This window comes from Micromys minutus, assembly GCF_963924665.1.
Source record: "Micromys minutus genome assembly, chromosome: 1".
Classification (NCBI taxonomy): Eukaryota; Metazoa; Chordata; class Mammalia; order Rodentia; family Muridae; genus Micromys; species Micromys minutus.
This window is the reverse complement of record NC_137969.1, coordinates 179,116,658-179,401,605: the sequence shown is the minus strand read 5'-3', so window position 1 is coordinate 179,401,605 and position 284,948 is coordinate 179,116,658. Positions and strand designations below refer to the sequence as shown.

The following is a 284,948-nucleotide window of genomic DNA, read 5'->3' as shown; positions in this document are numbered from 1 at the left end:
ATTTAGTTCTAATACTTAGATATTTGCCTGCCTCTGCTACAAGAGGGCTGGGATAAAAAGCACGTACCGTTACTCCACAGTGTTTTCTTTATTGGATTTAGCATAACTATAAATAGGCGTGCCCGTTCCGGTTGACGTGGGGCCTGATACATTTCTATGAGCCAGAGATGTTCAATAAGGAATCAGAAACATTAGTGGAGTACATTTTCGATAGTGAACCCAGTCCCATGCAGCAGACCACACATCGCTAAGGCAACAAGTGAACTGCTACCACCATATCTCTCCAATCTAGCTTCTCTCTTCCTTCCGCTAAACCACTGTGAGGGTGTTGTGACACGTTTTTCAAATGGCTAAGCCCAGGTACCAGCTTTGGGCCTTCTTTTGTAGACCCAGACACCAATCATATCAGCAGGAGGGCTGTATTGCCCAAAGGAGGGTGGGGGGACACCTTTATTTGGACACTGCCGTCCTAACGACCCAAACTGTTCCTCTAGCGCTTACAACCCTCCACCTTCTTCAGCAATGATCTCTAAGCCTTGAGTACAGAAACTGTAGACATCCTGGGCTACAAAATGCTAACTAAAAATTAGTCCAGCTTCATAAAAGTCTATGTACCTTGGCTACCAGCTGGAGAGAGGCAAAAGGAGCCTGTCCCAGAGGAGGATTGTCGCCGTCCTTCAGATTCCAGCCCCAAACACTAAGAGACTGGTTTGAGAGTTTCTAGGTACAGCTGTGCATTGCTGGCTCGGGAAATACCAAGGCCTCTCCGTAGACCAGCACAAAGCAGAAGCTAAGCCCCTAATCTGCACTAAGACTAAACAAAAAGCATTTGAGGCCTTAAAAACAGCTCAGACTTCCACTGCAGCCCTAGAAATCCCAGACAAAGGGGTTTTAACCCAAACTTTGGGGCCATGGAAACACCCTGTGATAACTGGGCCCTGTAAGCACCTGTCTAACAGCTGTGGTGGTTCTTGCTGACTTAATGTTTTAAAACGTTGACTTTGGGTCAATATTTTATACTCACAGCACACAGCTGAGACCTTCCTATAAGGAACACGAGGATGTTGGCTGTTTAATGACCATGTGGTCTAGTACTAACTAGGCCCTGCTCCTGACCCACCCTGGAGTTCCGTTTGAGAAAACCACTGCCATCGATCCTGCTGCCTTCTTCTTGTCTGATGAGAACAGGTGCATGAAGTAGTTACTTTGACAGAAATTATTTCTGCCCAAGCCAAATACTTCAACCCAGAGAGCAGAAATGATTGATCTGACCCTGGCTATCAGGTGGGGGAAAGGATACTCCACCAACATATACAGGGACCATGAGTCAGTATTCATTTATTATTAATTTTTCTCCACATTGTGGTCTATAAAGAGGACTTCTCACAGCTGGGAGAAGAGACATTTAAAAATCTTGGCCCTCCTGGTGTCTCTCTACGCACTGCTGTCCTCTACTGCTGACCTGGCTACCTGAGAAGGGGTCCTCAGACTAATGGAGCCTGTTGAAATTCTCATGACATACCATGACACAGGGCTGCCTGAGACCTGCCTGAGATAAAGAAGAAATGGACAGATCACATTAAGTGGTTGGTGGAGGATACCAGACAGAAAAATCATTCTCCCAGAAACAATTGGAAGGACAGGTTAGTTACTGTGAGTTTCCAACAGGTAACTGACCTTCACCAGGCTACTCATTTGGGATCCATAAAACTTTCTGAGCTTCTCAGACCAAGATGCCAGATGCCATGTTTGTGCTCAAGTGAATCCAAAAAAGGGTCCAAGTGAGAGACCAACACCCCCACAAACTCTGGGAAAACTGACCTCAACAAGATCCAGCAGCCTGTTGCTAGTTTGTAAAGATACCTTTTCCAATAGAAACATTCCCTCACCCAGACTGAAACTGCTCAAGTAGTAGCTAAAAAGCTCCTCCAAAACCTGGTCCCTTGATTTAGCCTCTCCCTAACAGTAGGGTTGGCCAATGACCTGGATTTCCTAGCCAAAACCTCTTCATTAAAATCTAAAGCCTTAGACATAGATTGAAAACTTCACTGTGCATATAGACCTAGAGTTCTGGCCAGGTAGAAAGAATAAGCAGGACATTAAAGAAAACTTTAAGAAAAGTCTCAACAGAGACCAGCAAGGGATGGGTGGCAATGGTCTCCTTGCTTTGCTCTACATCAGTCGGCTGCACCTCATAGAGGGAAATACACACACACACACCCCATGAGATTGTGTTTGGAAGAAGCCCACCACCACTTCTCATAGTCAAAGACCAGCAGTTGGGAAGTATTTCTGCATATGTTGCATCCTCACAAGATGAGGACTTGGATATTTCTTACCCACATGGGAAGAGAACTGGAAATCATGTATCTGCTTGGAAAACAGACCTGGATATCATGTATCCGATTGGGAAGAAGTCTAGATACTATGTACCCACATGGAGGAAGCTCTGGATACCATGTCTCCACATGAGAAACAGTCCTTCTTATGTTGTACCAACCTGGGAAGCAGTCGTATTCATCATATATCCATATGTGTAGAAGTGTGAGTAGCGTGTACCTATATGGGAAGCAATTCTGGATGCCCTTACCTGCTTGGGTACAAGTATTGACTGTCCTGGACCCTCATGGGAAGAATCCTGTCTTTCATGGACCATCTGGGCAGCAGTCCTGGAGATCATGGACCCACAAGAGAAGCAAATTAGAATATCAGAAGCATGCTTGGGAAACAGCTCTGGATAGGTAGTACTAGCATGAGTCAAAGTCCTTGTTATCTTATTAAGTGTACCCATGTGGGAAGAAGTCTTACATATCATGTACCTGCATTAGGTGTCCTGGATTTTATTGTGCCTGCATGGAAAGTAGTTCTGTATATTTTTACCTACATAGAAGTTCTAGATGTCACCTACACACATGTGAAGAAGCCGTGAATGTTACTTAGCATCATGGGAAGCAATTTGGGATATAGTTTACTGGCATGGGGGGAAAACTGGCAATCATATACCTCCATGAGGCTAAATACAGGGCATCATATACCCACATAGAAATTAGGAATCTCTACATGGTACCACTATAGAATGAAGTGCTCAATAATTTGTTCTTTCATGGGAAGAAGTCAGTCATTGATATCATATCAATGATATCAACATCCTCGGAAACTATCCCTGATATCAGGTACACACATGTCTTTCCAGAAGTCTTGGGTATTATGTAGTCACCTGGAAAGTAGTTGTGGATGTCATGTACCTGGATTTCAATGAAGCATGGATATCAAGTACCTGTACCGATGGAAGTCCTAGATATCATGATAACATGGAAACCTGTCCGGGACACCAGATACCAGCATGAGTAAAAGTTTTTCTTTATTGGATATTTTAATCATTTACATCTTAAATGTTATGCCCTTTCCCAGTTTCCCCTCTGGAAACTCCCTATCCCATCCTCCCTTCCCCACCCACCCACTCACTCCCTCCTCCCTGCCCTGGCATTCCTCTACACTGGGGCATCAAGTTCACAGGACCAAGAGCCTCTCTTCCCACTAATGCCACAGGCCATCCTTTGCTACATATGTGGCAGGAGCCATGCGTCTCTCCATGTGTAGTCTTTAGTTGGTGGTTTAGTCCCTGGGAGCTCTTGGAGGTCTGGTTGGTTGATATTGTTGTTCTTCCTGTGAGGTTGCAAACCCCTTTAGCTCCTTCAGTCCTTTCTCTAACTCCTCCACTGGGGACCCCATGCTCAGTCAAATGGTTGACTGTGAACATCCTCATCTGTATTTGTCAGACTCTGGCAGAGCCTCTCAGGAGACAGCTATATCAGGCTCCTGTCATCATGCACTTCTTGGCATCCACAATAGTGTCTGGGTTTTGTTTCTGTATATGGGATGGATCCCCAGATGGGGCAGTCTCTGGGTGGCCTTTCCTTCAGTCTCTGCTTCACACTTTGCCTCCATATTTTCTCCCCTGAGTATTTTGTTCCCCCTTCTAAGAAGGACTGAAGCATCCTCACTTTGGTCTTCCTTCTTCTTAAGCTTCATGTGGTCTGTGAATTGTATCTTAGGTATTCTGAGTTTTGGGGCTAATATCCACTTATCAGCAAGTGCATACCATGTGTGTTCTTTTATGACTGGGTTACCTCACTCATGATGATAGTAGCTTCTTATTCCATCCAATCATGAAAATATGATGCACAGGATTGTTCCCATGGGGAAAATCTTCCCTGTGCCCATGTGTTCCAGTCTCTTCCCCACTTTCTCTTCTATTAGTGTCAGTGTATATGGTTTTATGTGGAGGTCCTTGATTCACTTGGACTTGAGCTTTGTACAAGGAGATAAGGATAGATCAATTTGCATTGTTCTACATGCTGACTGCCAGTTGAACCAGCACCATTTGTAGGACAAAGTCTTCTATACGATGTACTTGCATTTGAAATACTGCAGGATATCGGGTAACCCCATCACAGTATCTGTCCTGGATACCATGTAAGCACATGGGGAGCAGTCAAGTTTATCACGTACCAGTATGAAAAGAAGTATTGGATATAATGTGCATGCGTGGGAAGATATCGTGAGTATCACATACCCACAAGAACATCACTCCTGCATATCATGTACACTAGAGGTTAACAGTTCTGTGATAATCATGTACCCACATGGAATGAAGCCCTAGACATTATGTACTGGAATAGGAAACAGTTGAGGATATCAAGTAACCACGTGGGAAAGAGTCCACTTTATTATACATTTTCAAGGGATTCAGACCAAGAGCTTTTGTACCTGCATGGGAAGAAGCCATGTATATCAAATACCAGAATGTGAGGAATTCACATTCCAATCCAAAACCAGCATGAGAAGAAGTTCTGGATATTAGTTCCCACATGAGAGCAAATATTGAATATAATGAACTAGTAGGTGAAGAAATTCCTTTTTTTTGGAGTACCTGCATGGAAGAAAGTTCTAGATATGTTATTCTTACACAGGAAGAATTCAAGGCTATTGTGTCCATGCTTGTGATGGATTCCTGAATATCATGTACCTACCTGTCAACGTATTCTGTACCTGCATAGAAGGCTACCCTGGATATCAATACAGATAGATGATACCCAGGACTTCAGACCATAAAGATATGATACACAGGATTGTTCCCATGGGGAATATGATCCAGGAGGGCTTTCCCAGGCAGGTACGTGATATCCAGGATTTCTTCTCATTTATTTATTTTTTTTGATTAGTGATGAGTTTTTTTAACGACTTTATTTTGCAAAACAAAGATAAATGTACAGATTTTAAACATTTTTTGCTTAGAATTTTACATTTTTGTCAGTACTGTTTTTTCAGACATTAAAATAAATTTTATATAAAACCATGTGAATGTATTTTTTAGTCAGTACTTGATTTTTTTCAAGGGCTTGACAGTATGCATTGAAAACCTACTAGTTACAATAAGCGTAAAGTACATGTAAAACAAAATGCAACATGGAAATAGTTAAAGTCTTCTTGTTTTGTGAATATATGTATATTTTTTGTTTTCTTTATTTCTTGGACTTCATACAGTCTGTGAGTTGTTTCTGGGAAAGTGCAAGCCTCTGGGGTTAGCATCCCACTATCAGTGACTGCATATTATGTCTGTTCTTTTGTGACTGGGTTATCTCACTCAGGATGATCTTCTCTAGATGCAGCCATTTTCTTAAGAATTTGGTTAAGTCATTGTTTCTGGTGGCTGAGTAGTATTCCATTGTGTATATGTACCACAATTTTTGAATCCATTCCTCTTCTGAAGGACATCTGGGATCCTTCCAGCTTCTGGCTATTATAAATAGAGCCGCTATGAACATTGTGGTGCATATATCTTTGTTGTGTATAAAAGTGTCTCTGGGGTATATGCCCAGAAGTGGAATAGCTGGGTCTTCAGGTAGTACTATATCCAATTTTCTGAGGTAAAGCCAGACAGATTTCCAGAGTGGTTGTATTAGCTTGCAACCCCACCAACAGTGGAGAAGTGTTCCTCTTTCTCCGCAGCCTCGCCAGCATCTGCTGTCATCTGAGTTTTGGATCTTGGCCAATCTGACTGGTGTGAGGTGGAATCTTAGGGTTATTTTGATTTGCATTTCCCTGATGGCTACGGATGTGGAGCACTTCCTCAGATGTTTCTCGGCCATTCGGTGTTCCTCAACTGAAAATGATTTGTTTAGCTCTGTACCCCATTTTTTAATAGGGTTATTTGATTCTCTGGTGTCTAGCTTTTTGAGTTTCTTGTACACCTTGGATATTAGTCCTCTATCTGATGTGGTGTTGGTAAAGATCTTTTCCCATTCTGTTGGTTGCCGTTTTGTTTTCTTGACGATGTCCTTAGCCTTACAGAAACTTTGCAATCTCATTAAGTCCCATTTGTTAATCTTTGACCTTAGAGCTTGAGCCATTGGTGTTTTGTTCAGGAAATTTTCTCCTGTGCCTATGTGTTCTAAGGTTTTTCCTACTTTCACATCTAATAGTTTCAGTGTATCTGGTTTAATGTGGAGATCTTTAATCCACTTACACTTGAGCTTTGTACAAGGAGATAAGAACGGGTCTATTTTCATTCTTTTGCATGTTGAGTGCCAGTTGGACCAGCACCATTTGTTGAATAGGCTTTCCTTTTTCCATTGAATGTTTACTGCTCCTTTGTCAAAAATCAGGTGACCATATATGTGAGGGCTCATTTCTGGATCTTCTATTCTATTCCATTGATCCACATGCCTATTTCTGTACCAGTACCATGCAGTTTTCAGCACAATTGCCTTGTAATATAGCTTGAGGTCAGGGATAGTGATTCCCGCAGATGTTTTTTTGTTGTTGAGGATGGATTTCGCTATTCTAGGTCTTTTGTTATTCCATATGAAATTGCACATTGATCTTTCCAATTCCATGAAGAACTGGGTTGGAATTTTGATGGGGATTGCATTGAATCTGTAGATTGCTTTTGGTAGGATGGCCATTTTTAAGATGTTGATCTTTCCAATCCATGAGCATGGGAGATCTTTCCATTTTCTGAGATCCTCCTCAATTTCTTTCTTTAGAGGTTTGAAGTTCTTGTCATACAGGTCCTTCACTTGCTTAGTTAGAGTCACACCAAGGTATTTCATAGTTTTTGTAACGATTGTGAAGGGTACGTTTTCCCTAATTTCTTTCTCCACATGTTTGTCCTTTGAGTATAGGAAGGCTACTGATTTGTTTGAGTTAATTTTGTATCCGGCCACTTTGCTGAACTTGTTTATCAGCTGTAGGAGTTCTCTGGTGGAATTTTTGGGGTCACTCAAGTACACTATCATGTCATCGGCAAAGAGTGATGTTTTTATCTCTTCCTTTCCGATTTGTATCCCCTTGATCTCCTTTTGCTGTCTAATTGCTCCAGCCAGGACTTCCAGTACTATGTTGAATAGGTAGGGGGAGAGTGGGCAGCCTTGTCGAGTCCCTGATTTAAGTGGGATTGCTTCAAGTTTCTCGCCATTAAGTTTGATGTTGGCTGTTGGTTTGCTGTATATTGCTTTTATTATGTTTAAATATGGGCCTTGGATTCCTGTTCTTTCCAGGACTTTTAACATGAAGGGGTGTTGGATTTTGTCGAATGCTTTCTCAGCGTCTAGTGAGATGACCATGTGATTTTGGTCTTTAAGTTTGTTTATATGGTGGATTACATTGATGGATTTCCTTATGTTAAACCATCCCTGCATCTCAGGGATGAAGCCTACTTGGTCATGATGAATGATGGTTTTGATGTGTTCTTGGATTCGGTTAGCAAGGATTTTGTTGAGTATTTTTACATCAATGTTCATAAGTGAGATTGGTCTGAAGTTCTCTTTCCTTGTAGGGTCTTTGTGTGGTTTAGGTACGAGGGTTATTGTAGCCTCAAAAAATGAGTTCGGTAATATTCCATCTGATTCTATCTTTTGGAATAGTTTGGCGAATATTGGTGTTATATCCCCAACAAATGTCTGATAAAATTCTGCACTGAACCAGTCTGGACCTGGGCTTCTTTTTGGTTGGGAGGCTTTTGATGACTTCTTCTATTTCTTTAGGTGTTATAGGGTTATTTAGATGGTTTACTTGGTCCTGGTTAAACTTTGAGACCTTGTATCTGTCTAGGAATTTGTCCATTTCCTCCAGATTTTCCAATTTTGTGGAGTATAAGTTTTTGTAGTAGGATCTGATGATTTCTTGAATTTTCTTAGTTTCAGTTGTTATGTCACCACTTTCCTTTCTGATTTTGTTAATTTGGATACTCTCTCTTTGCCCTTCAGTTAGTCTGGCTAGGGGTTTATCAATCTTGTTGATTTTCTCAAAGAACCAACTCTTTGTTTTGTTGATTTTTTCAATGGTTCTTTTTGTTTCTATTTGGTCTATTTCTGCCCTAATTTTGATTATTTCTTGCCGTCTACTCTTTTTGGGTATATCTGCTTCCTTTTGTTCTAGAGCTTTTAGCTGTGCTGTCAGGTTGCTGATGTGAGCTCTCTCCAGTTTCTTTTTGGAAGCACTTAGGGCTATGAGTTTTCCTCTCAATACTGCTTTCATTGCATCCCATAGGTTTGGGTATGTTGTGTTATCATTTTCGTTGAATTCTAGAAAGTCCTTAATTTTTTTCTTTATTTCTTCTTTGACCCTGCTATCCTTTAACAGAGCGTTGTTTAGTTTCCATGTGTATGTGGGCTTTTTGTTGTCTTTGTTGTTGTTAAAGACCAGCCGTAGACCATGGTGATCTGAGAGGATGCATGGGAGTATTTCAATCTTCTTATATCGATGAAGGCTCGTTCTGTGTCCAATTATGTGGTCAATTTTCGAGAAGGTGCCATGGGGTGGTGAGAAGAAGGTGTATTCTTTTACTTTAGGATAGTATGTTCTGTATATATCTATTAATTCTAGTTGGTTCAAAGTCTCTGCTAGTTTTGCAGTGTCCTTGTTCAGTTTCTGTTTCCCTGATCTGTCCATTGGTGAGAGTGGGGTATTAAAGTCTCCCACTATTATTGTATGGGGTGAAATGTATTTTTTGAGCTTTAGTAGAGTTTCTTTTATGAATGTGGGTGATTTTTTATTTGGAGCATATATGTTAAGGATTGAGAGTTCCTCCTGACAGATTTCCCCGGTAATGAGTAAAAAGTGCTTTTCTTTATCTTTTTTGATAACTTTTGGTTGGAAATTTACTTTATTCGATATTAGAATAGCCACTCCAGCTTGCTTCTTGGAGCTGTTTGCTTGGAAGTTTTTTTTCCCACCCTTTTACTCTGAGATAGTGTCTGTCTCTGTCTCTGAGATGAGTTTCCTGTATGCAGAAAAATGCTGGATTTTGTTTATGTATCCAGTCTGATAGTCTATGTCTCTTTATTGGGGAGTTGAGACCATTTATGTTAATAGATATCAAGGAATAATTGTTTCTGTTTCCTGCCATTTTTGCTTTTTTTGGGTTGAGTTGTGTCTGTGTTTTTTTCTTCTTTTAGTTTTTTTGTTTAGGAGTTTTCTTGTTCTTACTAGGCTGTAATTTCCCTCCTTGTATTGGGTTTTCCACCTATAATTCGTTGTAGTGCTGGGTTTGTGGTCAGATATTGTGTGAATTTTGATTTGTCTTGAAATATCTTTGTCTCTCCATCGATGGTGATTGATAGTTTTGCTGGGCATAGCAGCTTGGGCTGGCACTTGTGCTCTCTTAAGGAGTGCATGATGTCTGTCCAGGCTCTTCTAGCTTTCATAGTCTCTGTTGAGAAATCGGGTGTGAGTCTGATTGGTCTGCCTTTATATGTTACCTGACCTTTTTCCCTTACTGCTTTTAATATTCTTTCTTTACTTTGGGCACTTAATGTTTTTACTATTATGTGTCGGGATGTATTTCTTTTCTGGTCTAACCTATTTGGAGTTCTGAAGGCTTCTTTTATGCTCGTGGTCATCTCATTCTTGAGGGTAGGGAAGTTTTCTTCTATGATTTTGTTGAAGATATTTGCTGTGCCTCTTAGTTGATACTCTTCTCCCTCTTCTATTCCTATTATCCTTAGGTTCGGTCTTCTCATTGTGTCTTGTATTTCCTGGACATTTTGGGTTAGGAGCTTTTTGTTTTTTGCATCTTCTCTGGCTGTTTTGTCTATGTTTACAATGTTGTCTTCTGCCCCCGAGATTCTCTCCTTGATCTCTTGTAATCTGTTGGAAATGCTTGCTTCTGTGACTCCTGATTTCTTTTTTTGGTGTTCTGACTCTAGGGTTATCTCTTTTAGCGTTTTCTTTATTGTGTCAATTTCTGTTTTAATTTCCCTCTTCCATTCCTTTATTTCTTTGGTTCTGTTTTCCTCTCGTTCTTTGAGTGCTTTGAGTGTTTTTCTTGTTTCTTCTTTAAAAGCTTCTGAATCTTTTTGCTTTTCCTCCCTTTCTTGTTTAAGTAACTCTATCAGCGTCTTGAGGCATGATTTCAGGTCTGTGTCTTCTTTTTCTGGAGTGTTTGGAATTCCGATGTTTGCTACTATGGGAGAGCTGGTTTCTGGTGTTGCTAGATTGTCTTGGTTTCCTTGGGATATACCCTTTCTCTTTCCTCTTGCCATTTTGTTGTCAGTGATATGTTCTTGCCTTTTCCTTGTATCTGGTCTGTGTCCCTGGTACACTTTCCGTGTGCACTCCGCAGAGATCTCTCTACTCCCCGGCAGCCCAGGTTCTGGGTGGCAGCTGGGCCAGGCTCTGCTCTGCGTCCTGAAGTCGCCTCCGGGTGGAAACAGACGTTCCTAAGATCTGTTCCTGGTCACAGATGCTCAGCCTCTTCGAGCCGCCTTTCCGGCTGGCAGTTGCTCATTTGTATACATAAAATGTATGACTTCATCCAAGCTGGGGCAACATATTCAGAATTGCTTATTATATAGGAACATAATATTCATGACTGTCTCACATAAGGGTACATAAAATGGAGGACTTCCTCACTTTCAGGTTCCTCTTCCCATGCATATACTAATATGCAGGACGGCTTACAACACAGGTATATAATATTCGGGACTTCCACCAATGAGGGCACGATATTCATAGCTGGTTCCCATGCCAGTACAACAATACCACGTACTTCTTATGTGGAAAATTATATCCGGGATTGCTTCTCATTTGGATACATCATATCCCGGCCTTTTCCCCATGTGTGTCCCTGATATGCTGAGTCTCCCCCATAGGTACATGATATCCAGGAGTTTTCCAACATGGGTACATCATGATATAAAGGACTGCATCTTATGTGGGCACAAAATATACAAAGACTGCCTCTTTTGAGCTAAAATGTTAACCAGGACTGCTTTCTATGTACATACATTCTATACAGGCCCTGTTCCTATGCAGGTACATGATAGCCCAGCATGTTTTCCAGACTGCTACATGATATCCAGGACTACTTTACTTGCAGTATATAACATATAAGACCTCTTAATGTTCAGGACTTTGTACCAAGGTAATAAAGATATCCAGGACTTTATCTGATACAGGTACAACATATCTAGGGCTGCTTTTCATGTTGACATATGATACCCAGTATTCTCTCTAATGCTGATGAATAATATGACAGACTTCCACAATGCAGGTACCACATATTCAGGACTGCTTCCCATGTGGGTACATGTTATACAGTACTTCTTTCCATGAAAGACAACATATTCAGGACTACATTCCATGTGAGAGCACCTAGAAAGAACTACTTTCCATGTGGGTTAATGATATCCAGGATTCTTTTATGAGAGTGCCTGACACGCAGGACTGCATTCCATGTGCGTATGTCATATCCAGGACCACTTCTCAGGCAGGAAAATTAAATCTAGGACTGTGTTCAATGTTTACATGACTTCCTGGATCTCTTTCCACGTGCATACATGATACACAGGACTCTAATTCGTGTGGACATAAGCTATTTAGGACTAATTTGCATTTGGTTACTTAATATCCAATAATACTTTGAATATGGGTACATGTTATGCAGGGTGTCTTTCTGTGAAAATACAGGAGATCCAGGACTTTTTTCCTCCACAAGTACATTGTATGTAGAAATACTTTCCATGTGTGTGTGATATCCAGGACTGCTTCTTATCTGGCCACATAGGTATATCATATCCTAGATTACTTTTTATGTGGGAACTGATATGCAGGAATTCTTCCAATATAGGTCATGAACGCAGGATTTCTACCAGATAGGTACATGATATGTATCACAACATGCTACGAGTGACTGCTTCTCCCGTGGGAAAATAACATCCAGTACTGCTTCCCATGTGGGTACATGATCTACAGGACGCCTTTTTGATACCACATACCCACCTGGGAAACTGTCCTGTATTTGTTATTTCTGCAAGTCACAAAAGCCCTCGATGTCATGCCCCTGCATTTGAAGCAGACACATCATGTATCCACCATGGAAGCAAGCCCTGTATATCTTGTATATGCATATAAGGAAATCCTGGATATCATGTACCGGTATGAGAAGCAGCCCTGGATATTTGTATGTGAATGGGATAAAGTCCTGGAAATATTTTATGTGCACAGGAAAATATCTTGTATATCACATACCTGCATGTGGCAAAGTCCAGTATATCCTGTACCAACATGGGAAACAATTGTGTCTATGTGGCATACACATGGGATAAAATCCTAGTTATTTTTATCCATCATGGGAAGACATCATGCAAATTTTGAATTTATGTGGGGGGTGGAAGCCCTAGACATCATTTAACTTAATGGAAAGTATTCCTGAACACTGTCTTAGTTAGGGTTTTAGTTCTGTGAGCAGACACCATGACCAATGCAAGTCTTATAAAGAACAACATTTAATGGGGGCTGGCTCAGAGGTTCAATCCATTATCATCAAGGCAGAAGTATGGCAGTGCCCACAGTTCAGGCAGAGCTGAAAGTTCAGCATGTTCATCTGAAGGCTGCTAGTGGAAGACTGGCTTATTAAAGCCCACACCCACAGTGACACACCTACTCCAACAAGACCACACCTCCAAATAGTGCCAATCATATTCAAACCATCACAGTATCCATCTGGGTAGCAGCCCAGTTATCACAGGAAGTCCTAAATGTTCTGTATCTGTACATCAGGTACTCACAGAGGAAGAGATCCAGGACATCTCATACACACATGGGGGAAAAAATCCTGCATACAATGTACCAACATTGGAAAAGATTTTGTATCTCCTTGCAGGTACAATATGTACAGGACTATTTCACCTATAAGTACATGATATTCAGAAATGCTGATGATGCAGGTCTTTGATGTTGAGGAATTCCACCCATGCTGGTACATAATGTCTAGGAAAGGTTAACATGCAGGTATGTTATATACAAGACTTCTTCAGATGTGGGGCCATATCAAGCAGGATATTATCTCATAAAGCTACCAAGCATTCAAGACTTCTTCCCATGCAGGGAATGTTAACCTGTACTAGTTGAGGATTTCTTCCCACCCTGTGCTGGTACATTATAAGCAGGACTGATTCCCACATGGTTACAAGATCTTTTGGACTTGTATCAAGTACCCACATACGATGACAACTTGAATACTTTGTACATAGCATTGCAAACTGTCCTGTGTATCATGTAACTACATGAGAGGCAATCATGGAACGTACATGCTTGTGAAGAGGTCATGTATAAACTGGACCTTGGTAGGGAGAACTCCTAGATATATGGTACCCGCATGGGACAAAGACACGGATACTTTATAACTGCATTAGGAAAAGCACTGTATATATGTATATATGTATATATGTATGTATGTATATAATGTACCACCGTGGTGAGTAGCAGTCCTTTGTATTGATTCCCACATGGGAATATAGACAGTATCTCATGTACTCTCATGAAAAGAAGCCATGTATATCTTACACCCAAATGCGAAGTAGTCCTGAATGTCATGTACCTACACTGGAAGCAGCCTTGTATATCATGTACACACTGGGAGACAATCCTAGGTATCATGTACCCTCGTTTGAAGATGTCTGGCATCTCATGTAGCAACATAAGAAGCAGTCAGTCTTGGATACGTGGTCTGCGCTTGGACAGACGTCCTAGATGTCATGTCTTGTTTTGACATGATACATCCTACATTGGGAGAAGTTCTGAGTATCACATAGCAGCGAGGGAAGCAATCCTGGATATCACGTGCCTATATGGTAAACAGCCTTAAAGTGCAGTATTCTTTTGGGAAGTTCTGAACACCGTGTACTCACATGGTAAAAGTCCTAGACGTCATGTAGCAGCATTGGGAAAAAAAAAAAAACCCTGAAATATCAAGTACCTGCATGGAAGCCGCCCTGGGTATGCTGTGCCTACATGGGAGGCAGTCTGCATGCCGTGCTCCCAAATGGGAAGTTGTAATGGATAATATGTACTCTCATGCTAAACAGTCCTGACGTGATTGTACTGGCATGTCAAGTGGTCTTGGATGCCGTTAACACTCATGAGGAGCAGTGCCGCAAATGTTCAATGTGTGTGGGAATCAGTCCCAGATCTGTTGTCCATTCCTGCATTTGTTTACCCTGCATGTGAGGAAGTTCTGTATATCATATTTCAGCATGGAAAGCAGTCCTGCATATCAATGTTCCAGCATAGGAGAGAGTCCTGGGTGTCCTGTTCCTGCAAGAGAAGCGTTCCAGAACATGCTGTACTCTCAAAGGAACCAGACCTGGATATGGTGTACACACAAGGGAAGCGTCTATGGAACGAAGTCCTGCATGTGATGTACTGGCGTTGGAAGGATTTCCTGATATCGTGTACCTGTGTGGAAAACTGTCCTGGATATCATGTTCCTAATGGGAAACAAATTCTCAATAGCATGGAGCACAAGGGAAGAAATCCTGAACATCACAGATCTGCACGGGAAGCTGTCATGGGTACATGGTACCCACATGGGAAGAAGTCCTAAATATCCTATGCTCACATGGTACTAAGACCTGGATGTCATATACGCACCTTGCAAGAAGTTGTGTACATCATATACCCACATGGGAAGCTGTCCTGAATGAAGTGTATCCCCTTGGAAAGTAGTCATGAAAATACTGTACCCACATAGAAGAAGGATATCCTGTACACACATGAAAAGGAGTTCTGGGTATCATGTGTCATAGGAAACAATCTGGATCTCATATACCCTCCTAGAAATGTTGTGCCCACACATGAAGAAGTTGTGGCTATCAACCACCCACAGGGGGCAATAGTTTGCATATCATACAATGACAAAGGAAGCATGCCTGGAAATGTTGTGCCTTCAGTGGAAGAAGGGGTGCATGTCCTGTATCCTCATGGAATGGCATCCTGTATATCACATACTGATACGGAAGAAGTCTTAGATATAATATATCTGCATGAAAAGCAGTGCTGGACATCAAGTACACAACTCTGAAACAATATGTCCACTGATGAGTAGAAATGAGTACCACGTACTAACGTTGGATAAAATCCTGAATTCCCTATACCTGCTTGGGAAGAAGTTCTGGGTATCATGTAAATGCCTCACAAACAGTACTGGATATCACCTACCCATATGAGAAACAGTCCTGTATGTCAGGAGCTTAGATATCAGTTAATTGCATGTGTAGAGTTTCTGCATATCGTGTACATGGGAAGGAAGCCTGTCTATCACATACACACACGGAAAGAAAATACTGCATCTATTTTTTTTCTCTCTGATTTTCTCCCCACCCAATCACAAAGATCTCTAACCTCCTTCCTGCAACTCACCCCATTATCCCAGCCTCCAACACCAGGTGGCAGTCCTGCAAATACACAGCTGAGCCAGAAACAGGTAAGCTGAGTATCACCACTCCTCCAAACTCAATCTCCCAGTCTCATCTGTAGTTCTGCAAAAGAAGACCTGGTGCAGCCTTCTCTCTTCTCCCTATCCATGTCTCCTGTGGCTTTCACAAACGGTCTCTACCTAACCTCCTCCCTGCCGCACTCAATATTTTATCCTAGCCCCTGATTCCAGCAGACATCCCCTTCTAACCCACAGCCTCTCCTTCCAGAGAAATAGGTAGACTGACCCGCAGATCTTTATCTCGCTCATCTCTCCCTCTGTTCTTCCAGACTCAATCTATCAGTCCCACGCTGAGCTCTGCAACAAACCACTTAACACAGCTTTCTCTGCCTCCTGCCTACATCTACTATGGATCCCACAAATCTTCCCATCCAAACCACTCTCCCCTCACTTGTTGCTTTATGTCAGCAGCCAACTCCAGGAGGCACCCCTGCTAACCCACAGGCCATTCCTGTAAGGAAAGCAAAAACCTGCCTTCTCTTTCTGTTCCTCTAGATCAAATCCCCCAGCCTCACTCCAGTACTATATCATATCCCCTGGGTGTTCTTAACCCACAGTGTCACTTCTCCCTCACTCCAGTGAGACCAATTCCAATTCCAAATAAGCAGATCCAGGAAGAATACTCAGTCCCACTCCTTTCTGTGAATCCATTCAGGCACCTAGCCTATCCCCATTCCTGAGTGTCATCTCCCAGATCCCAGAAACACATTTTTCTTGAAACCTCAGTGGCTGTGCCTACCAGGGCTGCAGAAAAACTCCTGCCAGGCAAGGCAAAACCACCAGACTCTCTTAAAACAGAAACCAAGGAAACAAAACAAAAAACACTCACCCAACAGACAAAACGAGAAATCAGCACTCAGACCTATAATCAAACCAATCCCAGATGACAAGATGCCAGCCCCAAAACACACTCAATAACAACCAGGGCATTATGATTACACTGGAGCCCAGCAACCCTGCCACAACAATCCCTCAATATACTAACATAACTGAAGCACAAGAAAAAGACCTTAAAACTACCTGTGTGAAGATAATAGAGATCCTTAAAGAGGAACTTCATAAATCTCTTAAAGAAATTCAGAAAAGCACAGAGGGAGGAAATCAATAAATCTCTTCTAAAAACAGGATAACACAGAGTCAAAGGAAGTGAGTAAAATTGTTCAAGACCTGAAAATGAAAGTAGAACTAAAAAGGACTGAAGTGAAACAAAACACTCATGGGGAAAAAAATACAAGGTCAAATAGAGGAGCAGGAATCAAAGAAAAGATCATTCAGAAGCTGCCTCACCTAGGGATCCACCCCATATGCAGCCACCAAACCCAAGCACTATTGCTGATGTCAAGAAGTATTCGCTGGCAAGAACCAGATATGGATATCTCCTCAGAGGCTCTGCCAGAGTCATTCAGATACAGCTGAGGATGCTTGCAGCTAACCATTAGACTGAACATGAGGACCTCAATGAAGGTGCTAGAGAAAGAACTGAAGGAGCTGAAAAGGTTTGCAACCTCATGGGAAGAACAACTTTATCAACCAACCAAACCTTCCATGACTTCCATGGTCTAAAACACCAACTAATGAGCATACATGAAAAGATCCATCGTTCCAGTTGCATATATAGCAGAGGACAGCTTTGTCTGGCATCAATGGGAGAAGAGGCCTTTGGTCCAGCAAAGGCTCGTTTTCCCACTGTAGGGGAATGCCTTAGCACTGAGGTGAAGAGGGTGATTGGGAGAGGATACACCTTCATAGAAACAAGTGGAGGAGGAAGGGGGATGGGAGCAGGGGGAAGGGGGATAACATTTGAAATGTAAATACAGAGAACATCCAATAAAATAGTTTTTAAAAAAGAAAATAGAACTAATAATGAACACTCAAACTGAGGTGATTCTGTAAGTGAAAATTTTAGGAATTCAAAGAGAAACTACAAAGGCAAGCTTCATCAACAGAATACAAGAGATGAAAACACTTTACCTCAGAGTAATGTGTTGGAAAAATATTTCAGATAAATTAATCTAAGAAGCCAACTGGTGTAGCCATTTTACTACCTAACAAAATAGACTTCAAACCAAAACAAGAGATAGGGAAGAATAATACATACTCATTAAAGAAAAACTTCACCAAATGACATTTCTTGATGTTTGACATCTATGCCTCAAAGACAGGGACACCCAAGTTTGTAAAAAGAAACACTACTTCAGGCTAAATAACATATTGATCCTCACATACCGACAGCAGTAGGCTTCAACAGTCTATTCTCACAAATAGACAGGTCATTCAGACAAAAGCTAAACAGAGAAATGCTGGAGAGAGCAGATATCATAAACCAAATGGATTTAATGGATATTTACAGAACATTTCACCCAAACACGAAGAATAGGCCTTCTTTTCTGCATGTCATTGACCTTTCTGGAAAACTGACCACATACTTAGACACAAGTCTAAACAGATACAGGAAATTTGAAATAATGTACGGAATCCTATCAGACCACCATGGATTAAAGTTAGATGTTAATAACAACAGAAACAACAGAAATCTTACAAACTCATGGAAACTGAGCTCTCTACTGAATGAAAGTTGGGTCAAAACAGAAATTGAAAACTTATAATTGAATGAGAAGGAATACATAATATACCTGACTTATGGAACACAATGAGATAGATTCTAATAAGCATGTTTATAACACTTTAGGCTTACATTTTTTAAAAATTGGGGAGCTCTCATAATAATCGCTACTTAACAGCACACCTGAAAGTTCTATAACACCAGGAAGTAATCAAATGCAAGAGGAGTAGATAACAACAGAAATTAATCTAACTTGGGGCTGAAATCAATAAAATAGAAAGAAAACAATACAAAGGATCAGTGAGACAGAAAGTTGGTTCTTTGAGAAAATCAATAAGATAGACAAGCCCTTTCTCAAATTAAATAAAAGGAAGGGAGAAAGAGAGGGAGGGAGAAAGAGAGAGGGGGGGGAGAATTCAAATTGACAAAATAAGAAAGAAACTGAGAAAATCCAGGGCATCTTAAAAACATACTATAAAAACCTCTGCCACATTGGAAATTCTAAAAGAAATGGATAATTTTCCTGATAGGTAGCATTGATCAAAGTTAAGATGATAATAAGCATCCTAATCAGACCTATAACCCCTAGTGAGATAAAAACAGTGATTAAAAGTCTCAAAACCAAAAGGGAGCCTAGGGACAGATGGTTTTGAAGCAGAATTCTACAAAACTCTTTATGTTACTTCCAATATTTCTCAAATTATTCCACAACATAGAAATGAAGGAACATCGCCCAACTCATTTTATGAGGCCAGAGTTTTGATAAGCAAACCACATAAAGACCTAACAAAGAAAGTGAATTCCAGACTAGTTTCCCTTATGAATATAAATACTAAAATACTCAATAATTTAGAAATCAAATCCAAGAACACATCAAAAATATCATTGAACATGTTCAATAAACTGCAGCCCAGAAGTGCAGAGATGCTTCAATATATGAAAATAATTATACATAAATAAATAAAATAAGACTTCATAACATAAGGACACATCACATGTACTTTTATCTTTGCATATACATGATATTAATGACTGTTTTCCCCACTTGTACATGCTATGCCAGACTTCTTGCCATGTGAGTACAATATCTGCAAGACTGATTTTCCTTTTTTACTTATATGCAGATGTGTTTTTTAAATCCAGCCATTGCCCTACCTCCAGTTCCCCATCCCACAGTTCCTCATCCCATTCCTCCTCCCAATCCTGTCTCTGACAGAATGCCCCGCCCCCACCTCACCAGGCCTCTCCCCTCCCTGTGGCTTCAAATCTCTAGAGGATTAGGTGCTTGTTCTCCCACTGACGCCAGACCAGGCAGTCCTCTGCGGTGTCAGAGGCCTCAGACCAGCCAATGTATGCTGCCTGGTTGGTGGCTCAGTTTCTGGGAGCTCCCAGGAGTCCAGGTTAGTTGAGACTGCTGGTGTTCCTATGGGGTTACCCTCCTCTTCAATTTCTTCAATCCTTCTCCTAATTCAACCATAAAGGTCTCCAATTTTAGTCCAATGGTTGGGTTTAGGTATCTGCATCTGTCTCAGTCAGCTTCTGATTGGGCTTCTCAGAGGACAGCCATGCTAAGCTCCTGTCTGTAAACACACCACAGCATCAGTAATAGTGTCAGGCCTTGGTGTTCCCAACCTATACCCATGAGATGGATCCCAAGTTGGGTCAGCCACTGGACTGACTTTACTTCAGACCCTTCTCCATTTTTGTCTCTGCAGTTCTTTTAGGCAGGCACAATTCCGGGTTAGAAATTTTTACTTTGTGTTGGTAAACCCATCCCCCCACTTAAGGACTTGCCTTTCTACTGGAGGTGGGTTCTACAAGTCCCCTCTCCCCACTGTTGGGCTTTTCAGCTATGGTCATCCTTATTGAGTCTTGAGAGTCTATCACTTCCTAGGCCTCTTCTACTTCCTAGGGGGTCTACCCACATTCCACCCCACTCCACCCCCAAGGCTACACATTTCCATTCATTATCTTGGCCTTCTTTGGGATTCTCTCCTGTCCCCCACCAATACCTGATCCTCTTCTCCTTTTCCCCTACTTCTCCTCTCCCACCCAGATCCCTCCATCCATCTGCCCTTATGATTGCTTTCTTCTCCCTCTCAAGTGAGACTGAGACACCTTCACTTGTACCTTTCTGCTTGTTAACCTTGAGTTCTGCGGCTTGTATCCTAGGTGTTCTGTACCTTTGGGCTAATATCCACTTATTAGTGAGTACATACCATGTATGTTCATTTGTGTCCGGGTTACCTCACTCAGGATGATATTTGCTAGTTCCATACATTTGCCTGCTAAATTTGTAATGTCCTAATTTTTAATAGCTGAATTGTATTCCATTGTGTAAATGAACCACATTTTCTGTATCCATTCTTCATTTGAGGAACATCTGGGTTGTTTTCAGCTTCTGGCTATTACAAATAAGACTGCTGTGAACATAGTGGAAAATATGTCTTTGTGGTATGGTGGGGAATCTTTTAAGTATATGCCCAAGAGTGGAATGTCTGGGTCTTCAGGTAGATCCATTTCCAATTTTCTGAGGAACCGTCAGATTGATTTTCAGAGTGGCTGTACCAGGTTGCAATCCTACCAGTAATGAAACAGTATTCCTCTTTATCTACATCCTTGACAGCATGTGCTGTCACCTGATTTTTTTATCTTAGCCATTCTGATTGGTCCTGATTACATGACCCCTTGGTGAGGCGGTCCTAGATATGCTGCACTGTTTGGGGAGCAGTCCTGAATATGTTGTCTCATCGGGAGCAGTCCCAGATGTGTTTTACCTGTATACAAAGAGTCTTCTATATCATATTCCCCAACATGTGTCGGGCCTGAATATCATGTACACGCATAGGAAGAAGTCCTGGAAGCACTCCAGGATATTACATGCACATATGGGTTGAATTCCTGAATACTATGTTCCTTTATTGGACAAAGTACTGGATATTCTGTACTAACGTAGGAAGAAGCCTTTTATGTCACGTACCCACATGGAAAACTGTTCTGAATAACATGCATCTGCATGAGAAATTCTCCTGGATATCATATACCCATAAGTAGAGGTTCTAGATATCATGTACTCTAAAGGTATGAAGTGCTGTATGTTCTCTATCATCATTGGAAGCAGTCCTGAATGTTACGTACGCACATGGGAAACACCCCTGGATATTTTGTACTCACGTGGGAAGTAGTTCTGGAAGTATTGTACCTATGTGGGAGGCAACCTCGGATGTGTGTTACCAGCATGGGGTGAATGAGCAGATATTCTAAATTGCTTCCCACACAGGCACTTGATATCCAGGACTGTGGCCCATGCTGGTACATAAAATGCAGGACTTCTTCATAGCACATGGTCTTCAGAACTTCTTCCCAAGTTGGTACATGGTATGGAAAATAGCTTCCTGTGTGAATACATTATATACAGAACTGCTTCCCAAACCATTACACAAAATCCAGGACTTCTTTCCATGTAGGTACATGATATACAGGAGTCCTTCACATGTAGATTCATGTAAAGAATGTCTTCCCGTGTGGTTACATTATATGCATGACTTCTTCACATATGTGTATGACATACTGGACTCCATTCCATGTGGATACAAGATATTCAGGAAGTTGTTCTATGCATGTTTATAATAAGCAGGGTGCTTCTCCTCCAGGTACTGAAATCTAAGAGCAATCCCACCACTGATACATAGGTAGCATCCAGAGCTTTTTTTCCTTGGGGGTGCATGATGTTCTAGCTTTCTTCCCTTATAGAAATAAGACATCCAGGATTTCTTCCATTGTGGATGCCCCAAAACAGACTGCCTTGCCTGTAGGCTCATGATATTCACTCCTTTGCCATTGCAGGTAACAATATCCAACACTACTTTTCTTGTGAGTACATGTAATCTTGTAGTTTTGTCTACACTGTTTTAAGTTTCTGGTGGTCATATCTGCACATCTGCACAGGATTTGTCTCAGATATGAGAATAGAAAACACACACACACACACACACACACACATACACACACACATGTTATTTTTAAAATACCTTTGCTAACTCAATGACAGGGCACCCCTAGATCTTCCCCTGCTATCCCAGGCCCTGTCAGGGAAATGACCAAAGGCCACTTACCTGAAAATTTATTTGGCTGGTTGGCTTTATCTTCTCCACTACTGCATCCCCTTCTTCTGCACCCTCCCCATTTTATGATTCTCTTCCTTTCCCTATCCTTCAGGAACTTGGAAGTCCTGCCTCTTTCTTTCCACCCAGCCATTAGCCACTGGCATCTTTATTGATAGATCAAAAACCAACTGGAGACAAGAACCTTCATGCTAAGTAAACACAGATCAAACCATTAGAACCACCTCTCTACAGTGATCCAATAATTCTCCCCTTATGGGTACAAGATATCAGGACTTTGTCTCATGGGAGCACCAGGTATCAAGGATCGTTTCCCCTGTAGGTGCATAATATTCAACATTGCTTCCAATGCTTGTATACAATACTGGGGACTTCTTCCTTTGAGGGTACACAATTTCAAGAACTTCTTCCCATGTGCCCACATAATCTCCAGGAGTGTTCTCAGGCCAAAGCATGATATCCAGGACAGCCTCCTACACGTGTACAGCATATCTAGAGCTGCTTCCCATGAGGCCACACAATATCCAGGACTGCCTTCAGTGTTGATATATGACATGCAGAATTTTGTGCCATGTGGATTCATGATGTCCAGGACTACTACCAGTAGTAGTATTACTTCTAATATTTCAAACCCTACTTGTAAATGTATCCTATACTGCTTCTTATATTCATACATATTAATGTCTTCTTCCTGTGCAGTTACAAAATATCCATGACTGCTCCCCTTGCAGAAATATGATATCCAGGACTTCTTTACATGTGGCTGTCCCATAAATAGGACTGAATATTCTACTGGTTCATTACATGCAGTACTTCTTTCCATGTGGGTAACAATATCATGGACTGACTCCCATATAGGTACATGATATCCAGGTCTTATTCCACTTCCGGTATATCATATACAGAATTTTTTCCACACCTGTAAACGTTATCCAGAACTTCATCCACTGCAGTATTACATGTCCAGAGCTTATTTCTATGTGGGTGCATTATACACAGGACTTCTGCCAATGTAGTTACATGATACCCAGGGCTGCCTATAATCTGTGTGCATGATATCCAGGACTCTTTCCCATGGGGTTGCATGACACCCAGTACTGCCTCCAATGTGGGTAAATGACATTCAGGGCATTACGTCTTCCAATGTGATTCATGATATCAAGGACCTGGGCTTATTCCGGTGCAGGAATGAAACCCATGCAGGAACATTAAATAAAATATTTCTTCACATGTGCACGTATGCTATCCAGGACTTTTAGCCCCTGAAAGTAAAAATGTCCCCAGCTTTGTCCCATGCAGATAGACATAAGACAGGGTAGCTTCCTATGTTATTACAAGATATTCTCCTCCTGCACATGTGCAACAAATGTGTGGCTTGGTACCCATTCATGTGGGTCCCCTAACAAGTGGAATAGGGGGTGTGTTGGCCATTGGACCCCCTTCCCTGTACCTGGACTGCTTGGCTGAGCCTCAGCCCTGCTGAGACTAGGTTCCAGGGGAATACCTTCTCGGGTGATACCCAAGAGGAGCTTCCCCTTCTTTGAAAAGAGGTAGAGGCAATGGGGTAGAAGTCTGTAAAAGTGGGACTAGGACAAGAGTAGAGAGAGGCTGTGATCTGAATGTAAAGTGAATTTAAAAAATTAAAATATTTTCAGGACTTCTTCCCATGCATGTACATAATATGCAAATTTGCTTCTTATGATGGTATATGATATGCATGTTTTTCCCACATAAGTACATGACATCCAGTACTCCTTCCAATGCAGATACATGATATTCAGGACTTCATACGATATGAGTACAGATATCTTTGTCTCATGTGGGACGTATAATGGTTTTGGCAATTAGGCCACCGTGCAGTATTTTTTTTTTTTTAACTTCTGCATGTATTTTCGAAAAATGACGCCATGTGCTGTTAGAACTTACAGGTTTTTGTGCTTGGCTTTATTATTCCTTTCTAGTTCTTAACCCTAACAGTAGCGCTAACCCCCTGTGCAGGGTTACAATAATAAAGATGCTATGCTTTGGCAGGAAACAATCACCCCTTCTCTTACCTTACATTGTTTTGCTGTGAGGTGCACTGGCAGAATGACGCTCTTGCTTGTGCAAACGCACAGACCCTTTCACTGTGTTGTGTAACCAGCCTGCTTTACCTGAGAACATGCGCACAGCTGCTGTGCCTCAAGCAACCTTAGAGTCGCAGGAGTGAAACTGTCTGCTTTGCTGAAAACAGGATGCAGTTTTCACTGAGTAGAAGAAATACAGTGGTATTTGCAAATACGCCACTAGGTGGTGTTTCAGTCGCTTGTGTTTTCTGAGCATAACACTAAGTGGTTCCTTTCTTGTTCTTAACCCTAACTCAAAATCTAACCATAAACCTAACCCTAAGCATGAAGTCCTTTTGAGGGGCTACAATAATAAACCCATCTACTCTGCTTTCTTGCAAAAGTCATTGTTTCTTTTACAATACTTTATGTCAGGGACACTAGTATAACAAAGTCCTAGGGTCAGTAAAATTGTTGCCATTTTAACTGTGTTTGTAACAGCCTTCTTTAACTAGGAACTTAACCACAGCAGTTTTGAAGAGAGCAACTTCAGAGTTGCAATAGTAAAACAAGCCATTTGGATGTAAAAATTCACTTTTCACTGCCTTAGAAGTATAATGGCTTTGTGTGTGTGTGTGTGTGTGTGTGTGTATGTGTGTGTTTTGCAAGTAGGACACTTCAGGGTACATAACTGTAACCACAGCACTCAAGGAGCTGACCCATGAATTCTAGGTTATCCTGAACTATAATAAACAAAACCAACAACAGTATAGACATCAAACAAGAATTCAACCTACCCTTTCCCTTTCCTTCAGGATTGTACTTGTCTTAAGTCACTATTCTACTGCTGTGAAGAGATACCATGACCAACACAACTCTGACAATAGAAAGCATTGAATTGGAGGCTTGCTTACAGCTTCAGAGGTTTAGTAAATTATAAAGGCAGAGATCATGGCAATATGCAGGCAGGCACTGGAGCAGTAGCTGAGAGCTACATCAAGATGCACAGGTAGAGAAGATGAGAGTGAGAGCAAGAGACAGACAGACAAACACAGTGATAGACAGACACACACAACACGGGGGGGTGAGAGAGAGAAACATTAATTCTTGCAATGCTTTCAAACAATCCCACTCCCTGGCCTCCCTGGTCAGAGTATTCTTTTATTTATTATTTAATCTTTATTTTACAATCCAGATTTTATTTCCCTACCCAGTCCGCCTTCTGACTGTTCCACATCTCATACCTCTTTCCCCATTTCCAACAGGATGTCTCTACCCATATCACCCACCACACTGGACTTTCCCAGTTTCTGGGGTCTCCAGTCTCTTGAGGATTAGATCCTTCTTCTCTGAGCGAACCCAGACCCAGCAGTCCTCTGCTGTATATGTGTTGGGGCCTCATATCCACTGGTGTATACTGCCTGGTTGATGATCCAGTGTCTCAGAGATCTCAGGAGTCCAGGTTAGTTGAGACTGCTGGTCCTCTTACAAGGTTATTCTCCTCTTCAACTTCTTCCAGATTTTCCCTAATTCAACCACAGGGATCAGCAGCTTCTGTCCATTGATTGGGTGTAAATATCTGCATCTGATTCTTTCAGCTGCCTGTTGGGTCTTTCGGAGGGCAGCCATGATAAGCCCTTTTTGTGAGCACACCATAGCCTCAGTAAATGTCAGGTCTTGGAGCCTCCCCTTGAGCTAGATCCTAATTTGGGAGTATTGCTGAACCTCCTTTTCCTCAGGGTCTTCTCCATTTTTGTTCCTGTAGTCTTTCAGACAGGAACAATTATGCCTAAGTCAGAGTTTTTGACTGTGAGATAGCAACCCCATCCCTCACTTGATGCCCTGTCTTTTTGATGGAAGTGGGCTCTACAAGTTCTCTTTCCCTGCTGTAGGGCATTTCATCTAAGGTCCCTCCCTTTGAGTCCTGAGAGTCTCTCACCTCCCAGGTCTCTGGTACAGTCTGGAGGCTCCTCCCAACCCTATCTATGAAGGTTGCCTGTTTCCATTCTTTCTGCTGACCCTCATGGCTTCAGTCCTGTTGCCCCACCCATACCTGATCATGTTCTGCTCTTCCCCTCCCTGTCGCTTGAGGACCAAACCCACAAGCCCTTTGCCACCTGGAACAGCAAAGATCCAGGGACACAGGCCAGGTGAGATTGCACTGTGTGTAACCAAAGCGCAGAGAGGGCTAGGCGGAGCTCGCAGAAAATGTGCCCCTACGGACCACACAGTAAGTGCCGGGCCTCTGGCAGAGGGAGTTGGGATCCGCCAGGAAAGCCCATGCAAGCAGACCAAACCCACAGGCCCACAGTCAGGCACAGGCCTTTGCCAGTGGGAGCTGGCATCTTACCAGGAAAGGCAGTGCTTCATTTCAGCTATACAGGCTCTCATACACTTGGACAGGAGGGGAGCCTGGCACATAGGCCCAGGGAGACTACACCGGGAGTTCTCAGAGAGCGGGAACTACTGTGCTATCTGGAAAAGGGTCCATTTTGGCCTAGAGAATGAGCCAGTTCCCTGCCAATAGTAGTCAGAACCTGTGGGCAGAAGGCTGAGCTCCCAGAACAGCCTCACAAGAACTCCCACAACTGAGCTCGCAAAGACAGAGCAGAGTCACTGCTACCACAACTCACTGCTTGCCCACTAAAAGCCGAACACTCAGAAGCAATTTTTTCTTCCGGAGCCCACAGGCCCTCAGATTAACAGGAGAGTCAGGTGCCAGCCACCAACAACAAGACCACATATAATCACAGATAACAAGATGGCAAGAGGAAAACGAAAGAAGCTTTTAAAGAGGAAACACAAAAAAATCACTCAAAGAAATACAGGAAAACATGACCAAAGAGATGAAGGAATTGAAAATGGAAATAGAAACAATAAAGAGACAACTCTGGAGGTAGAAAACCTAAAAAAAGAAACCAGGGGTCACAGATGTAAGCATCACCAACAGATTACAAGAGCTGGAAGAGAGAATCTCAGGGGCTGAAGACAACATAGAAAACATAAACAAAACATTCAGAGAAGATGCAAAAACCAAAAATCTCCTAACCCAAAATATCCAGGACACAATGAGAAGACCAAACCTAAGGATAATAGGAATAGAAGAGGGCGAAGAATATCAACTAAGAGGCACAGTAAATATCTTCAACAAAATCGTAGAAGAAAACTTCCCTGCCCTTATGAATGAGATGACCATGAGCATAAAAGAAGCCTACAGAACTCCAAATAGAGTGGATCAGAAAAGAAACTCATCCCGACACATAAGAGTCAAAACGCCAAGTGTTCAAAACAAAGAAAGAATACTAAAAGCAGTAAGGGAAAAAGGTCATGTAACATATAAAGGTAGACCAATCAGAATTACACCTGACTTCTCATCAGAGACTATGAAAGCTAGAAGATCCTGCACAGACATCTTACAGACCCTAAGAGAACATAAGTGTCAGCCCAAGCTGCTATACCCAGCAAAACTCTCAATCACCGTAGATAGAGAGACCAAGATATTCCAGGACAAAACTAAATTTACACAATTTCTGACCACAAAGCCAGCCCTACAAAGAATAATAGATGAAAAACCCAACACAAGGAGGGAAATTACAACCTAGAAAAAGCAAGAAAATAACTACGCAAAAAAACCAAAAGAAGAAAGACACGCAGACATAATTCTACCTCTAAAAGCAAAAATAGAACGAAACAGCAACCACTATTCTTTAATATCTATTAACATAAATGGACTCAATTCCCCAATAAAGAGACATAGACTATCAAAATGGATACATAAACATAATCCAGCATTTTGCTGCATACAGGAAACTCATCTCAGAGACAAAGTCAGACACTATCTCAGAGTATAAGGCTGGGAAAAACCTTCCAAGTAAATGGCCCCAAGAAACAAGAAATAAGAACTTTCTCACACAACATAGCAATAAGCAAATAAAACATACTATATAGATTTGACTATTTTAATATATTTTCAGAACCAGGTCTACAGTCCAACACACACACACACACAAAATACTTAGAACTCTGTTGCCTTTACATGCTATCATGTCTAAATAAAAGTACCTCTGAATAGAAATAACATGCAGTCACTGATAATTGGATACTGACCCCCAGAAAGCTCTGAATACCCCAGAAACAACTCACAGGCCATATGAAGCTCAAAAAAAAAAAAAAAGCCTCAGTCCTTCTTAGAAAACAAAAATAAGTGTATAGTACCCTCTCTGAGTGTGGTACACCTGGACCTTAAATCATTAATAATCCAAGAGCTAAGAATATAGCCTTGTGGCAATTTTTGATATTCAAAGATCATTATGTTTAATCTATACACACCAAGAAAACTCTGACTGTTTCTATGTTATGTTCAGTTTTACATGTGCTTTATGCTTATGGTAATTAGTAAGATTTCAGTGCATAATATCAAACTTTTAAAAGAATCAAGTACTGATGAAAATATATTCATATAGTTCTATGCCAAAATGCTTCTAAAAACATGTACATGTATCTCTCTTTTTAAAATAAAGTTGTAAGAGAAAAAAATGTGGGAGTGGAGGGTATATGTAAGGGTTTTATGTAAGTGAGAAGATTCGGTATGTCTGGTCCTCGGTTTATTTCTGGTCTCATTCGCAGGCAGTTCCTATACATGTGACCATAGGTGGCTCTGGCCTTGAAAAATGTAGCAGATGTGCAGCTTGGTCTTCACGTGGGTCCTGAACAACTGGAGCAGGGCTGTCTCAAAGCTGTTGCCTGTCTGTGGGGTGTGTTCTACCAGCTGGGTTGTCTTGTCTGGTCTCAGTGGGAAAGAATGTACCTAGTCCTACTGAGACTCAGTGTGCCAGGGTGGGGGGATACCCAGGGCCCCACCCACCCACTCAGAGGAGACGGGGAAGGGAGATAGGGGAAGAATTGTGGGAGAGGGTGACTGGGAGGGAGCAGTGAGCAGGATGTAAAGTGAATTAATAATAATAATAATAATAATCTTTTAAAGTATTGAGTTTTCCCTTCTGAGGAAAAAAATGACATTTTCGTTCTGTGCCCTAATTCCAGGTTTATGGCAACCTTCTGTCTGTGTCTAGAAAAACTGGATACTTAAGAAGCATGCTCACCAGCAGGAAGACACAACATCACAAATCCAAACCCCTGCAGTGAGGAAAGGAAACTGGCAGGAGAGGCACACAGCCCTCCTAGACACACAAACCCAAACCTCACCAAAGCAACGAATCCCCACAAAAACACTATTACCAGTGTGCAAACCGAGCCTCCAGCCTCTGGATATGGCTGGCTGTGGTGTGGCCACTGCAGCTGCTGAGGAAGGCTGGCTGGGAGCTCTTTAGACAGCAGGATGGAGTTATAAATCCAGCAGTTCCGCTCCTGCATGAAGAAATCACGTTTACAGGAAAACAGACAACATTGTTCTCAGAAACATTATGCATAATAGACAAAAGATAAAACAATCCACTAGCTAGTGGATGGATAAAATCTAGCATGATCATAGGATAGATTATTTGGAGGCAATAAAAACCTCAAGAACATACTTAGTACATGCTAAGGAATTAAAGTGAAAAAAGTCAGTCACGAAGAATAATACTTCATATGGTTCCATTTATTTGAAGTGTCCAGAATCATCATGTCTATAGGCAGAGAAGATTATGTATTGCTGAGAGCTAGAGGCAGTGGGGAGAAAATGGAGGGATTAATACAGACAATGAAGGGGGGGTTGTTGGCAGCTAGAAATGACTGTGTTCTAAAACTGTGGTGATGGACACAACTCAGAATTACTACAACTACTGAATTTTAATAAAGGCTTAGTGTGTGTGTGTGTGTGTGTGTGTGTGTGAGACATCATGCATGTGGAGATACGAGGACAACTTGCAGAAAATGGTTCTGTCATTCCACCATCTGAGATATGGGGATTAAATTTCAGGTCATCAGGCTTGGTGACAAGTGACATTACCTGTCCTCCTAGTCCTAAACTGTATTTTTTATTGTCAGGGATAAATGAAGATTTGTGTGCTCGTTTGCCTTTGAGACAGGCTACTGTTGTGGTTCACACTGGCTTTGAATTCACCGTAATCTTGTGGTGACAGTGTGGCTAGTGGGGATCACAGATATATACCGAAACCATGCCAGGATGAACTGCACAGTTTACAAAGCCTTTAATACATTTGATTGGTATGTGTGTATGTATATGTGTGTTTATGTGTATGTGCATGTGTGTGTTTGTGTTCATGTATGTGTGTGCATGTGTGTGTTTATGTGTGTGTGCATGTATGTGTGTGCATGTGTGTGTTTATGTGTGTGCATGTGTGTGTTTATGTGTGTGCATGTGTGTGTGCATGTATGTGTGTGCATGTGTGTGTTTATGTGTGTGCATGTGTGTTTATGCATGTATGTGCCTGTATGTGTGTGTATACACCACTGCATACATGTAGAGGTCAGAGTTGTTTCCCTCCACCATGTGAGACCTGGAGATTGAACTCAGGTCAGGCTTGGCAGCAAGCAACTACCCACTGAGCCATCTTACCACCTCTCAACTGCACACCTTAAGTAAGAGAACTGTATGATCTAGAGGTTCTATTTCAAGATGCCCAAGACTGTGTTAATAAATGCATTAACATGTTTGCTTGCATTTCTTCCTGCAGCTTCAACAGCAGTAACAGAGATCTTTCAGGAGAATAATGAATGTCCTTGGTGAGCTGCAGCTGGGGACAGCTGGCCTCCATGGAGAGCTCTGTCTTCGATGACACGATTAACCTCTTAGAGCGGTTGAAGCTTGATGTATTGACTTCCCAAGTAGGCCAGGTTTTATACCAGTGAAAGATGCTGCGAAATTGTGTCAGACAGAAGGGTTGGTCCTGCATCAGTCACCATTCATAAACAAGCCAGTCAGAATTGAAGGTGGCGTGTGCGCTGGAGTTTCAGTTCTTGCAAAGCTTCTGTGTATGGTTGGTCTGAACGTTGGTTTTCGTGGAAATCTTTCTAAAATCTACTCTTCTGTGGAATGTGCTCAGAATAACTGAACGAGCAGTGGTGTGGCCTCACAGGGAAGTGGGGAGTGACCCGGGGTTGACAGCACGTGTGCCACTCACTTTACATAGCCTATGCCCTGTCACGCTTGCCTCTTAAAATTTACTCTCCTGCATGCACGCGCTCGCATGGCACCTCCACAGAGTACTGCAGTCGCTCTGGAAGGAGTATTGTTCGTTTGCTGAAATCGGAGCCTAAGAGTAACTGCTGACTTTACGTTCTAAAGATAAACTGCAAGTTCTAGCTTTATCACAATAGAACTTATGGGATTTTAAGGAAATATTAAATAATTAAAAGTTAAAATATATGGATATATCTAATTGTGGTAGAGTTCTAATGCTGTCCATTAATTTGTTTTTTTTTTTTTTTTTTTTTTTTTTACTTTTTTTCTCTAGCATCCCTCCAGAGCAGTACACTTCCTCAATTTTAAAATGATTTATTGAAACCGTAAGGAAGCAAAGTGACAGGATAGCCACCACCTCATTCTGGTGGAGGTTGTTTCTTTTTCCAGACGGTTGTCACTGCTGTCTCGGTCTGAACATGGAGTGACGTCAGCTCAGCCTGCCCACTCTTGCTGATCTCGAGTTACCGTTACCGTCTGCTTCAGCAGAAGCAGCAGCTTTATCGCTCCTCATTCAGAAATTCCTGGCAAATGCTACATCTATGGGAAGAAAGTCAGTGGAGACTGGGGCGGTGCTGAGGACAGCAGCCTTACAGCATTGCTGTTTGTTTCAGATAATCTCCCGCTTGCTAATCAAGTCAAGGAAGGAGGAGCCGCTCAGTTGCAGTTTGATAGGACATGGCATTTTCTTCCTTTGTTTTCTCCCCATTGCAAGAGACAGGAAAACTATTTAAACGGTAAGCATAAAATCCAACCGTAAATACTGGTAGAGCCAAACACTTACTTGGTGTTTCCAAACACTCGTGGAGTTTATTTCTTTTGAACAATTTCCGAGTTTTGTTGCCATTGGTTGCAATAGCATCGATTAAGAGCTGGGGCTGGAGAGAGGGATCAACAGTTAAGAGTACTTGGTGTTCTTGTAGAAGACCTGGGCTTTGGAGCTCAGCACTCACATGCTGGTTTACAACTACCCATTACTCCAGTTCTAGGCCATCTGACACACTCCTCTGGCCTCCACAGGCACCAGGCACACATGTGGTGCACAGACATACATGTGCATAAAATAAAAAATTTTTTAATTAAAAAGAATAATTAAGACTTTAGAACGCTCATTGTGTATCTAGTATATTTTCAAAATACCGTAGGAAAACCAAAATAATATATGTGACTCACATCCTCTATAGTTGGCTGGAACCAGGTGTAAATCACACACTGTGTTTGCTTCCTAGCATCTGCTTAATGCTGTTTGTTTATTTCTGGGAGAGTGAATAGACAACAGATGCAGTATAATCCTGCCGCCTGCAGAAAAAAAGAAATCATAGCTAGGCGTCGTGCCTAACAATAGCCCAGGCCAGAGAAAACTGTCTTCTTACACATTTAATATCAATTTTAGCTCTAAGTATAGGCACAAACATGAGGGCATTTACGAGGAATCTAGTCAAAACTTTGTTTCAGATTTACATTGTGCAGGGAGGTTTTTGCAGTTTGGAATCGTCCCTTTAAACCAGATGCTCTTTGCTTATTTCAGGAAGCTTGGATTTTCTCTTTTTGAAATGTGCTTTCACACATCGCAGGCTGGCCTTGAACTCTGTTTGTGCTAGCCGAGGGTGACCCCAAGCTTCTGACCTTTCTGCCTCCATCTGCTGAGTGCTGAGACACTGCCAAGCCCCGCCCCATGCATTTGTGCGAGGCAAGCACGCTATCTCTATCTCGTACATTAAATCTCCAGCCGCCATCTGTGTTTACTATTATTTAAATCTCCGTGGGCATGCGTGTGGAGGCCAGAGGACAACTTGGGGGAAATGATTCTCTCCTGCCATGTGGATCCCAGGGCTGAACTCAGCTTCCCAAGCTTGCCAGCGGGCAGATTTACCCACAGAACTTTGTCACCTGCCTTCCTATTTGTTTTGCTTTTAGGTTTCTGATCCAGAGTCTCACTATGCAGGCTGACCTGGAATCCACAGTTGTAGACCAGGCTGGCCTTGAACTCGCCGAGATCCTCCTGCTTCAGCCTCCTGAGTGCTGGGATTAAAGGTGTGTGTCATCATCCCCGACCTGTTTATGCTCTTGTTTTGTTTCATCTTGCTGTCTTGCCTTTTTTGCTATGTTCACTTTTATTCCTTTTCTTTCCCCCCAATTCTTAATTATACCTGAAACCATAGCTGCGTTTAATGTTAGCGTCAGTTTCCTGAGGCAAACCCTGGTGATAAAATGAAGCACAGTCCTGCTGTTTATGACTATCTGGTCACCTATTAATCCCCCACACCTCAGGGAGTCCCAGACTACTTAAGAAACAAAATAGTAAATCCACAGATAGTCAGAAATGGCAGTTGGACTCTCCGAAGGTCGTTGTCATCCTGTGGATGGTGCAGCTCTCTCCTGCTCTTCTTACTTGTTTTCCGAAATGGTGTAGAAGAAGCCTGCACCTCTCTGAATTCTGCTTCACCCCTGAAAGATGCCCTGCGGTCAGCTTCTGAGCACATTCCTGCCTCAGCAACCTTAAGTGAGCTTGGAATTTACAAACTGGCTCAGCAAAAGGCTGAGATGCTGCTTGATTCGAAGACAAACTGGCCTTACCATGGAAAATAACAAGTCTTTGAAAACTATTGTCAAACAAAGATGGCAGTTGGGTTAAAGTCTGATAAAATGTTGAGTTAATGAAGCCCGACAAATGACATCTTGGTAGAACCATTTATTATCTTGAGTTATGATGCTGCTAAAACATTGACCACATTTTTTCCATCCTCTTGTTCCTAAGAAAACAAAGAACAGAAAACTCAGCTATGAGAACCGGGGTAATTGCATCACAAACAGAAATGCAGACATCCGAAGGCAGTGTGAGAGAAAACGGTCAGCCATGTTCAACCTCCACTGTGCCAAGCCAGCGGGGCTATTGTAGGAAGTAACCAATACACTGTCGAAATACTTATGAGTGAATGTTGGTCACTGAGGTCCCTGGATCCAGTTTGGGAATCCACTATGCTTATACGAGAAACACACTGTGAGCTGGGACTTGTGGAAGACATCTATAATCCCAGCACTCTGAAGGCTGAGGCAGGAGGATCACTGAAGATTCAAGACATGCCTTAGCAACTAGCAACATGGTGAGGTTCTAACTGTATCAACCCTCCCTCCACTGCAAAAGAAAAAAATAAACAGCTTTATAAAATGGTGGTTAAGCTATGGTTGTTCCTAATACTCTATGTGCAACCCTTCCCATTTAAACTATTTCTTGGTTGTATTTGTGTGTAAATTCCTGTGCAAGTGTGTTTATCCATGTGTGGAACATGTGTGTGTGTGTGTGTGTGTGTGTGTGTGTGTGTGTGTGTGTGTGTTTTTCTGTCTGCCTGTCTGTCTGTCTGTCTGTCTGCCTGTGGAGGCCAGAGGTCAACCTTGAATATTGTTCCTCAAGATGTCCACCTTGTTTTAGAGACAGGACCTCTTACTGAGACTTTGGTCAAGTCCCATGGTTCCTTTTGTTGCTGCCTCCCCTAAACAGGTATCACAAGTGTACACTATCATGTCAGATATTTTACATGGGTTCCCCGGGGGGCAGACTCTGTTCGCGTGTCAACTGCTTTACCACTAAGCAGTTCTCCAGCTCTCCCTGTCTCCATTTTCTGTGACAATGGCAATCTTTTTTCTCTGGCTGAAATACTTTAGAGGCCAGACGCCTCTTTAGCCATTTGCCTGGGGTAATATTTGTGTAGCTGGTGAGATAAGAAGTCCGGTGTGTATGTGTGTCTGGGTGTGTATTTGAGTGTGTGAAAGCAGAGGCCAGAGGTTGGGGTTGGGTGTGTTCCTCAGTTGCTTTCCACCTTAGATCTTGAGACAAGGTCTCAGTGAACCTGGAGCTCACTGGTTTAACCAGTCTGGCTGACCAGTGAGCTCTAGGAATCCACGTGCTTTTCCTCGTACCACTGTTACAGACATGTGCCACTGTGCCCAGCTTTACAGGGGAGCTTGGGATTTGAAGTTGGGTCATGGTAGGTGTGTCACAAACCTCTCTGCTTTATGAGCCATCATCCTGGTCTGAGACAAGACTCTAAACTTTTAACATTTCTTTGGTCTTGGTTGTGTGTGTGTGTGTATGTGTGTGTGTGCATGTGTGTGTGTGCATGTGTGTGTGTGTGTGTGTGTGTGTGTGTGTGTGTGTGTGTTACTAGAGATCAGCCTCAGAGCCTTGCTCATACAAGTCAAGTGCTCCACCAACATTTCCATCTCAGGCAATGGCCCCTTGATTGATAAATCCTCTGACAGGAAGGCTTTTACACAAATTGAGAGTAATTAGCTGGAAGAGTTCTACACCTATAAAATTTTATTCCTTTTTTTTTCCTGACATGGTAATTATTTATCACTCTCAGTGCTGTAACGTCTCAATCTGAAATTGCCGGGCTGGGGCTGGAGAGATGGCTCAGCTGTTAAGAGGCTGCTAAGAGGCTGCTCTTCCATATGGCCTGGGTTCGAGGCCAAGCCCACACTTGGTGGTGCACAACGGGCTGTAACTTCAGTCCTATACCGCCCTCTTCTGGCCTCTGTGGACACTGCATGCGGTGCACTGCCGCGCCCAGGCGAACACTCTTCTTCCACAGAAAATAAAAATAAAATCTCTAAAAAAGTCAAGCATACACATAGCCTACGTTATTGATATTTACCTTGTAGAAAGCAATTGTGAGAAGACACTTTAAGATGCATTCTATTCTATTTTCTGAGGGAGGAAGAGGAATGGACTTGCTTTATAACTCAGCCTGGCATTGAACTCATGATCCTCCTGCCACGGCCATCCCCCAATTAATGAGACTCCAATGCTTGACATTATCTATTTAAAGTCGTATCGATGTATAATTCTGATTGGGGGTTTTCTGTAGTGGGGTGTCGTCCGCAGGCATGTGGACATCAGATGACAGCTTTGTGTCTTCAGTCCTTTTCTATCTTTATGTGAGTCTCAAGAATCAAACTCGAACAGCAAGGCTCATATGGGAAGCACTGTGACCCCTCCCTCAGACTTCCCACTGGTCCTCTTCTATATTATATGCAGAGATTTCCCCCTGCTGTGTGGAGTGGAGAGCTTAGTAATTCCAGCAGACTGAGCCTCTTCGCCCCATGTGTGAGAACGCATGACGTTTTGTTTGTTTTCGCTTTGTTTTGTTTTAATGTTAGAATGAGTCTTTTTACATACATAGCCCTGCCTATGCTGGAGCTCACTATGTAGATCGGGCTGTCCTCAGACTGATAAACATCTACCTGCTTTTGCCTCGGGAGGACCAGGGTTAAAGGTGTGTCCAACACACCCCACACTGATGAAGTTTCCTAACTACAGAAGAAAGAAGCCACTCTGTGCCTTCCTCACCTGCCATCATCACCCCTCCTTCCTTGAGTGTTTTCTGCCTTCATTTCCCAATTGCTGAGAGTTGAAAGGAATGAAGTGATTCACTAGAAAAGTCGTGGGGGAGGGAGGGGTGGAGAGACGGCTGATCGGGTAAAGTACTTGCTGTGCAAGTGTGAGGTCCTGAGTTTGAACCCTCAGAACACACGCAAAGCTGGGCACTGTGCTGTGAACTCTATAGCTCTACAGCAGGCTAGGAGGTGGAGACAGAAGATCCTGAGCAGCCTGGGGTACACGGTGCAGCCTGGGGTACACGGTGCAGCAGCAAACAGCAAAGAGACAAGGCAGGAGGTAAACTGATACCTGAGGTCACTGTGGGCCCCACACGTGTCACACACACACACACACACACACACTGAAGGAAGGGTGTGGTACTCTAGATGCAATGGTGTTAATACTTCAAAATTATATCATGTTATTAAAAATATTTAAAAACTTACACTTCGTCCCTGAATTTATCCAGAGTGATTACACGTCCATCATCATTCAAAACTTCATCTGCAGAGCACAGACCCAGGTTTTTGAGGGCTGCAAAAGTGAGAAAGGGGAGAAGCGAAAATTCACAAACTAGGATTATTTTCAGCTGGAGAAAGTCCATCTGTGGACCGCACCGACCTTCTTTATACTGTACAAACGATATGCAGCCTCTGCCTGCGCTGTCCATCATATCAAACATGGACACGATGTTAGAGTTGTCCATAAAGTAGGGATATGCCACGCCTGTTAACTTGGCGACTCTCAGACGCTCCAAAAGAGAGATTAGATAGTCTCTCGGCTTTTCTGCAAATAAACAGTTGAGACTTACTCTCTTATGAAATTAAACTGTGCACAAGTGTAAACATTCAGTTATGATGCTGTCACTCTGGTCTACAGAGTGAGTTCTAGGACAGCCAGGGCTACACAGAGAAACCCTGCACTGAAAAACCAAATGCATACATATGCACATATATGCATACATATGCACATGCATACAAGTGCACATATATGCATGTGCACACGCATACGTATGCACACGTATACTTACATACATACACATATACATACAAAGAGAAGGACAAGCAGATGACACTATAGTGAAACAAAATCGGTCAAATTCTAGCAGTTAAAGTTGGTGATGGGACCAGGAAAGCAGCATAGACCAGTCGCTTAGCAAACACCCATGTTCAAGGCACTGTGCAGGCGCCCGGTGCAGGCCTTGCTCCCATGAACCTCGGAGTGCAGTGGAGAATGTTTAAGGAACTGAACATGGAAGTGCTCTACCTCAGATGACCAACCCTCACAATCCAGACTAGATCCCCAGATGACGTATATTGTAGAAAGGGGTAGGCATGAGAAAGACGAAGGGGTTGATGTAAGGCAGGGAAGGAGCTGGTCGGCTGACACCCTGAAACAAATGGCCTTAGACAACTGTGTCTTCTGAATCAACGGGCTCTCCTGTAGAGCTGACTTAAACCATGGAAAATCGAGTCCACTTTCCAAAACTAATGTAGCAGTCACGGCAGAAGTCAGACAAGGTGGCCAGTGCCATCGTCACTGCAGCTTACTCTTTGAGTATTAGGTTTCAGGCCCACATTTCATAAAAATCGCTTAAAAGTTATTAGTGAGAATTAAAGTGTTAAGGTTATTGGAATAGAGGGGCTGACTTAGCATTTAATAACCTTTAGTAACAATGCCTGTTACTCCAGTTCCAGTGGAACTGATGCCTTATTATGGCCTCTTTGGGCCCCCGCACACACATGGCATATACTGAAACAGACATACACATAAATAAAAGTAAAATTAAACCTAAAGAAAAGGAGAATAGCCCCACCACCAATTTCAACTTCTAGAATTTACCAATCTTATTTCACCATAGTGTTATTTGCCGTTCTCTATGTATGTACGTGTGTATGTATGTATGTATGTATTCATGCATGCATGTATGTGTGTGTGTTGGTTTTTCAAGACAAGGTTTCTCCATGTAGCCCTGGCTGTCCTAGAACTCACTGTAGACCAGACTGGCTGCCTGCCTCTGCCTCCTGAGTGCTGGAATTAAAGGTATCTGTCTTCTTTACTTTAAGAAAATCATGCAGCTCATAACTTGAAGTGTGTGTCTCTGTCTTAGCTACTTTTCTCTTGTTATGCTAAAATACTCTGATGAAAGCAACTCAAGGGAGGAAGGTTTATGTTGTGTCACAGTACGGGGTTCAAATCCATCGAAGCCGGGAAAGTCTCAGAGCAGGACGCAGAGAGGTGATCGCCTATGCTCAGCTTACTTTGTCCTTTTTATATCTCCAGGATCCCAATCCTGGGAATGCTGTCACCTGATGAACAGATTTTCCCATCCCAATTAGCCAAGGCACACCACAGGCATGGCCAAGGGCCCATCTCCCAGATGATTCTAGACTTCATTACTTTGATAATGAAGAAGCGAAAGAGAGAAAGAAAAAAAAAAGCAAAGGACATGTAATCCAAGCATAATACATGTGTATATTAAACATTGACCATTCTGAACATTAGATGTACTAAATTTATGTTTTAAGTTTAACGGTCAGTGGTGAAGAACACTTGTTCTTGCAGAGGATCTGGTTCAGGGCCCAGCACCCAAATGGTGCCTCAAAACCATGAGCAACTCTAGTTCAGGGGAGCTGACACTCTCTCCTAACCTCCTCAGGGACTAGACCACAGGGCAAGCACGTCCATGATGCACAACCATTTATGCAGGCAAAATACCTATACACGTTTAAACAAATATATTTTTAATAAGACAGTAAGACATTTCAAAATACTTTTCTCATCCCCTAGGTAATCATCCCAGTTCTCGTTTTTTCTCTGCGTTGGAATGCTCTTTCTGTTTCCTTTCCACAGAAGTAAATGAACATTTTCGAATTTTGGAGACTTATTTTGAAGGCCGGCAGGCTCAAATCACCCCGGGAGGACGCTATCCCGTTTTCATCTTAGATTTAACGTCTTTCCGTACAGCAATAAAAATTATGAAATAACCCAAACTTTGATGGAGACTAATGTATAAAAATGCCGGGGGCGGGGGTGTGGGAGGATACTGGCACCCTAGGAGGATCCTGGCTGCTCACACTAGCCATTGTTTAGCTTCCTCAATCGATTAGAGACTCCTTGGAACGGAAAAGATCTATCTCTTGCCTGGTCAAAGCTGATGTAGCTGTAATTTTTTTACTATCCCCCAGCACTGCCCCCGGTGTTCTGTTCGGTCCTGTCCCCTTCAGATCCGTACTATTGTCCCCATTTTCCCATTCCATCTTGCCCGAGCACTCATAACTAAGGGGTGGACCTTAGCTTAGGCAGTCTCCAGACCGCCACTGTGCACACTCCACCAACCTTTCTACCACTCCCTGCGGCACCAAGAGGACATTTATCACGTTGGACTCAAGGTTGTGTGAGTGTGTGTGTGTGTGTGTGTGTGTGTGTGTGTGTGTGTGTGTGTGTGTGTGGAGGGGGAAGGGCTCACAGAGCCTATGAACTCTGGCAGGGAATGGAGCGAGTAGAGAGAACTGGGTATAAGGAGTGAAGCGGCAGGCTGAGACCCTTTGCTTAAGGATTGGTAGACAGAAAACCAATGGAGACCACCACACCCTTACTTGGTCGGGCAAAGAGGAGGAAGCTAGTAAGTTGACTCAACAACTCCATGATCCGATGTCTTTCTAAATACAGCTTGGCTTGAAGCTCCCGGTCAGGCACAGGCTCCATGTTGCCTAGCTGAGTTGTTGCTAGGCGACCAGGCAGCCTCCGGGTGGCCCAACTCCGCCCCTTTCGTACTCTGTCACAGGAAACACCTCACTTTCTTCTCCAGCCCCACCCCTCCGCCTCTTCCTCCTCCCGCCCAGGTACAAGGACTACCCCCTTTCATGGGATTCCCTGGGGCAGGCAGTCTGCGAGGACATGCTGGCTTGTGGTGCGGGTGCCCAACCTGACTAAGGCTGAGCTTGTTTGGTCCGAGTTCCTGCTTCCTGTACATGTTTGTCCCAGGATGAGGCTTTAAGTGATAGGAACGCAGCATTTACCAATAAGAAAAGCACGTTAGATAAAGCTCCTTCAATCCTTCCCCTAACTCCTCCATTGGGGGTCCCTGTGATCAGTCCAATTAAGAAAGAAAGATGGAAGGAGGGAGGGAGGGAGGAAGGGAGAGAGGGAGGGAGGGAGGGAGGGGAGGGGAGGGGAGGGGAGGGAAGGGGAGGGAAGGAGGAAGGGAAGGAGGGAGGGAGGAGAGAGGAGGAAAGGGAAGGGAAGAGAAGAGAAAGTCATTCTAAGAGTCCTAGATAGCATTTTCTGGGTGAGCATCCTGCAGGGATGCTCTGGCCGGAGGTCTCAGTTTACCAATACTGAGCTTGGGTGTTTTCGGCTGAACTACACCAGGGTTGCCTAAACTTTTCCCATCACTTTTCCTGTGCAACCCTGTATAAAATAGATAAATACATCTAACATAGTGTCAGAAAATTAATTCTGAAACAGTTCTTTGAAGCCAGATGCAATGGTGCATGCCTGCATGTAATACCAGCACTTGTGGAGGGAAGATTAAGGGTTCAGTGTCATCCTTGGCTACAAAGAGTGGTCAAGGCCAGCCTGGGATGCATGGCCCTGTCTCAAAAAACCAAGACAACTTAAATCAAAGCAAGACATTTTGCTGCTCATTGTAAATAAAAGCAAACTTGTGTCCCAGTGTACATATAGGTGCTTGCTGATTTTAAGGAATTAAATGCCCGCTGCATACTTGATACTGCAAAGCACAGAGTATCTTCTGCGTTCTTCAAAGCTGGCTGGCATTTTCATTTTATTGTTGTCAAAGCCGAGAAGGCTACATCACAGAAACACACAATACAAATTGGCTGGTGTATGTTTAGGGCCATCCCAGTAATTCTTGGAAATTCTCTTTTCCCCAAGTCAAAAAGATACTCGATGGCTTTGTTTTATTCTTTCTATGACATTCAAGGCAGCAAGCCAAATACTGTGACCAGGTCAGAGCTCAATAGGATAGCACTTGATGACAACATCAACACCGGAGGTTAGATCTGTGGCTTTGCTGTAACAGCACCCCCAGAAATCTAAACAAAACCCAAAAGGCCCTATTTTAAAAGGCTGGGGATGCAGATGAGTCTCTGAGCACTGGTCTAGTGTGAGAAAGGCTCTAGGTTTAGTGCCAGGGACCCCAAACAAACACCAACTCACAACTTACGGCAGGTATAAAGATGAATACCTGTAACGCCAGCCCCAGGAGGGAGGCACATGCAGCCCAGTAAAATAAATAAATGAATGAACTAATTAATCCTTTGAATAAAATCTGATATGCAAATTTTATGCCTGCTGATGAATGATAGAAGGAAAATATTAAACGTCTTTGTCTTCTGTAACTTAGCCATTATATTCTATACAAGAAAGAAATTTTGCATATACATTACATGCCATAGGCAGATTCAAAGCTGGGCTTGAACAGTGTTTGCTGGCACTTTGTGATATGATGCATGGAAAGTTCGGAGTGTGCCTGCTGTGTGTTCAGACCCAAGGCTGCAGTGAAGTTAGACTGCCACAAACACCTTACATTGATTGTGCTTTTGAGTTTGAAGTTTTTAGCTGTTGCAGGCTTAGAAGCTCTAATGTTTGCCAAATGCTTTGAGACCTATACCTTTGATTATGTAACCTGGGCTCAGGATCCAAAGTGGAGAAGCTGTGACATATATATATATATATATATATATATATATATATATATGTGTGTGTGTGTGTGTGTGTGTGTGTGTGTGTGTGTGTGTGTGTGTGTAATGTGTGTGTGTGTGTGTGTGTGTACACATGTGAGCATTTTGTGTTAGCTATTCACTGAACTCTAGCTTTCCCTACCTTGTTCACAGACTCCTGGCAAACCCAGCCTGAGGAGTGCCAACAACCACCCCACAAGACTTCCCAGTTGACTCTAACAGCAGTTAGGGGGAGCAGGAGCGTCTCTGCCTTACAGAGAAAAGAACCACCTGAACCCTGCCCCCCCCCACACACACACATAAACCTTGTATTTTACTCAGTTCTCTGCTGCTTCTTGCCCAAACAGAGGCAGCCACCCTCCTGGGCTTTCCCCTCCCAATAAATCTGTGTGAAGTATGTTGTACAGTGTGACTTGATAGTATTCCTTGGCTTCTGACTGCCAGGATACCTTCCCCTCGGAGCCGTAACACTTCCATTGGGCAAGCCTTTCCCCTTGGAGCCGTAACACTTACCAATAGGCTCTGCCTGTGTTTTAGCCCCCACTTGGGGTCCCTATTTCTCACCTCCAGTACAGTGAAACAGACTCACCTTCTGGCTCACTGATTGCTCCGCACCCTATCCACCATGGCAGCCCTGTGAGTACGTACAGCGAATGACCACACCAGGACTGCTTGTCAGCAGACAACTTAGGATGAATGATGGCTTTTGAGGTTTCTGTGACACAGGGTAGAGGATGGTCATAGGTCATTGCCTGCGGGCTTACGGTTCCTGGCATACCTCATAAGCACGGGGAAGCATCTCAGCAATCTCAAGTCCTGACTGAACAGTTTTTATCAGGAGTAAGGAAATTGATAAACTATGAACTATGAGGTTACATGATGTTCCTCAGGTAGAGGCTAGTGTGGAGACTTAGAATTCGCAGGACAAGGTCAGAGGAGGAGGTACACAGTTAACGAGGGTAGTCCCTCATTACAGTGGGAGTCCCAGCAGGCTATCCAGGTAGCATTAGATTTCTACTTTAATTAGCAGTTTTTCCCCAAGGCTGTAGGTGACATTTCCCGTCCCTTCTCTCAGCCACAGAAATCATGTCTTTCATATCCTCATTCCCCCTTGGGACGCCTCTTCACCTGGCACCTGATCTAAAGGGCCATAAATTTATTCATTTTTACAATCGAATTTGGCCTCAATACCTCTTAGATTCTCAAGCCAGAAGGCTGCCTAGTGGCACCCCTGGATCCCCATATTGTTTGGGAATTTTATAGTCCTGCCCTCGGTCTGCAAGTGGAAAGAGATTCCCATTTCCTATTTCTCTTTCCTCCACTCCAAGCTCTGTTGTGGTCTCCCCGTCCCCACCCCACCCCCACCCCCATCTTGTCACTACCTGGTGTAAGTCTTTCAAGTTAATTGTTGATGGATCTGTAAGTTTGTTGCACAATGAGTGCAAGGCCTAACAGAGCAGGAAGAGGAAGAAACAAAGGAGTAGGCCGGGGCAGTTCGTACACACACCCACATGCAGTACTCTCTGGCTGATAAGTCTCCCAGCCCTTCCTGCAGCATACTCTGTCTATAGCCCAGGCTTACATTTTTCCTATTTCTAAGCCTTCTTTGCCCTCAGTTTACCGGATTCAGTTTTGTGGGGACTCGGGCTTCTTTTAGCCATGAGGGCATCAGACTTGCACTGTCTCACTTTAATCAAAAGCTGGCTCCGGAGGTGGGCTAGGCTCTCCTTTCTCTAGACCCCAGTGTGTTGGCTTAAATTTCCTCCTAAATATAACATGGCTTGCCTCGTATCAGGCAAGCCTCCTGGCTATGTGAGAGAGAAAGAAAAGAAAAACAGAGTAAAGGGACAGACGCTTCCTAATGAGGACTATTGCAGCTCATCTTGATCATTTTTAGTTTTCATGTAACTCTCTAAAACTCTTGCAAAGGTGTAAATCTGTGAGATTGTTGTGCAAACCTAGCTGTGAGTCCCAAACAAGGCATTCCCTCTGCCATTTCCATGCCTATGAGCCTCCCCTCATTGGCCTCGGCCCCAGCCCCTTCTCTCCACTCTGGCCTCATTAGTCTCTCTCCCTCCTCGGTGATAGGCTGCCGAGGTTAACCCTCTTGGGTGCCCGCTTTATCCCACTGGCAGCACTCAGTCCTCCTGCTACCCTCTCCTGCTCTGCCATGGACCCTCCTTTGCCAACCCCTTCAGGGCCTAAACCTGCCACAGTTCTTCCTTGGCAGATGGTTGCTGGTATGGTTTGGTCAGAGGACGCATCCTCTTCTCATTAAGGTGATGGGGGTCCTACACTCCAAATTCTTCTACCTTTATTGAGAAATTATGGTATAGCACTCATTCTTACAACGTCTTCTTCCATAATGTTTATATGATTCTCACCAACAATCTTCTCCCCAAGGAGCACAGCTGAGTCTGGGACCTGGCTAAATTGCATATGGAGACAAATCTACCAAACTAATACCAGCTATCCAGGACAAAGTCGGTCCCCTGATTAGAATTACAACACCCCAGGGGTATCCTTGTTGGGGACCTATTCATAACTTGGCTCCTGGCTTGTCACTGTAAGGCCACCCATAAAGTGGTAAATTATGAAAAACAATTAAGTTCATCTAGAACAAACAGGAAAACCCATCTCAATTGCTAAACCAAAGACTCTCTTAGACTATACCCATCTGAATCCTGAAACTCCAGATGGATTCAGGGGTCTCATCGGAATCCTTATGACCTACCTTTTCTCCCAGAATTTTCCTGATATTATGCCAAACAAAATGGACCCCCTGACCACAGGTAGAAGTCTTGGCCATGGCCTTCAAGGTGCACCATAGGAGAGATGACAACCAGTAAAAACAAAGATATCTGATGCTGGCTAAGGCCTCTCTACTGGCCATAACAACTGCCCAGGATCCCTAGTCTCCAAAAGCTGGAGAACTTCTGGGTCCCTGTTTTAAATGTGGTCAGTAAGGTCACTGCGTCTGGGCCTGTCCGAATCCTTGTAGACAATCCAGACCATACCCAAGGTGCAAACAAGAAAGGAGCTGGGGTGTTTATTGCCTCCACATCCCTCAAGGTTTAAGGACACCAGGCACAGAGCATTCTCCCACAGATCTCCTAGATCTGGCCATGAACTACTAAGAGGCCCCAAGCTCCCTTAGACTGACCCTGACCATCCCAACAAGAATTCTCTCGGGTAGACATCACAGGTTCTGGGTGGTCTATTTCCTTCCTTCTGGACACCAGGACTACTTACATAGTACAGAGTTTTAGGGAACCACCTTTTCTTCTTGTTCCTCCATTGTTGGGTAGGATCATAGCCTTACCAACACCACCAAATCCCATCACTTGGTTACATATATATGTGTGTGTGTGTGTGTGTGTGTGTGTGTGTGTACATATACATGTATATGTATATATGGGGTTGGTCTGACGCTGCTTATAGTCAAACGGTAAGTTATGTACCTCAAGATCTGGTTGCTCCGAGATGAGTGCATTCTTCTGAATACTTTGTTGTGCAAACCTTACTGGAGTCACAGGTAGAGACCACGAGAAGAGAAGAAGAAGCACAGAAGACAAGAAGGTGGGAGAACAGGAAGTCTGCAATATTCAGGATAGACCTGCAGCCCGTGCCAGAGTGAAATGCCTCCCCAGGACACCAGACTGCTGGGGCAGAAATAATCCAGAAAATTAACAAACAGCAAGTAATTGAGAGCATAAATGTAATACTCTTCACGTGTCTTTAAGGATATTCCCTTACTTCTTCCTGGTGGAACCAACCTGTTCGTCACCTTGCAGGGAACAGACTTCCTAGGCAACATGGGAGCCTCTACTTTCTTTAGTTTTCCCATCCTCTTGACTTTAGCCTTGTGGGATATTCTCCCCCTCCTTCTTCAAACCACACAATCTGATACACCTTCTCCCTTACCAACCTCCCAGGTGGATCTCTGAGTATGGGACACCCCAAAACTCCTCCATAGCCAAACATTACCCCCCATCATTTAGTTACAAACACCTGCCAAATGTATCACCCAGGCTCAGTTCTCGTTCTTTCTCTCTCTCCTCCTTCTCTCCCTCCCCCTCCCTCCTTCCCTCTCTCCCTCCCTCCCTCCCTCCCTCCCTCCCTCCCTCCCTCTTTCTCTCTCTCTCTCTCTCTCTCTCTCTCTCTCTCTCTCTCTGTCTCTCTCTCTCTCAGATTCAGGGGACTTAAGTCTCCTATTCCTGACTTCTTAAGAAGGAATCTTCTGTACCCAACTTCTTCCCCCTTTAGTACCCTCATATTCACAGTTTAAAAACCCACTGGAACCTACTGCTTGGCTCAGGATCTCCGACTTATCAGCTCAGCAGTAGTTCCCCTTCATCCCGCCGAACCCACCCTTACACTGCCCTCTCTACCATTCTCTGGGAGACCTCTTGTCACTGTCACTCTGTCCTAGACTTCAAGAATGCCTTCTTTTCCATTCCTCCAGACCCCTAGTCACAAAGTATGTCTGCCTTTACTTGGACCAACTCAGACACTCAGCTTTCTACCCAGCTCACTTAGACAGTCCTACTCTGCCCACATCTATTTGGCCAGGGTCTGACATCTTACTTGCTCTCTCTCTTCCCAAATCCAAGCTTATAAGATGCATAGACAATCATCTCATTTGTAGTCCACCATCCCTGCAAATGAACTAGGCAGACACCTTCTATCTGGTTGGGGATGTGGGGTCTCACTCTGAGGTCCAGCTGGAATTAGCTATTATACTAATTCACAAGGCCATTATTCTACATAGAAAACAGTCACTCTACCTCTAAGGATTACACTCTATTCTTCCTAAAGATGACTGACTTCTTACGCTTTTGGATCCTTTCCTTCTCTCTTCTCAACTGCCCCTTATATACGGTGGCCCTAAGACCCCACATGAACCTCTTGTACCTATTACCAAGTCATTTTGTAAGCTTCAACAGGCCCTCCTCCTGGCCCCAGCCTTATCTTTTCCAGACTTAACTCACTCCTTCTTCCTCTGTGTCACTGAAAAGGAAGGATATGCCCTTGGTGTCCTGGGTCACCAACTGGGAGCTTCCTTTGTGCCCATTAAATGCTTATTGAGACAATTAGATCATCGTAGCCAAGGGCAGGCACCTTGTCTGCACACTCTGGTTGCAGCTGAATTTCTTACACATGAATCAAAATGATAACTTTCAGGTCACTCATTACTATCTTCTTTTCTCACGACCTGTCCCACCTTCTAACATACAAGGGTTTTCAAACACTACACCCTACCTGAGTGCTTGCTTCAATGGCACTACACTTAGCTTTCAGCCATTCCCACCCCTTAACATTTCAAATCCCCCCTCCCCCAGTCAGTTTTGAAATACTCCTCAGCTTACAGGGAGACCTCAATGTGAGTCATTACCTCATCTCTGACACATGAGGGCGCGCTACCCCAGGCCACCTATACTTGGTACACACGGCAGCTCCTTCCTACAGGAAGGAGTATGAAGAGTGGGCTATGCTACCGTTTCAGAGACCATGGTGATTGAAGCACAGGCCTTTTCAGACAAAAACCACAAACCTAACAGATGAGGTAATAGCTCTCGTGCCTTCCAACTAGCCAAGGGACAATCTCTAAATCTTTATATTGACTCCACACTCTTCACATTTTCTTGTCACATGTAGCTATTTGGAAGAAGCCTGGGCTACTCAGACTAAATCATGCTAGAAGCCTCGTTTTTCCACAGCCATAGTGTGGTCCGTTGCAGACCACACTAAGCAAACAGTTTCATTATCCCCAAGGGAAATAAACGGACCCATGAGGCGACCAGAGCTGCAATGCTTAGAGGCCTGGATCCCCCAAGTCCCCCTGAGTCGCTCTGAATCCCACTGAGTTCCCCTGAGTCCCCCTGAGTATTTCTGAGTGCCCCTGAATCTCCCTGAGTTCCCCTGAGTCCCCGTGGATCCCCCTGGGTCTCCTTGGGTCCCCTGGGTCCCTCTCCCACGCCACAGGGCACTCTCCTTTTACAACCCACGTTTTCATTACCATCCGCAAACACTCAACGAATCTTAACCTATCTGCAGCAGATCTTTGACCCTAATGGCCAGGTTTTGTCTCCCTCTATTCCTTACAGCCCACCTCTGAGAAGCTATCCCTTCTAAACAACTAACTGCTCAAAGTCAAATATTACTACCACACCTTACCTCTCTCAAGTCTCTCTCTTCAGTATCACAGCCTGCTGTAACTCCCCAGGAACATGCCGCGTTGTGGGCATACTGTATTCTGCAGACTACAATACTACCTTCCCACTTAGTATGACCACCCAGCCCCTGTGCTCAAACATTCACAAGGCCTGGATTCTCTGTGGCTCTCAAATTTAGCACTGCCTACCCCTTTGGGTGATCTGGGACTTGTGCCCTGATGTTCTCCCCTCTCCCCCAGGCCAGGGGCTCCCTGGGGGACAACCCTTGATGACTCTCATCACAGGGTGTATAGCAGCGTGGACAAGCATCATCTGGTAACTCCCTGCCTGGAGAAGGCTGCTGGTTTTGTAATCCTGGGGCTGAGAGAGCGACAGGCAGATCCCTGGGGATCATGGGCTAGCGAGCCTAGCTTATGACTTCCTGCCCCTGAGCCATCTCCTCTCAAAAACCAAGATGAAACAGTCTGGAAAATCAGCTCAGCAGTTAAGTGAGCGCTGCGCTCTTGCAGAGGAACTGAGTTTGGCTCTAGCACCCACGCTGAGTGGATTACAACCGGCTGTAACTCCGGTTGCTCAGTCTCTTTGTTGCTGAGTAGGATTTCGTTGTTCCTCCAAAGGCCGTTCCATGTTGTGATGCAGGACTTGGCAGTCATGCACATAAACATAAGTAAAACATTAAAATAAATCTTAAAAAATATTCAGAACAATAACGAATGGTCCTTAACAGAGGGAGAATTGACTGTATGGGTTCCCAGATGCAGTGGTTTCGCCTCGCCATTACAACCAAGGACATTTGCCTTCTTGTTAAACGCCACTAATTTACTCTCTTGAAGTCACTTGTCCCTTCGTTAATACCTCTGCTCTTCGCCTTCTGGAACCTATATTATTGCAACACAGGCCTGCTGACCTCTTCCCCAGTTGTACTTTTCTGTTCTGACTTCCTCCACCGTGGTCCACACTGTCAGTCTAGGTAGAGAACTCTTCCCTGAGCTCTGTGTCTGGCTTCTCAAGCCTGCCTGGAAATCAAGTTGAAAGCAAGTGTCCAGATGCCACCTAGTGGAGGGAGCTATCACTGCCCTCACTCCCCGGGCCAAACCTCAGAGCGCCTCTTCCTGGATTGTCTTCCAGACCTCCCTCTGCTTTCTATTGTTCCTAATCCAGTTAGTGCTTTGAGACAGACTCTGGGTAGAAGGCAGGAAGGACTGACACTGGGCACTGCTGATGCTGGCTCAGGGGTGTTGACTAGGAACGTACCCTAGGACTTGGGAGAAAGAAACCAGAGTATCATGTGATGGAGACCAGCCTAGACCAGTGACTGACTCCAGGACAAAACAAGGCACTGACCTTAGATCCTATAAAGAGCTTGTGAAGCCAGTCTCTTGAGATGAGGCCTGAGCACTCGGGGTTTTGTTGTTTTGCTGTTTTAACACCTTTGCTGGGTGATAACTAACATTCAATGTACTATATACATTTTTTAAAGTGTGAAAACCTTTGCTAGATTTTGATGTATGCGAGTCAGTGGTGAAACAGGACAGCACAAGAGCACATGCCAATCTCTGTCCCTGCCCACCGGACGGCAACCCTGGCCTACTTGCTACTCAGACTTGGAGAACCTCTTCCATTTGGTAAAACTTGGTATAAATGAAGCCCTGTAGAGTGTGGGTGGCTGGCTCTTTCCGTTCAACATGTTCACGTGTGCTGAAGACTCATGTCTCACTGGCCCATTCTCTTTATTGCCGAGTAGGACCCCATCATGTTGATTGGCTCCGATGTCATTCATCTGTTGATGGGCATTTGAGTTTTCTCCCTTTGGGAGATGTGAGAAATAAAGTTGTTATGAATGTTCAGTTATAGATCTTTCTGTGGACATATCACTTGATATTTGAGAAGTGAATACTTAGGAATAAAACAAGGGGCACCTTGGGACATCTCCAAACACAAAGGAGGCTGGAGAGATGGCTCAGTAGTTAAGAATGGGCACCGCTCTGGCCGAGGATCTAAGTTTGATTCCCAACACCCATGTTAAGTGGATCATAGCTCCAGCTCCGGGGGATCTGGCATGTCTGGATGCCTCGGGTTCCTAAAGATTTGCATACTTAATCTGAAGGTATTAAATGCTTTCACAGACTTGCACAGTGTGGAGCTGCTTGTGAAGTGAGAGGCAGGGACATATATATGGGTCAGAAGTCCACAAGAACAGGGGAGCGCAGAAAGCTCTGAATACCCAAGAAACAACTCGCAGACCATATGAAGCTTAAGAAAAAGAAAGGCCAAAAAGTGGAAACCTTAGTCCTTCTTAGAAAAAAAAAAGTGGTACACCTAGACCTTATATCATTAATAATTCAAGAGCTAAGAATTTAGCTCTTGTGGCAATTCTTGTTATTCAAACATCATTATGTTTAATCTTTATATGCCAAGAAGACTGACAATTTCCATGTTCTGTTTTGTTTTACATGTACTTTATGCTCATTGTAACTAGTAAGATTTCAATGCATACTATCAAACCCAAAAAAAAAATCAAGTACTGACAAACATATATTCATATAGTTTATGCAAAAATGCTTTTAAAAATCTGTACATTTATCTCTGTATTTTAAAATAAAGTTGTTTTTTTTTTTTAAAAAAAGAACCTTTGAGCACCCCCGTTTGGTGTGCAGTTGCTGTGACACACAGAGTCATCTGAGGAGACGTCTCTAAACATCCTTGTCCTTTCTCCTCCAGAAGTTAGACTCGTCAGTCTGACTGGCAACTTGAGAGCTACAACTCAGGGTTACTGCTGTGGGTGGAGGGAGAGGCCGTATGACAAGGAAAGTGGGGGAACACAGAATCGGTCGGAACGGACTGTGGAGTCCCTTAGGGTTTTTGTTTCAACCAGGAACAAATTGGAGATGCCTCAGCTTGGAGTGATGACTACTAAAAAAGTAGGGTTTGGTTATTAAACCTATATGCATGACCTCTGTATGCATGTCCCCACGGTAATTTTGTCAGACTTCTGGAGGGAAAACATAGTTTGGTTATTAAGAAGTAGGTGGGGGCTGTGGCAAGGACCTTCCCCTAATGAATAAAGATTTCAGGGGACCAATCACTGGGCGAGGAGTAGGCGGGACTTCCATGTTGGAGGTGGAAAGAGAGGAGAAGAAGGGGGGACTTAAGGCTTTGGGAGGACAGAAACAGACCTTGGGGTACAAAATGTAACAAACTAGAGGACCCTGGTAGTATGGAGGATTTTGGCAGGTCCGCCACCAGAGGATTAATTTTCGTATGACTTACTAATTAGGATGTTAGTTGTTGCACCCAGCGACTGAGTTACCTGTTGATTCTAAACTAAGACTGTGTGGTTATTTTTTGTTTTTTCAAGCGGCAACTCAGCTGAGTTCCAGAGAAAGGTACAGTGCTGGACGCACCAAGCCCGCCACGGAATTGGGACGTGTGGGGCTGGTGTGGCAGCGACCCGCCACGAGAACTTAGCAAATTGGATGAAGAGATTTTAGTAAAGCAAGGGTCAGAGAGTCTGCAAAGATGAGAAAACCCAGCTGGTGCCATGTGGCTCACTGGTGCCCGGCGTAGTCCGGCATAGTGTGGTGCCTTTTTTATTATTTAATGCAACAGGGCTGGAGAGATGGCTCAGCAATTAAGAAGGCTTGTTATTCTTACAGGGTATCTGAGTTTGGTTCCCAGGACCATGGTGGTTGGCTCACAACTTCTTCGATTCCAGTTCCAAGAGCTCCAGCATCTTCTTCTGGCCTCTGCCGGCAACAGCACACACAAAGTGCATTTTCGTGCAGGATAAACACTCATACGTACGGAATAAAAACAAATCCATCATTGTAAACGTATAAAAGGGTCATTGGTAGAGCATTTGCCTAGACACCAAAGCCCTGGTGTGGTGTGGTGTGGTGTGGTGTGGTGTGGTGTGGTGTGGTGTGGTGTGGTGTTTGTGTGGTGTGGTGTGGCTCCTGCTCTGGGGGCAGCTGGAAGTCTTTAGCCTCCTGGAAGATTGCAGATGGTACACCAGAAGGGGGCGCTTTCTTACGGCCGAAACAGTGGCCAGACATACCCTGTCCCCCTTGCTAAGACTGAGTGTTTTGCCCACAAAGCTACTGAAGCATTGACACTGGAGTTCTTCTGCTTCAGGGAGCTGTGAGCTTTCTTGTAACTCAGCTCTCCCAGATACAGATTCAGTGGGAGACCAGGTTAGGCTGCAGTGAAACTCTGAGAGCTGAGCCCAGAATGGTATTGCTTTTGCAAGAAAGACACACACACACACACACACACACACACACACACACACACACACACACGGGAGTCTCATAGAGGCCAGGTGGTCCTCCAGTATTAAGTACTTGAGACTGACTTGGAACTTCTGAACCTCCTGTCTCTACTTCCCAGTGCTAGGATTCCAGGCATGCTCTGCTGTGCTTGGTTTACTCTGTACTGGGACTGGAACCCAGGACCGCTTCTGTGTTAGCCCAAGGTATAGTCTAGATTGCCTTGAACTCATGATCCTCCTGCCTCATCTTCCTCAGTGCTTAACCAGTGGATGAGAGACACCAACCTGACTCCATGATGAAAGGCTCCTTTCTCTTCCAGTGCCCTCTTGTCTCTGTCTCCCTGCCCCATGTGTGCTGCTTCGGCCAGAGGAGGCAGTAGGCTGCAGATGGCTGACAGCCTTAGACAGGTCGGCCGAGTCTTCCCAGCTGTGTTAGGTGAGATAGCAATGCCTCTTCATGTTGGTCCATGGGCACAGTGAAAAGAGCAAATGCTTTTCTCCTTGCTCCCAATGCCTATGGGTCCACATTTATTTACACACCACTAACTCTTTTATTTTTGATCCAGATGTTTATTGGTCATCAGCTGTGTAACTGACATTATTTAGCAACTAAGTGGCACTGAACAGGATGGCACAAGTCTTGCCTTTCGAGGGTCTTAAAGGCAAATTTGAAGTTTAATTTATGATGGGATAAATGTGGGGTTTTATTGGGGGATGTTTTGTTTAGCTTTGTCTTTTTATTTTAAGTGAAAAAACCTCAGTGTCGATGGAACACACATGAAAATACCACCAATTTCACCGTCTTTACAATGCCATTGTAAAAGCTCTCCAAGAAAGATCTCATTTAAAGCAATCTGACACATTCTGTGCTTTGCGTGTTTGTGTGTGTTCATGTGACTGTTTACTAATGCAGACACATATGGAAGCTATCCAATTTTTAAATTACTACTAAATTTATTTTTATGCATGTGTACCTGTATGCATGTGTGCATGTATGTATGTGTGCACGTATGCATGTGCATGCCCCAGCACACAACTGGAGGTCAGAGGACAGCTTCCACTGGTAGGTCCCAGGTACTGAAGTCATGTCATTGGATTTGGTAGCACATGCCTTTATCCGATAAGCTGCTTTAGTTTCTTCCTTTTCTTTTATCCCTTTTTAGAATAATGTTAAGCAAACCAAGGGCAGTATACATGCTACACAGATGTTTCTTCCACTGAGCCTTATCCAGTCCCTCAAAGCCAAACCAGGCATTGTGTCCTGGGAATCAGAAAGGTAAGAGCAATCAGCGCCCCGCCCCCTCCATACAGAAGAGGGAACCCCTGTCCTTGTATATGCCCCACAGATGGTCTATTACTGAACTGTACAACCAGATCCAATGCCTGTTTCTGTCATTATAATGCATGCATATGGATATTACGCCTATCTAAATCAGAATAAATACAAATCAATACATGCTAATCATAACAAACTGATGTGTGTTTATTTATTTGGGAATTTGAAGACAGGGTCTCAAGCAGGTCAGGCTTGCATCAAACTTACCATGCAGCAAAGAGATCTTGAACTCCTGATCAGGCAACTTCTGCTTCCTAAGTGCGGGGATTCCGGATGTAGGTCCAGCACAGGACTGAGATGAGTTTCTAATGGAAAAAGACAATCCTGGGTTGCCCCACCCTTTACCTCCAACCCAAGGTAAACTCTCTCTGCTGGGCCTGTATTAAATCTCTCAGGGTCCCATTTATTTTTTCCAAAGACTAGTCTGAAGTGGAAATTTCTGATTTAAGCTGACACTGACCCTCTAGTGTGCTGAGGACCCCGGGCAGGGAGAGCAGGTAACTGCTTTGCTTAGATGCATATGGGAGAGGAATTGCAGTGTGTGTGCAGTGAGGGGGTCCAGACCCAACTGCCTCACAGATGACTTTCAACCCTCTGTCTAAATCTCAAAGCCCACTGGCTTTTCACCCCCCCCCCCTTTGTAGCACCTACCAGGGAGGTGACAGGGGCACGGGACAACACCTGGCCAGGGCTCTCCTCTAAACACACTACAGCCTTCCTCCTTTTGTTACAACACTTACCACTCCAAAGCTTCTGCCTGCTTCTCTCTCTCTCTCTCTCTCTCTCTCTCTCTCTCTCTCTCTCTGTGTGTGTGTGTGTGTGTGTGTGTGTGTGTCTGTGTGTGTGTCTGTGTGTGTGTCTGTGTGTGTGTCTCTGTGTGTGTGTCTGTGTGTGTGTCTAAGTGTGTAGTGTCAATATTTTTATTTTAAGAGTGCCCAGGCAAATGAAGATGCCTCAAGTCTATAACATGATAACTATTTCACAAATGAATAGATCCATTTAACAAGCATTCAGGTCAAGCTACAAAGCATCTTCCAGCTTTCCAGACATCTCCCTTGTGTGCCCCCAAAGGTAACAGATATTTTACAAACCGGCGTGTTTGTATTCATGAACTCAATTCACCAAGGTTACTTTGAATGCCAATCCATTAATTAAAATGTTAAACAATGCCGGGCTCAGCGTGGGCCTGGCAGGAACATCTTCCAAGTGCTTGGAGGTGAGCTGGGGCTGGAGGCCCCTCTGTGTGTATGTCCTGCAACAGTCAGATCTCCTCAATGTCAGATCCCTGCGCTAGAGAAACTGGTCTCAGAGCATCGAGTTAGACAGAACCAAAAGCCTTGTAAAATTGGAAAAACACATATCTTATTCCTTCCACTAGAAACGCCTTAGAGCTGGGTCAAGGCTGGGCCTGGAGACGCAGCGCAGAGGCAGAATGCCCAGAGTGCACAAGTCCCTGGGTTCCATTCCCAGCACCACAAATAAGTGATGGCCAACTCCACATTGTTTTCTTTCCCATGAGGCTCTGCTTTGCCGAAATTTTTACCTTCTTTTCCTATCCCCGGGGCTACATCTGGACTATTCAGGAACCTAGAAGATATTGGGGGAGGGGGAGCCTGGATTTGGTGGTAAGACTGCTGGAAAATCGGCCAGGGAAGGGGGCTGAGAGAAAATGAAATCGTATTCAAACATTCTGAGCTCGTGTAACAGCAGCCCCCACACCTCTTGCTCAGGTTGCAAAAGAAGCAGGCACCTTTGTGATGATGGTGTTGACTGGAAATGCATGAAAATTAGACAGCAAAGGGAAGCCAGAGAGTTCCACAACTGTTCTGAATGAGGAGTGCCTTCCCAGTGTTAATGACCTCGGCTCAGGATTGCCTTTTGAATTGTCTCGGTAACCTTGACACCTCCAAACTTCTGGCAAATGTCCTACCGTGACTTTTGCCAAGATTCAAACTTGTCTGGGACTTTTCTAGTTAAGTGGATCATATCATGAAAATAAACATGAAAGTCTATCCCTGAGCACTTGGTTCAGAAATATAGATCACAGCAAACGTGCTGCTGCTCGGGATTAACCCTAACTGGAGCAAAATGCCAGAAATAATCCATGAAGCAAGTAGCAATTGTTCAAATGGTTTGGAATGTCAGAAAAGAAAAAAGAATTTTAGCAAAACAAATCACAAAAAACAAAACAAAAAAACAAAACAAAAAAAACGGAGTAAACTAACCTGTAGAAACAGAGCAGTTTAAGGAGAACTCTGTAGGGAAGACTATGTAGGGAGGACAATGTAGGGAGGACAATGTAGGGAGGACCATGTAGGGAGGACCATGTAGGGAGGACCATGTAGGGAGGATCATATAGGTAGAGACTATTTCTCCAGGAAGTGAATGTGGTGAACACTGAACTGAAAGGGAAATATATGGGGTTGCCAGCAGCCAGCTGTGGGCTCATAGTTCCTCACTTAACTTGTGTGCCTCGGTTTCCTCTTCTGCTCAGTGGGACTATTCAGAATTAATTATTAGTTGGGTTAGTAATATGAGGCAACCATACTCCCCACCAAACCAGACAGCCTAAATTTGATCCCCAGAATTCACATGGTACAAAAAAAAAAAAAAAAAAAAAAAAAAACAGAGAGAGAGAGAGAGAGAGAGAGAGAGAGAGAGAGAGAACTTCCACAAGTTATCCTCTGATCTATAAACAAACAAACAAGTAAATTTGAGGTTTGTGCTTTCTGGAGTATTTGCCTAACATGTACAAAGTCTTGGATTCAACCCCCAGCACTGCATAAATCTGGTTATGGTATTACACACCTGGTTGTGGTAGTGTACATCATTAATCCCAGCCCTGACCCTAGCTACACAGAGAGTCCCAGACCAGCCTGGGGCACATGGGATCCTCTCTCATAAATAAAATTAAGAAGAACCAATAGACTAACACAGTTTTGTATGGGAAGACCAGTGCGTGTAGGACAGCCTAGGAGAAAGGGAGAAGTCACTGTGCTAGCACAGTCATGAGTGGCCCCTCAGAGTTCCGGTGGGCCAAGGAAGCTGCAGACACCAAAGTATCCTGCTAGTGTTCTGTGCTACCACTTATAGTGGGTTGGGTCTTTCTGCCTTAATCATCATCAAGAAAATGCCTCACAGAACAAAGCCTCCAGGCCAGTCTGATGAAGGCATCTGCTCACTTATGGTTCCTCTTCCCAGATGACTCCAGCTTGTTAGGTTGACAAACATTACCAATCTGTGTTGACTTGCTGTCCCACTGTGTGCTAAACTCCAGATCTGATTCCTGTGGTCTCTCCTGCACAATCTTGTGAGAAAATGAGGAGAGATTTGTCTTAGTTTGCCTGAGAGAGCTTCGATGCCTTCTTGTGCTCCTGGTGGGTTACTCAACCCCTATCTTCTCCCATCAGGGTCTTGGGCAAATGTGCTCCCAAACACTGCTGTCAATCCAGTTTCTTTAGCAATGATGCCATTCTTCTCCTTTCTCCAGCTCCCACACACATCCCACTTGTCTATCTGAAAACACTGACACATCAGATAGGAATTCTCTGGCTTTCCAGGCCAAGCTCTCTTCCCCATCACTGCCAAGAATTATCCCTTCTGCGGCAAAGGCCAGTAACCACTCTTGCTTTACACAATTCTCCCTCTCGCTCCCTCATTCTTTGTCTCAACAAAACATTTAATTACTAACCAAAGAGAAGCTACTAATTGAACCAATACTTTGAGATGCTTGTGTGCAAAATGTTTGTGATAAAGATAATTGAACACAGTAATGAAAAACAAAACCCAGGAGAGGCAGCCGCATTAATATTTGTTGTTTGCTCATTAAACTGAGTTGACTCTTTTTTTTTTTTTTTTTTTTTTTTTTGTAGTTGTTGTTGATTCCTGTCCAAGGGGACAATGGAAGTTTGTTTCATCAGGTGTGTGGGTGTTTTAACCGCACGTATGTCTATGTGTGTGTGTGTGTGTGTGTGTGTGTGCGCGCGCGCGCGCGCGCGTGCGTGCAGTGCCCAAGGACACCAGTAGAGGGCGTCATATCCCCGAGACTGGAGTTACAGTTGTGAGCTGTCCTGTGAATGTTGGAAATTGAACTTGGGTCCACTGGAAGAGCACTCAGTGCTCTTACCCACTAGTGATCTCCCCAGCTTCTGCGAGTTTCGGTTCTACTTTCCCGGTGCTCAGGGCACATTCCACTACTTACCTGCCAGCTCCCAATGTTCTCGTTACTGTGCTTTCCTTCCTGGGCCACTGCCGATGAGCCACAGCGATGTCTCTAGTGTTGAAGTCGGTCTTAGCTTTTCTGTCACCAGCTGTGCCCAAACTTCTCTTCCAGGGTGAACAAAAATAAACAAACGACCTTACTGGTTTCAAAGTGCTCCGTCTTTATGGTGACCACGCTCACGTTCCCATTGTGTTTCTCTCTAAGAACCATTCCACCGCAGACTCGTATGAGTACTTACCTAAGCCTTGCCTGTCAACCTGGCACCAACTCCTCCCCAGCTGTTTGACAGTGGCCATGGGGGAAGGACAGGGCTGACACACAGGTGCCATTTTCTCTTCCTTTACTGTTACGGTCTCGCCAGCTTGAGATTCTACGGGCTTCTCCTTCGTTGGAAAATCCCTGCCCAATCCCCAAACCCCTTGGTGCTTTCTAACCTCCTCAGGATATTTGTGTCCTAGAAGATTCCTTGCTTGGTTCTCACAAGTGCTCTACAGCAACTGAGGCCAGCGCTGGGTTTGGGGGCAGTGAGATGGCTGACTGGAAAAAGGTGTTTGTGGCCAAGCCCGTGACCTGAGTTCACTTGCCAGGATCCAAGGGGCGGATGGTGAGAACCAGTTCTTTCCGGCTGCTCTCTGACCTCCCAATGTTTGCTGTGGCATACCCCTCCTGAGTAATATAAAAAGACAGAGTGTGCTCCCTAGCACTGGGAACAAAGCAGCCATGTGTGCACAAACAAAACGAAATCTTGGAACACACTCTCTGAGAGAGAATAACCTTGTGTTTTAAGCCAGTCAGGCGGGTCACGTGACCTTTTGTCTTCGAGAACCCTGCTGCGCTAGACATCAGCATTTCTTTCCGGCTGTGCAGCAGTACCTGGTCCCTCAGAAACATCTCAAGCCAGGCATGGTGCCCACACCTTTCATCTGAGCACTTGGGAGACAGAGGCAGGCGCATCTCGGTGAGTGTGAGGCCTGCCTGGTCTACTTAGTTCTAGAACTGCCGGGCTACACAGTGAGACCTTGTCTCAAAAGCAAAACAAAATAGACAAAAACATGCCAGATTCTAGCATGAAGGTACCCCACTTCTATTCCATTTATTTTCTCTGTTTCATCTTCACGTCCTTTCTCTTCCTCCCTCCCTCCCCCCCCCCCTCTCTCTCTCTCTCTCTCTCTCTCGCTGTGTGTGCATGCACGCACACAAATGCACACGGATGCGCAGGTGTTTTGAGGCCAGTAGCTGACTTTGAGTGTCTTTCCCGGTTGCTTCTCTACCTTATTTTTTTGAGACAGTGTCATGGTCAGTCTGGAGCTCACTGATTGGCTGGCATAGATGGCACATGGAGATCTTCCTTGCCGTGTCCCCAGCACTGAGATTCCAGGCATGCTCAACTGAGCACAGCTGTCTATGCAGGCGCTGGAGATCGGATGCAGGTCTTTATACCTGTGAATCGCTTTACTGACTGAACCATCTTCTGACCTTCTCCGTGCTCTCTTGACCTTGTACAACAACCTTCATCTAAGCAAATGCACACGTACAAAAGAGAACTTTTAAAAAGAGTTTATTTGTATTCCTTTTCGCTCTATGTACTCCCAGCCCACTTTTGTTTCTTTGGTTTCGTTGGTGACATCTTCACCTTCTGTGAGCCTCTTCTTCCATCTTATGGACAATCTGTTATTTTTCAGTGGGGCGTCTCACGGGCGTGCGGCGCCTCTGGGTTAATCTGAGCTCATATGCACATGTTTAATAGACACAGAATCTATATCAAGCTTCACTCTGCACAGAGCCCAAGTGGTAGTGGCTTATGAATTTCTTTTTCTTGGGGACTGCATAAACATCACTTAGGCCTCTCAGCATCTATTTCTAAGAGTGTGACATAAAGTCAAGAAAATCAATATTTTGTAATAATTAAGAGTGTATTCAAGAACTGCACCTGGCTCACCTTTGTGATTAGCATACTCATCCCTTTCCAGCTCTGGCAGAACAAGCTTGAGAACCTTGGGGACAAGGTAATGCAGGCCTTTAATCTCAACACGTGAGAACTGGAGGCAAGAGGAATTAGGAGTTCAAGGTCATCCTTGGCTCCTCAGCACATTCTCTGGGTTCCTCCCCCATTGTCTACAGCACAGTAGCCATGGAATGGTTCTGGAAAGTGTAACCTTTTACATGTTGGGCAACCTTTAGGATAGACATACCTGTCATGGCCTGGGTAGTTTCAAGGATGTGTTGAATGAAGGATGTGAGTGTGGAGATTTGAGCCTCTTATTTTGCACAGGGGTCTTCTGCACTGGGCAAACACTGCACCACTTTCAGAGAGTACACCAGGCTGTTTCTGTGAAGATCACAAGGCAGACGTAGCCAAAGCACAGCCTTTGCTGCCTTGTGGTTTTTACCTCTGAAGAAATGGTGTCTGCGCCCTGCATGATTTCTCTGTTGAGGCTGAGGAGGCGTTCTTCATCTAAGCAAGTCTTACTGCTGTCTAAAATGTGCCTTAGACTGCTCACCTCTCTTTACACTTACCACCATTATCTTGGAGCCACTCTGCCTGTCTCTCTATCCCTATCTCTCTTCTCTGTCTCTCAGAGACAGGGTCTCTACCTTTTCTTCAGGAGAACCCCTCTATGTCATGCCCGCATACGTAGCTCAGTCCTTTTCTCATCACAGTCAGCATTTGCTAGGCTCTGTAATTATACACAAGACTCATGGGTTATTATCTGTTCTCTCTTCAACTGAGCTTCCTCTAGAAAGTAGCTGGGCTTTTGTCTATTTCTTGTCAGTGAGCTCAGAGGCAGGCCCAGCGGCGGCTCTGTAAATACCTGTCCAAAGAATTCACTATCTTCTACTCCACTAAATCTGTAAATACCTGTCCAAAGAATTCACTATCTTCTACTCCACCAACTCCTCCCACTAATACCCGTCCTCTTGGAAAGGCTGTTCTAATGAGAACACCTCCATTCAGAAGGAAAAACAAAGCATAACATCATAAGGTTTAGAAAAACCAGGAGACTCTTTTTCTTACAAACATATAAATTATTTTATTTACAAAGCCATGTTACAAAAAAAAAAAAAAAAAAAAGCAAAAAAAAAAAAAAATACAATCAGTTACTGGAGAATGTTTCCAGACCTGGTGCCGAACCACGGTAGTATCAATAGATACATATTTGTTCTTTCTTTTAAAAGCTGTAAGCCACAGAGTTTACTATTTACACCTACTTCGGACATTTATCTGCTCACAACATCACAGGCATGGAATGGAGTCTAACTGAGATTGCTAATTCATAAAGGTGCGGGACAAAGGAGGAAAATACTTAGTGTTACAAAATATGGATCATAGAAAAGAAACCCACTCCATGAGTGTGGCCTTTGTTGAATATGATAGGACATGCTCTCTTCAAAATTCTTCTGGAAAAGCTTCTAAAATTGGTTCGTAGGAAAGGACAAATGAACAGGTGCAAATTCTTGTCTGTGCAACAATAGTTATTTAATTTACCCCATGACTGACCAGCTACATAAAACCCACAGAATTCTGTTAAGGTGCCATGGGCTGACAGCATAACAAAATATAAGGTGTAAATAGAAAATTTCCTTTTTTCCTTTTTTTTTTTTTAAACAAGAGTTCACTGAGAATCAGCAATAATAGAATGCGCTGTATAAACTATTTTCTACAAAGGTTGATCAGCATTATTTACAGTTGGTACATCGATACAAAAGAAGGCATACAAGTTATCCAACTCGATTTTTTGATTTTTAATTTTATATGGCTGACAGGTCTATGCATTGTATTATGCTTAACATCCAGAGCCTCTGTGGCTGGCGACGTGTCAGGAGCTCCCCAGATGGATAGGGGTGTGAGCGGCGAAGGGGCAGAGACAGAAGGCTGAGTCGGGTATGGGGAACAGAAAGACCCGAAGGGTACCGCTCTCCGGATGCTTTACAGGTTGGTCCAGTTGAATTCCATGAGAACAAATCCAAAGGAAATCTATCTTTGCATTCCATTTCCCCCCTAACTGCAAGCATTTTAATACATCAGAAAGTAAACGCGGGGATGACTATGAAGGAAGAAATACCGTGGGTTTTCCCTTTTTTCTCAGTTTTCTGGAATTGTCCTCACCTTTTGGTCAAAGCAGTCATTCAAGGAAGTAAGCAGTTTTGTGTGAAAAGCCTCTTTCTCCCAGCTTCCAGTGAGTGGCCGCAGGGACCATGCTGATGTCTGCGCGCTCCCTAGGTCTATATGGAGCTGTTGTTTCTCACAAGCCGCTATTTCTCCTCTCAACCTTTGTTTTCCCTCTTTTCAGTAGAAGAGTTTACGGACCAGAGGCTTATTCTGTTGCTGAGACTTGTTTTGTTTTTAATCCTGCAAGTTTTACAACTGAAAATAAATTATGTATTTATATATATTTATATATAAAACGACATCTAAAACCGAACAAGACAAAAATTGTGCAAAAATAACAAAGATATGTACACACTTTTGAGTCTGAAGAAATGTACAATAAAAACATAATTCAAAGAACATTTTAAAAATATAAACATTGCTTAAACTTTCCTAAGTTTCATATTGTTTTTGAAACTATTCTGGTCAGTTAGCTCTGTAATATAGTAAAACATAAATTATTACAAAATTAACACTATAAAAATTTACTTTAAGAATATCTTCTAAACTTTTTTCCCCAAAGGATCTAACCTTGTTTATAATTTCTTAAACATTTATAAGTCTTAAAATCTGCCTTAACCTTAAAAAAAAAAAAAAAAAACAACAAAACCCAAAAAGAAACAAAAACAAAAAAAGTAACAATTGCCCCTTGAATTTGCAGTCATTTTCCCCCAAGACGTAAATTAACCAGCATATAAGTGCACTTTTAACAGTGGAGAAAGAAAAACGAGATAATCCTAACCAATGTTCTAGTTAGTACTTGCTTAATACAAACTCCCGACTTTAAAAAAAAATCTTCATTTTATATTTAAAAGTTTAGGAATCCTGTAAGAAACACCATCAGTGCAATTCCATCGAGGGCAAGCCCTCCCTTTGCCTTGCAGATTCCAGTCCTAGGGTGAAAGGTAACAGTAGTCTGATCTTTGGGTTGGGGAAAAAAGGAAAGGACGGAGGGGTTCCCCCAGCTGCAAAACCAGCATTCACTTCTGATTTCAAGATGGCGCATCAAGTCTGGCAGACGAAAGCACAGAACACCCGCTCCATGGTGTGAACTCTCTTCCCGATTCCCCATTAGAACACAGTGGCCCTGAAGTTTTCTCCAACACTCCAGTGTGAACAGCTTGATGTCTGCGGTGCTCCGGTGCCTCCCTGCCCAAGTCTCCTCCTCTCTCTGCTTGTCCTTACCCTTGCCTTGGACTGCCCGAGTCACGGCATCTGAAGATGGACTGCAAGCCTATCTCAGGTGTGGCTGTGCCACCAATACTTCTAATCCCCACGGGGGATCTGCTACACAACCCTCCATGCGGACTTTCCTCCGGAGGACCCTTCCTGGCCCTAGAACCTTCTCAGGTCACTGCACCACCTCGCAGAGTGGCTTCCCTGCTTCCCATTGGCTTTCAACTGACCCGGATTTAAAAGAAATTGTGCGCAGTGCCCTGGAAAGGACTTTTCAGAGTATATTCCAAACAGGTTCTGACCATCAAAGTAATCGGACTCTCAACATCTTTCCTTCTCAAGTCAGGTCGTCTGTCCTTGTACTTGACAAGGTGTACCTTTTCTGAAGGGCACAACTGGGTCTTGGCCCGTGAGTGAACCACACTATTAAAGGGCCAGAGACCTCACTTTAGGAGCTGGAATTTGGCTCAGAACTGGGAGAGCTGCAGTAACAGGTTAAAGCCGCTCCCATCCACCCCCTCCCCCACTCCCCCACCCCCAGGATGCAACTCCAAGCATAGGCTCCTTCCCAGCAAGCCCCTCCTCCAGCTTGTGGTCCAGGGCTACTGGTGAGAGCCAACTACTTCTTGTGGTCATTGGAGCACAATGATTGGCAGGTGGAATGGATGGGCGGGGTAGGAAAGGACTCAGGAGAGAAGGAGCTCTGCAAGTGCTAAAATTCAAGAGCTTCCACCAATGCCAACCCGGAACCAGAACCCCGAACCAGAGCCGACAGTTTGCAACCTGTGTTCTCAGGGCCGGAGCAAAATGGTGGTGCACTAGCAGCATCAGGAGCAAGGGGAGTAACCCCAAATGTAGAAGGATGTATAAGACATGACATATTAAAAAAAAATACAGAGAAAACACTGTTTTCTGTAAATCTTAAATTCAGGTTCTTTTGCCTTTTTAAAACTAAATCCATGTTGAAGAAGAAGAAGAAGAAGAAGAAGAAGAAGAAGAAGAAGAAGAAGAAGAAGAAGAAGAAGAAGAAGAAGAAGAAGAAGAAGAAGAAGAAGAAGAAGAAGAAGAAGAAGAAGAAGAAGAAGAAGAAGAAGAAGAAGAAGAAGAAGAAGAAGAAGAAGAAGAAGAAGAAGAAGAAGAAGAAGAAGAAGAAGAAGAAGAAGAAGAAGAAGAAGAAGAAGAAGAAGAAGAAGAAGAAGAAGAAGAAGAAGAAGAAGAAGAAGAAGAAGAAGAAGAAGAAGAAGAAGAAGAAGAAGAAGAAGAAGAGCCAGAGCTACAGGCAGTTTCCAGGAAACACTCTCCACCCCTCCACATGCCACCCTCCCTTCTCCAGACTTAGTCTCCTGGGAGAGGATGACAAACAGGCTTGTTTGAAGTGGCTTCACCATCTTGTTAGGGAAGAGTCCTTATCCTTCCCATTCTGTTTGTGTTCTTCTAGGAAAGAAAAGAAAAAGTTGTCTCGTTCAGGATGACCCATGAGAATCCAGGAGGGAGCCTCGGTTTTCTTGTATGTCACAGAAAGGAAAAGAACCCACTGCCTGTACCTGGCTAAGAGCAGTCATACTTTGAAACTAAGACGGGTTCTCTCCTGGGTAAAAGGCTGGGATACCTGCGTGTTCTCTTTGCATCTTCATCTTTATTGGTTCGGTTTTATTTTTCCCTACATAACATAAACAACACCATGACTTACATAATGAAGGCATATCTCCCTTGGTGAAGCAGAGGGGCTTTGGAGATTTGGGGGGCATGTAACTAATCTTCTCAGAGTGGCTATCTTCACTTATTGTGGGAGTAAAATCTTGGCCCTCCCAGAGTTGCTCCAAAGCTCCAAAGACTGTGATGTCTGTGAAGGGCAAACACAGGGTCTCTACCTGGAGCAACGGGTACAAGCTGTGTAAGCACTCACAGCAGCCTCTAGAACATCATCAGAGGTGACGGGTGGATGCATACCTCTCTTCTGGACCAACAAAGCATCCGACTACAAATGCTTAGTCACACAAAGTGACTCGGGACCCTAGGGGCCCTCCAAACTCTGGCTATGGCAAAAACAGCCCCACCCTTAATCCTTGTTCAAACTCTGACCCAAGATTTATGGGAAAATCCCCAAAGGGCAGAACACCAGTATGCTGCTATTCGGTGTTTTCAAGCCTAGAATGCAGACTGTATATCTGAGGCAGCACACCAACTTGCTGTTTGTATTTTCTACTCCACCAACTTTAAGGCATAACTGCCGCCCTGCCTTTCCCCTTGGGCATGCACACATGCTCTTTTGGATAGAAAGACTAATCTCTGAGCCACCACACTGAGTACTCCTAGCCCTCAAGTTTATCAGAACCACTGAATGTTCCCACTGTAAAAGCACACACTGAATGTGGGTTATAGTTCACCAGGGGTCTTGGAGGATGTAGTGGCTGACATGAACCCTGAGTTATACCCCTCTGTTATCTTGTTTCACGTTCATGACGCCTTTAGCAGGTAGTATCAATGTGCAGCTAACAAACCAAAACCAGACACCTAGAGAGTAAATCTGCAGACTCCAAGGAACTGGTAATAACAATCACTGTAGTTAACACTTGACTTCACTCTGTGCTGGAGAGGGTTTTTTCCCCTCCTTTTCAGAGACTTTACATGAATAAACTAATTTAATTCTCATATAGGTCATAGGACCTTAGGGACCATCATGATCCCCACTTAATAGAAGAAGAAATCTCTATGGATGCACAGAGAGTCAAATTGTTCACGGGCCCAGTGATGATAGCTAGAAGCTCTCTGTTTGCAAGCCAGGTTATCCTCTTAGCTGGAGGTGAGATGTGAACTAGGGTCTGACTCCAGTGCACATTCTTACTGGCCTGATGTTAGCTTCATATGGTTTCCTCCGCCCCTAGAAACTTACCTGTCGGCTGTGCCCTGGGCTGGATATACTTGAAGGACTGGATTGTGATAAAGCTAGGCCGCTATTTTTTCCAACCTGAAAGACACCATGAACCCCCATTCAGACAGAGGAAACTTGGAAATGACCTTCTGATGTCATATGTGGTCAGGGCAGAACAGTACTACATGCCTTTCTCCCCCAGTTACTCAGAATAGATACTTCCAACTGGAATGGAATGAAAGGGGACAACAGTTTATGGGGTCTTTGAGCATGCCTGTCTCTCAGAGATAAAACAGAGATGGGAACTCTTAATTTTGCACTTCAGATGTGCACACTGCATGAGGCAGAGCATGTCACTCTCCACCTCAAGAGGCCATAAGCTCGTGCACCCCTGACCACAGTGCAAGGCCACTCTGTTTCTAACCCTGGTTCCTCGGGGGTTCGACAGATAATGCACCAGGTCTGTAGGCTAGGAGATCCAGAATTCAGCCTCTTGTTCTTCCAAAAACCAGCGATCTTGCTGGGCTGCCCTTGTGTGTGCAGGGCAGGAGGAGAGGGATGCTTTTCCCTGCCTGGCAGGGTCCCTGAGGTAGCAAGGCGGAGGACATATGTACCCTCTCTGTGCAACTGTCCTTGGCCTCTGGTTGGGTGGGCTCTGAGGGTAGCTGATGACAGTCTCGTGATCCCAGCTCTTTTACAAAGGCAGTTCTTGCCCCCAACCTCAAAACAGCCCCTCCACTGTCCTCATCCCTGCTTTGCACATGGGCACATAGCTGTCATTCATAGTACTGCTCTGCATAGTACCTCAGTGGGAAATCCCGGCTTTTTACTTCCCAGATACAATAAGAAGAAACTGCAAGTTGTCTTCCAGGCACTCAGCTTCGTTTTGGATGTCTTTTTAGAGACAGGATCTCACGTAGCCCAGGCTGGCCTGGAATTCACTATGTAGCTGAGGTTAACCTTGAACTCCCGATCCTCCTACCTCCATCCTCCCAGGGCTGGGACTGATCACTGATACCTGGCTCTCATCTTAGGTTTCTTGAGCTCTCTTCTAACAGAAGTGACAATAGATGCCAAAAGCCTTTTCCTTTTCCTAATATCTGAAAATGTCTAGTGGAGTCTAGCCACAGCTGTTTCTCAGTGGCCAGATGACAAGTACTGAGCTATCACCATGTTGGGGGTTGGGTGCTGCCTGGCCTTCGGGCAGTTGTCAAGGCTCTCCTGGTACACATTTGCTGACTCATCGCCCTGACTAAGCATTTCAGACATCTGGGAGCCAACAGGCCAGTACTCCATCCAAAGGCACTGCAGACTTGACAGGGCTAAGAGCCTGGGTTTAAGCCCAACTCCTGGGATTAAGTCTCAGCCTCACTGTTCACTTGCAGTGTAACCATGGGAACCTGTTTGGGGGACTGGGGGCCATCAGTTGCATTCGGTCCACTGCTAGGACTTGATCTAAGATGAAGAAAGCAATATGACTCTGCTGCCCCATGGGAGGCCGCAGGTCGGTGCAGTGAGTCGTCCTGCATAGCAACGCGTTGGAAACAGACTCCTTGATCTTATCCCCAGCCTGCTCACCTTCAATCTGCCTTTTCACCTAGATCTCCGGGTGTATTGTGGGTACTCGTTCCAGTATAAGAAGCTGTGTGTGCCTCCTTCTGTGTCTACAGAGGATGCTGGCTGTTCCCCAGATAGGATCTGGAGGCTGCTGGCTGTATGTGACTTTGGAGGACCGGTGTCTGGTCTCACTTAGACCAAGACTGCAGCTGTCTGGTCCTTGCTCCTGTGGGTGCTTGTGAACACCCCTCGGGAGGTGCTCTTCTTGGGGTTTTTTGAAGTGTCAATATATGCATTAAAGCAGTAGTTCTCAGTAAAGTAAAGTAGGGGATGCAGATCAGCTGTCCCGTGTAATAGATGTTTATATGTGATTCCTAAGAGTAGCAAATTACGGGTGTGAAGTAGCAACAAAAAGTAATTTCACGTTTAGGGTCACAACAACATGAGGGACTGTTTTAAAGGGTTGCAGCATCAGGAAGGTTGAGAACTGCTGCATTAAACCATCTTTTAATAACCGTCTTCCACATCTCCAAAGTCCCTATCCTTAAAGGGGCTGGACTTAGGGTGTTAGTTCCATGGTGGTAAACCTGGGCCATTGTTTCCAGAACAGCTCTCAACGGAGCAGGCTGAGGAACCTAGGGCCGCCCTAACCTTCCAGCTCCGAGCTCCCATCTGAGTTGTAGGGGACTATAATCAGTGGCTCTCCCAGTCCGAGGAGATAGCCTGGACTGGGAACTGGAGCAAAGTCCAAGGGAAAATGCAGCTCTTCTTGGGTCATTTAGACCTCTCCGCTTCCTTGCAGATCACACTTTTGTGGGTAGCCTGCCACTGAGTACTACTCCTTTGCCACAGGGCGCAAGGTGCAGGGTTGTGCTTTGGGAAGGGACGAGCTATATCATATATTGGGAAGGGAGGACAGTCACCTGGAGCTGGATGCTCACTCAGGCTGCCACTGCAGGTGGTACCTGACATCACTTAACCAGCCTGGGTTTCAGGCTCATCCTGAGGGGGATTCCCAACAGATCAGATCAAACCTCTTAGCAACAGAACTCTTTAATGAAGTAGGCCTTGTATAAAAACCTCAAGATTCAAAACAGACAAAAGGAATGGGGGAACTCGGAGACTCTTTGTGCCTCGGTTTACCCATCCATTAAGTGGCAGCCATTTTGTACCCTCTGTGCTGGGTTGTTGTGAGGACTGAAGGAAGTGGTTTACTGTAAAGTGCTCAGAACAGGGACTAGCAAAGCCCTACCAAGAATTCTCGGAGCCCATGGGGAACCCTGGGAAAGGAGCCATGCTTGCGTTACCTATCTGAGCCACCTGGCCAAGCAAGGGCGCTGCCCAGCTCCCCCTACCCCCCAGAGCCGATGAAGGCAGTGCCAGGAGTTCCCTTACCTGCCGAGAGGAGGTGCTGTTAACGGGATCGGGCACCGGTGCAAGAAGGCTGGGTGGGTTCTTTTTGTGAACGCTATTCATACCAGGCATTTTAGTGATCTTACAGGCTTTGCTACTAGGACTTGAATTCTTACGCTTTTTTCCTTCTGATTTGTCAAAAGAGAGGGGCAGAGAAGACACAGCATTGTGTGAGGCCAGAGAGAGGTCCCCTGCATGGAGCGCAAGGGAGGGCACGGAGAGGGGACAGGAGCCACTGCTGCTACCCACAGCGCCCACCTGTCTCACTATGTCCATGGGGCCGCTGGGCAGTGAGGTCCGTCCTGAGGGCTCCAACTTGGCACTGAGTGGGCTTACCCCGTTATTTGAGTTGTGCACAGACAAACTGTTATAGGGAGGGGCTGCCTGATAGGAGTTCAAAGCGGAACTGGCATTCAGAACGCAGTTTTTTTTGTGGGGCCCTGACAATGGAGACGAGAGGGGAGCCTGCAAGGATAAGGAGGAGGAGGAAGTCGAGGACTGCGGCTTCCGCTTTTTGTTACTTGGAGATTCGTCGCTACGAGCGGACAGGTCTTTCACTTTTGAGGATTTGCTGGTTTTGGTTTTGGATGGCTTGTGGGATGGGGAAGGAATGACAGCTGGTATCGGGGACACGGCGGATGGGGCCTTGAAGTTTGAGTCCATGATGCTGAGGGTTGCAGCCACATGGGGGAAAGCTGTGGTGTGGGACATGAGGACGCGTGGGTCCGGCGATGCCACAAAAGCTGCGTCTGAGAGCATGGCTGATGTCATTATGTAAGAAGAGGTGAGTCTCGAGCTGATGGGAGCTGAAGGAAGATACACAGCACTGGGGTTGCTGAAAGGCTGCAAAACGGATGCTGGAACAGGGGTGGTGATGTGGGCTGCTGGCGAGGGCATGGGGCTATCTGCCGCAGGAGGGATCTTCCTAAACACGAGAGAAGAGCCAGAGAGAAACAGTGAGACATCGTGTTGGCATCGCCTGGGAGCCTGGGTGAGCTTTGATCGGCAGGGCTACAGAGGACACCCAGCAGGACCAGACTATGGAGAATGAAGCCTTGAAGGATGATCTGAAGGATGGCCCTTCCTTAAGCTGCCCACTAAAGCAATATCAGCATCTTTCTTAACACGTTCAGAGCCGGTTCTCCACACTTAGCTACCAGAGACTGGCTCTTTTGGGTTCACAAATAAAAAACAAATGCTGTCAAGGCTGTTAACTATCCTGAGCAGTCTCCCCCACCTCACACGCCTTTGGCAGTGATAAAAAGTGGATGAGGAAAAGAGGCCTTGGCCACCTGGACATGCCCCCCCCCCCCATGTCCCCTGCCTACTGCAACCTCTTTTATTCCCATTTTCTCCTCTCCGCTTTTGGCTGGACCCATTTTGGAAAACACATTTTCCCCACTTGTCAGCATCCCCTTGTCATTGGTACCCAGTGCCTCTGGCTACTCCAGGGAGAGAGAGAGAGGCGATTCCATTTTAGCTCATGGCAACTGGATGTGGTGTCCATGGAAAGTCAGGAGCTTGGGAAATGATATCAAGTTGCTCAAACTTAGGGCAACAGTTTTTTTTTTTTTTTTCCTTCTCTTTCTCATTCTGGGTAGGGGTGGCATGAGACTGCCCTTCCATAAGTCGCTGGGCTGGGAGAAGGTGAGTGTCCTGTACCCTTGTGTGTCCAGAGGGGACCAGGAGCTTAGGGGCAGGATATGAGCAGGACAACATGGGAACAGAGGAGAGATGGGAAAGCCACTGTTTTCTTGATCGGCTTTCTTAAAATTGGCATCAGGGCAGGGGTGGCGCTGCCTAAGGGGACAGTCCTTGGAGCCAATCCCAACATCAGGTAAGGTGCCATCCTTAAGGCTTCTGCATACTTGGTCTTGTACTCGTGGTCTTCCTGCTTCAGCCTTCTAAGTGTGGGATTATAAACATGTGGAAGGAAATGCTTAGCCATAGACCCTTTGGACTTGGGTTGGAAATGACTCCCACTTCCACTTCATGGCTTAGACCCAAACTGCTGCTACTCTTGGGACCTGGAATGGCAGGGAGAGGGAAGCCCGGGGGCCGGCATGGCTGTCACAGGATTACATCCTGCTCCCCAATTTTGTAAGAAGTAAGTGACCTTATCAACAAGAGAATGCTTTCAAGTTACTTTTTTTTTTCCTTTGTAGCTCTCTCTGCTTGTTTCCCTGGTGTCTGTTTTCAGGAGCTTTCCTTCTCTGAAGCAGCACCAGGAGGCAAGCTTGAGGCAGAGGGAAAAACGGGGCTTGCACAGCCCCTTCTCCTCTGCCAGCCACCTCTGGCTGATAGGGAAACCCTCTCCTAGCATTCCCTTCTGAAGATCACAGGTCCGCCTCTTGTAGGAGCGCCTATGGCTTCCATGTCTAAGGTGGGACCCAGCGGCATCCTTGAGAACAGAGGCACAGTGCCTTTGAAACTGTCAGACCGAGGAGATCAAATACAAGAGAAGAGCGTGGCCAACCCCACAGCAGCCATGATGGCATCTGAGAACTTCCTTCCTCCTCCAGCCCATGGTACATCAAAGCTCTTGCTGGCCCTATAGACAAGATGCTGCACAGGTAACTTTTGGCCATGGATGAATGGGTGTATGAACAGATGGATGAATGGAGAAGTGGATGGGAAAGCAGGTGATCTCAGCAGCCACACAACGGTATTGTCAGGGACTATGCATGCTGGGCAGGGGTTCCCATGGAGGCAAACCTTGGAGGTCTGCACACGTCCTTACAACTGTCTGGCCCTGCATGAGGCTCTCCTGACAGGGCGAGGGCACATTCTGGGAGGCACTAGCCATTCTCCTGCTGCCTTTCTTACCCCACAGTGGCACGGCAGGTGCTCCCTAACCCTGGCTTATGGTCTTTCCATCTAAATTCAGAAAAAGAGACAGTGGCCGAGGTTTGACCATGATTTGTTATACGAGTAATTTACAAGTTCCAGACAGTTAATTTACTTAAGGGGATGGGTCTTCAGTTGGGGACCTCGAGTAAGATACATCTTACTGTCCCGGTTTATATTTTTCTCATTAAACAGTATAAATACCTCAAATTGTGCAGACAGGCAGAATTGAAGTCCTAAATCTTACTTGGCCCCTGCCCAAGACTGGAATGGCTGCTACTTCTGGTATCCTTTCTAGACCTATCTTTCCTCTCCTCTTTAACCCTCAGAGGTAAACGAGAAGTGGGAAGAACTGTCCCTGCAAGCCTTTCCCCCCATGCTAAGCAGTTTCGATGTTTCCTAGGTGCCCAATGGCAGCCGGTTTCACCTTTGCTGAGCTGCCTGGCTTAGGCTTTGCACATGGCCTACAGGAAGTCCCATATAAAAGCCCAGAGATGTGATCAAATTCCTGACAGCTCCCATCCTCCCATGCCGGCTGGCGTGGGGATCCAGATGCTGACCTGGCTGAAAGAGAGTACTGTGTTGGCGTCTCCTGATGCAGAGTTAAATGCTTGTTAAAGAAAAAAGAGTCTTGGCCGTTCCTTTTCTTCCTAATGTCTTCCATGCCCCCATCGGCTGCCATCCCTCCAGGTTCGGGCCCTTCAGGGCCTGGAGTTTGGGCAGCGAGGTTGAGAGGGCAGCGGGGTGCTACGCTCTCCAGAGTTGACACCCAGGCAGCCCCAATGTTGCTCAGTGACAGCAGATTGGTTAGGCAAGTCCTGAACAGAGGGGAGGGACCTGATGCCCTGTGGCTCGGGCTTCTGTGCCTGAGGAGGAAAGGAATATTGGAGCTTGAGCTGACAGAGCACCAGCGAGTGAAATACAGATCAACACATTCCTTCCATGTGCCAGGGACGTACACTTCTACAACACAGGAGATCAGAGAGCTGGGAGAAGCACCAGGGTTGGCTTCCATGTTTGGAAGTTAATGCAGAGGGCTAGGCCACCAAATAACCAACAACTATGTCATTCCTAAGCAGGACTTTCTAAGATTCTAAATGCAATACACACAGAAATTAATGATGCCTCGTAGACCAGCAGGGCAGTCACGCACATAAGAAGACATTATAAGCTTCTCTTGTGGCCCTTTCCTAGTTAATATACCAGCATCCTGTCCTGAGTCCCGGGAGTGCTTAACAGAAACAATGGGGACCCAGGTCTCTGTGTACAAAGGGGATAAGCTGACAGAGCTGCCTGGGGAGAGGAGCAGGCTGTCGGCTCTATTCCATCTGTTCCTCAAGATGCCCTGCAGCCTCTGCTCGGTGTCACTGGGCAGGCTGAGGATCTCAACTGTTACTGAGACCCAGATTGACAAGATCCATCATCCTTTTTACTGGAGCACACACTCAAGGTCTTAGGAGGAGTGTGGGGTGGGGACATTCAGAGGTTGGTGAAATGGGCAAAACATAGCCTCTTATATGTCACAGTTGAGAGAGTCCAGGTTTACTATTCCTACCCAAGAGCACTCTAGGTTTCTCCCCTTTCTGTACATCCCCGATAAAATGCAAGCACATTGGGAAATGTTGGAGAATAAACAATGGGTCATAAGCTGGACTTTAGAGGAGAGAGAGAAGAAGAGGTGAGGAGAGGGCCCTAGGGAGATGGGGAGGGCCAAAGACAAACTTAACCAACTTCACAACATCGCTCAGAATCTGCCCTATTGACCACTGTATATAGTTTTTAATGAGGACAGCAATGAGAGAGTCATTGTGTATAATCACTATGAAAGTTTTTACCATTGTTCCTGAACCATTCACATCACAAACAGAGCACATTCTTAACATCTTTTGACAATCTGAAGAGTGCTTTGTTTTGTTTTTTCTTAAAAAGCCCCATAATTCTATGGAACAAATTTGATTTTACCTTACCGTCCCTTTCATCTGGTTGAGAATATTACCAACACAACAACCATCTCCCAAGAAGACAAAGCAAACAGCCCATTATCCGTGTTTCCAAAATGCTATCAATCTGAGCTGACATTGTGGAGTCAGTCATTAATCCTGGCTTCAGGCTTATTTTTGTCTATGGCAAGCCAAGTGCTGGGGCTTGTCTACAAGCTTAGGGCTTGGGCAATGGCGAAACAGCTCTCATCTCAGACCTCAAAGAAACCTTTGCCTACTTACTTCCACATCTGCGAATTCAAGTGTTTTTCTACCATGGAGTTCAGTGCGAAGCGAAATCGATCCCATCTTCTGTCAAACACATAATATCCTCGTCCCATGAGGCGACTCCCGAATGAGCAGAACTATGAGGGGGGAAGCATTTTAATTTTGATTACAGGTTAATAAGCTACACAGAGAAAAATAACATTTGCATAAAAACACACAGGGGTACCGTTTTATCCAAAAGAAAAGAAGCAACTGGTGCTGAAGCCAGAAACATTTCTGTGATGTTGTAGTTTGAGTTCTGGGTTGCCAGCAGAAGCTCGAATTTAAGCTGGTGATTGTGCCATTCAGTTTTCTGTGGCACGGGGGGCCACGCTCTCTACTTGTGGGATGGAGCCAATGGTTTAGGATAGAAAACAAGAGAGCAACTGCACCCAGGGAGCCTTTGCTGCTCCATCTGCTCATCACACCTCCCATTATCTCTAGGAACTTGGGCTTCCCTGCCTCCATCCTAGGGGGAAACAGGTTGGTTCTTCCCACCTGAGGCCATAGAACTTCCTCCAGGTGAACTGTCATCCCATGTCATTCCATATATATATATCTGGCTGGATAGATGGCTCAGCAGTTCAGAGCACTGACTGCTCTTCCAGAGGTCCTGATTTCAATTCCCAGCAACCACATGGTGGCTCACAACCATCTGTAATGGGATCTGACACCCTCTGCTGGTGTGTTTGAAAGTAGCTACAGTGTACTCGTATAAATAAAATAAATATTTTTTTAAAAAAGAAAAACTCAAAAAAGAGGCGTCAGTTCATAAAGATTAAAAGACATAAAAAAAAAAAAACTTGAGTTGTTTAATGAATTGGATTCGAAGGATTTAAAAAACAAAGCAAAACAAAACAAAAGATACATGTCTGTGTGAGAGCGTGAGATCCCTGGATCTGGAGTCACAGACATTTGAGAGCTACCATGTAGTTGTTGGGAATTGAACCTGGGTCCTCTGGGAGAGCAGCCAGTGCTCTTAATGGCTGGTATCACTCCAACCCCTAAAATACTTTGTATTTTGTTTTGTTTTCCTGAGGCAGGGTCTCTCACTATGGAGCTCTGGCTATCCTGGAACTCACTATATAGACCAAGCTGGCCTTGAACTCATAGAGATCTTTATGCCTCCGCCATAGCTGCATGCTTCATCTGCCTTTATAAGATGCTCAGGAATACACTACAACTTTGAGCTCTCTAGGTACCCAGTCCCCTCTGACTGTTGTTTCCTTTTTGGAAACTATGATCCTATCCTTTGATACTGTGATGGTTTGTATATGCTTGGCCAGAACGTGGCACCATTAGAAGGTATAGCTGAGTTGGAGTAGGTGTGTCACTGTGGGCATGGGCTTTAACACTCTTGCCCTAGCTGCCTGGGACCCCTTCAGATGAAAATGTAGGACTTTCAGTTCACTCATCAGGAAGCAGAATTAGCATCAAAATACAAACAGCACCAGGGCAAACCCACAACAGAGATCACTTAGACTCTTTATATATACAAAATTACATATGTGATGCCTATGTATGGGGACTTTGTTCTCTTCTTCCTCAGTATAGGAATCATGGAGATTAGGAATTTTAAAACGGGGATTAGGATTCAGGGAGCTGAGGCAGGAGAATTATGAGTTCGAAGCCACATAGTGAGACCATCTTTAGAAAAACAAAAACAAACACACATAGAGAACACACTTCTTTTCTAAGTGAACTAAAAAGTCCCACAGAAATGTTTAAAACAGACCACTGCATTTAAAACTTATGGCTAAAATATTCGAGCATTTCATAAACACTGATTGGCATGTGGGATAACTGGAGGCCAGTAGACAGAAATGCAGGAAGCAACCTCTGAGAAGGTGACATTCGGTGGGTCTAGAGCTCAGGAAAGTCTGCACATGACTCTGTAATTCAAATGGCACTTTTCCCATGCCCCCCCCCCCCCGGCCTCCAGCAGTTCCCTGGCTCCAAGCCCAGACTTAGTGCTGGATTGGCACCCATTCCGCAAAGGCATCCTGGAGGAGCCTATGGAACCATTCACAGAGGAACTGCAGGGTCTTCCCTTTGTTCTGTGTGAAAACCCTGCTACCCACAAAATCGGATAACACAAACGACTTACTACAGCACGTTCTTACTGACCAAGGAGGAAAACATAGTAACTCTTCAGCATAGAAACTCATCTCCACCTCTCTGTGGGAGCTGTTCCTGGTGTGATTATCACTTCCTTTACCAGATCAATTGCTAAGGATACATTGAGCAAGGGAGACATACATACACACACACACACACACACACACACACACATATATATATATATATATATATATATATAATTTAGTATGTCAGTTGTTCATGAAGAAAAAAGAAAAGGACAAAGCAAAAAAAAAAAAAACAATGTTTTTTTCTTTTTGATTAGCAAAACATTAAGGGCCTATAATGCCCTGTAAATGTGCCTAGTGTCCTAAAGCAGCTTGCCCTGTGGACAGACTTCTTGATGCTCTCTAGATCTTGGCCTTTGGGAGAAGCCAGTATCTCTTTCAGACTTGGAGGCCCCTTTGGTTTTGGCTATCAGCGTATCTAATACTGCTTAGATTTGAGGAAGCAGGCACCGTGTACCTTGGAGCTGCATGCAGATCTTCACTGTGGCAGATCCTGCTGCCACTGTCCTCTGCAGTGTCCTGCCTTACTTGGCCCTGGCATCTCTTTTCTAGCATAGCCACACTTTTGTCTTAATCTCGTGTGTGCAGCAGTTACAGAGGAGATGCGTCTCCTTCCAGACCTTCGAATGAGGCACAGCTGAGTCACTACATTCCTTTTCTCTCTGCCACCTGCCAGTGTATAATGTAGATAGCGTTCTACTACATACATGGAGACATCTGTCAGGGTTTCATGGAAGCTCTTGCTTTGTATATGAAGAAAATGTATCACCTTGGAAGACCCCCTTTTCTTGTGTGCCCCCTTCCGCTCTGTTTAGAATGTCACCTGGTGCTGATGTGACACAGGAGCTGTGGTCAATGTATTAAAATGTGAGCAGCAAATATGCGTACAGATGCAGTAGAGACTGGACCAAGGCTGAAAGAGCTGGTGCCTCTAGACTTCTCGCCATGGAAGATAATAAAACGTTCCTGTGTGAGCCTGGAGGCACTGGGTTTTCTACAGCGACTGACAAAATCATTACAGCTGGTCCCTCATTACTTCAGAACTGTCAAAGGTGAGCCACAGGTCACTGTCATCTCCAGAAATTGGGAAGTGGCACATGTGTGGAGGAGGAAGGACCAACCTTGTCTCCCTGCAGGACTGAGCTAACTTCCAAAACTCCTGAGATCTAGAGTCAGTCAGAGGTAATCCTGAAGGCTCCAGAACAAACCACCATAAGGGCCATGTTGCCAGGGACACAGCACTGGGCTCTGTAACTTCCTCTCTCAGAGGAAAACTTGGACAGGCCAACTGATGCCTTCATTTCCCCTTATGACACCAGGGACCATCTCAACTGTTAACTCATTCCCTCAAACAGCTTTCGTTGAAAAACAGTCATGGTGATACGAGACACTGTTCCTACCACCAGCTCTGTTCCCATATGGTCACACTAACAACAGTCAGACATAGAGCCATCGGGAATAATGACAAACTCTGGGTCCCTGTGTGGCTGCTAAGACAGCTTCTGGAGCAGGTGCATCTGGCTAACCCTGGACCAGAGGCTCTGTTTTTAGATGTGCAAAATCAGAAAGTTGGCTCCCAAGAGCACTCATACAAACGCCTTTTCTCGAGCAGTCTTAAGGGATTCCATATAGCCAGTGGGGAGCCCCTTCATTTCATTCCATGATGTTCAAGGACACCTCTTACGCCATTAAACTTTTGGGAAAGCCTTCTGATGAGACTCTCTACTCTGGAGCCCTTTCCTTAGGATTACAGGCCTGTGTTGTCATCCCCAAGGGGCCTTCAGAGCAACAGAGGACACAGTGTGGAAGAGACAGGACAGAGGAGGCCTACCGCAAGAGGTCTGGGGTGGTGTGTGGAGAACTGACAGTCTAGCTTCTCGGATTCGTCGGCTCCGTCCATCTCCCCTTCATCACTGGATAGTCGGCTGGCAAGGTCGCCTCCAGCTGGGGGCAGCGGAGGCTCTGGAGTGTAGCCGCTGTGGTTTGAAGATGTACTGCTGCTTATGCTGTTTGCAGATGATGGTCTATGGGTGAGAGGGGAGAGCACACAAGACAAGTTTTCTTCAGGAAATCAAATCCACCCATGTCGTGCCACCGAAAAGCAGCCTCGCCATGATGTCAGGGAGGGCGAGCCAGTGGCAACTCTCTAAGGGGAAAAATTAAGTCACGGGGTCGATAGCTCTCTGCGGGGACCCACTACCGTGAGCAGTACAGTGCTCTCTGGAGTACAACGCAAGCCCAAGGGGAAACCCCTAGTGTGAACATCTACAAGCATTCACCCAAGATCAAGTGTTACCAGCACTTTGGTCTATGTCCTTCCAGAATTCCTTAGTGTGCATACTTGAATTTAAAATAAATAAATAAATAAAAACCAACGGGATTTGAGACCGGATCTCAAGTATCCCAGGCCTTGAACTCAAGGCCTGGATGTAGTCAAGGAAGACCTTGACCTTCTAAGTCTCTTGCTTCTGTCTCCTGAGTATCTGGGGTCATAGGTTTACGACACCATGCCCAGTAGATGCAGTGCTGGGGGCTAACGTCAGGGGCTTTGAACATGTTAGGGAAGGCTCTACCAACTGGGTCATACTCTACTCCCAGCCGCTGAAACTGATTTTTTTTAAATTATTTTATTTTATGTGTAGGGGAATCTTGTCTGCACATACATGTACATTTGTTCATCCCTTGTGTGTTCGGGGTGTCTGAAGGGCCAAAAAGAACAAACTGGATCCTGATCTTACAGTCGGTTGTAAACTGCCATGTTAGCACTGGGAACTGGACACGAACCTAACTTTAAACATTTGTTTCTAAATTTTCTAAAAGGCTCTTGGGTAGTAGTTCAGCCATCGTGACAAACCCTCCTTATCCTTCAGGATAAAGGTAACTTGGATTTTGTTAACTGCATTTTGGTTAGACGGGAAAATTGCTTTTTGTTTGCTTGTTTTGTTTAATGAGATAGGGTCTCTAGGTAACCCTCGTTGGCCTAGAATTCTCTATGCAGACAAGGCTGGCTTCAGACACACAGAGATCTGCCTGCTTATGCTCAGGAGTGCTGGGATTAAAGACATCACCACATAGCCTGGCAAGATGCACACCGTGTAGCGGAGGCTGGGCTTGAACTCATGATCTTACTTGCCTACACCTCTTCAGCAAATCCCACTGGCAAGTGCCACAACAATCAGCCATTTTCACTTTCTCAACAAGTCTTTACAAGTAAAAAGTCATGGTCTGCGTAGGTCAAGACACTAACAAGAATACAATACAACAAAATCGTAAAATATTAACACAACAACTGTAAAACATTAGGTTAGGTAAGTGTTCATCAATATATCACTGCTTCCCAACATGTAGGGGAATTTTCATAACAAACATTGAAAACAGAAACAACAACAAAAAGAGTTAGCATCACCTTATGTGTTAAGAAAGCGACTGAGGAACATCCTGTTTTCTTGTTTTGTTTTTTTCCCTGTTTTATAGATATGTGTTCCGGTAATAGGGTCTCACGTAGCCAGCGATGGCCTTGAACTTGCTGTATCACGGAGGATGACCACGATTGCTCTTTTGCTACCTCCCAAGTGATGGGTGGCAGGGACCACCGCACGGTGCTAATATATGTGCATCTTGTGAAATCATTTCTCCACTCAAGGTAGTTAAAACATGAAAGCACCCATCATTTCTTTGAGTTACCTGCTACTACCCACTTGTTAAACTTGGGGCCAGCTAGAGAAGTGTTCCACCACAAGCTGGAACGCCTTCTTTTCCAGTTTTATTTTCAGAGAGAGTCTCGTCAAGTTGCTCGGGCTGGCCTTGAACTCACTCTTGAGCTTTGGATTTTCCTGCCTCAGACTGTGGAGTAGCTGGTGCTACACACCTGCCACCAGGCTCAGCACAGTTGCCTTTTTCTTTCCTTTTCTTTTCTTTTACAGTGACACTTAGATATGTAACATGGTCTTATCAATTAGGATTTCCATTGGGCTTTGTGCCCCCAGAACTCACTCTGGACCAAGACCTGTCTTGGCACCTGTCATTCCTCCACCCCTCGGCTGGCCACTAATACTGTAGTCTCTCTCCCTTCCTTTGGCTTCTCTCCACTCCATTCCTTACTACTTATTTGCTAGAGTGAGACGTCACCACAGGGTCTTTCGATACAGCTCAGTCTCCTGCTGCTGGAATTATAGGCCCACACTACTATGCCTAGCTTCTGCCTTCTATTTCTGAGTTCAACGTTTTGAAAGAGTCAATAAAAGGTGCAAACATAGAGTAACCTTTTGGACTTGTTTTAGTTAACAGAACCATCTCAAAGGTTATTCATGGCGCTGAAAATAGGTAGACTGCCATCTTTTTTCGGTACTTCATGATGTTATATGTAACAAACTTTCTTTTGTTTTTGTTTTGAATTTTTTTTTAAAGGCAGGGTCACATGTAGATCAGGAATGGCTTCACACTCACTATGTAGTTGAGGGTGGCCCTGAACACCTATTTTTCCTGCCTCCACCTTCAATACTTTCAAAGTGCTGGGATGTCAGTCAGGTACCGACTACCTGAGCCCCCCCCCCCAACACACACAATGGACTTCTCTTTCCACTATGTAGCCCACGCTATTTCCTGCTTCAGCATTTCCAGTGCTGGAATTATAAGTATGCACAGCTATACCTGGCCCCGAATTTCTTTATGTATTCACCTATAAGCAGACACTTAGCTTGTGTTCATGTCTGTGCTTTAGTGAAGATTTCTGCAATTAATACCAAAGTGTAAAGACAATCCATGAAAGAAAATATAGGAATGACACTCAACTATTAACTCCCCCAAATTCCAACAAAAAAAATTTTTTTTTTTTTTGTTTTTAAGAAGAGAGTCAAAGAACATGGAGCAAAAGAAAAATGATGATAGTTACCCCGTACCCATGTGGACTTCTAAAAATTGTGTTTGCTAATGATTGGCTTAGAACGGGTCATGCATACACACATGATAGGGCAGGAGGAAAACAAGAAATCTCTGTCACATGTGTGTGATGGATTGGGCGGGGCAAATATAGGACGTATCTGTAACTTTTCTATCATCCTAAAACTGCTTTAAAATATGAAGGATGTTTAAGAGAAGCAGTGAAGACCGCATATGGAAAGTGGCCTTGGCTTCTGTGCATCTGGATGCACTGGGATGGCTGTGGCCATCTTGCTATTGGACTCAGAGGATGAAGCCCTAGGAACTACAAAGAGGGTAAAAAATTCCATCAAAATGTGAAGAGGACTGAGATGCACAGTGTCCAAAAGCACTTGCTGTGGTGTGCAAGCTGATGTCTTAATGCAGGAAGGTGGGTACAAGACAAAACGAGGACTGTCACTGGACAAGAAGGGAGGGAGGTGGGAACTAAGTTCTAGAAAGAGGGAAAGGGAGAAGCCAGGAAGGGTGGGGGAGGCAAGATGGAGGAAGAGGAAGATGACCCACTGTGTGTCTCTGCATAGATGTAGGTTGTTGCGAATTATCATAAGGGATGGAGTAGTATGGGATGGTTTGACTTGTCTAGTTGTACAGGATGATTTGACTTGACTTATGTCATATCAATTGGATCAGAGTTTATGGTGTAGTGTTTTTCCTTCATGTGGTGACTCAGTTGAGTTCAAGAGAAGGTACAATGGTGGGATGCAACAAGCCCACCATGGAATTGGGATGTGTGGGCCTGGGAAAACCCATCAAGAGACCTGTGAGAGGGCTGCTGTTGATGAGATAAATTAATGTGTGCCCCCCACCTTCACCCCCCATGCTGGAACTAACGCCAGGGAGCAGTGTGGTGGGGTGCCGTGCTGTAATGGCTCACAGACTGCTCGAGTCACGCCATTTTCTTTTTTAATATTTATCACCACAGTGGTGACCTGGGTCTTATATACCGAAGGCATATAAAGGTGGAAGAGAGAATAGGTTCCACAGGATTGCCCTCTGACCTCTACATAGGGTTCACATACCTTCAACACACATGTGGGCACACATACACACACCCACCCACAGAAACACACAGCAGGGGGTGGGGCGATGCAGCCGAGCAGTGCCTGATCTCTGGGGACTGGCGGGCTCCCCTCACCTGTGGACTCCTTGTCACATACGCTCGGAATCCTCATGATGGAAGTTGTCAATAGTTTAGGATTCTGCTGTTCGCACGTGAGGAACCCGAATGGATACAGGTATGAATAGATGTCCGCAGAGCTTTAGAAGACAATGTGGCTGGAGAAGTGCTGACTAGTGGAAAAGGAGCTGACTGGCTGTGAAACGTCTAAGAAGCAAAGTGCCTGATCTACTGAGGGCTGCAAATTATGGATGGGTCTACGGCAGGAGGATCAGGAGTTCAAGTCAAGCCTGGGCTACAAAAAAGGCAGAATAAAGGAAGGAGGGAGGGAGGGAGGAAGGAAGGTGGGAGGAAGGAAGGAGGGAGGGAGGGAGGGAGGAAGGAGGGTGGGAGGAAGGAAGGAGGGTGGAGGGAGGGAGGAAGATAACTAGTTAGTTATAGATGAGAACTAAGCTGATCAACAGTTTGTCTCCATACAGGTCATTTCCACATCTCTACCATCTCACACCACGCCTCACAGGGCACTGTCTCCATCTCAGCTGTCCTTTTGGGGGAGAAACAAAGGTTTTTTTTTGCCAGAGAAGGTGAACTAGAGAGGTGTTGGCACAGGCTTCCAAGTGACCAAGGAGTAGAGGTGAAGTACGGGCTGCAAACAGGGCCCAGGGGTTCTCTTTAAGGAGGATTCCCAGGTACCAGAGCCACCCATGGGAACAAGAAGCATAGTTTTATGAAGAAACTGACCAGCTGCAAGGAATGTTCCAGACGTGGGCCTTGTAACCAGATGTTCTTTTGGGTCTCTACATGGAGACTTCCAGCCAGCTTGCTGGGACCTATCTTTCAGGTATTCGTGTTTAGCGATCACCTGGCATTTCTAGAGCAGCCCCAACACGAAGCTGACCAGCCAAGCACAAAAGACAGTGATGCATACATGGGAAAAAACCTGGAATGAGCAAGAGCCATGAGAGAAAGCAGGAAAGCTAAAATCCCGTCTTCAAATCTACAAGAACGTTATTACACTGTTTGAGGTGAGGCTTGGTGGGAAAACAGAGACTTGCTTGGCATGTGAAAGGCCCTGGGTTTGGTCTCCAGCACAAATAATGCCAAGAACAGAGTGGTATCACTTCAGAGAAATTACTGTCTTGTAAAATAAACGATTAGATAAAACAAATTAGATAAACCAGATATGTTGGCACAGGTTCATAATCCCAGCTACCCAGGAGGCATAGGAAGGAGGATTTTGCATTTAAGGCCCAGAGTGAGAACCTGTGGTGGCTTGAATAAGAATGGCTCCTGAGGCTCATAGATTTGAAGGCTTGGTTTGCTGTGTAAGCCTGAGCACTTGGGTGTGGATCCAGCACTCCTGTAAAAGCTGGGCGTGGTCCTGTGCACATCTGCAACCCCAGCGCCAACAGTGGTGAGGACAGAATCATCACCAGGGATGGCTGGCTGCCAGGCTTGAAGAATGTGAACCCAGGCTCAGAAGAAGATCTGGAGAGTTCCTTCTCTCAAAGGCAATCTTAAACAAAGTAGAACCAGAAATTTAAAGAAGAAAGTCAATTGAAAGGTCAGAGAAAAATGCCCAACAGTCCACTAAGGAGAAGCCAAAGAAATGAAAATACAGACAACACTGGGGACAAATGTGTCTAAGATGCAACAGGAAACCATTCTTGGAGAGGAGAGGACAGGACAGGCATTTTCGTCTTGTTTAGATCTACCTAGTATCCAGGTCAATGAAGAGAAAAAGAGCTACAGTAAGAGAGATGTCTGTTGCCTGTGGCATGATGGTGCACTTGAAAGGCAGAGGCAGGAAGATCTCAATTTCAAAGCCATCCTCGGCTATCGGGTGAGACTCAGTTTCCAATATGTGAAAATAATAAAAAGCTAAAAACACTGGAGGCATCACTGAAAAGGTCCAGTGCCCCCATGCTTTGATGGTAGAGCTACCTCGTGCTAGCCGGCATGGGAGGTGTCTTCCAGATTCTGCAGGAAAATGATTTCCAACTCAGCTGTATGCTCATGGAGATTATCAATTCAGCATTAAGGTGGAATGAAAATGCGCTTGCTCGGTGAGGACTCTGAAACTGATCTCCCATGAACCTCTTCACAGGCAGCTACTGAAGGAACTACTCTATCAAAGCACGGAGGCAAGGCAGAGAAGGGAAGGTGGGGGGCAGGAGCCAGGAAACAGGCTCAGTGAAATGCACCCCACTGGTGGGCACTGCTGCTGCTGCTGAGTTTGCAGGCACTATTTGATTTTTGAACTGTGAACCCATATCACTGGTAAAAAATGAAGTTTAATTAAAGAACAGATGGTTAAAACATTGAACAGTAAGTCCTAGCTTCCAGATGAAAGGAAGGGAGGAGGTGGGCAGAGGAAATTCCCAGGGAGGAGAACTAAATAAGACCCTGAACTGGAAGAACTAACTCTGAACACAGAAACAAGGTGGTCTGTGGACATCTGTTTTTATTTTGGGATAGGGTCTCTCTTCATACCCCTGGCACGTCCTGGAACTTACTATTCGTGGACCAGGCTTGGCTTCCTGCCTTTGCCTCTTGAGTGCTGGGATGAAAGGTATGCAACGCCATACCCAGCCAAGGATTACAAATTTGAGACCTGGACTAAATAATGAATTTGAGGCTAACCTGGGCTATATGACAGGATCTTGTCTCCTTCCCCATCAAAACAAAAATAAACAAAGAAATGGAGCTGGGGAAATGGCTCTGAAATTAATAGCACTTGTCCTTTCAGAGGGCCTGAATTTAGTTCCCACATTGGACAGATTACAATACACACACACACACACACACACACACACTATAAAATAAAAACAAATATTAAACAACAAATAGACAAAAATAAAAGAAGGAAATGAGACCAGCTGCAGCTGTCTGTTGACTTCAAAGTCCGCAGACCTAGAAGGCACAGATGCCGAAGTCGGGGACAGCAAGACTAATGTGCTAAGAAGATTCTCCCAAGGTATTCCACACATATCCCTGTCCTCAGTCAGCAATGTAGGACCATCTTTCTATCTCCACATCACCCCTGGCAGTGTAAGAACCACTGGGGTTGGCCAGTTCATACAGCCTATTTCTCCTTCTTCCCACGTGGAGGTATAACGTGATCTTGTCACAACCCAGAGGCATTCTTTGCTCTCCTCTCCTTTTCAGCTGAGTTTGGATGCATTTGACTGGGCTAAGAGCCGTAGTCCTTGGTTTCTTCTGGACACAAGAATTGTGTACCCTTAGAGTAGAGGACAAAGGAATGGAGTTGATGGTTGTGTGTTATAATTTGGATGTAGACTGTCTCCCAAAGGTTCATACCCTGCAAGTTTGGTGCCCAGGGCGGTGCTTTTGAAGTAGTGGAACCTTCAGGTTGTAGTACAAGGCAGATAACTAGGTTTTGAGGGCTCCGACTTCCATATGCAAGAGGGAGCCTGACCTCTCTCAGGTCTTGTTTCTTTACTTATTATACATGTTGTGGTGGTTGAATATGCTTGGCCCATGGGAACATGGTCCAAGCATGTTCAAACCAGCACACTTGTGTTCTCTCTGCAGACAGCACTTTGCCTTTCTGCAGCTCTACCACCTATAAATGGAGCCAGAGAGGTGCTATGAGAGGCTGGTGCCATGCAGCTTGGATTTTCTAGTCACTAGAATTGTGAGCCTGATAATCCCCTTTTCTTTATACACTGCCCAGTGTCAGATACATTTTTTATAGCAAAACAAAATGACCATGGTTAGGAGCATTTGCTTATGAGCATCACATGTGTTCCTGTTGTCCCTAGAGGCCTGAGAATCAAATTGCCTGGAATTGGAGTCACAGGTCATGAGCTGCCGGGTGGGTGCTGAAAACTGAACTAGGGTCCTTTGCAAGTGCAGTTAGTGCTGGGTGTGGGAGCATTAACCCTTAACTGGGTGTTTGGAAGGCAGGTATCTGTGAGTTTTGGGCCAGCAGGGTTACGTAGAGAGACCCTGTCTTAAAACTATAAAAATAAAAGAGCAGCAAGTGCTCTAAGTCACTAAGCATTCTCTCTGGTCCCATCACCAAATGGCTGGACAATCTGAGTCTGCGAGAATTGGAGCCATTGCTAAGCTTATCTAGTTAGAAAGCATGGAGGGACGGTTTTGCTTCAGACCCTGTTGTGGCTCTTCTTATCTAATTTAAGATGTAACTCACTCACAGTGTAGACCAGGCTCGTGTTAAACCCCTGATATCCCAATTATCCAGAGGACGGGTAGATGCTGCCAAGTCCAGCTTGTTAGGATTTTCAAACTCCGGACCCACGTTTCTTTGTTAGCAATCGTTGACAAGAATAGGTTGAACTTCAGATCATTGAAAAGATGAATAATATATGTTACTGCTCTCTCTAAAAAAAACTCATAATTGGAAACGGGTTATAAAAATCCCCTTCATGTGTGGTGTTAGTAGTATTCATGTGGAACATGTTATGTCTAATATTACCAGGAGTAGGTGCATGCTCTCGAAGGTTCTGTGGTTTGATATTAAGTTTTGAGCATGCCTTTTCCACCTGACTGCACAGGATTTCACTGACCCGAGGACTCTGTTCCCATCTGTTCACTTTGGAAGAGTCCAGTCCTGTCCTAATGAGTGATCCCCTTACTAATGTTTGTCATAATGTGTTGTCTCTCTTCATGGAAAAGACATTCATTTCAAAATGAAGCTTATCCAGGTCTCCCACTTTCCAAAGACAACATGAACACCTGGTGTTTCCTATGAGTGGACATTCTTCTAAAAAACCACAGCACAAGGAACCAGGCTAAGAAGACCCTTCGGGCTTTCCTACCTATTCTGTTCTGGGCAGCTATTCGCCCTGCTGCTCTGTTAACTCAGACACCACTGATCAAGAAGGGCCCATCAGCTAAAGTGTTTCATGAAAGAGGCATCTAAGTTGGATTTCATGAGACATTCGGGGACCTAGCACTCAGAAGGTAGAGCTAAAATGCTGAGGCGTTTAAGTTCAGCCTTGTCTCTGTAGACATTTCGAGGCCAGTCTGGGTTTCATGGGACTCCTCCCTCCCAAAAAAAAGAGCTATGAAACTAATTTTCCTTGGGGATTATGGGAATTCCAAGATTCCATGTGGTCTGGGGGATGCTGGCCCTGGGTACATGAGGCTTCAGGTAGCGGTCAGTCTGCCAGTATCAGGTTCTGTGAAAGGATGAGTTGTAACGAAAAATAAAATGTTCGGTAGCTACAAAAGATTTGAAAGTCATTCTACACAGTCTGCCCTTACCCATGACTGCTCTTTTCCAGTGTCAAGTGAAAACCAAGAGTATTAAATAGAAAATTATATACATAGGCCATGTGAGTAATGAATTGCTGCTCTGCTCCCTCCCGGACACGAATTAACAATGTATCCATGTGTTGATCCCCAACAGCCCAGCAGCAGCCACTTCCAAAGACTGCAACAATGTGTGACATCTAATAACCCATTGTTTTATGTACCCATGGTCCCAAAGTGCAAGATCTGTAATGTCGATGATTTTGTTACAATGTATTTTTACAATTGTCCTATTCTGTCTTATTATTAGTTACTGTGCCCTATTTATAAATGAAATTTTGTAGGAAAACATGGATAGGAGAAAACACAGTCTATACAAGGGTTGGTTTTATCCAAAGTTTCAAGCATCTGCAAAGGGTCTTGGAGAATGGGGAGCTACTGCTTCTACAGCTGAAGTCCAGATGTTTGGAATGGAATTGTCTCCTCGACTCTAAAAGAAGAATAACACCTCTGACCCATACCTGGCATCACAGTGAGAAGTAATTATAAAATGCTCTTGCAAAGAAGGGGTTGCAACAACACACATGTCTACAGTGGTGGCAAGGTGCAGTGGTGGCGACTGACTCAGGAGCTTACACTAACAGGCAAGGCTCTCTGCTCCCAAGTGCCTGACGCTGAACTTGACTCTAACTACAGCTGGGTACAGCTGAGCCTGGGATCACTTTGCCTCAAACTGCAACAGGTAGAAGATCATCAACAATTGCCACCAAGCAGATTTTTTGCTTTAAAAGCCAACAGCTCCCTGCTCTTTTCTATGGATGCTCTCTCAGAGTTGCTTTGCTGGTTGAATAATGACCCTTTGGGACACATCCATGAATTAAGAAACAAAATCAGATAATACCGGTATTTATACTTCTTGCTGAATATTATTATCTCCTTTTTCATGCTGAGTGTGGGCATTTGAGTCGTCTTTTGTCTCTGAACTCTAGACTTTTGGAAAGCAGAGTCTGGTGGCATTTTTGCCCCTCTGCCCTTGCCTGACAGCATCTGGCATCTGGAGCTGGCCTTCTACAACACTTTCAAATGCATATAGTTAGTTCTACTCCTGTTACCTAGAAATTGGTCTCCTGCCCATCAAAACACACACTCACAGATCTTGAAGTGTTTTTTTTTTTTTTTAATCCAAATGGATTGTAATTCTGTTTCCTGGTTTTTGTTTGCTTGTTTGTTTTTTTTTTTTTTTTTTTTTTTTCCTTTCTTTTCAGTGCAACAAAATAAAGCCCTTCGTCCTGACCACAGGGAAGTTGTGCAAATAAATCAAGTGTGCCAAGTGGGCCAGTGGTCCTGGGAGCTTATAAGTTATTCTAACTACTTATCTGTCCAGGCTTCCCCTTTCTGCCCCAGGAGTCTTCAAATAGCATAAAAAGAAAAGAAAAGAAAAAACGCAGGCAGCCTGAAGTTGCCTGGTGGTTGAAATGCCAGTCTTTCAGCGTTTATTTCCAGCTCACTCTGGCTCTGTAAAAACACACAGTCTGATAAAAAGGTCTGCTTGGAAGGCTGACGACTACAGCAAGAAAATCTGTTGAGTGCCATGTGGCAGGCATCGGGCTGAGCCCCTTAGGGGCAGGGTCCTATTTTAACTTCACAGAGCCTTAGGAGTTTGGTGTGAAATATCTCATAAAAGCACCGCCAGGCCACACACAAAACAGCTGGCAAGGAAGAGAGGGCCTGGACTGAGGGCCGGGCTGCTTTGACACCCATGCCGACTTACCTAGGAAGTACAGAGTTGATTGGCCTGGATTTTGGTGGGGATGCTACTTTCGGCTCTGCCACCGTGCTCCCGGAGGATGCTTGCAGGGCATCTGGCGCAGGTCCTGGCGGGTTCGGAAGTATCTCCCTAGCGGAAGTCAGAAGGTGCTCTTTCACTTCTTTCTCCCGCGACTTGGCTTTGTGCTCCGCCAGGAGGAGGTCAAATTGCTTTTTCCGGCCTGGGACTGCTCTCCGATGGCTCAGCGAGTGTGTCTGAGGAGAAGAGACATGAGAAGCGCAGCCTCTTTGATCAGCACATACACCTGCTTCCCCACGGCCTGCATTTCCGAAATTGCAACCAGAGGCATTTAAAGGTGCTTGGGAAAGTCAACTTCAAGACAACAGCTCCTGTTCTGAGGCTGGGAAGAGGCAGAGACCGCTTGCACGCAACCATGCCCTACGCTCCAGGTGTTAAGAAGCCAAGGCTTCCCTCCAGACAAATAGCATGAGACAGCTTCTGCGCAGAACCCAGGACAGCCTCGGATCAAAGTCACCCTCGAGGGAAAGCTAAAGTCAATCCAGGTGCGGGTTGGAGGCTCCAGTTGGCCCATGCATTCAGGGTCACCAGGCAGACAGGGCCATTGCCTGGAACCCAAGAGGCACTAGAAAGACAGGAGGAAACCTGGGGCTTGAGGCTACCCAGTAGCGGAAGCCTGGGGTCCACCTGTCCCCTGGTCACCCCGAGTGACTAGATCAGAGAGCAGTATCGCATCCTCCCCTCTGGGCTGCCTTTCTGGGCGCTGCCGCCGCCGCCGCCGCCGTTCCTGCATACATTAAAACGTAGCAGGCTTTAGAGCCGCCTGTGAGTGCCTATAAATACAATTTACTGTCTGGCCTCCCAAGTAACACGGGAAGCCTAGGGTGTTTCTTTTTTCCTCTTCCCCTTAAAAAGCCAGCCCGATCCAGGCAGGCACTATGCTACCGAGGACAGAGAAGAAAGCCATTTGCCTTACAAAGAACAGCTGGAGGTCGTGTCGACGTTCCACACCCTGCCGCGTGCAGAGAGTGGCGTGCAAACATTTCGACAAAGGCCCCAGCAAGAGCAGGAAGTATTTTTTTTTTATGGAAAGAGAAATACCTTGCAGGTGAGGGATCTTGTGCAAGGTTTCTTTGTCTCGGGATCCAATACTCCACAGTGTTTATTTGGGTCAAATTCTCTCTCTGGTTTAAGAAACAAACAAAAAATGTAAGGAAAAAAAGGAGACTAAATAGGATTTGGCATTAAGACTACATTTTTTTTTTTAATGCACATATGCACCAACAAGTGTGACATTGTCAGGCAATCTTTCTTTCTTCCCCCAACCAGCTGTTAAAATGTTTCAAGAACCACTCGGGAGAAAATGGTGCTCCACTATGAACCCAGACTTTCCAAGCCCGGTACAGGGTGGCATAGGGAACAGCGTGAGAGCAGTGGGCAGGAGGGAAGGGCCATGCTATTTGCAAATACTTTCTTTTACTTAAAATAGTCCCACAGGTCCTTGGTGCTTCGGGTATTGTGACTACAGAGCAGAGAGTCGCCTGAGACCTAAAGATGCCCCGTCCCCACCTCTGCCTTCCTGGTTTACCCACTTAAGTTGGGGTGTATTCACTGGCTTGCAAGGTTGGCCTTTTCCATGCTTTGAGGAGCCTCACAGGACAGGAGAAGGTGTGGTTGTGTTCCTCTGTGGGGTCGAACTTGAAGGCACAAGAAACTCAGGCTGCTAACCTTAAACCTTGCTTTGCCTGTAGCCCTGGTCCAGATGCAGCATGGGCGGATAAGACAGGACAGGCTGGCCTGAGAGAGGAAGGATGAGTGGGGGAGGGAGGGCTTTCCCCTGTCCTTCCTACTGCCTGGAGTGTTGATTGCTTCCGTGGAAATGACTGCTGTTATTCTGATGCCCTCTGATGTCCTTCATCTCTTCGGGGGATTTAAAAAAAAAAATGCTTACCACGCCTGCAAACTGTGGGAATGGGTGGTGGCAACCTTTCAAGGACCCTTGGGCTTTCGGGAAAATCTGTGCTGTCTCCGGTAGGCACCGGCCAACACCGAGTCCTGTAGAGCAGGACTACCACAGCTCTCTGGGTCTGAAGCGTGGCGATGTTTAATGGTGGACAGGGGGTGATTAGGAAGGGTGCCAGGTCTCTAGAAATGTGAGGTGTGTGCCAGGGCCTTGAGGGCGGTAAGCTGGAGAGAGCTCCTTGGCCAGAGATTGTCAGCATCTGCTGGTGTAAACTTGAAGCATAATAAATAAAGGTTCTGTTTTCAAGTCTGGGGGTCAGGAGAAGGCTGCAAGGGAAGCCATGATGCTGTGTACAAACTGTCAACTGTCCCCCACCCCAGGGCCATTGGAGAGCCTCCCTTCCTTTCTCTGAAGAGAGCTCTGTCCAGCAGGCAGTGAGTGGCTGCCAGGCATCTGGCTACTGGCCTTAGAGGTCTTTCACTTTGGTTGACCAGAGTCAGGCCTGTGCCCAAACACACGCCAGCACTCCACATTGGAACTGAATGGGGTTTTGACTAGGGACAGGAGTTGGTTCTTGAATGTGTAAGAGAGGTAGAAACTAGCAAAGAACCCGTTGAGACCAGATAACCCACAAAACACAAAGTTCTGCTTCCCCCCACCCCACTTCAGATTAGGGTACAGGCTGGAAGAAGCCAAGGTAGTATTATTATAGAAATAAGAGACCCATTGCCTCTGGACACTGCACAGGCAGACTCCCCCACCCCACTGGGATGAACACTTGAAATGGTCTTGGTCCGTAAAGTGAAGCCTTACCAGGTTCTCCCTTTACCGTTATTGTGAATGAACAGGACTTTGAGAAAGGTGCAGGGCTGTTTCATGTGAATGCTTTTGGGTAGGCCCAAATACTTTTGAAACATAATTTTTAAATACAAATATAAGATAGAAAATCTGACTAAATGTGAAGTAGAATTACTCGCACCATGCCTGATGCAGAAGATAAATTCTCTCTCAAGGATGGCTTTCTCTGTGCTTTGCTTTGCTTAGCTACTGTTACAGAGAAACCCATGGTATGTGCAGAAACTATGAAGCTCATAGCTTCTGGTCATTTGGAGAAAGCAGAACAAGCCAGATTTAGTTCTTCAACACACCCAAAGCAAAGAACCTCCTTCAAAACAGCAACTGTCACCCCTGAGTGGCCATGTGTCTGTTCAGGGGGCTGAGCAGGAACCCAAGAGACCTCCCAACACCTCCCATCTGCTATGCTGGTCTGTAAGCTCCCAATGGGAAATCCAGCCTGACTATAAGGAAGAAGCCAGCCGCAGCGGCAGCTGCAGAATCAGCCCAGAAAGCTGGGGAGGTCAGAGGGCAGAGGTTACAGCTTCCTGTGCACCACAGTCGCTGGTTGGGCTGTTCTACCCAGCATGCCATGAGCTCTCAGCCATTCCATGGACAGTCCTCCTTCAGAGCAGTGAAACTTTGGTGGGAGCCATGTCAGTATGGCCACTGGGCTCACAAGACCCCTGGAGTCTACAGCTGTTGGTTGGTACAGAAAGCCCCCTGCTTCCTGGACGTCCAGGATACTTTCAGACAAATTCAAAACTTAGCTGGGGACCTTATCAGCACTGGGGGCGGGGATGAGAGCACCATCTCTGTGAGGCTTTCTGGTGCCCGGTCCTGCTCGCAGCTACCCTTCACATTGCTGTTCAAGCAGCTCTCTCGAACTGTGAACACATCATTGGTCACAGATGGGACTCAGTTGTAGTCTTACGGTGAACCAGACTCTAGCCAGTGACACGTACCTGAAAGTCTCCGGTAAGGCTTGTTGCTGTTTTTGGTGACATTTGCGGGCTTCTTGTCTATGGTGGCAGACAGAATCCCCTTGCCATTTAAGATCTTCTCTGGTGAGGGTGGCACGGACTTGGACATCAAGGTGGGCTTAATTAAAGGTGGGGTGGAGACGGCAGAGGAGGAGGAAGTGGCCGCAGTACTGGTTGTGGAGTTCATTTTGACATTGGCACCATCTGCCTTCACTAGGTTAGGAATTTTCTCTAAACTGACTACGGGAACTGGAACGCTGAAAAATAAAGGAACACACATGCATGGCTGCCTTCTTTGAGAGACCCGGTCCACGGATGAGCCCCACCCGCTTTCTGTTATCACAACACTTCCTTATCACTTATTCATGCTCCTCCTGTAAACGAGCAGCGTGATTCCCCGCTTTGATGGGAGGGAGATTCGTGCCATGTAAAGGACCAACAGGGGGTGAGAGGCTGGCACGGTGCCCGGGGTGGATAAGAGCAGACTGATTACCTCCCAGACCGGCTGTCCCCATGGATCCTCTGATTCCGCCCCCCTCTCAGGCCCTCTATGAGCTTCTCTCTGACACAGCACCTTGGGCAAAACAAGGCCACCACTGTGAAGCCCAGGAAGACAGGTTGTCTGTGCCCTGCAGACAGCCTGCCACTGTGGAATCGGGTTCCCCCTCCCCATTCTCCTGCTCGAGAGTCTCTCCACCCCAACCCCATCCAGGCCTGACATCTGTTTAGCTCCTGAGTGCTGACAGGCTCACACCACACAGAGCGTGGCTGCAGTCCAGCGAGGGGCACGCCATGCTTGTCTGAAGGCTTCTGGACTATGCTCGCATCCCCAGGAAGGGCTCAAATTGAGTGAGCCACCGTGTACCATTATCCAATATTCCATTTTAGGCAGCTAGTTATGTAAATAGGCAATTCTCCAGACTGGCAGGTGAGAGGATGAATTTTAAGAAGGCGAGAGCACAAAGGTGTGCATTCACTCTTGAGAATCTGTCACCTTCCCCTGCTAGTTCCCAGTAACGGATGTGCATTTGATTTCTGCGGCAACTTAATGCGGGGAGAACCCTGTGCCTGGGGGTGGGGCTGGTTGTGGGGGGAAAGTGTCTCGGCATCTTGAAAGATGAGATGAATAAGTTTTGCTTTGGTCTCTGAACCACGTCCCCACGTCTCCTGGCAGGAGGGTAGACTGCTAACACTTTGGTTCCCCAGTCATCTTTGAGCTGACAGTGGAGACGGCTTAGCTGTTTGGATGCCAAATGCTGGAGAATATGGTTCTCACATGCCTGCAGACAATGTAGGGCAGGAAAGAGAGGCTGTTTTTGGCAGGGAGGCATCCTATCTGTCCCCATGACTGGCTCTCGCTTCTCTAAGGCGCGTTCACGGATCATTTCTTTGATCAAGTTGTTCGTGAAATTATTTTAGCAACTCTTCCTTCTCTGCCACCCCATCTGATTTTGAAATGGGACCACCGACGTTAGTTGTGGGTCTTTGCCAGTGGGAACACAGCGGTAGAACCAGCTGGGGATGAACATTTTAGACTTCCCCCTTGGGCCATGTGCTTTCTTGGCCTGCAGAAAGGGGGCTTGGGATTGCAAGTCTGTGAGAAGGGGGATGGGAAGAGCGGCAAGGGCTCTTGCCGATTCTACCCGTGATCAGAATGCTGGAGTCAGGGAGACGGGCTAAACTGTTGCTCTTCTCCGTTCGGTGGTGATTCTCAAAGTGCTCACTTGTCGACGGCTGAGGAAGAGCCCTAAAAACTCTCTCGGGTGGGAGTTGTGCTAAGAAGCCATACAGACTTCCTGGTGAAATCAGCATTCAGGTCAGCAATGCTCTGAATGCATCCCTCAACATTTGTTTAGAAACTCAAATCTCCAGATGCACATGCTGAAAGTGTTTAGAAGACAGGGGGAATCTTTGAAAAGTAATTAGAATTAGATGAAGTCGTGTGTGTGTGTGTGTGTGTGTGTGTGTGTGTGTGTGTGTGATGTCTGCCCGTCTGTCTACAATGGGGCTGGAAGCTTTATAGTAAAAGGAAGAGAGAGATGAACTCTCAGTCTTCCTGGTCCTCATCAGCTGATACCCTCTGCCACACTGTGCCTCAGGAAGAAGGCCCTCATCAGATAACAGCACTTTGTTATTGGACCCCTGAGCCTTCTCACTGTGTGGTGTAATTTCTGTTCATTATAAAATCACCCAATTTGTGGTATTTTGTCATAGAAGCAGAAAACAGACTAAGAATAGAAAAAGATATACCATGATGGTAGAAAATGTGAAGCTATGGGGAAATTATGAAATATCATTCTTCTTGACTCATTTCTTCAATCCAGAAAAGCACAGCTTACAGGAATCAGGGCCATTTCACCCCTTTTAGAAATTGTCTCAAGCGGTCCAGGCTGGCCTTTAACTCCTGATAGTCCTGCCTCCACTTGCCAAATGCTGGGATTATAGGCTTTTTACACACCTCCTGGTTTAGAATTGAGGTCTTGAAGGGGTGTCTCTACACTCTTGTTCATGGCAGTATTATCTGTGACAGCCAGAAGGTGAAAGCAAATGAGATGGCTATTCATACAACATATGGATGTCTAATCTTTAGCTTTCTGAAGAAAGGAAATTCTGATATATGGCTAGACCTTGAGGGCAGAATGCTGAGTCAAACAAGCCAGCAGCAAAAAGACAAGCAAGGGGTCCCACTTACACAAGGCATCCACAGTAGCTACAGACAGAAAGCCAAACAGTGAGTGAGGGGTATGGGGAACGGAGGAGGCTTGGGGGTTGAGAGGGACACAACCTTGGTCTAGAATCTCAGTTTTGCAAGATGAAAAAGATGCTACACGTTGGGTGTGAGACAGCGTGACTATACTCAACACAACTGCCCATTAAAAATGGTTAAGATGGTGACTTTTATATTACACATTTTACCATCCTTTTAAAAAGTAGCAAGTAACAACTTCACAAGTCGCAAAACTCATGCAACCTAAATTATACTTCAGCAAGTCTGTGCGTATGCATGTATGTATATATACATATATTATATATGCACATATATTACACACATATTATATATACATCGTGTATAGAGAGATATATATTACACATACACACATGCCATATTATTTCTCAAAAGGAAATGAGGACTTTCCAGTTGTGGATCTGGTCCTTACTGCAGCAGCTTATCAGTGTACACAAAAGGCCTCCAGTTTCTGATCCTGCTTCTGACTTCACCAGAGGGATGCCTGGAATGTGATAATCCAGAGCGATTGCCCCGTGTCCCCGTGCTCACAGTGCAGGCTACATGTCTTCTCTAGAGTCAAAGGCTGCTGTTCAATGTGTTCTGCGAGGCAGTCACATGCACACGGGTGTACTGAGCTGACATTACAGCCAACATGGTAGCTAACTCATGGTGGATGCTTCCTAACTACATAACTGCACCCCAGCCAGGATACTTCCTGCTCTCGTATTTGATCTCCTAAATGTGGAATTTCTTCTACTACCCATTATTTTCTGTATCATGGATGCTTCCAGAACTTCAGCTGGACTCCGATACCAATACCCATGGGCAGGATCTAGAGATGGAATCCACCAGACACATGAAGAATGAAAAATGCTGGGCAAAAGAACCCAATGAAGGGTTCCAAAGGCCTCGGGAGTCATAAGGGAGCTAGCCACCCAACAAACATCCTGGGTGTTCGGTGAGCAGGCCTCCCTCATGTCAGCAGAAGAAAGAGAAGGTGAGAAAAATCTTCCTAACGGGAATCCCAAGAACTCACCAGCTAGAGGAAACAGTTTCTGTGCACATGGGAGCTGTCCCTGGTACTTTTCCTGGGTTGCTGTTCTCTCCAGTAAAAGCTGTGGGCTTCTCTCAGGTGACCTGCCTTTGGGCCAAGCCTGAGAAGGGGAGGTGAGGGAAAGCATAGAAGTAGACAGTCCTATGGTAGTGAGAAGGACCAGAAAGACCTTGAGAAGTGGGGAGAGATCACAAGTTTGACATCCCTACACTAACCGCGGCACAGATCGCAGCCAGCCTCCTTTCTCGGCTATTACTGGCCCAAGACCCTGAAGTGCTGAACAAAGGCCATCACTGAGCACAAGATGGCGCCACGTGGTGACAGACAACCGACCCCAAGCGCTCCACCTTCTTTAGAGGAGAGCTGGCTGATGTTTAAAGCTCTTCCTCCTTCCCTTACATGCCGCCCGGGTACAGGAGTGTGCTGTCCCATCGAGCCACCAGCTCAGAGCTACCTTTTGCTGTTCTCCTCTCTAGTGCCCACCCTTCCTACCATCACCTTCCTAAGGAAGTAACGCATCCGCCTTGGGCTCCTTCAGGTGACAGTAAACCCTGAACTACATACAGCTTTAATTTTTTCCCCCTTGCAGAGAAGCCCAATATTCCTACCCTGGTTTCTCGGGGTGCCAACTCCTATCGTCTCTACGCGCCACAGCAGCAAGTGAAACTCATATATGTGGGGAGGGGCTGAGAGGAGCTGGTTTGGTGGCAGCACCCAGAACACAGAATGGTGAGAAACGTGTGTGTGTATGTGTGAGGGAGATCAACAAGCCTGGGAAGGGAGCCAAAAGCACCCCCACCCAAAGTCCTTCCCCTTCCATCTCGAGGGATGGGTACTCCCTCCATTCTCACCCTTCCTTGCATTTATAAACTCACTACCATCCTCCTTTTGAGGTGCTGTGTTTAAAGAAGGAAAGAGGACCCCCCACGAAGCCCCTGCTGCTTTCCAAATGCCAGTTTTGTGGGCTTGGCACAGACCCTTTCGGGGAGCCTAGGGCTGCTGCTCGTTCCGGGCTGTGTAGGAGATGTTGGGAACCTTTATCGCCTCCTGGTGTCTGGGCCTCCTCTCAGGCCTGGGAAGGCACTGCAGTGGGGATGGGCCCCCCTCAACCCCTGGTACCACAGGGAGGTGTCTACCTTCTGTTTCTCCTGTGCTGCTTTGGCTCCCCATGTCTTCTTCCTGTGTGCTTGGCCTGTCTGAATTGATCTCTCTAGACCAAGGCAGGTCTTCTGGCTTTAAGAAAAATGGTTCTCTTGGCATCAAGCAGATTCCCCTCCCTGCCCAGTGATGTCTGCAAAAGAGCAGAGGTGGAGAATCATGACAGTGTCATTGTGAGAGTCACTACCGGGGCGGCAGGGCCAGCTGCCCCCTGCCGGCCACGCCTTCGTGCTGGCCGTGGCTTGTTCTCCGGACAACAGATATGCCTGAGGAGAAGGGAAGTCTGTGGGTTTTGCGAAAATTATTGCCAGCCTTCCCCCACTTAACAAGTCGGGTAGAGACAGATTTGACAGACGGGAGGGTGAGGACATATGGTATTTGTGCTGTGGGTTATGTGTCTGATGTGAACTCGAGGCTGTCTGATCTCCTCCACTGTTTCATTTGACAGAGATCCGCATGCCTGTGTGAGAGGCCTGGCGGAGTTTTGAGAGTCTCTGGCTTGTTAGCAGACCCATCTTCCTCATCCCCCTTCCCTCTGAGTGGTAGTAGCATTAAATCATCCCAATAAAAAGGAATTCAGCTCCTCTAGCATACTCCTGGAGTAGGAATTCTACTTGGCTCTTGGAAATGCACTGAGGGGTTGGGGAAAGGCTGCCACCAGAAAACTATTTCCAGATGGAAATCCTTTAAGTTAAAGTGATACCAGGGATGATCTGGCAGGTTTAAGAATCAGGTTGGTCACTAAGAGTCATTATAAAGAACAGCCACAGAATCCTGTCCTGCTACGACACACATAGTAGGCAACGCACACACCCTGATGAATGGGGATCCCCCTTCACCTTGCTTTGGGGCATCTGGGAAGGTGTTCAAAAAGCCAACTTGTAAATACCTTTGGCAACCCAAAAAGGGAGGATATCTAACCACAGGGCCTATAAATAAGAAAATCTACTGGGCTGATCTAATATTATCTTAGGGCAGAGAAGTGGAAAAGGCAACACCATACACCATCACTCTCTCAGCATGGTCTGGACTCTCTCCCACACAGCACACCCTCAGTAAACTGAGAAATGTGGTCAGACCACAGGGCTGCCGGGGGTGAGTGGTCCTGGCAGCAGACTGGGTGGCAGCATGCCGAATATGTGAGAAGCTAGGACGCCCACTGTTGGCCAAGGAGGGTACAGCATCTTCACCAGTAATGGACCATGGGCTTAGCCTCCTTACTTCATTGAAAAGATGATTAGTCATAAAGAATGAGATGAGATGCCCCCCACAACCTGTCCCCCGAGACAAGTTAAAGGTATGTGGGTGACTATGGGAGTTTGAATACGCTGACTTTGATGAACAGTAGAAAAGAGTCAGAAGCAGGGGCTGGGGAGAAAGCCCAGTTGGTAAAGTGCCTGCTGGGCAAGGGCCAAAGTTTGATATCCAGCTTGCATGTAAAAGGTTGGCTGGGTGTGGTGAAACATGCCTGTGATCCAACTTCAGGACAACTTGGAACAGGATCTATGAGGCTCACTAGCCAACCAGCATAGCCTACTTGGTGAGTCTCAGGCCAATTAGAGACCTTGGCTCAAGACAAAACAAAAACAGGTGGATGCTACCTGAAAACTCCTAACATTTGCCTCGATGTGTGAGCATGCGTACACACACACACACACACACACACACACACACACACACACACAGTTAAACATCCTCCATACACACAAAATGATCAGGAGCAAATAACATAAAAATTAGAGAGGAAAAGTGGGTCTGTGCCTTGTCAATCAATGCAATCAATGTTCTAGCAAATTCACTGACCATGGCGGTATCCTGCCCCTGAATCCTGCCTCCCCTGTGGCTGGATGCTTTCTGGTGAGGACCTAACGCATGCAGCTTCCTGGATTTAGGGTCTCATCAAGCTCCTAAGGACTGTCCCTGTGATTGGGCAACAAGACGGGGTGTGGCTAGTGAGTAAGCCTGGGTTTTCGCTCTTCCCTGCTTCCTTGGTGGGACAGACCTAACATATCTCAGCCCCACAGGCCTGCCTCAGTTTCCTTATCAGTGAAAGGAAGACATAACATTTGAAACAGTTAAATGAGGTACTGGGCACGAAGCACAGCCTCGAGGTTGAAGTGGAACGGGAGAGAAAAACACACCATTCACTCTCTTATAGGCCCTCTGGGGTGTAAGCCATGGTCACCCTCAGAAACCTTTTGTCTCTTTTGTCTTTAGGGGGTGGAGTGGACAGATGGGAGGCAGGTGGCTTCCGAACTTACTCAGAGAAGAGCAATCCTGGGGGTACAGTGGACAGAAAGGGGAAGAAGGTAAAGTCGTTATTCTCAGGGACCCTCTGTCCAGGATTCTGCTTCTCAGTCCCTGGGCACTCCCAAGCTAGGGAGGGTCACTGCAGCTCATATCTGAATGGGGCTCTCTGGGAGCAGAGTGAGCAGTCCAGCAGCATGGGGACTCTGACGTTCCAGGGCACACTGTCTTCTGGGGTAGGGCATCTGTACAGCTCTAGGCCGTTCAACAGGATGGTGGAGGCCCTGCTCTCTATGATTTTCTCTTATTCTGGACTTCCAAGGGTGTGGAGCTTAGAAATGGGTCCCCAGTACCACCCAGGGTTGCTAAGTGTTCCTGGCGAGCCCTAGTACCCTCGTCTGTGGAAGAACCAGCAAGCTGGCATAGTCTGAATGTAAGGCATACGATGCTGCACAGGCTGCCCTTGAGAACAGCTGTGGGTACAATGGGCTTTGGGCCCATTCAAGGTTTCAAGGGCAGCTCCAGACCCTGACAAATGCTCAGTGCATTGCCCCGTAACTAACAACCACAGACACACAATTTAAATGGCTAGTCATCGAGATTCACATCACTGCAGAAACAGCATGAAGGCCACCGGGGGCTAGGGACTGGGCTTAGGTGAATTCCGGAAGAGTGAGTCCCTGGCGATGGCTTAGACCTGGCTATACTCGGGAGCAGCAAGTGGGAACACTTCCCTTTGTGGCCACCAGAGGTCACTGGCTCCCAGTACTGGAGCTGTAAAATATTTTTTCAGAGAGCCTGCTACCCTGTGTACCATGGCCAGAGCATTAACGTCTCCTCAAGCTCTAACTCCAATTCGGACCCAGGACAGGAATGGTGGCTCCTTAAAGAATCTCCTCCATGTCCCTGTCAGGGAGGATGAGAGTCAACATCTGAGATGACCCTAGGATCCCATGTCCAGGCTGTCCCTTTAAGGAGTCACTCTGAACACAGCAGGGCACTGGCCAGGGACTCTGTGAGAGCTGCTCCCGTTTACTCCAGAGAAGAACAAACAGCACCATTCATTCATTTTCAACCATATTTTCTCTGTCTCTGTAGGCAAACACCCGAAAGCCACTGATGAGTGTGTGTGTAAAAGCATGTGTGCATGTGTGTATATGTGTGTGTGAGTGTGTGTGTGTGTGTGTGTGTGTGTGTGTGTGTGTACTGAAAAAGCAAAGATTTCACAGCCTGCACTGGATGCCCTGGTATGACTCCCTGTGGCTTCTGGGAATCAACCCCCAATTCATGCTAGAAGAGCTAAGCCCTACGTCTCTCCCACAGGCATCTGGCTGGGTCCTCTCCATAAATCACCAGGAAGACATCCAGGACACATGAACTCCCACATTTCCCCTCTCTCCCAGAAGACTCACCTCCCATTTCCAAGCATTTTGGGAAGGGCCATCTGAGAAGAGGGAGCCCCTGCCCCACTGTACTGTAGGGTGTGCACAGAGAGGCCAGAAGCCTGCTGATTTTTCTTCTGCTTTGGCTCATTTTCCTTCTGGAACAGCAGGCTCATCTCCTGCATTTTTAATAGTGGAGCATATTTAGCATTCAACACGCACTTGCAGGTTGATAAGGCCCAAGGAGAAGGCAACAAGCCATCCATGGGAGGAAAACGTCTTTCCAACTCTTCCCTACCTCCTGCCCACGTCGGCCAAAATCGGTGGGTTCTAGTTTTCTATCTGCCTGCCAGGGCTGGCTGTAGTGGGAAGGGTAAGCAGATGAAAAGTTATCCTGGCCGACAATCACCCTGCCAGAGCCTGGTCCCTGGCGGAGCAGAGACTGGCAATAAAGAATGAAATGGTCAATGTGGCTCAAAAGACCAAATAATCATAGCTTCCTCTTTCTTTCTTGAGATAGAGCTCAAATAATCTCCACACCCCCTCCCCCCCAGCATCCTGAATGCTGGGATTACGGCTTCATCGGCTGGAACTGTGGATATATTCCCAGTTAGTATTTTTGCCCACCTCCCTGTGTCACTGCGGACCACATGAACTCTGTGGCTTCTGACTTCCTCAAGGGGTGACTGATCTCTAAGGGGCAGGTAAACTAGAGGAAAGGGCTCAGAGAGCTACAGGGGAGGACCTAGCAGACTACTCTGAGTTCTCAGGCAGCTGGAAGGGGACAGATTTAAGGGCATGGGGACGCTGTCTTCCTCTTTCTCCCCCTTTCCCTCTTCCTCTTTCTCTTTTGTAATGCTGGTGACCAAAGCCTTGAGCATGTTGGACTAACACTTTATTGCTGAGTTCCTCCCCTATTTTGGGGACAAAGTCTTGTTAAGTTGTCCAGTCTGGCTTTGAACTCACCAGAGCCCTGGCAGACCTTGAACTTTTAATCCTCCTGCCCCAGACTCACAAGTAGCTGAGCTTACTGGCCTGTATTACCAGACCTGGCTCCTCCTCTCCATGTCTCCCCCTCCCCCCTCTTCATTGTGTATGGGGGTCAGCAACTTTGTGGAGCTAGTTCTGAGGACAGAACTCGGGTCACCAAGCTCGTGGAAAGCATTTCACCTGCTAGGCCATCTCACTGGCCTTCTCGTTTCTTAACAAAAAAAAAAAGTCTATGTTTATTTGACTATTTTTGTTACAGGGTCTCACTATACGGCCCTGGCTGGCCTGAAACTCACTATACAGACACAGACAGCCAGTGCCTCCAAAGCACTGGGTCTAAACACATGAGCTTCCAAGTCTAGCCTCCCCTTTCCTTTTATTTAAAGTGTTTCCCCCTTCCTACTAAGCCAAAGAAAGGACAAAAATCACACAACTGCAGACTGTCCAAGTTGGTGTGAAAATACCGAGCTACTTGAGAAAGGATATCCTGATACCTACTGTCAGATTCCATGTCAAGTCTGCTAACCCTATAAGCAGGCAACCTTGTGTGCCTTTGTGGCCTTGAGGGCCAAGAGAACTCATTTGGGAAGGGCCTTTGGCTGGGCCTTCTCTACACGGCTCCCTTCTGTTCCCAGGGAACAGAATATAGGTCCAGAATACCAGGCTCACACACTTGAGGGCCGAGTGCTCCTTCCGGTCACGAGATCAACCAAAGCATTTGCAAATCCAAGACCCAGAGGTTCCCACACGGGGTCACTGAGAAACCCAACAAGGTCTGAGCTCTCTGATAGCAGCCATTGGTGACCACTTAGCTCCCGCAGTGTGATGCTTGCTCTCTCTAGCTGGGAATGGAATTCTAAATATTTAACTTTACAACCATTTTAAAACGAGAAAGTCGATTCAGTTATGACGGAGTTTAAGTGTGCTTGGAACCACTTGAGTTTGCGACTCTGCCGGTCTCTAGTTCTTAATGGCACCCAGCAATGGGATAATTCCTGTAAACTTAGATGTGCCATACAGGTAAAAAATGCACAGGGCTGCAACAGCTGGGGTGGGATGAGGTGGCTGTGACACAGGGACGTGAACTAGCTTACTACGTATGTGATAATGATATTGTGGCTGTATCGGGTTTAAGAAAATATATCATAGAGAATTAATTTCATATATGTCCCAAGGCAGCTGATACTTTAGAAGGAGACATGGGACACACACTGTATTTCCATTGGAGACTGCTAGCCCAAACACTTCTCGACAGAAGGTCACTGCCTTCAGGAAATCACGGTCCCCTTCAATGGACCATCTGGTTCTGTGTGCTATTTAGTTCAAGAAGTGTTGGTGACAGTGGCCCTTTGTTTGCACAACTGCCAACAGGCCGCCATGCTGGGGGGGGGGGCACCATTGTAACCCCAGAGCAGGAGGGACGAGGGAAGTGGAATGTACAATGGAACATACACAGAGAGCATCATGGGAGAGGGTATCACAGGCAAAGACGATAAGCCACGCACGGACTGAGAGCAGATGGCAGTATATCGATCGGGTTGCTGGCCAGGAGAAAGTGAATGAGAAGGGCCTAAGGACAAAGTGACCAGTGAATAGATCCTAAGAGTGGCAATGATTTGGACCAGGAAGAGGGGGACAGGATGCAACAGGAAGAACAGTAGGCTGAGCAGGCCTTGCTTCAGAGGCTCCTCTTCCTGTCCCATGTCCAAGGACCCTCCCTGTCCTTGGCTTTTTATTCTTTTCTCAACACATCCCGTTTTGGGAGGTCCTGCCTGTAGCCACATGTCAATGTCCTGTCTATGTGGGCGACTCTCAGACTCCTGTTCCAGCCCGACCTCTCCCAAGGTCTAAACATTCAGTGCCCACCACCCACTTCCTTGCAGGTATTTCTCAGACCCCTTCAAACACAGACTCTGACGGGGCTTACCCTCTTCTGCTGGAGGAGGTGGCAGAAATGGTGAGCCATCCACCCGAGTGAAATGTCACCACCATCATAACTCCTCCCCCATGGTCCAGTGCCATGTATACTGGTCCTCGCCCGTGAGTCCTCTCCCGTACACGTGCCACCTCCTCCAAGTGTCACCACTCCTTCCTGGAGCTCAGGTTCACACTGCACCTCACTCAGACTATGTGGACATGCCCTCACTCTTCTCGATGCTTCCAGAACGTTCCCCCAGCCTTCCTCCATACTGCTGCCTGACAGGGAGACTTTGCAGCTGAGAACCGCTCTTTTGTTTCTCTGGGTCATTTTTCCGTGGTCCCGAATTTGCTGCACTCAGTGGGACTTTGTGCCTCCTTGGATTCAGAGCCTACCTCTCCTCTGGTGGAGATGCTTCTGTTCATTCTGAGCCTTTTCTCTACAACATCCTTCCCACTTGCTTAAAAAAATATATTTTTTTTTTTATTGTGACAAAACAGACTTAGCATAAAACTACATCTTGAGCTGTTTTTCTGTCCAGCTCCTTACTACAGGCATCTCTGGCCTATGGTTTTTAACTTAGGATTTTTGACTTTATGATGTGTACTGAGTAACAACTACATTTTCTTTAGTTGTGGGGTACTGGGGGATCAGGACCATAAAAGAACACTGTACACAGATGGCTAGCCTCGGCAAAGCTCGAAATTCAAATTTCCTGGGCTGGTGGTGCAGCTTGATGGGAGAATGTGAGAACCCCATGCATGAGGGCCTGGGCTCAGCCCCCAGCACCCCAAAACTAAAGAAAATGTAGCTGTCCCTCATACATATATCATGCACAATTGCAGACATGAACATGGAAAGAAAACTACTTCCTGCAGACCCACAGCTGACCCCATATAAAGCAGGCTTTTTAAATCTCTCTCTAGAGACTTAGCCCAATGGAAGCTGATCTACGGGGTCTGAGCGGTTGCTTGTTTTCTTTCCACGTGTATGTATGCATTTGCGCATGATATATATGTTATTTGTGTGAGTGTGTGCACACGTTTGTGGGTGGGTACATTTAGGGGCTCAAGGTTCATGCTGAGTGTCTTCCTTGATTGCCTTCACTTTAGCCTTTGGGGGGAACCTCTTCGTGAATTGGGGGCTCATTGGTTTAGCTAGACTGGTCGGCCAATGAGTTTTAGGAATCGGCCTACACACCCCTTCCCCGTCCCTGGACACACACTGCAGTATCCAACATTTATGTGAGTTCTGGGAAGGGGAACTCAGGCCTTCATGCGTGTGTGACAGACCTTTCACCAGGAGAGACATCTCCCTGGCCTCGCCCCATTTTTGTTTGTTTGTTTGGTTTTTGTTTTGTGTTTTTTTTTTCTTTTGTGGATGATGGGGATCTGAACTCAGGTCTCCATGAGTGTTTATTGAATTAGAGGCAAGAAAAGCAAGTTCAAATTGCTGCGTGGATTTGCTGTGTGACCCTGCACCGGCCGCTTAGCATGTCGGATCTCATTTCTAAGCCTGCAGGGTTTGTGATTCTAAGTCACAGGGCTCCCATGATTGCAACTTCCTTATTGCCTACTGAATGAAGAATGAGTCCTGCCAGCAGCATAAAGACCCTCTGTAAGCTGCCCCAAATTCCCTCTGTCATCCTGATGACCAGTTAATACCTACTCTACTAGCATTCTCTGCTCTCTCCCCCTGGTATTAGAACATGCCCCTATCTTTCCTCAGTGTTTAAGGGGTACCTACACTAACAATTATGTGCCTGCTATGATAATCACCAAGGGTGCACAGAGCCCACTAATGCTGTACAGAGAGCCTTGTGCAAGCTAAAAACAAATGCCTGCGGCCCAACAATGGACTGACAGTCTTCATCCGGTGCACACACAATCTGTACAACCCTAAGGTATAGCCTTGGGAAGCCAAAGTTAAAGATAATAGAATAGGATAAGGCACGGAAGAAGGGCATCCAAGCCTGGCAGATGACTCAAAAAGAGGTCCACCAGATGAGGTCACACCTCGACCGCTCCTCAGCTTCTCACAGGCTGATGCCATTTTCAGTTTGCTAGGTATGTAGAAAGTTCTGAAGGCTAACACGAATTTTTAAAAATTGTAAATTTTATCTTTATGTAGGTGGGTGTTTTGCCTGCGTGTATGTTTGTGTACCACGAGTGTGCCTGGCACCTTCAGAAGCCAGAAAGAGGGCTTCGAAGTCCTGGAATTTCAGACGGTTGTTAGCTGCTGTGTGGGTGCTGGGAGCTGAACCAGTGGTCTGGTTTTGTTTTTTTAACTGCTGAGCCAACCTCTCCAGTCCCAACATGCAGCATTTAATACACGTTCTTAGGGGGTCGGGAGGTGGCCCAGTGAATAAAGTGACGTTGTGAGTGATCTACTACCTTATTTAGTAGGTAATAGGGAACTTGAGGCAATTGGGATTTTAAATTCAGGCTTAAAATGGAACAAGGGGTGCTAAGTGACTGCCTCAAGGACACACAGACAGCCCATGGTAGAGTCTGGTTTTGAATTCAGTTTTCTTGCCTCAAGTACAGTGTTGGATCCCCTCCACGCTGTTCCCCAGGCAGAGCCCTCATAACCCTTGGTCCACTGGCCCACCATCGCCCCCTGCTGGCGTGTGCCTCTACTTCACTGCCACCACTGAGGTCCTCTTCCCTCTACAGGACACCACACGGGAACCGGTTTCTTCTGCTTTGCAGTGGCTCTCAGTGAACTTTTCAGGTGCTGCTGAGGCATCCCTCCTTGTGGGCTAAGAAGCTGCTGGGCTTGCAGCCAGTGTGCAGGATGGCCACTCGCAGTCTGCGGACTGCGGGAGCTGGTCTAACAACTGTGGTCCACTCACGCTGGCAGCTCTGCCCCTCCCAGTAACACATCTGGCCAGTTGCTCCAACAGCACCTTATGCCCCTCGCTGAAGGCGCCTTGCTTATGCAGGTCTTAGTATGCCAAGGGGGTTGACTCTACTGAATGTGGAGACTGACCTCACTCAGCAGTTTCCCTGACAGTGGCTCCTTGGGAGAATGGGATGCTCTGAGACCACACAACCCCTCAGTTGCCCTCTCATAAGGTGAGCTCACTTTATAATATCTGCACTTGGGGATCTCTGCCTCCCTTACATTTGTCCGCAGGCCGTTCCCAGACTCTTCTTTATTTGCTTCTCTAGTGCTGGAGACCACACTTGTGCTAGGCAAATGCTTTTTACAACCGAGCAACACCCCTCAGCCTGAATAAGCTATTTCACCATTTTCCATTTTCCAGGGTTTCCCCTGAATCTGAGGTTTTTTTAATCTTTCACATGGGGTCTCACTACACAGTCTAGGGTATCCCTTAAACCCCAGCTATTCCTCTAGCCTCAGCCTCCTAAATGATGGGATCGTACGTCTACACCACCACGTCTATCTCTCTATGATGGCTGCTTCAGCTGGAGGAATTCCTCAGTCTTAGTCCTAGGCTAGGAGGTCTCTGCACAGATGGGAGAGGCATGGTAACGGTAATTATCCTTAAACATGTGCTGTGCGTGTACTCTGACACGCGTATTGTACACTGATGTATACGAAGAAGCTACTGGATCCTCACAGCATGCCATGGAACAGAGCCAGTATATGACTAGATCTATTTTGCAGCACAGGAAATGGAGGTACAGTAAGATCAAAAGACTTGCCCAAGGTCACCCAGCAAAGAGACCTGTTCACAGGGGATAACTCCTCAGCAAGCAAGCCCTTGGCTCTCTAGGGGCATTGAGAAGAAGGGTCTGGGAGATCCAAGCGTATCAGACGTCACCAACTGTCAGTCTCTGACTAGGGCTCTCCTACACAACTGTAGCATCACACCAGCTAGATCTCCACGCCAATGGCCCACAGAGAGCTGCTTGCAGCCAGCCCGTCTCTGTTCCAGCCTCTCCCGCTATCACCTGAGGTGCTTTCATTGATCTGGCATGCTGAGTTCTTTTCCAGTCTGAGTTCCCAGCGCTTGTCCCTTCTCTGTCTTCAGAAGGCCCAGCGACAAGGTCCTCCTGTTCTCAGACTGCCTTCCTATTTGTCTGGTCTACAGCAAACCTACAGTTAGTCATGAGATAGATACCCAGTGTCCTTGGGGGCACGGGGCACAGAGGCCCTGTGGGGAAGGGGAGACTGATTCCAGGGCTGGGGCACCAACCTCCCTTCTCTCCTCCTTCTGTGGACTGACAGTCTGTGCCTTGACTGCTTACACAGGTACTTCTTTACATTGGGGCAGAAAATTGATAGGCAAGCATGTAACCAATGAGTCTTTCCCTGTTCTCTTTCCCTTAGACACACACAGCTTGGTTCTCAAATGTACAGCCATTGTTTGTGGAGACACACAGCCCTTTTAAGGCCCCATGTCACCATTCTGGGTCCCTGCCTCAGTACCCTCAGGTTTCTCAACCTGACACCCAGAGTCAAAGCCGGAGCAGGGAAGGCAGAGAGAATGTCAGCTGTCCAGCACCTGGACTCACCATGGTTTATCCCTCGGTCCCTTTGCAGAGAAGACTGTGTGCTGTGTACTGCTGGAGGTAAGAAGATTGTCTTTGGGCGTTTTAAATGGCTTTGAGGTGCTGCTGACAGCGTTATGGCCGCTGAGACAGGCTTTCGTCTTTGCCTGTGCTAGTGATGTCCGGGAATTGGAGGCTGGAGACGCTGGAGAGGGAGAAGGCCTGCACATTGAACTGTGTCTTCTCTCTACAGGGGAGAAAGAACAGAATTTAGCACGGCATCTATGGCCAGTGGGTCCCATGTTTGCACACACTCATGAATCATACCACAAGCACAAAGCAGGCCTCTGCTGGCAGGGTTGGCACCTCCACCGCCTCTGAATTTGCTCTTATGTTGGCTTCAATGCCAGCTTACAATGACTACAGTCGGGACCTCTGTATCAAATGGCATGCTAAGCTAACCCCGGGATTCTCGAGGGAGGTAATTCTGTCTTTCTGCAAAACCACTTCCACGGGAGTAGCAGGTGTCACCTGACACAGTGGATCAACCACAAAACCAACGTGATCCCCAGACGGCAACTCGGGTCTCCTGGGGCAGTGGGCAGGGCAGAACTCTTAGCATGAATTCTCCAGCACAGGAGTAGCAATAAAGTCGGTGGTAAACGTGGTGGGAGGACCTTTGAGAGTCTTTAGAGGCCCAGAGTGGCTCAGCATGGAACAGTCTGCTGATGTATCACAGCTGTGGCCCCTTTAAGCTCACAGAAGTCCAAAAACACGGCATATACTAGGGTGCAAATGCTGCTGAAATCCTAAATGCTTTCTGGCTCTCCAGTGCCTACAAATAATTAGCTGACTAGTATTTGCTGAAGAAATAAATGGTGGAGCTGTAAAAGTTCTGACGGGAAGAACTACAGATCACAGATCTATTAGTCTGCAGTGACAGTGGCCATGAAGTTGAAGGAATGGAGGGATGGTGGGTCACATGTTCCCTCCAGCTGGGAGCTGTCAAGGTTTTTTCTTTTGGGTGAAATACTTCTGGCTTCTGTAATAGGAAGCTCATGGGGGGAAAAAAAAGCCAGAGTGTCCTTTGAGGGCAGTTTGGGGTTTCTCTACCATCTCTCAGAGCAATCAGGGTCTCTCAAAGTTGACCGTTTGGAATGGGGTGCTGCAGTATTTGAGGTACATCTGATTGCTGGGAGTTTTACCTGACCAGCATTAACATTCCCTGTCTCCAGAGTGTTGCTGCGGGGCAACTGTTCTCTGCTGCCTCAGAGTGAACCCTACAAGCATACCCTATCCCCAGAAGCTATCACTGAAGGTTTTGCAAACCAGATCTGCTTTGATGCTGTCGAGAGAGCGCAGGGCTGGGAGGCAGCATGCTCTAGGTCCTCACACCCTTAGGCTTAAGTGAATTCAGTGCTACACTCTCAGTGCTGAGCTCTCTCTTGGCTTCCACACCTTCATCTGTAAATGAAGTGCGTCCCTAGATGGAGTCTCAGACCACCTTCCACCTTGACTACGGATGCAATGTGTCCAAAGATCCGCTCCTACTCTCTCACAGTTCCTAGATTTACAGCAATAACTGCAGGTGGAATATTGAACTATCCCATGCGAGTAGGCTCTTCCTTGGAAGAACTTACTTTTTGTACAATTGTATGGCCTTTAAAACTCCTTTATGAGGGTGGTCAGGCAAGTCCACCCTCCCCACAGATGACTGGCTGTTGGAAACTCAGAGACACCAGGTGATTGCTGAGGTCAGTACTAACAACTGCTTGAGGAATCGGGTCTTGGCCATAAGCCCAGGTGCCTCTCAGGAAGGAGATGCAGTGTACTGTGAGCAAGATTGGAGCGCATAAAGTCACTAAAGGTTAGGATAGGGAACACAGGAGATCCAGTCCCATCTCCTCTGCAAAGCCCACAGGGAGGACCTGCTTTGTGGCCACAGTAGAGATAGAACCAGAACCCAGCCCTCTTCCTTAGAGCCCTGTGCCCTCCAGAAATACTTTTTGAGCAATCTTCCTTCCTTCTTGTCTTTCTTTCTTTCTGTCTGTCTGTCTGTCTTTTTTTTTTTTTTTCTTTCTGACACAGGGTTTTGACTCTAAAATAAGATTTTTATTTGTACCACAGATCCTCCATGGTTTTCTCTGGCCTTCATTCACTGAACCCATCAAAGCTGGTGAGGAGGGGCATATACACAAACATCACTTGTTAGCCTTTGATTACTAACTAACAAAATCCTCATTTTACTAAATTAATGGTTAAAGACTGTAGAAGAAGCAGGGAAGGGAATGGATGGGGGAACAGCACTTAAAGCCACACATACATGAAAATGCTGTATGATACCTGTTAATACTTTATATAATCTTGAAAATTAATAAAAATGAAGCAATGACAAGAAACTGCCGTTAAAATACAACGGGAGGGGGGAGAATGGTAGTTCTGAAATCACTGACTTCATAAATTGTTGTCATAATCTTAGCCTACATGCTATACTGTTAAACTCATATGCACATCAAATCTATGATTTTTCTTGTTTTAAGTTTTGCTTTATTTTTTTCTTCATAAGCAACCCTCCCATCTCACTTTTTGGCTTCTTGTGGTAGGGTCTCTTGGGTACCAGGCTGGTCTAGTTTTCTAAGTAGCTGCGGTAACCCTGAACTTCTGATCTTCCAACCTCAACCTCCCAAGCGCTGAAATTATAGGCCTGAGCCACAACACCTAATTTATGTGATCCCGGGGATTAAACCCAGGCCTGTGTATCTGCCAGGCAAGCATTCTGCCTACCAAGTTGCACCTCCAGCCCCCGTACATCCTTCTTAAACATCCAGTTGAAAGAACAAGTTGCATAGAAGAGATCTGAAGATCAAGTTCTGTGATTTGTTAAATGTGTAATTTTATATGGAAGTAAATTGGCAAAAGGGAAAAAAAAATCACCCTTTTAAGGTAACCCAAGGAGGGGTCAGCGCCTCGGTCTCCTGAGCTGTAGGAGCAAGTGCAACCCCTACTGGGGCAGGTGAGAAAAGCTACATAGGCATTTAGGATGGCAGGACCAGAGGTCACCATCAGGGCTTCACTGCCCTAGTGATCTGCAAGTACACTTTTGAAAATGTGTGGAACTGCTGCCCCAGGCACAGCAGAAGGAGCTCAGTTAACAGGAAGACCCTTATTGGCATCAATCATAGTCTTATACAGATATGCCTTTGGGTGAAGGATGGTGATCAGAGACAGCAGGGTGAATGCTGCCCACAAAAAACAACTGCTATACAGTAACCATCGGTGGGCAAAGCTTCCGACTCATTTGGGTCAAGTGCCTGCCTCCGGTAGACCTCTCTCCTGATTCTAGTTCTTCTTGCTGTGCTCAGAGAAACATGACAGAACACTGGATTTCTCATTCACTATGGAAATGTTTTCCAGATTTAAGCAACATTAGAGAGAAGGATCCTTTCCCCTGGAATTTCTCAGGCTTTGTGAATGTACACAGCTGTATTAATAAAACTGTAATCAGCTGATATTTTAGGCTATTCTTCAACTAACATTGTTTTATGTGAGCATGCATATCTAATTCCCACATGCTGCCAAGCTCAGTCATTAACATATTGCGGAATATTTAGCTACTCTCTTCCTGTTTGGCAATCTAAAAACTAGCACTTACAGTGACTTGGGACCTTTCCTTGAGGTGATACAACATTCCCAGTGTGTAAGCCTGCATCAGTTTACAATTTCCTGCTACACACTCATTTCCAGACCATAAGCAAAAACGTTCAAAGTGCCTAGTATTCACCTGCTTAAGAGAAACCAGAACTCCACTATGAGAGCACCCACACAGACTCAAATACCCAACCCATTAATAACAACCTTCACAGACAATCTGGAAATGGTCTCAACACTTCTCTCCTTTGGCCAATTATGAATTTCTTTTATTTACTATGCTAATTATCAGTTGTATATTAAGAAGTATCTGCAGGCCCAGAATTCTACTACATAAATTTACTTTATACAGCACTTACTTATACAAATCCGTAACTGACCTATCAGTATTTCCATTCTATAGCTAAGGAATCTGAGGCTCACAAAGACAGTGAGTTGCCCAAGGTGTGGTGGTTTGAGTAAGAATGTCTCCCACTGACTCCTGTATTTGAATGCTTGGTCCTAGTTGGTGAAACTGTTTGGGGAGGATTAGAAAGATAGAAAGAGCCTTTTTGGAGAAGGTATATCACTGCAGGTGGAATTCCAGGTTTTTTTTTTTTTTAAATCTCAAACTATTCCCATTCTCTCCCTCCACACCCCCTTATTCTTGTAGATCAATATGTAAACTTTCAGCTGTCTTGCTCTGCCATCATGGACTCTAGCACAATGAAACTGTAGTCCCAAATTAAACTTTTTAAGTTGCCTTGGTCTTATCACAATAGAAAAGTAATTAGACATGAAGTCGCAAAGCCAGACAATGCACACTGATCTGGGGATATGTTTAGGGCCTGAGTCTTTTACTTTTTCAAAAGAATTTAATTAATTTTTATTTAAAAACATGGGTAGGTCAGTGTGACGATACAAACGTTTATCCTGGTGCTACAAAGCAAAGGTGGTAGCAGACCTGGTCTACATGTAGAGTTCCAGGCCAACCAGGATTACATAGTGAGACTCCAGTCTTTAAGGGGGTGCTGTATAGAGATGGCTCAGCAGTTAAGAGCACTTACTGTTTTCACAGAAGACCCAGGTTTGAGTCTCAGCACCCACATGGTGGTTCACAACCATCTGTAGATTCCAGGAAATCTAATGCCCTATTCTGACCTCCAATAGCACCAAGTATGCATGTGATACACATACATACATGCAGGCAAAATACATAAAACAAGATGCATAATTTTAACAATTTAAAACAAAATAACAACAATAAAACCCCGGGGTGATACAGATGTTACTCAGAGACAGTGCTTGCTTGGCATGATGTGGGAGGAAAAGGGCCTGGAAGGTACCACTGTGTAAAAAGCTCCCAATAATGCTACCTGGGTCTTCTGCTGTCTCCACCATTCCAATTACTAATGCCACCCTTGTACTGCATCCCCACTGACCCTTTCCACACCAGCACATCAGAACTCAAGTCTCCTTTGCTTTTCTAAATGCCTTTCATCTGCAAGTCTAGTTCTCTGTGTTCTCCCAGGAATGGGCTCCTTTCCCGAGGGGCCTTTCTCTTGCTGATGACTACATTACATTTAGTGTTCCTTCGAGCCCATGTCTTAATTTGGATCTCTTCAGTTTTGATCTTGAAAACTGCCATAGACAAAGAAGACTGGAAAGAGGTGACTGTGGAGTAGGGATGCCTCTCACTCTAAACATTTCAGCAGGGAAGATAAATCCCCTAGAGGGAGGGAGAACATCAGCTGGAAACTTCTATCCTGGAGCTGGAAGTCCCAGGACCAAAAAAAGGAAAGCCTAAATGAGCCCTTTCACTTTTTCACATTTTATTCCCCAGGAAGTTTAAATCATGCCCTCAGCAGCTGCTCTCTTCCAGCTTAGCACCACTATCAGCAGCAGCACCAGCACCACCACTAGCATCACCACCACCACCAGCACCACCACCAACAATGACAACAACAACACCAGCACCACCAGCACCACCACCACCACTAACAATGACAACAACAACACCAGCACCACCAGCAGCACCACCACTAACAATGACAACAACAACACCACCAGCAGCAGCACCACCACCACCAGCACCACCACCAACAATGACAACAACAACACCAGCACCAGCACCACCACCACCACTAACAATGACAACAACAACAACAACACCAGCACCACCAGCACCACCACCACCATTAACAATGACAACAACAACAACACCAGCAGCAGCACCACCACCACCAACAACAACAACAACAACAATGACGACAACAACAACACCAGCAGCAGCAGCACCACCAGCACCACCACCACCACTAACAATGACAACAACAATAACACCAGCAGCAGCAGCACCACCACCACCACCACTACCAACAACAACAATGACAACAACAACACCAGCAGCAGCAGCACCACCACCACCACCAACAACAACAACAATGACAACAACACCACCAGCAGCAGCAGCAGCACCACCACCACCAACAACAACAATGACAACAACACCACCAGCAGCAGCAGCACCACCACCACCACCAATACCAACACCATCACATATATTCCTTGAATATCCAAGTACTACTCTGGGGGCAATCCTATGGACCAGCAGGCTGGGGGCTTGCAGCCACCAACAGAGGAATGAGCATCCTACTATATTTCTAGTTCTCTCCACTTCAGTCAAACTCAGAATTCCCCCCCCCCACGCTATTACTGTCCAGGGGATATTTTTATGCTCATAGCACCGATGTCCCGCATTTAATCCTCCACAAAGCTGTCTCAGGAATGGCTGAGTTAGCTGCAGGCATCTAGTGCTGTTCCTAATACTGCTTTCAGAAAGAAGTTGTTGAGAATTTGCCAATATTACTTTTAAGGAACTAACCTTGTCCTAATGAGCCTGGGACACCACAGACACGGTGTGGCCTCCCATGGCTATGTGAACATATATGGGCAGGAGCCAAAATCTGGCTCACTCATGTGACAGCACAGCCTCCCTCAGCTGCAGCCATCAGGGGCAGGCACTGAGAGGGCCAATACCTATAAGCCCATCTCACTACTGGATTCTATCTTCTTTGGCCACTCAGGTGAGGATATTTCTCATAAGTTCCAAAGGGAACTCCATCCAAGAGGAAACTGGATAGATTGGTAAGGATGCGCACTAAACCAAGTTTGATCTCTAGGACCTACACGGTGCAAAGAGAGAGCTGATTCCTGCGGGTTGTCCTCTGATCTAGTATGAGTGCTGTGACATGCACATCACCACACACTACATAGACTGTTTCTAAAGAGAAAACTGGAATCTAAGGAGAGTCAGACAGAGCAGGGACCCTGGCTAGGAAGCCATGCTCACCAAGGCAGTTGTGAGGCCGGTATTGCCGGGGCTAGCAGCAGTGGAAACAGAGGAAGGACTGAATTTGAGAACCATGCCTATCTCTAGATCTGATGTTTTCTGGCTCCATGACCTTCGGCAACCCGCAGAATCTCTGTGTCTCTCAGATTTCTGTAGAATAGAAGTATTAGAAGAAGAACTTCTAAACTCTAAGAGTTAAATGCTCTGAGGCAAGTCAAGTGTATGGTAGAGTTTGAGCTCACAGAAATGCACTATTATGAGTAGTACAGAAGCGGCCACGGCTTGAGTTCAGGTGAAGTCCATTTAGTCAACGTGAAGCATTAAACACGGCACCAGTATAACCGGAGGGAGAATATTGCATCTACCTATCTCAGTGAAGACGAAAGGAAGGCACGGGGGACTCAAAGAGTGGAAAACAGACAGCAGTAGCAAGCAGAGCCTTGACAAGCATGGTTCCAGGGATGGTTATGAGAGTCCCTGGTTAATCTGGCATGGTGGCAGGTATGGGGGGCAGAATGCCTTCAAGGCGTGTCTGAGTTCCAGGCCAGCCTGGTCTACAAAGGGAATTCCAGCATAGTCAGGGAAAGTCTTTCTCAATTCCTTCTCCTCTAACCTCCACCCCCACCAAATGTTAGGATCAGATGACTTGGGGCGGGGGGTGAGGTTGTTCCTTAAAGAAATAGGACTTTATCAGACCTTTTTTACCCCTCCTACACACTGCCAGCTACCACAAGCTACCTCAGCACTAAGTTGTTTAACACAGACTCCAGCAGGATGAGTGGCTTAGACCACTCAATTCAGTCCAATTCTGTCAGGTCATTTTCCAGCATCCTTAGGCTTCTGGAATTTTCTCAGACATCTGGTCATTGCACACCATTCACTCAATGGAGAGAAAAGGCTCCATTTCTTGAGCATCTTCTCACTCTGTGTCAGGCAGTATGTGAGCTATTGCCCACTCTGCAGATCTCCAACAGTCACAGAACTGCTAGCTTCTTAGCAAGAGACCTAATAGAAGTTTAGCACAGTTGTGAATAAAGACCAGGCCTGTGCTGGCCTCAGTAGCTGGAAGGAGGATCCCAGGCTTGTCTGTCTGGTCCCAAAGCTGGTGTTTCTTGCCCCATGCTGTTTGCCTGGGATATTCCCTTCCCTCCACCCTTTAGAAAGGCAACTTCTCCAGCGGGTCTGGAGAATGCATTTCCTCCTCTCAGAGCCGCCCCAGAGTTCCTGTGTGTAGTTCGATAGCAAAGGCTCTTCCTTTTCTTTACTCTGAGAAGCATTCTTCCTCCCACCTGCTCTTCCGTTTGGTTTTCATACAGAGGCACATGCTTCTGGCACCAGCCACTGCTGGGTAGGATCTGGGGAGTCCCAGGGATTTTCCGGGGCCTCAAACAATTTCCTCAGCCCTCTGGGATGCTCTTACCAGACCATCAGCTGGCTAAAGTGGAAACTCATGAGAAATAAGCCTGTGTATGCTTGCTGGGAGTACTTTTGAGGAATTATGATTTTTTTTCTGGAGTCTACCGCAGTGATAAGAACAGGAAGTAAAAAATATATATTTATTTACAGCCTTTAATCTGGTAAACCAGCACTGTTAGCTTAAAAAGGTGACCTCAAGGAAATAGTCTCAAAGTGGAGGATAGATAGTTCAAAGACATTCCAGTAGTATTGTTTACAGTGGTGATTATGATGATGATGATGATGATGATGATGATGATGATGATGATGATGATGATGATGATGAAAAGAAAACAATTGAAAATGGCCAGTAAGAGGCCTAGCTGAATCTGAGAAAACATGTAAGTGAAATGAAATAGCCAATCTACAAGAAATGGAATGTATCGCAAAGACTTCATAAGCATTGATCACTACTTAATAATTAGTGTGAGGATGAGAGGGCATAAGAAGGACACAGGATGAACTGGGAAGTAGGTTCTCGTTTTGTTTAAGTAATACAGTGTGGGAAAGGATTTTAAAAAAGAAAAGAAAATCAAAACCAGCCCAAGTGCTGTAACCTCCTTAAACAGAAGGAACAGGGCTGAGAAAACAGTGCGCATGTGGGAATAGGGAGAGACAGAGAATTGAATGGCATCTGACGTCACTGAAAGCATCCCGAGATGATTCCCCTGTGGCCCCAGGATGTGATCACTGTACCACAGTTAAACCATAGACACTGCCGTCCTCATAACCAGAGAATTTCTGAGAGATACTCTAGAGATAGAACTTTCCAGACTTCAGGATGGCCATCACATTTCTTCTCACGGAGGCTAAAGGACAGACCTGCGCTTCTGAGAGCAGGTGCCTTTTCTGGTTTGCTGACGTCTACACGCAGCCAGACCCTCTATCCTCCCCAAAGTGCTACTTGTCAGGTGTGTTGCTACGCACCTGTAATTCCAGCCCTTGGGGACTGAGGCAGGGGGACTTAAAGTTGGAGACCAGACTAAGTCACATAGTAAGTCTATCGCAAAACACCAGCATTCAAACAAACAAAACAAGAACAAGGCCTTTTGTTGCCTTACCTGTTCCCATATCTCAACCAGGCGGTGGCAGGTGGCCAAGGGGTCCACTCGTTCTGTATCAGCTTTCTCCACAGGCACCTCCCTGTCCTACAAGCACTGGATACTCACTGCGAGCTGGACAAGAGTCGCCATGGCTTTGGTAGCTCCCTGCTTTTGGATGAACCACTGAGCTCACCTTAACTACGCAAGTTGAACTTTTCCTCAACCAAGGCACACAGAAGGGACAGGTGAAGCCAGACGCCACAAGTGGGAGACACAATCCTGGGTATCTTTGAAGTCTATGACTGGCTGGCATTCCTAATTTTGAAAATAACTGAAGGCTGAATTGGGTGTCCCTGGCTGTCTGATGGTACCATCAGCTGCTTTTCCCAGGGTCTTGGGCTATACACACTGAGGCTCCTGTCTGCCTCATGACCTGCTCAGAGCTCACAGAGACGGATCCCAGAGGTAGGAGGCAGAGAAGTTCCCAGGCCTCTGTGCGGATTTATACCAGGGGCGTCTTCAGTCTTGTAATAGAAAGGCCAGGGTCTCCAGATTGTACTGAGAGTTAAGAGAAATAGGGACCAAACACTGGTCTCTGGAATCAGAAAGAACTGGGCTCAAATCCCAGATTTGTCACTCATTAGCCCTGTGACTTGGGCTAATAATTTAACCTCATGAACCCCAGTTCTCTACATATATGAGGGAGACGTCACCCATATCAGAGATCATATCTCAGCAGGAAGCTTCTGGCACACCGAGCCCTTTTCTCAGTACAATTACATGTTGTAACTGCTGGTTTCCCTATCTTATACATGGGCACACCTTGGAAACAGAGCCTTGTTTATCTCTGGCATTTAGCACAGGTCCTGCCCCAGTGAGCCCTCAACCACATTCATTGCTAAATAATGTTGGAAATTTTAATACAGTTTCTTATATGAAAAGGTATATATCTATATATATATAGATATATAGATATATAGATATAGATATATATGTCACAGGTAGTAGCTTTCCTAAGTAGATGATATGCAGCCTTCTCCCTACCCTTGACTTGAAATTTTTCCATTCCCATGAATCCTGGGAGCACACTGTTTGAGGACACAGGTTTAAAAAGACAGGAGACCTCTGCTTTATTTCCTCCAACTTGGACAGCACAGGGCCCTGGTCTCCTCGGAGAAAAGGTACAAAGTCTCTACTCAGTGCTGAGTTCCTAGTGTCACTCAGAGCCACTCACCCAACAGGTTGTCATGGTGCCCCAGCAGCACTAACGGAACCACGTCTGTTCTCCTTGGAGTGGCAGTTAGCAGTGGCAAACAGGAAGTTGTCTTGAAGTAGGGTGTGGTTATGCCTGTCAACAGATGCGTACAGAGACGCACGTTTTTCCTTCCCCTCTCTGCTCCTTCCTCTCTCCCCGTTCTCTCAGAGAGAAAAGCCTGAGTAGTTTTGCTAAAAACGACAGTTTTGTTACTTTATTTAGGACCAGCCCTCGCTACCAGACAAACACACACCTGGGGCAGAAAGAAGCTTAGGAGATACAGCAGAGGCCTGTCTCCCTTCATCAACCACTCACCCTGCAGCATATTTGTGAGAAACAGGATGCCTTCAAATATTCGAACCATCCCTTTCCCTGCTCTGTGAGCATGCAGGAAACAAAATTCTGGTTTGAAAGCAAGCCACCAAGGGTACCAATCTTAACGAACAGGGAGGCAGAGGAGGAACCGCCACATGGTATATCTGAAGCTCACTGGGTGTACACACTGGACCGAGGACCATATGTCAACAGGAACACAGCCGTGCGTTTCAAGTCACGTGCACCATTTGAAAAGACCCCAAACATTTCTTAACCGAGACAGCATATGGAAACAACAGAGAGAAACAACCCCCCAGTGTATAAAAGGCATGAGATGACCATTGAGCTGCAGGTGAGCACTGCACAGTAGGGGGTAGCAAAGACTATGGGGTAGGCTAGCTGGCTTCCCAGTGCCCTCAAAGGTATGCTATAAAAATTTCCATTCCTTTCCTCTCCAGACCCGAGGCCGGAGCCTCCAGAAGGACTGTCCAAAATAGATCAGTCCCTAGCCTCCTACTCCTGACCTCTTTCTGAGGCAGCTGCTGTCCCCCATCGGCTGGCTGCCTCAGCCCTGTCTCTGCTCCAGCTTCTGCCCACAGACCAGGAGCTCGGGGCTGCACAGAAGTTCATCTCTCCGACTGCATGCATCGCAGGCTGCCAGCTTTGCCTGCCAGACTTTCTTCTGTGACCTGCGTCCAGCCCCACACCAGCCTGGGTGGCAGGCCACCGTACCCTGCTCTCACACTTACACTTCCTGGAGAGGCAGCCTGGCCGTTTGGATAAAGAGGCTGAGCCAACGACATACTGGGCAACGGCCCTCTTCTAGTAGACATTTCCTGGCTGTGGGCCCCGGCCAGTCATAATGCTTCACTTCCCCTTTAAGAGAGCACGCCCAGATGAGATTGAGGAAAGGCAGCAAGACAAGGCCAGAGCAGCCTGGGGTGCGTCCTGAATTTGGCAGATGAATGAGGGTTTCCCTGAATCTCACTCATGAGATGTAAGAAGCCGCTTCTCTGAGGCTCAGAAGAACTCTTAAGTTTAAATGGCAGGGTTTTTTTTTTTTTTTTTTCCCCTGCAGTCCCTAGGAAAGCAGCCAGCTCTGAGAGCTGCTGTCCAACCTGCTTGGGTCCTGGGTGGCTTGCAGATGCCTCCGGACTTTTTGCTCTCCTTCCCCACAGGGAATACCCAACCTAAAGGACAGCGCCTATTGTGCCATATGCATTGATGAGAATAAAAGCCGTCATAACTGGAAAACCCCCAAAGGACAATTTCACTATTAATTTCAACAGAGTTCTCATTCATTCCTGACTTTTTGGCTGTTTTGTTGTTGTTCCCCCCCCCCCCCCATCCAGTGTCTCATATAACCCAGGCTGGCTCTGAAGTTTCTGTGTAGCTGAGGGTGACCTTGAATGACGGATCTTCCTGTATCCAATCCTAGATGGTCAGATATAGATGAGGCCAGCATTTACGGCTCTCACTCTGGATACTTAGAAAATTCCCTGACTGTGGTAAAGGACAGACAGCATTGGGAGAGGGGTCAGCCCTTACAGAGACAATGCTTCACAGGGTGACGGGTCACATGACTCAATATCGATGAAATACCCAGAACAGGCAAATCTCAAGAGACAGAATGCAGAAGAGCAGTCGGTAAGTGGCGGCTGTGAAAGTATGAGGGTGGGCAGTGGGTATAGGGTATCCTTGGGAGAGATACGAATGGACCCGTGTCACTCAGGTATAGTTTGCTTTAGCGTTTCGGGTTAGACTTGGGCCTAATATAAAGCCTCACTACTGAGTTCTAACTGACCTCTCAACACGATCACACGGTCACAGGGTCAATATTCTTTCATGTGAATTTCACTATAATGAACAGAAACACAAAACTAAATCGAAGGAAAGATAAGATAAAATCAAATGTTGGAGAAGCTGGGTTTGGCTCATGCCTTTCACCTCAGCAGCACTCAGGAGGCAGAGGCAGAGGCATCTCCTAGGAACTGAAGACCAGCCTTATCTATGTAGCAAGTTCCAGGACAGCCAAACTTACACAGTGAGACTGTCTCCATCACAACAAAACAAAACTGGAAATGGGAGCCCAGCTTAGTAGTAGAGCAGCTGCCCAGGTCCTGGGTGACCCCCAGTATAGGACAAACAAACAATAAACCAGTGTATTTGATCAATGGAAAGATGGAGACGTGAGGAGACATGGCCGCTCCTGGGTATAATGGAGAAGGGTTTTATTGTCGGTACGAGGGAGAGAATAGCCAGAGGCCATCTGGAGGAGTCCAGACTGTGAAGCCTGGGCCTAGCCAGGGCGGTGGGGTGTGGGATGAGAGGGCAAGTGAACCAAGAGAGGAACTACAGACAGGAGGTCGAGGAAGAGGTCAAAACTGAAGCCAAAAACCAACAGAATGTGGCCTAAGTGGCTGGGTTATAGAGGAAAAGAAGCCTGGGGGGAGGAAGGGAAGGCCAACCTCTGGGCTGGAGAGGTTTGGGGGAGAGACCGGGTGACAAGTGCTGGAAAGAACCTGGGTACTGAGCAAGCCTCTGCTGCGTTTCTTTGGGGCCTGACATCTGAGACCTCCTTTTCCTCATAGGGATCTCTTTTGGGTCTCACCCAACGTATCTATAAAACTCAACTAATTCCTGACGAACTTTAATCACTTCCAAGTGAGCAGCGTCTGACTCTTAGTAAGGAATATTGAAAGCAAGTCTCTGAAAGGCAAAAGTCTTCTAGAGGATCTCAGGCCAAGAGGAGGTGAGATCATTTCACACACCGTCCCTCATCCCGGACAGTCCCTGCAGAGAGCAGCTTATGGCACCGGGGCAGTTGGCTAATGTCAGAGAGCCCGAGCTGGGAGTCTCTGAGGGAGAATTACTTAGAGAACATCTTCCCTGAATTAATCTGTTTCTGACTGCAGAGAGCTGACCTGGTCTCTGACTGCTGCTCTTGTTCTTGGAATGGAACTGGGTGTGAGCTGACCACTAGCCTGATCTCCTTTCTGGATCATTTGCAACTCCGGCTGGGGATAGTCTGTTCCCAGGTGTTAGGCTGCAAGCTTTGTCCTCTGGACTTTAGGCCAGCTGGTCAAAGGCTCCTTGAGCACATTCCCCCACCTAGGAGATGACCAAGATGTCCGCTGAATGTTGCAATGCAGCCTGGGAGCCAGAGTCAAACAGAAATAGCTCTCCTGGTATCTGCTGTGAGTTCCAGGAGGACCTGGAGGTCAGAGGGGGATGCTTCCCTTGGCCAGCTTTTTGGGTACACTCCAGCTCTTCTGGAACTCTGGCTCTTGCCTCTCTGGCCAGTTCTTCTCACCCCAAATGCCCACAGAAGAAGTAGGTGGCCTAAGTTCTCAGCAGACAGGTGGCTTAGCATAACAAAGCTGTAGCATTTACACGGTTGTAGCTTCTGGGGAACAGCAGGCTTGGAAGTGTAACTCTAAACACAAAAACAGGAAGGGGCAGCCCTATTCAAAGCCCTGCCAAGGACACTTCTGCAGAGCAGATAAACAAATGGCTAAGTAGACCATATGCAGGGATGCTCCACCTCATTAGCCATTAGAGAAATGCAAATCAAGCCTAGGAGGAGGTAGCACTTCCAGCACACTAGAGCGGCTATTAAAAAGGAGGAACGGGACAGGCGCTGGTGAGGACGAGGAGAAAATGGAGCTGCTGTGTGCTGCTGTTCGGAATGTAAACAGGTACAGCTGCAATGAAAACCAGTATAGAGTTTCTCAAAATATTAAAATAGAATCACAATATGATTCAGCAGTTCCATTTATGGCTATAAATACCTGTTTGCGTGTCGTAAAGTAGCATCATTCTCAAGAGCCATAAGATGTATTATGTATACTCATAGACAGACATAAGAGTATTCGCAGTTGAATGCAAAACATGGCATATGTATATATCTATGTGCATGGTGTGTGTGTGTGTGTGTGTGTGTGTGTGTGTGTGCGCGCGCGTGCGCACACGCGCGCACACGAGAATGAGAAAGCTTCCTGATGCTGTGATAAAATATCCAGGCAAAAGTAATCGATGGGGAGGAGAGGCTTCTTCTAGCTGACAGTTTAAGGCTACACTCCATCACAGCAGGCAAGCCACATTAGTAGGAGCTTCAAGAAGCCAGCCATATCACACCCATAAGCAGGAACAAAGAGCAGCGAAGGTACACATGCTCACAGACCAGCTGGCTTTCTCTGTGCTCACACAGTTCAGGATCCCAGACTATACTACTCACAGCGGGCTAGTCTTCCCACCTTAACAAAATCAAGATGGCCACTTTCAGAAGAGATCTTAGAAAGGTCTTCTCTAGACAACGTCTGGTTGAAACCCACTTCACATGCAATGCAGGATTTTGTCAGGTTGACAACACTAAGTGTCAGGTAAGATATCTGGTTAAGATGTCTCATCTGATAATGTCACTGGCTATCAAGACCTTCTACCTGCATTCAATCTGCAGGACTCACCCACACCGTGAGATAAGAGAAACAATTTCTACAAGTAGTCGTCTGACCTCCACACAAGCAAAAGACACACACACACACACACACACACACACTAAACAAACAAACAAACAAATGCACTATTAAAACAAAACAAACCTCCGACCATCTCTTTGTGGTATTCTGCCTTAAAAAGGAAGGGAATTCTAACACTTTATCCTATGGATGAGTCCTGAAGACAGCATAGGAAGTGAAATTGACCAACCACAAGAAGCCATACACTGGAATTCCATTGACATGGAGTAGCTGCACAGTCAAATTCAGGCATACAGAGGAATGATAACTGCAAGGAGTTGGGGGAAGAAGAGACCTGTTTTTGTTTTATTAATGGCTACTGTCTTAGGGCTTCTATTCCCATACAAAAATATCGTGACCAAGAAGCAAGTTGGGGAGGAAAGGGTTTATTCAGCTTACACTTCCACATTGTTGTTCATCACCAAAGGAAGTCAGGACTGGAACCCAAGCAGGTCAGGAAACGAGCTGATGCAGAGGCCATGGAGGGATGTTACTTACTGGCTTGCTTCCCCTGCTCAGCCTGCTTTCTTACAGAACCCAGGTCTACCAGCCCAGGGATGGCTCCACCCACAATGGGCTGGGCCCTCCCCCTTGATCACTAGTTGAGAAAATGCCTCACAGCTGGATCTCATGGAGGCATTTCCTCAAGGGAGGCTCCATTCTCTGTGATAACTCCAGCTTGTGTCAAGTTAACAGAACCAGCCAGTACAGCTACGGTGTCTGTTCTGCAAAGCCAGGATTTCTGGAGATAGCAGTTGCAATGACGGTAACCACTATGACAGTACCAAATGCCTCTGAGCTACATATTAAAACTAGTTAAGACGAGCCAGGAGCCTTTAATCCCAACACGTGGGAGGCAGAAGCTAGCAGACCTCTGAGTTCAAATTCAAGGCAAACATGTTCTGTACTGTGAGTTTCAGGTCAGCTAGGGCCACGTAGTAAGACCCTGACTCAAACAAACAGAAAACTACTTAAGATGGTAACGTTTATATTAAGCGTATGTCATTGCAATTAAATTTTTTCCTTTAAAACATTAAATAAAATTAGCATATGACGGGAAAATATCTGCTCCCAGGTGTCTCTCTGTCTGTCTCTGTCTCTGTCTCTCTCTCTCTCTCTCTCTCTCTCTCTCTCTGTGTGTGTGTGTGTGTGTGTTTGTGTGTGTGTAAAACAGGGACCAGGCTTGGTGGCACACACCTTTGATCCCCACACTCAAGATGAAGATGAAGGTTAATCTCTATGAGTTCAAGGCTAGCCTTCTACATAGTGATTATCAGGACAGCCAGGACTATATAATAAGACTCTGTCTCAAAAAGCAAACATTGAAAACAAACACTTGGCCCCAAGATAAATTCTTTGGTGAGATAGCTCAAGAACAAGCCCTTTGGCTCAGTTAAAGGTACTTGTTCTTGCAGAGGACCTGGGTTCAGTTATCAGCACCCTCCTAGTGGTTCATAAACATGTATAACTCCAATTCCAGGGGATCCAAATGCCCTCTGTTGGCTTCTGCTGGCACCAGGTACACACATGGTGTCTTGACATGCATACAGACAAAACATACATGTGAGATAAAAATTTTAAAACCTAAAAATTAAAAAATAGTCAAAAGCAGAACACCCCCCCCCCATGGAAGAATGAATAAACAAACCCTATAGTTTAAACATATGATGAGGTACTATTTCATCACAAAAAAGAATGACATATGATGTATGCCAGATGAACCTCAAAGCACGGTGTGAAATGAAAGAAGTCTAGCACACCAGGCCAAATTCACTGTATGCTTCCATCTGTAGGGGACACCCAGAGGAGGCAGCTCCTTAGAGATGCTGATTGGTACCTGTCAGGTGCTTCGGGGAGCAGGAAGGAGGAACAACTGCCTAGTAGGTAAGAAGTCTTATCGCCAAGTAAAGAAACATGTTGAAACTAGATAGAGCTGGCCACACAACATGATTGCATTAAATGCCAGTGAGTTATTCAGCTTAGAATGTTAATTTTATGTCTTGCGCACTTCACCTTAGCAACAATAATGGTGAAATCCCTAAGAAGATGAAGACCAGGGCAAGCCGTAAACAGAACAATCTGTCTCACGGTAACCGAGAGAGTTACCTTCAAAACCCAGCTTGGAGTCGCTTAAACGGATAATTTCTAAGTTAAGGCAATTAAGATGGTCAGCAGGAGACAGCAAACAGGTATTCTAAGACAGCAACTCCCAAACACTGACATTTTGGGTCCATGGAAAAGTATTACTTTGTCTTCAGCAACAAGATGCACCCTTCCTGCCTCTCTGCTCTTCAACAGGGTCCCCTTTTGTTCAGTACCAATGACAGGTGGTTACTGTACTTTATTATATCTGGGGATGCTTTGATTGTAATGTTTTTGCTTTATAAAATAAAGTCGGATCCAAATAACACCACTATTACTGAAAACTGGCAAATGGGACCCCGAGCCAAGCCTACCCTCTGTGGCTCTTGTATCCCTGACACAGCTGCCATTTCCAGTCAAGTACTCACTGCTATCTAAGACCCATGCATACAGCTTGAAATTAGGACTGTGAGATCTAAACACGTAAGAAGACTCGTCTCTCAACATTGCTGTCTCCCTTCCGGCATGCCTGCGGGCCTGGCTTCATGAGGGCACCTACAGGTGCCAACCTAGAAGGCAATGACCACCGTATGCTGAAAGTGGGCAGCACTGGCCAACTCACGGGCAGCTGCCCTTCCCAGATCCTCTGAGATAGCCACACATCCGTTCCACTCTCATCCGCAGGGTCACCATGAACCTTTGCTCTACTGGTACCTCTTCCTCTGGGGTAAACACTCCCAGCCACCTTTTTACAGTTACTCAAGAAAACTCCATTTGCACCCCTGCCCTGTCCTACATTCTCCCTGGTTCCCAGCATCTCTCACCAAGTGGAGCTAGGAAGAAAGCCTGCTCTAGTGAGCTCTGCTGAGGTTCATTTGTGCATCATTCTCTATAAACACAGTAGAAGAAGATCAGTCCAGGCGGTTTGCTTCCTAACAACTCCACTGTTCAGCCTTACATCACACTGTTCTCAGGTTGTATCAACCCATGGGTACCCTTCAAAACTGTCACCTTTCTGGGCTCAGTCCACTGTTCCAGGCCATAGAGATATTTATGGGCCCTAAGCCATCGATGAATCCATCCACCGCCTGCAAACTTGAGAAGCCTGCCCCGTTCCACTCTTCTGAGACAGGTCCCAGGCACGTCCCAGTAACCATGACCTATGAACAGCATTCTCTCCAAGTGTGGTTGTACCAGGGTCCAGTCAGGGAAGGTACGTCATTGACCCACCTTTCTGGTAAGGATCCTCTGTGAGACACTGATACAGGAACCTCATGAGAACTCTTCTCTGAAGAGCTAATATAGTTGGCATCATGCCATCAAATGTGTGTTTATCACTACAGGACACATACTGAGGAGGTGGTTTTTCTAGTTCCCCACCCAACCTTCAAGTGGCCATCAATGCATATACTATGCAGCTGAAGTGAATAAAAGGAACTCAGACACTCAATGCTGGAGCCTGAACCCCAGTGTTCCTACCTACTGATGTGACCAGACCTGTCTCTCCAGGACTGAGGGAGGAGTGTTGAGAACTGACATGTTAAACAGACTTAAATGTTAATGCTGGGTGGTGGTGGCACATACCTTTAATTCCAGAACTTGAGAGGCAGAGGTAGGTGGATCTCTGAGTTAGAGGCCAGCCTGCTCTATAGATTGAGTTCCTGGAAGGCCAGGGCTACACAGAGTAGCTCTGTCTCTAACAACAGAAAAATCAGAACATAAAAATAAATTGAGCCAATATATGCAGCATAAACAATTCTAAGATTGTGACTAAGTAACTTAGAAATAACAACAAAAATACCATTTCTGCTCAGTGTTTGGCAACGTGCCTGTCAAACCAAGGAGGGACCTGGAGATGAGGACAGGGGACAGGGCAACCAGATATCTGCAAGGGAACATTTCTCCTTCACGCCACCCCCGGTTCCTTTCCAGGAACCAGTTGTTTCTTTCTTATGAAGACCAAGCCCTAGTCTGGCCTAAGAACAAGGGACGGGGCTTCTCCCACCCCACTTGCCAGGGAGGCCCTCAGCCTTCAGAAGCACACTGTCCATCACCTTCTTTGTTGAGACCTATGCAATCAGCACAAGCTGTCACGTGACCTGGCCAGGTTGTGTTTAGCTCCTGTGTAGTATAGTCCTCACAGGCCTCCAAGCTTCCTTCTTACAGACGGGTTTTCTAAGAACAGCAGCCCTGGGTTCTGAGGTGGTCAGGGTGTCTAACATCTATCCCTAACATCTTCGGGGAAGGAATGAACTTCACTATGAAAGACCTTGGCCACATTTTTGCAAAGGGTTGTCAGAAGCCACCTGCTGGCTCCTAGTGGCGTATCTACGTCAAAGATACTCTGCAGCAGGGCAGAGAACTGGTACAGCCAGCCTCAGGCCCTTGGGAAAAGGTTAGTGGTTACAATGGGAAGCAATATTTGACATCAGTAAGACTGGCTGCCCTCATCTATCCCAGGCTGGTCTCCCAACATCCAAGGAACACAAACACACAAGGAAGATTAAACACACACTACACACACACATTATACACACATACTATACACACACTATACACACACACTACACACACACATTATACACACACACTACACACACACACACCACACACACACACCACACACACACACACACACACACACACACACACATAATTGTTGGCAAAACACTGGGAAGATTGTATCAATGAATCTGTGAACAGATTAGGGCATTTGACCAAAAAGGTGCTGGTAGAAAGAGGCCAAGAAAGCACCCCACTGGTCTATAAGCTGATCTTGTCTAGCTCCCTCTATATAAATGTCCGTTAAGATCAATGGGATGATGGCATCTCTAAAGTCAGAATTATGAAGGTACCTTGGATATTCATGGCCACTATGGGCTTTTTCCTATGGTTTAAAAAAATACATGTTACTGGGGTTTTTGCTTGTTTGTTTTTGTTGTTGTTCCTGTTCCCAATGCCTAGTCATGGGCACGAGAACACACCTCTTTGTCATGAAGGTCTCGGCATGGCGTTGCTGAGGCTGCTGCTGCACTTGAGACAGGACCAGGTTATGGGATGAACCCTTAATGTCCTACCATTCATATGTTAAGTCTCTAATACCTGCGAGTGTAACCATATGTAGAGACAGGTCTTGAGAGAGGCCATTAAGAACAGGCCCTCATCCAATTGGACTGGAGTTCTTATTTTAAAAGGATGGGGCACCAAAGACTCGGTGGCTGCACCTTGAGAAGGCAGCAAGCCTGGTGTGACCTTCTGTAAGGCCTCAGGGGATACCAGCCCTGTTGGCACCTCTATCTGGAGTTCAGTTCCCAGAACTGTTAGGAAATGTGCTTCAGCTGTTTGAGCCACACTCTACCCCTAACCAATGCAACTGGTTGGCCCTTAAGGCGCTCACATTTACCTTATTAGAGCACAGACAACTCCGTACAGTCCAACTGCGCAGCCTGTCCCAATGTAAGGGATAGTGAGGCCGACGTGGGGTACAACTAGGTGCTGCTTCCCAGCTGCTCTGCGATTATGTGCTGGAGGCATGGGTGACTTAGAGCAGGTGGCTTCAAGCCACAGACTGCAAGTAGCCAACTCCTTTAATCAACTTCCTTTCCCTTTACCTCTTACATCGACAGGTTCTGATTAACCCAAGTATCATTGATGTGGTTCCAGAACAAGACAAGACTGTGGAGGAATGAGTGGATTCACGGCCCAGTAGGATAGGCCGCAGCACTCTCTCCAGTTTGATGAATCCACATTAAGTATCTGGTCCGCTGGGGACTGACTGTCCCCAGGTTCTGTGGAACTCCTGGATCCTGCCAGTCCCTGGGGTGGGCACTCTCAAGGCAAGAGATATAGACTCGGTGGCTCACTGCCACTGTGGAACCAGACACAGCTGCAACAGACAGTGGCTACGTCCCTGCGCTACCTATGGGAGGAAGAACCAAAGTGAGGAAGGAAGAGACAAGCAGGTTGATGTCTGCGGGGGCTCGGAGGGTGACATGCTCTACGACACAGAGCTGAGAGGCCTCTTGACATGTCCAGATGTGGCAGGTGCAAGGGTCTAGCCATGCAAAATGCAAAACTCTGAAAAAGGATGACCTGGGGACACTTCAGCACCGCTGCCAGGTCTCCATTCCAACATAAAGGCCCGTATGTCCCCTCCATGTCTTTCATCATTCACGCTGGCCAGAAGACTATGGGCATAGTGAGCTCAGAGAACCCAGTATCATAGATGGCTAAGATGCACAGGTCCCAATGCGTACTTCAAACCACAAGCCTGCCAAAGATGGGCCTTACCCCTATCAACCTGACAGAGAGGGAAAGGGTAGGGCTCCCACCCATATGCTGAATTGGGGGTAGAATGGATCTAATTAGAACAGTTTCTGTCACCTTTTTATTTTTATTTGTTTGTTGAGGCAAGGTCTTAATCTGTAGTCCTAGCTTGCCTAGAACTTGCTATGCAGATGCGGCTGGCCTTGAACTCATATGGAAGATCTGCCCACTTCCACCTGCTACCTCCTTCCCCAAATGGTGTACTCAAAGAGAAGGCATCACTGCACCTGCCAGAATGAAGTTTCTTAAACACACACTGGAGCCAGTTTGCCCAGTGCAGATGGAGCAACAAGCGGGTTTGATTGCTAACGCTGGGCCTGACATCCGGCATTAAAGCGTAGGTCAGACAGTAATGGGTCTAAGCAGGAGGCCAGCCTTGTCCTTTCATTCTGCAAGGTTAGAGGAGACCAAAACCATTATACTTTTTTGTGGGTGTGTGAAACGTATAGGAGAAAAGAAACTATAGCCCCAAAATGGTTACAGCAATGTCCAGCTTCGGCTCTATGACCATGCTTCCTACGTAGGAAATTTCCATTCCGACTGTCCTTTCCCATGGAAGAGTTGGGGGACAGTGGAATTTGGACCCATCTGTGTGGAACCCCCTTGTGCAATGAAAGCACCCTCTTGGCTCCTCTGGAGTTCTTCCACTAGCCGGCCTGAGCGCTGTTTATTGCTTTCTCCCTCCTTTTTGATTTGTTTAGTTTAAAATATTTAACCCGCTGCACAATGAAGTGTCTCGTTTCCAGGGTTCTCCTGGACCATTAGACTAGGACTCCAAACTTTCTGCTGATGAGCATTCTACCTGCCCATGCAAATGCCGGGAGCAGCAGCCCAGGAGATAGGAGGTGCTCTAGGTAAGCCATCCATCCAGAGAGCTGATTTAATTTTGCAGCCATTCAGTGGGCAAGGCAGAGCAATTTTTAGGCAAAGTCTCTAGTAAATATTATGGAAAACCCTTTGTATAGAGTGCTAATTCTGGCGCCGCATTTTCTTACTTGCCCTGTTCCAGGATCTCATTGAAACCTGCCTGGGAGTCCCCAAGGCAGGATCATCTACACAGATCACATGCGAGGGAGCGTGTCATCCAGCAGTGGCTGGCTGGTGTCCATTCTTTACAGTGCTGTCAACATCCCGGGATTTCAGTCACTTCAGTGGGAACAAACTCTCCAACCCAGGAACTTCCCTTCTGCCATCCCTCCGCCAGCCCATCCCCCACGCCCCCCCCCCCCCCCCGAACCGTGCCAACTGGCTCCTGGACAGGCTGCAGGTCACCAGATGACACTGCTCCTGGTTCCCGTGAGTTTGACAAAGCAAGCACTGCAAACTCCTTTTAGAGGTTTAGCACAAAACCCAACCCCTTCTGGGCGTCATCACTTTCATTTTAAGCGCGGCTGTTTGTGACAACGCAGAGAAAACAACTCAACCTCAACATTAAATAACAAAAGCTGGGGGATCTGATATCGGAGGCTGGGGAGTGCTGTCAAGTGACCTTTCAGAGGAATTAATTTCCCAGAGCATTAATGGCCTTCGCTGTGCAGACATCCAGCACCATTTATGTCAGCGCAGAAAAGGATTTCACTTTCTGCAGTTGGAACAGAAACTCTCCTACATTCCCGTTTCTTTAAAAAAAAAAAAAAGTCTATAAATAACCCAGGATCAGCAAAATTATGCAAAACAGCCTGCTAGAGGAAGAAATGTAAACTAAAACCACTTACAGAATGACTCGGGCTGCCAACTTAATCTGATGCCACGACTGCTGTAAACATGTTGTACTTTTGAAACCTGAAGTGATCCACTTTAGTACAGATGCCAACACAAAGTGAGAGAGAGGGGTGGGGGGGGGAGGGAGGGAGGGGGGAGAGACAGAGAGAGAGAGAGAGAGAGAGAGAGAGAGAGAGAGAGAGAGAGAGAGAGAGAGAGAGAGAACTCCCAGACAAGGAAACAACAAAAGCCCCGCCGCAAAACAGAGCAACCTGATTCGGTATTCTGCACAGTGCACCGACCCGGCGGCTGATCGGCGGCAGTCAGTACCGGCTCCCCTCGCTTCCACACGCCAACTGTTTTGACTACAGGCACTTGTTAAACACACAGTTTCAGGTCCTACCAGTTGGACACCAGAAGTTCATAGAACTGACCCAGTGCCAAAAACAACAAGCGCAGAAAGAGAAACGGCCCGGCCGCTTGCCACTGAGTGTTTGGTTAACTGTTTCAGTGAGCCCCGAAGCAACCAAGGAGCAATTAAGAATGAAAAAGAACTTAAATAACAAAAGCAAAAGATTAGCACCTTGAAAATGTACATGTTGGCAGGTAAAGTTAAGCTGCCCTCAAGATACTTTATTGGGGTGGGTGTCACATGACACACTGTGGTTATCAGCAGAAGGAACTGGTGCTTCCTCAAGCATCTTCCATATGATTGGTTCAGAAATTCTCACATACTGAGATTTCTAGAAGTCTGGAAGTTAGCAAATCCCACAGGAGAAAAAAAAGGGATGTATTGAATGTTTTTTAAATGTGATAAGGGGGCTTCTAAGATGCCCACTGCGCACATAGAGATTGAGGTCACACACTGGAAACATGGTCCAGGTTGGACCCATGCCTCTGGAGACTACTTCAGGATTCTCTTTGGGATGGGGGATGCTGGGGAGTAGCTCTTTGTCTAACCAAGGCTGGAGTCTACACTGCTGGGCAGTGACATGGAGTGCTCTTTTCACCTTGCAAAATCAGTTAAAAGAAACAATTCCATTGCTGAACAAGCCTTTGTATTTCGTTCCCAAAATGCACCAACCAAACACTACCTTTAGGACCAAGACAATTAACCAGATTAAATTTTGGAGTTCCTTAAGAATTTAGAAAAACTAAATTTCATGAAAACGGGGGGTACGGATGTAGACAGTTTAACCTGAGGAGGACTTAAACTGTCTGAATTCTCTACCTATCATCTGTCTATCTACCTACCTACCTATCTATCATCTATCTATCATCTGTCTATCTGTCTATCTATCTATCTATCTATCTATCTATCTATCTATCTACCTATCTATGTATCTATCAATCATCTATCTACCATCTACCTATTTATCATCTGTCTATCTATCTATCTACCTATCTATCTACCTATCATCTATTGTCTATCTATCATCTGTCTGTCTATCATCTGTCAGCATCTTCTATCACTATATGATCTGATATATATGTCTATAAATTAAGCATATCATAGGACTTGATTGTTGGAAACGTCTTGAGAGGTGTTGTGAGGCAGGTGGCAAGAGATGCTCTTCTCAGCCCATTTTCAGAAGGGCAAACACAAGGCTAGACTTTCCCAGGGTCATGTATCCAGGAAAAGGATTCCACCACCCTAATCTTTGTTATTCCCATTTCTGACAAAGGAGATTCAGAGAGTCTCCACGATTTGTTTCCTACCAAGTCTTCCAGCCCCAGCCCAGCCCTTCTAATTTACCTCCATCATGTTTCCAGCAACAGAACACTAGAACTAAAATGGCTCATTGTAAATGTGTGGGACTTCCGTTAAGTCGCTTAGTATTCCCCGTCACGGTGGCTTTCTGCTGCAGGTTGCAGCTCTCAGGCACCACACAGACGGCTTTCGTTCTGCGAGGGCACGCTACAGAGCCATTGCTTTGACGGAAGACACTTCTTCACCCGGTTTGCAGCCTCTGTTTCTCTGATCCAATCAGTTCGTTCACCAGTTACCCCTGGTTCCTCACCCAAACCTAGTCTAAGAAGATCACCGAGAGGAGTAGCCCTGCCAAAGCGCACATTAGTAAACCCATGTGTCCGCTTTATTAGCAAAGGGGCTCTGGGTTTGCAGATCTTTTAACGTGAAACTCAGAGACAGGCCTTTGCTGAAGGTTTTGTTTTTGTTTGTTTTGTTTCAGGTTTTGGTCTCCTCTTTTATTCTTTAACAGGGACTCACTGGAAGATTTTTAATCACACAAAGATGCCCATCATACATGAGAAGGATGCCTTCTCCATCGAAGTGCCTGGCAGAGAGGACAGAACTGTTCCAGGGAACCCTGAAGCACAGTTACTACAGGGCTTGGTTGTCTCTCTGTGGGGATGTGATAGCATTGTAGATGACCAGAGGGTTTGGTTTGTAGGTATGCATGAAGTCCCTGCAAAGTACTGAACTGCCCTGAAGTTTCTATAAAACTGATTAGCCGACTCAGTGTTGAGGAGAGGACAGAATGCCGCAGGCCCAGAGCCAAGTTATCTCAGGGTGTCTTTAACCCCATTCATAGCCATTTATTCCCCTCCTCTGTATGTGACCTAATGTCATTGTGACCATTAGGTAACTCTTTCGGAATGTACAAACATACCCCTAATTTCCACAAAATGAATGGCTCAGAATGTCCTCAGATAGCAAATAGGGCCTACAGCTGAGATTTCCCAGTTTGCACTGCACCCTCTACCTCATGATTCCACCAGAGCACCAGCAAAGTGTCAGCATTTATGAGTTTTGTTGCTCTATTGATACTTTGGAATGTAGTACTGGCAAAACCCTGAATCTGTCTGTTCAGGCCACACATAATTAGCTTCAGAAAAAAATGATCAATTTTCCACTTTAAGGTGAAAGCGATATGTTTGTGGCAAAATAGGGGAGAAATGAAGATACATGGCAGGAACTGGTGACTTGGGGCCAGCACTGTGGGCACTGAATATTGGAAGCAGGAGGAGCTGGTAGAGAAGGGAAGGTCAGCACTCAGAAGACAGAGGCAGGAGATCTGAGTACTAGGCTTCTCTGATCTACAGAATGAATTCCTGAACAGCCAAGACTACACAGAGAAACTCCATCTTGGGGAAAAAAAGATTAGAAAAATCTAGAATGTTTTGCCACCGATCATGACTCTTTCTCTATCTTGAAACACAACACACACACACAAAAAAAAAAAAAAAAAAAATGTGGAAGTAAAAGCTAAGTGAGCTGGGTGTCAATTCGGACTTCATGTTGAGTGTAATCAAAGCGGCATACAGAATGATTGAATTTGCATGTCCTGCTGACTAGAAAGGCTCTGTTGTGGTGTGTGGTGGCTATGTGATGTCTCTTGTGGCTTATAAACACTCGTTTTCAAGGGGTTCTTTGAGGGTGTTTGGAGAACGGCATGCTGCCTGAAAGAGTATGAGAACACTAAGTAAAGCATACATCTTGGCAGGAAAATGTGTTTGCTTGCAAGATACCAAGTGTGCATGTCCAGGTAAGATGTGACTCCTCCTGACCACAGAGTCATAAAACTCAAAAGTAGGGCACATGTTTTGGCAAGCACTGTCAGATTTAGGGAAGACAGAGTAGCCTATTTAAAATTAGAACAGGGACAGAAAGATGCCACCAAGGCTGACGCCTGGGTTTCATCCCTAGAAGCCACTGGTTGGAAGGAGAGAACTGACCCCTGAAAGTTATTGCCCACACACACACACACACACACACACACACACACACACACGAATGAACAATGAAAAAAATAGAGCCTGACATGTCTGTAATCTCAGCACTCAAGAGGCAGAGAGACAAGTGAAGCTCTTATGAGCCCGATCTACATAATAAGTTCCAAGACAGCTAGAGCTACATAGAGAGGCCCTGTCCCAAGATAGATGGATGGATGGATGGATGGATTGATGGATGGATGGATGGATGGATGGATGGATGGATGGATGGATGAATAGATGGGTGGATGGATGAATGAATAGATGGGTGGGTGGGTGGATGGATGGATAGTTTAGATATATAGATAGATGATAGATGATTGATAGATAAATGATAGATGATAGATAGATAGATAGATAGATAGATAGATAGATAGATAGATAGATAGATAGATGATAGATAGATAGAAAATGGAGAGAGAATTTGAAATTTGAGGAATGGCTGGTAACAAAAAGTTAGTTAGTAGAAACCGCCTAGCAGAAAGCTGTGGACCATGGGCAGAAATGTGCTGCAGTCAATAATAGAACACATTGCTTCAGGAAGTGTCAGTGAGTTCAGCATGCCAAACCTCGGACAACGGGAGCACTGAGGGAAAGGACAGAGCTCCCCTGCCCATGCTCTGAGATTTCCACTGAGTGAGGGAAATGGGCAGAGGAGGCGGCTGGTTAAGGACTGGTCCAGTCTTTTAAACATCTGGTGTGAGAAATACCAGGTCTTCATGGTAAGTAGACAGAAAAGTAAGATTGTTGTGTCCACGATGGCTCCAGGGACTGTCCTGAAGAAGACAACAAGGGAATGAAGAAAGGACAGAGATAAACATAGAAACACAAGGAAAAGCTGGGATAGGGCAGACTGGGCTCTCTGATGAAGAAGTCACAGCACCCTGAAAGAATATTTTCTATAGGAGGATGGAGGTGCTGTTGTTGCATACAGATAAACAAGGAGGCAGGGCTATTGTATACAGGTGAACAGGGAGTCAGGCTTAGCTAATGCCAGCGAAACCTTAGGCCATAAACACTGTAGGAGAAAGACTCTGTGGAATTTTTTTCATGCTGTGCCAACATTTTCACTCAATGAAATGGTTTTGCCATCTCTCTGAGCCTCACTCTGGGAAGGCTTTGCAACATCTATGGATCCGAGTCAGAGGGGTTATTGGCATAGTTATACCAGAGTTACAGTCACCCTGGACTTAGTTTGTTCCCTACATATGATATTCATGTTCAAGTTCATTGCTGTGGCCTCTACTGACTTAATGGTCAGCTTGAACCCGTAGGTCCCAGTCCCCGGGAAGCCCTGTAGACTTCCCAGTTAGTGTCTGCACTTGACTCACACACTCCATCTCCTGGATTCATGAAAGTAAGTCTGCCAGACACTTGTGACCAGCCTTTGAGCTCATGTCCTAAGTGACTGTAACCAACATCATAGGTTAGTTTTACACATGCCAGGCCCCAGTCCTTAGATGTCTGAGGAAAATGGTAATTTGAGCTAGACTTAGCCACGGCCGGCTGCACTACACTTTGGAAAATGATTGTGGTGAAGGTCAATAATATGGGTGACTGTGGTGTAGACCACTAGGCTGAAGGTCTTTGCAGGCCAGCACTCTGTCATTTAGCCTAATAGGCCAATGCCTAGCTACAGCTCAGAAGCCTAGCTGTGTGTGTTACATTTAAATAAAATGTAAATGTGAACCAATACACAAATCTGCAAAGTGAATACATTACACATGTATCAGATTTGGTTGATATCTTCCTTCCTTTATTCTTTCCTTTCTTTTCTGGTTCTGAGGATCTTGGGACCTTTCACATGCTATGCAAATGCCAGGCAAATTAGGTACTTTCATATTTATTCTGTCTGTGTCTGTCCTTGTATCTCTCTCTCTCTCTCTCTCTCTCTCTCTCTCTCTCTCTCTCTCTCTCTCTCTCTCTCTGTCTGCCTGCTATCTATCATCTATCTATCTATCTATCTATCTATCTATCTATCTATCTATCTATCTATCTATCTATCTATCTTTTTAAAATTTTGTTGAGACAGGATTTCTCTGTGTAGCCCTGGCTGTTCTACAACTTGCTTTATAGTCCAGGCCCCAAACTCAGAGATCTATCTGCATCTATCTGCTTTTGCCTCTTGAGTGCCGGGATTAAAGGCTTATGCCACCACTACCTGCAGGTATTCTTTCTCTCTCTCTCTCTCTCTCTCTCTCTCTCTCTCTCTCTCTCTCTCTCTGTGTGTGTGTGTGTGTGTGTGTGTGTGTGTGTTAGTATGCTCACATGAGTCCCTGGGAAAGATAGAAGATATTATGAGCTCCTGGATATGGGAGCAGGGAAGAAAACTCCAGTGCTCTGCAAGAATATCAAGTGCTTTTATCTGCGAAGCCATCTCTCCAGTCCCTCAAAATTGATATTTTTTTAAAGTTGTGGCTCATACCAATCCCTGACACTATTAACGATACTCTGTTATACTTGCAGACAGAAGTCTAGCATGGCTACCCTCTGAAAGGTTCCACCCAGCAGCTGACTCAGACAGAGGCAGACACCCATAGCCAAAGGATGAATGGAGTTTGGGGAGTCTTATGGAAGAATAGAGGGTAGATTGTAGGCCCTGAAGGCCATAGGAACTCTACAGGAAGACCAGCAGAATCAACTAACCTAAACCCTTGGGGGTTCTCAGAGTCTCATCACCAACCAAAGTACACACACAGGCTGGACCTAGGCCTTCCCACATAAATATAGCAGATGTGCAGCTTGGTCTTCTGTTGGGTCCTGAACAACTGGAGCAGGGCTGTCTCAAAAGCTGTTGCCTGTAAGTGGGGTGCCTTCTAGTTGAGCTGCCTTGTCTGGCCTCGGTGGGAAAGGAAGTGCCTAGGCTCAAAGAGACTTGATGTGCCAAGTTGGGGGATACCTGGAGTGGGGGGGCATCAGCTCAGAGGAGAAGAGTGGGTGTGTGGGGAAAGGACTGTGGAAGGAGATGACTGGGAGTGGGTAGTGAATGGAATAGAAAGTGAATACATAATAAAAAAATTAAAAAGAAATTTATATCCCCCCCCAAACTTTGCAGGTCAAATAGGGACAAACACGGGCATACAATGCTATGCCCTGCTTATTAGCAGAACCACTGCCAGTACCAACACGGTATTAAGTCTTGTATCTAATTAGAGATGTTCTAGCCATATTGAGAGGAGGTGTGTGAATTATATTCCAAAGCATCATTTCCTATTCATTTTCAGACGCAGGGGATCAAGTCAAGACCCGTATGCACACACCAGCTCAGCACTGCATCTGAGCTATCCAGCCCCTTACTGTACCATTGTACTAAAGCGCCTGAGGATTTTGGTCACAGGATGGCAGCCATCCGGTAATCAATCCCCCAAAGAAATTGAAAAACTCTGAACTCTGAACACCTTTTTAAGGTGGTGTTGATCACTGTAAGACTGACTTCAGGACCTCAAAGTTTTGACACTCTTCTATGTTAGGAGAGAAAGTTTGAGTTGCAGCCTCCTGTGTTGCTTCAGGAAAGATGGGTCTGCTGGGCTGTGTGGGAGGTGGCTCCAGGGCAGCTCGGCAGTAGCTCAGGTCTCCACCCTAGTTGCCCTTTGCAATGCTATTTTTAGCTCCCCGTGCCTACCCTTCAGCCATCATGGACCCTTCCCCCTAAATTAATGCAAAACTTATAATGCAAAAGGATAAATTGGGATGTGGAATTTGGGATTATATTTTTTAAAACATAATCAAGTTTGCATGCATGATAGGTAAACTGATGTATTCATTTATTATTATTTTTATCTAGCAAAAAGAGGTCAATATGGTGTCGTCCCCCCCCCCCCCCGCTAAAAAGGTCATGGCTAAGCAAATTGGAAGTTATAAACATGATGGTGTTCATCTCTATTCTCTGAAGTGTGTTCACAATAATCTTATTTTTATACTGTTTATGATAGAACCCCGAGCCTTATACATGCTAGGCAGGTCTACCATCAAGTTACACATCAGCCCCTCACCATAATTTTATATGAAAAAACAGGGCAGAACCCAAATCAAAGTTTGTAAAAGCATTCCCCTTTTACTTTTGAGAATATCAAATAAGTGTATATTCAGGGTTACAGAGTTAGACCCTGTCTCAACATTATATATATATATATATATATATATATATATATATATATATATATATATATGCATATAGGCATTTATATACACATGGGGAAAGCTAAAAAGTTTCATTCACACCAAAATACTTTAGTAATATGATTCTTCTGAAACTTTGACAGCTTTTACAGTGAAATCTTTCTAAATTTTTTTAATCTTCTTTGTTATGTTTTAAAATGTTTATTTATTTGTATTTGGGGTGTGTGTGTGTGTGTGTGTGTGTGTGTGTGTGTGTGTGTGACAACAACTTGCTGGAACTGGGTCTCATCTTCTCCCATTCAGGCCCCCAGGACTGAACTGAGGCTGTCAATCTTGGCAGCATCTTTACCTGTTGAGCTGTCTCACCAGCCCAGTTCCAGACCTAAGTGTAACCTGGCCTCCCTCTGGAATCCACACTACACTTTTGATTTTTCATCGTCTTAACTGGCAAATAAGAAACACACACACACACACACACACACAGAGAGAGACACACACACACACACACGCATGCACACACACACACACACAGAGACACACACACACACACACACATTTCACACACTGCCAGGCATTTTCTTTTATAATCAAAAGCATAATTTTACAGATTTGTAACTTTGCCTTGAACAAACATCCCATGCTGTTAGTAAATTGTACCTGTTTGGGCACTGCTCTCATTTGGATCCCATGCCATCCCCATTTTCTTAAGCTTTCAAAGGGGTTCTATTCATAAAGAAGGGTCAGCTGAAGCTAAGCATAACAGTACATGTCTGTCATTTTAGTACTTGGATGGCTGAGACCAGAAGACTGTAATTCATGACAAGTCTGGGCTACAATTGTGAGATCCTGTTCTACAAAAGCAAAGTGAAACAAAACAAAACAACCCTAAAATCTTGTTTGTGGCACCAGCAGTAGAACCTATGCATGACATGAGCTAGCTCAGAACTCTGTCACAGAGCCACACTGAGATATATGTACACCAGCTTTGTTTCTCTGTTTATGAAGGAAAATTTAATTGGTGCATTTCAAAGCAAAGCGCTGGTTTCTGATTTTCTTCTTCCTGGCCATGCACTTTATTTGGGGGGACTTAAGAAGCCAAGGACATACCACTTGGACAGCTTTGCTGTTCACCTCTCTGGGCACATAGGCTACGGGACACTTCTTTGTATAGGAAAAAAGTCTACAAATTCACAATTCTGTTTTAGCTTTAGTTTATGCAACACTACAGTCCACTCAAGCCAAACAATGTGTTTTTGTTTTGACAGTGAATCTCTTACATACTTTGGCTGGCCTGGAACTTGCTAGGTAGACCAGGTTGATCTGGAATTCAAAGAGATCTTCCTGTCTCTGTCTCCTTTGTGTTGGGATTAAAGGCATTCACTACCATGCTGGGCTAAAACAATGTTGCTTTAAGTAAAAATAAACAACAACAACAAACCAACCCATAGCCCTAGCTAGTTCTGTTTTCCTCTTAGCCTTCATGAGCATTCATGAGATAGTTGTTATCATTTACAGACCCAGCCAGAGGTGAGCATTCCAGTAGGTAGGTCATTATTCTGTTCACAGAGGAAGGAGCCAGAACTTACCCAAGTGAGTGACTGGCCCAAACTCACAGACTGAAGACCATTAGATACAGGATCCACAGCCTGTTTCCCTAAGCTCTCCTTTTGATTATGTAGCTCTAAATTTTTTAAAACAGATTTTATTGATTATTTTTATGTGCATGTGTGTGCACCTACCCGAGTTTATATGCACCATATGCCTACAGGAGCTCAACAAATATGGAAGAGTGTGTTGGATTCCCTAGTGCAGTTACTTGTAGTTGTTAGCCACCACGCAGAGGCTGGGACTTGAACCCAATCCTCTGCAAGAAGAGTATGTGATCTTAATCACTGAGTCATCTTTCTAGATTTCTGAATTCTTTCTAAAAATAGGAAGTCATCTGATTTTATTGTTCTTACTGGACACTGAAAGCAAAGGATGCTGAGTGGATGGGTCCCAGGGTACCAGGAAAACTCAGCCTCATGGTCAAGTAAGATATAACTAAACACACACACACACACACACACACACACACACTGGAGCCATATCTTACGAATAGCATAGAGAAATGGGATAGGGGTTGTCTTAGTCAGGATTTCTATTCCTGCACAAAAGATCATGACTAAGAAGCAAGTTGTGGAGGAAAGGGTTTATTCAGCTTACACTTTCCACACTGCTGTTCATCACCAAAGAAAGTCAGGACTGGAACTCAAGCAGGTCAGGAAGCAGGAGCTGATGCAGTGGCCAAGGAAGGATGTTACTTACTGGCTTGCTTCCCCTGGCTTGCTCAGCTTACTTTTTTATAGAACCCAGGTCTACCAGCCCAGGGATGGCACCACCCACAATGGGTTGGCTCTCCCTGCTTGATCACTAGTTGAGAAATATGCCTTATAGCTGGATCTCATGTAGGCATTTCCTCAACTGAGGCTTCTTTCTCTGTGATTAACTCCAGCTTGTGTCAAGTTGACACAAAACCAGCCAGTACAGGGGTACAATACTTATATTCATTTTTAAAAATTAGTACACACATAGAGACAACTGAAGAGAAATGCTTACTATATTCTGTGGTTCATTGGGTATACACAATAAAGCTAGGCTAGGCTTTTTATCTTTGGGTCTTTGGTTCCCACTGTCTCAACAATAACAAAGACAGAATTGGGCATCTGAAAGGAATAGAAATGGGACATAGTCCCAAAATGACTTCTTTGGGACTTTCTGCATTTTGGGCAACATTACAGATTTCACTGGTGAGACTCATGATGCAGCCTAAGTGAATTTTAGAAATGGGTTGTTCATTTATTACTTTTGAGATAGACTCTCATGTAGGCTACGCTGACTTTGAACTGATCTTCCTGCTTTTACCTCTGGAGTACCAAGATTACAGATGTGCCCTACCATGGCCACTTAAAGGGGTTTTATTGGTGACATTGAAGGTATTCAAGATAAAGGCCTTTTCAGAAGTTTTTTAGGCCACCAGCTTCCTTGTATCAAAGGTCTGCTAGAACCCAGAAGGACTGTCCATTGTCCCACTGGCTGCCTAGAATCCAGACACCAGTCAGGACTTTTCACTAGGCCTGGGTTCAGGAAGCCGTTTCTTTTTCGAGTGTGCCTGGAGTGACTCTGGAGAACCTTTCTTGTAAGGTTCTAGAATTTCTAGAAGGGCTGAACTGTTGCCAAGCCTACAGCGCACGTTAATTTAACTTTCTGTACTTGTGAAATGTCTAGTTTGGCAAGTTCCCAGGTTTATAGCAGAAGTGAGCCTACCTCCACATGTCCACATTCATTAAACCTGGTAGTGAGGTGGTCAGGAAGAAGCTAAATCCCCCATTTGTCAGCCTTCTAGAATCTTTCATATTACCACTGTTTCCTACCAAAAGATTCCAAGTTCCTTGTGGCCAGACAACAAAGTCGGTGCACAACAACCACTGGTGAATGTGAAATGGGTAGACATAAGGAAGGGGTCCCCCCCACCCCCTGCAATGTCCTTTCTATCAGATGTTCAGCCTCTGTCTTCTTTGATAATGTAGTTTGTAGCCCCCAAATTAATGCAGGCTTCTCTATCGGACACATTAAATGAATATGGCTTCTGCCATTTTCTGCCATGTAACTAATTAACTGTTCCCTATGACTGTTTTTCATTCTGTTAGTGACAACAGGTTTGTACAGACCATAATCTACTGCTGGTCCTGGGTTAAGTTAGTACTTATATTTTTGGCTGTGAGCCTAGCCTCTAACAGTTGAGCCATCTCTCCAGCCCAGGTTAAGCTAGTGCTGTAAACACAAAACAACAACAACAACAAAGGGCACTAAATAAACAATAAAAACACTGGAATTCCATTGCATCATCCTAGTGATGATGCAGATTGGTATTACCAGTCCCATGTTCAGAGGTGAAGAGTTAAAATTAGTAAGTTAGGTCCATTACATTCCAAACGGGAGCATGCTCTCCAATGCCACCCTAGTCAGAATGACCAGAAAAAGCAAACATTCAGAAATGGAATACTATTTCCTTTACCACCTTACTCTCTTCCACACCTGAACCCCCATGCTAGGATTGAACCCAGGGCCTTCCGCACACATTAGACAAATGCTCTACCACTAAGACACATTCCTAGGACTTGCTACCAAGTTTGTTTACTCACTTTACCCCATGCTCATCTTTTTATTGGTACTTCAACACAGTTTACTGAAAGCATTCTGTGGGAGGGAAAACTAGATGGATGTTGGAATAGAAGAGCCAACTTACTAGTAATTCACTTTTGACTATTCTGATTGACACGTGGACATGAGAGATATCTAATGCCCTCATTGAGCTTCGGACAATATCAGTCTCTGGGAACGTGCAGGCTACTGCTCCGTGTCTCTTGCTCCCTGTACACCCTTCCTGCATGTGCCCTTTTTGTCTGCCAACCTAAATGACTAAATCCTGAGCTTCATGCTTCTGTGACTTGCAACATGGGAGCGTTCCTCAGAATGCCTGTCTGCCTTTTTCCTTGATTGACACCTTATTCTCTTGCAAGACCAGGCTCAGACCCTAGAACACTTTGGTTACCTCATGGATTCCTGCCATCTAGCCCTCTGCCTGGCCTGGCAAGAACTCCCCTTCCCATGGTGGGTGAGAGAGCTCAGCTGGTAAAGGTGTTTGCTGCCAAACATGATGATGGAGATGGAGAAGAAATTCCCCAGACTTGGCTTCTTACCTTTATATGCGCATCACAGAACAAGCATAACGCCCATATGAAATTTTTAAAAAATGCAATAATAATTTTAAAATATTTTGGGTGATAATACCTTCCTGCCTTTGCCTCACCTGAGTGTGGGAAGTAGAGGTATGTGCCCTCATGCTTGGCTTCTAAAACACATTTTTTAAAGAACACACAGTGTTCCCCCTCCTCTTCAACCTTGCATGTGCCTCTGCATTGAGGGTTGACTTTGGTCCCCTTCACTACACCATAAAGAGCTTGCTCGGAGAACTTTATTTCAGCCCTGGCACTAACGGGCACTCAGAATGTGTAAGATAATAGATGAATAAATCAGGAAATAATTAACCAATCTATAGAAAAGGAAGAGAAAAAGCGGGGGTCAGCAGGCACCAGTCTCCAGGGGTCTGAGGGCTAGCTAACCTGAATTATTTCTCTTAGTCACTGGATTTAAAATGATTTTTAAGCCTACGAGTGTCATTGTTGGCGTTTTGTGAGGGGCGATAGACTATTTAATTCTGAGTGCTCAGTTTCCAAACACATCCTATTAGTTCCTGCTCAAAAACGCAGCCCTGACCACCAGAATCCCTCTGGTGTCCGTGGTGTACCTACATGGCAGTTCACAGGGCTCTGGCTAACTCTGGCTGTCCACTAAAGCTAGGGACATACTGAGACTCAGATAGAGAGACTAAGAAATGACCCGAGGAGAGCTCCGGCTTGATCAGACTGTGGGACTCTAACCTAATGAAATAAACTATTCCCAGCAGAGCCTGACCCTGCAGAATGTAATTCTTTCTGACCACACTGTGTAGATAAAAATAATTCAGTTGATTTCCTCCCAGTAAACTCATGGGCATAAACCAAGGAGCCTGCAGATGACTGTCCTAATGCTACTGTACGACTGTAAATATTTAGTTTTCTTGCCTTCTGAGCAGTGTTTATCTGCAGGAAAGCATCCAGCCATTTTAGGTAGGATAATTCTGCACAGAGTGGAACTATCACCCTCTGCTCTGCAGAATATTTAGCACCTTGGATCTAATCAATGCCAGATACAGAGACATCCCCGAAAGCATGTTTCAAAATGTCGCTAAGACCAGAGCCATCTCAGATCCTGAGATTCTGCTGGGATTGGCTTGGATTTTTCTGCAGGAAAGGAATCCAGGAAGGGACTGAGAACACCGTGTAGACCAGAGCTGTAAGACATAAGTGTCTGGTTGCTCAACTAAGGCCTGTCTGTGGGTGAGGCCAGGGCCCAGAGACCCAGGAGGACAAACCCATTCTTTGATTGGAGAAATCAGAGCCCTGAGGAAGCTGGATTTATGAATTGTTACACTTGAGGCCAAAACCACTCAGAGGGGAAAGCCCTGGGCACTGGTTCTGGCTGCATTTGAGCCTCCTCTTCACAGCCTGCAGGGTGTACTGATGTGCCAAGAAGAGTTGGTGGTGGAGGGCTTGCCTAGCATGCAAGAGGCCCTGGGCGGAATTCCTAGCACCTCATGAAAAGAGGAATGAAACCTGTGAGAGGACGAGGAAGTCAGGAGGGCCACCCATTCTGGATGATCTAATGTGTTGAATGTTCTGGGTAAAACCCAGCTCTGCTTTCTTGCTTGGCTTCAAACAGCTATGACAGCACCTCTGCTATCAGTCTGCTAGTTAACCTTGTGAACATGACCCCCTCCAGAGAGCTAGCTCCTAAGGTTCTCAATACCATTTCAAAGCACCCATGTCACCCAAGGGGGAGATATCTTAAAACCAGCCTGAAATATCAGCTGATGTTTGAAGAGACCTAAGTACAAAAATGGTCACCCATCTCTCTGAACTTGATGGTTAGACACCCCACAGCAAAAGCAGGAGGGTAAGGGCCAGGTTTCTGCAAGCTCTGTATGCCTTTGTCTTGTCTTCTTTCTCAGTTACTTGCAATTTATTCTATCTCGCTCTGCTGTTTGCAACTTTCAAGTAGCCTTAAATCCTCTTACAACAAGGCCATCGTAAATAAATAAAGTACAGAAATAAAATCTATGGCTGCTGGTGTCAGCACTGGGAGACTGCGTACAAGGCTGTGGCTCTGATCTAAGAGGAAGGAGCTGCCATGGTAAGATGGGAGGAAGCAGGAGGGCAAACTCCACAGAGCCCTGGGGAATGGTTGGCCCTGAATCCTGCTGTCCTGCGCCTGCCCTGGAGTCTTAGAGCTTCGTGCAAATGACCAGACTTTTAGGCCTCTATGCTGTCGTCTTTAATAAATGAGGTGAGAGATGGTGGGCAGAGCTGTAACCTAATATGAGGCTCTGGGGACTTTGACCCCCGCCCACCACCCCGTAATAACAAAACAAACATAACAGAAGGGATTCAATGGAATGATTTTACATCTTCCCTTATTCCCGGACACTGGAATCTTTGAAGCATTCCTTCCTGTCATTATAGCCTAACTGTATCATCCGTTCACAAGTACCAGGCAGGGCTCCCAGGTGAACCCTTGTGATGATGTGAGTCCCACTGGTCAGCCAGTGTTTGTGTGTGTGTGTGTGTGTGTGTGTGTGTGTGTGTGTGTGTGTGTGTGATTATTATTATTATTTTCCCTCAGGAAAAAAAATTGAGAGCTTCCCATTTCAGGGTGAAGAAACTAGGGTGTCACTGCATAACTTACCAAGGTTTTCATTGTAAAATAAGATTTTAATACAGGCTTTTGTCTTTATCCCCTGATGATCTCGTAGGTTTCCTCACTCCTAAATAAGTTTGCTACACAAATATATGAGTAAGTTTGTGTTATCTGTTTTCGCACTGTGCCAAGCATATAGCATACTCATCATTCATAACAATCAAACGGATATTAGCACACACTCAGGAGGTAGAAGGCACTAGAACATGGTAGGGCATTCTCTTTGCTCTCCGTTTAGGGGCTCAGCCATTTTGGGCTGTCCCTAGTGTCACAGTCCCATTGTCATGACTTTAAGTTGTACACAGAGGAACTTAGGACACCTATTGCTCCCAATACCCAACCTCACAGCAGGTGCCCCAGAGCAGGGCTGCTCAAATTTTACCCATGGACCTGTTTAAAGGGCCTTAGAGTCTGTAGGCCCCACATTCTCATCCTACTGTGTTGTTTTTCATCATGTTTAATGTCTTGTCATATCAAAGCCTGTCCCAACCAGCACTGTGAATCTCTGGAAAGGCTAAAGAACTGGTCTGCAAATGTGTCTGATGAACGCCCACCTCAGAGTCCCCACCTTCAACAGCTTGCTTTATCCATCTGACACTCTGGCCACTATTCCCACCCCTAACCACCCCAAGGTCAGGTCCCAGACAATAAGGGACAGACTTTACACGAAACGCCCACTTTGATAATTCAAACTGGTCAGTTCTAACCCAGTTCTCCCTGCCCTGCCCATTCCTTTCCATGGAAATTTCAATAATAGCTTCTGTCTTCATTTTCTCTTTCTGCTCCTGCCTCCTATTGGAGCCATTGATTTCCTGTATGAGCCTGCACACACAGCATGCCCCTCCTCTTGGGAACGACGAATAACAAACTGTCCTGTTATGCACATGGCTGTCAACTGACCTGAATCAATTCCTAAATATTCCCATTCCCGAATCACAAACAAAATGTCCACCTTAGAGCATCCAAGGATATCAATGCTCCATGACTGAGGACCACCCTTCAGCAGCAGTATCTAATTACAGTGCTACCACTGAACAAGGTGCTGGGGCTGGCTGAGGATGACTACATAGCCTGCATGCTGGACCTCTGCCAGGACCCAGTGTCTTCACAGGGGTCAAACAGTGACATGGCTGGGGCTACTGCCCAGAGGCCTGTGGATGACTGCCAGCCCTCTGCCTCACATTCCAGCAAGGGCATTTCACGGAATTCACTAGGTAAGAGTTAAATAAAAAGCTGTGACAGAAAGGAGGCCAGGCCTGAGGTTTTTGTACTTATAGCAGGAATGGTAGTAATACAGGTGACTCAGTGCCCAAGGGCGATAGGCTGGCTTCCTACCTGAACTATGGCAGATATAGCCCAGAATGCCTTATAGGCATTGGACATCCAAGCCAGGAGGCCCCAGGAGATAAGCCTTTGAATCCAAGCAGTTTATCCAGGTGTCCAACAACCAACCCTTCTGCTCGCAGAGACATAAAGGCTCTGATCATGTTCAAGGTACCCAGCGCTTAGGGAGCATCCTAGACATGACCTCAAAGTGTCTGAGTCCAAGATGAGCACTTCACTCCAGTCACAGTTTATCTGTAACCAATTAAGGCAGGCCCTGATTAAGAACTATCAACTTTAAGGATTTCACGTGGCTTAGCTCAGCTAATCCCCACGGCTCTATGTAGTAGCTGCTGTGAAAATCCTCACTTTCAAGATGAGTAAGCAGTGTGGAGAGGCCATGCAGCTCACCCAGGCCACTCGTTATTCAGCAGGGCCACTGGAACCCAAACAGTCCCACAGACTTGGTCCTCCAGCGCATCCCTTGGGCTCCGCGGCAGTACCAGGGCCCTAAACTCTGCAGTGAAGCATCAGTACCAGCAGGAAGCAGGCAGCTCCTTCCACCCTAGCCTTGTAGTATCAGAATCTCAGGATCCTGTGCTTTGCAAACTCTCCCCCTAATCCTGCTGTAGACAGAGTTCACTGGTGTGTGTCATGGCAACCCTGGTGAGAATTCCTCTCTTCTTCTTTCTTCTTCTTCTTCTTCTTCTTCTTCTTCTTCTTCTTCTTCTTCTTCTTCTTCTTCTTCTTCTTCTTCTTCTTCTTCTTCTTCTTCTTCTCCTCCTCCTCCTCCTCCTCCTCCTCCTCCTCCTCCTCCTCCTCCTCCTTCTTCTCCTTCTTCTCCTTCTTCTCCTCCTCCTCCTCCTCCTCCTTCTCCTCCTCCTCCTCCTCCTCCTCCTCTTCTTCTTCTTCTCCTTCTCCTCCTCCTCCTCCTCCTCCTCCTCTTCTTCTTCTTCTCCTTCTCCTCCTCCTCCTCCTCCTCCTCCTTCTTCTCCTTCTCCTCCTCCTCCTCCTTCTCCTCCTCCTCCTTCTCCTCCTTCTCCTCCTCCTCCTTCTCCTCCTTCTCCTCCTTCTCCTCCTCCTCCTCCTCCTCCTTCTCCTCCTCCTCCTCCTCCTCCTTCTTCTTCTTCTCCTTCCTCCTCCTTTCCTTCTCTTCTTCCTCCTTCCCCCTCTACTTCTGTTCTTCTTCTCCTTCTCTTCGCCCTCCTCCTTATACTGAGATAAGGTCTCATGCACTTTAGGTAGGCTGGCCTTGAGCTCACTATATAGTCAATGATAACTTTGAATTTTTTATCCTTCAGCCTATACTTCCCAAGTTTTTGGATCATGTTTGTGTGCTGCCACACCAGTTTTTGAAGTGCTATGGATTAAATCCAAGGCCTGGAACATGGTAGGTAAATATTCTACTAATTAAGCCACATCCCTAGCTCTTTTTTTGTTGCTTAGCCTGGAAACCCTGCTCATTCCCTGCACAAGCTGGGAAACCCCATCTGCCCTCCTTCCTCCAACCTCACCCGCACAGAGGAAAGTCCCCCACCCACTTGGGGAAACTCTGGGCTAACACGTCATCACTCCTCATCCACACATTTCTAGCAACCCACCCAAGAGTACCCGCTCAAGGGCTCTGTTTCTGACCATGTATGGACCCAATCCCAGCTGCTAGCTGACACGTCATCACTAAACTCTATGACCCACCCCCACCCTGCTTTAGCCTATATGTGTGACTTCATTGACCTCTGCCTATGTTTTAATCTGGTCTAATCTGCCCTCTTTCTTTCTTCCTTCCTTTCTTCCTTTCCTCCCTCCCTCCTGCCCTTTTTCTTTCTTTCTAGTTAAGGATTCACTCTGTAGCCCAGGCTTACCTAGAAGTTTCTGTTGCCCAGGCTGGCCTTGAACTGTATTCCCAAGTGCTGGGCTTACCGGTGTAAGACGCCATGCCTGCTTTAAATATACCTCATGTCTCTCTCCCTGTGAGGCTGGGCAATGGAACCCATGGCCTTGCTTATGCTCAGCAGGTGCTCTAACAGTGAGCTACACCTCCAGCCCAGGACCAGCCAATAGGATTATTGCAAATGTGACATATACATTTTACTATGTAGAACAATGTCTTGGGAGGCACCGCAGTGTAATAAACTAGAACAGGTATGCCCTAAGAGTCCTGGTTACAGCAGTGGTTACACCATTGCACCCCTTGGGCTTTGGAGCAGTGCCATTCGCTCCAGTGTAAGTTCTGCACTATTCTGTGAAATTCACAAGTGACTTGACCTCTTAGAACCACATCTTCCTCATCTGGGAATGGGAGTACAGCATCTACCTTTTAGAGCCCGCAGGAGCACCAAAAGATCCAATTCTGTGAAGTGTATGTGGCACCCAGGAAGTACTCCAGCAGAGGCAGCCTCAGAGCATCCCCATTTTCTGAAATTCATGTCTTTTCCTATCATGCCTTACCATAGTATGATCCTGAATTCCTTTGTCTGCCAAACCAAGAAACGAGCTTTCCAACAGAAGCATGAGGCTCTGTGCTTGGCTGAGTGGAATGGTGAGCCACACAAACAATGCCCGGGGATGCTCTGCAGACCCACTCCAGAGTCCATGCCCCCAAACAATCAAGCTCTCTACCAACAAACTGGGTGTGTGTTCGGGGTGGGGGGAGTAGTGGTACACACTCACAAACCAAAGAGATTTGCATATTAAGTAACAGCTTGGTCTTCATCTGTTACCCAATTACAGCTGGTAAAACTGTTGCTATTGGCATGCTTTTAAAAACATTCCCTCCTTGCATTCCCAAGAGGTGGAGACGGAAGAATGGTGGCCATGAATTGGCTGTAAACACAGACCACATTTCTGACATATCAGTCTTTCTTGAGCCAAATGTATCTTCCATCTTCAGCCATGTGGAAGCAGGGCTACTGCTTACAGTGGCAGGGCCATCCTGACTAGTTACAGGCAGCCCAAGGCACAGGCAGGACAGGGGAAAGCTTGCTGGTGGAGCACGAGTCTAAAGTGCATGATGGCCTGGTGCTGCTATTCAGCACACACACACACACACAGACACACACACACACACACACAGAGAGAGAGAGAGAGAGAGAGAGAGAGAGAGAGAGAGAGAGAGAGAGAGACAGAGACAGAGACACAGAGAGACTGACACAAACACAGATACAGTCACACAGACACACATGCTCACACACAGAAATACAGACAGACGCACAGACAGACAGACACACACACACATACACACACACACACACACACACACACACACACACACACCTCCCCCAAACAGAAATAACAAGGGACAAAAGAGTGAAAGGAGCGTAGGAAGAGGTAAGACTCTGGGGTCCTTATGACACACCTGAATTATCTGAGCTAACCTTATTCTCAGATGACGTCATGAAGTCTGCTTTCTAATCAGGGAAAGGGAGTTGGGCAGAAACGAAAGGATTTTTTTTTTAAGATAAAAATGTAATGTGAGCCTTCGTTATATAAATAAAAACCCCACCGGGACAGGGCAGTGCTTACTCTTCATCTCTGGGAGGAGGAATTTCAATGAAAGGATGTAGGTGGCAGAATGGAGATCCGTACAGATGTCGTTTCCCATCATTATTTCCAGCATTTGGAGACTCCTCCAAAGACAGACCGTTTCCCATAGAACCTGGTTGCTTTCGCATCCTTTTAGACGCTGGCTCAGCAAAACACAACAATCAAAGCCGCCTAGGACTGGTCCTGAATTACCTAACTCTGGCACTGACTTAAATTATTTGTCTGCTAATTTAAAGTTGAATTATGAAAACATCAAGTGTAGAATAGAGATTTAGAAATTTCAGATGTGGTGAGAAAGAAGACATAACTCACCCAGTCCCCATAACTGTTTTGGTTAACAATGTACATTGTTGGTACTGAGACTGTAGTTTACTAGTTAGTGCTAATGATTTTAAAATATTATTTTAGACATTTCTTGGTATAAATAAGCATTGAGTTTATTTGCAAGCTTTGCTATGAGAGATAATTCTGTAGTACATAGTTTTCTGTTTTTTTTTTTAAACAATCTCACTTTTTATTGCAGTCTGGCTTTGGACAATAGGCATTTCTCCTGCCTCAGCCTCCTGAGTCCTGGATTATGGACTTGAATCATTAGAGTCACTATAACCAGCTTCTGTTTATTTACTTATTCGTTCATTTGTTTATTTATTGGTTGGTTGTTTTTTTTTAATTTTTTTTTTTTTTGAGATAGGGTTTCTTTGTGTTGCCCTGGCTGTTTTGGAACTCACTTTGTAGACCATGCTGGCCTCAAATTCATAGAGATCTGCCTGCCCCTGCCTTTCAATTGCTGGGACTAATGGACCATCTGATATATATATATATATATATATATATACACCAGGCCATAGATCCAACAGACAGGAAGTCCTGTCTACATACTCACTGACTCAATAAAGAGTTTGGATTACCTCTTGATAAAATTGGGTAACAGTAAGTCACACATACTTGCCACTTTGTTAGGTGAAAACTGCTCTGTGTTTGTTTGAACTTTTTATTTGATTGCCAGTGTGGTTGAACATTTTTCATGTTAATTGGCTACTTGAATTTGATCTCTTGCGAATTGTATATTCATACCCATTCTTTAATTAATATATCCTCCTTTCCTCATTAATCTGCAGCATTTGTATAACAATAAGAATATTACTTATTTTTATATATTTTGGTTTTTCACAGATAGGATCTCTCTATATCATTCTGGCAATCCTGAAACTCACTCAGTAGACCATGCTGGCCTTGAACTCACAGAGATTGGCCTGCCACTGCCTCTTGAATGCTGGGATCAAAGGCACATGTCATCACACCAGGATGACTATTACTATTTTAAAGTCAGAAGTTGAAAACCATAACCAACTTCTTAACAAGACTTACAAGTACGAAATGCCAAAGTCAACTAAATAGCTCACTAATGTGGTGAAGATGGGGGCAATAAGAACTAAATCGGAATTTTGTAAACTATCATAGATTAAACATAGAATCCTCGTTTTACTAACTCCTTTTAAAGGAGTGGCTACAGAAGCTTGTGAGTTTGGCCTGCTGACATCTACTTTCCCCTTTCTCAATCACAGTGCCGAGTTCAGTTCTCCACAGTCAGCTAGTGAGTGTGTCTCATGGGGTAGACCCTGCCCTTCCTCTCCCCTCAATGAGAAAGCCATTGTTAGACACCTATATAAGGCATCATTGTTTAAGTGGTTCTCAACCTGTGGGTCGTTACCACTTCTGGGGTTGAATGACCAAACCCACAGGGACCATGTATCAGAAATCCTGCATATCAGATATTTACATTATGATTCATAACAGTAGCAACATTACAGTTATGAGATAGCATTGAAAATGATTTTGTGGCTGGGGGTCACTACAACATAAGGAACTGTATTAAAGTGTCTCAGTGTTAGGGAAACTTAGAAGCAGTTTAACACTTTCAGGTTCCCATTCACAGACTTCCTTCCAGGTCTGGGGCTTTCTAGCTTCCTAAACACGCATGCATAGACAGAGGCTCACCTGACACAACCTTAGTTGCTTCCGGAACTGAAGCAGGAACACGGCAGAAATGCATTCTCAGAGAGGAGGGACAGGCATGGGAAGGCTGGATTATATTTCCAGCAAATCTGATACTTATTCAAATAGGGCATAACCCTGCAGTAGAGAACGCTTTAGAGGGATATGATTGGTCCATACACAGAAGTAAGACAAAATCCAGGACTTCCAGAAAAGGAAAGTGGGAAAACTTGCTTCGGCACATTTCCAGCACAGGGTGGCGTTGAACCTCCCCCCCACACACACACTCAGAAAGCAGCTTAGATGTCACTGCCCATGTCTGGGAAGGCAGCTTCTGTTTGGCCAAGCTACTGATGACAGAGTCTTCCAAGACGGTAGAACCTGCCTTCCAGCTCAGTGCTTGCCAAAGCTCTGTGACATCTGAAGTTCTAATAAGCTTAGTGGTACCAGCTAGAATGTGGAACATGGATTCTGTTATTTTCTTTTGAGACAGGTTCTCTGAAAGTCCAGGCTAGCCTTAAAACCCACTATGTAGCAGAGGACGACCTTGAACTTCCAATTCAACCCTCTCTATTCCCAAAGGCTAAGATTACAGGCACGGGTCATCACACCTGTTTTATTTAGGGCTGAGAATTAAATCCAGGGATTTGTGCAAGCCAGACAAGGGACACTCAACCAATTTAGCTACATCCCCAGCCAAGCCTGGAAACTTGACCATAGGATAGCCTTTGGTCCAGGGTTCCTTCTCAGGAGAGTCTTCTTCAAAGCAGATGGTTAATTCATTATCCCCTGAAGAGTGTTATCCCTAACAGACAGACTTCCCATAGCTCATGTCGAAGTCAGTCATCTAGCACCTCTCATAACTTCAGTGGAGCTGCTGTCTTCAGGACATCACTAGAAAGCTCCTTGGTATTCTACCTGCCCAACAGCCAAAGCAAACCTTGGGAAGATCTGATAAGAGTCATCCTGCCTCTCTCCACTCAGACTAAGTCACTTTTGAAGTTCCTCCCTTTGCTCTTTATATTTTCTTCAAACCTAGGGCTAGCAGAAGTTTTCCTCAGCACCATGTACATACCTTCTGTGGCCTTCCTCTGACCCACAGAAACTCTAGTGAGCAGATCCTTCCCCACTCCAACAGCCTGAATGGCAAGACCACAGCACTATGCACCAAGTACCGAAGGTCCAGAATGGCCGGACCAACTCTGGTGGTATCATACAATGTTTGGAACCTCCCCTATATCTCCCATTAGCCACAGAATGGGCCACTGATTGGCACAAGTAAGAGAAAATATAGGGACCATGAGGTGACAATCAGGGTATGGAAGTCACCCTAGATATCTAACCAGTGATCCCCACCCTGGCCACCAGTTTCTATGAGAAAAGTAGTAAGAAGGGAGGAACTAAATGTTTCCTGGAATGTTGAGTAGGCAGGTCACTGCCAGTAACTGCTATGATGCCACAGAGCAACTCTCTTTCCCTGAGTCCCCTTCTTTCTTATATAAGGCACTGACCACAGGTACTCTCAGAGGCCTTGCTACTTGGCAATGTGGTCTTGTCCCAGGCCCTAACTTGGATAGGAGAAAAATATACACAGGGCCTAGGCTGGCACTGATGGAGTATATTCCTTTGCGATGTTCTATGGTAGAAATCATGAACATCATAGCCCAGAGGGGAGAACTGGGAAGAAAGCCTGGAAGACATCCCAAGGGCTGGTTGGCAGCCTCAGGCTCACAGCTCTGCCCGGCCAGACAGAGCCCACAGGGTCTGTTTTCCCTTCTGCCGCCTTCTCAGCTTGGGACAACATGGCTGGCTGTGGAGTTCTTGCAAGGACTGACTGCAGCTGCCCTTCTCAGACTCAGCTGGCTTCTGGGAACCTCTTCACAGTAATGAGAACTGGCAGGCTATCCCTGGGCTCTATTTCTCTCGGAAGAGACTGATGTTCCTTTCTTTAAGATGTGTGTGTGTGTGTGTGTGTGTGTGTGTGTGTGTGTGTGTGTGTGCATGTGTGTGAGTGCATGAGCATGCATATACATGTTCCTAGTTATGTTTTCATTTTCCCAAATATTCTAGCTGTTGCACCGTTCACCACGGCTGTAATGTCTCTTGAGGCAAGACGTAGATGGTCACTGTACTTCCATGACATCTCATTCAGTTATGGGTTCTCTTCTGCCCTCAGACATTATGAAGGTAAGCCCGGGCAATGTGTGGACACTCATGCGTGTGTGCACATGCATGCATGCCCATGCATGCCCGTGTGTGTGTGTGCCCTAGCATTTAAAGTTGAGTCCACATTAAGAAGTTATAGCACTGTTCCTTGGTTCTAGGTATCCCAATCTAGGTCCCCATGCCCTGGGGTCTTTGCAGAGCAGAAGGGCTAAGGGCTCTGTTAAAGATAATCAGGGATTGGAATCCTGTTTTTTCCACTTGCTAACTAATTCCTTGGCCAAGTCTCTTTCCTCTCTGTAGCCCAGTTTTGGGATCTATAAATTGAGACTAATGAGAGTCTCTATGGTAAAGCTTTCTTGTAATGACTAGAAATGCTAACACCCAGAGTGCCTACAGATGCTCCCGGCACACGGCATATATTCAATAAATATTTGGTATCATTTGTATTATTATCCAACGAATAACAGATGTTATTATTGTAAATAAAATGGGATGGGAAATTGGGCTGAATCATACCGCGGGTCTTTGCAACTTTAAAATTCCACAGTTTTAGGAGGTTATGCAAGACTAAGTGAATCCTGAATGGATCCTTTGGAAATATCAGCCAAGGAGAGTGGCCACTACTTGGCAAAGGCCAAATGCTGGAGTCTGTATCGCACATTCTATGGCAAAGCCTTTTGGGTTGGCACAAGCCAGATGGCACCACAGGCCTCAGCCCCTGCATTGTGAGCGCTGTGGAATGTGGAGGTGAGCCCTCCAGATTTTGCTTATCTCTAGAGGATTTCAGTCTGCTTGGCTCTGCTGGGCAGGTGAGTGGGGGCCAGGGTCAGAGCTGGCTGGCTGGAGTGCCTACGCACGACTGAGATACCCCCTGGCACTTGACTTTGCCACAGAGAGGACTGGAATGGGAGAAGCAGCACCTGCAGAGAAGGCTGGCTTGGGACCTGGAAGACTTATTCTCTACGTCATGGAAACAGGACGCTTACACTTAAAATCTCAGTTTCCCAGGATCGCTTTAACAAAGTACTGCAGGTCAGGTAGCTCTGAACAAAAGCCACCTGACCTCTTTTCTTAAAATTCAGGATGCCAGAAGTCTGGACCAAGATGTCTGCAGGGTTGGGTCTTTTAGGGGCTCTGAGGGGGAACGTGTCCCAGGTCTCATTCTTGGCTTTTGGTCTTACTGGCAACCGCTGCTGTTCCTGGGTTTGTGGCTATAGTCTCCAACTATGTCTCCAAGTATCCTTTGTATGTTTCATATACATATGCACGTTGTATGTATGTCAGAACCCCTTGGAGTTAGAGTTGGAGGTTTCTGTGGCTATCCAGTGTAGGAGCTGGGAGCAAGCATCAGTTCTCTGAAGGAGCAGCAGGTGTTACTAATTGCCAAGCCATCTTTCCAGGTCCCCCTTTGATCTGTGGAATACCAATCACCCAACTTAGAGGCCATTCTTACCCAATATTATTTTATGCTTATCTCATGATGCCTGCAAACTGTCTTCCAAAGTAGGGAATGGATGGGATTTGAGTACATCTTCTTTAGGGGACAAATTCAGATCATTACTAGGGTCTAGAATGTTTTACACACACACACACACACACACACACACACACACACACTCTGAAGGGGGAAATGTAGCCTTTTCTCCTTCCACATCACGCTATGAAATACTAACAGAAAGAGCCATCACCACCAGACACTTCCATGTCTGTACCCTCTACCCTGCAGCTAGTGGGAACTATGGGACATTGGGACACAAAATCCCTGCATCTAGTGTTTCTACAAATGGTGCTCTGCAAAACTTTCAAGCAGGAATTTATCCCCACCTATCTGATGGTCTGTCCCTCTTCCCGTGGTTGGTGGGTCGCATCGGCTCTTTGAATGTGAGGCATACCTGGTCCTGACTCATCAGAACAAGGATGTCATGAGTGACTTTAATTTCCTGCTCTGATTAAATTGCAGAAGGAAGATGTCAGCATTCACACATCCACCCACACCCCGATTCAGCTAAGAAATAATTCCAGGAGCACAAAGCTAGCCAAGTGAGTGAAGCCAGAAGGGAAAAGACTTCTCAGGCCTAGGTCTGACACAGCACACCATAGCCCCCAGATGGCAAGAAGCACGAGAAGCTATCGTATGCCTCTCAGTAGCTAAGGCTAGGAAGGAAGTCCGAGATGTTAGTGGGCAGAACTAGGTGTGGGCAGATGTGGGGTCACCAGCAATGTCTCAGTGCTGGGCTTCATGCAGTAGTCAGCGTGCATTCAAACAAAGGGCAAGTAAGATCAGAAAATGCAATCTGGAAATGCCAGGGAATGTACTGATTGACAACGGGCAAAGAGCATCCACTGCCCAGCTGTCAGGAGAGTAACTCAGACTAGAAGCACTTCCTGGCCGTGCCTACCTGTCCTGTGGCATCCTGAGCCAAGGCCAAGCAGATTCACCCAGCTGATTCAGAATCAGTTGACTGAGAGCTGAGGAGACTGTTACACCACACTACCCACTTTTTCTAACAATTTAACTATTAACATTTTAAAAGCACTTGAAATCATCACAGCATGAGGTTCTTTTAAATAACAGAGAATGAGTCTTATTCCCCCCAGCTACTATTCTCCAGAGAGGAACATTCAGACAAATTAAAATCTAGCAATCGGATTCTTTCCCACTCAGCCACATAATACAGAACAAAAAATTTCCCCCCTCAGTTTGAGGATATTGATGGGCAATTTGACAGTAGCTATTAAAATTAAAATGCGTATCTCTACAACCCAGTAGTTCTTGAGGAAACGCAGGCTAGCACGCCATTATCAACAGCAGGGGGTGGGGGAGTTATAACCAAGTCACCCATTTATGGAATCTCTTTACAAGGAAGACAGTCATATGTGGACTGGAAATAATATATTTTTTGAATAAATTATGCCTGGCGTTCTTGTTAGTTTTCTGGCCACTTTAAGAAAAGGACAAACATAGTAAAGAGAGAAACAAGATGAAGGGTGCTGTCAGTTTGGTTTATTCCCTTTCCCCCTTCATTATTCAGCCCAGGACCCTACCCCATGAGATGCTGCCACACTCAGGGTGGGCTTTCCTTCCTCAGTTAACCGTCCTGGAAACACCCTCACAGTCATCCTGAGAGGTGTGTCTTCTATGGGATTCTAAATGCAGTCAGGTTGACAGTGAACATTAGCTGCTGTATTATCATTTACGGCAAAAGATTCCGGGCCAGGTAAGCTGGTGCACATCTACAATCCTACCACTCTGACACAGGAGGATTTGTCGTGAGCTCAAGACCAGACAAGTACAGGGTGCGTTCAAGACCAGCCTGGATTACAGAACAAGACCCCATCTTAGAAAGGATAAGATGCCTAGCAGCACCAGACATTATCTGTAGGTCCGTGTCTATGGCTATAAACGAGCAAGTAAAACACCCAGAGAGACAAATCCTAGATCAACAGTGGCATTTATATTTAGAACCTGGACTAGACTTGGAGTGGCATTAAGGGGAGTTTTAGTGGCATTAGTGAATTACTTGTGTGATGTGAGACTTGTTTATTAAAAACCAACCAACAAACACACAAGGAAAAATGATAGGAAATGCATGTTCCACTTGGCTTCTCACTGAAGCTGCTCATTGTGAATTTACTATTCAGCTAGAAATAATGTTATTAAAGTGTCCTCTCAGATCTAGGAAGGAATGCAGACTGTGACAAGAGAATTTAACTGTATTACCAGTGTAGGGAACGGCCTCACTGAGAGCAAAGTGCTGACTTAGGAACTTTGGAAACAGCAGTCTATAAAATTAAAGGCAAAGCAACCTGCTCACAAGCACTGCATTGGAGTGGATAAAGCCAGTTCCCGTGGGTTATGGTCCTGATGCTGCAGGCTGTGCTTATTGAAACTGAATAATTAAGAACACAGAGAACAAGGGGTGGTGGATAGGTTTCTTACTATTTCAGTAGAAATCTACAAATAGGCAAAGGCAAAGTCTATTAAAAAAAAAAAAAAGCAAGTTCTTATGGGAATGGGTTTGAGTCAGAGACACTGAATGAATACCTGTTTAACTAATACACAGGTGGAGACATTCAGAAACATTTATAGGTATGTCCTAATTACAAATATAGATGCCTAGGTTAAGACACACACACTTATTTCTCTGCTCTGTCAGCCGAGTGGGAGACTCAGAGACAGAGAGTTTGTGTCTCATCCCTAGATCTTGGCTCCTTGGGTTATTCTTCAATGAAAGGAACTTGGACTCTTGGGAGAAATAACTGTTTCTTAGATAGGGATGGGAAATATACAAGATGAACCTGGAGTATCTTGAAATGCTGAAAAACAGAAAAAGATAATATAGCACTAACAAAAAATAATCAAGAATTCCAATCATAGGAATACGGCCCAAACTGGACTGCCTATGCCACAAATAAAGTCGTGCTGGATGACACCCCCTCCATCTACATTAAAGATTAATTTCTTAAAATTACATTTATTGATTGTGTGTCAATCAGTTCATAAGTGATTGTGTGTTAGAGGGTCAGAGCACAACTGTGCAGTTGGATTGCTCCTTCAACTTTGTGGTTTCTGTGGATCAAATTCAGATCACCAGGCTTTAACCATTTTGCTGGCCCTAAATTAAAGAATTATATTGACATAAATAAAGATGGAGGAGAAAACATAACTTTTCATTGTAGAAAAGTCCCCAGAGCTCCACATAAGGCATTCTACCCACAGGACAGGGACCATCAATCCCACTTATGAGGGGGCTGTGCTCTGTGGCTCCCTCCAAAAAATGCTGAACAGGAGAGAGTCACTTTTTGGAGATACTGACAAAAGCCACCCCAGAAACTACTTCACCTGGGTGGAGAAAGGCCATGTTAACAGAAGCCCTTCTAAGCATTGGCTCTTGTTGATAAGGTGTGAGGACATTTAACGCCCATGATCTTTACCCCAAGAAGGTTAACCCTAGCCTAATCATGAGAAAAACATAGGCACGATTTTAACCAAGAGTATCCTATTACATACTTACTGGGCTAGTTCTCCCTCAAAATATCAAGGCGATAGAAAGTAAGGACACAGAGGAATAGGCATGGCTTGCAGTCAGAACAGAAAAAGGATATTAGGTAAAATTAAGGTATTGTGAGCAGACTAAGATTTTCATTAATATTAAGGTATCAACACCGTCTCAACCATGGAAGTACATGTCCTACACTAATGTAACGTAAGATGCACGCACAGGAAACTGTTTTGCTCTCTAACTCTAAAATTAGCCTGCAAAAGGTAACATCGTTTTTTTTTTTTTTAAGAATGCCCTCAATACATTATCTTTTTATTTCTTCTGAAAACCAAAAAAAAAAAAAGAAAGAAAAAAGAAAAGAAAAGAAAAAGGAAAGCCAATACCTAAGGACAGATTTCAGACAGGTAAGAACAGCTTATTGACACACCTGTTTTCACTTTGCCGATGACTTGTGAGCAGTTCAGCAGTTGCCCTCAAATGAGCATGTGCAGACCAGCATCAAGCAAATAGTGCCTATGCTGGGTGGAGATAAGTCAGACTTGTGTATAAACTCTAGACTCGTAGCTGATTTAAATGATGGCAATAATTTGGGTTTTATGAGTATGAGCGTTTGTATGTATAGGCATACTATGTGTGCAGTGCTCAAAGAAGCCAGAAGAGGGCGCCAATCCCTTGGAATTGACCTTACCATGGTAGTGAGCTGCCATGTAGACCCAGGTCCTCTACAAGAGCAGCAAATGCTCTTAAACATGGAGCCATTTCCATAGCCCCTGCTCAGAATCTCTGAATCTCCCGTAGGTGTCTGTCTCTGAATTTTTGGTTGCTCTTCAACCCTACTAAGCATGCTTCTGCCCAGGTGCCTCTTCCCCTGCTGCTGCTGCTGCTGCTTGGAATGCTCCTTTGGGCATGACTCAGTCCACTGTGTCTGTGTCTCTGCCCGTCACTGTATCAGAGAGACCTTGGTGGCAATAGCAACCCCCACCCATCACTACCTAGCTTCATTTTTACTCCCACCGTGCTCCCCTCCCCCAGTGAGAATAGAGTGTCTGCTTAGTCACTTACTATCTGAGGTCCTTAAATAGAGGGTGATTTCCATGAGAGTAAGCACTTTGCTTTTGTTCTTTGTGGTCTCACCAGTACTTGGAATAGAACCTAGTGCACAGCAGGCAAGAGCAGGCATGCAAAACCTTTCTGTATATGGAGTGTGTGTGTGTATGTGTGTCTGTGTATGTCTGTATGTCTGTATGTAGGCCATGACAAGCTTATGGAGATCAAAGGATTGGCATGGGAATCAGTCCTTACCTTCTCCCTTGCTTTCAGATGTAGCATCATTGTTGGTCACTGCTTTTACTTCTAGGCTAGCTTGGCTGCCTTTGGAATGTTAGGAGAGCGCACCAGCTGTACCAGGTTCCAGGGAACCGAACTCGAACTCGGGTCTTCACACTTTACCTACTGACGTCTTCACACTTGTGTGGCAAACGCTATACGAGCATCTCCCTGGCTGGTTGATTTTCTTTTTTAAATAGTCAAACAAAGATTAATTGTGTGCTGTTAAGGACAAATCGTCACACTGTGCATGCTCAGAGCTGGTGCAGGAGTGCACATCTGTAGTCCCAGATGATTAGGAGACTAGGACAGGAGGACTGAATCCAGGCTGGGTGACACAGTGGTACCTTGTCTCTCTTTTTTAAATTACTTATTTTATGTATAGGAGTACACCGTAGCTGTCTGCAGGCACACCTGAAGAGGGCATCATATCCCAATGCAGATGGTTGTGAGTTATCACGTGGTTGCTGGGAAATGAACTCCTGACTTCTGGAAAAGCAGTCAGTGGTCTTAAGCACTGAGCCATCTGTCCAGCCCCTGAGACCTTGTCTCTTATAAGTTACCTTTCTACAAAATCCTTGTGTGACTTGGTATTAAGGTTTATGTATTAAGTGTATTGTTCATTAAACAAATATTTATCACCACCAACCACACAGAGGACACATGGGGGACCCGTGGGCTCCAGCTGGAAATGCAGCAGAGGATGCTCTTATCTGGCATCAATGGGAGGAAAGCACTTGGTCCTGTGGAGGCTCGACAACAGAGAACAGGGAAATTCTAGGGCACTAAGTGGTGGGGCAGGTTGGGGAGCACCCTCATAGGGGCAGGGGGAGGGGATAAGATAGGGGGTTTTCAGAGGGAAACTGGAAAGGGGCATAACATTTGGAATGTAAGTAAATAAAATAACCAATAAAAAGTGAAAAAAATATCAACTCTGTTTTACAGAGGTAACTCAAAAAACAAACAAAACAAATATTTATCAGTGGATATTAGGGTACAAAAGCAATTAAGATCATTTGTTCACCTGTAGGTGCTCCATAGAACCACTCACACACCCCTCTCTAAGGCTTTAGAGCCCCCCTTAGATGCTCAGTGCTGCATGTCTAAGGTTGCATTAGGAACATAACTTTGTCTCTCTGTCCTGATTGATAATCCTGTCAAGTTCGGGGAATTGAATCATTTAGTTGTATCTATGCCAGTGGGTAGCTTTCTGACTCTGAAAGAAAATCCACTGAATTCTGAGTCTTTGTTTCTTTTCTGGTAAACCTAGGTTTAAGATCTCATTTCAGCCTCACCCCACAGGGCTAGTGGGAATGTCCAAGGAGGTGGAGACATCCAAGTACAAATGTGCATTTTCTACTGTGAAGTCTCAAACACATGGAAGGGATTCTCTGCCAGAAAATGTTACACACCAAGCCCAAATCCCACACAAACAAAACCAAACTCAGCCACTTCTCAGTAAGTCTCAGAGCCGAGGCAGATGTTGTCATGGTGAGAAAAATCTGCCATCATTCAAAGATCACAGAGTTGGACAACAATCAGAACAGGCAGTCCAGTGCCTGTCAGGGCAATCCCCTACAGAGCAAAGAGATCATCAGTGATCTCTGGTTAACAATTGGGCCAGGTGGTCACCAGGTCTTCACACTGTCTTGAACTCCAGATAGGACCTGTTGGCTCTTATATACTACATGTTCTAAAGCTTCAGCAAACCTTGGGATCTTTCTTCTTTCTAAACAAATTCTTGCCTTGGCTGCCTTTGTTCTTAGGAGACAGAGCTTGATCATAAATGAAAACGATCCCTCAAGGATGACATATCAATACCACTAGTCAGGTCAGGGTCTCTTCAAAGGAAGATACTATAAATCTCCCACACAGTAATCAAGATCAATAGACATGGAAAGGAGAGAGAAAAGAGGGGAAAAGAAGAGGAAAGGGAGAGAGAAAAGTGGAAGGAGAAAGGGAGAAAAGGAGGAAGGAAGAAAGGAAGGGAGAGGGGAAGGAAAAGAGAGAGAAAGTTAATACAGAACACAGCCAAAAGAGTAACAGAGCAAGCGATGGAAGAGTCCATATTTGAATATTTGAACCCTTTCCAGAACCACGGGTAGACCCAAACTCCAGAGTTTCCCAGTCTCTGTATTTATGCCCCCTCTTCTCAATGGGATGCATAATACTGTCAGCATGATCTGAAAAGGCCAGGCCAACAGACATTGCTGATGCAGTCACCGTGGAGACAGACTCACCCTTTTTTGTGCACGCTCACTTACATGGGCTAAAAACAGTTTCTGATGAAATACCCAGAAGGTGTTCTTCTCCCTGAGTCTTCTTCCCCTTAGATCAGCATGTCCTGGGCTACTGGTAACAACATCTATAACAACATGGATAACATCTGTCATTGACAGTAACTGCATCTCATGCTCGTGGCCAAGAACACTCCTGCCGTTTTTGCAGATTCCAGACCCTCTTTTGGGGTGTTCCATTGGTTCAGGGCCCAGGACCTGCTTAGGAACATCCTAACAGAGAGTCTTTTCTACCAACACGCATGTGTCTCCCTTCTTATGACAGTCTTCCTACGGAGTTCAGCCTAGTCTCCAACCTTCTATCTTTCTTTTGAGTACCAGGGTCACAGGCATGCACCATCTCACTAGGCCTGTGTTATTCTTTTTGAAACATGACATGGCAGAATTTATTGTGGGGAGGCCATAGTATGTTACACTAGGAACAGAAAAGACCCAACTTCCTTTCCTATAGCTTTTTTGTTGTTTTTAAGGAAAACATTCAAACACATACACAAGAAAAGCACAGCATATTCACCTAGCACCCAGCTTCACCAGTTGATTCTTTGCTAATCCTAATCCACGGATTCCCTCTCCATAAAGCCACCAAATGACATGGGCCATTTGCTGATTACCTTTCTGAATTTTGCTCTTTCTTTTCACTGTTTAAAGACTCAGAGGTTCTAGATGGGCCAGACTGATTTCTGGTACCCTACTACAGTGGAAGACTGTGGGAGTGCACATTCCATAGAGAATGAAGCCTCTACCAATGGCCCGTTCGTTTAATAATTCTTGATACGGCAACAGCCGTTCCTGTAACTTCATAATTATTGTTTACTGAAAAACAAGGGATCGAGGGGCTGGGTAGAGGTTCTGTGGTTAGGAATATTGGCTGCTTTTCCAGGTTCAATTCCTAGTACCCAAGTAGCATCTTACAACCTTTTGTGACACCAGTTCCAGAGAGCTAACAACAGACAAAAAAAGCAAGTAGTTTCAGGGAAAGGTTTCAAAGGATGGGAGACCAAAGGAAACTCCAGAGTCTCTGCCCAGGGAACCCCAAGAAATGGGACTCAGGACATTACCCTTTTCCCATAGAGCTTTGCAGGATTTTGTGAGGAGGTGAATGAGATCTTATGGATTGGTCCAGTGGTCACAGGGATGTCTAGACTGCTCTGAATGTAGGAGCTCTGTGAAGAATAAGGAGTCTGAAGATGTGGATTAACTATGTGTCTACACTGCTTGTTAACTATTTATGTAACCTAGTTACCACATTGGTTTAATCCCTTTGTAGCACAGTAATGAACTGATCTGCCAAAGTCTCACTGTTTCTCCCATGTGAAAACTCCCTGAGATCTCCTGGTTTTCCTTTGCAGGAGGCAAGGCTCCTGGTACAGAACTTGAAAACAGGATCAGATTAATCACCATTGGGTCTCTGGCCTCCGAGGCAAGGCACTTGCCCTTTTGTGTTCCCTCCTCAGGCTCTCTTGGGAGCTGGTACATCTACAGCCAAGACGTGGCTTCTTAGCTCAGACTGCGCCAAAAGTTTTGCAAAAAAGGCTCTCCTCAAACTGAGAGCTCAGGTGATCTGCAGGTACACACTGGGTGGTGGTGAGCTTCTGTGCTTTGGAGGCACTTGAGTGCAATGGGCATAGGGACCTTAAACACTTACTGAGGGCCTGGTCCCTAGTTGCCAGGGAGACCTGAGGGGAGCCAGGAAGAGAGGTTCTGCTTCAAAGCAGGTGCTGATGCACATGCCTTGTCTTGCTTGCTTCTTTCCTCGGCCTTCTTTGTCAGGGTCATCTTTTGCCTCAAAGCTTTTGAGATGGAAGAGACACATTCTTTTTAGACTTGGCGATTCAGGTCATGCCGGCTTCATAAAAAAATCAATTGAGGGAGATTTTTATCTTATTCTTTGGTCTCAAATAGTTTGAATAACAAAGGACGTTACCTGGGTTTTGAAGACTACTAGTGCTCAGTTATAAGATGACGGACTTTAAAAATCCTTTTTAATAAGCTTTCTAATGTATTGTTATTGTATATACTTATGTTAATGTATACCCTAATGTTAATGTATATTCTAATGTAACGTAATGTTAGTGGTTGACTCAGATGCTTTGTTTCTTTGGGGGTAAGTAGGAGAACTTATACTTTTACAAGAGACTTGGCCTTTTCTAGATTATTGCCATAAATGTCTTAATACAATGCTTTTATGAAGTGCAACACTCCTTTTTTAATTGGGTGAGTGCATCTTGCAGACCAAGGACTTTGCTCGTCCTCCATGCCGATAACAACCACTGACTGACTGTGTATTACCCCTGTGCCTCCACCTGCTTTACTTGGGCTAATTAATTTACTCCTCAGCAATTCAGCCAGGGAGGTATACAGAACACCACACCTCACATTATAGATGAATTCCTCAGCCTTGACTGAGGGGCAGTTATTTGGCCCATGGGTCACATGGTGGCATGAGACTCCGAGATTCTGCCTGTTAACCTCTGAGTATGAGAGAAAGAGATAAACAGATAAGCCTATTGCATGATTACATTACTCTTTATTATACATAGAAGTCAAGTGCCTGCAAACCCCAGAACTCAGGAGGTTGAGGCAGAAAGATCTTAAGTTTGAAGTCGCATACATGGTGAAACCCTGTTTCAATAAAACCAAGGACTTAGATACAGCTCAGTGGTAGCGTGCTTGATTAGCATGCAGCAGATCCTGGTTTAAATCCCCAGTCTTGAAAAACAAGAATTTAAGTGGAAAACAGAATGATGACAAAGTAGGAGTGTGTTTCATGTGTTCTATTTATAGCTCTGTGGCCAGAGGTGACTTCACTGGCAAAGGGTGGCCTACAGATTGAAGGCTATCTGAGCGCTAGTGAGTAGGTGGATTCCATACTATGTGACCCTTTTTGGACACCTGGTTCAAGGCCACTTAATCACTTAATTGCTTTGAATGGTTACTCAAGACAATGAGGCCTTTACAGAAACCACAGGGTGTTCATGAATTGATGCTGAATAAACCCACAGTGAGCGGCTTTGATCGATACACGGCACAAACTTAGTATGCCAGAAGCATTAAAAACAAAAAGGCTTCTAGCTGACACTTGGTTGCTTCCACAGTAAGGCCTTTTCTCACCTCTTTAGTTTGGCCTTCAGGAAGTTCCTGCACTTGATACCAACTGCTTCTCACCACTTGCCAGTGTTCCTTTCAGATGGACAGCCGTGTTGGTCAAGCCAAACAAACAGCTCTGTTTGTCCTTGCACAACTACCTCTGAGCCTTGGCTACTGCTATTTCTACTACCAAGAGCTCCCTGTCCACTTTGGGGTATCTAAATTCAAAGAAAGCTTCAGGGGAGCTATATTTCCAGTTTTCTCTTCCACTCAGCCTTGCCAGGTCTTACATGTGCAAGGTGTGCTAGTACATTTTATTTGTTGACTCAGTCTTCAAAACAACACTGTTTTCTGGTTTGTTTTGTTTTGCTTTTTTGGTCATTGGGAAATCTGAAGGCCAGTAATTTGCTGATCCTTAGTAGCAGGGCTGAGATTTGAACTCAGGCAGTTTGGCTCCAGCACTGGGCTAGTATCATGCCTTGTGAACAGTATGTGATATACTGAGTTTTATACTTTTCCATCACCAAGCTTCCCCCTGAATGGTCATGGACCAACTATACCACTGTCTCCACTAAGACACACTGAAACTCTTTTCGGAATAGGTTCTGTTAAGCTTGTGACATTTGTTAGAAATCTTGAGATCACAGTGCTTGGTCACCAGGGAGGGGCACTATTAGGAGGTATGACCTTGTTGGAGTGGGTGTGGTCTTGTTGGAATGGGTGTGACCTTGTTGGAGAAGGTGTGGTCTTGTTGGATGGGTGTAGCCTTGTTGGAGAAGGTGTGGCCTTGTTGAAGGAACTGAGGGTGGGCTTTGAGGGTTTCAAATGCTCAAGCCAGGCCCAGTGTCTTTCTCTTCTTGGTACCTGCCAATCTGGATATAGAACTTTCAGCTACCTCTCCATCCCTAGGACTGTCTATGTGCTACCATACTTTCTATCATGATGATAATGGGCTGTAAGCCAGTCCCAGTGAAATGTTTTCCTTTATAGGACTTGTCATAGACATGATGTCTTCACAGCAGTAGAACATTGACTAAGACAGAGAGACACAAGCACAAAGAACAGGTAAAAGGACAGACTATGAACCGAGGATGGGAAAGGCCAAGGCCTGTGCTAGACACAGAGCCAGGACTCAACATCGCTTTTGCCGTCACTGATGTCAGTGCGGCGGCACAAAGCAGGCTTGGAATGCAGGGTTCATTGTGCCCCAGCTGAATGAGGGTTGCAGGAGGCCACCGCCTTGCTCAGCAGCAGTGACAGAACAAATCTCAGTGTTAGTTCCTGCCGGGTTAAGGAGGCAGGTCAGGCTGTTCTGATCACCACCTCTGTCTGTCAAAGAAATTAGCTCTCTAGGGCTCTACATGCCCCTCCGGGCAACATGGTGAAGACAGCCATAATCACTCAGGATTTTTTCTTTCACTTTAGAAGCCAATGGTTATTCATAGGATGTGCCAAGTGGTCCTCACGATGGGTGCTGGGGACTTATGACCCACCCACTATCAATGCTTACAATGCCATGGGGGCTCTGCTTTCAGGACCCACTGAGAATACTCTGGTGGTTACAGCTCCCTCCAAATCTGCTTGCTGACTGGGAGGAAATGAATCTTTCTGCCTCAGTAACAGCAAAATTGCTCTCTGCATCTGTGAAAATGATGTTCTCTGAGGCAGCAATCCCAAATATTAATCAAGTATCAACCACTGACATGAGTGGAAAATAGAGCTGTGTCTCCATTCAAGTCTCTTTTTGGAGCGGAGTGAAGGCTGATTTGGGAGGAAGCCTGTGTATGGGTCTCAAACAGCACAGCAGGCTAGAGAGTGGGAGCGGCAGACCCTGGCTTCAGTGGTGCCTCTGCACAAGAAGTTCCTGGGCCTCAATCTTCCCATTTCTAAAATGAGAGCTATGCATATCTGAGTCACCGAGGGATAATCTGCAAGGGCCCATGGGAATAGCCTGGCTCTCAGAGGCTCTGTGCAGAAGCAATGGTCTATTAGACACAGTTGATATGACTGGGAGGATAAATCTGCTGGCAAAAAGGACCTTTCTCTTTCTCCTTTGCCACTCCTGGCCTTGACAGTTCGGAACACTACAAGCCAGGGATGCTATAAAGTGGCCCTCCATTTTTCCTAGTACCTGAACTGAAACCTAGTTTGTCTCGGGTTCAGGGTTCCTTCCTGATTTGGATTATTTTACCGTTCACTTAGGATGTACTCAAATATGCTGTGCCCAGACCGAGGGAGCTTCTGTCTGACTTGTTCAGGTATCTCTGCTGCCCAGTGCCTGCCTAATGGGCTTCTCCCTCCCTTTCTTTTCTTCCCCGACACTTTCTACACTTCCAGCCTTAGGTCTTACCACTCTCAGAAGCCTCCCACACTTCCCAAATGCATAACCTGAACCCATAGAGAAACACCAGCTACTAAGAAAAAAAAATCGTCTCTTCATAGCATCCCTGGCTTGTAACTTTCTAAAGTGCTAAAGCCAGGAGAGGCAAAGTAGACAAAAGACACGTGACAGCTAAATGCAGCATAATCCTAAATTTAAATTATTTTCTGTTTTTTTAAATGTTGTTACAATATATAATTGAGAAAATGAAAAGTTTCCTGATTTTGATGATTGCACTATTATTTTAAAAATACCTTTAATTTTAGGGTATTCATATTCAAATATTTAATAAGTAAATAGATATAACACCTAAAACTTTCTCTCAAGCAGTTCAGATAAAATAAATGAATGATGTATTAGATGCACCCACACCCATGCATATACATTATATGGGGAGGTGGTGTTTGGATTATTGTTGCAACTTCTGTATAATTTTAAATGTCCTTGTTGCCTGAAGGAGAATGTCCCACAGTTGACCAGTTTCCTTTTTCCTTTGAGTTCAGCCTCTCAGTTTTTCATGTGGATACTGGATCAAGATCCTACTGAATCTCTCACCCCACTCCTCATGTCGGATGAAGCAATGGCCAGGTTCTGAGAGATTACCTAACAGAACCCTGCTAGAAGATACAGCCAAGCTCAGATGGGTCTCGGGCTACCTCCACCAGACAGTACTGGGGCTGGCTCTGAACTCTGGGCACTCTTTCCTCTACCTCACGCCACATGGCTATGCAATCCCCAGGCTGCAAAGAAATGACAGATGTATGTGGTATCTGGAGTCTGTGTTGTCCACTCCAGAGAGACCACAATAGGGACAGATTAAGGAGGCTGTTCTCACCTCTCAGTTCTCAGGTCCCATGTAGCACCTGTGTGCTCCTAGCTAAGTCTGTCTCTGCAAATCTGACCTCTGCCTGAGGTGCAGGCATCCAGCTGCCGACTCTGGGCACTAACCAGCACTGCTTACAGCACACGTGAAAGCCAAAGGCTGGATTCTCGAATGCCTCTGCTTCTCCTTATCTTGGGTTCAAAGTTCATCCATTGACTCTGTAATCAATGATGGCTTGCATCAAAGCGTTACAAACTCTTACTAATTTGTATGAGTTTTGTGGTTTGTTGCACCGGTCAATAAAAATAAATTCAGTTAAGAAGATAGAGCTTGTGAAATTATTATTATAGTATTGGAAGGGAGAAAAAGATAAAGGGGCACTGAGAGCAGAGATGGCTTGGTGGGTAAAGGTGCCTACAGCCAAGCATGAGGACCTGAGTTTGACTCCAGAAATCCATGTGCAGGAGAGAAGAAAGGACCAAAAGTTGTCTTCTGACCTACACACACACACACACACACACACACACACACACAGAGAGAGAGAGAGAGAGAGAGAGAGAGAGAGAGAATAAAACATAAATAAATAAATGTATGCTTCTTTAAAAGACAATAAAGAAGATTGAGGAACTTTATTTGTAAGTTTGTGTGGGTTTCCAAACACATACTACCCAGCCCAGGCAGACTTTAGAACCCATGGCTGTCCTCCTACCTCAGCCTTCCAAGTGCTGGGGTCACAGGGGAGCACTACAGTGCCTGACAAGAGCACACACGCTCTCTGTCTCTCTCTGTCTATCCCCTTTCTTCTTCTCTTTTTTGTTCAAGACTGGGGTTCTCTGTGTAGCCTTTACCCTAGGCCAGGCTGGCTTTGAACTCAGAGATCACCTCTGGCCTTTACCTCCCAGGTGCTGGGATAAAAGGCCAGCATCTCCACAGTTTAGGAGAGAAGGAAGTTCAAAAGAAGTTTGTCAGTGCCTGAGATTTGTCTTTCTCTTTCTTCTACAAAGATTCATTTCCCTTTATTCACACATATGTCTATGAGTATATGCCCCATGTGTGTGGGTGCCAGGAGGCCAGAAGAAGGTGTTAGATCCACTGGAACTGGACTCTCAGGTGGTTGTGAGCCATCTGATTTTGGTGCTGGGATCTGAACTTGGGTCCTCTGCAAGAGCAGTAAGTGCTCCTAACCACTGAACCATCTCTTCAGTCTGATTCCATTTTCTTAACCGATGCCTTTATACTTATTGTGCATTGATTATGAAAGCTCAGGAGTTCTTGTGTTTGGAGCTGTTAGTTGTGACGAGAGAACAGAGGGCAGGAAGGTCACTGTTATCACATTCAGGACAGTCACTGAGAGAGACTATAAAATCCCCGCCCCGGGCACTGAGGACAAGAGAGGTGAAGCATTACTTGGTGGTCTTCTGAGGTAACAGGTCTGGAACAGAGCTGGCATACCTGCCATCTCCTCCACCAGGTCCAAACTCACTGTTGAGATCCACTATGGCTGAGTTCTACACACACTGTCCTTACAGAATAACCCAGGTCAGAAGAGTTTTCACTGTGCTGTAAACAGTCTTCATGTACCCACAGCACTGGGCTTCACAGGACTCCTCCAGCTGCTCCCACGGGGGCCTTAAATCACGCCCCACATGCACTCGCAACAGTATTACAGCCCACGTGTGCTTCAGAGAGTTTGCTGTAACTTCCAAGGAAAGTTAAGCCTAGAGCCTCTTTTGCACTTAACCTGTAAGCATTTCAGACAATCTATTTTGTAAGCAATTAAACATAGTGAATAGTAGAATTTCATATTTATGCTTAATTTTTGAAATGATACTTATTCATCACTCTTTTTGAAATCTGTATTGGTTCGTCCACTGCCCCTCAAAACAGCTGTCATCCAGCAGTGGCTCTTCCCCTTCCTGTTGGTCATTCCCAGCTTCCTATGGCTTTAACCGTGGCCAGTCACTACAATATGGGGCACGTGAGAGTGGCGTATCTCTTCATGCAGTTATAACACATACAAAGGGAGACTGGTCACAACCCACCACTGATGACAACAGACTGAGGCCAATGAACTCCAGCCATTCAAACACCCCAGAAAATGCTGGGCAGCGCATGTGAATGTGTCTTATGGGGTAAGAAACTAGGCAGGGGAAGAAAGGGTTAGTAAGTAGGGAAGACCAGGAGCAGTGTGAACTCCCTGGCTTCTGCTAAAACCCCTTAATGGGCTGAAAGTCTTATTATTCTCTGTGGCTTTTGATAGAAAGATCCTGTGGCAGCAAAGGCTCTTTTTCACAGAGGCAAACATATATGCCTGCTTAGGAGCTGAAGCTGAAGAAGATTCCAGAAGAAGAGAGAGCAGTTGCAGTCGCAGCAGACAGGTAAATGACAAGACACATTTGGCAAGGTGGCTTTTGCGCCTCTTCATCTCCAGTTCTCCCAAGAAGTTCGTGCGTGGCTTATCTGGGTGAGCAACCTGCAAGGCAGGGAATGCTGGGAAATGTAGTCAGTCTTTTCCCCATGGACACCTAACAAAGCCCATCGGGTTCTGCTTGATCACTGGGTTCCCAGCTAGGGTACACTGGTGGGATTCTGCCTTCCCAATTTCCTCCAACGTGTAGCTGTGACTAAGAAGTTCTGTCAACTGAAAAGCTGGTTCGAACCTCTCTGCTGACCTCACTTGGGTTCCTAGATGATCAATTCTACTGGCTCTTTGGTCCTAAGAGAAACATAACATGTCCTGACTGTCTCTTTCCACCCTTTTCGATGCTGCAGATGGCACCCAGGGCTTAGCACATGTCCTGACTATTCAGGCTGTTTTTTCCTAAGGTCCTCACATTGTGTTTCCCATGGTCCTGCCTTACCCCACACTGGGTCTCGTAGTTAATGCAGCCACAGCCCCCTGTAGCCCTGAGCACAGCACCTGTGCCCTGCACGAATGATCCCTGGTGCTCCTGGTGCTAAGTGGATTAGGAACACGGGGTGGAAGGTTCTGTAGTCACCCCGATGCCATCCAGATTATGGAAAACGACTCAGACATTTTCAATGTTAAGCTTCCAAATGAAGCAGCTCTTTCTTGCAGGCACAAACTAATTAAGCAATTAGATACAGCAAAGTGGTCAGTGTGCACAGAACTGCTGCAAAATAGCAACCGAGCCAGTGGGAGCCTAGCTGCAACTCAGTCCTCCAAGATGGCTGGAAGAGAAGCCATGGTGGAGGATCACGGAACAGGAAGTGGGAAAGGACAGGGCTGGGCAGGGCTCTGGCTCAAGTTCCAGTCCCACCAGAAGTTTGTTGTGTGACCTTGGGTAGGACATTTCCAATGAGGTCGGTGGGCAGACGAGATTGATAGGATAAAAACAAGGACTTTGCGGGGTTGGAGTGATGGCTCAGCAGTTGAGAGCTCTTCATACTCTAGCAGAGGACCTGGGATTGGTTCCCAGGACACATAAGTGTTGGTGCATGTCTTAGTCAGGGTTTCTATTCCTGCACAAAACATCTTGACCAAGAAGCAAGTTGGGGAGGAAAGGATTTATTCAGCTCACACTTCCACACTGCTGTTCATCACCAGAGGATGTCAGGACTGGAACTCAAGCAGGTCAGGAAGCAGGAGCTGATGCAGAGGCCATGGAGGAATGTGACTTACTGGCCTGCTTCCCCTGGCTTACTCAGCCTGTTTCCTTACAGAACCCAGGTCTATCAGACCAGGGATGGCACCACCCACAATGAGCTGGGCCCTTCCCACCTTGATCACTAGTTGAGAAAATGCCTTCCAGCTGGATCTCATAGAAGCATTTCTTCAACTAAGGCTCCTTTGTCTGTGATAACTCCAGCATGTAAGTTGACACACAACCAGCCAGTACAGTACACAACCATCTATAACTCCAGTTTTATGCCTTTTTTTGACCTCTGCAAGCACCGGGCACATATATAGTACACACACACACACACACACACACACACAGACACACACACAGGCATATAGTCATACTTGTAAAATAAATCTAAAAAGCTTTTGGAGTGAACTTGGATAGCCTCAGACTCCGGATTCTCTAACCTTTCCCTACCAAGTACAGGGACTACAAGGCTGCATCTCTATGCACAATTTTGAGCATGGGTTTTCTGCTGTTGACATCCCCCACCTCCTTTCTGCCCCAGCAGACAGCAGAACAGTGGAGTCACCCCTTCCGACTGCTGTTTCTGAGATCCACAACAGCAAGTCTTCCCTGGATCTGCTGACAGACCTGATTGAAACAGACAGGAAGCCTCATGAGACTGGGCCCTGAATCTTCATCCTTTTTATCTGGAGGGTCAGGTAGGAAGTGTATTGGGTGTTCGACTCCAAGGCCCAGGTTGTAGTTACAACTCTGCTCCTCAAATGCCACTAAGTCATTCTCAGCCTCACATGCCTCCTCTGGTTCATGCAACTGTGTCCAGGACACATGGAGACAGTTCTAGGCCCCAGGGGGTTGTGCAGGATGGAGGACAGGTGCCAGGACATTTGGCAAGTGTTGTAATTGACCGGCTTTCTTGTTCAGGCTAGGAAGGCACCATGTAGAAGATTGGTCCATAGTCAGATACCATGAGGAAATGCCCCAGGACAGTGCAGAGTGACACCATATACCTCCTCACTAGTGACCTAGGAAAGTCCACACACTGCCTGCCAGTCTGAGCCCTTACTTATGGATTCCTTGTGTCTATGCAACACACATTTACTGAGTGTCCACTCTGAGAACTGAATGATAGCAAGACCAAGCCATACTCACATAATCCAGCCCATTCATCTCGAATAGGTGTGGGTTCTGGCCTGTGGATTGAAGAGGGGATGGCCAGTAAGGTCTGGCCAGTTCAGGAAAGTTCCATGTGTTATGATTTTGTGGACTTTAGATTTCAATGGAAGGATATTAACAAGTTCAGATGAACCCTGATAAGAAGTAAAAGAAAAGGTGAAATTTCCTCCCTTCCCCTCTGAGGCTCTTGCCATGTGTCACTTCAAGTTTCCAGCATCTCATTCATTATGAGCTGACCCTATTAAAATGTCCACATGGCTTACTAATACCTCCAGGGATCTTCATCTAATGGGGATGAAGGCCTTAAAGAAACCAATCACAACCTTCGGGGGGTGGGGGAATCATTCTAGAGGAGACCCTAACACCACAGCCTTAGGATAGCCACCCCTTGCAGCCTGGCATCTAGAGGAACAAGAGAGGCAGAGGAAGCAGGTTCTGTCACAGCAAGAATGAGTCTCTGAACAAATCTCCATGCTAAGGATGACCAGGGTCCAGGGAGCTACAACAGCAAGCAGAAAGGCCTGTGAGGGTCCAGGTCTGATTTAGAAGAGGTGGTAGTGCTTGCTAGCTAAAGAAATGACTACATAGTAAGTTCCCCCAAAGCATAAATGTTTATGGCAGCCACAGCTCAGGGAAGCCCAATGCACAGGCTTCTTTCTACTCAGGCCTGACCTTGGCAGCAGACAAAGCCCACAGGGAGCTTCCAAAACAGACATGCATTTTATTATGTGATGCCACTTCCAAAATTCTTGAAAGACAGGCCATGAGAACACCATATAGACTTCATTAAAAAAAATCTTGAGGAAATAAAGTGTAGACACTGAAAATCACACAGCAAAGGCACCACTCTGAGCAGACACCTTCATACACCATACAACCGAAGGGACAGACTTCGCCAAGTTCCTAGGCTACAAGGTGCTGTCCTCTCTCTGAAGGAGCCATTTATAGTCTTCAAAATTAATGATGCTTCCCGCATTGCCCCAGATGGCCAGAGCCTCAAACACTGGCTCACTCTTTTCTTTTTTTTTACACACATTGATTTGGTGTGTTTGGTTTTGAGACAGCCTCTCACTGTAACTCATACTGGCTTAGCCCTCAGCCTCTGAGCCAGCACACATAGCCTTTGCATGCCTATTCCCCATCCTCTATTTCTCTCCTTGCAAACCAATCTATTAAAGACTTTGCTACGGTCATGTGCACTCAATTTTAATGGCAATATTAGCTAAAAAATCATTCTGTTTTCCCAGCCACATCCCTACTGATGATACAACCAATGGTCACTGTTTTCTCATGGTTGTGTAGAAGAATCCTTCACAATAGAGGTAATGAGGAGACAGCAAAGAAAGCAAGGTCATGGGATCCTTTGTGGACAAAGAGAAAGAGAGAGACAAAGAGAGAGAATGTGTGTGTGTGTGTGTGTGTGTGTGTGTGTGTGTGTGTGTGTGTGTTGGCCCGGGGAATGCATCTCTGTAAAGTCTTCCAATAAAGTCGGCTCCACATCTGTAATGAGCGTTGGCTCACAAGATGCTCCAGGGCTAAGGATTGTACATGTTAGGTTTCATCAAACATGATTACATAATAAGAAGGCTGATGTGGTGCAAACTTACAGAAACTAAACCACTACTCAGACTCACCAAATGTATGGAATATAAATTGTAGATGAAAGGGAGATTAAGTCTGGACATTTACTTAGGGTTTGGAGCAAGTGTTAAGATTTCCTCCCTTTCTCTAATCTCAGCAGGCAGGCAGTCCCACAGACACATTATGAGCACTTTTGAAAGGTCTTATCAAATACTGGTTTAATAAGGAGCCCATCTACTTAATGGTGACCTCCAGACACCCCTAATAAGTCCAGGGCCCTACATTATATACTATTAAGCTATGGCATTCACAAAATGAACAAAATCAGTAGATTGTATCCTCCCAGGAGGTAGGCCTTTTACCATTGAGAAAATTAGGCATGTATGGGGGTGGATTCTGATTGGTGGCAGGAGACAAAGAGTTACAAAATGGGAATTTGATCAAAAAAGAAAATGCAACATTCAAGGTGCTTTTCAAATCCAATAGGCTACTAGAATTATTTTCAAATTGTTATCTCAGGATTAGTAAGATGGGCAAGGAAGATCCTAAAACAACCAAGGAGGAGTCTCAGAAGCTAGGCCTAACAGGGCACAGGCAAGCAGTATGTTCTTACGGCTGTCCTGGGTTTTTTCAGGAACTGTGTTTGTAAAAGAAACCAGGCTTACAAGGACTCCTGCCAGCTCACAGTGGAGACAGTGTTGGGGCAGAGGCTTCTTGAGGAAGAAGGCACTAAATGCAAATTTGACATGCAGACAATTTCTTTCCTGGGCTCAGGAGTTTTAAAAAAATGTGCTTGCAAGACTGAGATCCTGCTCTCAGAGTGTAGATGGTAAAAGATTACCAACCCTGATTTTACAATGCTCTAGGGTATAGCCAATTATTACAATGTGTGCATTTTAAACTCTCAAAGCCAAATTAATCTCAATTCCTGTTCAATGAAAAGATGAATATCTCTTCAAAACTCCCTCACCTTAGCTATGATCCTGGTGCACCATTCAGAAAGATGTGGTAACCACCTCTTAGCATCTCCTCTGGACTGAGTATGTTCTCTCTGTGTGCCTGTCTGTCTGTGTGCCTGTCTGTCTGTCTGTCTCTTCCTCCCTCCCTCCCTTTCTCTCTCTCTCTCCAACTCACTGAGTCTTCAACTCACCAGGAATTACAGAATTCTCTGAGCCCTTTCCTCTCCCTGGCTGCCCTCCCAGCCCTTCTCCAATCCTGTCTCTGAGCCCTGCAGTGATGTCTGCAGGGAATCCAGGGCTTATCAAGGGAATAAACCTATTAAGGCTTCTATCAGCTCTCTTCTCATGCCTGGCAAGCTGGGCTAAAGTGTGTTGCATGCAGTAAGGTGGTTAATCCTCACTCGACCCCTCTGGAAAAGCACGAGATTCTCATTTTGCATCCACCTGAAGGCTTAAGCTCAAGTAGAGCCAGAGTCAGGGAAGGTGAGGTGAGCAGGGAACTCAGCTGTGCACCGGGTTCTGGAGGTTCTGAGTGATCACCTTCTTCTCCCTGAAACTGGAGACTTGGCTTCTTGTTTCTGAACAATGGGAGGACTCCACGATGCTGCATCTGTCCCTTCCGTGGAGACTAGTAGGACATCAGGGGTTACACCCCAAAGCTGCTGCCCCGCCATGCATCCTCAGCAGCAGTGCCTCATCAGCTGGGCTTGGGCCTACACTATCCTGGGAGGCGCTAGACTTTCCTGTTTACAAATGGACCAGGGCCTTGGTGCACTTCCTCACCAGTCTACAGGCATCTGTTCAAAGGCAACCACTCTGCTGATAAGGACAGAACTGTCAAGTTGAGTCCTTCATCAGGGAGATGTGTTGAAGTCAGAAACACGTGTAAGTCTATCCTTAGATCAACCACATGCTCTTGAGTCATCCCTGCTGAAGACCAAGGGCTGCTCCAACCTGCTTAAAAGCCTTTTTGAAGACTGCCCCCGTTTTCAGTTCAGACTTGAGCCCAGTGCAAGACAACTGGACCATGGGTCACGGGGATGTTGCTCTTGGGAGGAGAGTGGGTTGTTATGAAGCAAGAGCACACCACATGCCTAGTCCCTGTGCTCCTGTTTCCTCCCCTGCTTCCTAACTCGAGACCGAACAGTCAAGGTTGCTTGGTCTTGAGTATTTAGCCTCCAACATTATGAGCTAAATAAGCCTGTTTTCTTTACAAGGTACCCAGACTTGGGTATTTTCTTACAAGTATAGAAAAAGGATAATCCAAATATCAATCCACATTTTATATTACCAATTACCATGTTAAATATATATATTCTCCCCCCCCCCCGTCTGTTCTTACCTTTTTTTCCCCTCATGAGACCTAATACATTCAAGTCTATTTGGAGTGAAGAGATATCATGTGTCTGTCACATGCTTCTTACTCAGTTATCTATGAGATGACAGACACAGTGCCCATATCCAGCCACTTACTAACTGTGTAAGCCTCACACAGACTGAGTAGACCAGACCAGATGCTTGGGCCTCCATATTATCAGGGTGGCCAATCAGAAGGGCTGGAACTTTAGCTATTGTGTGTGTGTGTGCATGTGACTTTCCCCAAGACAGTGGCAACTGTAGAGAGTAGGTGTGATCGAAGAGGGGGAATAAAACCTTATAGATATGTGTGACAGGTTCTCATACTGCAAATCCCTGTTGGTACCTACAGGCATTAATCCTACCAGAGCACAGAGAGTTAAAGATGGAACCACTCTTGAAACTGAAACCAATTATCCATGGCAATTAATTAAATATGGAAGGCTTCTAGGCCTTATTAACGTGAATGTTTAGTGCATTTCCTTAGCCTCCAACAGCCACTTCTTCCCTCGTCATCACCTGCTGGCAGCAGCTGGAGGAACTGTACCAAGTTTGCTGGATGTGCAAATCAATTTGATGTCTCCCCCAAAGACAAAAATCAGCAAAGTGATTAAGCTCTAATGAAGGTGTGTCATGACAGGACTGACATGACAAGGCTGAGGAGGTGTGGCCCCGAGGTCACTGGTGACTTCTCTCTGCCTGGATTAAGTAATTTTCTCCATCATCTTCCCTGCCTGTCCCATCAGCATGAGGCAGGGATTAGAGCCAACCAGTTCCTCCCCCTCTCTTCCAAGTCTCTGGCTATTTGGCTTCCTTAACTGTTAATATGTCCATCCATCTGCCAGTCATTCCATACACCTGTCCATCTACCCACCCACCCACCCACCCATCTATTTATCCATCCACCCACCCACTTATTCGTCAGTCCATCCATCCATCCATCCATCCATCCATCCATCCATCCATCCATCCATCCATCCATCTATCCCCCTACCCATACGTTTAACCATCATCCATGCTTCCATCCAATAGATATTTGAGAAGGACTCAATGTACAGGCATTTAGAGAGTGACAGAGTATATTTATATCTGGTTTTACAGTCAAAAATGCTTTTGTATACATTATTTCATGAAATTATCACAATGACCATATGAGGTGGCTGTTAGTATCATAGGTTTATAGACGAGGGCACAGATTCTAAAGGACCTATCACTTACTAAAACAACATAGCCAGCAGGTGTCAGGGTCTGGACATAAATTCAGGCATTTATTTTGTTAAAAATTCATAACAGTACTCTTCTAGAAACTGTTCTGTATGACTTCTCTACTTATCTTGCTGCTACTAACTAAATGCCATGATCTAGTCAGCATATATAGGCTCTGAGGGGTGTAAACACCAAGTTTCTGCCCGCACAGAACTTGTGTTGTAGTTAGGGAAACAGACATCAAAACATATTTTCACACAATAAATATTTGTTTTCAACACACGAGGGAATACTAATCTAGATGTGAAAATTAGAGACATTTACAAGAAGTAATCACTAAGATGTATCCTGAAGGATGAGTCAGAGTTCTGGAGAAAGGGGGATGAAAGAAAACCATTGTTAGGGAGGGAAAAGCATGTGCAAAGGCCCTGTGGCAGGAAGACCCAATGTGCTAAAATGTTCAGGCTAGGTGCACTGGCATATGAAAGGGGGCCTGGCACAGGCTGTGGTTCAGACCACACAGACCTTGATGCCATGATAATGGTTTTTAGTTTTAACTTAAGAGCGAGGGGGAACCACAAGTCATGGGAATGACATGATCAACTCTGATTTGGATTCTGACTTTGGTGTGCAGAATGGGTTGTACAGGAGGAGAGTGGGAGCAGGGAAAACAGCTGGAAGGCATTGGCAGTTGTCCAGGTGAGATGTGGTGGCACTTTGGACCTGTGTGGTGGTGGTGGTGGTGGTGGTGTTGGAGGAGGTGATGGTGGTGTTGGAGAAGGTGGTGGTGGTAGTGGTGGTGGTGATAGTGGTGGTGGTAGTGGTGGTGGTGATAGTGGTGGTGGTAGTGGTGGTGATGGAGGTGGTAGTGGTGGTGTTGGAGGTAGTGGTGGTGATAGTGGTGGTGATGGTGGTGGAGGAAGAGGAGGAAATGGAGAGAAGAGCCCCACAGGTGCCCCCTGCTCTGCTCAAGCCCACTTCCTGTCTAGACCCTGTCACCACAGTGTGCTCACGAATTCGCAGTACATGGAAGCTTGTCCACAATTCGGGGCTCTCTGCTGGAGTCTCCTCTTCCAGGAAGCCTTCCGCAGACAAAGCCAGTCCTGCACGATCTTTCGGAAGCGCTGGGTGTCTTCTGTACTGTGCATGCTCACACCTGACGCTGTTCTAGGGCTTGGCGGCTCTCTGCTCCACTCCAGGAGATGCTTGCATTTCTCTTGCTGTCTTGCTTTCTCCCTTTGGAAAGTAAATGCTTTGTTGGCATTTGCTGAATGGTATCAACAGGGCGCCTCTGGAAATTACATTTGTCAATGATTGCTCATGCCATTTGCCTTCCCCCACCACATTAAATACTGACCACTTACATCTGTCCTCATGATCAGGTGCTAGCAAAACACATGTCCGAGCCTCCCCATTATTTCCTCTAAGCTCCTTTCCATGTTTTTCTTTCCCTAGCAGAAAGCCATTTCAGGGGGGAAAGGAGTGGGGTGGGGGAGAGGGCAGGAGTGTAATTAAACAGGGGTGGTCTGACTGGAATTCCTATATCTTTTAATGGGGTATTTGATTAATCCTTTCTACAGCCCCCATTATTCATGCTGTGATGAAATCTCATTTTATAGCTCTTAATACACGGGCCCAATTTATCCACATCACATTGTATTCTAATACTTGTCACCCAAGTTATTAGCTATCTCCTTCTCAGTGTAAAACCATCAGCAAGTTTGATTAGCTTATTCCCCAGGGATGATAAGGAGATAAGAGAGACACGGAGACGTATGGCCACCAGTGGCTCTGTGTCCTCAGGGCTCTGCTACCCAGCATCCTTTGAAGAGAACAGCGTGATCACAGTGGACCTCCGCACACCACAGGAGATCTCAGTAGGACCCCGGGACCTTGGCTGAAACGGATGGACTGTGGGTCCCCTTGGATCCAAGTCAGTCTCCTAAATGAAACCATTTTTGTGTCTTTCCGATATCCTCCTCCACCAGCCAGGATGCCCTCTTATTCCAGGACACGTCCTGGGTCAGAGTTCCTGCCCTCCTCCACCGGAAGAGCAGGCTGGATGCTGTCTGCTGCTCTCTCCAGGAAGAGTTGGCTCTCCCAGAAGCCACCCCATGCTCTTAGGAAAAAATCACAGCCATGAAACTCACAAGTGGCTATGGTTCCTTCAGAACAAATCACCTTTCAGACCTGAACAGAAGGAGAAAGGGGACGGCTTGGGTCCTAGATTTTCTAGCTCCCATCTTCTCCTCAGTCAGGTTGAAGCCACATGATCCCAAGGTCATAGTCCCCTTCCCTTTGTGCCAAAAGCCCGTCCTATGGTCCTCTGAGTCTGAGCCTGACAAGATGTGGATTAAGGGTCTCATTCTTGGGGAGATGCCCTTTCCCTTGTGACACAGAGCCTCATCCCAACACCCTTAACCCCCCTCCACGTGTGTGTATGCACGCCAGACTTACAGAACCATTTCTAACACACAAAAAGGAGAGTGTTGGTGTGTCAATTGTGAGGCTCTCTCTCCACTCTAGAGAGGGCCAGCCATTGAGTTATGAGCAGTTCTGAGTTCTGTAGAGAGGCTTGAGGTTCTGAGAGCAAGGAATGGAGTCCTCCAGCCAACAGCCAAGGAAGTGAACCATCAAGGGGACAGGTCTCCAACTTTGCTCACACCTTCAGCTGACAGGTTGATAGTGACCACATGAGAGACCTGGAGCCAGAAGCACTCAGCTCTCTGACCCACAGATGTGTTCGAGATCATACACTTTCAACGCTCCTCACTGTTAGATGTTGGCAAGACTTGTTATATAGCCATGGGACACTCAAACACACTGTCAACCTCAGAGGAAGGTCCTCAGGGATGTCCTTACGTTCCACATCATTTATGTTCAGGAAGCCTGATCTTTGTAGCACTTCCACGTGACCTGTTCCGGGCCTCTCCAGTGAACCACACATTCCTACAGCCTCCCAAGAAAAGAGGACAGAGGGAGGAGCTCCCTGAGACCTGGGCTTGGAACCCCATCTCCTTGCTGGCCATCGTGAGTGAGGCCTGGCTTTCTGTAGAGGGCAGCCTTTTGTGGGACACGAAACTCCCTCTTGTTTCTGAATCCTGGAGCCAAATGACATCAGTCAGGCCCATAGCCAAATGAAAAGATTTACAAACATGTTCCCTTTAGGCACTGCAGGCTCATCTCCTGTCTGTCTTTTCTCGGCACGTGCAGTGTCCGAGAAAGCTCTTGTCTTCTTTTGACTTTGCAGTTACATGCATCTGACACAGGGTAGAGGTCCCAAAGGGCTGGGGATGTTAGTGGACTTCCATGTTGAAAGGTATACCACTATACTCCAGCTGACCTGGCTGCGTTCTGGCAGCACAAACTGTCATGAGGGAGGTGGCGCCTGGCTCTCCATCCCTTAGGGCACATGAGGGGCAAAAGGTAGTTTGTGTTTATTACTCCCCGCTCTCGGTGAGTGTGTGCACATGCTTGTGTGTTTTCTGTATCCCAGGCCAGCCTCAAGCATTAAATATAGCTGAAGATGAACTTGAACTTCGGATCTTTCTGCCTCCACTTCCTGCGGTGCTGAGACTGAACCCAGAGTCTTGCTAAGACAGCACTCTATTAGCCAAGCCGCATTCCCAGCCCACAGATTGGTTAAAAACAGTTAAAAGGAAAACAAAAACAAAAAACAAGGTGCTTTCCCACTTGTTGACATCCCAGTGATTTTCTTTTTTTTTTTTTTTAAACAAAATCAACTTCTGCTCTGAGAGGCATTTACTGAGAGGACCTGGAAAAGGACGAAGGCACCTGAGTCGTGAAGTCCCCTCAAAGTACAGTCATCAGGCCAGAGGTTCTCGTGTCAGCAGGACCTTGCCAGACACATGCATACATTGGTAGAAAGGCAAACTCAAGGTGGGGCTCGGGGATTCGCTTTCACTAGCTGGACTGTGTATTCCGATGCTTGTCTCCGCAGTGAGCAGCCTAAGTGAAAGGACCGGACATTAAATTATTCAGGTCCCCCATTCATTTCTTCAGAAGACAGTGATGGAGTGCCTACTATGCCTGGCGCTGAGCTCCAGGGCAGCGACGAGACAGTAAGGAATACCTTCCTCGAGCATGCACTGTCTTCCTTCTCTGGTTTTATGACAAAGCCTGTCAAGATTGGGGGAAATCCAAGGATGCAAATCAAGAACTGGAAGTCATGGGAAAGTCTTTCAATAGACAGGCAGCCCACCAGCCTTTCAAGAGTCAGTAGATGGGCCTGGTACGGCTGTTTCAGCATGTTAAGTTTAAAAAGAAAAGATTACATGACTCCATCACATCACACATGATTATTCTAGCACACATGTAATACAGGACCTCTTTAAGAATCCACTGTGGTTCATGTTCTGGTTCATCTTTTAATAAACCAGCTTGCTGGTCCCCCACCTTCCAAGAAGTAGAAGTTTGCCCCCTCTTTTTTCTACAAGTCTAAATAAAATCTGATAGCCAAGATGTGTGGTATGTGCTTCCTAATGCTGGGGATGGAATTTGCTACCCCCACCCTTCCCCCGTTCTACAAGTAGTTACAGCAGACACAGAATCAGTAGACAGAGAACAGAGGCACGAGACGCAGGTCTAGCAAATTCAGACTCAGAGAAATCACATGTGTACAAAGGGCCCAGCAACACACAGCCCTTTGGTGTGAGCAGAAGGCCTGCATGCCTAACTAAACTCCTGTGTCACTCAGTCCTCCCTCTCTTACAGGGGTGTCACACACTGGTCACACATAGATTAGTAATTAGCCCTGAGGTCTTAGCATCTCCCTGAGAATAACTGGGTGTTTTGACTTAGCTCTGCAGGGTTTCTAAGCTGCTAGAGAGGTTGCAACCCAAGCGAACTGAAGCATGTCTGCCTATGTTCCCTCCAGCTTTTCTTAATCAAGGCTTTTTTAAAACAGAAAGTCCAACCCGTCTCTATTTTTAATTCGGAAATGCTTGTTGGCGTTTGCTGAGACATTGGTTTGATTAGTAGCATTTTGTGGAACTACAGCCATGAGACACTGAGCTCACGAACTGATGATTCACTTGAGGATGCTGAGATGAGAAGAACCTACCGAAGACGCACTGGAAGCTGGGAGATTCCAAGAAAGCGTCTCTGCCTATGTAAACGGAGCAAGCAATGAAGAGATTTGCTTACGGCTACGGTCATGAAACCAGGACCACCCCATGAGCATTCTCTACCCGGAACACTGCTGGGAGGAGCTGCTTCTGCATTTGGACACCCATGTGCTACCTCATTTATTTACCTGGGACAGGGACAGTGCTGGAAGAGAATCAAAAGATGACAAATTGCTTCTGGTTTTAAAGGAGCTGTTCAGGCTGGGTGCATGCCCGGGGGACCACATCTTGTGCCAAGAGCCAACATTTCCTCCCATTGTATGACCACATTTTGGCACACACCCTCCAGCAAATGACTGGTGTCTCCTTTCACCATTGGATGGCAAAATTCTTGCTCCATGAGCCTGACATGCCAACTTCCTAACAATGTGTGCAGCAGAGGGCAGGCCCACCCTACACTGTACAGGGGGAGGAGCGAGAGTTCTACAGAATAGGAGTTTCCTCTGCTGGAGAAAGACAGATAAAGAGAGACTGCTTTGCAGGATTCCAGGGCTCAGAGAGGTACAGTATCAGTCAAGGACTCTGAGAAAAATGGACTTGCAAGAGATAAGTAGTAAATCTCCAGGATGCTGGCTTTGGTTGGAATCTGCTTTTGGGCACACAGGTACCCTAATCTTCTAGCATCCCTGAGGCAGGAAGGAAATTCATTGCAGTTTCAGTATGGTCTGTCTGAGCTAAGCTCTCCCACCGGTCTTCTCTAGGCAGCTAATGGGTCATCAGGGTCTACTTGTCTACAGATGCAGGCCTGTCCTTCCAGTCTCTGGACATAACATGGTGCTTTTACTTATATACAGTCAAAATATCTAAATGTGGGGGCTGGCTAGAACACCTTGTATATCTTAAGCCTCTAGAGCTGTGTTTCAATTAGTCACATTACGTGTGTGTCAGCCTCTACCATGAGTGGCAACCCACAAAGGCCTCCCCACCATGCTCCTGTGCCCCAATACCAGCCTGTCTTCTATACTACCCACTTACTCTGTCTTTGAGAATACCTCTGTGGATCAGGTTCTATATTAGTCCCATATTATAGATGAGAAAACTGAGGCACGGAAAGGTTGTAGGATTGGCAGAAGTCACTTAGGAATGTCAGAGACCAAATCAAGCCTAGGCACTGTAGACTCACGCTCTTTCCTAGTCCTGTGCCCGTCTCTCTAACCTAATGCCCTTCGTACACTGCAGTTGGCATCCTGAAGAACACTAGCTGACTTGTGTCTCCCCTGTCACTCCTCCCAACCCTCTAGAAGCCAGAGGTGCCAGGCTTCAATACAGAGCCTTCGGTGTGAAACGACGCTCATCCCCTGGTTCCTGTTCCCACCTTCAAGCCAGACTGCAGAATGTCACTCTGTGTTTGAGCACGCCACCATGCAGCCAGAGACAGCATCCTAGATGGGCTCTTTTCGCCTTCCCCGGCCCAGCATGTGGACCTTCCCTTCCCACTGCCAGTCTCTGCCCATGCTGCTGCAGCCAAAACCCGATGTTTCCCGTCTAACCTCATTATATATTTCATCTAAAGATGCCTCCACGCGGCAGCAAGGCATATTTTTAGCACAAGCTACATGCCAAGGCAACTTCAAATTTATCATTTCTAATAATAACCATGGAGCAGAATCACAGCACCCATTCCACAAATGGGCAAACAGAGGTGGGAAGGCTCCAGCAAGGTCATGGAGGCTCAAATTGCCAAGCCTCTCTGTCATACAGAATTCTCTCCCTGGATTGCTTTCTTCTAACTTCCTGCTTAACAAACTCATCTGAGGCCTGGGAATGAAAGTATGGTCGAGAAGATGTATCTGTGTTTGTGCTGGGGCTTCAGAATACCAACTAGCGCTTAGGCTCGGCTGGCAGGGCTGCTGATGCCTAGCTTTCTGCAAACCTGATCTCATTACCAGGTTCACATGCACAAAGCGCTCGCTTGGCGTTTCGGTTTGCATCTTTCTCTCATCACCCAGCCATTGTCACTCATCGGCATGGTAAAAGAATTTACTCTCATGCAGAACATAACCAACTGCCTGCTAAGATGTCTGTACCTTTGGTTCTGATGGGATCTTCAGGCTAGGAAACGAAGGGATAGATTAGAGCCTCTAAGCAGACCAGAGCTCCCGTCTCACGTCGCCGGAGTGTTTTTCTAATAGTTACTATGAAGGGCTCAGATGAAAGAGTGGTTCATAAGCTAGCAAATGGGCCCCTTTGTTGCACAAGAAAACCCTGCTTTGGAAACTGAATTCGCAAACTTTCCTAAAGGCAAGCGTTTGCCTCCTGGAGTGAGCACGGTACTTTTTTTTTTTTTTTTTACTGCTGTGCATTTTCTTCACGTGAACACGGTGGTCATAGTGGGATGAGAGTTCTAGCCTCTGTTCTAACGGTGTCCAAATTCGCAGACTGTGGGAGAGTGAGTGCTCCTGTACGCACAGCGAGATGCTGTGGAAAGGTCAGAGCCGCCAACGTTTGACTGACACCCCACTGCCAGAGGCAGCCGTGAGCACACAAGTGGCTTGCTGCTGTTTTCAGAGGAGCTATTTGCACGGAGGCACTGCTGAGAGGTGGCACCCGGGAGTGTGACCACGGAAGACAGCGTCTATGTCACAGCGTCAGACGCAGACAGCAGCACAGCTCGTGTTCAGCCGTCCTCATGTCACCATCCGGCATGGTGCCTGGCACATCACGGGTGCACAGAGATGAGAGACAATCAAAGGCTGCAGCCTAAGGACTTCTTTCTTTGGCAGGGGGAATAGTACTTTCTTTTGGGGGCGAAAAGAAATAGTGAATTGCTGGACATCGAGACCTGGGCAAAGAGGGTCATTCTACCTGGGTGGCCTACCTGAATATGTATAATGTGTCAGCTCACCAGCAGACAATGAAATATCTCAACTAAGAGGCTCTGGGTTCCCAAGAGTAGCTCCCCTTTGTCTTACTGTTTCCTACCCACCCCCCATTGATTTCTTTTCCTTTTATTAACATCCTTCAGAAATTCAACAAATCCACACTTCTTTTTTTTTTTTTTTCCTGCATCAGATTATCACCCAAGATAATTAATTCCCTGACCTCTATGGTGGCTCCCTGCCTCAGCTCCAACATCTCTAACAGTGCCCATCACACCCTGTAAAGCGGCAACCTTTAACAGGCTTTCCACTTAGGATTAACACAGGAACTTTGTGAAGGCTCACCAGAAACATACCACACCACTGCCACCTGGATTGAGAGCCAACTTGGCGTGTGTGGCAGCAAAGTGACAGTTGGGGCCAGGAAGTCATATAACCGATCAGAGAATGTCCCCTTTAAACTTGTGCAGCACACGCCTGCCTGGGCCAATTCAATATTCATAAGCGGGAAGCAGAGATAGCATTTTCTGTTTCGCCAAGAGCAATAGTTATTTATCATGGCAAATGACTGAAGCAGTTGTGCGTACAGTGCTTCCTTTGCTGCTGTAAATTACAGTATACAGAAGATTAAACTTAAGCCTAATGCTACCCTTGAGCCTCAACAGCTGAGTCCTATAAATGGATTCCCGTTAAGAGAAGTGAGTCTTGTTCCTGGTTACTATTTAAAAGTGTATCTCTATTAAAAGCTTGTCTTAAACATACATTTACTAGGCAGCCTGGCCCAGCTTTGAGCAAGCTCAGGGCACTGACTGGTAGAGTCTGATCAGACCTCAGCTGAGGCAGGAATGGATGCAGAAGGTCATGCAGAGTTCTGGAAGAACACTCGCTTTCTGTCACTGGGACCTTTGCTGGAAGGGGGACAGTGGGGATTCTGCCAAGCATAAAGAGAGAAGTTAAAGAAAATCATGCCAAACCCCAAACCATTGCACAAAGTTTCATCTGGTGCCAAGGATCAGGGAAGCATCAGGGAACTCGGACCTAGAATTAAAACCCCCAACTTTCCCAACTGCAGTTAGCTCTCCCAGTCCTTGCTCCGTAAAGTGAAGTCAAGGGAGTAAAAGCACCATATCACCCAAGGGAGGTATTGCTGAGTCAATCTATGTTCTAACAGGATTCTGCATGGGTCTGTATGTGCATCTAGGATAGAGATCCTAGTACAGGAAAACAGGTGCTAGGATGGAAGAGCCTTTCAGGTATTCCCACTGTGAACCATTGCAAATAACGAACCTACTTTAAGGATACATATCAAAAGGAACTTGAGAGATAAGTTTTCATGTGACATGAATGGATAAGTGTATCACTCTAAATTTGAGAGATGTCCCAAATAAGTCAAGGTATAAAACACTGCTGCAGGATATTCGATCACACTGTGAGCCCCAAGCTTGTATCATTTACTGAAAACAGAAAACATCTGTTTCTAGTTGTGGTGTGGTTCAGCCCTAAGCACACACCTTTCATCCCTCTGGCTGGAATACAGACATGCCCTTAATACACACTTTAATCACAGACAATGGAAGTGAAGTTAGTTTGAAGAAGGAAGCCTCCGTGTTTGAAAGTGATGTTTACTGAGTGGCAGACAAAGTGATAAATCAGAGAAAGATCTGACAGAATAATTCAGAGATAGGCTATGCCCAGCTCTCAAGGGAACAGACAGGAAACAGAGGGTACTTAAAAGAGTGTGGTACAGAGAGAGAAAAGGGGAAGGAAGAAGATTTACCGGGGCAATTTTACAGAGTCAGGTTGCAGAAACGAACAAACAAGACACAGGTAAAGACAGAACATGCCAGAGAATGAGAAGGAACCAGAAGAATAGAACATATTACCAAACTTACTATGAGACCAAGCAGAGCGATTCAGTCAGAAAATGAAAGGCACTAGATTGTTCATTCACCTTGAAGAGGAGTTTGAGCCAGAGCAGCTGAGTTAAACAAGCCAATAAGGGTTTAGAAAAAACAAGAAAGGATGAGTTTACCCAGAAGTAAGTCTCAAGGCTGAGAACATTCTAGGCCTAGATTAGGTTATATGGAAGCTAGAAGATTCCAGGACTAAACCTAGATTAAAGATGGAGTCAGTAAGCCACCAAGATGACAACTGTAACAGGAAAATAAAAGTTACATTTACAAAACAGTGAATTAGCAAAAAGTTCAGGCCTTCCACATTAATCCCTGTGTCTCCAATCCTTCCATGAGTAAAAAGTTTGACACTGCACTGCCAATGGTTTAGGTTGTAATTAACAGTTCATTCTAAGTGGTAAAATATACAAACACCTTTGTGCTGTTTGAGAAGACAAAGATTCTGTGTAAGTTAATTTTTATTAGGAAAAAAAAGTCCTTTAGTTCAATATGCATAATAAAACATAATAATCACTAAATAAATAGAAATTTTGAAATAAAATATAAAATATGGGGGCAAATGAAAAGAAAAATAAATGAATACAAATTAAGAGAAAAACAAGTACAAGTATATTAAGCAATCACAATAAATATAAATGGCTAAAACTCACCTATTAAAAGACATTGTTGGGCTTCTTTTAAAAGCTAAATGTATAGCCTATAGGAGGAACAACAAAAACAAAATAACATAAAAAACTGAAAATAAAAGACTGAATAGAGATAAATGAGGTGACTACATATTAACCAAAGGATGGTTGGAGAGTTCAGATAACAGAACCAAAGGCAAATTAGTGGTTATTAAAACACAAACCGCTAGAAAGATTTGACTTAAGGTTATATGCACTTTACCAAACAGCCTCAAAACTCTAAAGCAAAGCCATCAGAGTTGCAGGAAAAAGTAGCATTTTACAACCTACTATAAGAGACTGATATCAGCTCCCTTCCCAGAAATTGTAGTCTGAGAGGCAAAAACATGGGGAGGACATAGAACATGCGAACAATGTAACAAATTTAATTAACCCTACACCCAAATGAGAGCTGTGTACATTTTCCAGTCACACAGGAGTCATTTATAGAAACTGCCCCTAGTCTTGCTAATCACTATGAAAGTATATATATACATAGCACACTATAAACAGACTATCATAGTTAATACTTTTAAACCATCACAAATTAAACTAGACATCAAGAGTAAAACAATACTAAAATCCTCCCCCTCATTCCTTTTATGATTGAAAACTAAAACCACACACCTACATTACCAGTTGGCAGCAGACTGATTTTGTCCTGTGTGGTCTAGTTGCTATGGGACTAGGTTAATTTACATGGTATTTATCAGGTGTATCACAAGAAACAGGAAACTCAGATCTTTATAGCTTCACCATTTTGACATTAAACTAAATTCTAGCCCAAAAGGAGGGTGACTCCTAAAGAGGAAAGAAAAATCACAGCCTTGTCCTATAGCACAAGAAGCTATGTTTGGTACATTGTCCAGACTGTGTCTTATTTAGACATATTATACTCAATATGTCTCACTAATCCTGGTTGGACAAACATATTGTTTGTCCAGTCTGGCACCTGGGGAAAGGAGTTGTTCAACTAATTGAGCATCTTATAGATTAATGCCATCCTGGAACCAAGAAAATACCATAGTTAACAATGTGTGTGGTTTGTTCCTTCACAGAGCTAAGAACTTCTGTAAAACAAGTGAGGAAGACTGTTGTGCTTCGACTGGGAATGGTCCCCATAGGCTCATATATTTGAATGCTATATCACCAGAGAGTGGTACTACTTGACAGGAATTTGGAGGTGTGGGTTTATTGGAATAGGTGTGGCCTTGCTGGAGAAAGTGTGTTACTATGGGTAGGATCTGGGGTTCCAAAAGCCCAAACCAGGCCCAGTTCTCTCTTTATCATTTGCCCATGGATCTGGATGTAGAATTCTCAATTCCTTCTCTAGCACCACGTCGGCCTGTGCCCACCATGCTGATAATGAGCTAAACTTCTGAAACTGTAAGCCAGCCCCAATGAAATATTCTCCTTTACAAGATTTGCCATGGTCATGGTGTCAGTTCACAGCCATGGAACAGTGACTGAGACCGCTGCATAAATATACACAGGAAAAACACAGCACCACATGTCTCAGAGAACAGGGCACTTGCCCATGAAATTACTTCAAGCAGCCCAAATTAGATGGATGGTTTCTTCTTATAAAGACATTGCCCGCCCAACATGATTCCAGTACCAGCCACAGTTAGTCAAATATTAAAACAAAAAACAAAACACACAGCTGGAGGTGAAGGTGTATTTTAGTGGTTACGGTTTACCCAGCATGTACAAAGTCCTGGATTTCATCCCTAGCAACACACACACACACACACACACACACACACACACACACACACACACACACACAGGGAAGGAGAGAGAGGAGGAGGTATATAGATGATAGAATCCAAACATTACAAAAAGGATGCATGTAGAATTACATTATATGAATGACAGGCCTGCGAGTTCTGTGGACAAGCTGGAGTGGGTGATGGGTTGAAAAAGAAGACAAGAACCATCCAAAGCTCTCCAGAATATGCACTAGGTAGTGAAGGTCTTGCTGTTTCTCATGTTCTACATGGAAGATCAGGGTGGCTTTCAGGAAGCAGCCCCACTCCTGGCCTCCCCACTGGTCTTCAAGCCTCTCTGAACTCCCCTCCTTTCTATCACCCTCTTCAGAGAACAAAGGCTGAGCACAAGAACTGGAGATTCCCTATCAACAGACTTTAGAGTCCCACCTGGTGAACATCACGGCCTCTAAAGAGTATGGCAGGGAGCTAGCCTGAAGAGGTAGAATCCTAACAGAGGCCCTGTCTACTTACACTGGCAAGCTTCTATCACATGAACTTGGAAATAGTGCTACCATTAGGATGACACCAGATACCACCAGAACTGAAAGCTAAGTGGTCAGTGGGTTAGGGCTCAGCCAGTGCAAACTTCATGCTAATTGGACGTGTGCCAGAGGGCCCTCTGGTTAGGGAGCTTATCTTTAGTGAGAAAGGCCTCATTTCAGATGATTGTAAATTAAGCCAAGGCAGACACAGAAGAGCAGAAAACCACTTCAGAGGTGCCTTAGAAAATGCACCCCTGGAGGAAGCTCAGAAAGAAATAATGGGGGGGGGGGCGTGGGGAGCTAAGTACCAATAATGCAAATAAACAAATACATAACAAGGGGAGTGGACCCCGTCTTCAACAAGAGTCTGTGGTTCCAGTGTTGTAGGAAAAAGACCCCAGTGCCTTCTCTGGAACAAAATTATGATGGATTCATGGGACGTGGGATTCGTCAGTGAAATTGCTGACTTGCTCTCACAGCTACTCCCCCCACCCATTTATTTCCCAAGTGTCTCCTATGCAGCACTCCCCAATTTGCACTCACGTCCCAGAAGCGCCTGCCTGCGCAAGAATATCAGGAAGGCCCCCACACAACCGTGAATTCCGGTGCCACCATGATTCTAGGGGAGCTTTCACTGTGAAATGCCCCGTCAGCCTTTCCCAGGGGCAAAGAAAGGCAAACCCGACATCCAAAAGGCTGGATTCCAGCCAAGAAAGCCTGGAAGGTTCTGCTGCACCCCAGAGCCGGCCTCCATATGGTGTCTAAAATGCATTGCTGCTGGGGGGAAGCAGTCAGTGACCTTGCTAGAAGAAAACAGACTGTGGATTGTTGCAGATTAGCCATGAGTGAGGTTCTGACATCAGGGTGTGAGGTGATGATCGTGTGTAACCATGACCATTATTATAAACCCTTCTGCTCATAAAGTACAGCGCACATGGCTGGAAGGATGGAGAACTCTCCCCACAGAGAGAACCCTGTCCAGGAGGAAAACAGTCTTTGCTTTGCCAGAAAAGATGAGCTTGCATTTGGGAGCACATCCTTAGGACAACGATGCATTCCTGGAAGAGCTGCTGTTATTTCTGGGTAAGATGGATGGATGCATTTGGTAAGAATGACCCCTTCCACCATGAGACGGATATTCTTTCGCTTGTTGCTTTAAAACCCTAACAGCTGCTTTGTGACTCTAGGAGTCAGGTCTGGCACCACTTCCTGAGGACACGTGTCCCGCAAATCTTGCTTTCTGTTCACTGACTTGGTCTTTCAGGGAAGGGACACTGGGAGGTGCTGCTGTGCCCATGGCTGAGGATGGAGACAATTCCAAAACAACCTTTTGAAGCAGCGCTGGAAACTCTTACTTGGATTTAAATAAAGCGATGACTGTTACCCCAATTCAGCACTGAGGAATGGAGTGAGGGAGCAGCCTGCACTGTGCGGACGGACGTGCCAGGGATGAGTCAGAAGCCAGGGGTCACATTACAGCACACAGCCCTCCAGAAACCAGCTGTGGTCACAGATCAAAGTAGCGGCTCCCACCGCTTGCCCGGAACGGAAAGGATGCCTGTCCTGTATCAGCCTTTCCAACTGTGTCTGAACAGAGACGGCTATTTCATTTAGCAGATCTTCCAACGGGTTGCACTAGCTTGCACAGGCAAGCCGGTCTTCCTTCTCCTGAGAATCATTTGAAAACTAAATCTACTGAGCACTGACTTTTTAAATCCAGCACTTACTGCGTTAACGTGGAGGACTTAACTTTTTTTATGACGTGACCAATTGATTTGGTATGGGCCTGTGCACACCACAGAGCAGCCTGGAGGTCAGAAAACAACTTCTGGAGTCCTTCTCCTTCCACTGTGTGAGTTCCTGAAAGGAAACCTCAGTCATGGTGCTTGGAGGCAAGTGCTTTTCCCCAGTGAGTCATGCTGTAGCCTCAAGGGGATCTAACAGTGACCACAACAGAGTTCCTGGTGCCCGGAAACTCCTATTATCACGTGTGGGTATGTACATGAGCGAATGAGTGTACACACATGTGAGAAGAAAAGTATTTGCAATCGCCAACCTAAATACCAACACTGTGAAACAGCGGGAGCCTCGGGCACTTTGTGATTGGAGAAATCCTTCCTTTTATCTATCTACCTGGTTATCACAAACACTTGCTAGCATCTTCCAAAAGTCAACAAATGTGCTCCATGCTGACACTCACAGATGCTGAGGCACTGGATCAGCCCTCAGCAAACTCTGTCCAGCACAGAGACTCTACTGCAGGGGAGGCAAGAGACAGAGGTGCCACGTGACAGGCTGACTAGTGGCTCACCACAAGCTCAGAGCAAATATTTAGGGTACTCCAATCTAGACAGAAGTCTATGGCTGTTGGAAATATAAAGCCACCTGCACTTGGGGACAAACATACCAAGACAAATAAAGGGATTATTACAACTTCAGCTGGCCAGCCTAGCTCCTTCCTTTCTTTTCTTTTACCTACCTTCTTAGTTTTGGACACAAGACTATGTAACACACTCTTCTCTTGGCTTGCACATCTCCAACCTGCCGAATCAATGGCCAATGGCTGTTCCCCTTTAACCAAACACTGAATGTTCACTCCTGCCATTCCCAATCCAATCCTACCCAATCCAAACTAATCTGGCTCAAGGGAACCAAATCCTTCAGCAAGTCCTGTCAGTATAATTCCAAAATAAAATCGAGTCACCCACCCTTTTCTCTCTCCCCTGTCCAGGTAAGCGTCTAGACCCCCCCCCCACTGAGCAGAAGATCAGTCCTATGTTTCCCAGGATACATGGTACCTTGGCAAGAATGACTTCTTAAAAACATGAATCACATGAACATCTCTGCCTAGCTCAGACACTCCAGGGACTTCCAGCCACACTCAGAAATAAAAACAAAACAAAACAGCCTGCAGATAGTGGCACCCATGACAGTTCTTGTGGCCCTGAACCCCTCTTGCTATGTTCTCTGCTGGGAAAGACCCTCTGTGCCAGCTCCTCTGTGTTGTATACTCATGCTATACAGCGTACCAGATCACAAACTCAACAAGTTCAGGCTCTTCACTACCCCTGAGATAACACTTGGCACACAGTTGGTGTTAAATAAAATACACACATACACACACACACACACACACATGAATGCATAAAACCTGGAAGGTTCCAGTTTCAAGAAATGGACCCTTGGGAAATTCTGAGAAGAAGGTCATTCATTTTCTTGGTGTGTGCTAGAACATGTGTGCCCACACATGTGTGCATGTATGCATGTGGAAGTCAGATACTTCCCAGCTTTTTTTTTTTTTTTTTGGACACAGGGTATCTCACTAGCCTGGAGTTCATAATTAGCCAGGCGTGCTCACCAGTCAGCCCAGAGATAAACCTGTCTCCAGCTCTCCAGTACAGGGAATACAGCTGAGTCTCACTGGACCGTGCAGGTCTGTGATGTCACTGCAAGCACTTTACTGACCGGGCCGGCTCTCCAGACCCAGAAGCCTTTCTTCAGTTAAAGGTGGACTGGGTTTCTCTGAGGTCCAAAGAGCCTGCTGTTCTGCACCTGCTTTAAGCTTATTTGCATCAGTCCTATTAACCTCACGGAGACACATAAAAGGGTATTTCATTGAAGATGGAATATTCTATTGCTTGTGGGTCTCGTGGGCACACTTATTTGTTGCAGGTCAGCAAGACCCAGCAGGCAGAAAGGATGAGAGAGCACAGGGGACACATGTCATCTTTTCTACATGCTTCCTTCTGGTGTCTAAAGGTCTAATTCAAAGGCTGCAGCCAACCTTACATACGTCCTTGATTACCCATTTCCCATCTCCTCTCACACACCCACACCAGCAGGCAGCATCATAGCCTAGAAAGGTGCTGACAAAAGTAAAGCACCCGAGACTTCCGCACGTCTGTCTTCTGAGGAATGGAGATGACCTTCTCATACCACAGGTCATCTGTGGTGCTCCTGGGAGTCTGGAAGCCAGCCTCAGCTGGTACACAGAGGAACATGCTCTAGGGAGCCAGGCTGGAGTCTGGTTCTACTTCTCTTGATCCCGCACACATTTCTTCAATGCCCCCAGTCTCTCTTCCTTCAGCGTGAGAGAAGGAGAAGGCAACCAAAGTCCCTTAGGGTGGTGACAGAGCTAAGTAAGGCAGAGAAATGCTTAGCGCGGAGTAAGTGCTCTGTAAGGCCTGAGCTCTACTGTCTCTGCTTCCTTCTGTAAGTAAGAAGAGCTGGGGTTAAGGACGAGCTAGATGCTACGTTCTCAATCCAACGTGAAACCAAATTTGAACAGTGGTGAGTCCAGAACTCAGGTTTGTTTTGCTTAAGATGGTGTCTCCCTAAGCAGCCTAACTTGACCTTGAACTCAAAATCTCCCTGCTTTCGTCTCCCATGGGCAAGGATCACTTGTCAAGTAGAAGAAAATAGTTTTACTCAGTGGTAGATTCTTTTGGTTGTAATGCTAGTCAGTCAGACTACCATTTATTTCCTTAGATATCTCACTCTCCTCCTCCTCCTCCTCCTCTTCCCCCTTTTCCTCCTGTTCATCTTCCTCCTCCTCTCTTTGGGGGAGAGGCTCTCTTCAGATATACCTCAAGGATTTTCTTAAGATATACGGTGTGGCTGCACTTTACTAGGACCCAGGGAAGAAGAGATAAGGAAACCTCAGTATTTTTATGGTCATAAGAACAAAAAAAAAAAAAGATATAATTCGCCCCAGGCCTGGGATCTGAATACAATGATCAAAGTAAAGTTAAAAAAGGAATCTTAGCAATCTGAAGTATGCACAAGTCTACACAGTCTTGTCAGGCCTATTAATTAATGTTACCAGTATGACAAACTCTCTTTAGTTATTTATACTTCTCCGGTGCGGGAAAACATTCTGGTTTCACATATGACAATTAATGATACAATAATAAAATAAAATAAAATTCGCCTTAAAAATTAAATCTAACTCAATTGACATTAGAAAAAAAAAAAAAAAAAACAAAACTAGGCCCTGTACTGTGGCAATCAGCAGCATCAGAATGGAAGCCCTGGCATACTCATTAACTGGTGCCAATATCCCTGATGCCCCAGGAAGCCCAGGGGCACTGATATCAGCAGGGGCTGACTTTCTCTGGGGCTCAGAAGCACATGTGATTTGTCATTTCTTCAACTGGAGGTCACCTAGAGAGAGACAGAATTAAAAAAAAAAATCTCAGGAAGCCTTGGAACCTCATTAATTAGGCTCCCCCATGTAGCAATGCAGGGCAGGCGGCTGCCTGTCCCCAACCAGTGCTGGCATCTGGATGTGCACAGAAGGAACAGGGTGCCAGCCAGGACATGCCGCGCCTCACTCCAGGAGCCAGCTCCCACACTCATCTATTTTGCCGCTCTCTGCTGTAGCTCACACTTCATTAAATTCTCCCGCATCACATCAACATGCAAAACAGCTATGTGAAGGGCATTCGAAACTCTGTCATCAGAAAGGGAAGAAAGCTTCCCTGAGAAAGGGGTGGGTGAGTGCAGGCCTCTCTTGTCTAGTCAATGACATCCAGGTTCTTTGGTTCTAAACCATGTTTTTATGGCACAGTGACAAAGGAGGATTGTTTCTGTCTGATGGGTGGGGCGCTGAGCTCTGTGCTCTCTGCTGACAGGCCGAGCATCATGGGCAGCTGCAAAAGCCTGCAAGATCTGCAGGATTCCTTCTGCCTTCTATTTTAATTTTAATTTAGAAGCGGCCAGGTCTGCAGCTTGTCTAACTTTTCTATGACGCCATGTTTTGTACTTTGCATATATCTGTGGCACAGAGATGATCTTTTCTTTCTTTTTAATGTTTCAAAGTCATTCATTTGGATCCAGTAAGACGGCCCAAAGCTGGAAAAGCCAATCTTCATGATAGGGCCAAGATTACTCCAGCAAATTGTCCTCTAATGTCCACATGAACACCGTGACACATGCATACCCAGCCACCCACAAAATAATAAAAACATAAAGAAGAAATTTTAAAAGTATTCATTTAATCTTTAACTTAATGATTCCATGTGTATAGTTAGCCACTGGCTTTAGAATTTTTACTTTTTCAATGTAAACATCTTTTGTTTTATTGGCATTATAGTAATAATTGTATACAGTTCTGGTTTTCATAAAGACATTTTAATACAAGCACCTAGGGAAATTATCTTGATGATTGGCTCTGTGCAGGTAGAAATGTCGATGCTGTGTGGCTGGAATTCTATAGAAGCTGTTTCTGGGACTAGGGTGCACACACGTACCCACACCTCTTTACTACTGATAGAAATATTAACAGAGTCAGTACAGGCTGTCGCATGATGACTGGGGATGTCCTGTCTCATGGCACTGTGTCTCAGATGTGGACAGTCGTGTCCCCCAGGAGAACTGTAATGCCAGAAGATGCTCTGGTTGTCACCATTGAAGACCGCTGCTCCTCTTCACATCTATCAGGTGGTGGCCAGGGAAAGTCAACAGAGGACACACATGTGAGCCCCACTGAAGGCCAGTGTCAAAGGCCCTGCAGAAAGCCACCTTAACAGTGGCTATTCCACAAACAGCACAGCAGATAAGGCCTGGAAGTCACGTTCAGTAGTTCACTTAGCAAACCCTAAAACTTCAGGGATGAGCCTAGTCCCCAAATCCAACTCAGCTCTGCCTCTTACTTTTTCAGTTACAAGATTCACAATGAGTTAAGAGCAGAGTTACTAAAAACAGTAACAGATTGTTTCCCATCACAGAACCACTCACCCACTGCCTGCCTCCCGTCCAGTGCAGACCTGTACACAGCTCCAGGGAGCACATACCAGCCGCCTTCTTAGACATGGTCACAGCACTCTCTCTGGGTATAGGTTAGGACCACCACAGCCCTGCCACAAACAGTGACAACACCAAGGTCTCCCTCGCCCTCTGCAATGATTGCAAGTGAAAATCCTTTGGACAGTAACTTCATTAGAGAGGCTTATCACTCATTGGCAGCTTTTATTATTGTTGTTGATGTTGTTTTTGGTGTGTGTATGTGTGTGTGTGTGTGTTTTGTGAAAGCCAGAAATCAACCTTGGATGTTTTCCTAAGGAGCTATTTACGTTGCTTTGCTTGTTTGTTTTTAACACGGGGTCTCTCAAGTGACATAAAACTTTTTGAACAGGTGAGGCTGGCTGGCCAGTGGGCTGCAGAGCTCCACCAGCTGTCTCCATAGCCCTGGGATTACAGCAGACATTCCTGTATCTGGCTCGTTCATGTGGGTTCTGGGGATTAAACTCTCATCCTCATTCATGAATAGCAAGCACTTTGAGGACTAAGGCATCTCCCCAGCCTGAGATAAACAGTTTAAAAGGGAAACCATGGTCCATCACTGTGCTTTCCATGTGCAAACACGCCCCCTTCAGGCATCAAAGGGCACTACACAAGATAAACTATCACCCATCTGAGAAATACGAAAACCCAAGTACAGAAAGGCAGAGTAACCTGCCAAAGTCACACAGCTAATCGGGGTCAAAGCTAGAATAAGAATCTGGACACACTGATATTAGAAAAGTCCCATTTGACCTATACCGGCCCCAGCAAGCCACAGTTTGAGCTGGACAGCCTAGACAGACGGACAGGGCTGCTGAGAGGACTCAAAATCCCAATGCCAAGCGAATCGTCTCTGTCTCCTTTAGCCTCTTATCCCAGCAGTATCACCTGTGGAGCTTTAAGCTCTTTGGAATCACTGACCTCTGAGTAGCTGACTGAAAACACTAAACATGCCCTGGGGTGGGTGGCGCAAACATGACACCAAAGCCACACCAAACATGGGAGCCTGTGGAGCAGTGGTCACACCCACTACCCACATCTGGGGCACCAGTTGCTAGCAGCAGAGAGCTGGCGGCCAGTCCTGGGAAAGGTACTCTTGTTAGGGGACCCAGAGCTATACTGGCGCTTCGTGGCATTTCTTGGGAGCTGACACTAGGGCCCAGTGAGAATGTAAACCAATATTTGCGAAGTGCAATCCTCGAGGCCCCCAGAAGATGTAATCGCATTCAGGCAGACTACTCCTGTCTCCAAGGGTAGGAAGCTGCAGTGAATCACAGGCGTGAGCCACGGGCTGACCTCAGTGTCCCCCGAGACAGCAGGGAGCAAGGACAGGAAGCACTTGGCTAAAGTGGTTTTCCCATTTTTCATAAGAAACTTTCGGCTTCATAAAAAAGAGCCCCATTTTATTGACAATAAAAGCTAACCTTTATTTCTTTACTCCGAGCCAGCAAAGTATACACTTTCTTTTCCCTTTCTCACAGTAGTTCTGCAGAGTAGAAACTGTCATTCTTAACGTCATGGGTGGGGAGAAACATGCTCAAAATGAAAGGCAATTAACCCAAAGCTGCACGCTAGCAAGGGTGAGTCAGGATTCTAACCTCCAAAACTCAATGAGTTCCCCTTGATGACATTTTATTCTTTCGTATTGTTGTTATGACTTTGTGATGTCAGAGGAAGTGTATATTTGGACTTTGTCCCAAGTTCCTGGCAGACGCTTAAATTTGTAACTTCCGTAGTGACCTGAGACAGGTAACAAAGTACAGGGAGGAGGGTAGCCTCTTGTTATGTTTGGTTCTAGAGTTCAGTTGTTTGATATAGAGCATCCAGAACCCCTGGAGTTTTGGGAGTAAGCATCCTTGTGTATGCTGAGGAGGTGACTAAGATCGGGACAGCTTCAGCATAAGGGCAGATGCTCAAAAGCACCAGACACAAGTAGAAAATTGGAGTTTGCAGCCCCACTGGACCAGGGCTAGAGACTGTACTTATCACCAAAGGCCAGTGCAATGGCACCTCTACAAACACCCCGAGAGACAGAACTGAGATAGTCTGGGAGGGTCAATGTAGTCACAGGCCTGGGGTACAGCTCAACTCTACAACACAGAAGCACCTGTGCTCAGGACCCCTGACTTTACCCTACACATTTCTATGTGTTAGTGTGATGCTCTGCCACATCTTTATGACATCATTAAGAGTTGGAGGCCAGCCTGGTCTATATAGCAAGTTCCAGGACAGCCAAGGCTAGACAAAGAAACTGTATGTGTGTGGTGTGGTGTGTGTGTGTGTGTGTGTGTGTAAGAGAGAGAGAGAGAGAGAGAGAGAGAGAGAGAGAGACAGAGACAGAGACAGAGACAGAGACAGAGAGAACACAGCAGAGAACATAAGCAAATGGTTTCCCTGAGCTCTGTGAGTCATTAGAGCAAAATTGGACAAGTGAGGGTCACAAGTCAAACAAAACCATGAGTAACCTTGGGACTGCTGTGATTGCTATCTAAAATGAAGGACACTTCTAAGAAACTGAACTTTACCGTGTGGGTCTACACCTACACTGGGTGGCCAGGGTAAGAATCAGATTAACTCATGCTTGGTGTGGCAAGCAGAGATCAGGTGTGAGTACTGAATAAGAAATGGTTTTCCTCTACCAGCTTCTGACAGGGACCCACAACCACAGCCATGTGTGCATACACATACACACACAAGCACAGAAAAATACGCACAGAGAGACACAATCACACTTCCATTCTTCACTGGAGAGTCAGTGATCTGCACACCAAGATCATGAATGTTGGCTTGCACCCAAGATAGTGCCTTTACCCTTTGTGAAGTATCTGAGGGTGCCGGGATCCAGAAGTGCAAAGGAATATTCTTGGCACGGACACACAATTTCATGATAGGAGGTGGCCCGTGAACAACGACTTATAGATGGCAGGGAAAAGGAAATCTCCCCACCGGTCCACCCACTGGGGTCAGCACCGAAAGACACCAGGGAGAGAGGAAGAGGAAGAGCAAATGAACTCCAAGGGTCAAGGCCACGTGCTATGCTGTCCCAACAGCTCCATAAAGCAGGCAAAGAGTACCCACCTTACAGAAGAACCAGCTAGAGAAAGATGAGCGTCCAGCCCCCAATCGCACAGACCCTGAGGGAAGTCACCGGTCATTCTGCATTATCTCCAAAGCCTGTTATTTCCTCTAGGTGCGCACTTCAAGTGATCCTGGAGAGTTCTGGTAGTGGACTTGGGGGAAAGTCAGAGAAGCCTGGTGGGTAGGGCTTGAAGCCCTGCCCAGTTTTCTCCCTCAGTGAGTCACTTTCTTCATACAGTCGCAGTGTGCATGGGGCTTCGCATGGATAGGCTGTGGGGACAATGGCTGCACAGGAGCGTTTCTTTCACTGAGAAGCCACCTGCACTGGAAACCAGGCTCTCTTCTGTTTTGCTCTGAGACCTTGGACACAGCACCAGACCTCTTCAGCTCAGGCTTCCTTAACTCCAAAATGGGTGTAACATTCACACCCACTCCACAGGGCTGCTGAAAGGGTTGTGTTTTCAAAGATATGCAAAGCGCCTGGCATGCTGCCCAGCACTTAGCACAATGGAACTCTTATTAACTCACTGAAAACAGCAAGGCCCATCACACAACGTAAAGCCAGAAGAGGGAGAAAAGTGAAGTTCTGCTTGTTTGTTCTGGAGATCAAACTCCTCTCAGGCAACTTGGAGACGCGCTCAACAGGGGACTTACAACTCCACTCCATGAACACTGTTACAACTGGAGACTTACTATGCGTGCACGAGCACGCACGCGTGCCCACTCACACTCACACACACACACTGGAAAGTCCCACACTGAAATCTTGACTTGGTGTTAGAAGGTGGGGCCTTTGAGAGGCAATTATATCACAAGATGTAGAGACCTCGAGGCTGAGATTTGTACCCTTATAAATGAGGCTCCAGGGAGCCCTTGCCCTCTTTCTGCCACGTGAGAATACGGTAAGAAGCTAGCTGGCAAGCTCTAGAAAAACCTCACCAACATCCTGACAGCCGACTGCAACCTCCAGAATTGCGAGGAAGCAAACTCTGTTGTCAGGCGCGGCAGCCTGAACTGGCAAGGGCCGTCATCAAATAAAGGAGTAACTCTGAGGAGAGCTTTAACACATCTGCTCCCCCAAAGACTTGCCGTGGTCCCCGAGAAACACGTGCTTCTTATTCCTGGAACACGCAACTGGAAGAGGGAGTGATACTTCTTTGCCTCGGTCTGCCGAGTTGTGGTCGTGTTCCTATGGCTCTTGGTCAGCTGGTCGAGCAAAAAGCTCAGTGCAGCCCGGGGCTTCGAGTGATGAGGTCAGAAAAGCCAGAGCTCCAAATTAATTTTCTGCCTCTGCTCAGAACAGGTGGCCACTGCGGCACTGGCTTTCTTCCTAGGCTGAGTCCCAAGTCCAGCAGTGAAAGCTAGAGGGTTCAGAGACTGTACATCAGCTACACCAAGCCTCCTCCGCGGATGACAGGGCCCCTATCCCTTAGGGGGATTCTGTATGGCAGTAAGATCCTCATCCCTTTCCAGATTCTCCCATCAAGGCTGCCTGCAGGCTGAATTCCCAGTAACAATTCTGATGGGTCTACGGTTGAGTGTCAGCTTTCCCAGGGCTGGGACTTGCCCTTGTGTTCCGTGCAGCAGCTGAGCACACAGAGCAGCAGTGCAGTCCTATGAACAACTGGGCGGGGAGCACAGGATGACCCGGAGTCCTCACGATCACCAAACACACAGGGGCAACACTCCACAGCTCTCCACAGAGCGGCAGGCTGAGCGCGGCCTCCTTGACGCTACCACACTTTGGATGGTTTACCTTAGACGGTAGCATCACTGCGGGGCCTGGCAGTTCACTTCAGAAAAGTGGGCCCTTTTTTTCTCTTTGAGTCAGAAGAGGGTCATTTGCTACAGAACACTGAACAAGGTCAGCTGGTGCTGAGTGCACGCTTAGTGTGCCTGTGCTCACGCCGACAGCAATGAACACACCAGCACGGCAGTACACACATAAGTCACCTCCTCATGGAAGAGACAAAGAAATATAGAGCCGGACCCCACCTGTCATCAGAGCCCTTTGTAGAGTGCTTTACAGAAGCCCCTCTCTTCCTTGGTCTAGCTCAAAACAGTGCCCTCCGAAGCTTGGCTCCACTGCCTACTTCATTAGAAGCGTAAACCACACCTACAGTTGGCGCACACAGCCTTTTATCTATATGTAGACATCATAGACACATATTATCAAAGCTCGGCTATTCGACTACCCCAACACATTCACTCCTTTTGTTTCATGACTATTTATCACAGCATGGAAGGACTAAAAGGGGTAGGGGAAGTCAGAATACAGTGCGAGAAAGGGGAAACGCGTGTAATCTACAAACGCACGCTCGACATTATAATTGCTCCTTTCGTTCGGATGTGATGTTGACCATGTTACAGAAACAACAGCAGAGGGACATTCAGATCCTGCTCATCACAAGGGGTCATGGTTAAATCAGACTAGAAAATACTGTCCTGGGCTCACGGCATGTGACAGCGGTGAGAATCATCAGGTCTAACTCCTGGTAAAGATAAGGAAACAGCCACCTGAAGGGATGAAATGACTTCTTCACTAAGGCCGGAGTGCTGTTCAGCAGTGCCGCGCGGCTTTTATGTGCCCTCACTTCTACCCGTATTGAGTGGCATACACGGTTTGCTGTTGCTGGACTCGGGGAATTTCTCACAGCCTCTCAGCCAGGAGTTTAAGATACTCAGGGAAAAAACAAGTTCTTAGGCACACTTAAAAAGGGGGAAGGGTGTCTTGAAAGGACAAGCAGAATGAGAGGTTTCCCTATATCCTGGGAGTCCAATGCCAGGCACAGTGTGCCACCTGTGGCTCCAGCCCTCCCGTGTGTGTGTGTGTGTGTGTGTGTGTGTGTGTGTGTGCACGCGCGCGTGCACGCACACAAAAATTTGGGGAGCCTTCTCTGGGAGTATCCTCCAGGGGGAGAAAATGGCAGAAATGCAGGAGGAGTGAGAGCTTCCTCAAGCCACTATTCTCCCCTCCTGCAGAGGCACCGTCAAGATGCGCGATGGTTTCCAATTAGTTCCATCTACCAAGGCCTGCTACAGGCTTTCTCCTGTTTGCTCTGACAGGAAGGAGCCTGTGAACGGGAGGACTGAGCTCCTAGCAGGTCCTCTGTGCAGAGGCAGCAGCCCCAGTGTACCCACAGCCTTGGACTGAAGCAAGGCCACCCAGCTGGGAGCCCAGGGTCGTCGGCTGCCCTTGCATCCACCAGGTGCAGGAGTCCACTTACCGCAGTGCGACTGGAAGACCTGTGGCTTGACAACCTGATTGCAGGCGCTGCACACAACCAGGTAGAAGTCATCATGCGCTGGGTAATGGCCAAATAGGTGCATATCTGCAGGGGGGAGGGAAAAGCAATTACATCTCAGAGGGTATACAGTTTCCTCTTGGACTCTCTTCCATGGAAAGATTTTTTTACAAACCAATCTTTTTTTTTTAAAGATTTATTTATTTAATGTATTTGAGTTCACTGTAGCTGTCTTCAGACACACCAGAAGAAGGCGCCAAAATCCCATTACAGATGGCTGTGAGCCACCATGTGGTTGCTGGGAATGGAACTCAGGACCTCTGGAAGAGCTGTTAGTGCTCTTAGCCGCTGAGCCATCTCTCAAGTCCTGGGAAAATTTTATTTAAAAGACACACATAGGAAGTCAACCATCTTCACTACAGAGAACACAGCTTGTCACCACATAGCTACCCAGTTTTTGGAGAAGCAAAGGCCTTCAGGAATCTCTCCTCATTTCAACTGTGACAGTTACCAACCTGGTCAGCAGAGTTGGGGCTCCTGAGTCAAAAATGAGACAAAGCTACAATTTGGCCTTCATTGCGGGACTGTGGGGTTTCCCTCAGGCGAGCAGAGAGGGAATAACAGGGATGGGGAGAAAAGAGAAACCACCTTGGCTTCAGCTGAGAGACATACCACGGGCGAAGGGATCCTCTGAATGAGCAGCCTGTTCACTACCATCAGTAGTTGAGTCTTGTTGCTGTTCATCTGGTACATAATCACTGGGTACCTGATTAAGCCAGGTACTGTGTTAGGGGCCAGGGAAACAAGAATGAGGTTTGCTGCTCCTCCAGCTTATGGAGGCAGAAAAATGGGGCATGGATCAGAGAGCCACACTGGGTGTCCTGGTGCGGTGGTGACAGTGGTGGCCAGAACAACTTATATGTGGTCCTAAGAAAGCTTGGGAGGCGAGTCTAGCTTAGTCTCAGGAGACAGGTGGGTCCGCTGAAGCCTTAGCATGAGGGATTAGAGAGGTCCCTCTAGTAAATACTGGGTGGATCAAAAGTTAAACCAAGGTGACTCTGTAGCTTAGAGCCAGCTGTTGTTTTTTTTGGTTGGCAGTGAGGAGTGAAGCCGGTAAGGGACCAGGAGCTACAGCCATGCAGACCATGGTAAGGGTGTCTATCTTGATATGGAGAACAAAGGAAAGCTACTGGGTGTTTTGAAGCAGAGATGTAAAGCAATCATACAACAACTACGAAAACCAAATCTGTGACAGGCATCACCCTTCCCCACCCCCCCAGACACGAATGGCTTTGTCCACCCACAACGTGTACACGGGTGCACACAGCAGTGTTTTTCTTAATAGGCAGTAAGTAAAAACCCAAATGTTCATCAACTGATGAATGGATAAACAAAAGGCAGAACATTGTTCATCTACAAACAGGAATGAGGTATGTTACATGCTATGACATCGTCAGACCCTGAGAACACCAAAGGAAAAGGAAGCAGATGCGAAATGTCACATTCCACATGCTTTCGTTTATGTGAAATGTCTAGAGTAGGCACATCTACAGACAAGTAAGTGCTCGCCCTGGGCTTGCGGGAGGTGATGGCCATAGGGTGGAGGGCTTACTGAGGACAATGGAAATTTCTTAACATTGCTAGTGGTAACACTTGCAAGACATGGAAACTGTGGACTTGCACATTTTCCGTGGAGGATGTGTATGGTATTCAAATTACATCTCAGAAAAGCTGTCAAACAAATAAAGGCCAGTTCCAAGGAAACCTGTGACCACATCTCATGTACATTCAGATGTAGGAGGGTCCGGGGAGGAGTCCAGCATCTAACTCTTCACTGACTGGCTCCAGGTAAGTCACTTGGGTCACATGCCATGCCTCTCCAGTTCCTCTCTCACCCGGCAGCCTATTTATCAGATTCATCCTATGTCTCTGCTGAACTGCCCCCCAGCAGACCTGTGAGAGTTTCCCCAAATTCTACTTCAGGCCAGAAGGATGAGCCTCGGGCAGTTAACCACCCAAAGGGTAAGCAACCCAAAGACTGCCTTTCAGCAAGCCTGCACTCTGCACGCCTTTCCTGGGCAATCTTGTTGCTTAGACAGTGCATATCTTAAACCCAGCACACAGGAGGAAGGAGCAGTTGAATCCCTGAGTTTAAGGCCAGATCCTGGAGTCATCTTCAGGACAACCAGGGCTACATAGAGAAATCCTGTCTTGAAAACCAGAAACAAATTATTAGCCAATCTTTACTAAGATGCACATTGCAGGTTTTTCAATGGTGTTTCTTACCTGGTGCCTGCTTTGAAGGTTAAGAGACTAAATTATAGAGGAATACAAAAATTTTATTAATCAAAAAATACAAAAAATCTAAAGCCTATCTGGACAAGAATTACCAAAAATGTCTCAAATGCCTCTTGAGCAATCAGCTGTACCAGCTGCTGGAATGCTGGGAACAGACCAAGCAGAATGTGTGGTGTGTGTCCCTGAGAGTCTGGGGTCATGCCACACAACCATCACTCAATGTATTCTCAGTGATCTGCACAACCCATGTACACACACACACACACACACACACACACACACACACAGCCGCTGGGTCACTGTCAAAGGTAATGATTAGGCTGATTCCAGATCATGGTCTCCTTAGAATGTGTTTCTTCCCCAGCCCTAGGCCCTTTATCACTAGGAAAAGTTCTTGCATTCCCTGTGCAACTCTATCTGGTTTGCACTGCTCTGCTTTGAGCATGTCTCCTGTGAGGAGGGGAAGGACCAACTTGTCTACCTGCTTAAATGCTTCAGTAAAGTCAACCTTAGGACTTCTCTGCAGATTCAGAACAAGGTACTTGGATTCACACACACACACACACAGACACACACACACACACACCACTTCACATGGCCAGTTGGTATTCAAGGTAAATGTGTTGCCTGATTAAAGTAATAAAGATCAAGGATGAAGGAGAGAAGACAGGATACAACAGTAATGTGCTGTGTGCAGGGCATGAGGTCACTCAGTATTTCTCTCTTAATTCATCCCCTCAGCAAAGCACTGAGTGAAAAACAAAACAGTGTTGGGCTGATGTGGGCTTGTACCAGTGTTTGAGAACATGCATGTCTGCCTAGCTCCATGGTCAGAGTTGTTACTGAAGTATTTTTGAAATCAGCCCCAGGGAAATCTTTACACAAGGAAAATAGGGAAACAGTGATGATCCAGACCTTTTCTTTTGGAGGGCCTGATGTTACCACCTCAGTGCTGAGTCTGGATGGGCAAAAGTAAAAGGTGAAATTCTCCATGTTCCACGCTTGATGGTAGCCACCAAGTACAGCTAAGATGCACCTAAGATACCCTGTGGCGTCTGTGATCTGTAAATATTATGCTGCTCTTCATCATTAACCTGTGAAGTCAACACTCACTTTCCAAGCAAATGAATAAAGGTGAAAGCAACTGGCCAGAGCTCCTAAGGCAGGATGAGATTACAGGCCACCAACTCCGAAGGCAGTGTTCTTTTCCTTAGCAAGGTCCCATTTTACAGATGAGGAAATCAATTTGGAAGGCTTTACTGATTGAATATGGTTTTCCCTATGACAGACATGAAATTCTGGTGCATCTGGGGCAATGTTGAGTGAGCTGAGCCTTTAACAGATCACAGTGAAGACTGTTTCTTGTGGTAGTAGGCCATCTAGCAAAGCAGGTTATTCGAATGCCAGTCCATCCTCTGCACCTCTATATTCCACAGACAAAATACGAGGCCTTCACCAGTTCTACCCAGAATTCCCAGCCTTTAGAATAGCAAGCCAAACTAAACTTTCCTTTATGAACTTCCCAGCTTCCAGTATTCTATTGCATTCATAAAAATGGACTGAGACAGAAGGAGTATCTGAAGAACCAGCAGGCTCCTAAGATTAATACCTGGAAGGTAGCATATACACAGTGGACTCTCTGTGTATACATAGTACACATATACATGTGGCGTTGCTTCACATCCTGGGTGGGACAGCACACTTCCTCATTCTTCTCATTCTGGTGAGGAATTAAAAACTTGTGAACTATTTACTTCTACAGTTTTCCTGCTGGTGTTTTTGGACTGTTGTTGACCACGGGTAATGGAAGCCATGAAATGCAAAGCAATGGATAAGAGGTGGGTAGTGTATTTTAAAAAACAAAAATCATCCCTCGTTACATTCCATATTCTCCATCTTTCCATGGGGAGCAGGTCGATTAAAAAAACAAACAAACAAAAAATAAAAATCAAAAACATAGCCCCTCCCAGCACCAACCTGTATTCATCACACCATATTGGGTTATGAACAAACTTTTGGGAACTAATATAACATTACTATTTATGGCCTCAATTATTATCCCAAGAATTTCTTGGGCCAGATGGGCACCTTCATCACTTGCTGCCTGGCTCCCAGGCCCTCACCTGAACTTCCTGGGACCCAGATAGCAGAGGGAGGGGCAGGACCAGAGCTCAGAAGATTCGAAGTTTGGGACAATGAAATCATTTCTATGAAGCTGACGTGGTGACTCTGGTTTCCCTGAGCAACCGATAAACTGCTTCGAAAGTCGATACTCAGGAAGAGATCGGTAGAATGGGGTTAGTGTTTTCTTCCAGATGAAGAGCTTTCCAAGGACAACTCTTTTCTAAGTAAAGTGTGTGCACGAGTTGACAGCCAGTACTCCCTTGTTGAAAATGGCTGCGTTCAGCGAAGGGGCAGGAGACATCTCCAGCCCACTATCCCCACAGCACTTGCTACCATGATGGGAAGACGCTGGCTTTGTAGGTATGAGGTCAGAACAGACGCTGCGCCCACACTTCTGAATCTGCCCCTGGACACCTTCCAAAGCTCAGGACTTGGACATCAAGAAGCAACAATAACCGGCGAAGGCTGGAAAGACGAAACTCGGTGAGGATGAAGGAAGGGCAGGATTCCTCCTCTGCAGTGGTGATCCCATGCACGAGAGGCAGGAAGGCTGCCAGGAGCAGAAGGCTTTGAAGGTAGCTGAACAGCTTACTGGCAACTGCTACCTGTGCTCAAGAGAGAAAAATCCCACAGCGTGGGGGTGGGGGGGGAAGAAAACAACAAAACAGACAACTTCAAGTTGAGCTTTATGGAAGAAATATTAAGTCCCTAGGAAATGGCCTTCAGTTTCCCTAAAAGGGTTATGAAAGCTTTCTCTGTATGAGAGGAATTACAAAATGTCTAGGTTGCACATACCACACACACACACACACACACACACACACAAAGATGTATACACATCTATCTATACTATAGCATATTGAAAACCGTTTTTACAACATTCAAACACGTTTCTCTTTTAAAATTTACTTTACAAATATTGTTATGAAAATAAATGCTAATTTCAACACATTAAGCTTCTTCAGAAGGTAGGTGTGAGCCAGACGTAAAAAGTTTACTTCTTACTCTGGGCAGAAACCCAAGACCAACAAGGCCACAAACAGGTCCTTAGAGACAGTCACTTAAGGACCATGGAGTCTAAAGAGCTATACTAAACCCCCAAAGTCTTCCTCAAACTCTAAAAACACAGTGTCCGGTTGCTATACCCTGGAGATGGCACCCCAAGATCAAGTTCTGGCTCTTCCACGAGGCACGAGAATGCCTTCCAACCTGTGCTTCTGCCTCTGGTGTAGAATGTCGTATTTGTGCAAGAGCTGGCCCACGATGGGAGATGTCTATGGTCCTCTTAATTCTTAGAACTCTCCAAATCCCTTCCCCGAGAAATGCTCTCCTTTCCCTCTGGCATAGCCTCACTCCGCAGTGAGAACGGGACTTTCTGGCTCCTGGCTCTGACTCTCACCATGGTGAGGTCTTCTGGAAGACAGGATCAGTGATGCATTGCTCCTGAGATCGTCAGTGGCCAAACAGTAGCTGCTTAATCAATGCTAATACATCAACCAGGCTGGAGTTCCCAAGAAGATGATTTATCTCTCATCCTCCTTCATCTTCTCTCTCGGAGGGGACGTTGAAAATGATAATAAATTGCTCTGATAACCATGTTGTTATCTACATTACAAGGTCAATAATTTTATCAATTCGTTCATTCTGTGAATGCCTTGGAGGGGTGTGAATCTAAGGAGGCTGAAGGTGGGTCAGATTAGTGAAGAAGTGGTTTGTGCCCATCTCACCACGCAGAGTGTGCAAATAGCTGGGCCCTTCGAGAATAGACAGTCCCTGCAGCTTTCTGCTCTTAGCCTTGGCAGGAACCTCTTGGATCTGGCAGTGGGGGGGGGGGGGTGAGCTTTGGAGTTCCATTTTATTTTTAAATATTCTAATTCAAACTGTTCTTTACTTCAAAACCATGTGTGATCCAAGCTATGGACTATCTAGAATTTTCCAGTCCTCCCTGCCTTAGCTCTAACCTGGATGATCCTGGGCCAGCACACAGTCAGGTTCAGTTCAGGGTACACTGTGTTAGCCTGAGCCCAGGTTCAGTTCAGGGTACACTGTGTTAGCCTGAGCCCAGCCTGGCAGAGAATATGACTGACCAGCTGGATAGCAATGACCTTGGCTGCTAGGAGATTAATTTTGTAAAGGGCTCCCCTTGCCTATACCTCATACATCTGAAAATAAAAATGTTCTGGATGCAAAACAAGCCTTGGCTCTTGCAAGCACCTAAAGAGCCACCAAGCTTTCCCCCTGTCCACTCATAACCACCCTTATCTACCGGCCTAGCCTGGTACACTAGTAGCTCAGGCCTGACAGTCTGCACTAGCCTCCAGGACAGAGGAGGCACACAAAACCACTATGGCAGGTTTCTGAGGTACCCTGACCAAGGTTTCTTTTACAGCAAGACTGCTTGAGATTAGAGGTCAGCTGTGTAGACAGGACAGCCCTATTTTTCCCCTTATCAAGTTGGTCCCAGAGTCCATGATCTGTGTGAAGGCCAAGGACAGGTAGGCACTGCACGTTCAGCCCAGGGCCTGTCTGTTGATAGAAGCTGCATAGTTCACTGTAACTCAATCAGAAGAGACAGAAGCATCAGTTTATGGGGTAAGAGCTTAGTCCCTTCTGACTGGCTTTCTTGCTGAAGGTACTTTAAGAATTGGCTGGAGAGGTCTATGAATACTTTCAAGAGTCATCACCAGGCTTCACCCCTTTCTTTTTTCTGTTCTATTTAAATGTTGGTGCTTATATTGTCTCGATTTTTGTTCTATAGGCCTTAAGTGTGTGTGTGTGTGTGTGTGTGTGTGTGTGTGTGTGTGTGTGTGCGTGTGTCTGTGTGTGTTTGTGTGTGTGTGTATACTCCTTACTCCAATCCCTAATGTTCAGAAAACATTAAGAGCTTGTTTGTATGAGGCCAGTTCTGGGTTGATATCTACCACCTCCATGTAGGGTGCTTCCCAAATTCTGGTTGGGTGTTCTGACACAGTCTGTGATGCCTTCCCTGTTCCTATCCTTCAACTCCACCCTAAAGGGATCTTTGTGAGGTTAAAGAATGAGCCATATTTCAAGGAACGGGGCAGTAAGATTGGGAACGAGGAAATAATGAGTCCCATGTTTTTCCTTACAAAACAAGTTATGATCTACTATGGTTTCAGCATACCATCCCAAAATACTCATGTTTGAAACACATTCTTAGTACAACATTGTGGATCCCTTAGAGTTGAGTGGGTTACCAGGGCAAAGAAAAAACTGTTAGCACAGTGGTGTGGTAGTTATTACTGGAGTCAGTTCCTGACAAAGTTACACGTTCTAACTCCTTCTCCACCTGCTCCTCCTCCTCCTGTCTCTCCTCCTGCTTCTCCTCCTCCTCCTCCTCCTCCTCTTCCTTCTATTCCTCCTCCTCTTCCTCCTACTCCTCCACCTCTTCCTCCTACTCCTCCACCTCTTCCTCCTACTCCTCCACCTCTTCCTCCTACTCCTCCTCCTCCTCTTCCTCCTGCTCCTCCTCTTCCTCTTCCTCCTGCTCCTCCTCCTCCTGTCCCTCCTCCTGCTCCTCTTCCTCCTCTTCCTCTTCCTCCTATTCCTCCTCCTACTCCTCCACCTCTTCCTCCTGCTCCTCTTCCTCTTCCTCCTATCCCTCCTCCTCTTCCTCCTACTCCTCCACCTCTTTCTCCTGCTCTTCCTCCTCCTCCTCCTCCTCTTCCTCTTCCTCTTCCTCCTCCTCCTGCTCTTTCTCCTCCTTTTCCTCCTGCTCCTCCTCCCTTCCTTGCCCACTCCATTTCCGAAGTGACCTGTTACCTTCCCACCTTGCACCATGGTATAGTCCAGCAGGAAGGACCTCCAGGGTCCCTTGACCTGAGACTTCCAAGCCTCTAGAACTGTAAGAAATAAATGACTCTATAAATCAGCCAGTCTGTGATAATTCCATTACAACAACAGAAAGTGCACTACGACATGGCTGAAGATGATTCTCAGGCCAAACACGAATGTGCTATTAGAACCCCTTAAGTGGTTCATGGGGAAATCAATGGCAACATCTGCTTTCATCTCTGCTCATAAAGGACACTTTTCTCTCTTCTAACTGTGACTGCAAGATGTAACTGGCCCTCTAAGTTCCTTTTTGGCACTTTAGTTATGTTAGATAGTTGAAAAGGACGAGTGCCAAGAAGAGGTGGGTGAGGAAGAGGAAGGGGACATGCCAACTGCAACACAGAAAATCTCTAGAAAGAGCAATGAACATAAAATCAGAGTGGCCCACTCGTGAGAGGAGTTAAAGTTGCTCCCTAACTGCTTAATCACCCCACCATCTCTGCCTTCGCCACAGGAAGCATTAGATGATTTAAACATTGTGATTCTGAGATGCATTTAACTTGGTCTCCACCTGTTTTATTGCAATACTTTAGGTGGGTGGGGGAGTAAGACATAATTTGAATATCAATCACTCAATTAAAATTTAAAAACTAAAAAAACTTAGCAGACAACAAGTGGATCCATCTGGTTCTCAGGGGCTAAAATACAGCTCAGGAGAGCCTTGACTGGACTGACATACAATGCCATTTGTCTTCCACAGATCTCTAACATGCATTCAGTGTCAGGTGGCACTCTGGGAGAGCTATCATACAAAGCAACAGAATTCAGACTTCCTCTGACATCTTTAAGCAAAAGTGATTTTTTGCTTTAAAAAAAAAATGGCTGCATGAGGTCAGCCATCTTGCTTCATGTTTTTATGTACCGAGAGGCACACAAAGTATACAAGACAGAACAGTCAAAGCAAGGGTCAGGGATGGGTGGTCAGCTGCCTGTGAGAGTCAAGCCCACACTATTTTGAGGATTTCCACAGTTCTGCTAAGACAAGGACTTGGAAAAAAGTCATTCTCTGTGGTTCTTCTACCATTACTGATAAATGCACCTAATGGCCTCCAAAGGAGCTAGACAGTATCTACCCACCAGATACACACACAACTCATCCCTACATAATAATATAAAAGACTTCTTGGATGACAGGATGCAGAGGTTTGTGTAAGCAGAGTTTATGAAGAAGCCTGTGGGTAGCTCACGAACACAGAACTGACGTGACAAACCCTTCTCTGGCAACACTGTATGATGGTTGGCTCATCTGTTACGTCATCGATAAGAAAACCATCCAAAACATGTGATTGGAACTAGGAACCCACGCAACCAAGAAAGAGTGAGCCAGGAAATTCTCTCCACCATTTCAAACATACTATCCCTGGCTCCATTATGGAAGTCTACCTCAGAGTTCTTTTTGCAAATGGGAACACAGCGAAGAGAAACTCTACAAGACTCTGTGCAGTGGAATCCAGGAACAACGGTTGCTTTCACATATTTCTGATAAGTCCATAGCACTGGTGAGCTGACTCCTATGTGGAAGATGCACAGTAAAAGACTTCTGATGTGGTGGCACTTGTCAGTGTCCCCAGGTGGAGAACACAAGTATGTTGTGGCTGTGGTTTATCCAAACTGGCAAGGCAATGGCTCCTCCCCTGTCCAAAACAGCCATTAGTTGCTTGGCTCATGCTGCAGAAGACTCCAAGCATCTTTCAAGATCACAGTGGTGCTGCCAGGACTTGGGGTAAATATACCATTTGGCTCCATCAAGAGAAATATGCCCACTCAGCAGAGCCAGTGGCCGGGGGCAAGGATCTGTTTAATAGCTCCAAATCGGTGTGCAAAGCACTTGGGCTCTTGGGACAGTTGAATGTGGGATATCCCAATGCCTTAAGGCAAGACTAGGTACTAACAAGTGAGCTACAGCCTCTCCAGTTGGACCGGCCACTGTACTGGGACTCATAGAAGAGCAGAAACACTTCCCCGTTCTAAGAGAACAAAAACAAACAGCCAAGTGTCTTGTACTTGGGCTGTTCCAGTCTGCCACTCACTTTACACTCCTCTCTAACTTTTCTCATGCAAGCAGCCTCCTTCAGAACTGCTGTAGGCACAGAGGCCTGGGGAGAGAGCACTGGAGAGAGGCCTACAAAAGCTGTGTTAAGATAATGGAAAAGATCCATCAGCTGGAGGAGAAAATCATGTCTTTGATCATAAACCAAACATCAGACTAGTTATGGCCCGAGGCCAGAAGGGATCCTGTGAATGGGGAGAGTGAACCCCTGGGATCTGGTCCTTCCCGCCTGCTCGCACCCCTCACAGCTTCTGCAACTAGAAGTCCTGAAAGGGCTTGCTTTAGAGCAGCCTAATCTAGGAATCCTCTGTTCCCACAGATAAAACTCACCCTTTATCCACAAGTGCTCGGCCTTTTGCCTCTTACTGTTTGCTTTCAGCCAATGCCATGCGGCTGAGGTCTCAGGGCATTGCTGGACACATCTGTCTTCCTCACGTGTACACTTAGGTTTTATTTACAGACTCAGCCATTTCACAGTCAGAACTGAAGACTGCCAAAAACAAGCCCAAATGTTTGAATAAGTACCAAGGAGTCAAAGCCCTCTTACATTAGCCTAAGGGACCAAGGAAGAGATTCAGCTAGGTAGCTGGGGTGGAGGAAGGACCAACAAATGCCTCTCTGTCCCTAGCTGGCTGGGTAGTACATATCAAGTGACAGGACTAAGCTCTTTGGGTCTGCCTTCCCTCCTCTGGAAGACAGTGATCACACCTTCCCCACAAGGTTACTGCTTGGATTAAATGAGATGCCTTAGGCCAGTGCTGGCATCTCCAACTCAATTAAGTTCCCACAAAACTGAACTGAAATTCAGTCTGAATTAGCCAGGCTGTAAGCCAAAGACCCTCAGAGGAACACTGTTTTTTCAGAGGCTCAGCACCACGCTTACAATACAGACTATGGAGTCAGGCTGGCTTTGAATCCTGGCACCACCTCTTTGGAAGATGGCTCCGGGCCTCCATTTTGTCATCTCTAAAATGGGGCTGGCAATAACAGAGATGCTGTTAGGGTGAGACGGGGTAGTGCGTGCCTGCCGTCTGGTGCACCACGGAAGGCTCTCTGTTAACATTAGAACCAGGTTTTGCAGGGTGGAACTTGAAGAATAATGGCCCTGCTGTTCTGTTGCATCAAAGGGAGTGATGAGAGTAAACACACTGTGTTAAAGGTTACTAGACCCTGAGCTTTCAAGTCACCTAAGCCATTGGGGAAATAAACAGTGGAGTAAGATTTCTGCACATGTAACTTCAAATCTCCTTTTTGCTTGTCACTGATAAAGGTCTGCACTCTCTGTGGCATCAGAGCCCCCTGGGGGGATGAGTCCAAAGGGCTGCATTTTTATTTCATTCGTTTAATTCATTTTACAATTTATTTATTATTTATTCATCTTGTGTGTGTGTGCGCGCGTGTGTGTGCGTGTGCACATGTGCATGCATGCATGTGTGCATGTGTTTGTGCCTGTGTTGCTGGAGTCTAAATTCTGGTCCTTTGGGGGAAGTGGTGAGTACTCTTAACCATCAGTCCCTCTGGGTGGATCTTCAGCGAGCTCTTCAAGAGATGTAGTATCACCTAAAGTTATCCAATTATCGTCTTATCAGGACAGTTACTGAAGAGGAGACAACTGGATACTCACTGGTTGACCAGTATAGTCTGGTGACATGGAACTTCTGATATGATGCTACTCCTTAGGGCACAGTTCTTTGCATTCATTCACTCTATAAGAACTCCTAGTACATGGTTCACTCTGCCCCTCTTGGTTACCTCTCAGAGCATCATGGAGTTTACTGGTGTGCTACAAATGAGGACTGTCAACCTTCTCAGAAAGCCAGGAGACTAGCACACCTCTGCTTGCACCCCATAGGGATGTTCTGTGCTGAAACATGGTCCAGGGTATTATATTTAGGATCTTGGGTGGTTTGGGGCTAGTGAAAACCTAGTTTCTGAAAATCTACCTAAAATAGGATGCTCAATGTTCTGACATTTTTACACTCACCTCTTGGCTCAAGAAAAAAAAACCCTTTGTGCTCTATGGTCTAACACTAATCCTGGTGCTTGGCTGGCCATCTAGCAAATAACCATCTCAGGATCCATGTGGAACCCAGTCAAAGTGTGGATGCTTCAGGCCAAGCCTTCACTACCACTAGACAAACAACCCTGTCCTGAGGTCTTCAGACCTCAGATGCAACCTCTTACCCATGGGCAGGGTTACTACATGCAATTTTACTCTGGGTTCAGGTCTGGCTGGCTAAACTTCAGCCCCATCATCCTCACATAACCTGAGGTCACACACCCTGGTTGGCTTTTAGAAGGTCACCCATTATAATCATCAGGCCTGCCAAGGCCCCTGTCTCAGCAGATACTCTGGAGAAAGCACAGATTCTTCTTCTGAATTTCTCCACTCAGCAGTCAGGGGAGCAAAGAGAATTCAATCCAATTTTTCAGTAAATCCTACTATGTTCTGAAAGGACATGGTTGGGAAATTTATTTGTGTGGTTTTATTTACTTAAGGTCTTCATGCCTAGAGAGCTTTCTCATAGTGCCATGAAACTTCCTCTTTCTGAACACACACACACACACACACACACACACACACACACACACTCAGTTAAAAGGAAAAAAAGACCTCACCTTTTTGTAATAGCACCAACAATAAAGGTTTAGATACCAAAGGGACCTCACTTCTTGGCTGTAAATTCCAGATGACAGGGGACCCTTTCTAGCAGCCTGATGTGATCCCACTTCCAGGCCTATACAGAGCTTACTCATTTTGCTTTTCCTGACTTAAGCACTATTTTTTAGCTGTGTGCTCACTCGTCTAGTGGCTTCATGGTGTTAACTGCTGAGGGGCAAGTGTCTTGCTGAAACTTGGGACGATGCCTTTCAGTCTGTGCTTGGCTTGGGGGTTGCCTGTACTGGGGACCTTAGACCTACTCCCAGCTTTCTGTTCCTGCATCTGGTCTATTTATTTGAATCAGTATTCAGCCAACTTCAATGGATCCATCGTTTTGTACACAAATTTCACGCCTGATCGCCCTCCCTGCCCCATCACTGTCATGGATGGACAGGATATGTGCATTCAAAGCCTTCTTCTCTGCCCTGGTTTCTGTTTAGCTCCCCCCAGCCTCCCATTCAGACGCCCTGTTTCCATTCAGTGCAAAAACAGCTCTGGCCCTGGCTGCTGAAATCAAGACAGGAAGCTTGCAGCATCCTTAACACTCTGGGCCTCTGTCAGAAAGCTGTCAAATCTCTCTGGGGCTCCTAAGCACCTGCCCCACTGGGGAAGTAAGGCATCAAATGCATCAGGTTTACTATGCCACACCGGCTTACCACAGTCTCTTGAAATTCTTTAAGGACAGATTCCTGGCCTGAGCCAGACTCATGGAATTGGAAATTATGAAAAAGAGTGCCAGGAACCTGCATTTTGGGAGAGAGCTCTCCAGGTGACTCTAATGCAGCTGTTGGACCCTCACTAGGTGGCATTTCCTAAATGTTCCATCAATAGTAAGAGCCTACTTAAGGTCTGCGTGTTCATGCTTTGATGAACTGGGATGAGGGATAAAGGTACAGAGTGAGAATCACCAATTTGGTTTGCTAGTCCAGCCACCAGACACAGGGCTACAATACTGTCTCTTCTCCGATGCAGGGGAACAGTCATCAGCTACTCACAGAAAGCATACAGAAAAATACTCTCTACAGGCAAGGGACCAGGAGAGCCTTTCACCCTGAACTTCAATAGTTAAGACTTGCCAGTTCTGGACAGACAGAGAGACGTGGAAAGCCCTTAGTCATTCATTCCAGGCAGCCATAGCCCCAGCTGTGCCCCTGAGGCTGACAGAAGAGGCAGGGGTTTCTCGAAGGAAAGCTTTCGAAGATAAGCAACATCTTCCTCAGACCCTCTTAAACCAAGGAAAGCAAATCCTGACCCCTGAGGTGAACAGATGGAAAAGGGCTAGCTGTCTTGCCTACAAAAGTGACCAATTAAGGGGAGGCTGCTGTCACTGGTTTTCCCAGGCACTGTGGGTAAGGGTAGAGAGCCAGCACAAGCCATGCTTAACCAAGACTCGGAACACTGGCTATGCCCCATGAAGATAGAAGCTGTGGTTGAGACAAACTAAGTACCTCCCTGGGACCTCTTGGAAAGTTAGGCTTTCATTCCAACTAACAAGAAAAGGGTAAGTTTCAGGGGTTAACGTGGGAAGCCCGGAGTACAGTATGCTAGCCTAACAGATATTTAGGGACAGATTCATTGATGAAACAACAATATTGAAAACATCAATCACAGAAGCTAACCTTCCCTTCCTGCTAGGCACTGCGCAGTGTGCTTTATGCAGATCATTTCCTTTAACCCTTTCTGCAGTTCCCAGGAAGGATCCAACCTCCATTTCAGAGATGAGGAGCTAGAGGCTTAGACATTAAACTGCCTGCTTTCCAGGCCTTGGTTTAAATGAGTGGGAACCTCATGTGAAACCTGTCTGATGACACACAGCTCCCAGGCTGCTCTGTCTTTCCAAAGAGAACCCAGCTCAGGGAGAGAGGAAGGCAGGCAGAAAAGTGACCGACCCAACTGTGAGGTCAGTTATGAATACATCATATGGAGAAGCCTTAACCAAATGTCTAGTGAGCGAAAAAGAATGGGGCTGGGCAGTGGGTCATGTGCCTTTAACATCAGTAGAGGTAGATCTCTGAGTTCAAGGCCAGCCTGGTCTACAGAGTGAGTTCCATCCAGGATAGCCAAGGGAACCTTGTCTTGGGGAGGGGAGAAAGGAAGGAAGGATAAGGGAGAAGTGGAGAGAAGAAAGAAAAAAGAGAAAGGAAAGGAAAGGAAAGGAAAGGAAGGGAAGGGAAGGGAAGGGAAGGGAAGGGAAGGGAAGGGAAGGGAAGGGAAGGGAAGGGAAAGGAAAGGAAAGGAAAGGAAAGGAAAGGAAAGGAAAGGAAAGGAAAGGAAAGGAAAGGAAAGGAAAGGAAAGGAAAGGAAAGGGAGGGGGAAAAAGCACAAGCCAAAGCCGCGCTGCCTACAGTGAGGAGTCACGATTCACTGAAAACAGTGACCAGGGCTGACAGCAGATCACAAAGGTGTTACACAGGGCTGTGCCACATCCATGTGTTAGAAAACAGAGCAGCACACACAGAACAAGAGGGTAGCAAAGAGGCCGAGAGTGAGAGATCAATGGGAACTCAAGCTGAGGAGGGACGGGTTTCATTCAGGAGGGCGTTCATGTGGGCAGGGGGGATCTTGGCAGGGCTGTGGGGAGGAAATAGGAACACTCATGGCTCCCTCCGGGGCTTGAATGTGTGTACAGGAAGTACCAAGTGCAGGCAGCTAATGGCACTTATGCCAGCGGTGCCCAGGAGACACAGAGTGGGAAAAAGGGTTATTGATCCTGCCCTGGTGCCCTTCACCACCCACCCTCCTGCTTCTTCCCCGTGCATCGCTGACACTGAGTGAGATGATTCCTGACCCCAAAGAGCTCACAGACAATTCAGGGAGGCAGCCTGGACACATAAGCCCATAGAATGCATCGTAGTAATAAACAAGGCACACAGGAAGCTCACGATGTCTGGGGACAGGTTAGGCCTTACCAAGGTGACCCAGGGTTGAGTTCTGACAGATGGGATTGAGTCCTGAAGCCATGTGGGTGAGGGTGCCCCAAGCAGAGGCAAGAGCTAGAACACTGATTAGCGTATTAGAGACGATGCCAGGAAGAAGGGCAGGCCTGCCAGAGACGGAGAAGCAGAGTGTGCTGTGTCCAAGTGCATGAGACAGAGCGCAAAGAACAACGGTTGGGTATTTCTTCTAGAGGCAAAGCTGTGCTTGGCGAGAGAAGCTGGGAAGTGAGGGAACATTGCAGTCTGTGAGTGATGAAAGGGTGTGTGACTGATGGGCTGCAAGGGCAGGGGACACCTGGCACTGCCAGTGTGGGCCATGATGTCATTTTCTGGCTTGGGTTACTGGAAGGAGGGGAGGTGGACAGGAATGCAGCAGGGACGCCAGGTTGTGCCACACTATGGGCCAAGATGTGCATTTGTAAAAAGCTCAAACCTCAAGGGACAGTGTGAGAAGGGGAGACCGCTGGGAGATGCAGAGGTTTAGGTGAGCCATGAGAGCGGGCTCTGCAACAGGGTTAGTGCCCTCCCAAGAAGGGAATGAGACATCGGGCTGCTCTCTTTCCTGTATGGCTGTCTGTAGGCCAGAAAGAACCCCACTCCTTGTAGTCCCCCTGATCTTGACCTTCTGGCCTCCGGAACTATGGAAAATGACATCGTCTGCTAAGCACAGGACTTAGTTATTGCAGCTAGGTCAGGCTAAGACATTCGAGGAGGACAAAACCACCCTGGACCTAAGGAAACAAGCAAGGGCCAGAGCGAGAGAGAGGAGATAAGGATTTTACGATGATACAGGTGGCCTAGAGTCAGGACCATGGCGGCAGATACCCTACGAAAACTGTTGCCTGGCAACGGCATTAAGGATAAGATCTGGGGAAAACCAACAAATAGAGACAAAAAGAGGGAAGGAAGAGTCATGGGCAAGAAGACACCCCAGAAAGGCTGGAGCTAAATCCTAAGGAACAGTGGGAGGAGCTTTATCAGCTGCTCCGAGAAGTCAGGCTGGGTGGAGGCTGCAACACAGTCAGTGTCCCCAGCATGGAAGCCAGTATCACCCCCCCAGCAGTGGAAGTCAATTCCCCACCCTCCAGCAGTGGAAGCCAGTGTCACCCCCCCCCCAGCAGTGGAAGCCAGTGTCACCCCCCAGCAATGGGAAGCCAGTGTCACCCCCCAGCAATGGGAAGCCAGTGTCACCCCCCAGCAGTGGAAGTCAATGCCCCACGCCCCAGCAGTGGAAGCCAGTGTCACCCCCCAGCAATGGGAAGCCAGTGTCACCCCCAGGAGTGGAAGCCAGTGCCCCACGCACCCCCAGCAATGGGAAGCCAGTGTCACTCCTCAGCAATGGGAAGCCAGTGTCACCCCCCAGCACTGGAAGCCAGTGCCCTATCCCAGCAGTGGAAGCCAGTGCCCTATCCCAGCAGTGGAAGCCAGTGCCCCTCGTGACAGAAGTCATCACTTTCTAGGGAGATATAAAAGAGTACAGATGTCAACTATCAGTGGCTGAGTGTGGTGGTATCCCCAAGGAGACATGAGGGTCTGTTTCAATTGTAAACAGCCTATATTATAACAAAGATCAAGCAGACTAGAAGCCAGCACTTTTTCTTCTCCTATCCACAGTCTCTTTCCACCCTTGGCACTGGGGATACTCTGTGCTTGGCACAGGGACTCGGACAAGCTCCCTGCATTTGGAAGGCATGTCACCTAGAAGTGCCACTTTCCAATCTCCTGCCCAATCTGTGGGTCATAGAAGAACTGAATGAAAGCAACATGCAGGGCATTTTCTCCCCAGGGAATATGGGCACACCTCCAAAAACTGTGTGACCTGAGTTATTTGTTTTTCAAAATGGGGTTTCTCTGTGTAGTCTGGAATCGCTTTGTAGACCAGGATACCCTCTAACTCAGAGATCCTCCTGCATCTGCCTCTTGAGTGCTGGGATTAAAGGCGCGTGTCCCCACTACTATCATATCCTTTCTTTTTAATTTATTTCTTATTTATATTTGTGGGGTGATGTGCTTGCATGCCATACTGTGTTTGTAGAAGTCAGAGGACAACTTGTGGGGTCTGCTCTCTCCTTCCATTGTGTAGATTTTGGACTAAAGAGCTTGTCACACTTGGCATCAAGTACATTTACTTGCTGAGCCTGCTCTGTAATATAGGTTTTGACAAATAGGTGTGAAAAACAAGTTTGAAAAGGGTAAAGTACTCTGGGTGCTAAAGGTCTGCTCCCAATCACTGATGGACACTGACTAGATTTGAGGCCCAGTGTAAGACCTTGAACCTTGAATATTTCAATATAATAAAGGAGCCAGTGAATCACATACTCATTTTTAAAACTGTGGTTTAAAATTCCCTGTAATATGAGACGGTAGCAAACCTGTACGTAGTTCCGTATTCTTATCCTTTGGGTTGTGACCACAGCCTTTAATGGCTGAGCCATCTCTCCAGCCCTAGTTCTGTATTCTTAAATACAAGCACCATGTTGTATAAGAGCATTCTAGAACTTTTCCATAATACACAACTGAAACTGGACCCATGATGTGACAATTTCTATTTCCCCTCTTCACAGCTCCCGGGAATCTCTAGTCCACTTCCTGCTCCTGTGAGTTTGAGAACTTTAACTATCTGACATGACAGAATTATAATTCAGCATTAGTTTTTCTGAGACTGGCTCATTTCACTTAGTACAATGCCCTCTGGGCCCAAGCACACTACATTCTTAGAATACACTTGTGTGACAATCCCTGTCTGTAATGGTAACATATATATTATCATTATTATTATTATCATTATTATTATTATATTATTATTATTATTATTTTAACTGTCCTTTAACAAAATAGTACGTGAGCAGAGATGTGAGAAAGGAGAAATGGCCAGTCACAGAGCAGACACACATACAGGGTCCGCCTACCCTGCTAATGTCAAGACTCTAGGGAGAGAGGTTTGGGAGTTAGTTATAAGGAGGAGTGGCTGGCCAGAGCACTCAGGTGGTATATAGCAATACTCATCTGAGGAAGCTGAGGCAGGAGGATTGTAAGCTCACCCTGGGCTACATAGTGAATGAATTCAAGCCCAGCCTCAGTTAATAGTAAGAGCCTGCCTCCAAAAGCTCCAAACAAACACAAGAAATGAGTCATAGGTGCCAGAGTAAAGGTGTGGAGTAAAGACATGGGTAATAACTCTGGGCGACACGGGAAGACACATAGGGGTCTTCTGTAAAAAAGTCATATGATCTTGTGTCTGGGTTTGGTGTTCCTTTGTAGTTGGAAGCAGGGCAGTGGAGGCAGAGGTGGGACAAGTGGTCTGGTATGTCCCTCACCCTGTGGATAATACCAGCAGAGGATTTAGGTGTGCTGAATGGGGAGGGATCACACAAAATATTAGGAGACTACACTGGGTTTCATTCAGAGAACTCTGAGAAAGACACAGCTATCGGCTGGCTTGGAAGGGCTGCGGGAATTACTACCTCTCTTCAAAGATTTGCTTAAAACGCTATCCCTGGCCCCTGTGAATATGGAGTCAACATCCGTGAATGCAAGATCCTTCTTTCCTCAGGCTCCAAAGTGGGCAGGTTGGGACCACTAGTGTGCACTGCTAACTCGGGAATGAACTCTTTTAAGAAGCAGTGGTCATCAGTACAGACCCTAGCCCACCGCTCACTGTTCTTACAGCAGGGGGAGAGACGGGTGTGCAGGAGAGGACACTGCGAGCACAGGAGGCAGACGCAGGAGTGAAGCCCCTGCTGACACCCAAGTGACGGACAGCCGTCAGGGAGGGCAGGCCTGCCAACGTCTTCATATGCTGCACTTCTCCCTTCCTGAGCTGTGAGAGAACAATTCTATGACGTCAGCCAGCCACGTGTGACACTCGGTTATGGAATCCCCAGCAGACGCATTGCACAAGCCCAGAGGCTTCAATGTTCTCAGTATAGAACGTCAGACAGGCAACAAGATGGGCCCAGAGCTCAGGACAAGAAGCCAGAAATCCTGTGTGCATGCGCAATCAGTACATGTTGAAAGACGTGCACTTGGTTGAGACCAGCAAGACGAGAAAATATGCGGGAAAGTAGAGGACCAAAGATGGAGACCGGGGCTCTCCAAAGAGGGAACTGAAGAAATGGGATCTAAGATGCCCCGGGCTGCATGATAGGAGGAAACACACAGCAGAACACTAGCATCTGCATTCCTCTCCCTGTGGCTTCCACTCCTCCCTGACCTTCCCCCGGCATCACACCCTGCTTACCACACGGCTAGCTAGCTCTCTCTGGACCACTCAACCTAACACTCGCTGGCACTGCCTTTACTTCCTCTATTTGGATGAGGTGCCCGTTCTGGGGAATTCCCTTTCCCTCAGTGTAGGCAGAAGAGTGAGTCCCCAGTCCCCCAGAAGACCTTCATGACTGTCTGCAAGGCCCCCCTAAGCACAGGGCTTTGGCACATGGCAGGCTCGCAATAGGCATTTGCCAAAATTAATGAAGCAACCACTGAATGACTTGCCAGGAGCCTCTTCCGGCAGTCATGTCTGACCTGTCTGAACACTCAGCTTAGCGTCAACTAAAGCATAAGAATGTACAAGGTTTCCTAAGCCTCCTGACTTGTCTTGTGCTTGTTCAATTGATTTTAAACCCTCAACAATGGGATTTCACATATTTTTCTCGTGAACTTTTATTCTGACCTTCACAACCCGGACAAATGGTGCTTTGGTTATGACAATCTAGACTGATCTCTGAGCTTTGCTGTCACAGGGTTGTATGAATACCCTTTCGGTTACTGCTAATATAACTCCTAAAAGCTATGGGGCAGGAAAGACTCCTGCAGTGCTGCGCAAGGCCATCCCTCACACCCTTTCATTCCATATGTATGTCTGGCATGGTCAGGGATTTATGGGTGAACACAGAAAGATCAATCTGTTACGATCTAGATATAAAATGGCTCCAAAAGTTCATGTGCTGACAGTTTGGCCCTAACTGGTGGGGCTATTGAGAGAGAACTGATTGGATCATGAGGGTGATAAGCCCATCAATGAGTGAAGCACTTGATGGATTTATAGATGACTGGACCATTGGGAGGTAGGGCCTGGAGTGAGAAAGTGGGTCACTTGGATCATTGTGTGGAGGGCAGATCTTGTCCAGGTTCTCTCAAGTTCTTCTCCTTCCTCTCTTTTCCGTTCTGTCTGCTTCCCTGTCACAGCGTCTCTTCTCTACTATGCCTTTCTCATGATGGTCTGCCTCATGATCAAGTGACCATAGCAACCTATGGCTGACCATAGAAACCTCTAAAACTGTGAGTCGAAATAAACCTTTTTTTTTCCTTTAGGCTGATTTATCTCAGGCATTTTGTCACAGTAATGGAAAACTGGCACACAGCACCTCCTGAACTACAGCCAGAGGCAACTTTGTAGCATATCTACCTACCTGCATGATTTTATGGGGAACCCCTTTTATCCACAGACATGAGGCTTTTGCTAAACTACTTGCTTAAACCAGAAACTGTATCACATTCCCTAAGTTTCCAGCTGGGAGTTTCTAGGAGAGCAAATGGCTCTCCTTTGGAGTAAAAAGTTCCTAGTAAACCTAGGAGGCTCCAGCAGATCTCCATCTCTTTGGCCAGTCATTTCAGTGGTGTAGTCTAGACACTCTCCTCTTCTCTAAATCCTGAAATTAAAACAGTAGATCTTTTGTGATAGGAACAGAAAATGGACCAGTCCACTGAAAAAGGAAGGGCGGGAACTGGGAGAAGCAGTCTAGTAGGGGTCTTTGTTTATTCCTTCAGGGTCTACAGATGAGGAATTTGAAAGCTAGTACACCCAGATCCATTAGCCTAAAGTCAGATTCCATTTACATATGCTTTTATATTTTCAGTAGTACTTCCTTCTGACTTGACCTTGAGATCAGTTCTTGTTGTTGTTATTGTTTATTTGGTTTAATTTTTTTCCTCTCTGCTTCTTACCTTAGCCTTCTGCGCTTCGGTGATTAACTCTAAAGTTCAGGAATCTTTTAAAATACATACATGAAAAGGTTTCAAAAAAGAAGGAAAGACAGGAGGAGAGGCCCAAGAGCGGTGGGCGGGGCTGCAGAGACCTTCATTTATTTAATGGATAGGTAGTTTTACTCGCTTATTTTTGAGACGGGGTCTTGCTATGTAGACTAAGATGGCCTTGATTTTAGAAAGACCTGCTTGCCTCTGGGACTGGAATTTAAAAATGTGCACCACTACACCCAGCTTCCTTGAATAATTTAAAAGATAACACTTTAATTTAAATTAGTCTCACCTTCTCGTGGCTAGACGTTGAGAAAAGATACAGAAAGTTTGATGTAAAAATAAATTCTTTAAATAAGAAGCAAATGTTCTGAACAGCCTCTTCCTGGGTTTTTCGTATTTATTACTCTGCTTCAGAGAAATTGCCAGCCGGGAACAATCAGTTCGCAGGCCTGTTACAAAAGATCATTTACTGGGAAATATAAGGAACAGGGTGGCTGCTAAAAGGAGGTAGGGGGTTGTGGGTGGGACTGGTCCTCCCTAGGAGAGGTACTCAGGATGTTCTCCTTGTCCTTTTGTTTCCTGGGGCTGGGGAACGGGGCGTAAAATCTTTTAAAAACAAAACAAAACAAAACAAAACCGAGATATGTGTTTCTCCAAGCTGCCTCCTGATATCTGGAGAACCTGCTATGACGGAGTAAAGAGGGAAGAAAGGGCAGACACAGGGCCAGCTGAGCATCAGCATCCACAACCTCAGCATCCTTTCCCCTAGCTGCTGAGGAAAAGGGATGCACAGAGGAGGACTTTCCACCTCTTACCAAGAGGCATATGCTTTCCCATGTTCCATGTTGAGGCTTCTAGATTCCTTTAAAAAATAGTAGGACAGTGATTTTATAAATCTCCAGAGAGAAAACCAGGCTGTATCAAGCACTCAAAATGGCAGTACAGTTCTACTTCTGAATTTTATTTTAATTAAGTTTTAACTTTGTGTTCGGAAGTGGTGTGTATGCGTATATTTGGATGTTTGGAGATGTATGTAGAGGCTCTGGGTGATTTTGGAAATGTGATGGTTTGCATATGCTTGGCCCAGGGAGTGGCACTGTTAGAAGGTGTGGTCTTGTTGGAGGAAGTGTGTCACTCTGGGGGTGGGCTTTGAGACACTCCTCATAGCTGCCTGAGGATACTCAGTCTGTTCCTGGCTTCCTTCGGATGAAGATGTAGAACTCTCAGCTCCCCCTGCACTGTGCCTGCCTGGATGCTGCCATGCTCTCACCTTGATGATATTGGATTGAACCTCTGAACCTATAAGCCAGCCCCAATTAAATGTTGTTATTTATAAGACTTGCCTTGATCATGGTGTCTGTTCACAGCAATAAAACTCTAACTAAGACATAAGTTGGTACCAGGGGCTAGGGTATTGCTGTGATAAGTCTGACCATGCTTTTGTTTGGAGAAATGTGGATTTGGGGAGGCTTTGGATTTGGAAAGCTGTGGAAGGCTTTAAATGGGGATTAATGGGCTATCCTAGTAAGAATATGGAAGACTTTGTTACTGAGAGTGATTTGAAATGTGCTGACATGGCCTTTGAAAGCTTGAACTGTAGGTAGGCCTCTATGCCCAGCTGTCATTTGCACGGGTTCTTGGGGATCCAAACTCCAATCATAACACTGTGCTTAATCACTGACCTATCTCCAGCCCTACCTTCAAATTTTAGATGTGAAGATTTCAAGTGACAATTCTGTGTGACGCCCCTGCCGCCAAGGAATTTCAGCTCGATGTGGCCTCTAAAAATTTACCTCCCATGCATTTTTCCAAGAGGCTACTAGAAGATGCCCCCCCATACCCAGCCCAAGGCATAAACCAACAAAAAACAATACAACAACAAAATAAACCAATAGCAACAAGGAACCAAGACTTGGGACCCAGGAAAGAAGGATCTAAGCCAGATATACAACAAAGGGAACTCCAGATGAACAAATCTAGGCCAGCGCTGGAAGACAGGAGATGCAGAAGGGGCTGTCTGAGTGACAGATAATGCAGGGCTTAGGAGCTAAGAATAAGGCAACAATAAGGCACCTAGTAGGTCTGCAGGGGCACCAGGAAGAGATTGGCATGGGTAGGCAGTAAAACCAGTCTTTTAAGATAATCAATAGCTCAGGAAGAACAAGAAACAGTTTAACAACTGTACAGGCAAAGAAACACCACCTCACTTAGTTCTCTCTAGTGAATAATGTTCAAATCATCTTCATAGTGGAAACCCAACCACAGGGTCTTCCCCACAAAGCGTGGCTGTCAGGATGAGGAGGGGCAAGAAGGGCTTGTTCAGGTCCTTCTCACAGGGAGTCAGTAGGCAATATTTAAAAACCAATCTAAGACATCTCAGTAAGGGCAGTGATTTGGAAGGAAAAAAAAAAAAAGTTCAAAGAGGTTCCTCTGGGAAGTGGGGCTGGGCCTGAGAAAGACTCCGACTGTTTGACTTTTAATCTATGTTTTTATAACACGGATAAAAATAAAACGGAGTTTAAAAATGAAAGCATTGTCTTGAATTTTTAATATAAAATCTTCCAGTTGGGAAATGAGGAAGTCAAGGCAGAGATAGCGAAATAAGAAACATAAACTCTTTATCACCAGAAACTTCTCAGTGCAGCACTCCTGAGAAGCCCCGCCCTCCACTCTGAGCGGCAGTTGCCCCTCCCACACCCCCCAGCCCGGAGATCTTCCCATGGAGGCAGCCCTCGAACCCTCTCTGGCACAAGCAGGGCCTCACTGGGGAGGAATGTGTTGAGACTTGTCCTGCTTCCAGCTGTAATGTTTTGGAATGTTTCATTCCTAAGCAATGGTGAGAGAGAAGCCAAGAATTTTAGGAAACCCACGGTGTGTGGGGAGCAGGGTGAGATGCTGGGGAGATGGATAAGATGCATTGGGGACAAATGTCACCAACAAGAATCACTGCTAGGCTGGGTGGAAGCCGATGGGGGAGGGGCTCAGAGTGACAGAGAGCCTCTTCCTCTTATGGCTCCAGTCATACAGGGGCATGGTACCTGATGTACCTGATGTGCTTAGACACCCAATGAGAGCAGAGAAAAGCATCCCTTGGTTGAAAACAAGGATCTCACTACGCACCTGCTGCTACTTACTATTAATACCATACAAGTTCGCTAAGATGGACATAATAAAAAAAAAGTTTTTAAACATCTCAACCTAGGCTTAGGGATGCACGTTTGTAATACTAATGTGCAGGTCTATAGTTAGAAGGGCAGAGGCAGGAGGATCTCTATGAGTTAGAGGTCAGCATGGTCGACATAGTGGCTACCAGAGACCAGCTAGAATGACCCAATGAGTCCTTGTTCCAAATAATAAATAAATAAATAAATAAATAAATAAACAAACAAATAAATAAATAAATAAAGGCCGTGGTGGCATATCAGTCAGATCTCTGAGTTCAAGGCCAACCTGGTCTCCAGAGTGAGTTCCAGGACAGCCAGTACTACACAGTGAGACCCTGTCTTGAAAAACAACAAAAAGATCATGAAAGGCTCAGTAGGAAAGGCATTCACTGCCAAGCCTCATAACCCAAGTTCGGTTCCCCCAGATGGACATGGAAAAGAACAGATTCTGGCCTACTCTCCTCTGACCTCTGTCATGCGTGCACCCATGCAACACAAACAAATACATTCGTGCACACACGGGCACACTAAATAGATGCAATTAAAAATTTTTAAATAGTGAAACGGTTGGGCTTGCACTGTGCTATATACAAATCACATGAAAACAGAGGTGTAGCATTCAGTGTGCAAAGAAAAGAAAACATGTTTTCTGCCAGGTTTTTCTTTTTTCTTTTTTCTGATTATATTAAAGTCAATGCTTGGGTGCTGTGCTTCTGGACGTTGAAAATCACACGGAGGTTATACAAGAGCACACTCTATTCTTAGGATACACACAGTGAAGGAATCAGGAAAGAACCATGAAGGATGGAGTCATACCTCAGAAAAGTTGAATGCATGATTGTCACAGATAAGTGTCTGGATCTCCCTGTCCCCCTTTCTCTCCCCATCTCAAGACTAACTGAATAGAATGTGCTGATAGTGCTGCATCTGGGAAGGGTACTGGGGGGGGGGGGGGTTGTGTACTGTCCTTAGGAAGGAGAAAGTTGGAGACCTTAAAAAGAATGTGGTGTGAGTGCTTGGGACCTCAGGTGAAGCCGAGAGGACATGACTGACATCTCACAGACATGTTCCTAACACCCTGAATTCCTGCTGAAAACAGCGACAGCCAGTGAGACTCTCTGTCTCATAACAGACAATGTCAAAGAATAGAAAACTTCTTTTAGGAGCCCCAGTGTGCATAGCACAAGTTTAGTTTAAAATAAATGAACCCTCTAGCCATTTACCAACTTCACGGTAATTAAGGAAAGGGGTCTTCAAAGGGTTGGCCAGTCTTGGATAAGTTTTGAAAACAAAGCGTGCATTCAGGTTCATGGAGGCAGCAAAGGCTCAGGACAAAGCTGCAGAAAAGAAAAAAAAAAAAACAAAAAAAAAAAAAAACAAAAAAAAAAAACATAATTGTAGGGAAAGGAAATACTTCAACCAAAAGGAGGGTGCCAGAACTACCCAGGGCTGCTAAGCATTGTAGCTAGGAAGACCGCCAGGGTTTGTCCCTTACTGCTGAACTCTGCCTAGGAGACAAGAACTTTTGCACTGATTTTAACCTGTTATTGAAATTCCAGGATCCCTTGTTTTGGGGGAAAGAATACCAGTCACCAGGAGAGGCTCGAAGTGGCCTGAAGATGACTCTGCCTCACGAGTGTGTGCATTTGTTGTATGTATGTAGGCAAATCTATATATGTGCCTGGTGTCTCTGAAGGCCAGAAGATCCTATCCAGTGCACTAGAACTGAAGGTGTAAATGGTTGTGAGCACAGGGAACCAGGAACTACCGGGAACAGAACCTGGCTCTTCTGCAAGAGCAGGGCTTTAACTACTGAGCCATCTCTCTAATCCCTGGGCTAACTTTAAAAAAAAAGACAAAACTATATATGTTTTATGTTTGACAATTATAAAATGGATGTTTAAGTCATAAAAATATGACTTAAAATTGAAGAAAAGCAACACTCATCAGCTTGTCCTTGCATTCAATAAGGAGCATGTTTCGCAGTCAGATGTCCTCCACTCGTGCACATCTGAAGGTCACAGAAGCTGAAGCTTTTCAAGCTGACATCTGAGAAAATTCTCACAATGGGCACACTGTACAATACCAGGGGACAGTGAGTGACAGGGGATGTCTTCGGGGAGCAGGGCTGCCGGAAAGAACCAAGGGCATGGTTCAAGGAAGGAAGCAGGGAGCCCTTTGGGTTCCGGGAGAGGGAGAAGATGCGAAGTACTGGAGAGGGGCCATAGCTGGACATGTAAAGAAGCCAAGATGTAGAAGGAGAGACAGAACATTCCCAGCAATAAAAAGACCAGGCATTCAAGCATCTCCCTTCCCGTAGGGCATCTCCCTTCTGCTGAGCTGCACATGTTACAGACTCACTTTCCAGACCCCTCTTTCCTTGAATCGGGAGGGCTTGGAAGACAGGGCCACAGTAGAACAACATAACAGCCTCCCTGCGTCAGCATATCTGACTTGGCAGTGGGAGTCTGGGGTTCTAAACTCAGTACAGAGGCTTGAGAAGACTCAGGTTATAGGCAGGATAGAGTGTTCATAGGTAGAAGCCTTGCAGACAGAGGTTCTGCGTTCAAATGGTTCAACCTTTTGCCTTCAGTTTCCTTAATCATGAAACCTTTGGGCATCGAGTGAGCTTGTTCTTGGCATACAAGGGCAAGCTGGTTTCAAGTGAAGTGCTCAATAGAGTTCATGTGATTATTGCTACCGTCTCCCAGCACTTTTATTAACAGCTACTTGGAACATCTTTTTTTCTTTCCCCTGCATAATTAATTCTTGACTTTGGCGGATGCCAGAAATGTGGTTTTGCTCTGTGGTGACATTGCACGTACTCAAAATTTGTAAGCCCCAGAAACCTTCCAGTGGCCTTGCTGTAGAGCTCAGCGACTCACCACCATCAGCCCACAGAGCTGTCCCACCGAAGCCACTGAGCCATTCCTGGCATATGAGCTGTTCGTGACAAAATTCTGAATCTTTGAGGCTGCTGCTGCTTCTAAACACAGCATTCTCTCTTTCCAAACCCATAATGCCCAGGGAAATATGCTTCTCGGGAAAGCATTTACAAATGAACTAGCCGAAGACTGGGACTGGTGACCTTAGGATTTTTGGTTTTCTCTCTGAGTGGTGGTAGCAGTAGTGGTAACACTGATGTTGGTGGTGTGGGCTCCTGTTATCCCCCTTCATGCCATCCCTTCTCAAGAGCAGGTGAAAAGGTATCTGGGTGGTGGATGAACCCAAGGAGCAGCTGGTAGCTGGGGCGTGGAGGTACCCCACTGGCTCTACTAACAGGTTTGATGTTGAGAGATACATGTTTTGCCATTTATAAAAACTCCTAGCTAAAACAAGTTAACAACATCTCTAGTAGACATCACAGACTATCAAATACAAATACAAATCCCAGCCTAGGAACGGGTTACATCTTCTGAAGTTGTTGACCAGACAGGTCTCATGGGTGCCCTAACATTACAGGTGGTTGTTTCTCTTGGTTACACTGCAGAACTAGACAGTAAAACTCTAGGGCTTAAGAAACCACATACTTGAGTTGTAGGACATGGGAAAAGTGAGCTGGTACTGACTTAGACATTTCATTCCTACTGGCTATCTTTCATAATGCTGAAAGGTGCTATGCAAGCTACTGAGGAAAAGAGTCAGCACCAGTCTGACTCAGCTGTGAATCTGAAGGCAAAGTACTGACTGTTTGCACAAGCTACGCCCACTTACACAACAGTGGCACTGAAGTTATGGATATAACCCATCACTTTCTTATTTAGATCTAAGTCCCGACCCGCAAGATGAAACCCACACTTGGCACCAATATCAGGGTCAAAAACCATGCCTAGACCCTAGGGAGAACCTACAACTATTATTCTGTTAAACAGGCACAGTTTTAAGCCAACTCTAATGACTTTCATTATTCCCAGTAATTAATGCATCTCTCAACCATAATCAGACAAGTTTCTCTTTGTGGTAGATGACAATTAACACAGAAAGCCAAGGTGCCGAGACTAAGAGAATGGAATATTCAATCCTAAATGAAACGTCTAAATTACACCCCCTCCTCCTAAGGCTGGATCACTGTCGGAGAGTAAAAAGACTGTAGGAGCCAGAGGTGGTAAATGACTTCAATAAAACAGTGTTTTCCAGACACAACAGGGCTGTCGCATCTATGAACTCACAGAAACTCTGACAGCGAGCGCAAGACCTGTGCAAGTTCAAGCCAGACAAAAATCCCAGCATGAAGAGGTAAAGTGGAACAAAGTCACATTTAGCCTTCTTTTAGCTAAGAAAGAAGCTATTCGTAATTGGTGGGAGATGGAGTCTGTTTGTTTTGTTTTAAGAGAGATGGGCTCAAGTTTTTAAGGGTATAAATTAGATTGACCACATTCCAGTGGATGGCCACACAACCAGGAGTAATACATGAACAGCACAAATTGGATTCAATGGTTTATTTTTTTATTATTTTTAAATGAGTAGAAGGGTCATATGGAACCTAATTCAGGAAAAGCTTGTGTGTGTGTGTGTGTGTGTGTGTGTATCCTTTATGATATCTAAATGGAATTTAAGAAAATGGGGTACCACTGCTACACAAACCTAGAGGTCCCCAGCTCATGCAGCACACTCCTGGAACCGCTTGTCAACAGCCACGGTTCAGGTAAGCACAAGGCTCTCTGGTATCTGCACACTGGCTTCTGAATAACAAGGCTAAACCGCTCTCACAGATTTGTTTCCCTGCGAGTGTCACTCTGTGACATTTATGACCATGGCACTTCCTGTAAACTGAGAGAGTTTTAAGGAGGGGTGTTGAGATCTGTTAACTGTCCCACACTTCTCTCGGTTCCTAAATCCACTGGCACGCAGTCACGAGCCATTGACTGGCTGAAGTGTGAATGGGTGACCTGTCAGCGTTAGCCCTTCCTTTTTATAAAAGACTCTGAAAATGGTACTGAAAGGAGAAAGGAGACCAGTGAAAAGACAACAGAGACAGGATACTAGCAAACAAACGCAGGCTCCTAGGAGATAAGAGAGCCGACGGCTTCGGCAGGACAGAGGAGACAGGATATCCACAGAAAACAGAGAATGATATCCCTTGGGAGGCAGGCGATGTAGGAGCACTGCGTTCTCCAGGGTCAAAAGCAGTCTGAGGAGCACAGTGCGCAGGTGAGACACCATGTTATTGGCTCCATCCCTGTACCTGTTCCTAGTACACCTTCCTGAGGAATGATGACTTGCTTCTGAGAAAATAGTATCGCTGGGCCACCCCCTTGAAAGCTCTCTGGGAACACACAGAACCATCGAACCATTTGTAGTGTTTTATGGCTGAAGAGCTCTGAAACCCTTTGAAGTCCAAACCTGTAAGCCCAGGAGAGGAGGGAAAGTTTGACTGTGGTATGTACCTAGCATATCTGAGGCTGTAGATTCAATCCAGAGCAACTCAAGTGGAGACACTGGGAGGCAGAAAGAAGGAGAGAGATGGGATAGAGGAGGAAGAGGGAGAGAGAGGTGTATAAAAGCTATCTAATGAAAGAAGGAAGCTATGAAAAACCATTATCCATCTCTTCAGAGCATAAGCCGAAACCAAGGTGAAATGGCGAAGAAACGGCTGAGGCTGATCAAGAGCTCTGAAAAATCTCAACTATGGCAGGCCAAATAAAAGGGTCAACAACAGAAGACTTACAAAACACAGCATAGAAATCATAAGAAAACAATCAGCTACTAGAAAAAAGAAACCGGTAGGTCTGATACCTGACAAACCAGAATTCTAGAAGACAGGGGGACTAGGGAAGAGAAAAATGACTTAAAAAAATAAAAGACCATTTTCCAGAAATGGAGAATTTGCATTTTCAAATTAAAGGGCCTACCAGTGGAATGCTCAAACTCAAAGGAAAGGAGTCCTCCACAGCACACTCTTGGGAAATTTCAGACCCACGTGGATAAAGAGAAGATCCTGAGAGCTTGCCAGAATAAAAGGCTCACAGAGACCCTGAATCTCTTATGACAAGGAACACAAGAGATGAAAGACAATGCCAAAATGGCCTTGAAATTCTGAGGAGAAATAATTTCCAACTTTAAATACTGTTCAGCCCTCAAGACCCTTCTATAATTTAAGCACTCAAACACTGTCTTTCCTTCAGGGTGATTGTGCAAGAGAAATGCCATCGAAGGGGACTGTAGAGAACTTAGAAAGGAAGATAGGGCCTCAGTGGGAGACTTCACAGCAGAATGGGAAGGGAGGCCCCGTGAAGGCAGGATCAAGTCAGCCAAACGTACCACTGGGGAATGAATGGTTTTGAAAGAACTGATCAGCTACAGAAACATACTGTTGGCCTCTGCCCAGTGTGATGGGAAAAATTCAGGGGAACTCTATAGAGATCAATACAAATAAAAAAGCAAGAGGCAATTATTTAGGATAAGCACAACTATACGTAAGAGGAAATGTAAAAGTCATTGTCAAGAGTTTGCAGACAAAGACAGTCAATACGCGCATTTCCGAGCAATGGAAACAACACAGGTACTTTTCAAGTGGTAAATCTAAAATTTAGAAAACAAGTAAGTGTGTATGGGGTCTCTAACTTTCTGATTTGGATACCTATGTATGTTAAAAGATTAATGTGCACGGGGCAAGAGTCAGGTAAAGGGAAGTGGGTGGGGCTGGGAGTGAAAACCAAACCGCCCAACTCAAGGTTGCTGAAGTTACCTCCCACTGACGAACCGGTGCAGAATTGCTCTCACGTACGAAAGAAACATGGGGTAAATGCTACAAGAAAAGCTAAAAAGTGAAAGGAAAGAAAGAAAAAAGGATCGTCCTCAGAGGATAGGACTAGAAATGTGTGGACAAGAGGCAAGGGACTTCTTAAAGATGCTTAGTGTAATTTGGGTTTTAAATTTTATACATAATTGGTTGTAGTGGGACATAATAATAGTTTCATTATTTGGGACACTGGGGAAAAAAATTGTCAAAATTAATCGTGAGTTCTAGGCCAGCCAGGGCTATGGAGTAAGACCAGGTCTTTATGAACAAGTAAGGAAACTTCATGAGATACCTTGAAATGTCAGCAAATGCACACCACACACACACACACACACACACACACACACACACACATACATACGTACATTCACTAAATATTTTCTTGAGAGTAGTTATTAAATGAAGACCCAGAAATCTTAATGCCTGTCACTCACTAATAGACTAATAGCCTTTTACTGAGCAATATGCATCTCCATACCTCAGCTACTGCAGGCAGAGTGTGTGTGTGTGTGTGTGTGTGTGTGTGTGTGTGTGTGTGTGTGTGTAGTTGGGGTGTTGTCCAACTCTACAGTTCTAATCTGTAAACTTGAGTTCTCCCTGCCAATGTTGCTGATGTTGTCCAAACTCATTCTGAACTATAACTGATATTGTTAGGTTTTATGTTAGGAAGATGACAGTTGATTACACATGTAATAGTATATATGCATACATCCTCCAAATAGGCATCCGGGATAAACACGCAATAAGAAAAGCTTGTAGTTTGCCAGCAAATAGGGATGTGAGCAGCAGCTGCTCTGTAGAATCAGGCTGGGTGGGAGGCTGGCTGAAGAAGAGCCCCCCCCACCCGCTTCACCACACCCAGTAAACCTCAGTAACAACCGTCAAGCAGACAGTGGGCACATCCGCCAACACAGATGGAAGAGGAGGAGCTCCCAGGGCACTGACAGAGCTGAACAGTCAATGAAGGGACTGGAGAGGAAAGAAATGAGAAAGAGAAAGGCTACCGTTTCACAGAGAGATTTACCAGCACTTGACCTGTAGGAGTGCAACTGACAGGAATGTGCCATAGAGGACAAAGGGGATGAAAAAAGAGACAGGAGCTCCCATTTGAACTAAAAGGGTCCAGAAACACCCTGTCACCAGGAGAAGCCAGCCTTGTCTCTACTCCAGCCAGCAGCTACTGCAGAACAGAGAAGCTCAGGGGGGAAAAGTCACAGTGGCACTCACATTTGATTACACAGACTCCTTCTGTGGGCTTCTAAACTTCTTTCCAAAATAAACAGCATAAACAGCATACTATCTTCATGTCCAGGCAGTAAAATTCATTATTATATCATTCATTAAACATTTAAGCTATTCATTAAGAAAAAATAACTGTCTTCATTGCGGTAAAATAACCACTGTTCTTACGGACACAGTACTTTTTCATGTCTTTAAGATAATAATAGCAGTATTTATGGAGGGCTGTACAGTCTGGAAGTTGTGCCAAAAGCTTTCTGTGAAATATCTTGTTTAATCCTCCCAACAACCCTATGAAGTAGCTTTTAAGGATCTACAGTTCCTTATCCAAAGCTCTGGGGCCCAGTGGGTTTCCCAGATTAAATATATCAGATCTCACTGAGGAAGTACATATAGTGTGCAGTATGCCAAATACAGAAGTCTAGAACTGTACTCTATGATCAAAAACATCAATATTTCTGCAAGACAACACTACTGGAGGGTTGGATTTGGGGGAAAAAGATCAGCTCAAGATGGTCATCCTGGTTTGCCATACAAGAAGCGCCAAAATCATGTATCTTGCCCAAGAAGAAAGAGCTAGCAGGTGGCAGGGTCCAGTCTGGGTTCCTTACTGTACTGCCATTCAGCCTTATGGTATTTGGCTTGTGTTGACATCTTGCATTGAGACAGGTTACATATTACATATTCACTGTACAAAACATTAAGAACCTATGTCCAAATCCCAGAAGACTCCTGTTGGTATGTCAGAGAGCCAGGCGACAATGTTTCCCTCCCAGAAGAAGAGAGAAAGATACGAAGAAAGATAAAGTAAGATGAGGTCTTGGAGCTCCCTACAATAGCCTAGGCTGGATAGACCCAGGCACTCAGAGCACTGAGAGATAGCTAAGGGAAGGGACAAAGATAAAGGGAACATAGCCAACTTTCAGGAGCACCACCAGTAAGAATGGCCAGCAAGGTTGGTGGAGATGAAGATAAGGGTTGACGAGCCAATGAAGGAAAATGCTAAGTTGAATGTGGTGACGCATGTCTATCCATAAGACAATGTCCAGGTCTGGATTCGTCTGGGCCACATATTTGAGTTTGAAGCTATTATAGGCTAGTTACATGGTAAATTCAAGACCAGATTAAATCAGTCAACCAACCAAAAGGAAATTATAATAATAATTGTTTACATAGTATATATCAAGTGGACTGTCGGGGTTTACTTTCCATTGCTGTAATAAAACACTATGTGCAGAACCAACCTGGGAAGGAAAGGGTTTATCAGTAACAGTTCACTGAGGAGAAAGCAGTACAAAAATAAGCCGCAGGAACTGAAGCAAACACCAGGGAAGATCGTTGTTTACCAGCTTACTTTCTACCCTTCCTAGACAGCCCTAGGCCCACCTGTGCAGGATAGCATTACTCATAGTGGGCTGGGACTCCCCACATTAGACAGCAACCATGAAAGTGCTCACAGGCAAATTTGATCTAGGGCAATGGTTCTCAACTTTCCTAATGCTGTGGCCCTTTAACTGTATGTTATGATGACCTCAACCATGAAATTATTTCTGTTACTACCTCAAAACTATAATTTTGCTACTGTTATTAACTGTAATATAAATATTTAATATACAGGATATCTGATATGTGACCCCATAGGTTAAGAACTGATCTAGGGCTAGGCACATCCTCTGCTGAGACTCCTCTCCCCAGGGTTCCCCATTGTATCAAGGTAACCAGCAGAAGCTCTGAGAAGAGAAAACCTATTATTTGACTCACAGCTCATCTGAAAGAGAACCCAGAGGGAAAGAGCTGAAGGAGAGAAAGGATAGATGCTAGAGAGCTCACTGAGAGGAGACCTGTGAGCTTAGGCCTGCTTCCCATGCGAGGGAGTCCCCAACTTAAGCACAGAGAACTATTTACTATGGAGAGACTAATCAAGGTCTTTGTGGGGTTAATGCCTTTGACAAGAGTAAATGAAAAGAGAATTTAAATATCAGCTACGTTCTCTTATTTGCCTTCTCTCTAGGGAAGGTGAACAAATAGGTAACTCCCAGTCTGTGACTCAGAGAACTCGATCAATACCTTTGACGTGCTCAATGCTCGAACTGCAAGGGCAAAGCAGCCATTTCCCATTTAGAGAGACAGCTATGTACAACATGGAGGAGGAGAAAGGATGGTGATTTTATGGTAATTTAATTAATTTAATTAACAGCTACAAATACTCACTAATACACACCCATTGAGAAGATCTACGCTTCTGCCAGCTTCCCCATCCTCAACATTAACCCAAATCACAGACTTCAGTGTGCGTTATCAAACCACATTTACTGAAGTAAGGTTATTTCCATGATGGAGGAAAAACAGCTTCCTCTCAGAACTGGCCAAAGGCACACTGTTTACATTTATAAAATCATAGGCGCTTAAGAAACCAATACTCCAGTGACCCAAGAAATAGACTCTGGACTAGAAGGAGTGGATGGAAACATGGCCACTATTTTCTTCTGCTCCATCAGGTGAGGAGAGAACCGTGACACATGAGGAAGCTGTGCAAAAGCTCCAGGTGCTCCTCTTTTAGGAGCAATCTCCAGAAGAGAAAACACAAAAGGTCCTTGTCACCACATTCATGCCAAGTACCTTACCAAAGCCAGCAAATGTAAATATTACCTCAATTTTCCCAACACCTCAGGCTCAGTCCCTGGCCAAATCATGTCAAGTATCAGATGTAGGGCCAGGGGTAAAGCAGGCATCTGAGCCCCCTCACTGAGCCTCTTTGGCAGAGCTGGAGAAGAGGATTCAGGGACCCCCAGGAGATCTCATGTCACTGCACTCCTCCCCATCAATATGAGTTCCATGTTTACCTATTTTATTCACTGAGCCTTTGCTTAAATAATTCTTTGGAAAATTGTCCTACTTTGCAGATAACAACATCAACCACAATGATGATATCTCACACCTGTGGCATGTCTTGGTGTGTTATTACAAGAGGGTTTTATCCCCTTCAAACCCCTGGCCCAGGGGGGGCATTGTGGCTGGAATAAGACACATGTCACCTTGTGGGAAATGCTAGACATACCTAAGGCATGATTTTCATGATTTGGCAATAAGAGATAAGATCTGAGCCATAAAATAGCCCTGATCAACATAATGAGTCAACAGCAAGCAATTCGGGAACAAATTCCTGCATTCTTACAGGCCTGTGGGAGGATTCCCATCCAAAGACTCTTGGCAATAAACCAGCAGGCCCGTCTTCACTAAGCTGCATGGAAGCTACATTTCTGTCTCTCCACACAGAGAAGCCAAGCAGGGTAGCAAAAGACCTACCATTAGACCATGGCAGGTCCTTGCTTAGTGGCTCTAGAAACAAAAGATTTGTATTTCATGACTCCAGATGTAAACTCAACAGAGCAGTAAATATTTTAATGGGCAAGGATCTCAGAGCTGTCCAGTAGAGGGTCCCTAGACATCTTCCAGTCCAAGGCTTCTCAGGCTGGGCTCTCAGGAGCTCTGTGGTACCTCAAAAGAATCTCAGTGCTCACTCAAGAGCTGCCAGACTCTCATGCAATCAGAACAGTGCCTCCTCCTGTGTTCCGAGGCTTTGTGTACAAAAGAACGAGGTGCGGATGAGCAAACTGACTCATGCCTGAAATCCCAGCACTTGGGAGGCTGAGCAAAAAGGACTGCTGAGCATTTGAAGGCCACACGGTGAATTTAAGGCTAGCTTGAGTGACAAGAGTAGGGGTTATCCCAACCCTCTATCCCCTCCCCTCAAAGAATGAGGTGCCGGCCCAGAGAGGGAACAAGTGTAGACTGTACACTGTCACACAGCTCATTAGTGACTGAGCTCAAGTTTACCTGCCCCGACCCCACCCTGGTCGCACAAAGGACTGTGCTTCAACTAAGCTGAGACATGTGAGCACAGTTTGGTTTCCTCACTAGGGAGGGAGGCTGAGGGAACATCAGGACATGCTGCGGGTCTCCTAAATTGATCTGCAAAACTCTTGGGTGATTTAAAATGCCTGGAAAGCAATCTGTCATGGAATGCTGCTTCCAAACTTCCAATTCCGTGAGCTGAGAGCAACAAGCGAACAAAAATCATTCTTGAAAGACACTCATGTTGCAAGGCCTGTGGCCTGAAAGGCACAGGAAGCAGTTGGGGCAGCGCTTGGATATAAACATGGCTGGCTTGTAGGGGGCCTCCTTCTCTGTCTCTCCCACTACCCTACTAGCATCCAAACTATGTTAAATGGTCATAAGCTATCAGACCGATGTGAACGGACCCAACTGATGCTGGTAACATTCTGGATGTTTCTGGCTAACAGGTAGACACATAGTAAATGCCGTTGAGAAAGTAGGAGGAGGGCAGAGACCCAGGCTATCTCTGAAAACAGATACCGGGCAGCCAGGGACAGGAAGCTTAGTGAAACGTCTATGCCACTGACTCCTTCGCATCATTTCCTACAAAGGCCTGGAGAAATAGGAATTGCTTACCAAAGGGCTGACCATGTCGGGGCCGCAATGAATCAGCTGCAACACACAGATATCCAAACAGAAGCTCCAGGACCGATGGGATGAGAAACTCCCCCGAAGTCTACTGGGAGGCCAGGTACCAGCAGTTTGGTGGGCAGGGGATCTTTCAGTGAAAGAGCCCTTCATTTTTGTGACAAAGTTACTTATTACAAAACACACCTTTTTAAAGGTCTACAAATAGCAGGAAGTGGTATTTATCTTAAATTATAGAAAGAGGCATAAAATAATCCCAAGTGTTTTAAAAGCATTTGCACCTGGGGAATAGACCCTGGGGACTGTAAGGAGACAGCTAATTACCCTCAGATCAGGAAAATAAAGCCCTACATCCGAGGTTGGCCTAATTTATCATCCAAACATATTTCATGACAACAGCTGACCCCAAAGCAGCGATGGTTACTTCTGATCTGTGCTAAAGCACAGGGCTGGGAACATTACAGTCTGCTGTGGAGACAGCTTAAGCATGGGGCTAGAGGTGACACTCCAGGCTGGTTATCATTCCAAAAGCATCTCAGTGATTCTGAACTCAGAACCATGGCTGGTGGAGGCTAACACAGGCTCTGACTCTGCCTGTGCACCAACCGCCCCTCCACAGTAGCTCAGCCTTTCTGTTCTCCAGCCCCTGCCAGCTGGCCCACTGCCTCGGGTTGAAGCTGGTTTGCTACCTCCCTGGTACCTGCTGCTCATACAGGTTCCCCTGCCTCAATTACGCCCCCATCTTCTGCCCCATTGCTTGCACCAAGAAACTTGAGCCATTTTTACATGACTCTGTCTCATATACTCTACCCTCAGTCCCCCAGGAAGGAACATGACTCAGATGTCCTTTTAAACACAAAGCTCAATTGGCTATTCAGGATATCACTGAACGGGTGCATCACATTGGATTAACTACTCTCCTGTCTTTAGGCCTCTATGCTTTTCCACCTCGAAAAAAAATTAAAAATAAAGATTTATTTATATTTTATGTATGTGGACATTTTGCTCAAGTATATGTTTGTATAGTATGTGTGTGCCCTTAGAAGGTTTCATGTTCCTTGGAATTGGAATCAGAATGTTGTGAGCCACCATGTGAGTGCTAATTGAGCCTGTATCTTCTAGAAGAGCATCCAGTGTACTGGTAAGCCATTTCTCTAGCCCCATCTTTTCCACTTTCAGGAACAGCAGAGTGCTACAAATCCTTGTCTACAAACCTGTGCTTGTATGTATGTAGACATGCATTCGTTTCTACAACTTCCATTCCCAGAGGGACAATCATCAGAGCCCAATACCCTAACATACATCCTGAGAGGTACAAATGGCCAACTGCTCTCTTAGATGATAGCTGCTAAAAGTTTCTCCCTATTATCCGCTGAGTCTGTGCATTTCTTCTGGGAGAGCAATTGCTTTCATCTTCTCAGCCACTGAGTGCAGGCAGTGCTAAGCATGCTGTAGGCTCATAGAACAGTATTCTAAATTACATTGAGGGAACAGGTGAAAGTATAACTGAGAAAATTAGTCCTTCCACATATGAAATGTGAGGCTGCCCCTTCATAATCGAGCCATACAGAGAGGCCTGGTGAAGAGGAAGGAGTCGGGACAAGACAAGGCCTCCAGCTACCAAGCCACCGAGAAACGAGGGACAGATTTCTTAGGGGTCAGAGTGTCCTCTAGGGATTGCAGAGTCAATTTTGATTTTCAAAACAGCAGAACATGTTTGTTACCTTTAAAGGGAGGAGGTCAAGTTAAGTTCGTGTTGGTTGCAAGCAGGGGGCTGAGGAGGGATGTTTAGGGACCGAGCAAGATGCAGAACAGAGGGGTAACACAACCTGAGGCCCCTGCAGGCCGAGTGAGGGCTTCTCTTTCCAGATCCCACACTCCTCTAAACACTCCATGGGTTTTGTTTTTTTTTTTTTTGTTTTTTTTTAATGTAATCATTTGTGGCAGACATTGGGAACTCACACCTGCACTCCCAGCACTGGGGCAGCACAATCTTAAATTGAAGACTAGGTTGGGCTATAGTGTGAGACCCTATCTCAAAAATAAAACAAGCAAATAACATTCACTATCTTCTAGCAATACACGTTAACTTAATTTTGTAATAATAATTTAAAAGTTCCTAGAGCAGTCAAGGGCATGAAGTGGATGGGTCAGCTCCAAGCTTGTTAGTATGACTTAAGATTCCACTGTATCTGCATTTCAGTTCTAGAGTTCACTGAAAGAAAAATAATCCTCACTTCACTTGTCTTGGAAGTCAGTTCTCCATGAGAGACTCGGAATCTATTTCCTTATAAAATGAAGACAGTTTGCTCTTCTGGTCAGCAAGAATTTTCTGATCCGTCATGAAACCACAACAAAGCCAATACCCATAAGGCACAGAAAACTCCTATTAACTGAGGAGGCTTTCACATAACTGTCAATAAACATATTTTTTTTTAAGTAAAATAAACCTAAAATAAAAGACAAGTCTAGAGATTTGTCTTAGTCGCTGTTCTGCTGCTGCGAAGAGACACCGTGACCAAGGCAACTCTTACAAAAGAACGCACTTAACTGGGCTTGTTTATAGTTTCAGAGGTTTAGCCCATCATCATCATGGTGGGGAGCATGGCAGCATGCATGGCATTGGAGCAGTAGCCCAAAGAGACTAGACCTGGCATGGCTTTAACCTCAAAGCCCACCCCCAGTGACACACTTCCTTCCACATGGCCACACCCCTTAATCCTCCTAATCCTTTCAAACAGACCTAGTCCCTAGGGACTAAACATTCAAATATATGAGCCTATGCGGGGGGGGGGGGGCATCCTTATTCAAACCACCAAGAGATTTAACAAGTAGCATCCTTATTTCTTATCAAAAATTTTATGAGAGAAAAGCCCTCAGAGCTTCCTGAAAGGGTTATCAGGGTCAGGCAGGGAAGTGTACTAAGAACAAGCTCCACCTGAGGGGAAGCAGGGACCTGAGTCATTCCTGGTGAACAGGGAAGGAGCTGAGCTGGCTAACAGTGCACCCCCAAGCCAAATCAAAAGAAGGGAAGAGACACTCCTGAGGGAAGCCCTCTGGATCTGGAGGAGTAAAGGGGAAGGAAGGACAGAGGCCTTTTGGACAGAATGTAGAGCAGGCAAGTATTTCCAAGCTTCCAAACTAAAATGGACATGGAGGTTCAGAAATCCAGGAAGATCCAGTGAGACAGGATTTAAGGACGTCCACGAGTCCCTGTCTACTTCCTTATCCTGATATCCAGAAACCTGGAACTCCTTTGGTGGTGCCTGTCCTAATGTCACAATGGTACTGATTTCTATTACTGGAAAAGGTGCCTGAGCCAATGACACTTCCCCATTCACCAATCCCCAAAGAATGGGTCAGAAAACAATCACTTGCCAAAGATGTACCCCTCCCTCAGAAACAACATCTGAGGATGGGAGAAAGCTGAGAAGTGGCTCGAAGTAAGAAAACTGGCTGGAATTCAGGAGGACTTTAGGACTTTCTGGTACCCTACTTTAGATCACAGGGCCCTGGGTTTGATCCTTAGCAGGAGGGAGGGGGGAAAGAAAAGGAGAGGAAGGCAAAGAGGGAGGGGGGAGGAAGGAGGGAGGGAGAGAGAGGAGAGAGATGAGGGGTGCTAGACCGTGTGGACCTTTGCCAATCGCCTGCCTCCCTAGAGAAGGGCATCACACATGAGAAACTGCTCTAGCTGGAGCCGGTCCTAAAAACAAGAGTTGGGCTGCACAGTGCCTTGCTAGACTGAAGCAAATCCTCTCCCTCCGGCCTCCAGCAACGGATATGGAAAGGAATACTGCTATTTGCAAATCAATAACTTCCCCTGGCAGGGTAGACAATAAAGAGCAATATGTGACCAAGAGAGCCATAACAGTTCAGTTTTCCAACATAACCCCACCCTGGAAGAAGCGGACTAGAAATGACACAGGCCTCCTGGCTGTGTCTGCTTGCCAGTGCCACAAGGAGGGCGGCTGTCTGTCTTCCTTCCTTTTTTTTTTTATGGAAAATCAAAAGGTTTCAACGGAGCAGACCATACCCTCGACATTTTACCACTTCCTACTTTCCTGTGCTATTTGCATAAGGGTTGTTAGGAAAATACCTCTATACCAGAAGGGAGTGGTTCTATGGGAAAAAAGCATCTCAATCACCCACTTTCAGCCAGAATTCCACACACTGGGAGCACTTGACTTTAGCCTTGGAGGTCTGGAGAGGAACAGCTGCGGCGAGGCCACGCCCCCAGGGATTCAGCATTTGCACACAAGGGGTGTCGCCTAGGGTGCAGAGAGGTCTGCAGGTCGGTAAAATCCTGGCAGGGAATGGGAGCTGGAAGCTAGCCTCTGGGGCCAGCAAGCCTCGTTTTCCACAAGTCCTTTCCCTACTGATCATTCTCCTAGTCTGGCACCAGAACACGGGCTCGGGGAAACATGTAACTGACCTGAACTTCAGAATCCCTGGGCAACTCACCAACCAGGTAGGTCTCTGTGATTCCAGGCATGAGCCAATGTCAATCCGTTTGCCCCCAGTGCAGATCTCGCTGCAGTGTAAGGCTGCTGCTTTTCTTTCCCTGTATGAGGGGAACCCTTAGGAACCTCTGCCACTCCTAACAGGAAAGTAGACGGATCTGTTGCTCCATCTCTGTTGAAAGTAAGTGTCCCTCTTGAAGTCACTGCAGAAATCTTCAAATTGCCCACTCCACTTCAGGGAAGCCACCCATGCAAAGCCAGCCAACCCAGGAATGACATAAGTCAGCTGTGGGCGTTCTAGATACCAATACAGAGGCTCCTTTTCACAAAGGCCAAAAGGCAGACTGTTATGGGAAATGGCTCAGCTAAGAGAAGGTTTCAGGAAACTGCTGCAGGGAAGGAAAAGAAAAATCACCTTGTGGATTTCATGCACTTGAAAATCAAAAACCTGAAGGTGGCCGATGGTTGCCTGCTGGTCTGGCTTCCCTCCCAAGCATTTTAAATCTAGCAAGGGGATTTCCATACCTCAGCCCATCACAACGCTGGCCCTCATTCCCAGTGGCTCAGCCACGAGAACATGAATGCCAGCAGTTTCCCCCCTTGGAAGTGGGTTTCAGATGGCACGGATTAGAACAGTGGGCCTGACAGACCACGTGATCCACGCTGCATTAACCGCGTGAGCAACAGGATGGCAGCGGCTAGCAGGCACAGCACAAAGTCAGAACTGTACCCCTCTCACTTCCAGTCTCTACTCAGAATGTCTTGAAGTCAGAGAAGAACAGGCGTGCCCACAGGAGACTGCAGCCTCAGCCCCGCTCTTCGTGTGGGCTAGAGGTCCTTAGAGAGGACCCTGTGTCTACGCGTGCCCCCAGGAAAGTGCACTAATTAAGCCCCTACTGTATGTCAGGCTGGGGAAAAGGGTAGATGTGTGACAAATTCTTCACAAAGGAGACCAGAGCCCATGGGGAAGGCAAGGAACAGTCACGTGGACGGTAAGTGATGGAGCAGAGACACCTGAACAGTGTGCTCCCGACTCCGTGAACTCTGCACAGGGCTGTGGGGGAGGTGGAGTCAGGGAAACCTCATTTGACCTGGGCCCTGGGTAAAAAGGGGCCAGAGGCAGCAGCGGGAAATGGAAGAAGAAGAAGATACAAGGAACATACAAGGTCTGTGCAGAGGACACGCCTGCAGGGGCGGGGGAGGGGGAGCAGTGACTGAGGCTAAGATGCTGTGTGACAGGAAGGCACCCTTCTCGGTACACCCTGGGGAGCTGTGAGGATAATCTACAGGGCAGAGTGATGAGCTACCTGGGCTCTGGGAAACATCACCCTGCTGACGGTAAGGCCAGAAGGAGAGGCAGGACCAGGAAGAAGGAAGACCAACCAGAAGGCTGAGGAGAAGGTTCTAGAGGACGGGACATCTGTGAACAGCTGCCACTGCAGGCAAAAGAGCTTGGGTGGAGCTGCAGACTCCCCGGGCAGGAGGAAGCAGGCTGGCTTGTGAACTGCCAGTGTTCGAGGCCCGAGGTCTAACCTCTCAGAGCTCATTAGGGCTCAGCCTGACAGCACGCAACTCTCTAGTGAGCCCTTCCAAGTCGAAACGCCCTGCTCTACCCTTTCCTTCTTCTGGGTAAAACTTTGCCCTACATGGCTAAAAACAACACAAAAACTGCCTAATGCTTGCTACAGCTCCAGGACCAGAAGCCCCAGAAGGAAGCAAGGCGTAGCTGCTATGGGACCTTCCTCAGAGGCCCATTTCCACATGCAAAGCATGTGCTTTCCCAGATCTGTGACCCACCCTTCTAGGTTTACCTGACCCTGGGGCAGCAGTCACCCCAGGGCTTGTCCCTCTTGTAGTCTGCCTTGGCCCTACAGTGTGAGAGCAACTCCAGAGCCTCACAGAAGCCTACTGAGGACATTTTTCTGTGTGCACAGGACGCCTGGACAAGATTTCTTCGACCCTAGTTTCTTTGGTGAAGTCTAGAAGGGAAGCCTATGAGATGGGGGTGAAATGACTCAGTCAGGCAGATGAGCCCCAGGTGCTCTTCCTGTAAATCTAATTACTAATATCTGAGGCAGGAGAACTCGGGGCCTTTCGTGTGCTCTAACTCACTGGTATTCATAAGCTTCACGGTGTCTAATTGCGCTGGATCTCGACAACATTGGATAGATGTGTGTGTGTACATTAAAACCGAGTAGAGAAACCCAGATGCTGAGCCAGAATGCCTCAGAGGGAGACCACTGCCCAGCCAGTGACTGGCTGGCTGCTTCACTGACCTCTCAGTTCCCTCTCAGTTAAAGAATGTTCTCATTTCCAGAGGGTTTAAACAAGACAGGCTGAGCTTGCCTGGAGATGCCTCATTGCAATATTGCAATGCAGGATACCTCAGAATTACTGTGCTCCAAGACTAGACTCTTCGTGTCGAGTCAGGACTCTCCAGGAAGCGCCCACTCTCCCCTCTCCTGTTAGTCCGGGCTGTCTTGGGAAAGCATCTCTATGGGAAAACAATTCAGGAAAACAACTCAATAGCAAGAACCGTGAAAGTGGGGTACAGTTTTGTCTTGGCGATTTTTTTTTTTTGAAGATTCATACAGCCCAGAGTCATCATTTGAGCCACTTGAAAGCATACAATTTACAAAATGTACAAACACCCCCACTGTGTGATTCCAAAATATTTTCACCATTCCAAAGAGTACACCCCCTTTCGCCAGTGCTTCTCTTTGCCCTGACAACCTTGAATCTATTTTCTAACCCTATAAATTGCCCTTTTCTGGACACTTCACAAAACAGAATCTACAGTAAGGGGACAATGCCTTGCCTTCACGGGGCACAAGGTTTTTGAGATGTGTCTACAACGTAGCAAGTCTAAGCGCTTCATTTCTTCCTATGAATGAACAGTATTCCACTGGAAGTCAAACTACATCTTTTGCTTATCCATTCATTGGTTTACAGGCATGTGACTGAGTCTACCTTTGTGCTGCTGTGAACTTCCCTGTTACAACCCTTAAAGTTTTCACTTTGCTTTAAATTAAAAAAAAAAAAAAAAAAAGATACACATTAGTATCTATCCATCCTAGCAGACATGGAGTGATATCTTGCTATGGTTTTGAGATGTATGGTCCATATTATGAAAATTGAGAGAACAGTATATTAAGTATGCCCTTTGTTTTCTTTAAATAAAGAATAGGGCTTACCTACACATAGATCATAGCAAGGAAAGCTAACAGGCAAGAATCCAAGAGACAGGTTTGGTTAGTTTCTAAGTGCCACAGTCAAAGTCAAATGGTGGCCCATCAGGTTGGTGTGGATTTGGGAAGGCCTAGATGTAACCTATCTAGCTCTGCCATGTTCCTGGGAGCCTCCTCTCTCTGGTCCAGGTGCTAGTGGGCAGGTTATACCTGTCTCCTCAGGGCCTTTCGGCTGCCCTCCCCTGTAGTTGAGAGCAGCAGAAGGCTAGAGTTAGGGGGGCTCAGCTAATAAAGCACTATAGGCTGATAAGACTGGGGAGGTACTGAGAACTGTCACACCACAGGTCTGTCTAGGAGGATGAAGGAATGGGTGGCTCAGATGCTAGTCAGTGTTATGGTTGTTCGAATGCTAAGGCAAAACCTTCCTGTAGTCTGTCAGAGGCAGATACAGTTCTCAATATGTAAGTTTTCCACCAAATATCAAGGTCATCCTCAGTTGTGCAGCAAGTCCAAGGTTACCCTCGTCTACCTGAGAACTTGTCAAAGGGGAAAGGGGGTGTGGCTGGAGATGTAGCTCAGTTGGTAGAATGTGCTTGCCTAGCGTGCATAAAGCTTTCATACTGGGCGCCATATAAACAGAACATGAAGACTCGAGCCTATAGTCTCAGCACTTGAAAGTTGAGGGAAGAGGAACAGAAGTTCTAGGTCATCTTCAGATACCTAGAAAGTTCAAGACCAGCTGGGAAACAGGTGAGATTCTGTCTCAATAAGCAAAAAAAAAAAAAGCCAAACACCTGAAATCAAAAGCATACCCTTGGCCACCATGTGAAGGGTAATGTTTGAATACTTGGTCCCCATCTAGGCACCATTTGGAGAGGTGCTGAAAATCCTAAGAGACAGAGCCTAGCTAGAGGAAGTAGGTCACTCTGAAAGTTATACTAAGTCCCAGCAGCCTCTTCTATCTGCTACATGGGGACCACTTCCACACCAGGTTCCTGCCTCACTGCTACTCTGTTTCATCACTGTCCCAGGATAAATGGCCCCAGAGAGAGACCCAGGACTGAAACCCCAAACAAATCACTCCTCTTTTGAAGTTGCTCCCTTAGATGATTTGGTCCCAGCCATAAAATGATAACTACTACAGGTGATCACCAGGTGTGGTGTCCCACCAGGTGTGGTGTCCCACCAGGTGTGGTGTCCCACCAGGTGTGGTATCCTGGGCTTCAGATCCCTCTTTCTTCTGCTGCCTTGTGGGTTTTTTGGTTTTTGTTGTTGTTGTTGTTGTTGTTGTTTGTTTTGTTTTGTTTTGTTTTTTTGTGGCTTTTGCTGGAGACAGGAGAAAAGAAAAATACCCCTCTGCCCACTCCCGGTGTTCTAACAGGAAGGTTTGTTTAAGAGATGGGTGAAGCTCATTGATTTTTACTTTGTCACTATTTAATAAACTATCCCCATTCTCTGTGTCCTAAAACCATTATGATCTCTCATGTGGACCAAGTAGACCCAGTTGGATAGACTTCCTTCGGGTCATATAACAGATCTGCTGGGCTGGATGAAGACACCCATCCACATGGTGACCAGCACATCTGGGTATCACTGGAAGATCATTTGTACTGTTACCAGAGTGCCTACATCCCAAATGGCTTAGGCTTATGACAGCCTAGCAGATAGAGTCCAAGTAAGGAAGCCAACAGCGAGTGTTCCAGGAAATGTAGAAATGGAGAGACCCAGTGTGACCCAGCCTAGGATGTCACCTGGTGTGGCTTTTGTCATGTTCTATTCATCAAGAGTGAGTCACACAGAACAGTTTCCAATTCTGAGTCCAAAGACATCATAAGCCAAGAAAATGCAGGTATACACATCCTCAACCAAATTCTACCACAATGCACTCAGCAACAAGATCAGACATCACCAACCAATCAAGTACATCCTGGCAACATGCCAGAGGTTTCACCTATGAAAAGCAACCCAAGTAAAGCACTTTATTAATAGAATAAATAACAAAACCATGCAATCATATGGATAGATGCAGAAAGTACACAGGACAAAAATACAACAATCTTCAAAAAAAGAACAACCACAAGCTAGGAGCCAAAGGGGCTTTGTGCACATAAGAAAGGGGATTTATAAGAAGTCACAGTGTGAGGCATACTTCACAGGGAAAGACAATGTTTTCTCCTCAGGAACAGGCCTTGACAAGGATTCCACTCTCAACACTTCCGTGTGGCGTCACATTGGAGATTCTCCACAGGGCAACTGGGAAGCAAAAAGGCAAAACCACTTCTATTTGTAAACAACATTGTCTTACACGCAGACAACCTTACAAAGGAAGAAAATTCCTAAGTCTGGCAAGTAGAGACACAACCAACTGTATGTATTTCTAGGCCCTAGTCATGAGCAATCAGAAAGTGAAGATCCCATTGACCACAGCAATACAAACCCAAAACACTTATAAATAAGTTTAACCCGAGTAGTGAGGCCCATGTATGTAATGAGACACTCCCGGGAAGGGAGTTATTAAAGGTATGCACTGTCAGGAAACCTAGGTCCACCTCCTAGCTGCCACAGGTGGCTAGCTTCTTCTGCAAAGTTCTCACCTCCTTCAGAAGCCCATGATGAGCTGCCTCTTTACAGGCCCAAGAGTGACAATGCCAACTGTTTGTGGTTGACCCCTCTAAAACCATGAATCAATCCTATAAGCCAGCTACTGTATACAATTTTAACACAATGGTAGAGAAGCCACTAAAACAGCTGCCTGAGGGCCTCAGCTGTCACCCAGGTACAGAATGGCCTTTCTGAGAATCTCAACTACCTTCTTCTCCCCTTCGTTCCAAAACTGCGAAATGACCCTAAAATCCACATAGAGATTCAAAGGTCTTGTACTGCACTGAGGCAGAACAACCCTTCAGTACCACAGTGTTGAAGAGCACGGATTTTTGAATTTCAAAAACTTTCTGTGACGCCACAGTAGCCAAGACAGTAGATTATTTACATAAGACTAAACAAGCAGGTCACCAGAGCAGACTGAGTCCAGAAGCAAATCCTGCCACCGAGGAAAAGTCATCACCTTTAACAATAGTGCTAGACAACTGGACAGACACAGGAAAGGGAACAGACTCAGGCCTGGGCCTCACACCACCTACAGAAACGACTAGAACCTAAAGTGCACTGGAGATGGGAATGTGTGTGCTGAATCCACAACATCTTCAGAAAAGAGTCCAGGTGTAAATCCAAAACAATGCATAAATCACCAGCAATGAAAGAAATATTTGGTCAGCAGGAGGGCACAGACATAAATAGCCTATGTGTTTCAGCACACCTTCAAGAAGACAGGGCACAACCACATTAAAAAAAAAAAACTAAATCCCAGATAAAGAGAAACAACCTAACCTGGCAAAGCACTTAAAAAGAATTTCAAAGAAGGCTGCTAATCCATGCCAGTGAGAAGGAAAGACAGCAAGCATGGCTAGCTATCAGTGAAAGTACGATCAATGTCACAGTGGGACTCTACTCCTCACCCACCAGGATGACCATGATTTTAAAAAATGGACAATAAGAAATGTTAGCAAGATGTGGAAAACTCAGTTGGTGGGAATGGAGACCGAGGCAGTTGCTCTGGAAAAATCATCTGATAGTTAATTGCTCAAAAAAAAAAAAAAAAAAAAAATCGTAAAGATATGTTACAGAAAACCAAAAATGCACATCCACACGCAAACCCGACACGAAACAAAAATGTTTTACCAGTATGCAAGTGTTTTATAAAGTAACTCGTTCGTCATCTGGTGCATGGACAGAGTGATATGATATATCCTACAGTGGATTACTACTTACAAAGTACTGATGCATACTACACGTAGAGGAACGTGAAGCTATGAAGTGAAAGAAACCATACATAAAAGGCCATATACTTTATAGGTCTATTTTTACAATGCCCAGAACAGAACAATCTACTGCCAGAGCCTGTGGGATACTGGTAAGATTCTGGCAGTAGGCTTCAGATTTCTTCGGAGGTAATGAAAATAAAAATGTTCTAGACTCGGATGATAGCATTGGTTGCATATTTTGGTGTTTATGACAAAACACACACACAGTTTAAAACTTTAAAGGGGTCAATTTTATGGTGAATTATATCTCAATAAATATTAAAATGCACACAAACATAAAGTGGAGTCCCAACATCAACCAAATATCTCAGAGAGGTGAGGCCACCGGGAGGCACATTCCTTGCAAGGACATCTTTGAGGACCACTTATCTCATAGCCTTTACTTGTCTTGGCAGGTTATAGATGGCTGATGATGTGTGTCTGAGTCCTGCCTTCTGATTCTCAGATACCTGGGACCATTGAAAAATGACAAGTTACAATGTCCAGAGAGCAGCTGCAGACAAGAAACAAAGAGAAAGAAGCAGTAGAGACTGATAAAACCAGAGACAGGGTGATGTACTTAGAGCTGACCACAGGCTTCATGTAAAGTACTGGGGACCCAACTCTCATACATACTTTTAACCATGAGAGCGGGAGAATGTACATGGGCTGGCAAAATGGAGAGACCCAAGGTTCATCTCGGCTGAGCCGTGGATTTGTTGTGAAATCTTAGAAAATTAGTTTCTCTCTGCTCCTGTCTATGCAGCTGCTCACAGTGGAAAGATCAAAAGGCTGACGTATGTGAGTACCTGGGAGAAAATAGCTGCTCAGTAAACGGCAGGTTTTAATACTGGCACTGTCTTGACAACATAAATATTAACACAGGAGCCCTGGCTAGAGTCCACTGTTTCCTGCTGTCAGCTTAGGAATCAGTTTCTAATTTCTTAGCTACTTGGGTTCTTTAGTAGAGATTGGGTAACTATAAATATGTTGGAGTACTACAGTTTGTTTGTTTTATTCAATTGGAATCTGATGGATATGGTAAATTAGCCTGCCGAGCATTTGTAAAACCATCAAAGAATGAACATACCAACCAACTCACAACTGAGCTAAAGCCATGAAATGACAGCTCACAAGAAAATGTGTGTAAGGCCAACACTCAAGAACACCCACTGTCTTCCTTCCACTCCCAGAAGCACAACTCCAGCAAATGACAACCGACCACAGCATCAGCCATCTTACAACCCTAGAGGTAGTCCCTGCCACCCAGGCCCTTGGCCGAGGACAAGGAGCCACCACAGGCCTCTGAAAGGAACTGGGCAGGTCACTGGGCTTGGATGAAGATGACAGTTCCTTTCCAACAGGTGGCAAAAGGCATGCTCCCTGACACCGCCATACCTGCCAGGGTATCTCTGCCTCACAGTGCAGTGGGCAGAAGGCACAGAGAGGGTGCATGGGCAGAAAGCAGGGAGATGAGCCAACCGTCTTCTAAGGGAAAGAGAGCCAGCTAACTGTCCCCTCAAATCTACACTCAAACACCAGGCTGGGAGATTTTCAGGTCTGCTGACGATTGCTATGCGAGTCTGTGGTCCTCTCCCCCCGCCCCCCACCCCACCCGGGCTCTTTGCAAGGTGTAGCCATGGCTAGCCTGTTTCTAGCTGCCTCCTGCTTCCTAGGCAAAATGAACACCGATTCCCAAGGATTCACCAGTGGCCCTCGAGTCATCAGGGTTCCCTAAGGATATGCTGGCCCTGGGTGACAACAGGAAGTCTGGGCCACCTCCTTCTCTCCTATTTCTCATCAGGACTCACCCCTCTCCCCCTCTTCACACTTCAAACAGAGGGAGAGGCAGGTCCACAGTGGAGACCCAAGTTCACACACCTTCACATCCTGCACTGTACCAAGAGCTTTCCGTGATTCTTAAAACTGTGTGTTTTACCTTAAAGATCAATGCCAACTTCACTGTACACTCCAGTTCCTGAGCTCACTATATTGAGTTGTTTCCAAGCTGAATGTTCTCCCATCTCACACACATTGTAAAACTATGAAAACTGGGCTGACTCTTAGCATAAACTATTTGGAAGTACTTTTTTTCTCATATTATAATGATTGGGGCATCCGGAGTAAAGAAATGTCAAGATAAAGAAAGAGCTTTATTCCTAGACTCAGAACCAGTGCTGAGAAAGCTAGGCCAGACCTGTACACTGAGCTTCCGGCTCAGGCCATTTCTAGACTGTTTCCTGAGAACCTGCCCCATTCTTGGGCACTTTGTGCCCACGTGCAGTGTGATGAGGAAGTCTTGTTCTGAACAGCATCTTACATGCTTCCCTCCTGGTGGGAGACTCAATGGAATGGAAGCAAAGGCTTACCCAGCATGCATCACAAGCCTGCATGAAGTCAATCACCGCACACCAGTATACCTACTTCCCCTTCCCAGCAACACTGTGAGATGCCTATAGTGACTCCACTTTACAGGTGGGAAGAATAAGGCTCTGAGAGGCTGTGGGGCTCTCCCCTGCACCAGCCCCTGTACCTTGTAAAGAATGTGCAGACAGCACGCACTGACCACTGCTGCCAAATACCAGTGTCCTCTACACACAGAGAGTCCTCCAAACCTAAGTGCTTGAATCTCTGAGATGCATTTCTTGCAGGAGTCCCTCTCAGACACCCCTCTTCTCCTGGCTCCCTGGCCTCACGAAGGTCCTCACCAGAGATGTTATATAGGTGAACTCGGGCCAAGGTTATGACCAGCCAAGAAAGTATGAAAATCAATGCCAGACGGAGCGAAGGCTGCAAGGGCTGCCCACCCCCACCACTACAACCCACCCCCACCACTACAACCCACCCAACACCACTACAACCCACCCCCACCACTACAACCCACCCACCACTACTACAACCCACCCAACACCACTACAACCCACTCCCACCACTACAACCCACCCCCACCACTACAACCCACCCACCACTACTACAACTCACCCAACACCACTCCAACCCACCCCCACCACTACAACCCACCCAACACCACTACAACCCACCCACCACTACTACAACTCACCCAACACCACTCCAACCCACCCCCACCACTACAACCCACCCTCACCACTACAACCCGCCCACACCACTACAACTGACCCCCACCACTACAACCCACCCCCACCACTCCAACCCGCTCCTCACCACTCCAACCTCCATTTCAGTTCTTAAGCTTTCCTGTCGCCATCTCTTTTACTTAGCCATTTTCAAACTCAATTTCCCTCAACTCCTCCCTATTTCTCAAATTCTGGCCCACTTTTTGCACATCCCTCAACTTAAGTACAACCCAGCAATGAATGTTCACAACCTCCTGGATGTCTCAAGCCTGCCTCTCAGCTGGACAATAGCTGCTGACACTTCCTGACCCTCAACGGCATGTCAGCTGACGCAGCCCACTGCACATAGGCCAAGAGGCTTGCCCAAGCTCACCCGGAGAGCAGGGGGAATCAGCCACCCAGCTAACAAAGATCTGATCCACAGCCTGTATTAGGCCTTCTTTCCTGCCAAGCTGCTGGCCTGCCAACCATGGATTAAATTTAAAGGGGACGCCCAACGCAGCATGCTGAATCATCTGTCTGTCTCTGTGTCTTTGTTGGTTCATCTGTCTGTCTGTTTGAAAATTAAAAGTATAAAAATAAAAACAGCCTGATGAGGGTGGGCAGGATGGCTCACTAGGTAAGGGTGCTTGCTGCCAAATTTGACAATTTGAGTTCAATTCCTGAGTTCCACATGGCAAGTTAGCCTGTGACATTAACATGTACACTGTAGCAGTGTGCTCACAACACACACAACACATACACACTGGGGGGGGGGTTCAAATTTAATACAAACAAGCAACCTGATCACTAATCATGTTGGTAAACCCTCCTCTCCTACCCCAAACCAGAGAATATACCTTTTTACAGGACATTTACAAGTATCACAAACCCTAAAAACAAAGGCCAACTAACTACTTTTTTGTTGTAGTTCTGGGGACTGATCCCAAGGCCGTGGGCACAGTAGACAAACACCACTTCTGAGCTCTACTCTCAACCTTCAGATTTATCATTTAAAGCAACATATGCCCTTGCTTCTCAGTCTCCTTTTCACATGGCTCTCTTTCCTTGTCCTGTTTGTATATAAGCCATAAGTTTCCTTACACACGCGCACACACGCACATGCGCACATTTTTAAGTGCAAGGGAGTCAGTTGCCATAGAGAAGCAACGAGCAAAGGCTCTGTCTGCAACACTGAAAAAGTGTGCACACCCAGCGTACCACAAAGCACGAAAGTTCTTCAGCCTTAGTCAAGAATGAATGGGTGTTCTGTCTCTGCCACATTTACACGCCCAGTGCAGGACTCGATACACTGCAAGTGCTATCACTTTTATTAATAAAGCTTGACCTTCTTTCTCGGGCTCCTTCTGTCTCCATCTTTGGTCAGGAAGGACATTTGCCCGTCACTTTACCACACACTTCATGAGGCACTCCTCCAGTTCTTTCTAGGAAGTTTCTCTGTCATCAGCAGCCTTGTTCTCTGGGAAGTCCTACCACCTTCCTGGTCTAATCCTGCACAGTCATGCTGTCCACACCAGTCCCGAGAGGCCTGGCCTAACCGCCTCTCCTGTAGCAGGGCCGTGCACTATGACCCAGAGATAGAGGTCACCTGTCCTCCCTCTAATGACGCATGCCATCTTGCGATGTGATGTGCTTTCTGGCAGAGGGAGACCCAATTTGGGAATCTTCCAAATTTTTAAAAATTTGTTGTTATTATTATGTGTGGGATGTATGGTGAGTGTGTGAGAGAGTGTGCAGGTAAGTGTGCGTGCGTGAGTGTGTGCATGTGTCCCAAGATGCACATGTAGAGACCAGAAGACAACCTTCAGGAGTTGACTCCTTCCCTCTATAATAGATTCTGGGAGTCAAACGCAGGTCACCACACTGGCACACCAAACTCCTTTGCCAACTGAGCTATCTCACTGGCTCATTCTAGAATCTTCTCCCAGTTAGTTTAAGCTTCCTAACCCTGCTTCCTCAGAAAGCAAACGCACCATTGGCCTTGTCAGATCTGTGCTCTCGGGGACAATGAAACCCCTCTGAGCGCATTAGAAGGTGGCAGCCCCTCCGGTCGGTCCAGCGCCACCCAAGAGCTGCAAAGAGTGTCAGTTGGAATGTCAGCTTTATCTGAACCCCGTGCAGGCTGCCTGCATACAGCCATCCCACGGGCCTACACTCCATTTCTGTCAGCTTCAGACGGAGGGAGGGAGTTCCTGAGCACTGTGCTGCCTGAGAAAGCCTAAAGTGATCCCTCACCAACCCGTTTTCTTCATGCCTCTAACACGGGCATGAAGCAGCCTCATGCACCGGGACCAAAAGAAGTGGACAGCAAACTCTAATTGCCGTCAGACAAATGTGCAGATAAAGAAAATGTAGTATGCGTGCGCAACAGTTCGTTAAAGAGGAAGAAAAGTAGGCTGGAGAGATAGCTCAGTAGCACTGGCTGCTCTTTTAAAGGTCCTGAGTTCAAATCGCAGCAACCACATGGCAGTTCATACTGTCTGCAACTCCAGTTCCAGGGACTCAGACACCATCAAACACCAAGACACATGCACATAAAGTAAAAATAAAGTCTTTAAAGAAAAGAGGGAGTTCCAACATTCTCCTCAACATGGATAAAATGAACCTAGAAAACCCTATGCTAAGTGAAGCAAGCCAGTCACAAGGATAAATGCCAAATGATTGGTTCCCTTTCTACAAGGGATCTGGAACACGCCAACTCAGACACACAAGAACAGTGCTAGGGGGAAGGAGGCAAGGGGCCTTGCTAGTTAATGGACACAGGGTTTCTGTTTGGGACCTTCAGGAGTTCTACAAATAGAACTATGTCTGTTTGTAGATTAAGAGTTGAGTGCATTCTATTCCATTGTGGCAAAAGAAAGAGAAACTAAGACCAGGAGAAACTGCAACAGTATCTAAACCGTTCTGTGGGGAAAACAAACAAACAGTTGACTTTCTACCTAGACTTCCCTCAGGACTACTCCCCAGACTTCTCTTCTGAACTGGAAGAAGCCTGGGGCGCACTGAGGAAAAGTGCCACTGACATGTCACCATGGCCTTCCTCCCTCGCGGCCCTCCGCCCACAGGCAGCCAGATTCTCCCACAGGCCTCCAGCAGCCAGGCCCATTCTCAGTAGGCATAAACTGCCATCCTGTTATAAATCCTCTCCCACAAAGCACTGGAGACTGGTCCTCTCTCCCCGTGCCAAGAAGTCTTTTTCTGACCATCTGTAATCCATTCAGAGGCAACCGGCAGGAAATGGCGGCAAGGAAAACCCCAGCGAAACGCAACTGGTGGGCCCACCTCTCCTCCAACTCTGGGCCAGCACCAGGAAATGGGCCTTTATCTGGATGCAGAACATCTGTGGGAATTCTGAGAGAGGCTGGGCGTCTGTCAGAGGCTAAATGGGCTCCAGACAGATGCTCACAAAATTTGGTAAGAAAAGCATGCTGTATTGAGCTTTTAAATTCGTTCTGGGGAAACCTCCTTTGGAAAAAAAACAACAAAACAAAACAAACCCCAGACCCTAAGAGGGAAAAAGAATCATATGAAAACTAACCTCAAAATTGCTTTCTTCTGATTTCTATGGACAACGAGGCCACAATTTGAAGTAATGAAAATCTTTTTTATTGTGGCTGCCCCTCCAATCTGGTACTGTCAACCGCCTAATAGTGACAGCTCCGTTTGTTTTGGCTCCAGAACCTCTGCGCACTGCAGTGGTAACATTAAGTAATTAAAGGTTATAGGATATAAGCTTACAATTTGATATATTTAAAAATCACAATGTATAACTTAATTATCTGGGCATACTGTACTACTACAGATGTGTTGAGCAGGGGTTAGTAACTTTCTAGAAACAGGGAGTGTCATTTAACTTTTGTAGGCTTCGAGGCCAAAAGATCCCTGTCTTCTCTACCTCACTCAGCCGTAGTTTTGAGAAAGCAACCCCAGATGATACCTAAATGAGCAAGCTGGGCTCCCGTCCAGTAACAGCTCCCCTTCTCTTGACATGGTCTCATATAGCAGCCCAGGCTGGCCTCAAGATTGATATGTAGCCCAGGATGGCTTTAAACTTATGTTCCTTCTGCCTTTGATTCTCTGCCTCTCTCCTCTGCCTCTCTGCTTCTCTCTGCCCCTCTGCCCCGAAAGTGCTAGAATTTCAGGTATGTGCCACCATCCTTGGTTTTTTTATTCTTTGCTCAGGACTCAACCTAGGGTTCTCTGCATGCTAACCAAGCAGCCTAACAACGACCTACATCCAAAGATCTGCAATAAATTCAATGTATAAAAACAGGCTTCAGGTAAGGAAAGTGCCAGTGGGCCGGTGATGCTGACTACGGCACAAGTGGTTCCCACTGTATCTGTATTGTGGACTTGTTAACAGGACAGTAACTAACTTTGACTCGGATTCTACGCTGAGAGCTTGACATGCAGGGATGAGAATTCAGAAACAAACCACTGGATGGGCCAAAACTTACAACAGTTTAAAATATTTTATTACTGATAATTGCATATGTTCAGCATAATTTTGCCAGTAAAATTTGTAATTAGCAACTTTTTAGAGTAGGTTGTTAAACATCCATTACAATAACACTGTTAGCAATGGATTAATTGTAAAAACCTTAAAGTGTGTGATTGTGCATGTGTGTGTGTATAAGAGGTGGGGTGAGGGAAAAGAGAGAAGGAGAGAGGGAGAGACAGAGAGAGAGAAAGAGAGAGAGAGACAGAGACAGAGACAGAGACAGAGAGAATAGAGAAAAAGAGAAAGCAAGGTATATACAATTGTTTCTGAACCAAGGGAGGCTGCTTCTTTGCAATATCCATGTAAGTCTGCAGTGGTCCATCCAATGGATGAAGCTGTGGTTTCCTATAGCTCTCCAAAGGCCTTTGCAACTATTCCCTGGTACTCTGACTCTCCACATCCCAGCCATTTCTGATGTCTCTATCTAAAGTGTCCTTCCTTCTGTCTCACCCTCCCTTTCTTCCTCTCTTCCTTCCCACTCTTTCTTCCTCCCTCCCTCCCTTCCTTTCTCCCTCCCTCTCCCTCCTTCTCTCCCTCTCTCTCTTCCCACTCTTCCTTCCTCCCAACTAGTACTTGGCTTCTACAACACAACCTTTTCTGTGTTCCACATAGAACCACACCCCAGCAGCCGCTGCCCTTAAGTCCGAGGTCTTGCTGACCATAGACTGAAGTCTTTTCCTTTTCTTATCACTGGACATCTTGAGCCCCACGCCATCCTTATGAAGTGTCAGGGACCCAATGAGCTGCATGGTGAGTTCCTAGAGGGCAGCGGCCTAAGCCATTTCCTCCTCATACCCCACAAAGGGCCCAGCCCTGTGCCACCCACTTCCTGGGTGCTCAGTAGTTTCCTACCAAGTCAGTGGTACAGGAAGCACCCTGGCTTCCTAACACACAGGAGCTCCATTCACCTGAGTCTGCAATTTGCCTCAGTGCTTCCCCTAACCCAGCACAAATTCTCCAACCGAAAGGTGAGAACCAGATTATTTTAAGTGTAATTATCTTCTTCCTTTCCCGAATTAAAATGGAGGGTCCCTTGAGTGTGTGAGTTAATGCTTCTCGATGTTTTAATACTCGGCTCTACTAACCCCTAGCACTTCTTCTTGGAGCATCCCCTGACTGTGAGCTTCTACCAAGATTAGATTTTCACATCTTGAAATGCCAGCATGCCAATCCTCAATCTTGCCCTCCCCATCAGCTTAAGAATCGTGGTGTTTAAACCCAGTGTCTGAAAACTGGTCATTAAAAGGAAAGGCCCCGCTGCAGATTTTAAGAGGAATCTACAAGAGTGGTTCCTTCTTCACTGAGGGATGCTGGCCAGAGAAAGTAGGTCAGAAACATGGAATCTGTAAATGGCCATCCTAGTCCCCTCCTCCCCCTGTGAAGAACTGATGAATTCAGGCAGCCACCACTGATGGATGCCAAGGGGAGGGTTTGAGAAAGTCCCTGCTGTGGAACAGGGGTCTCACACAATGTGAAACAGGAGCAGTCCCCACACAATGTGGTGCTCACTGTAGAAGGAAACCCATCTCTGCCATGTATAGCATTTTTGTACAATGAAGCTCTGAAAACTCGGATATGTTAGCTCAAGAAAACACAATCATGATGTGGCAAAGTAACAAAGGTGAAGTGTCATTAGGCCTGCAGTGTGTGTGTGTGTGTGTGTGTGTGTGTGTGTGTGTGTGTGTGAATTATAAATTTTATATATACCTTTACAATTAACAAGGCACGATGCAGACCACTGTTTTAGTCTACATGGTGTGTGTAAAGGTGACTGATGACACACCACTCTTTTCTGTGTGAGGAGAAACCTGAATGCTGACATTGAATCAGAAGACGCAGCGTGGGGGGTCATCTCTGAATGCTAAAGGGACTTCCTGGCACTACACCATGATTCCATGCGGAGGGCACCTGCCATGTCAGCCGAGGAGCTAAGCTTGGTTTCTGGCACCCGCGTAAAGTTGGGAGGAATGGGAAGAGGTGAGGGCCACAGTGCATTATGGATTTAGCTTGCAGCTCAATGTCCAGGGGAACCTGGAGGCCACACAGCCCGAGACGCTAGGAAGATATTTCCAGGCTCAGGCTGGTCCCTGAAACAAGAGGGTGAGTATGAGCATAGGGAAGGGACTAGAGAGCAGAGTCAGAGGAGGAAGAAGTATGACTGACCGGAGACACCTATGAGGAGCAGTCTACCCGATGGGCTAGGCGGGGCCTGAGTGCAGGACCTAGAGAGCCAGGAACCTGAGACCAAGGAAAACTGTACATTTACCGGACAAATGTAAAATGGGGGAGATTGATTTTGAAGTGGTTTGCAGGGAAGAGGAAGACAGAAATACTGAATGCTAAGCTGAGCACTCTGCCGTGTCGCCGGGGTTAGTGACAGACACACTAGTCTCCACAGAGGGAATGGTAAGGGTTGAGCAAACTGCAGGGTCCACAGACAGCAAGAAGCCACCAGTGGAACAGGCAAAACAGGAGAAAACACGGGTGACATAGAGAGTGGTCTTCTCATAGCCCTCGGACTCTATTCCATTTAAGGCAGGGCTATTCGACCTTTGGACACTGTGTGGTGGCACTGCCACTAATCTGTAGACATGGCTAACCTGGGATGCTAAACTCAGACCACAGGCCACAGGCTAGACACATCCGCTTAATAGACGTTCCCAGTAACTCCATTTGGAGACCAGGGAGACCCTTAATCTGTTCAGACCTGATTTTTTTTTTTTTTTAATATTCTGGGCCTGCCTTTGTCACTTGGCGTTTTTGTGTCAGCCTCAGGAAGTAGGAGCGTTCATGGGCACACGTGTCCTGTTTGGGTCTTGCTGTGCTTCTGCAGAGGATGGTAAGGAAGAACAGAACAGGATATGAGAAGCTTCGGGGGATGGGATAGAGGTCAACTGGGCTCTTGTTCATAGGTAGCCACATAGGGCTTTCTTTACTCAAGGTAACCAGTGGTACTTCCCAGTGACTCACTTCCTTCCTCCTGGTCTGAGCACCATAATATGAAAGGTGCCCTGACATTCACCAGGGAAATAATAAAAAGGAACCAGACTGCCAGTCAGCAGGCCAGGGAGCCTAAAATCCCACACAGCGGAGGGGACTGAGGGAAAGGCAACAGTACTGAAGAATGAATACTAGCCATTCTTTGCTCTCAAGTGGGGTGTGGGGGTTGGGAAGCAGGGAGCAGCATCCCTGTGGCAGTAAGTACATCACATACACAGCCCTTAAGTGGCCTTGCCAGTGAACAGCGGCTGAAATCCAGACTGACAGAAGCTGAACATGGCTACCTCGCCCTGTGATCTTATGGGAGTTGCCTTCTGTGTCTTTCTCAGCCACTCCAGTCCAAAAATCTTCTTTATCATTGCCCCTCGAGCCAGCAACAGCTTAGGGGCATGCTGTGGCCGCAGGAGGCAAAGGACTTTCACACCCACTTAGCAGGCATATCACCATCAAAAGGACACCCTGAAGGTGGCAGGTATTGAAAAGCGATCTGCACTCCACCATCCAAAGGAGCATAGCCTTCATGAAAATACTAACAATCCCAATGCTAAGAGCAAACTGAACAGCAGCAGAGAAGATATTCAGGGGGGGGCATCATCACTGTAGATAGATGGCCCTGGAGTTGCTTGGCAACCATCTTTGCTAACACCTTCTTCTAAAAAGGAACAGTTTGCATCAGCTCCTGTGCCTCCCTGGGGCCAGTGCTCTGACCACACAGGCCCAAAGCTGGGGCCTTGGGATGAGAAAGCCCATGGCTGATGGGAAGCCATGGGTCTTACAGAGACAAGAGGGACAGACAGCTAGTCTCTCTGCACCCATTCTGCTGAAAGGACACAATCCCCTGACAGGACCGGGCTAGATGAGGCAAGCCATGTGTCCAGGTGCAATGTTTTAAGAAGGTCCTTGCTCCATGCCTGCAGAAGCCCACACGAGCAACTCTTAGTGTGTCTTAAGTGTAGATGCCTCCTGCCTTGCCTCAGTCCTGCACTGTTCCAAGAACGGGAGACATTAGAGCCCTAATTAGAGTACGGACTCTGGAATCTGCAGGACTCGGTGTTCGAATCCCAGTTCCCCTATTTCTCAGCTGAACCATTTGGGTAAATGACTCAACACCTCTGAGCTTCAACCCTCCCCCCACCCCAGCTCCTAAAATTCAGCTAAGAACGGGGATTTGTCTCACAAGGTGATCAGGAGTACCCAACAATAACACACACATCTGCCCAGTGTCTGGCACTCATTCAGTGCCCTGACCCAGTCCTGAAACAATCTTGATACAGTCTGTTCCCCAGAAATGTCAGCTCAGATAAGACAAAGAAGAGAACCTGAGTATGTGGTAAAATAATAATAATAATAATAATAATAATAATAATAAAATAATAATATGACCGTAACCACAGCTCACGTTCCTGAGTACCTATAGGATGCCAGATAGTATCTCATTTATTTTTACAGCAACTCTGAGAGGAACTATTATTCCGTTCTGAAAATGAGGAAATTAAATCTGAAATTAACACACAGCTGGGAAATGGCTGAGTCAAAATTTAAATAATGCTGCATGAGACTCCCAAGGCTGCCATGCCAATGAACTCTCTGTGTGTAGTGAAATATACACAGCGTAGCATTAACCACTCTAGCTATTTTTAAGTACACAGTTTGGTGGCTTTAAATACACTCGTACTTCCGCAGAACCGTCCCCACGCCCCTATACCTGGAACTTCGGACCCGCTAAATGCAGATGTCCCATTTCCAGCCTCAGCCACCAGAACCCATGGTTCTAGTCCATCTACCCAAACATTACTCCCCTAGGAACCTCACAGATTCAGACCTTTTGAAGCCAGCACATTATGGGGCCAGGGGGAAGGGACTAGGAAGTGAAACCTGGGCCTTGCGCATGCTAGCAGATGCTCTACCGCAGAGCTGTATCTCCAATCTCGGTCAATATACTTTAAAGAACTGAACGCCACCTTAGTAAGGGAATGTGTCCCAACCGCATAACATCTACCGCTACGACACTGTCACCTGTTTGCCTTGTCCCGGACTCTATGACCTACTGGGTAGTGGGGGCAGGTCACATTGCTCCCGGCTGAGGGTGTCCTTTACCGTCAATGTCTGCAGAAGTCAGTACAGTGTCAGTAAAACCACTTATATGTTCAAAGAGTCCAGCTTTGACTCACCTGCATCTTCCAGAGGATAGTGACCCAGTACAAGTCTGTCCTGCCCTGACAAGCATTTAGCTTCTTTCTTTCCATTAAGCACAGCACCCCTTAAAATTAAAAGATGGAATTGTGAAAAAACAAACAAACAAACAAACAAACGCAATGAGGATAAGTTGTCTACATGAGAACAAATGCTCTACCCTCAGGGGAATTCCAGTTTTCTTTGGGGGAACTGGGTGAGCCAGGCTAAACCCTCAGCCTCAGTCAGCACAGGTCTACTTGCCAGGACGGCCTTCCCAAGTGCTCCCTATCAGTTCCAGTGTCTTAGGGTTCAAAGTGAGCTCCATTTGGCAGAGGTAGCCAGTCTGAGCCCTGCCACAGGACACTGTGGGGAGCCTAGCATCGCAGGACACTAGACTGGCTTTTAGAAGAGACACAGAGAAGACTATCTTTGCTACTCCATTTTTATAATATTCAGCAAAGGTCCAAGCCATTGGCTAACCCTCGCTGTTTCCATCTGACTTCCTCAATGATAACGTTCCTTACCTGCGAACACTAGACTACTTGGAGTGGGGTCGTCAGATAAAAAGGATTTGGTTGGGACCAGCTCTCACTGCCAATGGATATCCACTCAGAAGGATGTCAGGGATGAAGCCACATATGAAGGCCGACCCAGAGGACAGGAACATACTCTACAGAGAAGCATGGAGAAACCAGCCTCACTCTCGCCCATCAGCTGTGCAGTAGAGACCCCAGGCTCCTGCCAGCTGGTAATGGAAAGGGGTCAACACGGTCATACAATCGTAGACAACGCTGTGAGGCACAGGGCTTCCATGTCAGAAGCTTTCAAGAACCAAGCCTTGCCTTGCCCTCCGCTCTTCCCAGTCCTCAGCGCGGAGATCCTGGAGCCAGCTGCTCTGTTCTCCTGGAGCTCAACCCCATCTCAGGCATATCCCACCGGGGAATCAAACTGCAGAGAGCGCCAGTTGTATTTCCAGCCTGACTTTCAATAGAAACTGAAATCTGAAAGCTCTGCCAGGGTGCTTCTGACATGGGGGAGGGGGGCACTGAATAATAAATACCATCATTATCAGAATCCTCCTCTCGTCATAGTGAGGCAGGGCTGGGCCAGTCAGAACAGGACCTGCACCCCACTGTTCTCACTGCTGACTGGAGATGGAGCCACCAAACCTCTGACTCCTCAACTGAGCCACGGCACTGCCAAGAGCCGCAGTCCATTTGACCTGTTAGGCAGTTGGTAAGGTTGACTCATATATGGGCTGTAGGCCCAAGACTGGGAATAATAGCAAAATATCCTTGCATTCATCTCTCACTTGTTTGCTGTGTTCTTATCTCTCGGCCTTCACTTTATTCCAGTGACTCTCTACTAGGTGACTCTGCCTCCCTGGGAGACATGTGAAGACATTCTGGTTGTCTACATTTGGAGGTGTGAAGGGGCCACTACTGGAAGCCAATGGGCAGAGGGTACAGCTATGCATCTTGTAATGGGCAAGATGGTCCCTGTTGCAAAGAGGTACCTGGCTTAAAATGTCAGCAGCTTTGCTGGTGGGAAGACGGGCTTTCCTCTCTGTTCTTCTCGTTTCACTCCAGCAAGGAAACCATCAAATTTCTAGAACATTCCATAGTCGCGTTCACTTTGGGCCTTCACATAGACTGTTTCCTCCAACTCCACCTTGCTCAGAGCTACACACAGTGAGAACTTCCATTTATCCTTTGGGTTTTAGCTGGAGTGAAATTTCTTCTGAGAGGGCCTAACCTAAATCTGACCCGCCTCTCACGTTCTCCAACCTCGCTCCAGCTTGCTCTCTCGGGATACCTGTCAAAATCACTGTGGCTTTTTGTGATGTCTATAGCTGTGGCCAGGTAGGACGAGCTCTCAGGGAAGAGACATTGTGTCTCTCATTACTGTGTCCCAGTGTCAGCCCAGAGAAGGACAACGAGGAGTGAATTCCAGAGTATGAAGGAAACTGAAAAGGTCCCGCATCTTCCCATCCACAGGTACCAAAGGAGACCAAGGCCTTACACTGTACTTAACACCCCTATACTAACAGATACTCAGTCCTCCAAGACAGAGAGAAATAGCAAGATGCTAGACCATAGCTGGGAGCATGGTCTCCCAGTCTGAGAGGATATAAAAGTACATATGTATCTACTTCAATGCACCCAGGATTTCTTTGGAAAGATACCAAAACAAATGGGTGAGCGAGAGACGTTCCAGTAAAGTATATAAGACTCTTGAATTTTGTAACTCAGAGACTATTTTAAAGAATCTTTTAGATGAATTTAAGGTCTACACCTTCAGAGCTAAAGAATAAACAACCACAACAAAAATTCATTACTCTTTTAGAAATGAAGGCCCGATCCAACCCAAGCCTTTAAGGAATTGGTGTATACAGTTTCCAAGCCTGCAGATTCTGTCTAACTTCCTGTTCTGGAAGGAAGGAAAGCTACATTTCTGGCTTTATACCCAGGATTTGGGTATATGGAAATCCTTGTTAGTATAAAGAGACACTCATTTCGAAACTTTATATTTCCCAGAGTGGATGGTCTCCAACCACCCTTCCTCAGCTCATCCACCCTCCACACGTCAGCTGGGAAACCTTTTTTTCAACACGTCACATCTTTTCTACTTTAGCCTCCAGCACCTTAGCTGCTTTCCTGCCCTCCCATCCAATGCCAGGGCAACAGAGAGCCAATGAAAAGCCAACATGAACAAATCTCGCTGCTTCCAACAAAGGAGGGGAGGGCAGGTACAACAGAGAACGAAGTCAGAATTAACAGTGAGAATAAGGTTTATCTGTGTAATCTGCAGACTAAGGCCTTCCCATCTCCCATTATCATAGATAACAGAGTTGTTTGTGTGATGATAAAGAAGCTGCAGACAGTTCCCCATAAATCTCCATGGCTTGTCTCTGGCTTCCCTCACTTGGGTCATACGTCGTCTTCCCATGGCCAGCTGCCATTTTCCTCTTCAACCTGGTCCTTTCCAGCCCTAACCTCTGAGCCCAGGCAGAGCCCACTCCCACGTTCCCTGCTTGCTCATGCTTCCGGAGCCCCTGGGCCTCTCACAGCAAGCTTTCTCTGTTCCGGCTCTCACTGCGACTGGACACATCTCACATTTACCTCCGCCAAATGTAATGCTGGGAACCTTAGAACACAGCCGACTGCCCAAGTCCAAAAGGCCCAGAAAAGGTCTTTGGAGAACTTATTTTTCTCCATGATAAAATGAAACAATTGGTCAGCTGAAATTTTTGTAGACCTCTGAAGCCATCAGAAAAGGAAATAAAAAAAGAAAGAAAGAAACCATTTTGTGTTCAGAAACCATGAACTTCCTAAGTATTTTTCTCTTGCCTTTGACAAAAACCCACCTCTTAACTGTAGTGTATGAGATACTCTGTGTCCACAGAAATTGTTTTTAATCATTAAGCTTTATAAAATTATAATGCACATTGCTCTAAAATTGAAGTTCTTCATACAATATGTCTTTTTCCCCCACAGATGACTTAAAAATTCATGGTAATTAAACTAATACCTAGTTTTGCGGAACTAGTTTCAGTAATAAATGATGATATTATCCGTAATAATAAAAAGGAATGAAGGCGAACGTGCAGTCAGCTCTTAAGATACACTCAGCTCTCTCCTCTTATCTCTGTCCTGCTTCCTAGCGGCCCTGATAACACGCTTCACAGTTAAGGGCACTTCTGAGTCACGTGAACCCCATTCTTCATCTACAAGTTGGTTTTGATTCTTTTAAAGTTTGATTGAGACCCTTAGTAATGAAAACATCTTCCCCAACTGAGTGAGACTTTTGCTTGGGAAATCTTTAGGCCACACCCAGGTTGGGTAGAATAGTGTGATATTCAGGGTTAGCAGAGAAAAATGGCCTTCCTTGGAATTCTCTATCAGTTAGCATAATTCTCATGAAGACTGGGCCAGCAAGGTTCCTTAGAACTGCCTCTGGGGAAAGCTATGGCTTGACAGACCAAACTGAGGCCATAGTGTTCTTCACGAGAACACATTTGTGGCAGGCATTCAACACAGGCCTTTACTTCTCTGAAGTCTGGATTGTGCCTCTCACATCTGTAAGGTCTGGACTGAGACCCTCTCCCTCTTGTCTGCTAAGGTCTGGACTCAGCCTTCACATCTGTGGGCTCTTTTCTTCTGAGTCCAGACTCGGGTCCTGAAGGCCCCAAACTACTCACAACTGTTTGTAGTAAGCAGATCACACAGTCAGGTTTTCTTTGTTTTGTACTTATTTGTTTTGTTTTGTTTATATCAGCATTGGGTTAAACATTTCTAAAAACTGAGAAAATATAACCCGTTATTCTCAATATTGTTGGAGTCATTTAAGGTGTTTTGTTTGTTTACTTGCTTTAAACAAGAGTTTTATTTTGTTTTGTTTTGTTTTTTAAGTCTCTTTAGAGGCAGGTTGTTCAGCATGATTGTATTTTAAAGGTTGGGACATTCACTAGGGAAGCCTGGGTACAGAGGTCTAAGGGTCACCATGAAGGACAGTTAGTCCCATACCCTTTCTTTGCCTCACATCTATAGAATCAGCCCAGAGAAGTGAGCCTTTCTCTCCCCAGGGCCTAAGTGTGAGGCTAGCTCCCAGTTCTCCCTGTGTCTTTCAATGAAGCCACTCTAAGGCAACCCTCCCAAGCCCAGGCCAAAAAGGAACTAGCAACAGTTTGCAATTCAAATGCCTTTGCTGAATTCTCCATAAGTATAATTTTAGAGGGAATAAGAAAGCTGATGAGGAGAAGATTCTTTATGGAGACTTCAGTGCATCCAGCTAACAGTCCCTCCTCAACATAGGTGTTAAAGCAAAGGTGTGTGAGGCAAGGGATGCAGAAGAAATGTGTCAGCTACTGGGCTACTCAAAAAGTCTGGCGGTGCCTGCAGTATCTGCCCCAGCAGTGGTAAGAAAGCTCGGGAAATAAAATGATCCCAATTTCATATTTCTAGCCTAACTTCCCTCACTGAGTTTGGTCTAAAAATGATTGCATCCCATTGATGCCTACAAAAGCGTTATTCATGTACCCAATAGATGAGTGGAATATGCCAAAAGAAGCATGAATCTATCTTGAAAGGTCATGAGCTGTACATGATGTAACATAGATGAGCCCAGAGAACACTAGGCTAAGAGAAACAAGCTCAAAACACAAGGGCAAGTATCTTGAGTCCGTTTACATGAGGAATCTAGAACAGGAATCTTCTCAGAGACAGAAAAGGAACGGAAGATGCCAGGACTAAAGGGCAGGGCATATGGGAAATCATTGTACATATGATGGTACATTGTATATATGAGTTTCTGCTGAGACGGAAACCAGGCTGAGAAATGAAGATTAGTAGTGGCTGTAAGACACTGTAAATACACTTAATACCACTGGGCTATATGCTCAGAAAAGCTTACAGTGATAGGTTTTACGTTATATACTTGGCGCCACAGCAGCATGTCCTGCCATTTCTCAATTACAACCCTAAACTTTTATTCTTTTATTACCATATTCCTTCTCAAGACCTGCTTCTAGACAACAGCGCCATGGCCAGGCATGTATGTTCATAAACACAGATGCACAGAGTCCCACAAGGGCCATGTTGCATCCTGCAGTAGTACTCCACAAATATCTTCCCATCCTAAGGCCTCCTGCCTCGTTACTCCAACAAGAAGGCCCAATGTGACCACACTCTGACACGGAGCCTCAGCCCAACCCTTAAGTTCTTACCAAGGGACATGCATACGCTACACTAGAAAGACCTCAGGAACTTCTCATTTCTCATGGTTACCCAAGGCCACTCCACCAGGCCCACAACAAAGAGATTAAGTCCATGTGTGGCTATATAAGCCAACTGCAAGGGGCACTGAACAGCAGGGTGTCCCTCAGGCAGAGGCATTCAATTAGAAGCAGGTCTTTGTACCTCTACAGGACAGAGGATATAATAAGCAAGACATAGCGTCTGCGACTTCTGAGAGGAGAGCTTCTCATTTTCTCTTAAAAGAATCCATTGCTCATGCAGCAAAGACAACCTGAGAACAAGTGTGGCCTGACATAGATGGGGTGGCAGGTGGATCTGAGCTTTGTGGGCTATGGTCCCAACCCATCACCCTGGCTGGCCTCCAGCCAATTCCGCACATGCTACAGTCTTCAGTCAACTTTAGCATACAGGCTTTTGAACCTTCAACATTGGCAATGATGCTGGTGGTCTGAGAGCTTGGCTCTCTAAGCGGTTCAAGACCTCGGGAGTTTCCTGTGAAGAGAGACAACCACCAGGGATCCTTTCCCATTGCCAACACACATGGACATTTAGCACAAATAAGCTGCCACTTGTAAGAAGCCCACTTGACACCAGTCCCCTGTGCATCCTAAACACACACATAAAGATCACGCTAAGATATTTAGAGGCAAACATCTTTAGAATAATGTTTTGTTCCCAAAGTACTTAATTAGCAGAAATACAGTGTCTGAGAACAGCCCTTGAGTTAACATGAAAGTGTTTAAATGTCCGCGTTCTTCCCTGAAGCACAAATGATCATCTTACTGGACGGTCAGGAAATGGAATGGCACTGAAACCAGCAATCTTAGGTGTCAGTCCACAAGTTCCAACTTTCCAAGCAGGTTTCATACACCTGTGCAGGCAACGCCCCCTTTCACCAGTGGACGAGGCTGTAGAGTCAAACGGCTTTTCTCCATTCACCATGGATGAGCAAATGCTCCTACAGCCAAGTTACGTGTGAACTTTTTTGACACCTCCCATCAGTTCCTTCCACCCCTCTGTGTCCCCCTCCCAACACTAATTTCAGCCAGTTCTGCACTCAAGACTCCAGACAGTGCATTGCAATTCCAATGAACCCATCCTTTCTTTAAGCACAAAGTGGCCTCCAGAGTGGTTACATTTGAAGCCAGAGCCAGAGTGACAAATGGCGGGCTTGCAAGCAAGGATCAGTGACTTAAACAACCAAACGTGTGTGGTGATGCCCAAGCCTGGCATCATGGCTTCCCTCACATGCCCAGATCTGGAATCATTGTCTGCTCCATGTGTCCCCTTTCGGGTGTCATAGTTTGAAGCACAGATTGGGGGGAGGGGGAGGGGTCGGAGTGCAGGCTAAAGATCTGCACATGCTGATACCCCTAAGCCTGGTAACTGTCTACAGTCTGTGACCAGAAACAAAATATTACTTGGAGCCAAGGCTTGCCATGTGCACTGGTTTTCAGTGAGAGTAGAGAAGTAGCTGCTGGCATGACCGGCCATGTGGGGTTCATTAAAACTTGTGAATTCACATACGAGGGAGGCTTGGAATGCTTGTGAAGGGAGCCCCATGCCTCACTCAGGGATTTCAAACCCCACCACCACCATTGGCCAATGGTGCTCCAAAGAGAATGGCAGATACCATCAGGAGGTTTGGCTGTGGACTCCAGAGGAGTGCAGTAAACTTCTGCCTTCCACAGCCTCCCCCAGACGGAAAGCCCCCCCACCCAGTTGTATTTATACTTCGAAGGAAGTTAACAGTGAAGCAGTAGTCACCTGGGCGTGCTCGATTTTTGACAAGCCTTAGTCACTCTGTACCCAGCAGAACAATTCACATTCTATTCCAAAGCCTGTGAAGACTCTGCCACACAAGCTAACACTAACATACCAAGAGCTCCACTTACCTTCTTTATTAAGCCTCATAACCTCCCTGCTTTTGCCACCCTCTTTTCCAGCCTCTTCTAAATCTACATCTGCAGATGAAAAAGAAAAGGAAAAAAGAAAATGAGGAAAAAAGGGGGGGATGCCAAAGTCAAGGGGGGAGGGAGAGTGTTTATTGACAAACAGATCGATCTAAATACTGTATCTGAAAATCTTGCAAAATTTGACAATGCAACATTTTTCTCCCGAGTCTGGGTTTCCATCTACCTGGCCCAGATAGGTACCCCCCCCCCAAAAAAAGAAAAAAAAAAAACTATGCAAGCAGCAACAGAGTCGCCTTTTAAACAGACACCACCGTGGGGCTGCGAAAGCCCACCCCGCGGGCTGCCTGCCCCGAGAGCCAGGCACAGACAGACAGACAGCCTTGCTGGCAGCCGGGCCTCTCTGTGCTCTGATGGTCTGTGTCTGTGTGTATTTATTTAGAGAGAGAGAGAGATAGAAGCATGGAGGACGCCGGGGGCCACTCTCTCTCACACACACACTTTTTCCCAGTGGCTCTAGGTGAATGGAAAGGTTACAGGATAATAAAAGGAGGAACAGGCGGTGGGGTTCTTACTGTCGGAGCAGTGTAATTTGGCGGCGTCGATCCAGGAGGACCAGGGTTTGCCCAGAAACGCCTCCGGACTGGGCACTTTGCGGTGCAGTGTCGCCATTGCTGTTCCTTCTTGTTGCTTTTTCCCTGTTCCTTCGGCAGCAGCAGCCGAGAGACACGGGATTCGAGAACGCTCCGACGTCATCTTCGGAACGTTCCGACATTGAGTGTTCTGAGAGGGGGAGGAGGGCGGCGGAGGAGGCGGGAGGCGGGGCGCGCTCGGCCCTGCCCGGCCCTGCTGTGCTGCGTGCAGCCGCTGGGGGCGCCAGAGAGGCGCGGAGTGCGCGGGGCCGGGGAGAGCGCGGAGTCGGGCAGGCTGACAGCCGAGCCTGAGAGCGCCGCAGGTTCAGCGGGGTAGGGTCGCCTTGCCCCAGGATGCTGTGCCTCGCCGCCCTGTCCAGCCAACAACCCCGAGACTGGCGCGACCCTGGGAAGAAGCAAAGGTTCTTTCGCGCAGTCGCCGCTGGAGGACCGAAAGTTTTGCTCTCTGCAAATCCCTTTCTCCCAGAGTCCCAGTCACCCACCGTGCGACGTCCTGGAAGGGAGCCCAGAGGTCTACTGGAGACGAAATGGGCTCTTTTGCACCCCTCCATCCCTATCCCTGAGAGAAGAGCGGGGACTCTAGCGAGTACACCTCCCAGCGCCCATCCTCTTCACCCTGTCTCATCTCTTGGTGAGCCTTGGAAGCCGGTCGCTTCGCAGATGCCTTCAGGATCCAGAAGCAACGGGGAAATGGACATAACTCCGAGAAGCAGGTGAGTGGGGGCCAGGGGAGAGATCATCCCATCCCAAGATCCATGGCAGGCAAAATTCCAAAATCATTTTAGCTCTGGTGCTCCCAGGGGGTCTGTGCGATGTGCGTCCCAGCTGGTAGAGCCACGGCAGAGACTTTGCTCGGGCGCACACCGGAGATGGCTAGCTCAGGGCTCTTGGGTGATGTTAAGCCCCTCCCTCAGACCCAGCACTTCTACTGAGCAGGTCGGCCAGAGGACTTCTCATTCCGGGGAAGAAGTGCAAACCCATGGCGCTTTGAGATGTCTCTTCTGACCCTAGGAGCCGGCAACTGAGACCTTAACGCCTTTTGATATCTCTTTAAAATTGTTTGCTTACTAGGAATTCTCTAAACTGTATAGACACCCTTGCCCTGCAATCAATAACTTTTATGTTTGTGAAGAACCATTCTTAACACTGCTGTCTCTGGGAGTTCGTCTGCTCCACACTGAAGCATTGCTTGATTCTGAGCTGTAGTCTGGTGGGGCTAGAACGTCCTGGCACTCCGCACCATGAACCTCAAAACCTGCATTAGGATGGGGCCATAAAGGAGCATCTAGAGGCTTGTTTTCATCTGTGAGGTGTGTTTGTGAGTGGGCCTGCTTATATCGGACATGAATAACTCTCGGTTTTTGGATGGATTGCTACCTACGGTGCCAGTGGGTTAGGGATTACCTTACTTTTAAATACTTGTGGTTTGGGAAATATTTCTCAGACCTTGACATCTTAGAGTCAGGCGCGGTACCTGACATTACTCCACCTATGCATCTTTTTAAACAACATTGTTTCTCATGGACCGGTTGCCCAGGGTCAGGGAGACAAGGGAGATCCGTCCTGGTCTTCACGGAGCCGCAGTTAGAGAAGGATCATGCTTAGCTCTTCAGGGAAGCTCAGCACATACACAGTGATACAAGACCAGTGTGGAAACGGAGTATGGACTTGCACGACTGGGCCAGTTCCTTGAAGAAAGTGGGAACAGCTGAGTGTTCAGAAAAACGTGACACCAAGAAAACGGAATCTGCTCTGCATGTTAGAAATTGGGAAGGTTTTATAGTAAGCCAATCCAAGGAAAGGGGACCATGCAGAACCTGGGGTGAAAATAAGCATGTGTGGGGATACTGGGTGTGGCTTAGCTGTGTAACCTCTTGTGCCCTTCTCGGACCGTTGTTGGGAGCTAGCTGGATGCAGCTAGGAGAAAACCAACATGTTCCATTCAAATATGTCCCCAGATTTGCTTAATGGTTTTTGACTTAAATTAATCCATTCATCCCATCTGCCACCCTTACTAGATTTCCCTGAGCATCTCAATTCGTGAGGACTTTGCTACAGACACCATTAGTTTTTCTAAGATTTCTCAGTACCTGGAAGGCAGGTGTACCAGCCACCTTGCTGGTTGGACAGTTCCTGCCCTACTGCCTAGTGATGGATTGGAAACGGGAATAGCATGAAAGCTGTTCCTCACCCTGTAGGAAAACTGGTGGGAACAATTTCAGCTCTTTGCTGATATCACTAGAGCCCAGCCATGAAAGAGCCGGGCACAGTGAACAGGAAACCAAAACACTTGCATTCTGATAGGGCAGGGCAACCTCCATGGGGATGTGCTTTACAATCCCACGGGCTCCAGCCTCTCGGGCTCTTTGACCACTGTGATGTGCAGGAAGAGTTCTGTACTCCCCGTGGCTCCGGCTTGGCGGATCCCGCCTTGTCTCTAACCACTGTTACTTACCAGGGCCGAGCAGCAGCAGTGCTCACCCCTTAGCTCACATAGGAAGGATTTGGAAACTGATGCACATAAACGTGGTTGGGGGAGGAGGAGTGTGAGGGAGGCTGAGCTTGAGATCAGTGGAAGTGTGGGCATGTGACTGAGATCCTGAATCCGCCTGAACCTCCACATCTTGATCTGTTAAGTGGTCCCCAAAGCTGCTGTGTGCTGGGAGTTAATGTATTAGGGTAAAATCGGGGTGCTGAGCCTTGCAGATAAATAAGGCCTGGTATACAGTGAGTGAGTCATAGACATGCTTGTCATGATTCTTCTATCTATCTGTCTGTCTATCTATCTATTGATCTATGTCTCCCTCCTCCCCCCCTCACTTGCTTCCAATTGTTGCACTGATTTTGGTTTGAGGTCCTGTTTACTCATCTCTGTTTTATTTTGAAATGGGGTATCACACTATACCCGAGGATTCCCTCAAACTCACTGTGACCTCACAGCAATTTTCCTGCCCCAGCCTCCCACACTAGCTGCCTGTTCCTTTAGTCAGGATGCATGAGATTCTGGGAATAGCAGCTAGCAGTTGGAAAGAGGCCAGCATGCTGATGTGATTTCGTCCACACGAAACTCTGAAACTTCTGTCCCAAACATTACTGTCTGGCTGCACAGGATAGACCTTCCAGTACACAGAAGACCCCAGCAGGAGTTCTTCCACTGGGGACAAAGCCATCTTTGCCTCATAATGACAAGAGCTCTTAATAGAGAACAAAATGGGGTCTCTATGCACGGCTTTTGTCTTCAAATTTCTTGCTTCTTACAAAAGAAATTTAATATTGAGTTCTGAAAATTATTTGCTTTCTGGTAATAAGATGATGGATCACAGAGATTCCCATACATAGCTCCTTGGGGCATTGGCTCTCCTGTTGACTCTTTCTGCTGTGACAAAGCAACTAAAGAAGTGAGGGGGTTGTGGTGGCTTGCACTCCTGGTCCCCAGTGAGTGGAACTGTGTGGAAAGGATTAGGAGATGTATCACATTGGGGTGGGGGGGGGTTCTTTGAGGTTTCAGAAGCCCAGCGATCCCCAGTTAGCTCTCTTTATCTTGTGGATGTGTTTTAAGATGTGAGCTCTTAGCTGTCATTTCCGTCATGCCTGCTGCTGTGCTCCCCACCATGGTCAGCATGGACTCGCCCTCTGAAACAGTGAGCCCCAGATAAAGTCTTTAATGACTTGCCTTGGTACCGGCATCTGTTGCGGTAAATCTTAAAAAAGGACACGAGCATTCTCTAGATTACTGCTCCACGCTGCGCTGGGCTCTCTCTGACCCGGGCGGTCGCTCCCACACCAGGTCCAGCACCGTAGGGCCATGTGGAACTTGCACTACTTTATCTCAGCTGGCCCGCAGGGTACTCTGACCCGGGCCATCTGAGAGCTGTTTCAGCATGGCACCTCACCACACTACTTTCACTCACAGTTCCCTTGGCGGGTTGTTACCACACCAGGCTCACACACCCCAGTTCCATGTTGGGTTTGGTGCGTTCCTCCACTGCTCCTTCTCTTGAACTCAATTAAGTCTTCACGTGAAGGAAAACGTCACCCAGTAACCTCCAATCCAATTGATATGATATAATTTTCCCATCCAGACAACACAAGATCCTGTACACACCCACGCCTTTGAAATATTCATGACAACCTGTGTCTATGCGCAGAGAAGAATGTTTACATCTGCCTCCAAGTTGTTTGCAGCTCCTTCTCCTTGCTCTGGCTCCTCCCTTTCCTTCTAAAACTTGGTTCCCGCCCATCCTTCCTTGTTGTCCAATAACAGGCCTCGTTTTATCTTTCCCAGGCCTTCCCGTATAAAGACATCATCTTACAGGTGTCTGGATAACTGTTTAAGGAAATACTAGTCTGTCCTCAAACCTGCTGTCATTTTTCATACCCTTTTCAGTATATTTACCGGCACATCTATTATTATAGGTGTAAATGATACTTCTGTGTATATTTAAAAGGTGAACCACTGCATTTTGTGGTAATTTTTCCTGCACATTTTTTTTTCTTTCTGTGTTTCTGCCTGGGGGTTTGTATGTACACATGCATATGTGTGTGAAGGACAGAGGCACACCCTATATGCTGTTTCTCAGGAGCTGTCTACCTTATTCTTTTCAAACAGGGTCTCTCATTGACATGTGGGGTTCACCGATTGGGTTGGGCTTGCTGGCCAAAAAGCCCCAGGGATCTGCTCACCTTCATCATCCCTGCCACCCCCAGTCACTATACCCAGCTTTATAAGATGGGTTCTAGAAATCTAACTCAGGTCCTCACAAACCTTTGCCAACTGAATCATCCCTTAGGCCTGCTTTGATCATATATACTGTCACAAGGTATTATGTATGGGATACCCATTCCTTTTAACTGCTGCATACTATTCCATATAATGACCCAGAGTTTCTTTAGCTATTACCTAATTAACAAGTACTTCAGAGTTCTGGTTTTGTGAAAGACAGGGTGGTTGATGCTGTTATTATTTTTTTTACATGCTTTGTGGGCACAGGAGGGAGCGTTTCTATCCAGAATTTGAATTGCCAGGTACACACACTTTTTCATCTTAACAACCTTGCCAGATCATCTTTTAAGCAGCTGAGTAGTCCAGACTCCCTGGAGCACGTAGCTGTACCCTTCTCTTCACACATTTATTAATGCTCATTGTTTGCAAAACGCTAGCTCCTGGCAGTACAAGGGAAGCATTTCTTATTTGCTTACCTTCCCTTCATTTTGGGTGTTTCCAAGCATTTTTAATGTGCATTTTATTCTAACTCTTTGAACTGCCGAGTCTGCTGATTTGTTGTTGGCATTTTGAGGCCTTTGTGTTGATTTGAAGGAATTTTCTATGCCTCCCAGACATACAGTACACCTGCCTGCTTGGAAACACTGCCACTTTCCCACTATAATTGTCTTTTCCAAAGTACTTAGATGTCTGGGACTTCTCCTCAGAGCCTTTTGCTTTGTGCCTTCCTTAAGGAAACTGCCCATCCTCGTGGCCATAAATCTTACCTTACAGTTTCTCTTTATGCTTGGCAGGTTTTTGTTTCACATTTAAATATGGTTTTTTTGATGAAGATATAAGGCAAAAAAGTGAATTTCACCTGGGATCTTTTAGAGGCTGAGGCAACAGGATTGTGAGTTCTAGGCCAGCCTGGGCTACATAGCAAGACTCTGTCTCATAGACAAAGTGTAAAAGGTTGATTTTTGGCATTCTTCCCGATGCCTTCAGCACTGACTGCATGCTGTAGGAATCTGTCACACGCTTGCTCAGAATTGTAGGCTCAGAGCTTCCCTTTCTGTCCTGTCTCCGTTTCCCGGCACTGGTTCATGCCCATGTCTTGCTTTCATAGCACATACTCGGGGCCTTCTCTGTGTGGCAGTGTAGTGTGTGACCTGTGGCAGCACTTGTTGTGGAGAAGACCCTATGGGATCTTCCTGAGAAATGTACCTACCGTCTGCAAATGCGCCAGCAGCCACAGCCAACACGGATCTCTTCAATGATTCTCTCAAGGCGAGTTTCCAAATTAAATATCTATGGGGAGATTTGCTGTCTTCTAATATATAAAAAAAAAAAAAAAAAAAAAAAAAAAAAACAACCCCTAGCTTGGGGCAGGGGCCAGGGCAGAGTGGGTCTTGAGCTATGGTGGTGGGACTTGAACATTCCAAAAGGAGGAAGTTGGACCATGGCTAAAGGACAGAAAGAAAGGGGTAGGCC

The 284,948-nt window shown here is 45.9% G+C and overlaps 2 protein-coding genes across 6 annotated transcripts; both read right to left on the bottom strand.

Moving 5' to 3' along the window:
- Positions 1–34,373: 34,373 nt before the first annotated feature.
- Positions 34,374–40,745, bottom strand: EFCAB10 (EF-hand calcium binding domain 10; the record flags this gene model as incomplete). Its single annotated transcript, XM_080912003.1, has 4 exons — positions 34,374–34,410; positions 37,484–37,571; positions 37,659–37,823; positions 40,637–40,745. 4 exons carry the CDS (start codon positions 40,743–40,745, stop codon positions 34,374–34,376), a joined length of 399 nt encoding a protein of 132 aa, XP_080768129.1.
- Positions 40,746–65,379: 24,634 nt separating this feature from the next.
- ATXN7L1 (ataxin 7 like 1) lies at positions 65,380–278,855 on the bottom strand (the record flags this gene model as incomplete). Of its 5 annotated transcripts, XM_080940377.1 has the most annotated exons (13): positions 65,380–65,509; positions 66,969–67,043; positions 69,900–70,842; positions 73,325–73,630; positions 74,987–75,108; positions 78,989–79,181; positions 90,225–90,475; positions 91,341–91,423; positions 94,002–94,276; positions 109,981–110,203; positions 208,600–208,704; positions 278,082–278,150; positions 278,675–278,855. In XM_080940377.1, the coding sequence occupies 13 exons, from the start codon at positions 278,853–278,855 to the stop codon at positions 65,468–65,470; spliced, it is 2,868 nt and encodes a 955-aa protein (XP_080796503.1). The 5 variants fall into 5 exon arrangements, with proteins under 5 accessions (XP_080796503.1, XP_080796505.1, XP_080796502.1 ...); XM_080940376.1 differs by lacking the exons at positions 65,380–65,509; positions 66,969–67,043 and having other exon boundaries at positions 69,753–70,842; XM_080940379.1 differs by lacking the exons at positions 73,325–73,630; positions 208,600–208,704; positions 278,082–278,150; positions 278,675–278,855 and adding an exon at positions 121,753–121,780.
- Positions 278,856–284,948: the final 6,093 nt, after the last annotated feature.